The following is a 261778-nucleotide window of genomic DNA, read 5'->3' as shown; positions in this document are numbered from 1 at the left end:
CATCTGATGGTTAAAAATGACCGTCTTTGCGGTTGCTCCTTTGAGAAGTTTCCACATTCCTCCATAAGTGATGCTTAAAGGTTCTGACCACAGCCTGAGCGCTTCCTCATCAAGACTTCATCCAGCACATGAACAAGGCTTTGGATTCTTTAGTGTTTTTTCCGGCCCCCGACAATGGACATCTATGCTCCCTTTGACCTTTTCCCTCACACTGGTCCTAATGATGGCGCTCTCTCGCTCTCTCTTTCCCTCCCCTCCAACTGAGCGTGTAAATAAAGACAACACATTGCAGCAGGTTACAAGTATGCAGCGTAGGCTGCAGCGTCTAATGTAATGAAGTTGGCTTCATGGAAATGCAAGGCAATTAAAACTCCCACGATGCCGGCCGCCTGCCCGGGCAGATGGACTGGAAGGGAGGCTGTGGGATGGGGGAGGGAGGGAGGGGGGAGTGGATGGAGAGAATGGAAGTGTTTGTTGAGGAGTAGGTTGTAGGAAGTGTGCTGAGTGTGATTGAGCGTATTTGTCATTGGGCGTAGAGAGAGAGGGGGGGGCATGTCCCGGGTCAGGCGGGTCCGACGGGAGCACCGTCCCGCCATCGCTCAGCCGCCCGCTGTTTGTTTTTGCTTGTGTGCAGTCCTGATTGGCTTGATTGCTCACTGATTGTCCGCCAATCGACGGTTAGCTCGCATGGCTGCAAATTATGAAGGCGGCTTAATGTATTTGGGAGCTTAATGTCAGGATGTGCGCCATCATTACTTTTTTTTTGCGCTGTTTGGGAGCTTTTGACAAGCGCTTCCATCTGTTTTCAGTCATTACGCTGAGCTAAGCTAACTGGCTGCGGCCGGTTGCTTCATTCGGAAAGGTGTGCAACGTCGTTTGCAGGAGCTGTGTCGACAATTCTGCCGTTTAAGAATACTGCGCTGCTTTTTTTTTTTTTGTTAGACGGTGTGCGTCAGTAAATTAATGCTCGAAAGCTTCAATTTATAGTTTGTTTACTTTTTATTCTGTTTGTCTTAGTAGTGCAGATATTCCCTCCATTTACTGACGCGCTCATCCACTTTATCGTGTACATTACACATTTTTGTGCTAAGAATATAATTTAAACTCAAGAAGGTGTTGTTCGAAGGGAAATTAAGAAAATTCATCACATTGTATCGACATTCATTGGAAGCTGGGTGATGTGGAAAAAGATCGTTTTTTTTTTTTCAGTTTGTAATGTCTAATGGTGCAAATTGTACATATAATAACATAATTTTCGCTACTCAGCGAGAATCGTAGAACCTCGCAGTCAACACCACATTGTTTTCTTTTGCTCTGTTGCTGATCCATTTGCTGTCACAACTTTGCTAAATTTGTAATTATAATTCCTTAAACGAAGTACTTGTAACAGCTTCCTGCATGGACTTATGGCAAGGCAAGTATTTTTCACTTTGGGTTTGTTTAGCACATGCACAGACGGCGGCATTTTAAGTGAGAGAACTTTCAAATTCATTTGAAGAATTAATCAAATAGAAATTACGACAAGGATTTTAAATTTTTGGAGCACAGATAGCATCAAATTGCGGATTGAATTGTGCATAAATACAAAGGAAAAGTGCACGTTTGGTGGTGGTCACATAATACACACAAATGTATTATAAACGAGAAATGACGTATGTGTTCTGAAATATCGAGCTCTCTGATCAAATTCCCGATTCAGTACGTAAAGCAATGACGTCGTGGGAACGCCTCAAATCATTCACAATGGAACCACAAAAATTGACTGAAATGTCATTTAGACATTCGGTTAACTTCGATCAACGCTTGCGTGACAATTTCGAATGTCTAAAAATTTGAAATGCATGAGCAGCATCTTCAGCCTGAATCATCACCAGCTTCAAACCTTTGTCATTAAAATTATGACTGAGTGTTAATTGTAGTGAACGTAACTGTTACAAATTCTGTAATTTTCATGTCATTCCTTTAGATTGTGCATGAGAACCTAAAAAAAAAAAGTCTGGTGGGCAGACATTATTTGTTATCCATCAGTGCATGCAAATCAAATCTGCTCGGTTCGCCATAATACAAAACAATTCCATCATTTGTGTATCAGCCGTTCGTTGGCTCCACATTCTCCACGAAACAACAGCAAGACAGTTCCACAAGAAAAATGCATTCATATTATTTGGTGAGAGAAGACAAAAAAAAAAGAAGATGGATGCCGAAAAGCTCCATTGTGCATTGTGTGCTGATGCGAAGCAGAACGCTGCAGGCTGGTGGAGGTGTCTGCAATCCATCCGGCCTGCTGCAAGTTTATTACAGGAGGCAGCAGCCTTGGAGCACTGCCTCCGTTATTTTATATCATTCCCTCTTGTTATGAATATAAATATTGTCAGGATGTATGAGAAGGAAGAGCGAGACGAACGAGGTTGTGATGGCTCGAATGTTTTCAGGAAGTCATCTGGAGAGCGGCAAAGGATTCTAGCGCTGTCCGCTTCTTCACCACATGTGGCGGACATGTCGTTGCCGACCTGCATCGTATGGATGCTGCTGAGCAACTGCCAATGCTAACTTTCTGCACCAACACTAAACATGTCCGCAGCGGCTGAGTCTCACATGACCAGCTGCCGAATGGCAGGACAATGGCATCCGTCAGGGGCGTCGACATGATTTTTCTCACGGGCCACATCATTGTTTTGGTTTTGCTTGGTGGGTTATTACGACAGTGAACACCATTTTTTATAATCAGAATCCAGGAAAATATTGTTTAACTAAAATTCATTAGAAAAAATAATGCTTGCAATATTTTAACCTTTTAAAAATTGATGACAATTTGCAATTTTGGTATTTTAGCAAGAAACAGGATTTGCCTTCGCCGGCCACATAAAATGAAGAGGCGGGCCGGATCTGGCCCCCGGGCCTTGAGTTTGACACCTGTGGCATACGTGCTTCAAAAGTCCCTGCTCACTTTGAAGACATAACACGATCTCCAAAGTTATAGTCTCAGAATTTAAACTCTATAATAGAGACTTAGACTGAACATTTTTTTTGTACACTTTACAAAAGGTCTGTGACAATACTCTAAGAATCAAGAATTACTGTTGACTAACAGAAAATGTAGACACTTTTTTTATTGCCTCATTTAAATTAGCCTGTTTTTCACGTCGGCCTCTTCTCATGAAAATTAGTGACATTCGAGTATACACCACCTGAAAAAAAAATGGATCCAAGCACATCGGAGGAATGTTCCAGAACAAATTGCGTTCAACCTCAGAGGTTGTCTTGTACCAGGAGTCCACATCCTCCGCAGCACATACACCGCACCGCTCACGTCACTTGCTCGCTGACACACAGGAAGTGAAGAAATTGTGAGGAAAGACGATAAGGAAGTTCAAAAGTCACCAAATATATCTAATCTATTTCAAGGCACATTATTTTTTAAATTAAAGGTTGACTATTCATTTTCCTCTTTTTAAAAAAAATCCATTTTGGTCCTATATTATTTAGAAAAGAGCTGAACCTATTTGAAGCCAAAGAAAACATCTTAACCAGGGGTTGGATACATGTCTGTCAATCAAGCGATCAATCAATCAATCAATCAATCAATCAATCAATCAATCAATCAATCAATCAATCAATCAATCAATCAATCAATCAATCAATCAATCAATCAATCAATCAATAGATCAATCAATCAATCAATCAATCAATCAATCAATCAATCAATCAATCAATAGACCAATCAATAGATCAATCAATCAATCAATCAATCAATCAATCAATCAATCAATCAATCAATCAATCAATCAATCAATCAATAGACCAATCAATAGATCAATCAATCAATCAATCAATAGATCAATCAATCAATAGATCAATCAATCAATCAATCAAAATCTCAAGCCCATTTTGACTAAGTAAGGAGTAGAAAGTACAGGTGTTTTAAATTGTTGCAAGTAAAAGTAAACTATTTAAAAAAAATACTCAATTAAACCACAAATACACAACAAAAAAAAATCAACTTTAGTAGAGTACCAAAGTATTCGTACTTTGTCACATTCCACCACTGCAATTCATAGGTATCAACACACACACTTACACACAAATATGATGCAATCTGAAAAGGTAATTCAGTGTTTACAAAGATGATAATGTTGAGTTTTGCGAATGATTGTGTTTTTAGTTTGCAGTGAGCAGCCGTAACAAACTGACCGAGCCCCCCCTGGGGAGACGTGTGGTCTACGAATGTGGTTGATCCAGCAAAGTGATTTGTGTCCATTCCACATGTTGATGTGACATATTGCAACATTCATCCAATTTCAGCAATTACATAATGTTGACTAATGTCATCCCAACAGCTGAATGTGTTTTGATTGGATTTGATTAACATTGTAATCAGATGAGATGAGCCTCTGGTGGTTACACCCTCTGTCACAAGTGACATCTCGCTCTTATGTCAAATATTTGAGAAGTTTCACTTTGCCGCTTTGTTAAGGAGGCATGCGAAAAGAAGTCATGAATGTTTAGCAGAGGCGTGCCAAACGTGTTTTCGTAATGGGGCAATTTGTTGTTATGGTTGCCCTTAGGGGGCGAAAGGGCGAAACCAAAGTGAGGTAAAATCGCTGGCGCGCACCAAAAATGGCGGCTTCACATTGGGTCAACTTTCTTTTAACAAAACTAAACATTGACAGACTTTGAAAAATTCACAGCACCAAAGTCCCAGCAAGGAGGCTGACTCCACAGCCGAGTGTAGCCGTATCCAATGTGGCACTTTCGGATTAGTGGTGAGCGAGTGTAATCGCCAAAAATAATTGGCATTTAGTTATTCTCACTTTTGTTTTTTGTTTTTTTTGGGCGGGTAGGTTTGAACAGAAGTGAAGGAAATGGATCTGGTTCTGTCATCCACACCAGGTCCGGTCCTATCCAGCCTGTTTTGGGTCTCTCCCTATTCCAGCACACCTGATTGAAATGATCAGCTCATTTGCAAGGATTGCAAAAGCCCGATAACAATTCTGATGATTTGACTCAGGTGTGTTCCAGTATGCATGAAAATCATTTAATTGTTGTCTGATCATGATCTGTTGCTGGCATGGATCGATGAGCAAAGTAGATTTCTAATGACATAGTAAATTAAAAAAAACAGTTTAGTGCAACTGGTCCAGGCACACCTGATCAGAATTCCGGAATCACTGCATGAGAGTGTGTGGGTGTACCTAATCAAGTGTCCTGTGCGTGTGCGTCGGAAAGTTGTCGTGCCACCTGCCCACTGGCTCTTCCTCTCCATGCTTCCGTTTGATGCTCCTTGCTGATATGTGTGATCCAGATGTGGCACGGGGGGGTGGGGGGGGGGGGAGTTCATTTAATCCCTCGAGACATCCCCTCGCGCAGGCCTGACCGCCTGTTGGAGGCGCGTAATGTACGTGGCCCTTCAACAACCTCAGTCCCTCCCATCTTCCCTTGGTCGCTTCTTCCACTCGCATTATTTTCATCCCTCATCTTTTATTTGGCCTCGTCGAGCTCCCTCGCTGCCAGATGTCGTTATCACGTGCTGCATCACATTAATGGGATCCATATTTTGGATTTTTGTTTTGGAGTTCATTTTCGTAATGTTGACTGGGTTCTTTTTCCGCCCTCTGGTACTTTTAGAGTATGGTAACATTTAGTGATTTATTTATTCATGTATTTATTCATTTTTAAAAGGATGCTGGCTCCAGCAGCGAGACTTGTATAATGTAATAGAATGAAAAGCGCAGGTGTAATGGATTACATTCGCAAGGCCTCGGGGGCTGCTTGGCTCACTGACACAATGAAATTGAAGTAGGCCGTCGTTAATGTCGTTAGTTTCACCTCGGCTTGTCGCGCTGCCGCAGACCAAACGGCGTGATGGAGCTAGACGTGTGTGTGTGGCGTCCCCCCACGATATTGCGTTGTTTTGGTTTAAAAATTTACTTTTTACAGCATACTTACCGGAATGCTCACATGGAAAGAAGAAAAGCCACAGTCGCTGATGCATGGCTGGAACATTTCCACCATAAATAATTGGGGGGGGGGGGTTACTGTATAGAAAATTAGAATGAGGAGCATTCAGTAGAGCTCAGATGTCTTTTTCCCCCCACATGACACTATTGTTCTGTCATTTAATTATTTTTTTTTATATTTTGTGGATAATATTTTTCCTTTATTATTGTCATATTAAGCCTTTTTTCTTGTATTTTTTTTCTTATTTCTTTATTCTCACACATTACATTGCTCAATATAAATAACTACATTCAATAGTAATGGCTTGATTAATTATTTTATTTTCTTTACGGCGCACCCCCCTAATAATTATAATGTGCTCTATAATAATTAAAAAAATGTATAAAAAAAAATAATAATAATAATAATAATTTGCACATACGCAGATTCCACCACAACGTTCCAATACAAATAACAAAATTTTCCACAGCTTTTCAAAAAGTTTAACACACAGACTGTGATATGCACGCCAGGCCTCTAGTTGGCGATGTCTTTGGGATGTGCAGCAACTAGTCCAGAGGAAGAACAAAGTTTCGTTTTGAACATACGTAAGCAAAACAAAAAAGCGTCTCACCTCTTTGCTTTCTCCTTTCCAGTTCCGCTGTGGGAAGAGGCGAGCTGAGGTTCAGTGTGGAAACAGGATGTGGGCAGGAAAACTGGGCATCTGCCACATGCCATCAGACCTCTGGAACTCATTTGTATTGGCCATGTGTTTGCTTTCAAGCTAGTCAAACATCAAACGTTGTTGTGCAGATTTGCAGTCAATGCTCCAGCATGAAAAGCTTGTGCGGCAAGTCACGCGCCACAACTACAGTGTGTGTGTGTGTGTGTGTGTGTGTGTGTTCCCACTCTGATTTGTGCGTGGGCTTCTTCTTAGGCCCACCCTGGAAGAGGCAACCATTCTAACAGGCCAGTTGTCCACTTTAGATCCGTCCTGTATAGCATGGGGCACGTCGAGCAGTGCCCCACTAGATTCATCCCTCGCTCGAACGTTTTTTGCTTTCTTGCTTGAGACACGAGTTCAATTTGTTTCATAACGACATGCTTGTTAACTAGAACATGTGTCAAATCATCTTTCCCCATTGAAACAAATGGAAATGTCATTAATCCATTCCCGCCTCACCAAAAAAATCAGCCAAGATGTTTGTAATTATTATTATTATTATTTTTGTTTTTGAATGAGAGGAACACCACTTGGTAGGATTGTATTTTGCATCCAGTAATTAAGTAATTAAGTAGTAGTTTAAGAAAGAAATGACGCAATTTTCCTCCAATTCAATGATAATTGTGCTGCTCCTTCAGATGTGTGCACCTTGGTCTAATGACGGATGGATGCTTTTTTTTTTTTTTTTTTAATTCACTTTAAGGATGACCCTATTTTCCTGCGAGAGGGATAAAATATTATAAACCGTTCTCGGTGCAGTTCATCACCATTGCAAACTACAACAGCAATAATATACGCACATGCAGCTGAATAAATATTTTTCTAAGAATGTTATAATTCAGCAATTTAATCTTTGAAATTGTGGATTTATTTTGTATATACAGCTCTTCTATTGGACGGTGTACCTTATGTTGTGGCTGGTGAAGTTTTTCTGAGCAATGATAAGCAAATGTGTTTTGAAAACATGGGTCACTTAGCAACGTGTCCTGGCTTTTGCCGACTATTGGCCGTGTTTCCATTACATGCATGCGTTATTATGCTTCTTGACCGCTGTTGTCATCTTAACAACCTCAAAACAAACCAAGTCAATACAGATCAAGACAAGGAAATTGGCCTTCAGACAAGTAAAGCCCACACTGATGCGTGCTCTTTGCACCAAACATTCAAAAATTAAATATAACATCCAGTCATAATCTGGATGGCTTATTCTCTTCGGAGTTGTGGGAAGTTGAATTTGGTAGGCTCCACCCTGGCCTGGACGCCGTTGCGTCACATGACACTTACAGACAAATATACAGAGCTGGGCACTTGACCCTTTTTTGCCCAATTCGCCGAGTAGGTTGAGGTGAACTTTTGGCCGCGTTGCGACCACATCACACGCTCGGTGGTGCCGGACTAAAAATCCATCTCTGGCCCCGCTTAGTCAAACCCTTTTTTAAAATTTGTCACCCCCCCCAACTCCCGGCCCCTCAAATGGGCGTCCGTCCCAGCTCTGCAAATTTCGTGTTGCTTCTCACTCACCCAGGTCAGAGTTTGAGTAAAATGCAATGTTTGAATTCAAACAATCGGATTCTTCTTGTTTGTTGAATTTGTTGTTATTTTTCTCATTTTCCAAAAGCGATCCAGAATGACTTGGGCAATTTGGCTAACGATCAGAAGGTAATGAAGTCCTCTTTGGCTTCTGCTCTGTAATTGAACAACCATCCCTCTGCTGAGTTCCATGTAAACGTTCGCCTTTTGTGCTACGCTGCCAACAGACAAACAAAGTCACGCCAGAAAAACATAATCTCCTTGGCAGGGTGAACAAATGACACGACGGCAGGCGTCATTTAGTCCAAGTAAATACCGCAAACTTCCAGCCAATCAGCAGCCAACAGATAAAGAGACTCTCCATGTCTGGACCGTCCCTTAGAAGTCACGATAACCTCCTGTAAGAGTTTTCCATTCACCTTCATTTTATAAGCAACTCCAAGGAAGCTTATTTAGCCTTCTTTGCTATTGCCAGTGCACAAAATAAGCCCACTAAAGTCCAGTATTGAAGCAGTGAAAGAATACGAGAGGAGAAAAGAACGGCAGTGAGTTATGAAAGCGCAGCGAGAACATTGCAGGGGCTGCAGTTCTGCTGCTCCAAACTGCTTTTGGAAGATATTATCTTGATTCAATGAGAGCACAAGAGTTTAATGAATGAATGTTATGGCTGGCCATGTAATAGTCGTTGAAATACGCTCTAATCTTCACTCCTGTCTTCTAATCGTTTTGGATTTACGGCAGGGAACAGTTGGAGCCACCGGCTGGCTGCCGTGTTTCTCGCGCAGCCCAACACCACCAAGATATTCTGCCGCTGCTCAATCGAGTGATGCTTTTAAATTTTGAATGAAACAAACAAAGAAGATTGCTCACGTCGCTTAGGTTGCCTCAATACTGCAAAAAATAGTAAAGCGGTGCCTTGACTTTCGCTTGACGACGACTTGCGGCTGATTTTTCTTTTCGCCTTGAATTTTGCCAGAAAAATTTAAGATGATTTTATACTTGCACAGTGCGACAATAAGAAAGTTGACCTTGCTCACCATAAACTATCATGGTGGAAGACTTTACATTTTTTGCGAGTGGGCTTTGCATACTTCAATCTGCATGAGTCTATTTCTGCTCCCAAATGTCAAAGACTCTCTTGCGCTTTAATGCTCTCATTGGCCAGGAAGTAAGCCGGTTGTGTTTACTCCCACAACGGCGCTAACGTACCATTCCAACTGCGCCCTTCTAGGACTATATCAAACAAATTAAAACTCCAACAAATGAGGAACAGATAGAATTCACGTTGCACAACACATACGGCGCTGGGTATGTGCCCTACTATTCACTGTTACCTCTGTCACTCCGCAAGATTTTCAAATTTAAAGGCCGAGTCTCAAACTATTGGAGCTTCCCTGCTGATGAAACACTGACGCGACTCTGCTATCTTTTTTGACAGCCAGATTTTACTGCCACATACTGATGCGATAGCTCACAAACCACATTTTACCGCATTAATAAAAATGATTGGATGCACATTTGAATAACATGTCATCACATGTGGATGGATATTAGTTGATTGAACCAACATGCTCCATCTTTTACTTTCACAATTCCATCATAACTCATTTTGATATTGCGCATCGTGTTCTCTAAAATGTTGTAATTGACTCGACTATTTACATTCTGGGGGAGAACGTGTCTGTTGCATCTCATGCACATTCTATACCATTTGTTCTTTTAAAGTTTGTGAAGGCTCCTCTTTGGACAGGTCGTGCGTCAATCAGTGATGAACTGAGGAGGTCTATCGGTACCCCAGTTAATGACAATCCCATTGACGGGCGAAAACCAGCTTCCGTCGGTTCTTGGTGCATCAGTTTTTCAAAGTTTCCTGTTATTCGCCAGCAAAGTAGGTGTTTGTCACTAACTGTCACGACTGCTAGACCTTCCGTCAGTATTGACGGAATACCGGCCTCTGGTAAGTTGGCCTTGTTCACTCCCACAACCACCCCTTTCTACCTGCACGCTTCCATAAAGATACCAAAAGAAAGAAAACTCCATCCATGAGTACAGTTAGACCAGGGGTGGGCAAACTTTTTGATTGGCGGGCCACAATGGGTTCTAAAATTTGACAGAGGGGCCACAGCAGGAGCAGATAAATGGAGTGTTTTGGTAACTTCACCTCATCGGAGAAAAAAAAAATTACATTTCATCTTAAATGAAAGTGAACAAAAGCATTACAACAAAATATGTCTTTGACACACCACAGTATTTAGAAAATAAAAGATTAATAAGGTTTATTCATTTAATTTTTTTCAAGTTCGGCGGGCCAGATTAAAACGTTTAACTGGCCGTATGTGGCCCCCGGGCCGTAGTTTGCCCATGGCTGAGTTAGTCTGTGCTATGCGCTAGACTTGCGTTTAGCACGAAAATAGCAATAGTCTTTTATTTTTTTTCTTGTCATTTTATAAATCGGTTAAGAGGATATGTTGCTTTGCACGTATCCCATTTCATGTTGTTTCGATCAATCGTGGGATCTGATCTGCCTTTAGTTGAGCTGAATCCCGCTGCTGAGACACGGTCGTGCACTCCCTCGAGGAGGTTAGCAAAAAAACAACAAAAAAAAGAGCAGCCAAGCCCTTTGAGCGAGAGAGGACTGGTCGCTGAGAAAAGAGCGAGGTGTGCATGTGGATGTGCACATGTCAGTGTGATGGACACTGGCAGGGAGATAAGGAAGCTGAGGGACGAAGACGGCCAGAGAGAGAGAGAGGGAGAGAGAGAGAGAGAGAGAGAGAGAGAGAGAGAGAGAGACAGAGAGAGAGAGAGAGAGAGAGAGAGAGTCAACATTGCATTAGCCACTAAGAGCCACTGCTGGCTCAGTTGAGGCTAATGCAATTGCCTCAATAAGGGTGTCTCAGTGGAGGCAGTGAACAAAACAACAACAAGAGAGTGGAATGAAAGAGGAGAGGCGGGCAAGGAGGGAGGGATAGAGAGAAAGAGGGAAGGAGGGAGGTAGAAGTTGCGCCTCCAGATTCTCATATGGCCAGCGGTTCTCTTGGGACGAGTGCTTGAAAGTCTCACTCTCAGCGTGTGCGCGTGTGTGTGTGTGTTTGTGTGTGTGAGATTTATCAGGCTTGAAGGGAGGAGGTGGTGAGGCACAAGGAGAGAGATGACACCGGTAGCAGGCTAGCAGGCAGGCACTCTTCACTTGTGTTCACTTCAACCGGCTGCTTCTGTTTCAGTTTGCGTGTGCGTGTGCGCGTGCGTGTGGGGGTGCGTGTGTGTGTGTGTGTGTGTTTTAACTCGATGAGATGACAGCAGGCGGCGACCCTCACTGCAGACTATGGGAACAAGGGGTCAAGGGTGGACAACACCTTCATTATTTTGGGGGGCAGGGGGGCGTTCTGGAGGAACCGTATGAAACATGTGGAGCTTGACTTGAACTCCTGGATGTGAAGTAGCGGCCAAAGTTGTCTTTTTGCGTCTGTCATAATTGACTGTCGGGGAGGTTCGTTCGCCAGACACTCGCTCAATTGAACTCCAACGTGGAGCGACCTGCTCGCACGGTAAGCGCATGGCAAACATCCAATTCTGACTTTTTGCTTCTTTCTTTGGGTGTGTCTATTTAATTGACTTCAAATATGTCTTGTCTAAGCATTGGTGTGGGATTTACGCGCAAACCTGGAGTTGTAAAAGTCACGTCTTGACTTGTGATAACATTTAAGGATTAATGTGCTTTTCTGATCCACAAAAATTAAAAAAAAAAATCTAAAAAGTTGGCATGTTCATAATGTCTGTTTTGTTCGGCGTTCAACATGGCTCACTATGTGGCAATGAGGCATTTCTCCACACCAATCAGATAAACGCCACAATAAAAAAGGATAATTGATCACAGATGTGCACACAGTGTAATGATAAATTACCAATTTTGATCCCCAATGAGAGGTGAAAAAAATGATAAAGTATTGTATGTATTTCAATGAGTGATAAAATGTGAACGTGAAGCAAATAAATTGAAGTAAAGTATAAATAAGCGTTTAAACATCTTTATTTTTAAGTATTTTTTAAGTACAACATAAATAATTTGGAACTATCAATCAATACTGTAGAGTGATAAAATTAATGGGAATAATTATCAAAATGGACTTGCAATGTATTTTTGGGAATGCCCTCCAAGAGGTCAACATATTATAATTCATAAAAGTCGAATGAAGTCATATCAGCAGTCAAAATTAAACTTTAATGCCGCTGACAGACTTCACACTATTCTAAACCTTATTCATAAATCATCTCATTTCTTTGACTAGTATTTGTGTTGTCTTTATTTTTAGGTTTGTGAAAGGATTTTTAGTTTAAAAGAGTTGACCCTAAAAAGTCAAGTGTAAAGAAACGTTTTTTTCCAGCTTGAACAAATACTTGAAATATTTGAGCATGCTCCAAGGCTGTATCTGGCTGTGCAGTGCAATTGCTGTGTTGCGTTGTTCCCATGTGTAAGGCTCATGTTGCACAAAGAAGGCACATTAGGAGACTGGAAAACAAATGATGATTAGTCTGACATTTTTATTATTTCAAATGACCAAGCAGCTTTGACTCTGGCAAGGAGGCGCATATTAAGATCAGATTGCACTGCTTGACTTCTGTGTGTTTTTTGGCCCACAGCGCTAGAAAATTCTTATAAAAAGTATCAAGTACATTCTGTCAGTGTAGCAGATGTGGACGTGGGCGTTGTCTGGAGAAGAGTGAAGACATGTTTGTTATTTGGGCTGCTAATTTGCCCCGCCATCAACCAAGTTGGGGTTCACGTGTTCCCGCTCCAGAGCACCTGCGTGATTGTACACTACTTTGTTGTTGATGTCCCTTTCCACGCAGACTTTCCCACATTCTGTCCTTCGTTAGTGGTTTGCTAGCAAAGTACATCCTTTCCATCACTTTTGAGAGAGAGAGATAGAGAGAGAGAGAGTGAGCGAGAGAGAATTAAAAAAAAATAATTTACGTACACAATAACGGCAACACAGCACCAACCTTAAGTGAAAATAGGTGTAATTCCAACAATCCATTCAACCATTTTTTTTTTTTTATCCTATTGGAACAATTTTAAATCCATCCGCATGCTGCTAGCTAGCGCTAAGCTAACCGGTGTATTTCTGCGTCGTCTTTGGCTTGCAAGCGTCCAAACTCGTTTCATCCGCCGCTGTGACACTGTGAGGCAAGCGATGAAGAAACAAAGACAAAGGTGTTGATAACCTATCCAGCTCGGCTTCATTGACCGCTGAGTTGACGAATTAAATGTTTGATAGCCGGCTAAATTATTAGAACAGTGAAAAGAAACAATATGGCGAATTTTTTTGTTTTTTTTTTAGCTTGGCTATGATATCTCATTTTGTAATGTGCGGTGCTATGAATCACAAGATGAGACTAGCTGGATTGCCGAAGGGAAAAACATGCACAGGCCACAACCACCTTCAGTGCAATGATTGGTTGTATCTTTTATTGTTTCTATTTGTGGAAATACGTCTCCAAACGAAATAGGTCAGTGTCGCAAAAACGGTTGGGGACTGCTGCAGCGTACTCCCCTGAAAACATTTTTATTGACATTATATGATAGATTACTTTGAGTCGACGTTCATTGCACTTTTTTTTTTTTTTTTTTTTTACTTCGTACAAGTCTTTTAATTTCCTCATTCAAGTTTGTTTTCAATTGGGGCCTCTTTGAAGTATTTAACATCGGGGTGTGCAGGACATTCCGGTGCTCCTGAGCTCTATCAGGCCGCTCGTGCAAATTTTAATCAGCGGCAAAAGCAATTACAGAACTCATCCAAAAGCCTTGGGAGCCAGGATCCAAATGAAGGGGCCTTTGATAGACCCCTACTGGTGCATATTTACTTTTTACAAGCAACCAAGTCGTAAACAGCTCTCCTTGTCACTGCAGGAGTGACACTTTTTCAATAAGGTCCTGTTCACACACATAAACACGCATTTGTATGAAGAAAAAAAAAAAAAAATCAACCTCTTGCTCGTTTGCTGATGTCATAATCAGGTTTGTTGAGCTACGCCTAGCTGTTTTCTTTTTGTTTTGTTTTTTGTGGGAACTGCAGACACAGCAGCAGTGGCGGCCAATTAAAGCCATGTGCGGGGGGGGGGGGGGACCGGCCTCAGTTTTTGGAGAGATGGCATACTTGAGTGGGCGGGAGCCTGCATGTCGGTCAACGGGGTCCCAACATGACGGGCCCGTGACTTCCTCACATACGCCATGACCCCAAATGATGCGTTTGTCTGCCTTTTTTTACTACTTAAACCTGACAACAATGCAAATGGAGCGGAGTTGGAGCCGTGAATGGAAATGTCATTCATTCATTTCAACCTCCCCAAAAACCAACGAGACGTTGTAACGTGTCTTTTAACTACAAAAATAGCACTCTGTAATACTGTACTTTATATATATATATATATATCTAAAAAAAAAGAGTAATGATATAAACTAAACAGTTTTTGCCACATTTTTTTGGATTCAGTTAAATTGATATTGTGCTGCTCCTTCGTTTGTGCGTGCTTTGGCCACCTGGGGGCAGTATAACACATACAAACTTAAAGAAGTTCCTCCGTTTAGCTCAGTAATGTTATTTGTTGTTTGCAGCGGATAAAGAATATTTGCCTTTGAATATTTTTGTCTGTCTATATGTGTTACTCCATCGTTTTTGTGCAAAAGGGTGTTATAATCCAGCCATCAGTTTCTGTGCCAAGAACTTACTTTCTGTGTCACATACTGGCGACACACAGCCAAATAAAGGCAAAATAAAACAACAGACACACACGCAGCGTGGTGATTGGTGAAATCCAAACAATATGGGACATCACACGCGATGGGACTCGCTCTTCAACCTCGATTGTCTGGGTGAGGCACATTCTGCCAATCCTCGTTGTGCCACTCCCTAATTGCTCCACACCACCCATCTGACTTTTGTTACCATCCTGAGCCGTCCTCTCACTTGGACTCCATCTAAACTGTATTTGAGGTCACTCAGAAAACACACCCATAGCGCCGCCTGGCTCGTTTCGTTGCCCGGTCCTGCCCTTTTACCTTTGTCGCATCTTCCCAGCCCAAATGACATGAATAGAGCCCTTTTATGATGCAAAGTTTCTGTAGTCATATACTGTTTTATACGAAGAGTGTTTGAATATTTTTGTGTCAACACTCAAACTTGAGTCGGTGCCAATATATTTACCAATCCATCGATTCCACATTGAGAGAATATCTTACTCTTCCTTCCCAAACACAGACACACTCCAAAAATGATTTCAAAAGTCCCCCCAGAAACGTGGAGTTGCAACGAGTCCGTATTTGGACTTCCCGTCTCGATGTAACGTCCAGGTGTCCTCGGATGAACTTGCTAATTGATGCTTCTTGTTGCTTTCCTGCACTCTTACGTCACCAAAATGACTTTCAAGCAAACAAACATAATCTCTTCCATCCTTCTCCTTCCCCAGTGGCCCGCCATCTCGGCCTTCTCGGGTTCGAGCCATTAGCTAATAGCCGATACATCCACCGCTATCAGATTTGCGAGGAGATAAGCTTCTAGCAGGCTTCAGTGCACCTCGGCCACTTCCTCCAGTGCATCGTCATCGTCGTCATCGATTTCTGTCAGAGCACTAAAGCCGCATCCTTTTATCATATCTTCATTGTTCTTAAAGCGGTGAGTTGAGCTCTCGAAAGATCACCAAAGCTTTCGGCTACTTTTTCCAGACCAAAATCCCCAAAGTCGACCGCCTCCAATCCGCTTAGGCTCCCGATGGCTTATTCCTTGATTTTGCATGAAGGCCAAATTGCATTAAGTCATGGCAAAGTGGATTATTGTTAATGTGAAAATGGCTGCTCCTTTCATCAGTCACATGTCAATGCAGACGGGGAGATCTAATGAGCGAAATAATGAAGTCCTGAGTCCTCCAAAACAACTGGAATGACCATGTAATATGCAGTAACACAATTCCCTCGTAAAACTGGGCAATGTCTTCCGAAATAATGAGGCGAGACATCATAATGATGCCTATAGCACGTCGAATTATTAGTGATTTGCTACTTTTGTATTGGACAAACTCTTTGATTAAAGGAACTCGGGAAGGAGATCAACCTTATTAGGTTGGAGTTGGGCGAGTCCACATCAGAGAGAGTCCATCACGTGTTAAAAGTCGCAATATAAATCACTCAAGTAAATTACAGTGATGCGATTATGTTCTTGGAATATCATGACTTAAAATTAAATTTGATAATAGAGGATTACATACTTGAACTCAAATTGCTTTCTTGTTTTAGTGTTAGATTCAGTTAGATTCTGCTGTGTTCACGCCCACAATGGTGCAAGCTGCCCTTTTTTTTAAAAAAAATATGCTAATTTATGCACGTCTGCAAAATGACCAATTATGTCGGTCAAGCAAATAAAGCCCACAATGTTGAATTACTTGAGAAAGTGCCATTCAGCAAATGGTTGTTTGTTGTCACTTCTGGAGGCGGAAATAAAGAAGGGTGAGGTATTGGAGCGCAAAGAAAGCCACAAACAAGCGCACTTAGATGGATTAGGTTCATTTTTTGACACGTCTTAATGCCACTTGTCACCACACATGTTAAATGGACTCCATTTGGCACAAGCAGCAATTCCTTGAATCGCGTCACACGTTCACGCCTTGTGCCAACTTTAGAATAATAGCTTCCATTAGAATGCAAATTATTTCTCCTGAGACCAACTGGAAACCTGCCTTGAACTTCATGAGATGAAAGGCAAAAATAAGCGCAATATGAGCATTTATTATCACCATTATTGCCATGTAAAAACACACAAATCACTAATACACCATCTGGAAAAGAAATAAAAAGGATTTAGTATGATTTTAAAAAATATGAAATCTGATATTGAATGTACGTTGCGCCATTAGAAATTTCAAGCAAGCAATGTTTCCTGGTCACGTGTTTGCGCAAACTTTTGCTGTTGAGCAGAATTTGCAAAACAAACAGAGACTATCTAATTGCTTAAGATTTAAATTTCTTTGTGTATCAAAAATAGATATTCTGTATTAATAAAACTGGGTAATAACTGATTGTTTCTAACAGTAATCACATTACATCCCAAACAATTTTGAAGGATTGTTTGAAGCTATGTTTCGATTTGGCTCGATTGTCCCGGTCATATCTGTTCCGATTGGTTGTGGCTACTTGTTGTGACTTGTCTGACCGCAATTAAAAAAATTTTTAAAAAAGTGTAGGAAATATTTTCAACAGTGGGTGCGTCACAGATTTTTGAAGTGGGTAATTCCATCTTGGCAACAATCTATTTCTATAATACATCGACAGAAATAGTGAAATGATCTCGCCCTTCACTTAAACCGGATAACGTGCGGCTAAATGTAATTTATGATGTCATCAATCAAACATTCCGCTTCTCACATTCAACCGTTCACACCCAGCAAACAAACACTTGAATTACAGGCGTGAGAGGGCAGAACAACTCCCTTCATTCATACTCAATCTTTTTCTCATTAGTTCCAACACACACACGCACACACACCTCACGCTTTGTGTGTTCAAATGTGCCTCCAGGTAACTCAGTCAAGACTTGAGTTACGGCTTGTAAATGAATTTCCAGTGGAATTATGCTTATTTCACACGGTTTTAATGACAGCACTTTCAGATTAGATGAGCCATCTTGATGATAAATCATATTCATACTTTTTGAACTTGTGTTTCACGCGACTATTTGGTCATTCATTCATTCTCGGGCAACAGAATGCCAACGACATAACGAGGTGATAATATGTTCCGAGGTCCAATCATAAGTGAACATTCATGTTTGACATGACATTTGAACATTGATAACTTTTCATTTGCACGTAAAAACAAAACAGTTGAAGATATGATTTTAAAATCCAAGGATCCGACTTAACTCATTATGTTTGAATGTGAAATGGCCGAACGGAAAGGTGAGCTGGACTGAGCAAGAAAAAGCTCATGAGGAATACGTTGCTTCTTCGAAACAGAATTCTCTGGCAGGAGAAAAGGAAAAATGGACAGGGCGAAACTAAATCATCCAAACACATCTGAGAAACTGTGATACGGTCTGAACTGTTGGCCATAATTGTCATAAACACAGCACTGCTCGTAAAAAAAATATATACGTATCTGTCGTGAATCATGGTGGAGCAGGGGGTAGAATTATAGCCTTTGCGAAGATGGAAGGAAAAACGAACAATTCCAAACAGTGTTAGCATGAAAGCTTCGGATAGAAATCACCCCAATATTGTCTGGAAAACCGATTAGAACAGCTGCAATTTATTTGAGGTTCAAATGTGGCAGGCAAGTGTTGACTTAACAAGCGTTTGAATGTGATCATGCTGAATGAACACAGCCACATCTTCACACTTAATTTGAAATTTTTTTTTTATGATATTCTTTTTAGTTTCAATGGAATTGGACAGGTTGGAAATCAGTTTGAAATGTCTTCCCCTTAAATATCCTTTTAGATGTACAAAACATGCGTTTAAACAGGACTTATGATATCCACTTTGGCAAGCTTCTTCTCACCTCTTCAGGCCTTTTATCTTTCAAAATGATAGTTGCAAAAAAAAAACAAAAAAAAAACAAGTGTCAAGTGATATTCTGGTGTGATGTCATGCGTGACTGGTGTTTGACATTTTGTGTAACTTTAATGGCGTTTTGATCATACGACAATTACGGTCAAATTCCCATTTGCACCTCCTTATCCACGACTCCGAAAAACTGGATCTGGGTCTGCTTATCAGTTCTACAGTTAATAGCTCACTTGAGCAGGGTGGGCCGGGGGAATTTTCCCTCAAACCAAAATAAACAACTTATCATAACACATTCTCTAATCTTGTTAACAGGATGTTGTGTAAAAAGATGGAATTTTCTATGCCTCCTCTTATTGGCCCATCTCAAAATGTTTGTTTACCTCACGGTGCAATTAATCAAAATTAAATTCCGATTATTACACGCAACGATTGCAAAATCGGTATAATCGAAAAAACAATATATGGCATTATTCTATGTATATAAAAAACTTTTAGCAGTGTCTAATATTACGGTGCGTATACTTGAGTTAAAAATGTGAGCGTTCTAATGAGATTGTTTATTGAAATGTTGCAACAGTTCTAGGGCAATTTATAAGTGTATTACAAGTAAACTCCATTGCACTGTTTCTTTAGACAAGGTAACCATAATAAAATTTATACATTTGCACTTTTTAAAATAAAATATTTTTAGATAAAATACATTTGATTTGTTTGAATATTATGTCCATTTATTTATTTTAGTTTTTTGTTTCTTACCTCCAAAAAAAAAATACTCTTTTGAATAATTGTGATTCCAATTATTATTAAAATAATCGATATTTATCAGTTTTTCATAATCAAGCAGCCCTACCTCAAGGGTCTCATCAGAGCCAAAATGACTCAGCCTAGCTGTCATTTTAAAAATTGAATTTGGCTGTTGCGCACAAAAAAAAAAAAAAAAAGTGCACGTCCTGTGATCCATTGTACACTATTTTGTGTTTACGTTTTTTTTACGCTCCCAAATTTCAATCCACTGAGCAGGTGGCTTCCAGTATGGTGTAACTTCCTTCCCATATCTGCTTTCCTCACATGACATCATCTGTTCCACTTTCAAGCAAAGTCCTAACTGTCTCATGTGTCTGTGTTTTCCAGGTCGCAGCTGTTGGATGGAGCGCGAGAAGTTCACAAAGATCAACCGCCATGTTTGGCCGTGGTGGGGAGGGTTCCTGGCACCGTGATTTGATGCACAAAGACAAATAAAATCACATTGCCAGGGATTTCCACTTCCTCACGGCTCAGCGGGCGCACCCCCTATTTGGTTAGGTTATACGGTGTCCCGTCGAAAACTTTGCGACACCTTGAGAAGCCAATACAAGAGCTGTATGAAAAAGTCTGTCTTCTTTTTCCCCACAGAAATGCAGTCTTTTCAATTCATAATAATCAATGAAATGTGAAAAAATGCAAACAATGAAAAAAAAATTGCGGCAATGAAAGCCTGCATCTGAATGTTGATCCGCACCAACATTATTTTGCAACGCTCGTTGGCAATTTAGTTACATCGGAAGAACACAATTTGAGAAATAGCTTCTAAGTCAGTGCAAGACCATTATTATTATTTGTCGCAGGCACAAACCAATGTTTTGATCACTGTTCGTTACATGCAGCTTTTGTTTCAGAAAAAAAATAATTTGTAACACACCGCACGGCGTAAAGGCTATAAAGCGCACCTGCATATAATCTGCAGCAACTTTTTCTTGAAAAAAAAAAAAAACACACAATATACAAAGAGCCTCAGTTTTCGATATTGGAAAAAAATAGTGTTAAAAATAATGTTTACTATATGTACAGAATGATTTTGTACTGTAAATGCACATAAAGGTATATAAACAGATTGTTAAAACAGCACAACACAACAACAACTTTGCTAATTAAAACAGAACAGATCTAAGAGAAAAAAAAATCGAGATTTATTTAGCGTATTTTCTGAACTATAGAGCGCCCCTACTGGTGAAAGAAAAATGCACAGAAAAGCTGCACCATTGCATTAGCCGCATGGTTCAAAATCTAGGAAAAAAAGTAGCGGCTTATGCGGTAGTCTGTTTTTTTTTGCGTTGGATAATAATAATGTTGTGCAGTTGAGCATCCAAATCCAGCAAATGGAAGTATCATTACAAACATCATCTCAGGAAAATGTGCACATGCATTCAATTTTTTTTTTTTTTTAATTGTCTAAGACTGTTCGACCTGAGTGTCAGTCTCGGTATTTCATTGAAGGCAGACCTTTTCATACAGCTCTCTTGTTGCCAATGAATGTCGGTTGAAGCAAAAAAGAGTGAGTGGGACTATTTTGACTTGTGAAAAGAAGGTGAGGAATGTCCAATGAATGCATGCGTGCATGCGTGCGAGGCCCAGCCGCTTGCTAAAGGCACCGAGCTTAGCTAATTGGTGAGCATTGATCCCTGCTATGTGTTGTTCACAGTGGCTAAGTTCAGTGCCTGAGGTGAAATAGTTGATTCGACTGAGAGGATTTGTTCCGGTGAATGGAAAGAACTTGATGATCTCAGATGTGAAGACAGGAGGAGGAGGAAGGAGGTGGAGTGAGACCAAAAGGGAGGAAGTGATCCAGAGTGGGGAGCTGAACTTGATTTAAATGTGACTGCACACTGTTCGAGCATACAGCTGACAAAAATGATCATATACATTTGAAATCTTTTCAGGATTGATGTTGGATTCGGAAAAAAAAAAAAAAAAAGACAAGCGCTTGAGGAATGTGGCTCTGAATGTTGTACTTGTCTGAGCGTGTTTGTGTTCATGTGAGATGGATGCCTGGGGGCAGCGGTGCCACCATTAAGTTGCCACACGTGAGACTTCGCATTGCATTAGTTATCAATTTCCGACAGCACGATGACACTTTCAACTCCAACTTTTTTTTTTTTTTTTTTTTTTTTTTTTGGGAACAAATATTTTCCCAAGGTTCAACTCCATTGTACAGTCATCTTAAAACCTACGGGAGCAGCGATCAAGTCCTCTGAACAATCAGTTTATGCACATAAATTGCCTTGTTGCAGCTCATCGCTCTCAGTGATGAGCTTGAGTATCGGAGCCACGGGCTAATAAATTATTTAGAGCCTAAGATCTCTTCAGCAAGAGCTCCTTTTATTTCTCTGTTCTGTTTTATTGTGCTCAAATCAATACGGTTACTTGACCCCCATAAGGAATCTCTGCCGCCAGCTGCTCCAGGCTTAAAAATCCGCTCCGGTCTACCACAAGAACATGTGTCGTAATGTCGGAGGAATGTTGGGTAACGCTGATAGCATTGGCTCACTGTGATAAACAATAAAAAGGTCAACCTGAGACAGTTGCTTCATCCATGGAGCCATTGTTGCCGCATTCCGCCAGCCAGCCGCATAGGCTTTCGAAAAAATCAATGCGTGATGATATTTCCAGTATCGCATGTAACCTGACATCGCAATTCCCGCTGAAAGGAATACTGATGTTGTCATCCAACCAAAATGTCAAAGGAAGAAATCAGCTGAGGACATGACGTTGGTTAACATATCACAATATTGTATACTTCGGTGGGTGTGTTGGGGGTCGTAAACCTTTTTGGCTGAGAGAGCCCCGAACAAACCAAACAATATTTTTTAAAGAAGATATCGCGAGCGCTATTCAATATGTTTAAAACTAAAAATACTTGTATGTGCATTTAGGCATTTAAACACTTTTAAAGTACAATAAGTCTCTGAATTATTATTAATTAAATTTTTATTCTGTTGCGAATTAATGATGAGCATTTCTTACCATTAATGCAACTTCATTGCGATAAATTGCTTACGTCTGAGGACTCATCCAAAGCGAGAATTTTTTTTTTTCTAAAATTAAAAAAATTCATAAAAATTAAAAAAAAATCTAAAAATTCAAAAAATAAAACCTCTTTTTTTTTTATGTGAACATTTCCAACTCCGCCTTTAGGAGTTGAATGAAGTCGGTCGGGTTAGCACCATTGACGGCCCATGCACCATTTTCCTGCCAATGTCTCTCTGCGTTCATGGAACTGTTGCGGCGCATCAGAAGGCAATACATGTCAGTTTTCAGTTGTTTATGTAAATGACTTAATTTGGATTATTGACATCTTGAATTCTAACAAAGCCTCCATTGGCAACACCAAAGCGCCGTGTGGGCTGTGCCCTCCCGTGCCTACTGAACTGGTATCAGTGTTTCACCTAAAAACTGGCTCAGTTCAGCAGGAACAGGAGTGGAGCCTAATGTCGAGGAGGAGTGAGCTCATCGGCGTCCAACGAGCCAGACGATCAGCGATTTGGATGGCGAGCTCCCAAGCATCACATCTCACACTCCGCCTGGAGTTCTCGGCCCGGATGACAGCACTGGGCGTGCAAGTGTTCACAAGGCTGTTGCAGCTGCAGATGACTGTCACCGCAGCCATGAATGTTTCATGAGCACAACATTTTGTTGCTTGATAGGTAGCATCTGCACGCTTGCGTGAATACTGTTACATATAAATACGCTTGCGCTGCTCGCTCTCATGTTTTGTTTTTTTTTCAACATCATCGCCTTGCCTCTCGCCGTGCTTTGTGTTTCTGTCTGGTTTCGCTGTGTTGGAAGCCAGTGATTTGATTCTCAAAGTGTGGCGCGCTTAACACCAGTGGTGCGCAGGCTCCCTCTAGTGGTACGTGAAATAATCACTCTCTAAGTACTGTTCAGTTGTATTTAACATTAGTATTTAAAAACTTTTTGTTTTTATTTTTTTATTACAGTTCTTTTTTTTTTATTCAATTTGAATGCGCAATATAATTTTGTTGAATCGCAATTTCAGTACAGTCGTTTTCATTTAGTGGCTTCCGATATTTAATACAGCAAACTCTTGCTTTTCCAAATTTTGTAAGATCCATTTCACCATGATTTATTTTTCACGGCTTGTTGCGCATTGTTTGGTTTTCGTGGGTCCTTCCTTTGAGACTCAGTCACCTATTTGAAATGAAAGGAAAACATGATATTTAATGTTCATTTATCCTTTTTATTCTTGTATTTTGTGGCCTCCAACTAACAGTCTTACTGGAGCGCTAAGTCATGCATTATTTGTTTAGGTGGAAGGTTCTTGTAAAGAGTTTGAGAATCTCCTCTCTAACCCTTCCCAAATGTCAAAGGCACAGACCGAAACTCCAAAATCATTGCGATGTAATTCAACCAGAATGTCTGCCATGTCTGCGTAATTCATGCCACCCAACCGTCCATCACGACTGGCCGGGGAAAACGGGCCTCCGTCGCTTCCGCTGCGCTCGGGAGATAAGTCGCCGGCGCAGACGAAAAGGGCTCCATCTTGATTATAGAAGCCGCAGGAAACTGGAAAGTCATTAGCAGTAAAGATGAATATGTGCTTATCCGGCCTACCCATGCAGCGTGCCTGAGAAGTTATCATCTTCTATCACGTAGACGGCGCAACGCCGTCGTTCGGTAAGGTAGCATCATTACAGACGAGTTATTAAGATTAAAGACGAGATTGTGGCTGGGAAAGCGATGATGTCATGCCGTTGCCCAAAGATCATTTAGCACTTTCAAACGTTCCAATCGGATTGATCTGATGTCTGATGCCTAAAGGGGCAGACTGTGCAGTATCCATCCATCCATTATCCGGGTGGGATATTTGTCATTTCTTTTGTTGATGCAGTGTAGCCTGTACCCTGGATGTTTCCAGATCAAAGTGCGCAGACGAGTAAGGTTAAAAAAATAATCCAATTTGACTTCATTGGTCTGAAAATTTTTTTTTTTTTTTTTGATAAAATAATTTATGTTCGTCCATCAATGCCAACTTTATTTATATTTCATATATCAATGTGCTTCACAAGTAAGGCATTTAAAAATTAAAATCAAAGAAAATAAATGTTTTAACAAAAGCAGCTTCCGAAATTACTAAAAGGTCACGTGCAAAGACAGAATTTTGAAAAAATGTATTTTAAAAAAAAGTCATCATGATAGTTATGTGGGGAAAGCATAGTGTTCAAAGCATTTACACTCGGAGCTGACTTCACTTCTGTTATTCCATAAGTGTGCAGCACAACAGTGAAATGCTGCTTCACCGTGTTTGCTTTGCGCTCTGGGCTGTGACTTGAGTTTACAGACCTCAACGCCCAACTGGCTTTATACTCACTTAGCATTATTTTTTCGTGTGTATTTTTTGTCATTCCGTGGTTTTTTCGACCAGTAGCGTAACTTTAATGTCGAGGCAGACCAATTAAATTCTCTTCCAATTCATGACAGACGTTCCAATTCAACCTGCAAATCCACCTGTTACATTCATCCAACAGAATAATAGCTTTGTTTTCAACACAACTGAGTAGATTTGTGAAATCAAGTATGTAAACTGAAACAAGATCATTATTTCAGTGTACGGTGCAACGGGACCTTTTGCGAGCATTTTTTTAATGCTGTGAGATTTTTCTAATGTAAAATATGTGTCTCGGTGCAATTACGGTTGGGGAACACTGATTTCAAAACCATGCTCGTGTGAATGTTAGTGAACCCCGAGGTTGATATTCAAGTTGAGAAAGAAGAAAACTTAACTGCTGACATTTTGTGATGTGCTGACTTGAGAGTTTGACACGCTGTGATGTATTTCACAACATCATGAGCACTCATTCAAAGTTTGAAAACTCATTTTTGTATAAGTGTCAGTTGAATTTCTCTGGAAAGCATCACTAAGATGGACAGCTCAGTCTGACACGCAAATGTAATTCCATGTGCATTTATTATCAGCGCTGCATCTGCTCGTTTCAATGCGAATACAGGAAATAAAGCTGGATTTTTTTTTTAATGACAAAAAAATGGTGTCATTGTTTTTATTCATTAACTAGGCAAGCTTGTTAAAAGCTCTTTTTTTAAAAGAATCACAAAAGCAGATAGTGAGTCAGTAAATCAAGTTATGTATGTAACTTGTCTTGTATGGTCGTGAAGCCGATGAACAGTTTGGGTGATTGATGTGAGAGAAGAAAATTGATCCGTTGAAGAATCAAGGAAATGAATAAAAGCTCATTTTCCATGCGTGCCTTTTAGATCTCCTCTGTGGTGTCATCAAAAACATGACCACAATATGAAGCTCTCTTGTTTTCATGCAAACAGACACATGCACGCAAGCTTTTCTCCTTTCGGTCTCCGTGGCAACGTCACGGTGCGTTTCATCTACAGGACCTCAAAGACTGAGCGAATTTCAGCTCGAGCTCCTCCCTTCTTCTCCTCAATCTGCATCTGGGTTGGTAGTGATTTGTTGTGGCCCCTCGCACTGAGCTTGACTGGCCTCGATCAGCAGGAACATCTGTTCTCCAAAGTTCTCTTCAGGCATGTTCGAAAAAGCAAAGCAAGGAGGCACCACCAAGCATGCCTTCCTTGTTCTTTGCTTGACCTCGTTGGCCCCCAAATGATGTCAGAATTCCAACGGGAAACCTTTGACTGATTGGCTGTAATTGTATTCACAACATTTGTGCAGCCAGTTTGTGCAGGAAACAAAAATACGGTGGGGAAAAATGTTCTAATGTTAAGTTATGGACTTTAAGGCAAAAAAAGGGGAAATCTTAACCAACAGAAAGAAACAGATCATGTTTGTCTTAAGCATCGAAAAATATGTTGAAATGCTGTTTTTTTTTTTTTTTTCCCACGAGCATGTTGAGAAGTTTGCACTGGAGAAAAACGCCAATCAGTGCCATGATTGTTGTGGTGGCTTTCATCTGAATCACGAATCGCTTGGAATGGCACATGATTGCGCTGCAGTGTTGTTTTTAACCCAGCCCGTGTACTTAGTGACAAATGAGTCTACGACGTAGCTTTCAACTTTCCTGCTCTTACACGCAAAGACTCCCGCCAAACAACTCACTACATAGCATTCGGAAATGGATGCTTAGAACTCTTAAGACTTTGGGGGGTGGCTAGAAAAGCTATTGGTTTTAGGATTTTATTTGGCGTTGAGGGCGACCCATTTCAGACGACGTAGACGGCAAGATAAAAAGGCGTCAGGGAGTCACGCTGGAATAAAAAAAAAAAAAAAACGCTCTCAGTTAATAAAAGAAAATTGCCAAGCTTGCAAGTGGCCGGGAGGTAAATCCCAACAGACGTGTGACATGTGACGAGACACTGCAGATCGGACCAACAAAGAACACGCTTTATCTCGTCTCTCTGCTCCGTCCAGATAAAGAGACTTGACTTGCAGCGATCCATACTTGTTTTCGTCGCCTTCTCCTTCAAAAGGTGTATAGATCTCGGCTCAAGGTTGCAGTGACAATGTGAGGAAACTTTTAGGTCAGATAAGTGGCCCTCGACGTGTAATAAATCTGCCAGTCAATTGCTGCTTTGAATTAGCCAGAAGCAGTCATTGATTTATGATGTGTTTAATTGTCAAACCACCCACCGCCTTCGACAATGACAGTTTGAAGTGAAGCATATCTTATTGTCTTTTGAAGCAAACGTGCCAATCGGCTGACCTCATGCCACCGTCCGATGTACCGAAGCTTCTCGACTCGCATACAGCTTTCTGCTCAACACCTGGGAGTTAAACCCATGAGGCAATTTCGGAGGCTGCACGCAACCGTCATCAAGCCATCGTGACTCATCTGGAGCATTGAAAGGCCCTCGTTGGAGCGATGAAGGAGAGAGAAAGCAAGAATTGCTCATTTGCCCATCAACAAATGTGTGTGAGTGTGCAGGAACTTCACTCTTGCCTTTTCATCATGTCGCTGGGAAAGAGCTGGAAGGCGGCCAGCGTCAGCGTCAAGAGGGAAGCTTATCCTTGCCCTTAGATGTAAAGTTGGAGGAATGCAAGGGAAGGGCCAAGAGGACGTCACACACTCACATAAACGAAAGAAAAAAAAGCCAACCCCAAAATCAAACCGTAATTACTCTTGATTCTCGGAATGATTTCTAATGGAAGAATATTTTAATGCAATTTAGCATAACAAGGGATGTGAAATTTAAGAGTCCTTGTCTCAAAATCCAAAGCATTTTAACTTGCCCTTAACCCTTAGTCATCATGCTTCCACATTTTGTTGCGCCAGCCTTCTTCCAAATGGATTAAAATCCTTCATTTTTTGACACCAGTACGGTTTTCAGTACGTTCAATTAGGTTGACTCGACTATGTGTGATCATTTTATTTTTTTTCGATAAACATTCGATCAGTCCGGCCCTCGGCTTGTTGGCAATTTTTTAATTTGGCCCCCCCGTCTATTTGACTTTGACACCCCTGCTTTACAGTAAGGGGTTTGACTATAACCCACCCAACCGCCGCACTAAATGAGCCTGAAGACCGTTCGTAAATTTGCACATAGCCGTCGGCCATCATTTTATGTTATGCATGCCACCTCTGTAAGTATGAATTGATACTCATTACATCACTACCTGCTTCACACATCCAAATAATGAGACATTATTTTGTCATGACAAGAAATCACCTTTGAAATCGGCTCAGGTCAACTTTGCCTTCATTTCTTTGTCGCCGAAATCACAGACGAGCTTGTGAAGCTCGTTGACATCATGGGCGCGAACGCCTGCGTGCGTGCGTGCCAAAATAGTGGAACATCTCAAGAGGTGTCATTAAGATGCCAAAGTGTTTATAGTCTGCACTAAACATAAAAGATATGAATGGTTAAATGTTTTTTTTTTGATTACGTATGCCCATGGGCTGACTTGAGTAATTGTTGGCTGAGGTGAAAAAACATTTCTGTTATTTCTATGAACTCTTTGACATCAAGTGCGACATCATACATCTGCACTGGAGTGCCTGTGTGTGTGTGTGTGTGTGTGTGTGTATATATATATATATATATATATATATATATATTTATTTATTTATTTATGTATATATTTATTCCTTGGGCCAAGTGCAAAACCTGCATTGAAGTCAATTTTTGTTGAGGGGCTGCAAAAAAAAAAAAGAAAAAAAATAGCCACCTGTAACCTAATTTTTAATACGACATTCAGCAACTTCCAAGATTAGAATGGAAATCAGGCAGTGTGACTCATTTTTGGCCTTGGTGGAGGTCTGCGCTGTCCTGATTGCCATTATCATGGAAATTGAAAAAAAAAATGGAACAATGTTAATGACAAAGTGTAGACTAACACCATCTATATTGTCATAAAGTCATAATTACCTGGATTAAAACAACTCGCTTCACGTTTTCCCTCATGCACTTGTAGTCCAAGTTAAAGCCGAAATAACAAGGCCTTGATGGTCGTTGTTATTTTTTTTAATTTTTTTTTATTGGTGTAACTTAGCATTCCAATATTAGAACCAAATATGTTTTATGTACATTCAAAAATAAAAAAACAAGCAACATACGCATGGTAAAAAAAAAAAGTCTAAGTGCTTTTTATGTCTACACACTTCATTTAGGGGGTGCGCAGTTACCGTGGTGACACCTAATGAAATTGGTGACCAACGTGCAAGTACACAAACTGGCTGGTGTAACAAAAATGGGAATTTTCTAAATGATTAAATTACATTATGGACAGGTTTTTTTTTTTTTTTTCTAGTTGTATCATAATCGTTATTATGATCTTGTTATTCGTTCGTACTCCTCAAACGGGTTGTCCAAGCATCAAAATGTTTACCAGCAGATCCAGCAACCGCGTCATCTGACATGACTTGATTTTTTTTTTTTTTTTTTACATGACATGTTAGTTGGCCTTGATAAAAGAAGGTCTGATTGCTATTATGATGGAAGTTGTAAAGTCACAGGCCGCAGCTTTCCGTATCTCGATGCAATCAAATGCGCTCTAAAGCAGGAAGAACAGGACCTAAAGCTCACTTTTGATTGACATAGACTTGTTGGAGACGGATGTGAACAAAGACACCTTGAAGGTCTTCTTTAAAACTTGACTTTGTCGAGTTGATGTTAATGGGATCTTACGTTCATGAATCTTGAGTGTTATGGAGCCTGTCAAGGTTTCAATGACACGTTCCCCTTCAGCGCAATAGAAGAGGTAGCATAGTGAATATTGAAAAAAAAACAAATAAAACATTTAAACTAAATATTCCTGAGCAAAAAACAAAATACAGCACGCACATTTTCTTACATGCATAAGGTAAAAATATGAATGACACTTTTACATACTGTACATCATCATGACATTTGTGAAAAGCTACCTGCATAAAGGTACCTGATGCCAAACCAAAAGTCTGAGGAAACAGTTGTACGACTTGTGAGTGTGTTTGTGTGTGTGTGTGTGTGCGGTGGCTCTCTCAGGTCCTGTTTGCATGGGAGGGGTCCACATTGTGGTCTAACCACTCGAAACTGAAAGGCAGCTGGTGGCAGAGCTCAACCTGCATTTCTTTGACGTCTTGTTGCCCTTTTTCGGGGTTGCCGGAGGGGAGGCGACGCTCAAGTTCCTGACCTGGTTCAAATTGTTCCTCAGGTGGTCCTGCCTGCTCTCCGAAGTGCTGCTGGTCTCCTTGGAGGCCAGCGCCTCGGTGCGACACAGGCCGGCCTTCAGGCAGCAGCGACACAGGAGCTTCGCCATGGCTCGCCTCATCTCGCCGCTCCCATGGGCGTAAATGATAGGGTTGAGGCCTGAATTGAGGACAGCCAGTACGATGAAGAAATCGGCGCCGAAGAGCGGCGCGCACTGCCGGGACTTGCAGAAGAAGTCGACCAGCAGAAGCAGGAACAGCGGCCCCCAGCAGAGCAGGAAGACCCCCACGATGGTGATGACTGTTTTAAGAAGAGCCAGCGAGCGCTTGCGGCATCGCTGCTGCGCGCTCTTGTGCACGTGGCTGTAGATGGCGCCGTAGAGCACGCCGATAGTCAGGAGGATGACGAGGAAGATGATGAGAGAGAATAAGATGTAGTTCTTGGAGTAGAGCGGGAGGAGGGTGGAGCATCCGTCCAGGCTGCACACGCAGTTCCAACCCAACAAGGGAAGGAAGCCGATCACCAGCGCCAAAAGCCAGCAGAGGGCCACCAGGCCGTAAATCCGATAATAGGCGCTCCTGGCTGACTTCTGAGGCAGTGGCTTCATTATCGTCATGTAACGCTCCACGGCAATCAACAACAAACTAAAAATGGATGCCGCCAGCGCCACAAAAAGCATGCCCTCACGGAAAAGCCAAAGCGCCGGCGTTAATCGGAAAGTCCGACTGCCGGACATGCAGATGTTGACCAGGTAGGCTGCGCCGGTCAGGAGGTCGCTCAGGGTGATGTTGGCGATGCACACGTACACCCAACGCCAGCTGCGGCGGATGTGAGAAATGACGGCCACCAACACCAACGAATTCTCCAGGATGATCAAAATGCTGACACAGAGGAAGACCACCATGGTGGCGCTAATGTTCGGCGAGTCGGAAAGCGTCCTGTTCCTCAGACGGCCCGTGTAGTTGTAATGGCGCAGGATCACGTGGTTGAAGTCGGAGGCGTTGGTGACGCCGGGGAAAGTGGAGAAATGATACAAGTTAGGGCAGGAGGACGAGGACGTGAGGGAGGAGAAAAGATCCATGGCGACTCCTGAGCCGGGAGGATGACGACCGCAACCGGGTTGCGGCGAGCAAACAGACACTCCTGGGAGGACTGGCTATCGTCACACTCAAACCACACCTGACCAAGACAGAGAACAAAATAAGCAACCATGCAGGAAGAAGCCAAACCACTTTTTGGGTTATTTCCAACACAAAAAACTTTGTACACTTTACTCATACAACATGTAATTTCTGTGATGTCTTGAGATTTGAGCGCCTTGATTTATGAGTTTATTTTGTTTTAGATATTAGTGTGCTTAAATCTCCCACCGCTAGATGGCGCCAGCAAACCTTACAACGCACCACCACCATCAATTCAGTATCGGTTGCTGCCGCCCGTTGAGCTCGGTTTACAACTGACGAGAGAAACCACAGAAGAAGAAGAAGTAACGTTTGGTGCTTGCATCGTCAATTTTTTTCTGTGACAAAAAAAATGTTTTTGACAATTTTGGGTGTTTTTAAGAGGTTGTAATGGATGAATTGCGAATGCATTCATTTGAAAGAGCAAAGATGGATTGAGATGCGACCATTTCAATTGGCTAATACTGTACTGACCAATACATCGACAAAATATGTCAAGCCTCTACTTATCGTCGTTTTTGGGCGGAATGTGTCAGAAATGTATGCATTTTCAATCGTTATTGTCATCCAGAAGTTAAATGGAGGCGACAAACAGACGCCGCGCAGTTTCCGCGGAACAACTAAACACTTCTCAAACTAAGTTGCGTTCAAGAACGGCAGTGTATCTTTTTTTATCTATTTTCATCGCTCTGAACTGCATCAAAATTAAACCTGAAGTGGGGGTGGAACAATCGTATTGATTTGTAAAAAGAAAAACAAAAACAAAAAAACTATTGGACCATATTTGGACATACAAGTTTACCGGACCATTTGATTGGTTAGGCTTAAAAATAGCGCACGTATATTCTTTTGAGATAAAAATATGCATACTGTACTTTTAATTGCATAGCCAATTAGCTCCACCACATCTTAAAAGTTTTACACCATTTTTCTTTTTAACTCGCATCCAGAAGAATACCGCTTTGTGACAAAATAAAAAGAATGGGAATCAGGACTAGTTCCCTTTGAGCAACAATTTGGTCTAAAAACGTCAATTATACAACCACTACTTTTTCTTATCAGTATTAATTATCAACATGCAATACTTTGAACTCCAAATGTATTTGTAGAACTCAAACATGTCACTGGAACTTTTCCAATTTAGGCATCATTTAAATGCCTCCCTCATGTGAGGAAAACAGCATGAACCCGACCGACCCAGATGCAGAGGGCATTTCAATCACAGCGGGAAGCATTTCAAGCATTTCTCCTAAAGCCACTTGCATGCTTCAAGAACAAAGTGTCAGTAGAAACACAAATAAACCTGTGCACTATCAAATATTTGCAATGAATATGATCTTTCTTCCCAGAAATGTATTTCAGTAGCCCAAAATCAATTTCTCAAATTTTGTCTGAGGGCACCAAAAGCTTTTATCGATCCTCGTGTGAAACAAGAGAAAATGATGCCACCTGCCCTGAATACAAGTTGGTGACTTCATTCATCAAAGCTTTTTTAATCTAAAGGAAATAAAACCGTGCCCTTTGAGCTACTTAATAATGAATCACAAAAGGACAATCATTAATCAGACACCGAAGAATAGTGTGCAGCGAGTACTTACAGTGGTGATGCTGAGTGCATGAGAAGATGCACTTGTCGCTGACGAGTGTTTTCTGCAGCCCTTGTTTGATGGGGAAGTTGACACCCATCACACGCGTGCGATATGCAACTTAGATTGCCATCGTTTTGTCACTTTTCTTGCACCACATCATGAAGATGGTGAAAGGTGCGCACTTTTCAACAATTTTCATATCCTCTGCGTGCAATGGTGATTGTATTCATATTGCTGTGATGTAATTAAATATCACAATGTCCCGTGCTTTGAGGTTTTTTTTTTTTTTTGGGAGTACGTAAAAGCAAGCAAGCAATATGAAACCATTAACTTGTAATGAGATTGGATTGTCATGATCTCTCTCCTCACACTTACATCACAAAACATGTATTAGTCATCCGAAGAGTGCACGGTGTCCAAGTTGCCTTCAATGAGTTTTCCTCTTGGGGTGGTGTCAGAGCAAATTGCGTTTCACATTTTGTGAAAGACGGGCAACAGCCTGAAATGGTTGCCGGTCAGTCACATGACACATTACCGTGGAGACAGACAACCAGTCAGACTCACAAAGCGGGAAGTGAAGCCACCAGAGCTGGGCACTTGACCCTTTTTTGACAGTCAGTCCCTGCCCTCCGGTCGCTATCTCGGTACAATTCCTGTCTCGACCCTCCGGCCTTTTTCATAAAAATTGTCAGCCCCCGTCCCCTTTCCGTTCGTTATGATAATTACTAATATTATAATAACTGCGTTTGTCAAGTAGGATGTTACATTTTACGGACACTTTAGACCAGAAAATTGCAACTTAGATGTTTGAGTGGGGAACAATTTTTCATCATCACTACTTGGAGGCCACATTACAAAAATACATTTTTAATAAGTACATATTGTTGTGACTCGTTTCCTCTTACCTCTTATTTTGAAATAGTTGCAGTTCTTTGTTCATGTTTTCAGGGTGGGCTGAGCGTGCTCAGGTGTGCTGACATCTTCGCACGGCAGTTAACCGTCACTCACCACAGCCAATATTTCGGTAATTGTTACTTTTATATCCGACTGCTTCAGGGTCCGATCGCCACCATCCTAACTCATCACACATATGTTCAAAATAGGGACTTTTACAACATTTCATTTTTCAGAATACAAAATGCCACACATTGATTCCACACTTGAGCTAACCTTCAAGCTTCTACAGTTTGTCATCTGAGTTGTTCCTTCGGATATTTGTCTGTCATCATCAAAGACATCACAGGTACACTCACAAAAAAGCAAATACAAAGCATCTACTATTCACAAAGAGTACTCCAAAGCATTGTGGGAAGTGTGCTGCACACCATTGCTAAGTCAGTGAGTGACATACTTATTTGACCTCCATTTGGAGCTAATGAGGCATGACACTCATGGGCAACAAAAAAACAAAGTACGAGCTCTCAAGTTCTTCTTTTTGAGTTTTCAAAGAATGAATTCACTCAAGAGACGCATCATGAGGTACATCTTTACATTTTGAGTTGGCACTTAAACAAATCTGTGGTTGTAGTTTGCAGGTGTGTAAGCTGATTCAAATATTTTGACACATACACTTCTCAGTATGGCGTAGTGATTGGTACTTTTTTTTTATATGAAGTGTCTGTTAAGTACAAACCAAATTCAAATAATGATAGTATGATGTTGAAAGTCCTCGAAATGTCATGGTAGCTCTGCTTTGGGGCTGCTGGTGTAAACGAGGAAGAATGAGGAACGTAAACAAGCAACTGCAACCCAAGGCGCTAACAACACCCTGTTGACGGTTGAAAACGCCCTCATTCTCAAAACATAACTTCAAATAGCACCTTTAACCACAAATGTCATGTCAACCTCAAGTGTGTCGAACGTGCCATGCGTATCAGGCTGAGATGTGCACAAAAAGTTCAACGGTGTCACACATCGCTGCACAAAACTCAATGTAAATTGTGAATTTAAGGTTGAGGACATCAGTGGTGGTGGCTCGAATTTTAGTTTTTTTTGGGTCGACTCTATTGCATAATAAGAATTGTCTACAGTATCTCAGGAGGTTTACAAGAAAACTTCAAATTAGCGATGTTTGTGCAAGTAGCTGTTATGAAAGCACTATCTAAATAAAGTTGAGTTAAAGGGACACTTCACTGACAGTAACATTGGCACTTATGTAATAGGTTTGCATGTAAAAATGACATCAGTACTAAGTTCCGGCCTTCCTGTGTGGAGTTTGCATGTTCTCCGTGTGACTGCGTTGGTCTCCTCTGGGTACTCCGGTTTCCTCCCACATTCCAAAAACATGCATGTCAGGTTGATTGGACACTCTAAATTGACCCAGGTGTGAGTGTGAGCTCAAATGGTTGTCCATCTATGTGTGGCCTACGATTGGCTGGCAACTAGTTCAGAGTGTACCCCGCCTACTGCCCGAAAATAGATGGGATAGGCTCCAGCACTCCTCTGCGACCCTTGTGAGGACAAACGGTACAGATAATGAATGGATGATGTATTGTGTTGTGTTTCCAATGGAGCGTTTGTAATCAGCCCCTTTAATGACTCGCCGAAACATGAAGAGAGTAGAGGGTGGCATGACCATATTCCTGATTAAAAGTAGGCATTTTTCCAAGTCGTCACTCATTTCCCAATTTCTCCAAAATAAATAGATAAAAAAGAAAATTATAACTAATTTCAGTTTCCTGATCAAAAATGTTCACTGATCTTGTTAGTAAAAAATGTCTTGTCCTCCTTGAGTTGAGTTGTAGGCCAGTATGGTTATGTTATAAGAGAGCAAGACTCTGTGAAAAAAATCTGTCATTTGTGTGAAGAAGTCAACATCTTGTGGACATAACGCAGCATTACAATAATTGGCCTGAAAATGAAAAATTATGTAGCTCCATCAAATAATCACAAGGGGGGGTGCTGAAAAACAATCAGCAATTTTGATTATACAGTATATATATTCATATATTGTATAATCAAATTGCTGTTTGTTTTTCAGCACCCCCTCCTTGTATATATACATAAAATGTGATTAATCTTGATTAATCATGGAATTTTTTTGTGATTAATTAGTTAAAAAATTCATCACTTGACAGCACTAATATATATGTTAATATATATGTAAATATAAATATAAATATATATATATATATACATATATATGTATATATATATATATATATACATATATATGTATATATGTATATACGTATATATATATATATACATATATATATATATATATACGTGTATATATATATATATTTATATATATATATATATACGTATATATATATATATATATATACGTATATATATATATATATAAATATATATATATACACGTATATATTTTTTTTTATTCTGGCTAAGCAAGTGCACCAGTGCACAAACGGCATTCCCTAACATCCTGTATGTAACATCCGTCCCTTGCTATTTTAATGCTGCAGGGGGCGTTGTTGCTCATATTGGGTTGTTACTTGTGGGTCGCACCACGAGTATATTTGCTGTAGGGGGCACTGTTGTCCCAAAGCAGTACATTTGAACGCAACAGCGCGCCCTCGTTGAACGCAACCTTTTTCCCCCTCAACTTTTTTTCCTTTTTTCCCCACCACGGCTTCTATTGCTCAGCCTGGCTGCTGTTATTAAGGCAGAAAAGAAAGGAAGTGGCGATAGGCTAGCTGGTTAGCCGACGGACCACTAACCACTCCATTTCCCTGCGACAAATGTGCTTTTGAACACCTTTTACCCCTGAGACGCCTTTTCTTTGTGTCGCCGAGGCATACGAGGAAGCTACTTTCTTTCTTTCCTTTTTTTTTGATCGTCTCGTTTTATTATTTCTTTTTTGTTTCCGCGCCGGTTTCAAGCTCGTTGTCTCATTTTTGGTCGTCTCCGGGGTTGTTTGCTCCTCACGCACTCCCAAGACGGCTATAAAGCGAAGCTCATACAAACAAAATACGGTTTTACTCGCGAGTTGCTCGTTGCTTTTTGATTTTTAATCAGTGGCTTTAATAGTGGGGAGGACGACTGTGAAGAAGAGCAACACGATGGGACAAGCAGCGAGGAAAGGTACGTTCATGATTCATTCTACGTTGGCTCGGCGTGACACATTTCGAAGACAGTTATCGCACGGCGAATAATTGTTTAATTTGGGAGCAAATGGACATTTACAAATGGCTCTAGGTCGGCGTAGTGACAGCTTAGCAAATGCAGCCTAAACGAGTGCATGCACTCTTGTGAAGGTTACTTAACTTTGACAAACCTGTCATTCTAAATAACTTGACTTAACATGTTTGCTCAGTGACACGCTTGCTAGCGTCTTTGCAATGTGTCCATGAGTTGTCTGTCCCAACTTGTTGCTCAACAACGTTCCCCAAAAAATTGTGACTAACAAACACACCGATACTATCTTTCCCAACCTGGCACACTGGGGGAAAATTCTCACGACACACCTTCGTACGAAAATGTCAGCCACCAAAAATATAATGGCAATAATGATGGATGGGTGCGAAGATCTGGTGAAAGAGCGAGTCATTGCTCTACCAGTCACGAACGTAGCTGTTGTAGATGAATGAACAAAGATAAATTATTTGTAGTTCATAAATAATATTCGGACAATTCAGTGGCTGATGACCTTCCTTTCTGCAATGACGCATTGTAACTATTGATGTAAAAAGGAAAAAGGCCTAGTCAAATGTACTTTATCTAACTTATTCCTAAAAATTGTTTTTTGTCTGAATAAAAACGCACAGAGCTTCAATCTTGAGGCAACATAATGCAGCAATGCTCCTGCACAGTCAAGAAAGGTGCTGTTATGCGAGACCTCTTCGGCAGATGAAGTGTTCAAGAGAGTTAATAATAATATATATGCAGTCAAGCCCTCAACTTTCATCACTTGAGATTGATTAATCATTTGTAAAAAAAAATAAAATAAATAACAGACCGTGGGGACTGACCATTAGTATCAATTTATGAAAAAATATGAAATTCTGCCTGACAGCGACACTATATAACAATTCATTGGAGGATGTGCCAAGGGATGCAAAGCTGTTTTACCTGCATGTATTTTAACGCCGGTCATTTTTTTTTTTGTCATCGCTTTTAGGTAAAGTGTTGTTTTAACACGTCTTGACTCATTTTATTGTGTCAGAAGGCATTTATTATTGATGTGCACACTTTGTCAGTTTTCTGCTCCATGTGTTACAATTGAAAGGAATGTGGTTAAACTGTTGTCATTGACATCTATTGCGCAGTCCTAAAAATGTCAAACATGACTCAAACGAATCATGCTTATGGTTTGCTCAATTAAAAGTTAATTTCCACTGAGACGTTAAGTGATTGCCCTGCCCCAGCTTTAGTCTATTTCACACTACCTTTATACCAGGTGGTTTGCTTCCATGCAAGATGTAACTGTTGCAATCACAACAGGCCAAAACAAATGCTTCCAGATACTGTAAGCTGCAGGACCAAGCACTTTCTTGATGACTAATGCGCCGATGGTGGAAAAACGAAATCATAAGCAAGACTATTACAATTACACACACACACACACACACACACATGCTCACTTTCTGCTCTACTTGATCATCACCATCTTTGTCTGTATTTTTTCCATTGCTTTCATTGAGAATGGTCTGAAATTGTTTTCCTTGAACACTTGGTCACATGTTGTATTCATATCCAGAACAACTTCTATGCTTGATTTGGGGTTACTAAGCTCATAAAAGAACACAAAATGAAAGCTGTTGCAATTTAAGGATTTGTTTAAGATGGAACACTTGACGTGGGATCATTCAGTGGAAAAACCTGCCTTAAAAATCATCATGCGTGACTTTATGTGAGATGTCAAGTCGATCACGCCATGACAGAAGAGTACTGGTAGTGTGATGATAGCCATAGAAAAGGAAAATGAACTGATTACAAGATAGGAAATCGGGTCAGGCTGCTCAGTTCAATATGAGCAGCCATTTTTTATCAAGTCGATGCTAATGTGAGTAGCATCTAGCTAAAAGCTCATTGGCTAAAGACGCGCATGGAAATGACAAATCTGCTCAGAAACTGTATACTTACATTTATATCATTATCAGGACAATTTGGGAGCTTTATGTCGCGGATTATGTATGATTTTGGAGAATTCACTGCACGAGGATCACGTTCATCTGGCACGAAAATTAATTAGGCTTGTCAGAAATGTAAACAATGCAGTTGCCCCCCCCCCCACTGAAGCGTCGACGCATTGCAACATATTCAAACCTTTGAGATTTCAAGCAGCCTTTCCTCTTTCCACACCGTTTTTTTTTTGTGCTTTTCACTGAAGCAGCCCACTGAGCATTTATTTTGTCTTTTTTTTTTTTTTTAAGCAAAATGAGCCATATGGTGTCCTACTAATAATGGCCGGTTCTGGCTCCAGATGAGATGGGGGGAGGGGGAGGGTGCTCACAGTAGAGCTTCAGTTGCTTTGCACATCCTGGCGGATACATTTCTGTCTGCCAGTAGATGAATGCATAATAGGTCAGCAGCCGTAGATATGCCTCGAAATGCTTTGAAACGATTTTTGAATTAGTCCTCCCTTCTGGCTTATCACAGAGTACAATATTAATGACCTTAATGGCATATATCAAAGATATCTTGTGGGTTACGGTTGTGTTATGTATTATAAGCTCAGACACAGTTTGGGCGACCTCAATTCATATTTTGAATCAAATCTTACATGGCAAGTAAATAAATATACATAATCGGTTCTTGAGTAGTGGCGGCACGATGGCCTCACAGAGAGGTCGTGGGTTCGATTCCGGCTCCGGCCTTCCTGTGTGGAGTTTGCATGTTCCTCCCGTGCCTGTGTGGCTTTTTTTCGGGTACTCCAGTTTCCTCCCACGTTCCAAAAACATGCATGGTCGGCTGATTGGAAACTCTAAATTGCCCATTGGTGAGTTTGCGAGCGTGGGTGGTTGTTTGTCTTTGTGTGCCTTGCGATTGGCTGGCAATCAGTTCAGGGTGTACCCCGCCTCCTGCCCGAAGAAAGCTGGGATAGGCTCCAGCACCCCGGCGACCCTTGTGAGAAGCGGGTCGGATATGAATGGATGGTTCTTGAGTAAATCGGCATCAGACATTTACAGTATGTACAGGCATTATTAAGCAACATTATAACATCTTATACAATGTCATTGGTCCTACAAGTTCAAATAAAAGTTGGCCCAAATGAATAATGCATCGTTGAAGAAAAACATAACACCTTTGCCGAGTTTCATTTTTAGCTTGCAATCGTGCATTACTGTTAAAAATAATAATCAAGTGGTGGGGCAAGAAAGAACAACATTAGAGCAGCTTTTTCTGTCTTGTGATGGCCTACATGGTGTATTAGTTGTTATCTTATTTGACAGACAGTTGACCAGGTTTTTTTCTGAACAGCATAAAAAAATATATTGCATTTGCTGTCTGAATGTCAACATTATTTTCACTCATTTGGTCACGTTGACTTGAAAAGGTGAACATTGGAAAATAGGTCGCTTGTTGGTTGCTGAAAATGCTTATGCACTGTGTATGTGCAGATTCAGCTGTTTGACACGCTTGACTGACTTCCATGTTGTTTCAAAAAAAAAACAAAAAAAAAACAACCATTTGATGCCCGAAATACATGTGGAAGTGACTGTTCCGCTTTTGTAACCAAAATGTGTGAGCACGACATCGAATGCCTGAGATGGCGGTGATGTTGACATATGTTATTTTTTTCAGACATGAAGCTTTTTATCTGAACAAAGGCGAGTGGAGCAGGTTAGCAGCAGCACTGACTTCTAATTAGTCTCTTCACAACCCGCCTTCTCGCTGTTTGCTGCTGAGCTGAGCTGATTTAGTTTACCTCTGTATTGATTGAAAGACGTTGCTGCTACTCGTCATCTAACGCGAAGGAAGATTATTCCAACATAATAGTTCATTTGATACAACATTAATTACATACTGTTCGAATACATTGGATTGACACACGAATGTCTGCATTGGCTGAGATTCTTTATTCGGAACAAAATGTTGTTTTCCAGAGAAGAAGTGAATTTTTTTTTCTCTTTCAATTGTATAGCAAATATTGTTTTCAAAGGTAAACAAAACAAGAGGTCAGCTGAGGTCAATAATTTTATTTGTTTCAAGAAGAGGTTCATTTCACGCTGTTTGTGACTGATACCTCATTTGTCGTGTTTGAGGACAGTATACATGTTGTACGTTTATAAAATATCATAACCAATAGCGCATATCTGATGTGATGCCTTGTGGTATTCGACGAGCGTACTTTTCTAGTTGAGAGAGATATTTGCAGAACATGATGCCTAAAGATTATTATCACTTCGTGAAGTGAGGGGAAGGGCTTCTAGCGAAGAACTTGGCAACATATTTATGGCGTGTTGAGACATGTTTTTTTTTTCTCTCTTTCTGCCATGTGTTCATAAGCAAGATATTTGTATGACGGCAATACAAAAGTATTATCTCATTAGATTTCATGCTGCTTTTTGTAACTCGTGGATTGGATCAGCAGAATCCATCATCCCTAATCTCAGTGTACTCAGTTTCATTCCAATTCAACCTCGAAAAAAAACAAAAAAAACAACCTCATGTCACGGAGTGTAATTCACAAATGATATTGTTGGTTGACTCCGTAACAACAATGTGTTGAAATGAACAGAAAGATGGAGGTCAGGAAGAACAAACGTGCCACCAGCGAGTGTGCTGCAATGTCCGCCTTTCTTCGGCTTTCGCTTTGCAGCGAACTGCTAAATGAGCTGTGCAGTTGCGAGGCTGCTGTTCTTTACACACTGGAGCAGATGGAGAGCAAAAGACCGAATGTAGATGGAGAGGGAGATTGGCGAGGCTGTAAAGTCATCAATTCCTCCAACTCCTTGGTAACTTGGCACTGTCAGTGTGGCCGACCACATTTATGGGCTTTATAAATAGACTGGCCTGTAATGATAGGGTGTAAGTGAGGAAAAGGCCAACTGTTTGACGATGGCCTACTTACAGCGCTTCATTCCTCACTTGCTTTAACGCATATCAGTGCAAGATGCGCCCCATCAAAGGCTTGATTGCGAGCGCGTCCATCTTCTCATGGCGGCTTGTTGAGATGGCGATTTTGCAGGCACAGTCGTAAATTAATCCAAGACCAGATTTAACCAGTACAAAAGAAAAAAAAAAAAAAGCTTTCCACAGTGAAGTGCAAACGGGTCTGTCTGTGACATGCAACACAAACTGGAATCACTTTAGGACAGCCAACATTTTGATTTCATGACGCATTTCGGATCAAATTCAGGTTGCTCAAATGTTCAGGTTGCTCTTTTGATACTATTAGATACTATTTTTTTGTTCAACTTGCTTCAATGCAAGCGATATAATGTAACTAGATGCCAAAATTAAAGTGCGGTGAGATTTATTTATTTCTTTAAATCATTTGGATGTGGCCATGCTCTTGCCGATTTAATTTTGAAGTGTCTTGGATGATTTAAAAATGATTCAAACAGGAAGCGACTGTTATGGCAACCAGAGCTTGGAATGTCCACAAGCGTCTCACTGTCCATGATGTGAGCGCCGGATGACTAACATAGCGTTTACGGTACATACATACATTCAGCTGTTCCACGCGGATGCAACAAGTTTCGGAACTATATTTCGCCCTAACTAAGCTGAATTAATTTTTTTTTTAGTAATGTTACATTGCATGCTTGATGTGGAATATTATTTACTACTTAGTCAAAGTGGCGCTTGAATAACTTGAGAATTTGATTTTTTTGTTGTTGTTTACGTTATGTCAGTCGATTAATCAATGAACAATTTACCTTTACCTCCAATGAACTTGGCCCCTGATTCTCCGCACCATCGTGATTGGTTGAATTCTAACACCAATTCATTTAACACAACTGCAGGCTTGCTACTCGATTCAGTGGAGTCAGTTCACTGGAAATTACGCGAAATAAAGAATGCTTTTCAATAATCCTGTGTTACGTGGATTGTAGAGGTTTGTAAATTCCGACAGGGAGGCAGCGAAGGGTTCCGAGTGATTTTTGTCAGTGGAGGAGTGAGTTTGTGTCTCGGGCCAGCAGTAGGCCAAACGTTAGCGTGTGATCGTTTGCATGGGTGGGATCAAGGGTTCGTACTAGTTTTTGATAGGCGACTCCCACCGTTCCTTTTTCTGAATAAATGGGGTATTATTGCTTTGATGTCACCTGATTTCCGCCTACACACGAGTCCCAAAATCCAATTCAGTTCAGGATGTGCCATTCAAAGCGATGCAGTGGGAAGTCGTGGGAAGAATCTGAAGTCGCCCACGTGGTGGAAACATGGCTTACTGTACTACCGGGTGGAAAGATGACTCTCTGCGGTGAGAGCTACTCCATCCCCCCTCCACCCTCTCTGCCGTCACTGATCCTGTCCCTTGGCTCAGGATTATGAGCAGGGAGGCGGGCAGGGACCACCCTCGGGCTAGGATTGCTCTTCCTCTGCACTGGTGTTGCGCTCTGATGGCCACGGTCAAATTCTAATCATTAGGCAGGGCAAATGAGGGCATACATCTCAAGTGCCAATGAAATGATATATAACAACTGTCGTTTGTGTCTCCCTTCACCTCTCTTTGTTGTCAAGCCACAAAAGTGACATCATTGCCTTGTGTAAATAACTGGTGGGAGCTAAATTGTATTTGTAGGTTCAACAGCACCTGAAATGTGGCCAGACATAGATGGAACATTGGTTTAGAAGAGGACCTGGTTTGCATTAAACTCCTGGAGCAGTACATGGAAGGTGATTTGATTCTAATGTTTATTTTAAAGACCTTTCGTTGGACGGGGTCTTCAGGCTTTGAAGCGTCTCGCTTTTCTTTATGAATGCCGGACAGGCTGTGGAGGGTGACCAAACACAAGAGCAGACAGAAGCACAGATGTGGAAAGAGTGTAGGTGAGATCAGCAGAGGGTTGAAGAGATGGAATCGAAACAGCGGCTTGCCTTTGGGTTCTCTCTAAACTGGACTCTGTTCTGTTTGTCTTTGCTCTGTTTTTTTTTTTGTTTTTTTTTTAACTGTGTAGTCTCAGGTCACTGATGAATAACTCATTTGTCCGAAAGCGTCCAGGATGTCTGTTAGGTGAGAGCGGCTGGTGGCAAGGTGTGAGCAATGTGTGAACAAAAGAACAAAAAGATTCAAATCATGAAGGAGACGTATTTTGTTTTGTTGAAACATTGCGTTTGCGACTAAAACCAATATCATACATGCGAACAAAGTCAAGAATTTCAATTGTCGTAACATCAGTCATAAAATGAACAAATCCGTGTAAAATGCATTTTTGCGTCTTCCACTTGATGCATTCATTGGTGTGAAGGCTTTTCATTGAAGCTTGTGCACTGCTGCGGCCATGCCGACAGCACAATGGACGCATGTGCCGGAAGTGTTTTGAAAGCAGAGTAGCCTACATGAGTGAGTGAGTACAATAATACTCTTCCTTTTCCGCTTTATCCGCGTTGTGCCTGCAGGTGCTCCTCATATTATCCGGGATCCTGTTTGTTTGCGAATGGTGTTTATGAGATTGGGCCGGGTGGAAGTGCCGTCACTATAACATCTACCACACTCGTCTTGGAAGGCTTTATAATGAATGAATGACGCCATTCTTATTTTCAACTCCTTCGTCTTTTCATCCAACATGGATAGAGTGACATGGAAAAGTTTCATCTCATCACCACCAGCCTATATGAACTTCTAAAACAACCACACCGAATGAGCGGCGCCTTCTGGATCCCATTAAGTCGGACATGCTAAAAGGTCTCCCTGGATTGGTGTGTGTCATGCCGCTGCTTTGATTTCCTGCTTTCCGCTCATCACAGTGACCGAAAATGTCACCACTTTTTACGACCAGCTTCATTGACGTGTGAATGATAGACAGAATTTGCATGGGAGCGTCACATAGCTACAGGAAGTATTGAATTTGTTTGTTGTTCCTCCTTGTTGGGAGTATGAAATCGAATTAAAATAATGAAGTTGCCTTTTTTTTGGAGTAGCCGTTCAATTCAAGGGTATATACTTCTCTGCTCCCCTCAGTGCGACCTGGCATCTGGACTGAGTTAGCGCAATGGTGTCAAATGTTCTGTGGTGGGGGGTGACCAGTGGGGGGTGGAATGGGAGGTACTGGAGGAGCTAAATGAGGAGGTTGGTTTTGTTGGAAAGTGCTCTACCAGGAGGACAAAATGAAGGGGGAAAACAGATGCATAGTGAAAAAAGGGAAGGTCGCGTCGTGCGTTACCTTACGTAGCCTCCCAGGTCGACGACCTGCTGCAAAATGGACGTAAAGTGGAAGTTCATAAAACTGACTCACACTAGTGTTAGATTGCCTCAAGGTCAAAATGACGACTTGACACACAGTCGAGGAAAACAGACTAAAGGGATGCAACGCTGTTTTGAATGAGCTGACTTTGGATGTTTTCGACCATCATGTGTGTGTGTGTGTGATGAGGAGGTCAGTTTTCTCCCCTAAGGGGCGTCGGCCAGCAGCCAGCTTTAGTTTGTCAATACCTGACTCAGACACGGGACATTGGGAGTGTCAGATCAATGCATCTCCCGCTCCCCAGAGATAACTGTATTTTGATTGATTAGCACTGCCCATTCCCGATATGCTAATTTAATTAGACAGGCTCACTTGAGTCCATTGCTGCTTATCTGTTTGGGGAAAATAAAAAATTTTTTACCACACAATCGCTTGCTTGGGTGAGTACATGTGATGTAATTCTATGTAAAATTGTCCATCTCATTTGTCTGTGCTTGCTGATTGCTTTTGTCTACGCCCGCTCACTCGCTCAGCACACTATTGTTCAGAAAGTTGTCCACCTAACGTTGTGTGAAAACAAAAAAGCATTCATTCAAAAGTACGCACTGCTGTGGAATGCAACAAAGGCAGATTCAAAGTTGTTCTTCTTGTTGACACTTGGTGTCAACACAGGTAATATGTCCTGTTTGTTTTCTTTGTGTAACTAACCGGTACATTACATGCTGTAATGGCGTTGTGTCACACTATTTGCAGCGCTACTGGCATTCTGCGTACACACTCAATGGGAGAAACAAAATGATGGGTACTGCACCATACAGCATTCATGTCTGTCGGGTCTTCTCTTGCTGTTTTAGTGCAAGAGGTTGGCCGGGTTTCAGTAACGACTGAAAATGGTTGTATCAACAAGTGAAAGGCGCCTTTCTTGTGTCCTTTTGATACAGACAGCAGATGCTCATCGCTTTGTTTTTTTTGTTCATGCCGCTTAGACCGGGGGGGAGGACCGGAGCTCAAAGTGCCCTTTACCCTTGACTCTTTCTTCACTGGTTTCCATATCTGCATTGGTGATTATGAGCCCAGTTGGGGTCTGTCGGTTAATTCCCTGCAAGAGGTATCATTCTGATTTAAACAAAGGACCTTTTTTTTTTTTTAGTAGGCCACATGGTGAATTCTAGTTGGCGGCACCAATCCATTTCCAGCCATTTTGTGGATGCATGTGCACTTCAGCAGCCCCTGAGGCTGATTAGCACCACTGAGCAGCATGAGGAGCAATCTCTTCCAATCGCCAGACCCGTGTGTTTATGAATCCCCAAGAGCACACACTCGAGCGAAACACACAAATATACACACATTGAATCTTGACTTCCTTTGCTTCTTCTTTCTTTGTGCCCAGTTGTCAATGCAGTGAGTGTTGGCAAAAAGCCAGCCAAGCCCGTCTCACATTCATTAGGTCATGTTGGCGAGAGTTGTAATGCTGACGGATACTTGAGTGGCCCCAGCTCCACTTTCCCCAGGGAGGAGAAAAATGAAATAAGCTTTTGGTTGCACAGACTGTCACCGGATGGGGTGTAAGGTGGATCTCGGGACTATCAGATGTTTAAAGGCAAAGGCTTGCGCTCAATTGGAGCACATGTGCTCAAAGGATTAACCTCTCGACATCGTGCAGCCTTGGCTTGTTGTCAATCCAAGTTTTGGCCAATAAATGGTCATAGGCTTGTAAACCATAAAGCACATTTTCAGATCCAAATTGAACGTGTGGTACAGTGTTGTTTTTAGTCTTAGTCTTTTGGACAAAAAAAAAATAATCTTTTTTTTATCACATTTAGTGATTCCTGTTTGTGATAGTTTAAATCGACGAAAACTCAAAAAGATTTTAGTGGACAAAAACTCAACACATTTAAGCAGAACTGGGGACTTGACCCTCTTTACCCGGTCAGTCCTCCGCCTTCCGTCCGCGACCTGGCTACCCTTCCGGCCTAGACCCTCCAGCCTTACTCATAAAAATTGTCCGCCCCCGTTATGCCCCCCCCCCGGAAAAAAAAACATCCATGCATGACGCTGCCGCAGGAGAGATGCTAACGGCAGAGATTTATTCAAGATAATTAGCTGGCTACCTTATTATGGGCTTATTATGGTGGTGTTTTGACAAACTAAAGAGGGTTAACGTCTCCATGTCTTCTTCTTCTTCTTTGTCGCCTTCTTCTTTGTCTCATTCTTCTTCTCCTGAGGGCTGGACTGCCCCGCTCTGCATTTAAGCTGCTGTAACTTTGTGATATTGTAACTATGGACAAACTAAAAAATTGTTGTTGTTGTTTGTTGTCGAGTTTCTGAAAGTAAGGTTTGACTTTTTAACTTTGGGCATTTCTTGGATCTGCTGCTACGGCAATGACGCTTAACAAGTTAGAAGGTGCTTTGCCTCTGCACTGACTCATGACATTTGCTCACCCAAGCAAACGGAATTCAGGGAGTCACCGTATCTACCTCCTCATACACTGTTGACATCATAGCTTGCTTCATCACTGTTAAACTCTCCCATTGAAATTATGAGTCAAGCGGTGAGGGCAAGGGTGGTGGGGGGGGGGGGGGGTGTAGGAAAGTAGAGAATGAGTGTTCCATTCATTGGTTCATTCACTTCTTGCCACATCATGGTCAGCTGGCGGCGTCTCTCTCAGGCCACGTTTGTTGATCTGTTCACGGACTTGAGTGAGAGTAGCAGTCTTACGTTATCACTGAGTTGTCCGGCGTTCAAGCTAAGAATAAAACAACCGAGGCGTTCTCATACTTCAATCACAGACTATAAACGGATGACACACCTCCTCCTTAGCTGGGTGCAGTTTGTGTATATTTTTTCAATATGTGGGCGGAATTGGCATCAGAACGATTTGGCTTATTACACATGTGCCAATGAGTCAAAGGAATTGGCTGTACTGCTAAATATGGGGTCGTTCCAGGTTTCCTCCATTTCCTGTGGCTGTCCCTTTATTGTGTACATGTGGAAGGTTTGTCACCAGGATTGGTCTTTTTTTAATTTGACCATTAAAATAAAACTTGAACTGTAAAACCTGGCACTTAACATTTGATTGTCAAACTTTTTTTTGTTTGAGGACTGCATTCATAAAGATACCAGGGCCACTTTATAATTCTTCAACTTTATTTTAATAAACACAACAATCACGCAATTATGTATTGTCTATAGTTTATAGTTTTTTTTTCGAAAAACTTATGTAACAGCTTTCTGTTCAAGGCCACAAGGCAAATTGTTCAGGCTTTTTTTTTGTATTGTTTAAATATGTGAGGGAGCCCAACATACAAACAAGAGCAAACTGCCGTAAGTTATTTAATAACCTTGAGCAACACGGCTAAATATAGGTAATATTATTTAAAAATATAATATTCAACCTTAATAGATACAATTATAAAAACTAATAGGTCAATTTAATTAACAAAATAAATGTCTTTTAATCATATGCTTTGAAGGGCTAAGCGAATCACAATGTTTGTACTTCATACTATTTTATTAAATGAGGGGGAAAAAAAGACTTAAAGATACAATAAAATTGATTCAAGATAAAATTGATTAAAACACAACAATCAAGCCATTCCAAATAAAACTCACTTTTGTGCTCTAAATGTCCTCTTAGGTGCTTGTAATTGTGCCCAAATTTAATGTAACACTTGAACCTCCAGAAGGACAGGGTCGGGGTTCAGATTTTTTAATCTTTTTTAGAGCATATTCCATTGATTGATTAGGTGCATATCGTGAAATATATCATTGAATTATTGCCCAGCCCTACGAAGCAATGTTTGTGGGTGTCTATTCTTCTTGACTTCAGTTTGGAAACGATTGAGTCCAGCAAACCCACCGTGGGGACCCCCTTAAATACGTCTGGTCTAAGGAGCTTTTTAGAGGTTAATGCCCCCTCCTGCTCATAGTAAGCAGCTGAAGAGTCCCTGTCTGAGCTCCGGTGTCTTTCCCCATCCCATGGTAAGCAGCTAAAAGGCCAGGCTAAGCCCCCGACCCCGGGGTCTTATCTGTGGAATGCGGGGTATCCTCACTGACGATCTCCTTTGCAACGAAAAGACTGTATTATCTCAAGGCACCATGTCTTTCCTTTTGAAAGTCACCCGTCTCTTTGGTCTCACTTGAAAATATTTGCTTTTTGTCTCTTCTATCATTTAGGTATGTCATTCCGATGTTCCTGCTATGACTTTCTCTTTTGTCTCTTACTATAGATGTTACTCACTGTCGTCACGTGCTCTCGTGAGTTAGTCTCATTTTGTGGGTCAAAGCGTAGCGCGGTTCAGTCATTCTCTTATGCCATAAAAGATACCAGAGGCTTGAAATGTGCCTCCACAAGGCCTTGTGGCGCTCCAGCGAACAAGCACAAGAAGAAAATCTACAGGTGCAATATGATTTAGGGGGAGAAATGGCGGGGGAAAAAAAGTTACGCCTGGCAAATGTTTGGTGCAGAGCAGAATGACAAAAATAGAGTAAAATAAATAATATTGGTTGGTTGATTGTAAAAACTATTGCTCTTGGTTCAACGGCTATAAAGTCTGTACTCTGACTTAGCTGCTTAGCCAAATAGCTACATTTTGGCTTGTATTGGAACCCGGCCGTTTTTTTTATTTTTTTTTTTTTAAATACCACTTTTTAACATGCCGTGTATGTGCGGTACAAGTGACTTTATATCTAATCGCATTGCGAGTGGAAGATTGTAAATTGAGAAATTTTGTAGGTATTGAACTCTGATTTTTCAACCTTATTTCTTTGTGTTTGCTCTTTTTTGCATTCTAATCGTGTGAGCAGCTCGGAGCTGAAGTGACAAATTCAAACCAGTTTGACCTCATAATTGAGGATAATGCTTTTGCTGTCTTTTGTGGTCTCCGCAGAAAAGCATGCCTTATTATTTTAAAAAGCTTGCATGCGACTGACTGGCCTGGAAAAATGCAAAAGCTTTGGACCGTGAACTTCTATTTTGGGTCTAATCCCTCGCACTAATCAATTACACAATCTATTGATCTGTGTCCAAGACCAAAACGTATCAATACAAGTTGAAAATGTGCTCTGAAAGGTTCTAGCTTAAGTTTCCATTATTATTCAGAATGAAACATTGCACATCATAGCATAAAATGTAAGTTGGAGGACACTATGCTTTTTACTCATGTCACATCTTGTTCTTTAACGTCTTGTTTTTCTGGCTGGCAAAATAAGAAAAGCGATAAACTATCAACCCTTGTGCTTCCAGGTTGGCTCTCAGGTTACTTGAGCAGCGTGGCCTGCCTGCCTGCTTCTGCATGCCGTGCAGGGCTGTGATTTTAAAGCAGCTTCCTGTTTCCCCAAGGGTGGCTCACAGTTTACCAAGCATGCATTATTAATAAAGGGCCATGCTGCTTGACGCGCAATACCCCAACCAGCTGCTGTCATCATAAAATCCGCTCCTGTGGTATGGATCTTGAACTATAAAAGGGATAGTCGACAAATGTCCTCACTGGCAACATTACAGTAATGCAGTATTTTGGGTCTCTTTTTTTAATGGTTTGTTTTAATGCAGCGAAACAATCACACTGGGTTTTTTTGTCTGAATGGAAAAAGCCTCTAACTGTAACTGAAAAACTGAAATAATCTCTTCTTTGGAAAGGATACATTGTCACATTTTCTTCAGGTTGTCTTGATGGTATTTTCAGAGATGGGCACGCTACCCTATTTTGCCGGTCCGCTCTCTGTCCACAACCTAAGCAAAAAATAAATAAATCTTCGTCCTCTTAAAGCGTTTCCTTTCTGACCTTTCAGCAGTCCGGCTGATGCGCTCCCAGCATGGTTTGCGCCACTAAAGATGTCTGAAGTCTTTTGTCGCGTTGGCAGTGTTTTGGTTCATTGTCTTTTTGATGATGAAGCTCCTCCCGATTTAGTTTGAATTAATTTTTCTATAACTTGCCCGACAAAATGGTTTTGTAGACTTCAGAATTCCTTCTGCTGCTACCATTATGAGTGACATCGTCGATAAAGATGTGTGAGCCCATTCCAGAAGCAGCCATGCAAGCCAAATCCTTGACATGACCTCCACCATGTTTTACAGATGAGCTTGTGTGTTTTGGATTATAAACAGATACATGCTTTCCTTCTCCAGACAGCTTTCTGGTCTTCACGTTTGCTTAGTAGCAATTGCAGTTTTCACAAGTGAAACACCAAGCCAAAAAAAGCATCTAATGTTGAAGCAGCTAAATAAGACTAACAGCTGAAAGGTGCCACCTCTCTTATTTTTCTACTAATCAGACTAACACGGCAACACCATTACTCATCTCATGTTTAAGTAAGGTAATGAAGTATTTGTACTTTGGACCAAAAAACTACGGTTGGCCAAAACTCACATCCGAAGGCTCACAGAGACAAAACTGGCCATGATGGTGATGTTACTGACATGGCTACGCCCCCTTTTATAGGCCCGAAGCTCAGCTTTGTTGCTATTTAAAGTAATTGCACTTTATGAAACTAATTCTGATAGCAATTATTCATGCGAGAAATTGGTTGTTATGGGTTCCGATACTGATCATGGGGATTAGCAATATATTTTTCAATTTTAGGTTTTCAATTTTACAATGACTAATGATATTTTAATGATACATTCATCTGTCTGTCTCATTTTTTTTTAAATTGATGAATCCCATTTAAAAAAAAAACGGCTTTTTTTTATATAATACATCATCATTTCATATTGACAGTGCACAAAATGCATGAACAAAATCTTAGAAAATAGAGAAAAATGTTGGTCGTGTAAAAGCAGATGTTTGCAAATAGTTGATTTGAATTAAACACATAGATTCATAGTAATAAAGGTTAGAAACTTAACAGATGATGACACCTTTGAGGAGACTCCCGATGTGATTTTTTTTTTTTTTTGTGATTGGCATTGAAGGACATTGATCGACTTATGCCGATCACATTTTTCCACTGAAATTGACCAATCAACCCAGCGGTGACCGATTGATCGGAGCACGCGAGTAAATTGAGTTGTGAGTTTGGACACATAAGTTATTTATGACTATTACTTGCCATTTTGCTCATTAAAAAATAACAAAGGCCGAGCAAATATTTCCCCAAAAGGGCTGACCGGAACAGATTTTTAAAAACATTTTAGTCATTATTTTCTATTGCCAGAATCTGCTTAGTAACTACTTTTGTAAAATTTGGTTTCATTTTTCTTCCAACCACCAAGTTTGACATCAATCACGGAGTCTTGTCGAGAATGAATATTGTGCCGTCACTGCATCGTTTTGTGGTTTTACTTACGTGTTGTTTCTTTATCAGGGTTGCGTTCATGCAATAAGTGAGTTCCGCGTCTTTGCTGCATCTGCAGCAGTAACTGAGGTCAAAGTGTAATCTACAATGTGTAATTTTAGTATCTCCAAAAAACTGTTTATGATCACACACAAATACTGGATAGGATAAGACATAGAATTAACTTGATATTATTATGCATTCAAATGATCTACCATGCTCTTGTTGTCCATCATTTTGTCGAGCAAATGGCTGCAATACATATTTCAATGCCTTGGAAGCTTTGTTACATTATGCATGATGGTTGGGTTTTAAATACTGGAGGTGCTTTTGGCAAGTGTAAAAATTGTCATTGATCAAAGTGTGATTTATTTTCTTCCAGGTGCTGTGTAGTGAGAGGGAGGCAGTGGCTGCGGCATGCTGAGGCAACTCCCCCTGACTCAGGATGAGTGTCAGAGATGGCGGTGCCGCCGTGGCAACGAGTGCAGGTGGAGTGAGGGGGGGAGGAGGTCTGCTGACGAGCACCAACGATCACAACGGACGCTCGTACCTGCTCCAGATCTACCCGCGGCTTGCTGCTGAGTCATCGACCTGCTGCAACCTGAGGTGGGAGGGCCGGCGGTGTTACGAAAACGTCAGCAGTCATTTCTTGCACATCATTGATTTTTCTTTTTCTTTTTTTTCTCAACTAATCAGAGTGCAGAAGGATGCAACAGCAGCTTCTGTGATCTCGGATGCTGCCGTGGCACTGGGGCTGGACCCCGGCCGCCTATATGTGCTGGCAGAGGTGAAGGAAAGTGGAGGGGAAGAGTGGGTGCTGGAGGCTGGCGATCTCCCAGTGCAGAGGTTCCTGCTGTGGCCTCGGAAAGCCCAGGAGCAGCACCCGCGGAGCCTCGGCTTTTACTTCTTGCTTCAGGTCCATTGTGTAGTATCGCTTACGCTCTCTTGTCTTCCCAAGAAAACAGAATTTATTGCACAAATTTCTGCCATTTTAATTCTTGGATCTCTCTGCTATAGCGAATCAATGTGTTGTCACTTGGGTCTTCTTTTTTGGATAATGTCAACTAGGGCAAAGTCTTAGACCTCAAATCGCTCTTTGTTAACCTTTTGGCCACCGAATCCATTCAAATGGATTACTAATTTTACTTTTGCGGAAAAACGCAATTAGTGCACCCCAATTTGCTTAGCTTCATGGCACAAATAAGTTACTGTTCCACACAACCAAGATAGTAATCAACTAATTATTGTGGCATCCTTTAAGCAGTTGCCTCTTTCATCACATGTGACCAATTGTCGGAAAATGATTTCATTAGAAGTTATGAAAATGAAACACTTTCGTTTCTCTTCTTGCTCCAGGAGAGGAACAACGACGGCTCTATTCATTATGTTCACCTCCCACCCATGTCCAAAGAGCAGGAGGCACAGCGGCTTGCTGCCAGGGGCTTCCTTCCACCTCCGCAAGATGACTTTGCGGACCTCTGCAACCTCCCCAAACTCAACGAGGACAGTATCTTAAACAATCTGCGCACACGCTTCTACAAGAAAAATATCTACACTTACGCAGGCAGCATACTCATTGCCATCAACCCCTTCAAGTTTCTGCCGATCTACAACCCAAAGTATGTCAAACTGTACGAAAACCACCAGCTGGGCAAACTGGAGCCGCACATCTTTGCCATCGCGGATGTGGCTTACTATGCAATGCTCAGGAAAAAGGTCAACCAGTGTATTGTCATCTCTGGGGAGAGCGGCTCAGGCAAGACTCAAAGTACCAACTTTCTCATCCATTGTTTGACTGCACTCAGCCAGAAAGGCTATGCCAGCGGCGTGGAGAGGACTATACTTGGTGCAGGACCGGTCCTGGAGGTAAGAGAATTCTCTCAATGACTGCGAATGGGACTGACTATATGTGACGAAAACTAATAAGCATTTTCATTTAAAAAAAAAAAATAAATAAATAAATCTCAAATGCCTGCCAAAAACAACACTGCACAGGACAAGAACGTGAAATGAGGAAAGCGGGAAAAAAACGGTTCAAATTGTAGCTATTTCTATTTCTGAACTTTGTTCATTTTCACATCTTCTTTACCGTCATTAGAGCGCAAAGACGAAGTAAGCACAAAAGTCATTCACGAAAAAACGCTGTTTTTTGACATCACCGTCAAAGGCGGGGCACTGACTTTCGCCCTCTAGTGGCATGAAGGGGTACTACTTCTCACGCATGCTCAGAATGTCGCAGAGTCGTTGGCGTCTCCGTCGGCTTTTGTGGTGTGTGCTTCCTTCGTTTTCCGGTCCAACTAATTTCGAGGCCGACGTCGGTTTGGTGTGGAGAGGTCTTAGTCACAATTGTCTGTGCCCGCCACTGGCATAAAACTTGAGAAATGCCTGGCTTGTGTTCATTTATTGTCAATGGTGATGCTTCCTCAAAACCGTCACAATTACTTCCATTGCAGGCAAATAATGTTAAAATAATAGTATTTTGTTCGATGAGTATGGTGGGTTAGAAAATTCCCACGAAAGAGAAGAAAGGAAATGTCTTTTCAGGCTGCAACTCCAGGCAGGATGGACATATGATCATTGGCGTGTAGTATTAAATGCTTTACCATAAAGACTACGGTCTCCCACTGCAAAAGAGAAAAAAAAAAAAAAAGAGAACAAAATTGGAATGTTTCTTTGTTAACCCCTCACATGATTTTGTCCTATTTCTGTTGGAATCAAATGAACCAATTCTTTTAGGCAAGAAGTCATTTGTAGACATCTGTCTCTACTTTTACCAAAAGAGACTGCCAGTAAATGCCCTTGCATTGTTATTTACTTTAGTTGAATCTACTTGGCCATAAATATGTGGTCTTTATTTTGTTTGTTTTTCCCCTCCCGGTAATAAGAAACAGTCTTAGTCACTTTGAATGGAAGAAGAAATTTCAAATCATTCTCAGCATTTACATCCTTCCCACAAAGTATGGCGTCATTATTTCGCGCTGCAGCGATGAAACTGCTGTGCTTTGCTGTCGTGTGGACTTTTGTTGTGCTTTTTGCGGCGCGGCGTGCATCTGAATGGGTGCCAATATATTTTGAGCTTCCTGTGATGCCTGGGTTCTGAATGAAGGCTTATTTTAGAAGCACAGGAGTGCAGATAAAATAATGAAGTAAATGTCTGAAGTGCTGTGCCTGAGGACAGATGGGACTCAAAAGTCCCAATTCCTCTTCTGACTGCTTCTTCAATTCAACACTACAATATTTCAATCAGTGGAATGGTTTTCACAATTCGTGGTTCTCTAAATGCTCTTAGTGCTAATCTGAAAGTAAATCGCCACATATTTTCAGTTTTATACTGCGCTGTGACGAGGCTAAAAATACTTCTTTATCCAGAAAAGCCATTTGTGGAATGTGGAACTACAAAACGGTTGAAAGACAAAAATTAGCCAGGAGCTGTAAAAACTACGTTTAAGTGGATTGTGCGGCAGTTGAAAAAAAAGTCAATACTCAGTGGGCGGGCGTTCCAGTCCATTAAAAGAAACGAGTCAGCAATCCGTCATTTGCCTCATGACTTTTGTCCCATGACCTTCTTGACTCAGCACTCAAAAGGCACTCGCTGCGACGAGCGCTGCGACTTTAAGACGCAGCCGAGTAAGTTAAGCCTCGCTCCCTTTATGTGCGTCAGTCAGATTGAGGAATTTTCCCCTCCATCAGCAGAGTTCTGGTCCCATTGGCAAACGCATGGTTGCCGTTCATTCCCAGAATGCAGCCTGCTTCAGTCCTGCCCAGAACTGCGGTTGCACAGGGAGACAAGGAGACGGGATCGGGCTTTGTTGGCCTCGTGGCTACAAGAGGCAGAGATCGCGTTCCAGTTTGTCAGTCATCCTGGCTCGTGAACAACTGCAGCAACATGACATCAAAAGTTGCATTTCATTCACCACTAGAGTGCTTTTGACATTTTTCCACAAGCTCTACCAAGAAGAGATTTATGTGGAAAAAAACGTCAACTTGTTTGACACCACCTGGCAGCTTTTGTAGCAAATTAATAACACGGCTAATGTGAACCTGAAGTCTATTTACAGAGGAAGTCATAAAATATCTTAAAGTACGTTCCCTGCAGTTTGTCTCCGCTCAAGTAGCGCTTCCATCGTGTGTCAACTTGGAATTGAGATTTACAAAGGTGAGGATGTTTGGTGCAGCAGGTCTACTGGTACAAAGGAACCCCTGACCTTAAAGATTTTACTTTTTTGTTTTTTGCACTGGATACTGATCCGATTACAGCGGTTGAAAATGCAAAGTGTGTGCGCGTTCACCCTGTGGTTGTAGGGGAGCTCAACAGACCTGCGTCACATTGTGAGGAGGTGAGATCATTATTTGTGCTGCTGCTCTGAATCGCCTCAACTTAAAAGCACTTTGCAAAGCAGCCATCGTGCGGCGTGCGCCACCTCGTTTCTGTTCCGTTTTAGATGCCGTGCTCCAATTAATAACACTGGTTAACAGCGCGTTTTAATCACAGATGACTTTATGTACCCCTGACCGTATTCATGATGCTGATTTTGTGAGTATTTTGTAGCACATGAGGTTTTTAAATTTCACCTATAAAAGCTTGTGCAATCCAGATTTAACCAATGTGTTGTAATTTATAGCTATGGTGTTTCAGAAAAAAATTCACCTTTAACTTAAAACTTCTATCATGACTTCTACTAAATATATTACTATGTTACTTACAGTATTATACATTAGTTATTAGACTTATCTGATCAGCTGAATTAGATTGGCAGATATTTAGCATTTTATGTAAACGCGTTGCTAGATGTAATGTTATAATTTGCAGAGCAATCACTGGCGTCATTGATGCATCTATCGTACGTTCTTTACAATCCAAATTAATTTGACATACTTTGTTTCTTTTGATAATTCATTTGATGAATATGGTGTCCTCCGAACCTTCTTCGGTGTGCTTCTTCAACACGCGCACCTATTTGAACCTGTCTGACTGGTTGAGCCTCCGTTTTTTTTTTTTTCCTTTTCTTTGTAGCACATGTGCGACCTGCCCCCTGTTCACAGAAATGTTTGACGCATAAAGGGCAGGCCAGCTGTTCTGCATACTGACTGTCATGAATCTGCATTATAAATATAGCCATGCTTCATGCAGCCCTGAATTAAGACTCAGACATAACTTCACAGGGAGTTCCTATCATCCGGAACCTTATTCAACAGGAAACGGCTCCAACATGGGAAGTTACGGCAGTAGTTCTCCTTAGTTTTTGCCAGGACGCTTACGGGGTGTGGATAGACCAGACTATTGTGTGGTTCAGGAAGTGCAGAGCAGAAGCTTGCCATTCTATCTGATTCATTGTATGTGTTGCACTTGCACCCTATTACTCGCATTCTATGTTTGAGCTGGCGGGTGACAAGAATGGAGAAACTGGCTTTATTTAGTTTCAGCGGACCCTTCCAGAATTGAGGTGAAGCGCAGAACAAGCTGTTTTTTGTAACAACGCAGTTGCTACATGCAAGCCACAGCTTACATGTAGCAACATGCTGCAGCCATCTTCACGACCTATTTGTGGGACTTTGACCACAGCATAAGCTGAAGATTGATGTGGTACCCAAGAAGACATGGGTGGGGCTGCTTGAAATGGCTCTCGTCCGGTTAAACACTAGACCACAAGAGTACCAAAACTAGGCCTTGAAAACTTCATTCACATTTTCAAACCCATAAAATGTGACATGTATATCTGCTTTCCCTGCTTGCCTGGCTTGGCCTCAGGAAGCTAAAGGCACTGGCCATCCAAGTCCTAAAACTACATCATACAAATGATATACGTACCAAAACCAGGGAGGAGTCGAGTCTTGGCAGAAAAAAAGTTAAGTTTGCTCCAATATGCGGTGTACACTTGCCCGTTATGTTCTTGTGGGGGCATCTTGATGTGCCATTGTTCACTGTCGCTAATGTTCAGCTGCAGTCACTATCAGTGGTCGCAGCACTCATGATTTCACACGTGATGCACATGAGGCCTTCGAGTTCATGGGGTGTAGGATTGCGCAAATATCTTTTATTTTTTTTTTTTTTTTTTTTTTACAATTTGAGACAAAACAAAGAAAATAAGATGCTTTGGGTTTCTTTGCTATGCTGGAAAAGTTCTGTTATATTCAGCAGTGTCACTGTTCCATAAGTTTTTTTTTTCCCCTCCTACTTCACAGCTTTGTGTTCATTGAGGTTCAGGCTTGAAGTGGTAATAAGTAGCACCTTGTTATTTGGCTCCACTAAATGGATAGTTTAGAGACGCTGTCCTCATCCTGTAGTGGCTCGGTAAACTAAACTCAGATAAATCAAACATCCATCCCTTATCTGAACCGTTTATCCTCACGGGGGTCGTGGGGGCGTGCAGGAGCCTGTCCGAGCTGGCTATGGGCAGCAGACGGTGTCCACGCTGAACTGGTAGCCAGCCAATCACAGGGCCAGCTAAAACATTTGCCTCATTCATGCATCTTCAACTAAGCATTACTGCTGATGATGTGATTCAACTCTAAAGGATAACATGATAGTGGTTGAGATAATCTCACGATATTTTGTGTTGAGCAAGATTAATGCCACTGTGACGAAGGGCCAAGTAGAGATGAGGAACTGTGTCTCCATGCGGTTGCTTTAAATCACATGACGCTAACAAAATATGTTTTTCACAAGTGGCATTGTGCTCATGGTTATTAAGCATTTGTTGACATACTCTAGTAAGTATATGCAGGTAAAGTTACAATTTAGTTTCAGCTAAAAGGAAACGAGAATGACCACATGATTTGGCCATGAGTGTTTGCTGCAGTTTTATGAATGGAGGAATCTGTGACAGTTGGACAATGCTGAGTCCGCCGTGAACAAAACCAGTCCGCAGAGAGGTGTGAGTGTCATGACCTTGGCAACATTTGTGGAGCCGTTTAAATCAAGCTTGACCGCCAAGGCCACACTGGAGAGGATGCAACACTGCTCCAGTGTTAGAAATAGGAAGGCCTGATATCCAGTCTTTAGCCAATGTCTAAAATAAAAAAAAACGTCAATGCTCATCTTGAGCCAAAGCTTCATTAGACCTTGCAAAGATTAAAATCTGGTGCGAGTATTGTGCAAGACAAATAGTTTATAGAAGACACTGTTTGCGGAAGATCTCCACTAGTTTGAATTACAAGAACTTTGTGTGTGGCTCAATGGGGACGTGGGCCTTCACTTTGGCTGCGCTCAAGTGGAAATGTACTGGAGAGTTGGAACCAAAGAATCCGGCTGAGTGAAAACAATCTCACTCAAGACAACCTCATCATCACAAAAACTTGCATATTCATACCAACAACGTGCGTATGTGTAAACAGATATCTAGTTCCGTTGTTCTGTCTCTCTCAACGACTCACTATTGCTTCCCTTTCCCCTTCCATAAACTCTGTAACCCCCAATTTGTAAGGAACATTTCTCCAAAGATGTGCCAATTCACTTCCTCATAGCTGCTCTGCCTCACAGCCAATCACGTCTCTCCCTCACGGGCATGTTGGCCTGCTGTGACGATGCTGTGACTTGTTTAGCATTCACTCCACTTTGCTCAGCTTTCTTTCAGCAAGGTTTTGTGCACTTGGCTGCAAGCTTGCTGGAGCGGGTCAGTCTGAACAGCTCAGTGAGAAAAGATCCGTGGTTCTCGGGTGAAAAGTAGATTTAAATTTGAGTGATGGTAATGTATGTAAAATGCAACTGGTGCATCCCTACTTGCCTCTTTTATACAGAAAGCCACATGTATCTGCAATTGACTTTTACAGTACTTCTCTCACAGGTCCTGGAGTTACAGTCCGGCTATTTTTCCCCAATTTTTCTCTTGGAAGTCGGTTAATAATTCATGTTTTTCTAAATCTCGTCTATAATCCCGGCAGTCATGTGCACAGCCTCATTTTCATTGCAAACTATTTATCCTCTGCTTTCTTGATTTTAAACTCTACGGAAAGCAGTGTCAGTAGGTTCATTTTCTGATGTACATCTTTGAGCATGACTATTGATGTGAGATGAGAAGTTTGTTAGTTTGGGATTGTTTACAGTACTGTAAACACAGCTGAATCGGTACACTGTTAAGTAAAACTATAAACATTCTGTACCATAAATGGTATAAAAACACGCCTAGGGAGTATTTCTCTGAGACATTTCTACTTTGCGGATATCACTTATTACAAGGGTGGTCCGGAACGTAACCTTGCAATGGAGTGTGGATCATTGTCTGGAGAATCCAGCTGACCATCATGTTGCTTTGTTGGCAACCTTGCTTACAACGCAACTGGGCGAGAGAAATGATGAACGGTACCTAGTACCACTGGTATCCTGATAATTCTGTGTCACTGGTCTGGTTTCACTGGTCCATATCCGATTCATATCTGACTTGTATCCATATATGACCATGGCTTGATTTGGCATAATTTTCCTTGCATTCTTTTCTTTTCCCTCCTCTGTTTGCACGGCCAAGAAGCCGATCCAAACTGGGACACATGAAGAAATCCAGAATTGGGTCAATGCAACCAAATCGTGTCTATCCAGCAGAGAAAAGAAATGAAAGCCCAATGTGTGGACAAGTACTAACTAGATCGTGTACCTGTCCTGGAATGAGTTGAAATTATGACTGTACAAATGCAACGTGACTGCAGAAACTGCATTTATTTTAAAGGAGCAGAAATGGGTCACAAGTTTACTCTATGGACTCCAAAGACGCCGCCACTGTAACAAATTAAGCTCGCCCCTACTTGGGAGCATACAATGTGGTTCCTATTTAACATGCACAGAGTCAACTTCCCTTGCGGTGGCCTTTTGTTGTACTTGTGTGTGTATCTGTAACCATGTGAGCATCATTAAATGAGAGCGAGAGAGAGGGAAAAAAAACGAGTGTGAGCTTTCCTCTTAACATATCAATGTGAGAAACGAGGGGCCCTCGGTTAGGCCTGGTGGCTCGCCTGTCTCTGCTCGTGGCAAACCCGTGTGACACTGTGGCACAGCGTGGCTGTTCTTCGTTCGTTTATCATAACTGACCTGGACACACACGTGCACATATGCACGATCTGGATAGGGAAATGAGTGATAAGATTTTGTAGCAGGCATATGGAGAGAAGGGACAATGAGTTGCAGATGCTTGGCCCCTGTGACACACACACACACACACACCCATGCATGCACTGCCGTGAACATGATACCACCCACATCAGTGGTCTCAGCTGCTGTTTAAAAACAAGATGTAACCCCTGCACTATCACGTTTCTCTGGCATCACAGTGATTTAATGTCACGACTTCGCTTGGTGCAGTTTGAGCTGCAGATTGCTTGCTCAAATGCGTTCTTTTGCTGTGATTTTATTTTTGTACTTGGTTGCATTTTCAATTATGGTTTTAAATTTCTCATAATTGAGTTATTGAGTGCAGTAACTTGAACAGGACATTATCAAGTCGGTTTAAGTACCGACCGGTACTGTGGTTGACTTTGTAGGATGTTGCATTCATATCAAAATAATTTTTGTCCCTTGAACAAATCTTTGTGTCTTTTCTCTGTGACCTCCTTCAGGCCTTTGGAAACGCCAAGACTGCCCACAATAACAACTCCAGCCGTTTTGGTAAATTCATCCAGGTTAATTACCTTGAGACCGGAGTGGTGAGAGGGTGAGTAACCGAGTAACATCACAAATGGCTATTTTTGTGCTGTGGTGCGTCATCTTCCTGTAACGTGTCATATAGTTGACTTCTTAAGCCTAATCGCTTGCTCTTTGAATGGTCAAGTGCATTCTCCTCTCTCTTCTGTACGCGTGTGCGTGCATAAACTTTCAGCCACTATCAGCTACTTCCTTTTTCTAAGCCGCCAGCCTCCGGTGCGGAGCTCCATCAAAATTTTGGGTGAACACGTCACTTCCGTGCTTCCTCCTCTGCTGTGGGCTGCTCAATACAATGTCTTGACAGACGTGAATGTCATGCAAGAGTGGGAAAAGCCTTAGAAAACTTTCATGCGTCAGCCCACACGCTGCCCGTTCACTTTATGCTCCAGGCAAAGATGAGCCAGTCGCTCTAAATTAGTTAACCTGGATAAGGAGTGAAATGTTTTCAACAGATGCGTGACTCTGGCTGTTTAAATCATAAAACTATGCATTATGCTGATTTCAATATAGAATATCAACGCTGTGTTTTGATGACAAAGGTCTGCCAAAGGGACACTTATTGTTTTATTATGTGACTGACCTGCAAGAGCAGCCGCTCGCTTGCCCAAAGTCATGCAGAATAGGCTCATTACAGTTAACAGTATGAGTAGTGGAAGATGGACGGTTATTAAGAGAGAGAGAGAGAGAGAGAGATTTTTCATAAGTAATCTTGTGAAGGAAATTGCATGAGTGAAATGAAGCCATTATTAAAGCGTATCTATTCAGCATCCAAAGCCATTTTTGCACGTCTATAATTTCATTTGGACAAGGGCTATTTTGCCTAAATATGGACAAACATCTTTGGAGAGCAACGGAATGATTGTGGTGACAGCTGTGAGTTGTTTAGTGTAACGGTGATAGTTTGCCTTATATTCCAACAAGGCATTTTCTCTGCCTGGCACAAATTCTCATCATGCTCTACTGAATTGTTCTCCTTGAATCCAATTGAATTGTAATCCAATCGGGAGGCTTGGTGTCTCTGAGCCAAGGAAATGCCATATTGGAGTTCAACCTTAGCAGATGTGCTTGTTGCCTTATATTTCACGTCCCCCCTGTAGCAGAGGATCTGGACTTGTCACAAAGGCAGACTGTCTATCGCTCAATCGGCAGTGGTCACTCTTCAAGTAATCAGTAGCGGAGATCGTCTTACACTGTCTTCCTCATTTGTGCCTGCGCAAGAGGGTTTCTACCTTGCAAAGAATGGCCAAATACGAATATGCATCTGTTCCTCCAACTTTGGCCCACCCTACGTCTATTCTTAGTATGTCATGAGGACTGGTATCAGAGTTGTTTTGCCAGGCTATTGAAAAAAAACCAACCCCAGCTTGTAAAGTTTGATTCAGACAACTTTTTTGGCCTTAACCCTATGGAGTGGGTAAATAAAAGTGGTTTGGAAATGGCTTGTCTCATGACGGCATCGGTCTGAAAGCATACCTTCACTTTTTTTCTTTGGAGGCTCTCAGTCTCACACACTCGCCATGCAATAAAATCAATGAAGCCCGTTGTTGGCCGTCCGTGTGCGTCTTCCATTAAACACTAAGCTTTGTTCACCCTTTGATTGTTTCAACCATCTGTCCTCAGGTCCCCTCCTTTTTCTCCCCTCGTTTCTTACAAGTCCACCGTCACACATGCACACAATGACCTTTAGTGTTAAGTGATTCATGTGCTTTGTTTTTCTTCTTGCAGTGCTGTTGTGGAGAAGTATCTCCTGGAGAAGTCTCGTCTCGTCTCCAGAGAGAAGAACGAGAGGTGAGGATACGCAGGGTCTTGACGTCTTTCACTCCCTCTGTCTGGTTCTTGCGGCCTCTTTGTCAAATGGGAAGCTTCCCCTGGGATTGTCTGGGAGTTGCAATATGATGTTGGAGCTCAGCCGTTCACTTAATCTTGTTGTCTATCTTAACCAGTGGCAGTCTAATTTCTTTTTTCTTGTGAGCAATGAATTTTTCCAATGAGTAATGAGCAATGAATTTTTCCAATGAGTAATTAAAATTGGTCTACCTATGCTAAAAATGACCGTAAATAACATCGTCATCATCATGACTTCACTGACGTATGAGCCATTACTTTTCTGGATTACGTGCAGCATTTATCTAACCTAGCATTAGTCAATTAGTTCATCTAATCAACAATTTTCTGTGTTTAGGAACTATCACGTGTTTTACTACCTGTTGTTGGGTGCTTCCGAGGAGGAAAGGAAAGAGTTCAAGTTGTTGCCACCTGAAGACTACTTCTACCTCAAGCAGGTAGGAAGAAGGGAATTTCATCTCAGCCACATGATTAAATTATAACCTCCGGTTGGTTAGCATGTCAGAGGAAAACAGACTGACTGAGCTTTTCATGAATATTTTTTATTTCTTTTCATTTAGGTCGTTTAACACTTCTCTTTCCGGTGTTATTATTTTCACACCCCCTTATTAAATTCGGTCTGTTTTCTGTAGCAAAACTTTAAGATTGAAGATGAGGAGGACCTGCATCATGACTTTGAAAGACTACAGCAGGCCATGGAGATGGTTGGCTTCCTTCCAGCTACCAAGAAGCAGTAAGAGAATGCTCAATGTTATCGTGCAGTTTAATAGTATACTAGTATTCAATGGCCTACTATTCAGGGGGGGGAAAGTGCCACTCCTCAAAACGTGCTCAGGGAAATGTTTCAAAAGGAAATGCGTAAATCAATTTTTGCAATTTACCACAGGCCCGTGGTGCTTTTCTGCTGAATCCTTGTCTCTCAAAAGGAAAAGCATAAAATAGCGAGCAAGTCAATACTGTAATTTAATTGTGTTTAGAAGATACACGGCTTCTTTTTCAGTTTCAGAACTATTAAAGCTACATTGATTCATGTTTTAATTCCAGTTGGTTCTGTGTCTTTTTAGTTTGTGTTCTAATTTTCTATATTACACCACATGGAAAGCGCTTTGTTACAGCTCCAGCTGTTGTGAAATGCACTATATAAATAAAGTTGTACTGTATTAAAGGTTACATGCTGCCACTGCTCCTCCATGTATGACATACTTTGTCACTGCTTTCAGTTTAATGTAAAGTGTCTGTATTGCAGGATTTTTTCTGTGCTTTCGGCCATCTTGTATCTCGGCAACGTGACCTACCAGCGGAAGTCGACGGGCCGCGATGAGGGCTTGGAGGTGGGGCCGCCAGACGTCTTGGCCACGCTCTCTGACCTGCTGAAGGTATTGTTTGGATTTTGCCACAAGATGGAACCACGTTTGATCAGCTGTGTGCAAGTCTTAAACATGTCGGTCTCCTTCAGGTCAAAGAGGAGCTGCTGGTTGAAGCGCTGACCAAGAGGAAAACGGTGACTGTCAATGACAAGTTGATCCTCTCCTATAGCCACTCGGAGGTATCTGCTGTGCTCCTGCACCTGAAGTGCCACCATCTTACTTGTTTGGAAAGGCACAACAAAATGCCTCTGATTAACCCTTCTCTCGGTTCTCCCGGTCACGTCAGGCAATCACGGCCAGAGATTCCATGGCAAAATCTCTCTACAGCGCCTTATTTGACTGGATTGTCCTACGCATTAATCATGCACTGCTTAACAAGAGAGACATGGAGGAATCGGTCCCAGTGAGATACAAAACACATGAAGATTTCCACCCAATCAGTGGAGCAGTCTTGACCGCATGTTTTCTGTCTTGTAGCGCTTGTCAATTGGTGTCCTGGACATATTTGGATTTGAGGACTTTGAGACCAACAGCTTCGAGCAGTTTTGCATCAACTATGCAAATGAGCAGCTGCAGTATTATTTCAATAATCATATATTCAATTTGGAACAGGTGAGCAACCTCTTGTAGTTTTTTTTTTTTTTTAATCTTAGGTGATAATTGCCAAGACTTCGATTAAGACATGTCATGCTCTATACTGAACACAATTTGTGATGTATGTAAAAATGAAGGGAGAATTGCTGTATTGTGCAGGAGGAGTACCAAGCAGAGGGGATCACTTGGCACAACATTGACTACATCGACAATGTTGGCTGCATCCATCTTATCAGCAAAAAGCCCACAGGCCTGCTTTACCTGCTGGATGAGGAGAGCAAGTAAGGAAGCCGACGTTGGTTTGCTTTGTTGCAGTTGAACACGTTGTGTGACTTGTTCCTCTTCCTCATTTTCCATGTCTCTCATCACGTCACTATTTGCTGTACTCCTTATCAAGCTTCCCCCATGCCACAGAAGAGACTCTGTTAGCCAAATTCAAGCAGCAGCATCAGGGGAATAAATATTTTTTGTCCACACCAGTCATGGAGCCTGCTTTCGTAATTCAACACTTTGCCGGCAAAGTCAAATATCAAATCAAGGTAATGTGGCGCAAGCACGTCACAATTATTCGCCCATTTGTGATGAGGTTCCTAATTCTTATTTTTTTCAATCATTGACCGCTGCAGGATTTCCGTGAGAAAAATACAGATCATATGCGTCCGGACATTGTGGCGTTACTGCGGAGCAGCGACCGAGCGTACGTGCGGCAGCTCATCGGCATGGACCCCGTGGCAATGTTTCGATGGGGCATCTTACGTGCCACCATCAGAGGCATGGCTGCCTTCAATGAGGCCGGTCGTTCGTGGGCCGCCAAGACTGCAGGTACAACAGCAGCAGGTTTACTTTCAGGCATCATTTGAAGTCCAAATATGCATTGTGCTGGTCAGTCCAAATTTCATCAGAGGACCACTCAATGAAAGTAAACATTTTCATTCCTGTGGCACAAAAAAAAAAAAGCATGTTTGCTTTGTTTTTTGTCGACCTTTATAAACAGCCTGCACCCAAAGCTTTAGAGTTCTGCAGTTTCTCTGCTCTGCAATAAGCCTTTCAGGTCAGACCACATAAAGAGAATATTAAGGCCAGAAACGTGAGACCTTAGCAGATTTTTGACATTTTTCTCAACGTGCGCAATCCTCTGCACTATTCTGGTGCTCGCGATTGTTAGCCCACTGACGTACAAACTGGATTAACAAGATTAAATCAAGTTCAGAAGAAGCAAAACTGCTGCTGCAGTCACGTGGCTCTCGCCCAGCTATATTATCCGAAGCAGAATTTAAGATTGTCTGCTTTAGTTTGTTTGTTTCTGTCTTGTAGGTGTTGTCCGTCCAACTTCCAGAACTCCTTTGGGAGAGATTCAGCGGGCCAATGCTCCAATAGAGCGAATGTACAAGTAAGGACAGATGTACAGTATTTGAAATACAAACGGAATATGATCATATCACCTTTTAGTTGCGGTTGAACTGGTTTTCTAACCGTCCAATTTTTCCTCCTATCGGGGACAGCCAAGTAACTGCGAATGCGGCGTCATGGTGTTCGTGCATTCCGCCCTCACATTTTTTTTTCTTTTTCACCTTCAGAGTTAAATGTATCCCTCATTATATAAGAAAATTCAGCCTTTGTGAAATTGTTGTCTCTGTTTGGGGCTGTCCGTTGCCTTCTGATTTTGATTAAAAACTGAAGGAGGACAGTTTCCCAAACCCGCATTCTCCTCTCCCGCTTGACACCTTTTGGTGACCACGGTGTGTGTGTGGCTCTCTCCTCTCCCTTCCGCAGAAGAGCATCTAAGCTCGATTTCTACTTTGATCACTCAGAGGAGCGCCCTCTAGAGGCCTTTGAAGACATCTTTGCTAGCTATGAGAATAAAAAGTAAGTGAAGGAAGAGTGGACAGGAGAAGTGATTTAATGCGTGATGCCAGGCAGGCAGGCAGGAAGGAAAAGAAACATGCTTGTTTGGGGCGACAGGTAGACTGGTTTGCTTCTCTCTCTGAATTGACATACATCTCAAAAGTAAAACAAAATCAATAAAAAGAGCCATTATGACACACAATGAAAGAATGATAAGCTTGTTCTGGTTGTGATTACCTTTTTTTTTTTTAAGTGAAAAAAGTGCTCCTCTCTGACCTCATTCTTGTGCTCATTTCCTGCATGAGCTGCACTCATACTTATAATTCTTGCAGCAGAGCACATAAAGGTGTGCAGTGAAAGTTACATGCACCAATTGTGGAGCGCTGAAAGAATATATATCTTGCATGTCCAAATTCCCTGTTGAAATAGGCAAGAACGGAGCGGTGAGCTTTCTCAAAATGGAGCAAAACATAATTGATGGTTTTAAGACAGAATCTTTAACCCTTTTAGCGCTGGCTTTCAGATCTTCACAGTTCACTGTTACGCTGATTTAAATCAATCAGGCTCGTTTTGTTCAGATCTGCTATTACATTATAGAGGAGGTTGGCCTCACTTTTCAGTGCCATTTTCTTATTTTTGTTGCCCATTCCTTTCCTGCCTGTCTCCTGCTTTTTTGATCACGCATGGTAAGTATAAGACAGAAAAATATTGCATGAAGCAGCTCTACGATTAAGTCACAGTATTAACCTCACCGATTGTACGTTTAGCCCAATAACGTGGATTGTATCAACACAAATAACTTACAGTCCCTCCAGCATGGAACCAGATAGGCGGCCATATGCATGTCGACTACCACATTCGCAGCAACATGCGGGGGGGCTAGTACCCCACCGAGCTCCAGTCCCTCTTTGCCTCCTCTTTGTGTACGCGTGTGTATGTGTGTGTGTGTGTGTGTGTGTGTTCCTTCTTTAAAGGGATATGACATCATGGTTGGGTGGTTCAGTATGCTCTGTGCACATATAAATAAACATGGACAGTGGGATTATGCATACTGTGAGAGTTATTCTTCACGAGTGAGCAGAGTTTGAATGCTTCTTGCTGTCAGATCCCCCCAACTATCTTGCCCTTTTGTGTTTCCCATCCTGGGTAACTGTCGGTGTGAGTTCCTCTGAGGTGTCCATTCTGTTTTTTTTTTTTTTGTTTGTTTTTACACACACTTTGGAGGGCGTCCATTTTTTTTGTCGCATTTTTTTTTTTTTTTACCTGACTTTTCCATTTCCCCCCCGTCCCCACTGTGTATCTTTTGTGTGTCGTGTGGTCAGAGACATGCATGCGCAGATCATCAGCTCCATTAAGAACTTGCAGCTGGATGCTGAGGACCCTCGCAAGCTGCTGCAATCCTGGGGTCGTCTCCGCTTCCCTCGACATGTACTCCAGTGAGTCTGCAGACAGACTGCGTGGTGTCGGAGCTCGCCAAAATCATTAGTCCGCTCAGGAAATTAGACGTAGATGTCTTGTGACCTCATCTAATCAAAAACGTTGAAAACAACAAGCTTTGCGTTTCACCAGTTTGTGTGTTTGCAGCGCTTGATTCCTTGAAGGTCGGAGCTGAAATGCCTTGATACTGTCAAACGGCATGAATAATGATCAAAAGGCATGTGAGGCGCAGTTGCACTTCAGCATGTCATGTCAGTTCTCGAAACGTGACACAAAATATGAATACGTGCATAAACGGTATCGTGCCAGTAGCAAGCGAGCATGTCTGTCTGTGTGTGCAAAGGGCCGTGTGGGTACGTTTTACATCCCATCTCTTGCCGTAAACTAACATCCCCTTCCTTGCCACCATTCTTACACACTCACCCATCCCAGCCGAGCTGTCCACCTTGCATTTCATCACTGAATTGAGAACGCATGAAGAAGTCTACTAACCTGACTCCACCTCCACACCTTTTGCTGTAGTCGCTGCACTCACACTTTATCTTCTCCCTCCCTTTCGTACAGGAAAAACAAAGGAACTAAACAGAAACAGATCATCCCCAAGGTATCCAAAATGAATTAAGTCTCTCAGCTTTGTGTCTTGGCACCTTGTGCATTTGCTGTGCCATCAATGTTTTTGTGAAAATGTTTTCTCTCGCTGTGTAGAACTTGTTAGATTCTCGTTCTCTGAAGTTCATCGTAAGCCTCACTCTACACGACCGCACCACCAAATCGCTTCTCCATCTGCACAAAAAAAAGAAACCCCCCAGCATCAGTGCCCAGTTCCAGGTAACGTTGCTCTTAATTGTGTGCAACAATGCATAATTCAATGTCATAATGAGGGAAATAATTTACCTTTTTTTCTCATTTTTAGACATCCCTGACCAAACTCTTGGAAACTCTGAACCGAGCAGAACCTTTCTTCATCCGCTGTATCCGCTCCAATTCGGAGAAGGTAAGACAATTGTATCGTGATTTATCAATGAAGTCGCCCATTTCTATTCTGCCCCAGTCGAAAGGATATAAATCAGAGTTCACCTTCAAGTATTACTTGCTTTCTTTCTCAATCAATTACTCTGACACTGCCTTCATACAGTATCCTTAATATTTATTCTCCTTTTCCTCTTCTTTTTGTGTATGAGCAGAAGGAGATGCATCTCGATGAGGCCTTGGTGCTCCAGCAGCTTCGGTACACTGGAATGTTGGAAACTGTTCGAATCAGGAGGTCTGGCTATGGGGCGAAATACACATTCCAGGTAGCGACGTGTCTTGAGAATGGCGTTGTTTATCTAATTGTACCTCCAGAATTCTGTTTGTCTTTTCGCTCTAACTTGACAAGCTATTGTTATCTTGTCTGTAGGAATTCTTAGAGCAGTTCAGAGTTTTGCTGCCGAAGAACTCCACTGCTTGTAAGGAAGACATTTCTGCTTTGCTCGACAAGAAGATGGGCTTGGATCCCACCACATACCAGATAGGCAAATCAAAGGTGAGCGTTGACTTCATCCTTGAATCATTCTACCTGCATGCAAAACATTTGTCTTTGCTGTCTGTTCAGGTGTTTTTGAAAGAACTGGAGCGGCAGCAGTTGCAGGACACGCTGCACAAGGATGTGATGCGCAAGATCATCTTCTTGCAGCGCTGGTTCAGAGTTCGCCTGCAGAGGAAGGAATTTCTGGACATGAGACAATCTGCTATCGTCATCCAGGTAAACTCAAATGACACATTTGCTATGTCTGCTTGTCCTGCTTTTTGGATTCCTAATTGAATTTATATTGGAATACTGGGGTTTATTTTAAATGTTTGCATGCACAAAGCATTTTTGAGAAAGGAAACAAACCTCCTATATACTAAATGAACTAAATTTAGAAAACACAAAATCAAAAACCAAGTATAATTTAAAAAAAAAGAAAAATATGAAACTATTCTAACCGTGATTTGTTCTTCCTACTAGCGTTCATGGCGCAGGTACTGCAAAGAGGAACAAAGGCGGCGGGCTGCCACGCTAATCCAGGCTGTGTGGAGGGGACACCAACAAAGATCAGCATATCAACGACAAAGACAAGGCGCCACCAAGATACAAGCCCTTGTCAGAGGCCACTCAGCACGAAGGAGGTAACAGAGATGCTCAGTGACGCGTTCGGGGTCGCAGTGGTGACACTCAAGCACTGACGTACACTGTAATATGAAAATCTGGGATGCTTGCTCAAGAGACACTAGTTTGCTTCCGAGGCATTGGTTTGGTGCTTCTATGCAAAGCACCAGATACCCATATATGACTGCTGTGCAGCCTACTCACCGAGATATACATTACCCTACACTATTGCAACAACTGACAGTATGGTACTTCCAGACTAATTTAACTGATGCATGATGGAGAAAACGGAATCTTATATTATCACATCTTCATTCCAGATGCCACTCCATGCGTGAGGATCGACGCAGCAAGGAGGAAGAAATGAAGAAGGCAGAGGAGGAAAGGAGGCGCCAGGAGGAAGAGGATGAAAGGAGGCAGCAGGAGGAGGAGGACAGGAGGTTAAGAATGGAGGCAGAGGAAGAAAAAAGAAAGGCCCAAGAGGAGGAAATAAGGATGAGAGAGGAGGAAGCAACAAAAAAAACGCTGGAAGCGAAGGCTGCAAGGGAGGCGAAGCAAATGGAGCAGGGTGAGAGGAAGGCAGAAAAGGAGCCTCAAACAAGAGAGGATCCAGATATTGAGCTGGTCACAGAGGAGATGTTGGATGGCAGCCTGTTGGACCAGGAGCCAGAGGAGGAGAGAGGGGAATACGACGGGGAGGTTGCATCAAGCTCCCACACAGAGGAGGAACAGGGCAAGGATGACGATGAGGAGGATGAATGGCTTCCCCAAACACAAAAAGGAGATTGTGATCACCTACCTCTCAGATCTGGTTTCGAGACCAACGGTACTTTGGCTGAGGCTGGTTCTCAGTTCCATGAAAAGGAGGAGGATACAAGACATAGCGTGTCTTCTATTGGGCTCCCCGCCAATCTTCCGGCATCCACTTCTTCTGGTTCTGAAACAACATCCAGCACTACCTCGACTACTTCCCATTCTGAACATAGACTAGTCCGCCGCGGAGCCAAGGCGCAGGTTTCTAAAAGTCAGGAGAAGAGAGAGCAGAGGAGACGCAGGGGGTTGGAGCATAACCAGAGAGAGACTTTACGAGCTGCCTCAACCTCCACTTTGTCCTCGGCGACCAGTTTGGAGCAAATGTCCCCTCCAAAGAGCAAAACGCCCGACGGGTCAAAGCAAATGCAACGGTCCGACAGCAAGGAGCTCGATCAGTATACGTTTGTGGCCTGGAAGATGAAGGAAGAAAAAGGAGGGAAGAAGGAAGCCAAAATGTCTTCGCAATCCGGTGCCGTTCGTCCGACTACGTTATCGCTGCGTCCCGCTGAATCCATGCTTGAGAAATCCGTGGCGGATGGCGCAGCTTTGAGCCTGCAGCGCAGCCATGGACCAAGCAAAGACAATTGGGAGAAGTGGAAGGGAAAGTCGAGCGATGGAGAACACTCTCCTCCCACTCACGACAGAGAGGAGAGAAGGTCCAAGCAGCCGCTGTAAGTTTCCTTCCGTGGTTTTATTGGCATGTTGAGCGCTCTGTTATGCTGCAACGTGCTATATTAAATACACAAAATGTCCGCATACCATATTCAGACTTTTTTTTTTTTTTTTTTTGCAGAAGTCAAACAGCATCGTCCTCAATTGACAGTATGTCTCCATGTTCTGAGGGCGCCGGTGCTCTTTTAACCAGAGAGGTATTTAAAATACGAAAAATCACAACTATCGTGTTCTCTAGAGCCCGACGGATGTTCAAAATTAAATCAATTCTTTGTCCTATTCTGCAGATGATTTTGTCTCCAGAGAGCTTGAAAGGAAGCTCCACCAGGAGGAGAACCCAGGAGGACTCAACCCTCACCACGCCATCCACGCCAGACAGGTAACATGTTGAGCACACGTGGCACACGTTGTTCTCTGATAAACTCAGAGAAAGCGATTTGGAAAATATTGTCACTTACACATAAACTTAGCAAAGAGTTTTCAAAAGATTCCGATGTCGATCCTTCAGGCCAGTTGGTTTCTTCAGCAAGATCTTGAAAAAGCGACCACACAAGGAGCCTCATACTCCTGACAATGGAGAGTTGACTCTTGCACTGGTTCTCAACGAAAAGCCAACCGGAGGGGAAGGTAAATGATGTGCTAGTCTTCATACTTTTCATTCTATTCCAAGAAATGTTTGACAAATTGTTCAAAAACTTCAGAGCCTTCAAATCTAATTCCGCTTTGTTGTCGTGAGTCTTCTCTCTGCTGGACTGCCGCCATTGAAATCAGTCACACTTCGTGAAGTGAGAAAGAAAACACAGATGTATTGTCATTCTTATTCAGGGGGTCTTAACTAATCTTCCTGCTTGCTTTCTGAGAAAACAGCGACCATTTTAGCTGCAGGTCTAATGAAAACACATTAGGTTTCCTCCAAGTGTTCGTAGTCTGAGAGTGAGAATTTCAAAGGACTCTTCATCACACAATTGATTGCTTATTGTAATGACAAATATGAAAATATTTTTTTCCATCATTTAGCTCCAGCCTCTGGATACCCGCTGAGACATTTATCCCAGTTCCAAGGAGAGCGTACCACTAAAAGTTTGGGCCGTAACCCCACCATCAAGATAAGCCGTGCCACGCGCGTCTCAGAGCAGTGGAATGCCTCACTTGACCGCGAGATCACCAACGCCAATGAGCTGCGGCACCTTGATGAGTTTCTGGGGAACCAGGTGCATGAGAATGAAATTTAGTTAGTCATTATTATGGTGCATATTTCAACAAAAAAAAAAAAAAACATCCTGTTTTGTTTGTGCCTTTTCTTTAGGTCAATGATTTCCGCTCCAGGGGAAAATCGCTGTCAGCCACAGAGGCCATCTTTGTAACGGCCACCATGCAGTTTAGAGAGACGATTAAAGCCATGTATTCTCTCCCTGTAAGTGTTTGGCCCAGTCCCAGTAGAAACACTTGCACCCTTGCGCCCCTTAATTGCACGGTCCCGTTGATGCTACGCACATCAGAATGCTCTGTCACCCCGCCGCTTTTACGGCCTTGGAAACTCATATTCGGTGGAATTCCTGTGCCTGGGCTAAAAAAAATGCACATATTGGATTGTTACATAGTTCTTTTTTTTTTTTTTTGATTCATTCATTTTTATTGAACATATAAACAGATTACAGGACTGTAGTGTGGCAATTGGGATTGGGTCTTTATCCCATATGACGCGTTAGTTTTTCCCTCACCACCTTTTTTTATTTGTCAATGACTCTCCTGTTAATTCCAACTAGAAACCAACAATTGGCTACAAAGGTCTGATGACAGGCTACCAGAACAAAGTCATCCACCTTGCCGGTGACAAGCAAAAAGGAGAAGTCCAGCTTGTGGTCAACTTGTTTCAGTCGGTGCTAGATGGCTTCATTAGAGGGGAGATGAAGAAAGAGGAAGCCGAGCCTGCCAAGGTGATAAAACGCAAAGCTGCTCTCTCTCATGTTGTGTATTTGACTTACTGGTTCACACATGACAAATAACAGACACATGCTGCATTGATTATATTTCAGCCTGCGAAAGCCCGTAAGAAGCGACGGAAAAAAGATAAAAGTGTAAGGATACTAAGTTGAAATTGTGCATTTGTCATAAGACTTGATTTTTTAATCGAGATTCCATCTGCCTCGTCAGATGGAGAGTCCCTTGGATCACGTGTTCGTCAACTATCAGGTCAACATCATGCAGTCATGTGACCAGTGCACTTCTTACATCTGGGGGATGGAGAAGGCGTACATGTGCAGCTGTGAGTCTTAAACTGCAATTAATTGTCGTAAATCTCGCAAGGTAACGAAAAAAAAATGAATGCCTTTTGACTCTATTATAATTATAATTACTCTATTACAGATTGTAAGATGGTGTGCCACAAAAAGTGCCTGTGTAAAATCGTCACAGATTGCTCCACTTTCTGTGCCAAAAAGGTTTGTATCAGGGATGCGCTTCCGATACGGAACGTGAGTTCAAACACAGCGATTTGACCGATTGTCGCGTTAATTCCAACAGAGTGACGAGGAGTCCGGTGGTCAGCACTTTGGTGTGCGCGTGGGCCACCTGGTGAGTGAGAAGAACCCAGTTCCCATGGTCCTGGAGATGATGCTGGAGCATGTGGAGATGCATGGCCTCTATACCGAGGGCATCTACCGCAAGTCTGGCTCAGCCAACCGCATGAAGGAGCTGCACCAGCGACTGGAGACCGGTAAGGTGTACTTCTCCGTTTTCACTGAGTGGAACTGTGGCACTTTTTTGTCCAGTCATTTTCTAACACACCTTAAAAAAAGAGATGATTATTATTTTATTTTATTTTATTTTTTTTGTCTTTTTTGTTTAGACCCCCATCTGGTGTGCCTTGAGGACTACCCCATCCACACAGTTACAGGCCTGGTGAAACAGTGGCTGAGGGAGCTGCCTGACCCGCTGATGACCTTTACACATTATAATGAGTTCCTGCATGCAGTAGGTGAGAAGGATTATGCATTTCTTACCATATTTCCCTGAGCGCAATCATTTCACTTCTCCGATGGCCTCAACAAATTCATGAAAAAAAACAAAATCCGGCAGTTGTTTCTCGCTGTCAAGCCATTTTAAACATATATTTGTAAATTATTTGTAAAAATAACACCTACATTTGTGGACTGACCAATTTAATAGAATTGTGGAAAAATAAATAGGAAATGTGACATGGGAGTGGGAAGCTCTGGGCCCACTCATGCAATAAACTTTTTTGAGAACACGGCCACTATTTTGTTTTTAGAATTGCAAGGCAGGCTGTCGTAAATGCTCTCACAAATTGTATTTCCAACTTTCATATATGGGCCTGCACTCGAAATGCGACAATTCCACCTGCAGTCTGTTATTTAAATCACCTCAGCAAAAAGCTGAAAGTCATTCTTTGGACATCTTTATCAAAGGCTAATGTTTTATTACCTTATTTGTATTCAGAGCTGCCAGATAAGCAGGAGCAGCTCTATGCCATCTACAAAGTGCTGGAGGAGCTTCCAACGGCCAACTTCAACACGCTGGAGAGGCTTGTCTTCCATCTCGTCAGGTCCAAATCTTCTGCTACCTTCTGAATTTGTTTTAAAATGATCTCTTCAAGCTAATCTGCATATTGATCTTTTTCTACACATCCTTGCAGGGTGTGCAAAGAGGAAGCTCACAACCGCATGTCTCCTAACTCCTTGGCCATTGTCTTTGCGCCCTGCATCCTGCGCTGCCCAGATGGCGCTGACCCACTTCTTAGCATGAAAGATGTTGCCAAGACCACCACGTAAGACCACAATACAGGGAGCCACGTTTATTGCGGCGAGGGGGGTTGGAGACCCACCGCTATCGGGGAAACAGGAAAAAAAAAGTTTTGAATGGAGTTTGACCTCTCCCACAGGCTTTAAAACACATTTTAACTCATTAAAACACACTTTTTTTAACGTATTCTTTATTTCTTGTTTGCACTTATTGCAAGAAACGAGAGATTATCACATAGTATCACTTTGAAGTCAAGAAAAGAAGACTCAAACTTTCCCAAATTAAGGGCAACGCATGCTTCAAGCGGTTTGTCACTTCCAGTTGAAATTTAGTGTCACCGTCACCACGTAACATGAAAAACTCCAGCCGCAAATAATTACACATACATGATTTTGTCCAGAAATGTCGACAACTAACGTCCATTAGCGTAATGCTAACATACAATATAATGTGCAATGCCATAGACGAGCTAATGGAAACAAGCGTGGCTGTTACAATAATTGTCAACTTTTCAACAACTACTACAGCAACACACGGGCACAGGGCTCTGTTGGAACGGATGAATATTACTACAGATGAATTGCCAACCTTCTCTGCCTTTTCTCCTTGCTCATGATTAGACATGTACATACATGACAGGCTTAAAAATGTGCGATACAGTGTTCAGCACTAACAATGAACCGCAATATATAGCACGGGGTCCTCTTGTACGCATTGCTTGCCCCCTCTGTACTGTTCATGCAATGACCACGTGCGTACGTGCACAATCCTCTCTTTCTCACAGGTGTGTGGAGATGCTGATCAGTGAGCAGATCAGACGCTACAATGAAAAGATGGAGGAAATCGAGCAGCTGGAGTATGCAGAGGCTCTGGCTGTCAACCAGCTCAAACTCAAGAGACAGAACACGGTGAGGGAATAAGACTTCATCTCATTGTCACTTGCGTTTCTTTCAATCATTGTTTTCTGAAAATGAGTGTTAACGTCTCCCCGTACTAATGAGTCACCCTCACCCCTATTATTGACTCTCAAAAGAACACACACCAAATGCTGCTGTTCCAAGGGTGTATGCTTAATAAAGGTCCATGTTCCCTGTCTCTCCTTAGCACTTCTGCCATTTACCTCTCAGGTTCTCAGCTCCTTGCAAAGGAGTGGTGGTATGTATCATCCAGTTCTCCTGGTCAACTAGATCTACCTGTAGTCTTGTAGTGTGCAACTTTGTTTGCAATGCTAAAGGAGCTGCCCTGTGCATGGCATGATAGTTGTGGGTGATGCCGTACAGGCGGTTCTCGGGTTACGCCGTACTCGACCGATGCCGTTTCAACTTCACGCCGCTCGAGCCTCGTCCCGCAGTTTAGGTTCACCCTGCAGGCAAAGGCCACGCAGATCGGAGGATTTTTTTTTTCTTATGATGGTCTTAACATCTCAATTACGTTTTTTTTTTTGGTTGTGTTTTTTTTTTTTTTTAATCTGACCTGGTCGCTTTCATAACTGATACGTGCCCCTAATCGCTGTACCACATTTACTTCCGTAAACATGACAATGGCAGTGACGTCTCTTCTTCTGCGCAGGTCGCTTTGCGGAGAGATTTAGGAAGTATTAAGGCGTTAATTCTGATTCACGCAGAAATTCGGGTTACGTCGCTACCGTAGGAACGGAACTTGTTCGTAACCCAGGAACCGCCTGTACCCTCTTTTTCTTAGTCGTTTGGTTTCACCTCACCCCTCCCCACCCCGCAACCCCCACCCTCCTCCATACTAACTGGTTGTCGTTTGCATGTTTCTGGTAGTTGGTTGTGATCAGGGGCCATTGCTATTCTATGCGGAAAAGATATTAGGAGCTCAAGTACATGACATGACATTAGCGTCCCTTACAGAATTCGATAGACCATCATGCATGTGATTGTACTGTGGAAGTTGTATTCAGTGGTTGACTGCATACTGTGCATCTTCCCGTCATTACGTCCTCACCTCATTCTTTCTTTAATGTTTTCAGGCTATTTTAGTTATTTTTCACAGATCTGTGGGACTGATGTGGAGAAGCATGAATCTATCAAGCAACCTGCTTGTTTCTTTACTAACACCATCACATCTGTTTCAGATCTGGTTCACAGTCCCATGTGGTTGACTTTGTGCATGTTGATTCTTACTCAACCATAAAAATTAATTAAAAAAAACTCACGCACAGTGGACCTCTAATTTTGAACAGGATAATTTGTCTCTATTTTGAAACTGATTTTACCCAAGGAAATTGTGGAATTAATATGTAAAACTGTCGCTATAACAAAACCTTTGTTGACTGTCATACAAGTGTACACTGTCATATTTTGTTTCCAGACTTCAATTAAATAAACACATAGTAGAATATTAGTTAGGTAGATAGATAAGTCTAGTTTTCTGTTTTTAATGAGCATTTTCAAACAAAAAGGGAAGATGACTGTTCCTGTTCAGTGGACACAGCAACACTGCCTCCTAGCGGACGGAAGGTCGATGGGCCTTCACAATCATTCAACAATTCACAAGCAGAATTGAATATCATGAGAAACACACACAACGTTAAAAAAAAATCGTGTAATCACGGACATATGAATCATTTTAAGAACAATATCTCATAGCACACTGCTTCTGAGGTGCAACAGTCGGCAGCATTTATACACCTGTGCTTTTCAGTCAGAATCTACCCGAGTGCAACATTCCTGTCCATAGTGTGTTTGATTTTTATTTGCTTGTGAAATAAGACTTTTTTAATTAATATACAGTATTTTGTATTTGTCATATATTCTATTGGAAATTTTATGGAACCAATTAATAAATAAAGTAAGTTATTTTGGTATGTTTTTGATTTATTTACAATAAATAAATCTACCAATGTGTTTGACAGTATAAATTAAAATACAATTTCAATAAATAAATTATTTAAATACATTTGTCTAGACCAATTTTAGGGGATAAAACAGCTACATCCCTACTACAAAATGACAGGATCAATAATAATAAATAAATAAATAATAATAATAAATCCACGGTGGGCCGCATAATACTTTGCAGGCCACCGCTTGAGATACTTACTGAGCTGAAGTTTGAATTTAGAGGTTCCGCTGTCGTTAATAGACATGTCAGCAACGATAGAGTGATTGTGTTATAATTGTGCAGTGTTGCTTTGCTTTGACAGGTGCATGAAAAGGTCAGTTCAGACCTTAAAGCTGTCCCCGAGAACGAGCCTCTGGACTCGGACTCCGAGGCTGAGAAGAACTTGGTGGAGCGTATCAAGTCCATCAAGCAGGAGAAGTAAGCACGCATGCTTAAATTTTATCCGTGTCAAGATCAAATATGTGGGAGAGTCCAATTTCATGTGCAGACAGTGAAGGAAATCGTATAAAATGAACGAAACACATTTGTACTGGTATGTGTGCAAACGTTTCCCCACCTCAGAGTTTAATGATTCTGCTCCAGTTACATGATGACTCAACAATTATATTGAGGACACCAGCGACTCCTCAGTGATTTTGGCCCACCACTCCTTTTATGGTCTTATCGAGTCTCAAAATTCACTAACCTGTGAACTCTTCTCCAGAGAGGATCTAGCCTGCCGCTTACCAGAGATGGAGCAACCTGGTTCAGACCAGGAGAACTTGGACTCCGAAGCCTCGCTGAGTTCTGAAAGCCTCTTGGACGAGCAGCAGCGTTCTTCTAGCCACTACTCGGAGCCTGATGGTCAGTTTTTTTTTTTTGTCAGTGTCTAGTTGGTCTGTCCTGTCATGTCTCTGTGTCTCTCTCTCTCTCTCTCTCTCTCTCGCTCTCTCTCTCGCTCTCGCTCGCCTGTGGGTTTCTGACCAGACCTCGGGGCCGCTGGGGTGGGCCCTTCCTGTCTTTTCTGGTGCAGGTCTGGACCAGTGATGGTGATGGGAGCTGTGCCGTCTGCTCTATAGCAAAGCAGGTTGGACAACCAGCGATTGTTTGTGTGTATGCATGTATGGCACAGAAGCATGCAAAAACATTTTCCCGGGGAAAATGATGGGCTATGCTGGACAAATCTTTTCTTCTGTATAAACATCGCAAGTTATGAATGTAACAAAGGTACTCTGAATCTTGATTGACCGCCAGGCCGTTCTGTCACATGGAATTCTCGTGTTTCTGCGAGAGGCTTCAGTAGGAAACGAACCTCTGGTGACACCAGAATTTCTGCCCGTCGCAGGTCATCCAGGGGTCACAATTGGCTATTTTGGTACGAATACTCGGACTGCACACATGCAAAGGGAATATTCACGCTTCCAGCACCGCTCTGGCGGTCAGTCGGGATGAAAGAGAAGTAATATTTTAGATATATTTCTTAAAAGATAAGATAAAGTTTTGTGTACGGAGGCAGTGCAAAATTAAATGTGATTAAGTTCAAATTCGTATTTGTCATCACTAAGAACCGTAGCAGGGGATAAAACGTTACAATGTTATGAGAAAGTATTTGTAATGATTCAAGAGAACTCTTGCAACGAAGTCCAAGTTGATCCACAAACATAAATGCCATGTTCATCAGGTAATACGAGTTTGCTGTTTTAAGACTGCTCAAAAGATTTGAACGTAGCCTCACTTCACTAATTCAACGAGTCTGCCTGAGAGTGCTTGGCAAATGATTGACACCTCATTGGTCACGCCTTTTGCCTCTGATTCGATTCCAACTAACACCTGTGATTGATAATGTTGGTGTAACCCCTTTCTATGTCAAATATTTTCCTTAGTGAGCTCCCCACACAGACTACATTGCATGAACCATGATTGCATGATCGTCTCGACCTGCACCTTTCTCGTCATCGTATCTTGGTTCTATTAAGGAACTTAAAAGAAACCATTTTTCATGCTCAGTCTTTACTCTCTTCCAGTAGGAGTCGGCCACCAGCAGAGGAGATACAGGCCCGCATACCCGGCCAAGCCAAGTCACCTGGCACAGAGATCGTCACTTCCTGGTGGACGTGTGTGTCTGCGAGAACTCACCCCTTCTGGCTCTTCCTCCTCTGTTTCCAGCTCCTCCTCTTCACTGTCCGAACTTTCCAACGCCAGCTGCAGGCGCCAGCTGCAACGGCGCAACCCAGTCATCCCGGACACGGTTAAACTGCCTCCGGGTGTCCTCGCCCAGCCCGCAAGCTCGGGTCCAAGACGGGCTTCCTGCCCGCATGCAAAGCATTCTTTTCAGTACTTGGTGAGGAGGCGGGAGCAACCAGGTCGCCGTAAAGACAGCACCCAGTCGCTCTACATTGACAGGCCAGAGTGTGACCTGTTGACGCATTTCTCCTCCTGCCCGCCTTCCGCTTCCTCCTCCTCCTCGTCTATCCCCACGGCGGCGCAGTGTCCTGCGCACCAGCGCAACGAGACGCCAGCCTCGGAGGAGCATAGACGCTCTTCTGACCCAGACATAATTTACATGGACAATGATGTCTGACCCGGAAGGAGAACTTTCTTGATTTGGGATTTATACCCATTCCAATTTGTGGAGACTAATTGACAGTAAATAGAACTGGAGTTGTTGCCATGCACCTTTTTGTAACATCTTTTTCAATATTCTACTTAGAGTTTGGTCAGGAATGAGGTCGCGCAGCTTTCCTAATGGTGGACCAGCAAATGTCTTTGAACCCGCTCCATCCCACCGCATCATTTGTGCTAATTTAAGCTCCCTGTTGCACTTTGTCATTTCTTAGTTCTCCAATTGAAAAGGTGGCTCACTGAAATGTACTAGGTTGTGCCTTAATGATAGAAAACCTTTTATTGACTTGTTAATACCGGGGTGGGGAACCCATCTCCCACAAGAGTATTTGAGAGTATGCAATTCGAACAATATGATGAACAACCGGAAAACATTTCACCAACAAATGCTCATCTTAACTTTTTTGCCTCCTTGCAGCATATTTGTCTTGGAAATTCAGCATGGCCCACAGAAAACTTTAAAAAAAAAAAAAAAAAAAAAAGAAAAGAAAAGACCCCAATACTGATAATGTCACAGTTCATGCAGTCAGAGCTTGAGTGTGAATGGTCGTCTATCTCCACGTGCTCTGTGATTGGATGGCGACCAGTCCGTCTGCTTTCTGCCTAAAGTCAGATGAGATGGCCCCAGTTCCCGTGAACCTCAAAAGATAAGTGATAAGCAAAATGGATGGATGGCTCAGAAAGGGAAAAAGGTTCCCCACCTGTGTTACATGCTCACCTGTTTTGTTTACTTTAGTTTGTTTTGTTTTATTGTGTGTGTGTGTGGGGGCGGGGGGGCGGTCTCGGTCGGCTTGACTCGTACAAAACCTGGAATAGTGCTCATGGTGTGACCGATTGTTCTCACATCGTCTACTCTGCTGGACAACAAACATCAAATAGGAAGTCGTTGCCCTCACATAGCAAAAGGAGACTCAAGCAGCACATGCCACTTTTTCCTTTAAAAAAAAGAAAAAGAAGAAACACAAAACCATGCCAAGGGGGAAGAATCACACCCATGATATCTTTGACCTCATTTTTTCTACAATGTACAATGTTTCGCTTCAGAATGGCAAATGTTCTGGCGAACAAATTGTGGGCCAACTTTGTTTTAATCCGAATGTTCCTCTCTGACTGCTGTTGAATGATGTTTGCTTTGAACTTGCCCGAGATGTGTCATGTGTTGACAGAGAGTGTATGTTTGGGACTGAATGGCTATTAGTATTAACATGACAATACAAAACATGATGCTTGTAACATCCACTGCTGCTGTTTGTTTTGATTGGCTCAGTCGTTATTGCACGAAATACAGCACACAACCTGATCATGTTTTCGTTGGCAGTCTATCGTGAGCCAACCAGATAAAAAAAAATGTTAGCATATCTACCGTCAACTTTCACTTTTAAAAGAGGTAAGTAAATGCAGTTAAAGCTCTGTTCAGAAAGCTGGTTGACTTTTTTTCAAAATTGCAAAATATTTTCCCCCATGGGAAATGATATATTAAGGTCAAATCTGTTCCTTGCCTAGATTTGTTCATAAAGCCTTTAAAGGCAAAGTCAATTAAAAAAAGATCTTTACACCAGTCTTTTAATTAACATTGCTTTGCGGAATATGAATGAAGCCGCAAAATAAATACTTTTTTTAATCCATTTTGCAACTTGCTGTGGACTGAAAATGACATCACAGCTGCTCAGGAAACGACCAATCTCGGTTCACCTGTTTACTGATAATGGTCATGTGACGTTTGCAAATTGGCCAATTAGAATATTGTACCGTGTCTAGTCGGGCCTGCGTCGTGTCAATGACATTTTGGACTTAACTTCTCCTTTAATAACAATGTTATAACATCTTAACAAAATAAATTAGGGTAGTCACCCTTTGAAGGCACCTCGAAAGTCATTTGGACTGTGATTTAACGCCATGGTCGTTTTTATTATGCTGCTAATGGTAGAATTAAAAAGTAACCTTTTTTCTCGCAAATGAATATGGCAATTTAAATTGAGCCTGTCTGAACTACACCTAAAGTCTTGGTTTTTAAATGACAATATAAAAATTTCACTCGAACGATATTGATTGAAACAAACAAAAAAGTAAATCCCGACGCTTTCTTGTGACGTCATTTTAAGGCGACCTCTGTCAGTCTTCAATCATGGCATCCAGATTAGAAATCAACTTCGTCAGGTTATTGTCTCGCTGTGAGTCAATAGCGTCGGAAAAACGGGGCGAGGATGAATGGAGGATGGAGAAGGTAAGGTAACAAGACAAGGGGTGGAGATTAAATATAATTTGTGTTTTGCTTTATGCTGTAGTTTGCAAAATTTAGCATGACTGTTGTTAGCATTTTGGCATTTCGCCTCTTGGTTAGCCACGTCGTCACTGAAGCCACTGCCATTTGATTTGAGCAACCTTTCATCTTTTGTTGTTAATGTGTGTCTTAGCATTTTTAATTTTAAGTAGTTTAATTTTAAGTAAAAATTTTATTCCAGATGGCGTGTACCTAACTTATTCGATCTTTACATAATTTTAGCTGTCATTTCTATACACCACATTGCTGGATTTCATCAGGGAATTTTAGATTCGATAATTTGTTAGATTGTCTGCGTCATTTAATGATCTAAGTCAATTAATTGCTGTTTGTTTGCTCGTCTCAGTATGTTGGCGCCTTGGAGGAGATGTTGGTGGCTCTGAGGAAAAGCATGAGGTGACACCATCACACTGCACTCTTTTAGACAACACAAATGAAGACAATTCACATGTTTGCACGTTGATTATTATTTTTTTATATATTTATTTTCCTCAGAAATGTCTTCAGTAGTTGATTTTTTTCATTAAATGTGAAGACTGCATTTTTACATGCAGGCAAATCTCCAAGATGACCTTTGCTCAACTTTATTTGTATTTTTTGTTCATTTCATCAGTCTTCCATATTTATTCAATATCGATCCATGATAATATTGTTTTTCATCAATACTGTTTACTCAGCAAACCCACACCTGAAGTGCTGACAGAATACACACGAAAGGTGGATTTTCTGAAAGGCCTTCTCGAAGCAGAGAAGCTGGTCAGTGGCACCGTTCCACCAATTTATCCACCTTTCACCCCTCAAAATGGCTGTCTGTTGTTTTTCTTTTCAAATTATTATGGGAAATTCTGTTCTACTTCAGTCGTCACCAACGGAAAAGGCTCTAGCCAATCAGTTCCTCGCCCCTGGGCGAACACCCACAATAGCCAACGAGAGGATGGCCGCCACTAAAACAGTTCACATGCAGACCAAGGCACGATGTACGGGGGAGATGAGGGATGAGCTGCTTGGCACGGTAAGGCCTGTGACAAATAAAAAATGTATTATCTTATCTCTATTACGGCTTTTACCTCAAAACCAAAATTAGAAAATTGTCTTTGTCACCCCGTTCACAGTGTGAGTGCAGTTCATATTGAACAGCTACACAAACAGACTTGAGGAAAAGAGAAAAAAATCAACAGACTGTGTAAAATTGGCTACCTATTTTGATTACTTTTGTAGGGTAGACTTTGATGTTTTTCTGTTCACCTTTATTTTTTTTACTCCAATTAAAATTGTACAGGTACATCTGTGCAATCTAATGACATATAAAAAAGGATCTGAATCTACATTTTTTTAGGCGAGAGCAATGCTCAATTGTGTTTGATACTGTCAATCATCTGTCATGGTGCTTAACGAGATATTTGCAACATTCGACTATATTAGACAATTCCACATCTACCAGAAAGTACAACAACAATAATCAACAGATCGCAATTTTATTTTTATACTATGCTATAGTATTGGCTTCTCTTTGTGCGTAAATGTAATGCAATGGTGCAAGTGCATTTCTAACATGTCTACTTTTATGACCTCCTCTTTGTCATTACAGGGCTTTTCAAACACAGGTAAGCATTGATTTTAGTTCAAATGCTGTTTCAATTTTACAATGATGTTTATTTTAACTGAAAGACAATCGTCACTATTTTAATTGCATAATCCACGCCACCCCCCGCCCCTTTTGCTTGCACAGAAACAGGTTTACGAAACAGAAGGTAAAGTATTACATGAAGCTTCTACGGATTTAGATGAGACCCATTGGAATAAAAAGTGCAAGTAAACGTTTGATTGCCTCAGAGGTGCGCCTCTGGACGAGCGGCAGTCGGCCGCAGAGCTGGACACCATCTTGCAGCACCAGCACAACCTGCAGGAGAAGATTGCGGAGGACATGCTCAACCTGGCCAGGAACTTGAAAAACAACACACTGGCCGCACAGAGCATCATCAAGCAGGACAATCAGGTACACGTGCAAAAGAATTCAGTCTCTGCTTCTGCCACTAGGGAGCAGTAGAAGACAAGTATCAAATTTCTTATACTGGGAACTGCACTCTGATCTCTTCGTAATCTCAAACTGGGGTTGTCCAACTTTTTGGGTCCATTGCCCATCACATGGGAGGAATCATTCCAAGAACCCCATCATAAGAAAGTAAGTCCAAATGTTAAGATAGCATTTTTTTATTTTTCCTTGGAGGGTAAGAACAAGTTCATAGTCTTCTGAGAATATAATAATATTTCCCTGCGGTAAAGATGGGCCTCTAATATTATGATATTAAAGTAAAAGTTTAATGAGTGACAAAAAACATAATTTAATGGTAATTTAAAAGATACAAATGACTGACGGCTATGCAAAGCGCTTTGTAACAGCTCCAGCTGTTGTGAAATGCGCTACATAAATAAAATTGTATTGTATTGTATTTCAGTTCAGCCGTAAAAATTCTGCGAAAAAAATAGCAAACTCTTTTTGAGTCATGAAATGATTGGCATCCGTTTTCTTCCTCCCCGTCCACCTCGCAGACTTTGGGCCAGTCGATGCATCAAGCCGACGTCAACTTTGAGAAGCTGAAGACGGAGTCGGAGCGTCTGGAGCAGCACGCCAAAAAGTCGGTCAACTGGCTGCTTTGGCTCATGCTCATCCTGGTCTCCTTCACCTTCATCAGCATGATCCTCTTCATCAGACTCTTCCCCAGGCTCAGATGATCATCCCCTCCAAACAGATCTGGATCTGTCATGCAATATGATGTCATCCCAGGTCAAATGATCCCTTTAAGCGAACTGATGCTCTCATAACTTCAGTAGTTGTTTGTTGTTGTCGTCGTCTAAACTGATCATGGATAGACTCTTCGGGCTACAACATATGGATGGATACAAACACCTCATCATGTCTTCTGCCACCCGTCATGTATACAATACAATACAACTTTATTTGTATGGACACTTTCTAAATAATGTGACAAATGTCTTTTTCTTCGTTTTTCGTCATGAAACAATATCCAGGCCACTGTGGCATGACTTTGAATTTATTACACTCCTTAAACGTGATTAATTGAAGTCATGATGACGATTTACTCTCACAGGACACTTTAGAACAGGGGTGTCAAACTCATTTTTGTGGACGGGCCACATCGTAGTTGTGGTTTCCCTCAGAGGGCCGACATGACTGTGTACCCATATAAATTGATTGGAAAGCCAGTTTTGAAATCGGAAGCTAGTAAGTAATTGTTCAACAATTTTTCAATTTATTTTAAAAGGGGAGGATTGGTAACAAATAAATGGCAATATCTCAGTGTTGTTAAAAGTGAAGAAAAAATGCTAGAAACAGGAAGTTGATGCAGATGATTTGCCCTTTGTTTTTTTTTGAATACCCCATTCAAAAAAAAAAGTTGCAGTTCACGTCATAGAAGACTTTTAACTTATCCATAAGGGTGAATATTTCTTTCTATATCCTCTGTGATTGGCTGGCAACCATTCCAGTCAGGGTGTAACGAGACTCTCACCCAAGGCGGCTCATAGAGGCACCAGCCCACCTGCAACACTCATGAAGATGAGCGAGATCGAAAATGGGTGGATGCTCTCTTGAACACAACACGGCCAAGTGAAAAGAACACACAATCACTCAACATTGTTTAAGTTGGCCTAGGAAGAGCACGTTGCACTTTGTTGATGATCCAGACACGATCTTTAAGCTGTTACAGTCCACTTGCATCGGGACCAAGTCAGGCATTGAGTCACCAGATCCATCCAGAAGGAAAACGACTCCTCTGAGGTCCTCTTGTGAATGCTGTCGCATGATGAGTGCATTGTTTGTGCGTAACAATAATAGCGCATGCCGCTTGTTCCTGCGGCCGGCGTGCGTCAGACGTTCTCCAGCGGTTGACGATAACAACCTCGTTGACCTCTAGCAACCAAGCTCTCGACTCATTTGGAAGTGATGTGAGGCTTGAGGTATGGCTAAATAAAGGCGGCACATGCGAGCGCCGGTGCCGCTTTGGAAGCAGGAACCAACCATGCTTTAAAAGTCTTTTTTTTTTTTGGTCTTTTTCTTTGCAGGGAGAACGTGGCGGAGAAGCTTCCAGAATGTGGCCATTTCTCCTTCCCTTCCTGTTGTCGATGTCATCTCAGGCCTTCACGGCTTGACCTCACGCTTGGCCGGGCCCTGACGTGGACCTCTCGGTGTGTATTTTAAGAACCCCGGAGGGAGTTTTTCCTGCTCGGACGCCAGCTATGAGGTGGTGTCACTGCAGAGGATCAGCGTCGCCATTCAGGTCATCCCATTAGCGCTGACACACTCCTTATTTTGGCCACACACGGTCAGGGATGCCCCGGCATCACCTCTTGGACTCACAAAGTCATTTGAGATGCGTCATGCTTTTCTCAAGTCCAAAAATGACTCAGTACAGTACGCTCATATCAATACAAATACAGGAAAAGGATGAACAAATAATGAGAATTAAGACAAACGATTACAAGACTCAATTCATATTAGGACAAATATAAACTCATTTAATTATAAAATGACAAATGTATTCTTTTTTCCCCAAAGTTCAATTAATTTTTTTTTTTTATTTTCACATTTTTCTGGTGAGATTACAATCTCGTTATTATTGATTTTAAAATAAATGTTTAAAAATAGAAACAATCTATGCCTGGAATAAATGTGGAACATTTGAATCAGGAAATTCAAAGAATATTATTTTTGTCTCTGAAGAGAGACAAAGGTTTCAAAACCAAAAAAAAAAAACTTTTCCCTGCAAGATTGACATTTTTCTTTCATTCCAACTTTGATTCTTCTCACCATTTTTGAAAATGTCATATAATTTTTTTGTTTTCAACATCAAATCAAAATCTGTCATTAAGAAATTAATTTATTTCTGGCCGTATTTTTTTCATATTGCAATTATTTCATGGGAGTAATCCAAACTACCAATCCTACGTCACGAATAAAACAATTTTCTTGCACAAACGTTCATAGCAGCAAAATTGACATCTTTGGCGACTCCAGTCTCGCAACATGACACATTTCTGTCATTTCAATTCAGTTCCATTTTTTTCTAATTGTACAGCTTTTATGTTGAATTTTAAAGTTTAACTTTTATTCTCGTCCTTTTTTTCGTCATGGTATTACAATTATTTAATCCTCACAACATTTTTTAAAATTTATTTCTGACTTTATTCTTAACATTTTTGCTGAAATATTTTTGTCTCTCTTTCCTTAGTCCAGACGAACAAGTTGCCTTTCGTGAATTTGTAGTCGTCAATATCCAGAGCCGCCTTATTGGACGATAACCTTACTTAACTCGGTTGGTGTCGAATAGCCGAGCGTTATTTAGTAAGTGAGAGGATGGCATTGTTTAAATATAAACTCACGGCCTGCAACATTGACTGCTCCGAATCCGCAGCAACGAAATCCAATCCGAGCGCGACAGCTTCGCATCCTTTTAATGGCTGCCGAGAACGCCTTAGTCATCATGTATCACACAACTTCTTTTTTCTATTCAAGGCTGCTTCGCCTTTAACACCTCCGTGTGGACCGTGCGCGCCTTTTGAATCCAATCGAATACATTGAATCCGGCGTCACATTATTAAGCGAGCGAGGGCGAGCGCGTCGTTTTAATTTAGCTTTTGGCCTCCGACTCAGTCAGGTTTTAGGATTCCGACAGACTGTGGGTTTGTTGCCCCACAGTTACAAATACTTTACACAAAGAGCACAGTACTCGAGGGTCTGTTTTCATTTCAACTGATTTCATTAAAGTTTCACTCATATAATGTTAATGAGCCAATGGGCTTATAAAAACCTGCAGTTAATGTGCAAGCACACACACACACACATAACGGTCGTAGTTCCTCTCCCGTAAGGACTTGGCTTAGGGACCAGAAGGAATAGCGAGAGAGCGCTGCCGAGGTGCCCATGAGCATGTGAACGCTCTGCAATGGTGGGTCATCTTCCAACGACTTGGCTTGAGAACCGTGGCTTGTTGGTCCGAGACCCGCTGGCGTTCAAAAAATTGAAATAAATCAGAGCGCTGTAGGTTTCAATTCTGCTCATCTGCAAAATCGGCGAATTGCTGCGGACATGTCAGTCAGCATCCCAAGGAGTGATGAGGTACCTTTGAGCCGAACAAGCAGCCAATGCCTCGCGCTGAAGTTACACATTTGAAGATTCCAAACGTTGGTGGCGAGACGTCAGCTGTCATCTCTCATCTCCACAGGTGCTGTTTTTGTTTCCATGTCACCGTTACGCTTTCCCACAACACGAAGCCACCTCCGAGTGTGCCAGACGCTCTGCGTGTGTGATTGCATTCTCTGTCTGTGTCTCTTCCTTAACCGTTGCACCCAAATGAGGGCTCATTGCAGATGTTGTGGCAGCGCTGGCTGTGTCGTTAACTGCGGCATCTTCGTTAGAATGGCTGCCATGATGCGAGCGTATTATGGAAGAACTTGTCCTCAATCCATCCATTCCGTTAACTGAGCTGCTTCTCCTTTCGAGAGTAAGGTAATTGTGTATTACCAAAGTGTACACGTATCACTCCCACCACCTCTCTACGATGCCTTCTCGGCCCGTTGTCAACGCAAGGGTTAATGCGCTGTACCTTTTTGTCAGCCACGACGATTTGTGCAGCTCAAAAAGTCTCCAGAGAGGTGCCATGTTTGTTGCGAGGAGCTCATGGAGCACTGCTGAGAGGTTTTAAGTTTGTACTTTTTTTTTGCTCCTTCACCTTGTAGTGATTGGGGACCTCCCGGTGGGATGGGGAGGGTGGGAGGATGGGGTCCTCCCCCAGGCTTTAGGGCTTCATGCTGGCAAAACAAGCTCATGTTTCCTTCAACTTGGCCTTAAAGGAGTCATGGGACATTGTTGTCCAAGAAAAATTACAAACATATATTCCAAGTCACAGTATGGCAAGAATCCTCGTCAAATACTTACAATGGTTTAAATGACCCAAAGAATAAAATGACGCTGACAACAAAAACCAAATGCATTTTTTTTAACTTGATCAACCTGCAACAAAAAAAGAAACATTTGCTTCTCAAAAAAGGGAGGAAATTTTTTTAAATTCCTAAATTGAACAATTTAACATAACATGCATCAATTAAATAAAAAGAATATTACCATAAATATTTTTTTTTTTTTTAAAAGAATCAAAAGCACAGGGAAGGCATTCAAAAAAGATTATTTCCAATACTGGTAATATGTTGTAAGCGCCTGCCACCCGTCTAAAACTGCATTCTGATTAATATTGTATTTGTAGAATAGGAATTAAGACAAATCGAACCATCTCAGGTGGGCAGTCATTTTGTTTTGTACTGCTACAAGCTGTTGACTGAAAACAAGATCACAGCGCCTAAAGGCTCAGCTTGCAAACGTCACATGACCAAAGCCTGAAAACAGGTGAGCCGTGCCGCTCGTTACCTGAGAAACAATTTTTCAGCCAAATTCACATTCCACAAATGCAATCACAATCAAAATGCTGCGAGCTCAGAGAACATATCACTGAAAAGTAAGTTTTCGACTTGACTTTCTCTTTAAATAAGGTCCAACTATGTAAAATAAAAACATAAAATAGAATTTACTAAACTCTTTTAGATTTTTTTTTATCAAAATTTGATGAGTTATTACTCTGTGTATAAATCGTGCTTGACAAACGCTGCTGGTCAACATAATTGATTAAAAAAAAAAAAATCTGATAGAGTCGAGTCGGCATTTCATTTGTTTAAAAATATTGACGATGCTGAAGAGGAATTGTTCGGAGTAAAAAAAAAAGAAATTTTTTTAAAGCCTTGTTGCATGTGTTAAAATAATTTTTAGATGTGCTCGTCATGATGTTCTGTAAAGAAATAAATAGTTTTGAAATTTTAAACTGCTTGTGCATGAGTACCCGTCCAACGCAGATCCAGTAGACATCTTCTCCGTCTCCGAAATGTTCTCGTGCAGGTGCACGACCATTTTGGAAGCAAGGGAAGCTCTTCTGGGTTGGTGGGTGTGTGTGTGTGTGTGTTGATAAGAAGGGCCACATCCTTGGCTCCTGGGCTGTTATTTGTGAGGATGTTTGGGACCAAGGTTTTTTTTTTTTTTTTTTTTCAAGGGGAGCTTCAACGTCATTCGTCTGCCTGATATTTTGTCCGCTGAAATGGAATGTCAAGGCCAAGCAGATGGTGGATGATTCATAGCAATTGCAAAAAAAAAAAAAAAAGTGTTACATTTTGGTTTAAAAAAAAAACAAAAAAAAACGGAAAAGTTCTCCAAGGTCGCAAGTGACTTTACAGTTATAATCTATAATATTTTAAATTTATAATCTATCATATTTTGCAAATACTACAGTGGTACCTAAGAAGATGAATTATTTTCAGTGCCAATTATTGTTTTGTATTATTGTTATTGTTATTGTTAGGTATTGGAATGTTTTTTGATTTTTCATCAGAGTTCCTTTTAGTTGAATTTCTATTGGTTTTAGTATTGGTTTTATTTTTGTAATATATATTGGTATTTGTTTCGTGCAACTAAAAAAAAAGCCACTCTTTGGTAATAAAGTGAACAAAAATTCTCAAATGACTTTTTGGCCTTCTATACAAACATACCAAAATAAATACTTTAAAAATTAACCTTGAATTTCATGTATAATATTAATTGACAAAGACTAAAACAATGGACATTTTCACAATAATTAATGTTGGTTTTAGTTAAATAAATAAAATGTAGTATAGTTTAATTGTTTTTTTTAAGCATTTTTTTCCTTAACAAAAATGTCTTTTATTTTTCATAAAGAAGAATAAACTTGTTACAAAAAGGCAGCAAACGTGTGCATGTACTTGCACTTGTGGCTAAGACTCTCCCTCACCACCCAGGCTAAACTTAGCTCCTCGCTGACATACAAAACTTGTCTCTGAGTCGCGATGTATCAGTTCAGTATTCTTCCATTGTGCGATTACTGTACTACTTTTCTATTTACACAGGGCGTATTGTTGGGTATTTCAGAATATGTTTTTTTTTATCAAATAACAAGATAGGTACCCCGCTCCCTCACTTCCCCCAGATAGATGAATTTGCAAACGTCAACTACGTCGGGGATTCTTGCGGTAACGTTCTGCAGTCCATCATATCGTGAGCCACGCGGATCAATAGTGAGGCTGCTTGTTTGCTTCGCAGACTCAGTGCAGCCTTTGTACTTGACAACGCAGTTTCCTGTATCGACTACGCGGCCTCGAGGGAAGCAAGCGAAAAGAAGAATTGTTCCAAATTGTCTTCTGCGTCACTGAGCATGTTTGTCCTTGTAAAAAGTTTGAGGTTGTGCTGTGAGAAATGACCAAAATAAAAATTGACATACACGTGAAACTGTCTTTGTCCTCTCTTGTTGTTGGGTTGTTGTCCAGGAAGCGCCGGCAACCAGATAAAGCCGAACCGAAAAATTAACCATTACAAAAAAAGTCGCCATAGTCGCCCCCCCCTCGAATGTTATAGTTCTGGAGGGTGTGGCGGGGGGGCACTGCCAACCTTGTCCCCTAATGCAAAAAAAAAATAAAAATCCCATTGTAGCGTGTGCGTGTGCATGCGTGCCGAAGGAAGCAAGCAAACAAGCGTGTCCCCAATGTGAGGCGAAGGCTTTGATGTAATGCAGCACACGTACATCGTGTTTACCTTCCGCTGCCTCCACACCGACCGAGTCAGCGCCTCCGAGGAACCCACGACTTTGACTTGACCTTGACGGTGTGTATTCATGCCGCCTCCAATGTGTCGCGATGACAATGCGTGGATGAAGCTGTCACTGTCACATCCTCCAAGCGAGGAAGGACGCTGAGGTTCTAGTCGGCTGGACCGTGCGGCGCCCATATTTGTGATAAAAAGTGAACCCTTGGCCTTTTAGTACATGGCCTCGTACAGGTGAGAAAGAACAAACGGCAGTTAGGAAGAAAAAAGGAGGATGAGAAGGATGAAGGCCTCAACACAGCAATCCAACGTCGGAAAGTCAGTTTGGTGTAGAGCGCCACGTTGTAAAGTTGTTGTTCGTCTGATTTAACATTTCCAATCAGGTCGGGCTGTCGCGACAAATGATCACCGTGATTGGCTGTCAGATAGCAAATCAGTGCACTGGACAAGAACGGGAAGTGACAAAAGCGGAAAAACTCTGATACTTTGGGTCAAATCCTTGAGGATGCCAATGTTGGCTGTCATAGCTTTGCCCGAAGACATGCATTTTGTTTTTTCAATTTCCTCTGATGACAACACTTCATTCAACAATTTGTGTCATTGTTTGAATAAAAATAACAGGATGAACCCAAATTCCCTTCATCTTAACAAAAAAAAAACAGAGGTAACTGTTTGTGGCAATAAAGAAAAGAGAACTGCTATTCATAAACACTTGGAGTGACTGTTTTTAAAAATCAAAGCCCAAGTCCGCAGTCTTAGGGTCCTGATCGACTCGGACCGGACGTGAATTTCAGCAATCCTATGATATCAATCACAAAAACAAGCAGCTGAAAAACAAACAACACCACACTGAAGACGTACATTCTCCAAGCAGATCAGGAGACGCTTATCCACGCTTTTCTCTCCAGTAGACTTGATTTTCTGACTGGATTTACTCCAAAAGACATCAGAACATTTTACTCCAGTCCGGAAGACTTGACACCCAGTTACTGTCAAAACGCATTTTTTAAATTCTGCGAATGTCGTCATAATAATAATATTGAAGACATCCCTTCTTTATATTTTGCCTAATCCAGATCAATATTATACATAAGATCTTAAAAATAAACCTGTTTGACATTTCGTGACCTTGAAGGACAAAACAGCAGAACACTTCCTACCTTGAAGGGGGCTTTTAGCCGAGCTCTATTACACCGACGTCACTAATCTTTAAGGCTTCGGTGGGGTGAGAGGTCAAATTCTACAATGTGATTAGTTTACTGAAGGGTCAAAACCAATAAATAACACACGCGCTAACCTCATCGTGAACCGAGAAGGATTACAAGAAGATCATTTCACGTTCATTGTTATTTCAATGTTCGCTGATTCAATCTCTCGCGATCTGCCGATGTATTGTAGAGGCAGCTCACTATATGGCAGGAAGCGAGCTGTCGTCCGTGTGTGCGGAAAGCCCAAAGCGGAAAGCACAATCATAGGGGGGCTCTTGAAGAGGGTCATCCAGGAGTACTTTGTCTCTTTAAACTTATGACCTCCTCATGGTGTAGCTCACCCACGTTAACGCTCATAGACACCTTTGAGGCGTCCGGGCGGCTTTCTGCCTCGTTGCTGAGCGTTCCATGCTAGCACACAAGCGACAGAGGCAAGAAAAATGTTCTCAGTCAATTGAGGACGTTTGAACAACATTTTAAATGTGTGAAAGATAGTTAGTAAGAGGACATGATTTTTAGTTCATTTGCTTGCTCCACTTTGGTCACTCCATTAGGTACACCTGCATAATCTGCTTACATCATTTATATTGACTATACCGGACAAAGATTTAATTTTCTATAGCACACGTCCTCAGGGAGTTTGTAACTGAGATTGTATCCCAGAACCTCTCTACTGTGAGCCAAACATGCAAACCACTAGCGCACTATTCTGTAATGCCACTGGCTCTGGAGTGAAACCTTCATGGACACATTTACGCGTGACCTCCTTCACGACTTGTCCGTGAAAACACGGATGCTTGTTTACATGCGTTGAAATTCCGATTCATTCATCTGAATGCATTTATTTTTAGAGCCACCTACATCAACGTGCAGCAGTAGTACGCCAAGAGAGCATGGCTCCAGGCGGGTGAATGTGCTAAAAGCTGTTTGATTGCAAGGAGTACTACCTGCAAAGAAGAGCTGTGTGCATTTGAGCGCCGGCGTCAGACAGCACGGCGAGCACAAAGCGACGTGTTTTGACTAGATTCCATTGGCCTTAGTCCTTCAGACCCGTGACATTTAATCTCTCTAAGACCTCATTTACTCTGTTCACTGGGTAACAACATTCCTCAGATAAACAACAAGCCCCGCTCCACAAGCGCCTGGCGGGCCGAGGCCAGCGTGTAACCATCCGTGCACACAAACAGCGCCCCTACTATGCTCTTTTCATATTTTCACTTGGATTCTTGCGTCAATGCAGGTTCAGCTGCGGCCAGATTGGGCCGGAGTGTCCGATAGGAAACAACTTGGTTTTCTGGCCTGCACTTAAGCTTCTTGGCTGGGACAGGTTTGATTACAATTGATATTTGCTATGCAAATCGAAAGGAACGCCGTGTGCGCCTTCCTGGCTGCGGGCAGGTGTTCCATTTCCTGGCTGCAAGGCTGAGGCGGCATGCAATGTTTGTACTGACACTTTGTTTTGTCCACAATCTAGAAGCAATAGTAGCAGAAAAAAATAGGATCAACTTTTGATACTTGCATATTGTTTTACTTTTATTCTCCCACCGAGTAGGACATCAACAACTGGCTAGAAACTTGTACCAAAAGGAAATATGATATACAGTGAACTCCTGTATATTTACGTTTCGTCATTCACATTCGACATCTTGGTGCCAAGGAAATATGTTGAATTCAGTTGAGGAGCTTCATTTAGACAAAATGAGTGCTTTGCCACCATCATGTGGCATTTTAGTGCTAAGAAACTGTGTTGAATTCAGTTGAGGAGCTTCATTTGGACAAAATAAGTGCTTTGCCACCATCTTGTGGCATTTTGGTGCCAAAAAACTGTTAAATTCAGTTGAGGAGCTTCATTTCTACAAACGCAGTGCTTTGCCAACATCTTGTTGCCAATGAACTGTGATTTGAAGAGCTTCATTTAGACTAAACTAGTGCTTTGCTGCTCGTTTGTTATGCTGGCCATTTAATTTGTCACTTAGACCTTTTTACTGTATCTAAAACTTATTTTCAATATTTTTTGGTGAGGATGTTGTGAATCACATTTTAAATATTAAATATGACCTCAATTTTAATCCGCATCACGAAACTGCAAACGACTTTGCTCATTTTTAAGAACAAAGCTACTTTTGGAGATTCGTGGGCTTTCTCGACAAAGAGCGCCCGCCGTTGTTTTTCATTCTCTTTCAGACACTCCGGATCCGGACTTCGGCTCGGCCACATTGAGGCGACGCGATCCGTTCCGCGTTTTGCGGACTTCCTCCGCTTTTGGCCCAGCTGGGTGAGTGGCAGGAGTTGTTTACTGGGCGAGAGAAGGAGACATCGAAAGAGGGGCAACCTGACGGAGACACAACGAACCTCACAGCCGCCAACGGGAACTTTTTACATTTAATCCGTGTTGTTTTTTTCTCTTCTAGACATTTTCCCTTTGTGAAGATAATTTCGTCTTCGTCCAGCGTTGGAGACGAAACGCGAGTTCGACGTTGGTGTGTGTGTGTGTTTTTCCTATTTCAACTCTGGCGCTGACGCGGAAATCTGGTTTGTTTTGGATTAGCTGGCTAGCTAATAGCTAGCTAGCCTTAGCTACAGCCCCCCTCTTCCTCCTCCTCTTCGTCGTCCTTCCTTCCTTCCATCGGCTAATCCGAGGAAAAGAAGCGAGTAGCGTGGTCCGACTTTTCCACACTTTAGGCTAAACCTAGCCGTCATCCTCCCTCAAGTGAAACTAGTGACAATTAGCTCCCACGTTTGTCCTTTTTGGAGCGACCCCCCCTCGCCCCCCCAGCACCGTTTTGGACGATTTTTACGGTGTTGCCTGCCGCTGCCTCGGCGGAGGTGAAGGAGTTCACGGGATGGTCGCGGCTCCATTCAGATCCAGGGACATTTTTCTTGCACCGAGCTCGCTGGAAAGTGCTCTTTACGCCCGTGAAGATATTGATCTCGGAAGACTCTACTGTCCTTGCTTCCTGCGATTAATCGACTAAAGGCTCCCAGCTGGATATTTGCAACATCTTGACGAAAACACATGAGCGTGGACTGTCGCCTTCACATATGGAAAATGAACATTTCGACACAAACGTGTGTCGCCACAAGCGAAGACCACCGTTTTTAGGGAACACGCCCCGAACCCAGGCCAGGGGGGGTATTTATTTTATTACCGGGCAGAAGGGGGGCACCCCTTGAATAAAGTGACCGGTTAACAAACATTTTTTTGGGTGTCCACATTGGTTTTTTTTTTTAGCTTGACGTGTTCTCGGGTCAAAATGAGGCGGTGGACGCTTGAACTGGGAGCACAACTTGTGCTTTGGATCGTTTGCATCATATGCCAACATGGACTCATTAAGGGAGAAAGTAAGTAGACGCTTTTTCTTGTGCTTAGTATTAAGTTTTCACATTTCATTTGCAAACAGCTAAAAATGTGACATAATCTTACTACATCGTGTCACGTATTGACACAAAATCGAAATAATGTAATAACATGAAAAATAAGTTCATGTCAAACATTAACTATTAAAAAAACTGTGAATCATTTGGCTACCTAACAAAATTGAAACCTAAATACACGTTGACAGAATAACAACGCGTGTTTAAAAATGTAAAATTGTTTTATTTAAAACTATTAGAACATATTAAATACAATTCTGATTTTGAGAACTATTTTTAGAATACGTTTAATGTTTGTTATTACATCAATTTTGTATTTCTCGATTAGGCGTGTTGTGGCGATATGGACGACGCATGCGCAAATGGTTATGTTGTTTTTCCACTATCCTGCGCGTGGCTGCGCGCCAATAATCGCTATTCCTGCGTAACCATTCCGAGCTTTACTACCGCCCAAAGACCCACGCCCCCCCCACCCACGCCGTCTGTTGTCCTCGCGAAGGCGTCTAGCGGCCTCCCTGGGGTGGGCCGCTCGGACGGGTTCGAAGTGGGAGCAGCAGGATGCGGCCGCCGTGTGCGGCGGCGAGGCCCTTCCATGGCGACTCGCGCGCGCACGTCGCACGCACGCTCGCTCCCGCAACTGTCTCCACGTAAACACGTTACGCACGCACAAGAAGCGACTGATTATCCACCTTGCTTGGACGAAAACATCTCTGCGCCGTGGTGGGGAGCACCCCACCCACCGCCGCCATACCTCAGATCTTGTGTGTGTGCTTTTTAAGTAAATGAATTTGATGATCGCGTGGTTGATCGCAGTAGAACCACATCTAATCTAAAGCGTGCGCTGATAACGATCCGTCTGTAAATGCGCTCCAGCTCATTTTTCAATCCATTTAGAGCAGCGGTGTCAAACTCATTTTTGTGGATTGGCCAGATCATACTTATGGTTCCCCTCAGAGGGCCGTTATGACGTTACCGCGTACCGAAACAAAACTGATGGGTTAGCGAGTTTTGAAATCAGAAGTCAGGAAGTAATTGTTTGTTCAACAATTTATTTTAAAGGGGGAGTATTGCTAACAAATGAACGGCAATATCTCAGATCTCAATGTTGTTAAAAGTGAAATAAATGTGTTAGGAACAGGAAGTTGACACACATGATTTCCCCTTTATGGGCCACATAAAATCAGGTCGCGGGCCAGATTTGAGTTTGACACCTGTGATTTAGAGGATGTAAAAACATGTGTAATTCTACTTTAATTTGCATTCATAAAGTGCAGAGCAACACGGAGCCGCCCTAATGTTAAAAGTATGTAATGCCTCAGCATGCCATCAAAACATATACATAGAATATTTATGATTACAAATATAAAGCCCAATCGCGTGACTTCCAAAGTAATTTTTAACTTCCTGTGACAAAATTGATTATAAAATACTAATGGGCTTGCTAAATTTTGTTTATCTGTTCGTTTCTCGGCACTGTAGGTGGTTAGGGTTAAATCGAGGCAAGTGTTTGTTGAACTTGTTTTTCTGAAAACGGTCAAGATTGACTTGGGCAATTGTGCTATTGAGTCTACAGAAATGCAGTATTTTGCACTCACAATCAACAACCCAACACAAATTTAACCGACGCTTGCTGTAGTTTTATGAATGGTTGAAGTAGGATTGGAAAAAAATCATTTAGAAAACAAAATCAATGAAGAATAACCAACATTGTTAGCGTTATAGCGTAATTTCCAGGCCATTTTTTGTGTGATATATTTTTAGAAAACAAAACACAAACAAATTCAACAAACAGGAGGAGTCAAAGTTCTCACAATTCAACATTTGTGGATTACCACGACTGAAAATGCTTGCTCAGACTCCTTCCATTTACAGCAATAGCAGATGATCAAATGAAATCCTGTGTAGAATAACATTAGTTCTGAATTCATAGTGACTCTGTGAAAAAAATATTTATGCACTTTGAATATTTATTATTACTTTATTATATTTGTTGTACATGTGTTTTGGAGCTTTTTATAGTAATTCCTCCGAGGTTATATTTATGTTTAGAATTCCTTGGCAGGCCGTGTTATTTAGTTTCCAAAACAAGCACAACAATCTTCTCTTTACTTATTTATAATTTTTCAAATTAGAAATTGTCTAATTTGAGTTTTTAAACGCTGATTAGTCTTGCGCCAGATCATAATAAAGCCACACAAACATAAAGCTCATCTGTTAAGTGATCACGGAGCAACCCATAATAATGTAACGAGTATGTGCTTGTTTCAGCCAAGTGTTGCTTGTATTTCGACATTTCTTAAAATGGCCGCTTCCTCTGGCCAGGTTCAAAGCAAATGCTGTGGACACTCGGCACAGGTCATGTATGCAGACAGCGCAGAGGCCCCTGAAAGGGGTCTTATGAGACCGGGCTACTTGTACCCCTCCTTCCTCTTTCTTTCTTTCTTTCCCTCTCTCTTTCTGTGTGTCCCTCTAGGGGAGCGAGGTACATGCCATTGGCTGCTCCTGGCGCCTTATTTACTCAATTCTCTGCTTAGTGACCATATTTGGCACTCTTGAGATGTTTATGCTCAAGTGGGTGCGGGGGGTCAACAATCAAAATACTCAGAATATGGTGTTCTAAGAATGCTTAGTTGTGAATCTGCCTGATATCTCAACGTCCGTCTTGGTAAAGGAGAAACCGAATTGATAAATTTGCTGCAGCGCTGCTACGATGAGCACGGCCCGAGATCATGTCGTAAAGATTCTTTCTTTGTGCGGACTGTTTTTAATAGATTTGGATGGACTTGTTTGCCGTAGTTATCAGCAAACAGTTTTCTGAAGTAACTGCTGAGCTGTCTCCTGGCCAAACTTGTGAAAAACAAGTTGTGCAACCAACCAGGAGCCTGGCCCCCTTCTTGTTCCTCTCAGCCTGTTGGAGAGGGCCCGTGTGTACATGTGTGTTTATGCATGTGATGTTATGTATGTTTTCCACAGCCTGACTTTCTGTAACCGTCACCGTCCGCCTGCAAACCAAAGCCCGGCAGTTCTCGCGTTGACAATGTCACTCGATGAAATATCCATTAACTCATTCGCTGCCATTGACGGATATAGACGTCAAAAAGTAAATTCATTTTACCTGGGCTGGCCATGAATGAGTTAATGTCTGGCGGTATCAACCGCCGTCTAATATATCGCAAAGATTACTGACATCAGATGACATTGTGACGAATTAGACTTTTAATACGATGTGAATCTCCATATTGCCAACACAGCGTCACTAAACGACTTATGTCAACATGTTTTGTTATTATTTACCAAACGAATCCTGTAAAGTCAAGAGCCCATTGTTGTCTTGAATAAAACAAGAGATGACAACTTTGGATAACAAATGATGATTTAAAGTAAAAAAAGGCGGTCTTCATCAGCTATACGCGGCTCCAAATCGCGTTTAAATCTGTTGTTAAACTGGATAGTTTCAATGCAGTAGAAAACAAAGTGAAACATTGGGGATCACTCGGACATTCCTCTTATATAAATATCATAATATGAACATGTATTTTCAAACCTTCAACATTCCCAGGTCGCTCGCGTGTTTCTTTTTACATTGCTGTGATTCTAAGAAAAGCGAACAACCCGCAGCGTTCAACCCATTGGTGTTAATTGTTAATAACCTTAAAGGCTCATTTCTCCACGAGGAAGCTAGCTGTCGAGTTTGAAAGGTCACGCAGCTGCAGGTGCAAACAATAAGGAAGCGAAGTATTCTTAATTTGCATATCATGGCGGCTGGTTGAAAACAGGCCGATTTGAAGGAAGAGTGCTTGTTGTGTTTGTTGGTGCTGAAGTGTTCAGTGTGGCATTTTGCGACAATGCCGTGCACGTTGTGGAATGTGTTTGAAGTGGCTCTCCATGCCTGTGCTATTGTCAGTTTGTGTGTGTGTGTTGTGCGCACGCCAATCAGTATGCAGCCCCGTTAGCCGGCGCTGTCTGCAGGATCTCATCTCCCAAGCTCCCGACCTGTTCACTTGCAGGCGATATATGTTCATTGTGTGTGTGCGTGGAAGAGGCTGTTCTGCGCGGGAACAGCATGTGCCATGTCGCAGCACCGCAGCCAAACTTGTCGGAAGCGCCTAAAAGCAAAACGAACGCCGCCAGTACACCATAAAGGTCAGGCTGCCTTAATTGAGCGCGAGATGAAAGCCTCCATTGTCGGTGCCGACAAGTTTGACCTGGGACGTGCCCTGAGGAGGGAACGTGGCTGAATGTTGGCGGATTGATTAACTGGGAAGAATTAACGATTATTTATTTTTTTTATTTCGCCTCTTGCACTTGAGTTGTCTACGCTGTTGCTTCAAGTCAATAAATCGCATATCTATTCCCGAAATAATTCGTTGGTTAATTGAATATTGAGGTTTTTTTTTGTTTTTTTTTTAAACATTCAAATCATAGTAAATATGTGTGATTCTCAATGTTGTCGTGATTAATTTATTGAAAGTGTGTAACTTAACAGACAATGAAAACACGTTACAATTTCATGGTGGTTGCCTTTACGGTGGCTATAAAGTCGACACTCCCCTGTTCAAATGTGTTTAAATCATTAAAAAAATAATTTAAAAACATTCTATGGCATATGATTTGTTCTGGTCTGGTGAACTCATGGTGGTACTTTTTGACCTGTTTTGGAGTAAACACAACACTGCTCATCTCCCAAAGAACACCAAACGTACAGTTAACCCCTTTTTTTTTTCTTAATTTTTGTTTTCTACAATTATTGTTAGTGCTAAACCTTCATGCTTCTGCTGGACAGCCCAAGACCTGCATTTCACAAAAACAAGGGTGTGATGACTTTTTCTATCCACCTTTACTCTTTTTGTAGCCGGAACTGTTCAACAGCGTTTACATTTTCAATCTGCAACATTCCTAGAAAATCTCAATGTCACATCAATGGTGAGCTATTTTTAGAACAGGGTCCTGCGCTACTCATGTGGTGCTTAAGGGTGACCTGGTGCTAGCGGGTACCATGGTGGTGACCCTTGCTCGCGCGACAGGAAGTGAACTGTCGGGGTTCTTTCTGAAACGCTTCCTCCGCTGCTCTTATCTCGCCAAGTTTCCTTTTCGACTTCAACTCATTTGGCAATTTGTCCTTCTTGTTTCCTTGTTTGTGTGCAGTTTCGCGCAGGCTTTGCCACTGGCAGCACAAAAAGGTGGCTTACTTTTAACATCCTCTGCAATACTCCACGAGCACATTTGCAGATGTCTTTGGTACTGAGTCGAGCTGGTCGTGCTGCTGCATTTTAAACAAAATGGCATGATCGTGAAAGAATGTGAATAATCTGCTACCGAATGCACTTCCTGCTCTTCAGACCAACCGTGGAAATCCCAGAAATTGAAAGGGAAATATTTCCCAAGATGACCTTCTGATTTGTCACTGTCTTGCCATTTGTTCCTTTTGGAGCGCTGGCATCAAAGTGTTCCCGATGGTCCGTCCGAGCGTCACGTCAAACTGTGAATGAAGGGAGCGGTTACAACACGTACACGTGTCTTTACAGCAGGCCTGTTTGTTTTAATTCAGAGCTTATCTGATGCCATCGGGCCCCGACTCTCATTCCTCGATGGAGAGCTGTGGCTGTTTATGTAAACCTCTGTTCACTGCACAGAAATGTGGTCTGCGTTGGAGGGGGGGGGGGACGTGTGGGGGTTGGGGTGCCGGGGTGCTCTCACACACACACACACACACGCAGGCAAGGAGAGCGCGCCGTTACGCCATGCTGCAACAATCTGATTTGATCGTCCTTGTTGTTGTTTGGGTCGGCCCTGTTCTAACCGTTGGTGGCCTTCCGCTGTCAAATCCAAGTAGAGCCGTCCCGCTATGTGCGGATCAGCTAAAGAATCCTTTTGAGGCCGTTGCAGGACCAGCCACTTAGACTGTGGCCGTGTCCCAATGTGACTCATTTTGAAGTCAAACTTTTTCTTCCATTATAGATCTCGTCACGGGACTTGCATGTTGCAGTAATGCAGTTTTGTAAGCGGCCAATATGTTTCGTTGAAATTTTTTTCAAGTGGGCACAAAGTCCAAATGTTTTGACCTTTTCCTCATTTGTACTTGAGGACGTAATGTTACACAAATGCGAGGAGAGAAAATTGAGCGGCGGTTTATTGGTTGCACTCCATGTCAGTTTTTATTTTTTGTATTGCTTGAAGTATCCGTGGCTGGTATCGGTAGCTGTGAGGGGAGGCTGATACCTTGAAATGCAGCTGTTATTGGCCTGATATCGATATGTGCTCATTCCTAATATTCAGTAATATTTATGAATTAAGGATTAGGTTCAGCAACAGCTGGATTTTTTTTTCTCCTGAAACGTTGTAGCAAGAGAGTACAATGCATGGTAAAAATCCACATTGCACAAGATTTTAGCGGTCCAATTTAAAAACTGAAAATATCTAAAAACTTGATGTTCTAAAAACAAAGTAGAGACGTTTTTTTAAAAAATATCCATAAGCCATAAAATTTGCTGTTGAGCAGTGTGTATTTATTTTATGATATGCCTGAGAAGTGGTCGTCTGACATGGAGCCTCGATCACACCAACAAGCTCACACTGGCGCGCTTCCGCATTATTTGGACTGTCATGAATTTTCTGGTGATTTTTTTTTTCCCTCGAACCTGCTCATGCTCATAAATACAAGCCTTGCCATAAATACTGACTTTAAAAATTGACTTTGCACTTGGGTTGTAATGATGTATGAGGTTACTACACTGCTTTTTTTGTCCTTAAAAGGAAGTCCTTGCAGTGGGGCTGTTAGATATACAAAGTTGTTCATCCCATTTGACGTAGCGGAGAATGAGTTAAATTCAAGTGGTGAAATATTTATGCGCACGATGGCTTTACACAATTCTGTGTTGTAGTCTAATCAAATATGTAATGCTCGTCAATTGTCTGTGGAACACTTTAGGAGGTTACGCCAAAGGAGTCCCAAGTCTCATACAACCGATCAACGAGAATAAAAAGTGAATTAAAAAAAACAACATTCGGGCTAACTCTCGGGAGGCTTGTTAACATTCCTATCCTACCAATGTAAAAAGTGAACCACGGTGTCGTGCGACATCAAAACGACATCCTCGGATTTTAATGAGTAATGGACGCAGATGTCGGTTGTCGTGGCAAACGTGCCAAATGTTACCGCTTGTGCCTGGGTGGATGGTCTCGTTCCATTATGCCGAAGCACACGGCTTCTGCGCCTTTCTTTTTTGTTTTTTTCCTAATTGGCGCTTTCGCCAAATTGCACCAAGTGGCCAGGACAGAGATGCATGCCAATTCCGGTTGCTGTGATCATTCCGCTCTTCCGCTTTGCTATCAAGATATGCGTTATGTATTTTTCCATGACATGTCCTACAAAGTGTCTGTAAGAGGTCTGATCATAAAATCCAGGAGCAGGTTAAATATTGATCTTGCAGTGTCTTTCTTCCCCCATTGTAAATGTGTTATCCCTCGCACGCCACGCCCATGCCACGTCCTCTCCCACCCCCTTCTGCTCATGGGGTAAGCGAGTTCATCGTTATCCACTCATTTGTTTTGCTTTCACACTGCAGATGCTCCCTGCCTGCACAACACACGCACGCACACACCGCTCTTTCAATCCTGTTTGACACTTTTTTTTTGGGGGGGGGCGTTTCTGCCCCGAACACGTACACCTGCCCAGGGCTCACATCACGGTAGCATTTGCGTACGCCGACTTTCTGTTTATGTAGCTCCTCATCCGTGCTTGTGTTTGTTTGTCAACGAGCTGGGCGGACAACGTTCACGTCAGTTGAGGCCGCGGGTGCGCTTGTGTCCTGATGAACTTGCTTTCAGATGAGTTGCCAAGGTGACAAAAACTGCCGTGCTGGAGTTACGCACGCTTTCTCCGCGTTGACCTCAGAGCATTTAACCGCCTTTAACATACAGTGAGGACAAAAAAATCTGTTGAGTTGTGGATCCTAACGCTGCTTTAACGAGGGCCACGTGTAACAATTGTACTTGATGTCTTCTTGAGGTCAGAGTGACCTGCTGAAAAAAAAAACCCCAACCCTTTTGGCCCAAATAATAGCGATCGCGCTTAGTAAATGTGCACCACATTTAGAGAGTGCAAGTGGTGGCCAGTTAAAATACGAATCAAGTTTCCGACATGCTTAAGGGGAGGCACAGTTTGAATTTTTATTGTGCATGCTCGTCAAATGTCGATTGCCACGCTTTTGACGTAACACCACTTCGGCGCATGGCGATCATTTCACACGGTGAATGAAAAACAAAAGTGTACAGCGCCGCTCGTGCGCTCAACCAGTCCAGTTACGTCACTCTGGGTTCCTCTTGTGCTCACAAAGTTACATCCCCGAAGAAGGAGCGATGATCCTCAAGGCTCCGTTCTAAGAACCAAGAATGTTCCTTGTTTCCTCCAACCCTTACACACTTACCCTCCTCCAAACTTTCTTCGAACTGGAAAAGAAAAAGACTTCCCACACAAACATGGAGAGATATACTTTCGGGAAGTATTGAGACCTTTGAATCGGTCAGTTAATCATAGCGAGGAAGGGTTTGACCCGTTCGAGTAAGACAAAAACAAATTGAGACTGTAAGCGTCTCATGTTTTAACACTGTCAGTGTAAAAATAAATAAACCACGTTGAATGCCGCCACGAGAGTCTTGCTACTTTAAGTGTGAGCGTGCTTCGTTCAAGTAATTCTGGTGTACGCCTTTAGTCCGTTCTTCTTCTTCGAGTATCCCTCGTCGAGGCTGCTTCATGTTTTACATGTTTCGAGTTTCCACTTTATCGGATTATTCACGTCATCGACCTCCAAGCATAATTGCTCAAGTCATTTTCCACTTCATGTCATCAATAAAGAAATAGCGATGTGCTTTCTTTTTTTGTTGTTGTTGTTGTGACGCTGAAGTGTGGATTTCTCAGACATTCAGGTCAAAGTTGAATCGAAGCAACCAGTCTCCTCTTGGTTGTTTTTGTTTTGTTGCTCATTAATGTTCAAAAATGACTTTGGCATCAACGCTATTCAGCTAACGGCGTGTTCCTTCGTCTACCAGAACAAACCGTTTCAAATAAACTGTTCTTATTCTTTTCATTCAGTTAATTTCTCTAAATTTGATTTCCGTGTGATGCAAATGGCCAATCTTGATGCAATACAGGAAATGGAAATTTAGATTGTCGTGATTTATTGTGTATTAATTTAAGAGAAATGGAATAAAAGTGACATTTATAGCCGGACATGAGCATGAATTTTCCTGAATGATATCTGACAAAGCATCATGTTAGTTGTTGTAATGGGGTAGTCGGCATGTGGGCGTTTGCGTCACATGCTTCTTTCGAGCTACTGTAATGTTTAACTGGTCACCAGATCAGATGCGATGGCCGTGACCTGCTTCGCTCGGAAGAAAGATTATTTAAGGACGAGTAACGGCAATGTTACTGCTGAATGAATGGCAAGTAACATGAACCCACTTTTCCAAGTCTTTTTATCAGCCTCATCATATTGTACTGATGAACGTGTGTGTTAAACAATTAAATTTAATAATATGGTTGTGGCTTCACGACCTTCCACTCAGTCACAGGTAAATATAGCATGCGGTAGATTGCTGGCGTTGGTGCAGTGGGTGCAAGTGTGCGCAATGGAAAAGGTAGTGGGACGAAAAGATATGGAAAGGGAAAATTGTGTGTGTGCGTGCGCGCGTGCGGTTTTCCGGCTGCGACCAGTGAGAGTCGGTGGTCGATCAGCACAGACAAAACGGGCCATTAACTTACCTGTCCCTCGGGCTCTCAATCCCTCCACAAGCTATCCCCTGGCCGTTTCACTCTTTTCTCTCTCAGTTTGTCCATTTTCCCAAAAGGCGTCTATCCTTCGCTCTATCGCTACCAACGCTTCGTTTTCTTCCTCCCCCTTTCCAGTCCATTTCTTCTGCTTGTCTCGTCCTTCTTCACAGTTTTAGTTTCCTTTCACCTTATTTTAAAATATATGGACATCTCTTCTTTTACACCGTGTATTTTTTTTTTTCTCGTTCAGTCGGATGCAATATTCATGGCAAAATGAGGGAACGTGTTCCCACATGACCATTCTACTGTAACTAACGGAATTCTCTAACATAACCTTCATGTAACTGTCATCTCTTGTTGGGTTTGTTTTCATACCTCTTATTGCTTTTTGTTTCACACTACATCTAAGAGAATCAAAATGAAAATGGAAAAAAAAGACGTTTTCTATTACGTCATACTTTAACAAAAAAAAAGAACATTTTTTTTTCTGTTGGAGCTTAGGACTGGTCAAATTCCAGTACGGTATTTTTGGGACCGTAAAGAAAATCCTTTAATTTTCTTTAAAATCTACAGCGCGCCTTCTATTCCCGCGCCCCTTACGTATGTATGGATGTCGACTTTAAATTATGGTTCCTGCCTATTCTGTTTGCGCTTTCATTCACTTTCGCATCTGACAGTTAGCCGACGTCCGTTTTCAACTAGAACGACTTCCTGCTCCCGTGTCTAAGAATCATGGGAAATGTAATCCCACTAGCCAAATGCTTCTGTCAACTGAGTGTTTCTGGCGACGTGTTTCCAATGTTGCAGTTTGCGACCGCCAGCTAAACGACACACGGCCGGGACCGAGCAAAAAACAAAAAACAAAAAACAAAACGGTAATGGCGAGTGCATTGACTTCTTTCCCACTGTTGACCAAGATAGCATTTAGCATTAGCGAAGGCACCGGTCAACAGAAATTTGCATAGTGATGTCCTAGTAGTTGCCCGGGAAACAAAAACATGCGAGATGTCCGGTCTGAAAATCTGTCAAATGAACTCAACAGTACAATTCGAATAAACCATTGAACACAAAATGCCTCACACGGATCATGCATCTTACGTATGAACATTTTTTCAAATACATCTGTTCATTGATATTGCACTTAATAATGTGGCGTGCCTAATGGTAAACGGTAATTCATTTAAATACATTATGAATAATCTTACTTCACAACACTCGGACTGGCTACGCTGGTATGCTGTGGTAGTGTGTTAAAGTTAGCATTTAGCATTAGCTGTCCCACCGCGCCTTACTCTCTTGGTACCATTTTTTTCCCTTTATATCTGTGTTTTCATTAAAGTTCACGAATCATGAAGTCAAATATTTTCTTCTCTATGGCTTGACAAGGCGTTCAAATGTCAAGACCATCGGCTAAGCAGACAGACGAGGTCAGAAGCCATAAAAGAGGGTGGAAGAAGCTGATATGGCAAAGCCATCAGGCGGGCAGGCGTTGCTCCGACTCCCGCCGCTCTGGTTTGTGGCTCGGCGCGTTGGTGTGTCCTGGCCCTGCAGCTGCTGCCGTGTGGCTGCAAGTCGAGCAGGCCAAGCGGGACCCGACGGCCTCGCTCTCAGGCCGAGGTTCACCACACCAAGACTGTGCCGCGCGCTGCGCTCGCTAACGTGGGAAGATGAAAAAGCACATCGCATGTTTTCTGGATTACTCACACTTTGTGAGTAATACGCACACGTGCGTGTGCGCGCACGCGTGTGCGTTGTCTGCCCTTTCGCTGTATTCTAAGCAAAGCCGCGCCTGCAGTTGATTATCTGCTTCTGTTTTGTAGCCGTCCGTCTGCGGCCAAATGTGTTGACTATGTCAGGAATGCTGGTCTCCCTTGCCCCGCCCCGCCCCCAACATGCCTTTTGATTCAAAGCGCCACCTGGTTTGGCCGTTTTGTCTAGCGGGGCCAGAATTTTTGGGATTTTTCTGTCTTTGGTTTGCAGCACTACAAGACGTCCAATTCTCTTTTTTTCCACGGGGGAATGAAACTAAGCAGCAAACAGTGTGTCTTTCCAATCACGCGTTGTTACATCAAACTAACGGAAGACAACGTGTTCTGCATTGGCGAGACTTCTCATTGTGAGCGTTTGAAGCGTCTGCGGGAGAAAGAAAAATGGAATGGGGAACTGTGCAGTAAGGAAAATAAAACCTCTGATGCAGAGACAATGAGCATCTTATCTGCAGCACATATGGATTGAATTCTTGGCCTTTTGTGTGCCTTGTCAGTGTTCGAACAAACGTGCAAGACAATGCAGCATGCTTAGAAACAGGCAAGCCATAAAGTTGCCACGTGAAATGTATTGTTGAAGAAATGTGCAATTCTTGGCAAGTTGTGTCAAACAATAAGCTATTTTTTCCGAATACATTTTGTGAGCGCAGGTTCTTGACCGCAGTTTGAATTATCTTACACTTGACTTGAACCATTTTCCGGCAAGTGATCCAGTTCATTTCAATTGGCCATGTTACATTTCGGATCAGTGAATTATCCTCGGCATTTATTTCTTTATTTCTTTATTTATACTTTTGTCAGTGGTGTAAATAGCAAACTACACGATTTTAATGGTGTTTTTGAATTCATGCTATTTATTTTGTTCCTATTTGCTGCTTGCATTCCATTGTCAGTAGAGATGTGATTACTCTGTATCAACCAAGCAACCTAGACCAAAAAATTTTTGATATTTTGTGACTCCTTACAACAGAAATACACAAAAATGTTACTAAAAATAAAACTAAATCCAACCATCGGTAAAATGCTTGACAATGATCTGCATGCCTGACTTTACCTTACTTTTAAATAGCCACCTTTGAAGCAATTCAACAATTTGCTATGTAATTTTCTTTCATTAATTTCAAGCATTATTATTAAACTGTAGAACAATATAAAACAAGATAGTGAACTGCTAAAAATATGCCCCTCAGGAATCATGAATTCACTTTAAAATGTAAACCACATTATATTTCGAAGTTATGATACTAGCCTCATGCTCAAAAGATGACACGATTGATTTTTTTTTTCTGCCTGCATTTTCTTGCTTTTTCCACGTCATCACTTGATTGCTCCTCGTTCAAATGAGTTTGACCGCATACCTTGCTCAAGGGCTTTGTCACTTTGCCGCCATACAAGCGACGGTCAAGAACTTCTCGCATCAAATTAGCTTCGTCTTTGGAAAGTTAACGGCAAGTCGTGGCTGCACATCAGCTGCGCGTTCGGTCATGCTTGCTATTTCTTTGGGATTGTGGATTCTGTTGGGCTCCAATTGGCTGCAGTTGTGCACATTTCTTCCGATTGACAAAATATCCTCACAGCACACGTGGTTGGGGACCAGAGTCCTGAGAAACCGAGACCAGCCCGTCCGCATCGCTGACGTTATGTTAGTAAGGTGCATTAACAAAGTCAAATTAACGCTTTCCATGTAAACGGCCGTTGGCATTGTTGCTATTAACTGTTTTTGTGAGGCACAAAATGTGGATTTTTAACTCACAAATTGCAAAGCAAACTCGTTTATTTCTAGAGTTGTTGGACGTGGTCTTGTAGGATCAGTTCCGTTTAAGTAACGTGTTAGGGTCATCGATAGCGCTCTCCGTTTCGCCATCGTGTGTGTTCACAACCTCTATTCCAAGGGTCAACTTGAACCAAGAGAAGAGTGAGTCATTGTTTTTCAAAAACAAGTGTGAATGACTCGTCTCCTCATTTGAGTTTGACATCTTGTCTCTGTCTCCCTCTGCCTGCACAGCCGCAATCAGAATGTAGAGCGAAGGAGTTGAGCCAAAGTCTCCAGCGGCGATTGGGTTTGGGCCTCACTCCTTTTTGGCTCGCCATCTGAAGGCACGGGGTCCGCTCGTCGCATGTTGCTCTTTTTCACCCGCTTCAATCTGCCACAGACTGGCCCCGTGCCATGGCTGTAATTAGACTCGGCATTTGGATATAAATAGGCCAGGCCGGCTCCCCAATAGCAGGCCTGGCCGCTGGTGGAACAGGTGCGCCGGCCCACAAACTCCCTCTCACCCTTCTCACTCGTCCCTTCGCCTTCTTGCCATTTCCTCATATGCACAGCTCAATCACAATACACACGCCGACTGCACTCCCTTGTTGTGACAAGTTGCCACATTTTGCCACAGGTCTGCATACAGCCAGGAAATCCACCCAGGCCAATTACTTTTCTTTTGTCTGCCTTCAAGGTTGCTTTGGATGAAGGTGTACAAATTGGTGGTTGTCCAAATTAGGATTGCATCCTTGGAGGAGAGACACATCTACCTGCTGCGATTCCAGTCATTAGTTGACTTTTGTGGAGTAAATTTCCTTTACCCAACCACCCGTCTTAGTCCTGTGGAGCTTTTTCTGTTATTTTGCTCCTGAGCTCTTTGTGAAGTGCAAGTTGGTGCGTGTTGATCAAAATGCCTCTCATGCAATGTCTGAGCATCACTTTTCACCGTGGAAGCCGCAGCTTGGCATCGCTCGCGTAGGGAGCTGGCTTAACGTCTCGAGACTTTCCACAGTTATATTAACAAACAAATGCAGTTTTCTGCTGCCAGGCGACTTGGAGCCACTGTAACATATTCTTGCTTCCCGGCGTTAGTTCAGCAAGTGCGCTGCGGGCAAATCTATAATCAGCAGATCACCTCATGTGAGACAACATGCGGCCAAGATGTCAGGGAGAGGAAACTTGTCACAGTCCCGAGATAGACAGCCACCTGGTTTCGTGCTGCACAGGTCTGGTTTCACACTAAGCTAACATGTGGCTGCCCTTTGCTTCTGTGGGAGGCCGAGGCGAGCTTGGGCCGCCGAGGCCTCCGGTCTTCCCCTCTAAAACCGCCAGTGAATGTTGCTTGATGCCGATTACATTCTCTCAGTAGGGCGCTCAAGTTTAAAAATAATAGAAGAATCCGTCTGAAATTGCATCTACACCCCCGCTAGGCTGCAGCTGTGGGAGCTCAGTGAATTAAGCCAAAGAACAAACAAGCGTAAGATGCTGCATACACCTGTACACGCTTGCTCAAAATATCTAAACGAGGTGTGTGAATGTTAATTTATTGGATAATGCAAAGTGCACATCTACCGGCACAGGCTGTAAAAACACTCTACATACTGCAACTTCCACTAACAACCCAGACTAAACTTGTCTATCTCCACATTAGGGCTGAACAATTAATCATTTTGATTAGAATCGCGTTAGAATTAGAATTAGAATTAGAAATTTAGGGTGGAGAGCCAGCAGCTATGAACAAAAATGTTGTATTTCAATCAGTGCGCATTGAGACATAAAATAAGACAACGGCTACATTAGCAATTTAGCAGATGCTTTCAGACCGGAACTTGTCAACGGCTGACGTCATCATGACGAAGAGATTTGACGTCAAAGGTATATTAAATATTCATCTCGTCAATGTTATTTGCACTATTTTGCGCCACAGAGTTTTGAGACCTACACAATAATAGGTCTACAAATGATTAAAGTAATAGCTTTTATTATTTTTAACGGTATAAAGGCATTTTCTGTCATGTTTGTAAATCTCACTGAACATTTTAAGGAAAATTGCAAAAGAAAAAAAACACAAAAAATCGAAATTCCAATATCTGCCCGAAAAATCGCAATACAATTTTTTTTCCTAAAATTGTTCAGCCCTAGTCCACATATAAAGCGTGTCTGTCATTGGAGACGTATCACTTCCAACATACTTTCTTGTCAACAATCGCTGTCCTACTTTCCAATTTAGGGACAGCTTTTGTTGTTGCTTTTCTGGGGTGTTTCAGATAATAATAATTACTTACGAGCATTTGACTTTGTATTTCATCATCTTTCCTCCGACCAAATTGTCAGTCGAGACAGCGAGGGCGGTTCGGTCGCCCACATTTCGCTTGTGGAGGTCTGCAATGTGGTTCATGATGTTCCAGTCAGTGCTCGTCTGTTCCGTTATTCCATTCACTGCGGCAAAAACAAGCCCCGTTTCGGAGACCCCCATCGCTCCCCAATACTCATTAGAAGCTGATTAGGTTGTTATTGTAATTAAGAGCTCTTGTGTGGCCAGTAAGCGCCCCCCACAGTGTCTGGGTCACGGTCACTGTCCAGCAAACCAAACGCCCACCCACCACTGCATGCATCTCCACCCGCACGTCGACGGGTTATCAAAGTTCATTTGGGAATTATTTGCTGCAGTACTTTATTAGTTACTGAAAAATGGGCAGTGGTGTACTCGGTGCTTCTGACGTTTTCACATTTGAGATGCAGATGAATTTTTGCCATTTGTGTCCAGTAGTCAGCAGGCAAGCCACCCCTCCCCTCCTGCCCCCCCTGTGAGGCCATTTGTGTGTGCGCTCATGTAACTGCGATCCACAGCGGCCTTCCATTCATGCATGTGATCACCAACCGTCCTGTAGGTCCCTTACGTCATTCCGCGTTCCTGGCCGGGCTCATGTTACACTTTCACCCCGCTCACTCCTTTGCCTTCGCTGGCTCGCCAGTCCCTCTCCCCCTCTCACCTGCTCTTTTCCTTTCTTGCCCGCGACCCTCTCACCCGCCACTCAGTCTTGCGCATTACCGTTTAAGGGGGAAAAAATCATTTTCCATGCCAATTACTCTTTTGGGATGTCTCACACTCATTTATTGGTTTCTTTAAACTACTTCTTGGAATTGGGGTGTTCATGAACATAACAATGTCATTAGCATCCCTTGGGTGACCCGTGGAATAAATACCGTGCGTATATTCTCGTAAAATATTTTTAAAAAATTTCAAAAAAATGCATGCCCTTGGAAATTTTAGCCAATGAACAACATGAAGTCATAGCTGCAAAAGACTCAATAATAATACTAAAAATAAATATCCTAAAAATGAAAATGAGTTACTGCTTTCATCAATTTCAATATAAAGTTGACGTTGAGTTGAAATGTTCCACTCCAATCCTGTAGGTGGCACTCATGCAAATTACAAAGTGGGCACCAACTGCCCCCAACACAAATTTTATTCACTGCAGCGCCATCTGCTGGGTCTGTTGGGTCACTTCTCCACTTGGCAGTTGATTCTTCATTTTTTTTTTTTAGTTTTGCAGTTTATGTTTGTTGGCTCTTTTGATGTCTTTCACTTAGGGCAGCCGTAATTGACTAAAGGTAAACTTGTCTAGTGCAAGACGGCAATTTCAAAGAAAATGATAAATATGACATCACTTTGGTCTGTTATTCAAAAACACGACTCCGTTCGGTGGCGCTCCCCACGGCCCACAACTTTTGCATGTCAGCTCAAACACGTTCTGCCACGTATGTAAAATACATTTTGTTGGGAAAGATGCTGTTTGTCGTCTTGTTGTGTCTTGAAGACCGCAGTGTGCCTTACACTCTGGCCCTGCAGATGTTGTGCAATACAACTTGTTGTTGTGTTGCGCAATGGGTATCCAATTAACTGCTGCAGGCTGGCAGTGAGTGCTTGGCCCCGAGGCCTGTTTGATGTGTCCAGGTGATAAGGAAGGAGGTGCACGAGGTCTAATGTTGACGTTATCATTGGGAATAACACCAACTGCTGCAAGGAAGTAGTTTGTTTTTGTGTCTTTTGGTTCCTGTTACAGTAAGCGTTTAACGAAAGGGGGTGTGGCTTAGCTCACTATTGTTGTTTTGTTTGGAACTATAAATACCGGATGGGCAGAAGTGGCAAACACACTCACACTTTGCGCTTACGTAGAAACAATGATACCTGTAAATAACAAAAAAAACAAAACTCCTTTACTTAACTTAAAATTAAAAATGTACAGAATCAGGAAGTGCACTTAAATACAAAATTAAAAATGAATTTTTACCAGTCAATTATAAATAATACAAGTCAGCATGGGACAATTGACAAAAATTGATAAAATTCTAGATGCTAAATATTTTCACTCTTATTAAGAGTTCAATCACTAAGCAACAAATTAATTGACGCCATCCATAGGAAATATTGTGCTTCTCTGAACTTGACTTTTATATGAAACATTGCAGTATTTTATGTCCTAAATAGTTCTGTTTTGCAGTTGAAACATGACGGGATGATTTCTGACCTGGCAACCGAGCGGGCCAAGGCGGTCCAGGTCCAGCACATGCCTCCTTGCGAGGCAGCGCTCACGGACCTTTTTGCACATTTTATTTATTTCCTGTGACAAAAGAGGTCACTTTTACTGCCGCTGCTTCCATTTGTCAGCTACCGGAAGGTGCTGTGACCTTTTTGACGTCTAACTTTAACTTTGTGCACTCGGACGAAATGCAAGTCTGAAATGAGTCCCGACTAATGCCAGCGGGCCGTTGTAGTAAACAAGCGGGTTTTATTTGACAGTCTAGTGATTACAGGCTTTACTGGCAACAATCCATTTAGAAGTCTCTTAAAGCGTTCCATTTATATGCTGCTGGTCAAAGTTTGTACTTGGACTGTTGACATGTTTGTTTCGCTAACCATTAACAGATCGGGAGGTTAAAAGGTAGCTTCCTCATGACTAATAATGTGAGCCGCAACTTTTAAGCAGTTGAGCTTTGCCTTTGATGGATTTGATGATTTTTGTTTTTGACTTAATTACAAAAAAAACAAAAAAGTAATTTCTATGTAGACAAGGTGTTAGAAGAAGCAACCGGTGGGATCATTGTGTTGGATAATAGTTTCCTTTCCTTGATCTGATCGTTTTTTTTTTCATAATTCATTTTCATATTAATTGATTGAAGTTAACATTGGCACTTATATAATAGGTTTGCGTGTAAAAATGACATCAGTATTAAAATGGTCCCTCTTAAAGGACTAGTAATTAAATTTTTTTTTTGTGAGATGAAATTACGCTAAATTGGCAGACTGTTATCAGCTTGCTGATGAGCTGGTTGTTTCACTCAGGTTCGTTAGCGTCTAAAACATGCATAAAGGATTGGAGTTTGAAACCCGTGCAGCCGTTTCACCAAGTCGGGTCACGACTTTATACTTGAATTGTTTCATCTTTACACAGTTGCATGCCCGAGAATCTTGCAATCATTTTCTTTCATTTTCTTTCTTTCCCATCCTGAATAAATAGTGTGAAGCAATCGCCTCAAAGCGCTCACGTCCGCGCATCTCCTTCAGTAACTGCCTGCTAATGAATTTGCTCCCGTAATGCGAGTGGCTGCGCGCTCGTGCGTTGGCTGAAACAAATGTGGGTTTGTGTGTCGGCGCGAGTACGCTCCAGCTGAAAGAAAGTATGAATAAGCGTGGAGTGGAAACGCATTTAGCTTCCGGGCTGTGCCTCAGTTAACCATCTCATGTCTGCGTCATTCAGATCAGAGTCGTTTCCTCTCTGGAGAAAATCGGAAACGTTCTCGAGATGAGAGATCGTCGTGAATGGAAATCCCCCGATGGCTTTGCTTATACTTCACTTGAGGTTTCATGGCTTCATTTGGGGGGTAGAAGAATCTTTAAGTAAACTTTCAAATGTTGGTGGATTTATACCTCGTTGGAAGCAGAAGTGAAACGAATTCCTGGTGTGCTGTTCAGCGCGTGTTCTGTTCCCAACATAATCGTTGTGCTGTATGATATTGTGCATTTCTTAGCTGCAAGCATCATCTGCACCGTCGAGTCAGTCCCAACTCGTTTGTGGTCTGCTGAAGAACAACAAAAATGACATTTGCAATAAAAAGTTGTGCTGCGGCCTTGCTGATGGCACAACTCGCCCGGGCAGCACGATTATTCTCACTGACATTGAAACAATGCAACGTATCGCAAAATAGTTGAAAAGAACAGCCTGTCTTGACAGTTAACACGTTTAATGCTCCTAATGTCTGATCCAGGAAATCTCATTCAGATTCTCATTCCTTAATATCATAGTTTTCGACTACACTATTACTTGCCAGTAAATTATGAGAGTTGATGTTAATCGCTCCCATTTGTGAATGTTACATATGTAACATGAGAGGTCTCTGGAAAAAAAATACATGGCTGTAAAACAAAATAAATGGTAAAGCAAAAAAATAAAATAAAAATGTTAACTTGTGTCACATCTGTTCTTGCAGTTTGTCAGAGCAAAGACATCCGCAACAATGTGACCAACCTCCAGTCGCTGGAGAATTGCACCATCATCGAGGGCCACCTAAAGATCCTGCTCATGTTCAAGACCAAAAGCGAGGACTTTCGAGGCCTCAGCTTCCCGAAGCTACAAGTGGTGACCGACTACATGCTGCTCTTCCGCGTCTACGGCCTGGATTCCCTCACCGATCTCTTCCCCAATCTGACGGTGATCCGCGGCAACAACCTCTTCTTCAACTACGCCCTCGTCATTTACGAGATGCTGCAACTGAAGGAGGTGGGCCTTCACAGCCTCATGAACATCACCAGGGGAGCTGTGAGGATTGAGAAGAACCCAGACCTTTGCTATCTGGCCACCTTGGACTGGTCCAAGATCCTGGACTCGGTGGAAGACAATTACATCGTGGAGAACAAGAACGACAGGGAGTGCGGAGACGTGTGTCCTGGTACGGCCCAAGGGCAGACCATCTGCCCTCAGAACACCATCAACGGCCACTTCAGGGGAAGATGCTGGTCCCAAACCCACTGCCAGAGAAGTAAGTGCTTTTGAAAGAGCAAATATCACCTCTATTCACCACGCAAGTTGATTTTCGAAAGTAGGGCTCAGTTCTCAGTAGGGCTGAACGATTTCAGAAAAAAAATTGTATTGCAATTTTTCTGACCGATATTGCGATTTCGATTTAATTAGCGATTTTCTTCACAATGTGTATTTGCATGTTCTATGGACATAAACAGATTATACATCAATAAAATCATTGTCCCTTAGCAAAGCTAAATTGATTGAAATATAGCATTTGGAGACCTATTATTGTTTAGATCTCAGAACTCTGGGGTGCAAAATATTATTGATGGGATTATGAATATTTAATATACGTTTGACATCGAACCTCTTCGTCATGGTGACGTCAGCCGTTTCCGTGTTGCTAATGTTGACATCGTCTTATTTTATGTCTCAATACATATTGATTGAAATACAACATTACTGTTCATAGCTGCTAAACCCCAACGCGGTTCAACCAGACATCTGAAAAGTCCACTGTACACCTAAGCACTTATTTTGGGTGTTTTCCGACTCTGTATTTCACTTTAGCGATTAGCACGCTTAGCAACTCCTCATTCAAAAAACGCTACTTGTAAGTGGGGCCGTTTATTTATCTGATGTGCATATAGTAGAAATAAAGTTTATACTGCTGTCAACATAGGGCACAAAAGCCCTTCAAAAAAAATCACAGCTTTGACGATCTCTGAGATCGCAATTTCTGTCCCAAAACGCTAAATCGTTTAGCCCTAGTTCTCAGCCCTTCAACTCACGCCTGATGTTTATATGAACTCTTGGAGGGTCTCCTTAATCTTTTCAACACGAGACATGAATTAGAAACCATTTTTTTCCGTTTGACTACAACTTTCTCAAATTCACCACATGTACTGCAAATCTGACTGATTTACATCAAACATGAATCACAAAGTCCAGAAATGAAGATCAACCACATTTTACTTTTGACACCATTTTTCATCCCAGCCCAAAGTTTGGAAAAGTGGCAAAGAAGAAATCCGATATTGACTGTCCTCATTCGTGTGATGGGTTGCCAAAGTAGCCCAGCGACACACACGTCAGTTTGATTTGGCGTTGGGTGCAAGGCTTCTTCCTGATAGCCACAGCCAAAGAAACGTGGACAGCCAATGGCCTCTGATTAGCATTCTTTGACTGGAGCATGTGTGTCAGGGGAAGTGATTCATAATTAGAGGCTGGCGATCTTCTTGAAGTCCGAAATGAGTCAGGCGTTATTGTTGAGTCAGGGAAGTGCGCAGTCCAAGGTAGACATTATGGGAGAAAAGTACAGTGGCAAGGAGAGGTTGCACGGACAGGGAAAAACAGTATAGTACACATCTTTGTTGGTATTTTCTTTTCTGCCTTTATTCCAAAAAAGAACTGCGGCTTTTCTGTGCGCTGCTGCCTGCCGGCCTGCCAGAAGTCCGGCCGTCCGCTCGGCCAGTCAGTCTTTCCTCTGCTACCATAAACACAGAGAATGGCGTCTATTGTCGGACACTCAGAGAGAATGCTTATTATTTTTTCTCAGCGATTATAGCGTGTTTTTTTTTTGTTTTGTTTTTGTTTTTTTTCCTCGTCTGCCTCTGTGTCTGACGGAGAAGCTCGTGCTCAAAGCGTAACGACCGCGGCCGTGTTTATACTTGAACTTCAACTGTTGCAGCCCGCATTTACCTTGGCTCCTCACTCGCCTTCCAGAATGTTCTGCCGAGCAAAGCAATACACGAAGTGACCTTGTGTGTGTGTGTGTGTGTGTGTGTGCGCACCTCTTGCATTGTTAGCATGTCGAACGAGACTTGGGTTTTATAGACAAATAGCCGTGACCACTGATGCCAATGGGAGGGGTTGGGGGATGTCGACTGATAAACACAAGCGTGTTTATGGTACGTCAAGCAATGTCTGTGCATGTGCGTTCATGTCTCCTTTGCCTCTGATTGGCCGGATGACAAGCTATGATGCGCGTCATGTGACAGAGACCGTTGCAGTCAAACCTGGAGACATTTCTCCAACATGATACAAGGGAGGGATTGCTACATGAGGATAATTCCAACTTTACACTGACTAAACGTGTTTGAGGTGTTACGGAAACGTCAGAAGTGCTGAGCTTTCGCCTCAATCCCTTTGAAAAAGAATTCAGTGCTGCTGCACATGGAGCGAACATTAGATGCAACATTCAAGTTGGTGCGTGCGGGGTTGTGCTGTTTTTAAGAGACAGGGAGAGCCGACACGTCTTTGATCTTACCCATGCAGGAAAGCCACCGCACTTGTGTGTGCGTGTGTGTGTTAACATATAGTATAAATGCATGGCAATTAGAACTATGGCAAAGAGCGATGAATTCACTATTAGCAATGGTTGTCGTGTATAATTTCACTTTTTTACCAGTAGAAGGTGTAGGTAATATAGACCCCAAGATTTTGTTGTCTAATGTAGTGATAGAACGATTATCGGCAAGGGTCGATCATCCGGGCTGATATTTTGCCTATTATCGGCGTCTGAATTTTATTTATTTTTTTTACTTTCAAGGCCAATAAATTAAATGCTGTTGTATTTAGGCTCACTGCAGCACACCTTTCTCTCTCTGCCATGTTTGTGGCCCTGCCTGCAGAAGCCCGCCCACCATATTGGGAAGTGTTTGTCGCATTTCAACGCATGCCACGTTTGCTAATTGCAAAGCTAGTAGCTGATTAGACACAAACGTGGTGCCATGAAACAAATTCGTTGCCTCAAGCTCTTTTTGGAGAGAAGTCAGTCGATAGTGGCCTCTCCACATCACCCACCGACGCGCCCTTAGTCTCTTTTTGTATTTTTCTGCCTTTACCGGGTTACGGAATTCGTTCGTAAACCCGAGCACCGCCTATGCTCACGCGTAAGCCAATAAGAGAACACTGTCATGCTGCTGTTTGGATCCAACTGTTGCTGAGGCCTGGCACAACATGTTCAGCTTCACAAACTCTGCGTGCTTGCACAACTCTTGACACACGCACACAAGCAGGAGGAGAGAATGTGTTTCAGGTCAACGTGAACTCTGCCTGTGCCTACGTGCTTTGTTGCCCGCTGTGATTGTTTTCCATCTCACACACACACACACCCCCACACACACCCTCTTCAAAGTGACACTCTGTCACACTCTCCGACCTGTACAAGCTCTCCACATACTCACATGAAGCTAATAGAAAGCGGCAGCCATGAAGCAGTCTGTGCCTTGTCTCACACACTGTCGGTTAACTTAAAAGAAGTTCCTTGCGTGCCTCCGCAATCCGTCCAAGCTTCGAGTGTGGAATTCATGCCACAATTTTGTCTGGAGAGATTTTCTTTTGTATTTTCTCCATTGTCGTCAGCGGTTACAAGCACAATCTGTTCCGTCAAAGCCGGTCGACCTCAGATTCGGTCTTTGAAAGCTAACATTGAGATCAGTTATGTTGGGAATAATTAGATACAGATTGCGAACTGTCACCATCGTAGAGCTTTTAGTTGGCTTTTACCGAGCCGTGATACTTGTCACAGAAAAGCCTGGTCAAATCGTTCGTTCACAACCAGCTAGTGGCTATGCTGCAACACGGGAAGTAATCTCGTTCATGCCCATTCATGAAAAAGAAATCCAGCCTGCTTAATATCCACGAGCCTCACAAGTTGCTTTTGGGACGGTTCTGTCTGGCGCAAAAGCTGACAACAGCAACATTGTGACAAAGTGAGAGCGACTTTGTGTTGCCAAATGACTTTTTGCCAAATGCCTCGTGCTATATTTAGCTTTAACTTTTCGGACTCCCCCATCAACTATTACAACATGGCTAGCAACCAATCAGCAATGTTTTATGGTCTTGTAGGAGATTCCGACACTCTCAACAAATATATATATATATATTTTTTTAATAAATCACACTTTTTCATTTTTGTCCGCTGGCCATTGTGTGACAATGGTGGGTCTTTGGCAAGCTATCCCGGTGCAAGTTAGTGTCGGCTTGGTTATTACATAAATGAGCTCACTTGTGACATCACAATTTGTAAAATCCAAAACAGCTTACTCACAGACATTTGCAAAAATAAAATTTTTTTTTTTTTTAAAAACGGCAGTGAACAAAAGATTTACTAGGTCGTTGAACTTCACACTTGATGGGTAAGCATGCACTCCAGCCTTCAACTATTTGGATGTAATCTCGGGCTGTCACTTGATTATTCCATTGATTAATCAATTAATCGGACAAAAAATATTTTCCTGGCCGATTACCGCTGTTTAACCGATTACTGTTGTTGTTTTGTATTGTTTAAAGCTTTAATGAAATAATAAAATAAAATAACAATTAAGCAATATTGCAGGAGAGTGAGCGATATTGTACTTTGTTTTTGAAACTGAAAGCTGCTTCTTGATGCCAACGGCTACACTTGTTGAACACTTCATGTAATAGTTTAAACTGAAGAAAAAGGAAAAGCAGATCTTATTTTGATTACACACTAAGATTAGCAGTCTTTTGTGAACGACTACAGAAATCAGAGAAGACAGTATTTACTTTACTGAGTCTGAAATCTGAGGATTTTTGACATTTTTATGTTTTAATTTGTGTTCTAGTTTCCGGCTAAATTATGTTTCACCATATGGAAAGCGCTTTGTTACAGCTCCAGCTGTTGTGAAATGCGCTAAATAAATACCAGCTGTATTGTAATTTTGTGTTAAACAATGGCTCGAAACAAGTCGATCGATTTGATGTCGAGTAGTCAATTCAATTTGACACTTCTATTGTAATCAGTGAAGATTTATTTTCTTTTTTAAGTTCTGCATGGCCTCTGCCGGTATTCAGCTGATCACCTTGGTAATGAAAGTGGTTCTCATTCTAAATGACATTTCACACCGAGAGTTTCATTTCTGCCGCTATCAAATTGAACTAGTCAGAAATGTGGAGAAAAAAATAAGTTGGGGCCAGGAAGGGATGTTTCAGGGTTGGGCAAAGCAAAAATAAATAGAGAAAAACAAACATGGCGGAGGTTTTCAAGTTTGGCTTCCAGGTAGACACGCACACACAGACACACATATGCCGCAACTACACACCCACACCTTGTCGCCAGAGTGGCAAGTGGCCTAACCGAGCGGCCGAAACAAGTCAGTAAGGATGGCGGTGCTCACCAAAGCTCATCTTCACTTTCTCTTAGCGCAATGCAAAATCATTAAGCGAAAATTGTCTTCATTCAGACAGCTTGAGAAGAGGCTGTTACGGAAAAAAAAAAAAAATCAGTTTAGCACAACAGTCTGTTGCAATACAACAGTCTGGAGTACAGGTCAGCCGTGGTGTGAATAGTTGACATGGCCAGAAGGCCCAATTGAAAAAAAATGCAGGCCTTGGACTAATGCAATTATTATTAAAAATAAATAATTTAAAAAAAAAACATATATCCCTACATCCGCGTCCATCTTCCTCTATTTCATTATTATTACTAATGACATGAGCATGTTTGTCTTTAATGCTTTTCGATTGGGATAATTGCAAAATCTTTCTTTGGATGCTCGCCTTAAACATCAACACACCCTCGCTGGTAGCTCTTTGAAGCACCGTGAGCGTCTTCGATGGAATAAGCGACAGCGAGAGAATATCTCACCACCTTTCCTCTCGCAGCTTAAAAGCGCGCTAAATTAACTTTGATAAGCTGACATTGGTTTTGTATGCGCACCCCGCCTCCTCCCACCCTGAGGGGATCTGGAAAAGTCTCTCCTCCAGCTCATCAATGGACTGGCAACTCCCACAGCCGGCCCTGCACATGCAATTCTATGTAAGGAAATGTGTGCGTAGACGCCGGGAACACGACACACTGGCACAGTGAGCCAAGTGGAACACAAACGTACACACGAGCCCATGTCGAAGTCGAGCACTCTGGCTGACGCCGCTGCTCACCATTCTGACAGAGGATTGGCTGCGAGCGGCCATGTGAGCAGCCTATCGTGTTGAGGGGATGAGAGCGTCTGAGGATACGATGTGTCGGAACAAGAGGGAGCGGCGCCTTCCCTCGTCCGTCGTCTCGTATTGAAGTGACGCTCGTTTCGCATGTGCTACATCTGGAAAAATGAGACGGACGTTAAATATTGCTCCCTAATGAGCGAGCGCGGTAGTTTGATTTCTTCTGTTCACGTGTGGCTCGATGATGGTTTATTTATGCTCACACGCTTCTCTATTCATCTGTGTAAATGTCTGAGCTGTTCACAAAAAAAGCTTGTTGGCTCGGCTGTCGGAAAGGACTTCCTCATGACTTCCTGCCTTTGTCCGGAGCACATCCTACTGCTGAGCTGTACAACTGGGCCCAGGGGGACGGCTAATGGGCAGAGAGAGAGAGGCGCTGGGATATTACTTACATATCAGAGACGGTGAAAGCAAAGATAACAAGTTTGCAGGAACCCATTCACAAAAAGCTCGCACACTGGCGGAAACATTTACTTGGGGTATTGCGGGGCCGGCTTCACTCGAATGCTAAGCTTCAAGTTGTCTGAATATCCGCGGAGTCACCTTGACGACGTTTGAGGAAGGGCAACTGAGATGAGGCCGGAGTTTGTGTTGCGTGCGTTTGAGGGGAATAGAACACGAGCCTCCCTCCGTCCGCTCAAGAGAAGGAGATTGTTTTCAGGTGTTCGGTCGGATCAGATGACCGCCTCCTTCCGGCTTCGACGTCAATGCAACACGCACGCAAAAACGTGCAGCGGTGACCTGAGGAGTCATATTATTTTGAACCGGATGAAATCCTCTCGCTCAAAATGCTTTCAGGGGAGCACGCCGACGACCCGAATGACAGAGAAGAAACGGATAGCTGGATGGCTGTTCTCAACTCCCGTTTCCATGCCAGCATACTGCCAAGTACATTAGTGGACAGTATTTCAAATTGAGCAAATGCACAAATTATGACTCACTGACAAAAGAAGAATTATCCATCCAATTCATTATGCAAACTACTTATCCTATTGATGATTTTTATTGATGATTGATTGTGATTTGGTCCGTGACATCAGACAATAGACAAAAAAAATTGATAGTTGTTTTTCAGAGTAAATATTTGGATTAAATGCAAACAGAAGTCTACTTTCTCCAGAAATGTGCGAATCTTTTCTGAGGATTTGTACGATTTCAAATCAAACAAGATCCCTAAGCAATTAATTGATTATAAAAAAAAATATTGAATAATTTAACAATCAATTAAACACAAAAATCACACTCAGTGTGGAGCTGATATTGTCCACAGCTCACACTCACACTCAACTCGCCTTTTCTCTCTCTAACTTGTCACACCAAAATACCAACAATATTTTTGCTACTTTTTTTTGTTCAAATATTTTATCAATGAAAAGTATTTATAATAATAATTTTCTAGCTATTGCAAAACGTGCAACCAAACGTGCAGCGATGTTCCGTACTCGCCGTACGCGAGGTTCAAGCTTGATGGAATTCTTTGCATTTCACAAGTGGCTTTATGGTGGGCCGACAGCTCAGCTGTAGGGTGTTGGGGGGGGGAAATTCTCAAGAAATCTGTTGCGTCATCTTCATGGGAAAGCTGAGTTTCCCACAGGTTGAGCACACAATTATTTGAAGTGGGCGCTTCTTCTTTCTTCTTTGTTCTTGATCTCACAAATCACAGGACAAAAAATGAAATGTTTTTTTTATCGTTTTTTTCATCATATCATTTAATGTTTTGTAAGTGCCCGAAAGTCAAAGTGTTTACGACGTTAACTGTAATTGAAGAAGTCATATTAAATCATGGTTCATTTCCATCCGTCCATCCAGAACAAAACATTTTTGTGTATTAATCAGAAATTTGTTGTAATAGAGTTCATTTATTTATTTATTTATTTTTGCTTTTGTTTGTTGAAAAATGCACATGAAGCACAATTTGTAAACAACACGAACATATTAAATTAAGGGGAAAAAAATCTTCTCAATGACTTTTTTTTCCCAAAAGTTGTTAAGGCCGACACAAAACATTTTTTTATGCTCCAAATTTCCCATTACGTGGCACAAATCGAACACAATAACAGCCAAGGCAGCTCCGACTAAAATCTTCCAAAGACGTCGGTCGCCGTTCAAGCTCTCGAAAGTCAGCGCTGGAAATGGACATTTCTAAATTTGATTTTCCTCAATTGAATCCTCATGTGACCTCTCCTTCCTTGAACTTCCATCCAAGCAGAGTTCTCTTTTTTTTTCCCTCTCTCCTGACCGAACTCACTTCACTGAAAATTACATCCAAGAAATGCTTCTTTTCCTCGAACCACTCGGCAGGTTTTCCTCACTTTTCAGAGCTTTCCGTCCTACTCCGAATACGGTTGAACGAATTTGCAGCCTACCGACCGAGTCATTCACTTTTGGCTGTAATGGAAGACTCCACAACATCTGTTGTCTTATTTGTGACATGTTGTACATTTTGGGCTGTGGGCGGTGAGCTGGACAGATGCCGACGAGTGTTACAAGGAGAATGCGGCCTTCATTTGCGCCACTGAGGCGCATGCACGTGCGTGTGTGCGTATTTAGACAGACTGGAAGAAATAATGTCCTCATTCATGGCTGGAACTGCTGATAACCGATGATGACAGCAAATCATATTTATGCAGCAATATATAACCCAAACACACAAAACATGCCCGATGTCAGTCACTGCTGTCTAAGTCATCAAAATAACAAGCTCTGTACTTTCTTTGAAATGTGTTATTTATCTTCTTGCCTGCTGACCTGCCTGCCTAGAATAGGCCGGAACAAAAATGTATTGCGATTTTTCCTGACTGATATTGCGATTTTGATTTGTTATGAGTTTACTCACAATGTACAAGCATGACAGAAAATGCCATTCTACCATTAAAGAAGATAAAAGCTGTTACTGTAATAATGCAAGGACACTGAAGAGATTTTGTGAGGGGGCGGGGGGCAGTTCTTTCTCAAGTTTTTAAAAACTACTTGCCGCCTAGCATTCAAGCAGTGGCAAAATAAATTACTCCCAGGACTACGGGCAACAGCGCAGAGCTTTTTAAAAAAAAAATTTTTTTAAATCAGTACGCCTCTGGTTAGTATGGCCAGTTTCGCGAACGTGGGGCACAAAAAAAAACAGCTTTGCCGATCTCGAGATTGCGTTGTCTGAGATCGTGATTTCGGTCCTATAGCGATCAATTGTTCAGCCCTAGGGCACCGATTTTATTGATTGAACTCAGCTGACAAGTGACTAGTGTCACACTTGCCTATGGCCCCCTGTCTTGGTATGACCAACCAACCCACCCTTAATTCAACTGCGACGTATAAATCGAGAAGTTGTGCCTGGATAATGAGGCACACGAACGTTGTCATGGAAAGACGGACTACGTTTCTCATTAATGTAGCGATAGTAAACGCTAAATCAAAATCATGCTATAAGGGTTGTATATCGTACGGTAGACGTGTGTATTTCACACTACAATATATGTCATGACTTCGGCCAGCTGCAACACCAAATCTCACATTTGATTTTTCATGCTTTAATTTGCCGTTGTTCTGTTTGCTTGCCGTTCAAAGCAAGCCTCCTTTTAATATCATTGGCAAATGTCCGTTTTCTTCTTCCACGAGACCCTTTGCTCTCTCAGCTGCTCCTCTTTGATGGAGCTTCCACTTAAGAAGGACCCACTTCATCATTCTTGACTGCATATACTGTGAACGTAAACTACCGCTCGAGTGGTTTGCGGAGGCAGCCGGTCACACGTTCAGAGCGCCGCGCTCTCTGCCAGAATGGCTGAAAAATCATAAATTCTATAAATTCCACTGGCTGCTGCTCGTGACATCTCCCTCTCAACGTTGGAAGACAAATATAAAAGGTGCAGTGATAAATACTTTCCTAAACGCAACCGTGTGTGCGTGCGTGTGCGAGCGTGTGGCGGGTACTGGAGTGGTGAAAGTTATAAGACTGCAGTAAAAAAATGACTGTAGCAGTTCCACTGGCATCTCTATCTGCGTTTGTAGCACAGGACAAGGCCGCAGTCATGGTTGTTGTAAAGCCTTCCCCTGTCCTGCTTTGAGGAGGAGGAGGCAGGAGGTGCTGCTGATTGCTGTGCCAACAAAGTTGAGGAGTCGAACTGTCCAGTCCTCTCACACAAAACAGCAAGATGAAGAATTGGAAAAAATGCCTGTCATTGTCTTTCTTTTTAATTCTCCATTTCTTTTCTCCGTTGCTCCACCTTCTGGGAAAGATCCTCCCTTTTTAGCGCTTTCGCCCCCCTCTCTCTCCCCCAAATCTGTCCCTTGGCTTTGTGCTCCCTCTCGTTGTCTCTCGTCCTCTTTCTCTCCCCCCCTGTTCCTTCCCCTTGTGCGCTGTGGTATGCAGACATGCAGGAATTTCTGGGCCTCAAAATAATAGACCAAAGTTGTCAGCCTTGGCTCCTGTTACTAAAGATGGCTGCATTTGCCCCGGTGTCCTGTGATTGGTGCGCATAGAGCTACAATCCGTGTGATTGGTCGTCACCTATTTGTCCAGATAGCTCGTGCTTACTGGCCACAAGTAGGAATTTCAGGCACACTTTTCATGCGGAAGGTTCAACACGAGTGAGTGGAACAATACGGGCATTGCAAATGGCTTTGGATGATTGACGGGAATCGCAGAAGGAATGACGCAATACAATGATTATGCCTTAATGCTGGTTTCATCTAACTCGGAACACGAAAGCATTAATTATGCAACAAAAAGCTGATTTGTCCAATCAATCACAAAAACAAAAACATGCATGGCAGGTTGATTGGACGCTGGAAATTGTCCCAGAGTGTGAGTGTGAGTGAATGCTTGTTCGACATTTCTGTCCAAATGCGTCCCTTTCCAACAGAACCACGATGCCCTCGCAGCAGCCTTTGCGTCTGCTTCGTCGAGTATTTCCTTTCAGCATCCTGTTTTGTGTTTTCACATGTGTGAAATGGCTCCTCCGGACACGTGGGAAGGTATTTTCAGAGTGAAGCTTCGGCGTGATTGCGTGGAAAAAGCCTTTTGAGTTACAAGCCGTTACCGTTTAAACGCAGCACGGCTTCCTTGTTGCTCCTCATGTGCATCCGCATGTCTTCCAATTCTTTGCTCATTTTAAAATGTGCGTCTGACACAAGTATGGTGTCATTGTTTTCTAAACTAAAAGCAGATGCTTGTTCATGTCTTATTTTGATTAAACACCAAAGATTAGCACTCTGCTTTCACAAGGACTACATACATCAGAGAATAATTATGATTGAGAGGATGAAATCAGGATTTAGAGAATTTGATGTCGACAATGTTTCTAAAAAATCTCTTGATTATTAAAATAATCGGCGATTAATTTGATCATCGATTAGTTGTTGATGAATGGATTGGTTTTCGGTGAGGCATACCTCATGATGAAATCGATTCTCATTTCGGGTTTGTCCGCGTGACTAATTGTTTTAGAAAGCTGCATTCGGTCCGAATGTCATGTTTGCATTTCCTAATATGGATCGGAGATGACACCGAATGGCACCAAAGCGGAGCCCTTAAATAGGCTATGAGCTAAGCGAGCTGTTCTCTTACAAGTGTGTGTGTCACCAGGCTGCATGACGTCCAGCCAAGTTGCTCTCTCCAGGGCCCGACTCAAGCCTTGCGATGGCATTGTCGCGACTAAAAAAAAACCTTTGATGCCTGTCAAGCACACATATGCTCTCATATGTCCCCCACGGACGTTGACGTTATCTCGAAGGAACAATTGAGATCACAAATCATTTACACCCGTGACTCAGGCCATGTCCACACAAACAAATACACGTCAGACGTGTAGATATCTGTGCCCTTGCATGATTTATTGTGTGATGTGTCACATTCATAACGCTTTGAAATGAAGTGAGTTGCAGTAAATGAGCTTGATGGCATCATTTGTAATATTTGTCGTGTGTGACCAAGAACACAAGATTGCAGTCCATCAGCGCCTTCTATCATGACACCAACTACCATTTTGAAAATACAATACCTGTAAATCTGTGAAAATGAGCACATGATCATCCGGATGATGCAAGGAGACGGGCCTTCAAAATCAAATCCATGTATAACATAAATAGCTGAAAATAAGTTTGGATTGCAAATGGATGACACATTCCACTTCACAGTATACATTAAGAGAACCCAGTCTGGCACCAAAGTTCAAACTGGGCAGAGTCTGAATGTGATGCTCAGGTCACTCCCCGCTATGTGGACCAGCAACCGTGAGGAATTTACTGACTATAAGCTTGTATTAGCTGAGGGACCATTTTGCACATTTTACACCTCGTTCAGGCTAAAATGCTTGACATTTGCTTGAAAGTGGAGTCTTGACATATGTTCAATTTACAATCAAATATGAAATCGATGTTTACCTCATTGAAACCTCTAAAATCAAACACAATCAATCAAGCAGCCCCTAATTTTTGTCAGAATTACACAAAACATACCAAGTCTAGAAAGCAACGACCGGTAAGTGAAAGTTTCAAATCAACAAACCTGATTAACCGTGGCTTGATTAATTAAAATCCGAAAGCGCGGCTGCTAAATAACATTTTCACCCTCGCATATTGGATGCGATTGACTCAAAATGCGGCCTTTGATCCCAAATAGGAGACGCTAAATTCACTTTGACAGATTGCTTGCAATGTTGGCAAAAGTTGTTCAAGCGATAGAGCCCGCCGTACTTAAAAGACGCTCGTGCTCTTGAGGTAGCTCTGAAAGTTTTCACCCGCCAATGTTTGGGAGGGCACCGCAAACGCTAGAGGAAGTCGGAAGTGATGGAATTGGAGATGTTAGTGGAAGAGGCAAACAAACAAACACACATAGTGACTATATCAATCCTTAAATTAGTACAGGTGGCTCTCACGTATCTCAATTTTAAATAAGTATGAATGAAAGTTACCCACTTTTGATGATAAAAATTGTAAAGAAAATTAAAATGCTCAAGCAAAACTTTAAAGTGTGTAATGCTTGCACTACAGGGAACTGTCCTGTTTTGGTTCAACCAATCAGATACTAAGAGCTCTTCTGAAAATGCCGCCTTTGAAAAACAAGAGCAGGAACGTTACGAAATGTCAACGAGCTTGTCTGTAACCCTCCCGTCTATCAGGAGTCAGCCGTGGCTGCCGATAGCATCCGTCACCGATACCTGGTTAGCGTCTCCTGTTAACTGCTCCCCCCCAAGGGCCACCCGGCCTCTCTGATCGGATTTCAACCTCATTTGGACTTTTTCAAATCTGATTACGCACACATGGCTGTTTACCTGAGATGGTGAATGACATCCGTGATACGGTGGTGCGTGCGGCAAAACAAGCCTACCATTGACATCCGGCTTGGCTGTGCACTGAAAACTCAGCAGTTTTGACACAATAAAAAAAAAAATAAATTAATAACTTTCTTTGCGTGTCGCGTCACGACAGCCAATCAGCTCCGGGACGTGCTACGTCGCTCTCAGCATCATGTTCACTTAGCAAGTTGTTTGAAAAGAGAAGACAGACGAAAATGATCCTTGCCGTCTGTGGACATCCGGAGCTTTACAACACAGTTTTGTTTTTGTTTTTTTTTAACAGCTGTTGAACTTTACCAAGACGACAATATTGTTTTCATTAGCTTTCAAAACCTTTTTTTCATTGTTTTGCCAGAAGACTTTTTTCCGTTAGCTTTAGCAAATTGTCGACGTCAAAAAGTGAAGCCCCGCCACGTGAGCGCGAAGGACCGGCTGCGTTGTGAACTCCTCTGTGAAACGGCAGCCAATTAAATGAAGCAGAGCGCTCAAACGGAATTGGTGTGAACGTCGCATTGATGAAACAAATAAATAAATGAAAAACCTATACTCGTATTTTGTTGGTGACACCGCTGTGAAGAAAAGCTTGCCTTGAGGCGCAACGTCCCTCTCTACCTTCACCGAGCGCCTTTTTCTTCTCTGCATTGCCAGAAGGCCTCTGTTGACGACACCTGAGCCCCAAAGCATAAGCGGGGACCACTTCAGTCTCCTTACTCCCCCTTCCTCTTTCCGAATGCACGTGCTGTGTCCCTTATTCTATTGTCCCGACACCCCTGTGCGCATTTATTATGCATGTGCATACATGCATATACACCAGTACAAACGGGTTTTCCTTTGTGATTGGACCCTTCTCCCCCAGCAATCACCCCGCTGTGCAAATCCCTCAGCTGGGGTTTGTTTTTCAATCAGACCCTTGGGAGGGGGTGCCATGTGCCTGAGTCTGGCACGCAAGCTGATTGAGGGCCCGGCCCGCCGCCGCCTGCAAGGTCCGAATGAGCCGCCGATGCACCTCAATGAATTTGCACTAATATTGCAGCTCGTTCACGCTGCCGGACCCACGAGGCTGTTTGTTTTCCTGTTTTCGGTATATCAAATATGAAACTACATGGACAAAACTTGAGGTCAGAGAAGAATGAAAGGAAGGCGCTGGTTTCCGTTTTCCAGCAACTGCTGGGTTGAATGTTAATTGTTGGCGGCTACTTTGGGTTATGAAACCCGACAAGACACGTCACAAGTTGTGCTACTAGCTTTAGCCATGCCCATGTTGTTGCCGCCGCACGATGAAAGGTCAACGTAATGTGTTGAACATTCACACACAAATTGACACACCTGAACGCCATTTTCTTTTTGTGCGCAATGAAAAATGAAACGAGTCACAAAGAATTATTTTTTATTTTTTTTTGCTGTTCTCCAAAATGCTTTGGATCCAAATGGCGTCCTCACGGATTCGATCCTGCAGTGGGCTTCGTGAGGTGTGGGACATCACATTGGATTGATTAGCCTGGTCGGAGCATGACCTTTACCCTCTGCAACATGGCCCGTCCTTGGCGTATATCCTCTGCCGAGCCTCAAGCACCCAAACTCTCTGGTTCGATTTCACTGTATTTGCTTGTGAATCACCTCTGCCCTCCATTCCTTTTGCCATCACTGACCGTCTGTTTTTCATAGAGGCATCATTGTGCCCTCAATGTGACGGCGAGAGAGAAGTGCTGCCGTCCGTCCAGAGCAGGCGTGTGCGTGTGCTGCATTGCTGTTTACGCTCCGCAAAGGAGACAAACGCCTCTCTTTTACTCCCCGCTCGGCAGTTCATACATTGTGCTTGCGGCAAATCTCCTTATTCGGACAGTCATTGGAATTAAGATTTTAATTAGGGAAGGGTTTCAGAGCGGCACACGTTGCATTAGCATGATCAACAAAGGCTCGCTGGCAGGAAGGCACGAGTCGGCATCCTGCAGTCACATCAGTCCTGTCAAATTAAGAACAAAGGGAACCTGCTAGCGTTTTACTTTGAATTTCGGATTCCACAACATTAGAACGTCATTTTAGAGCGGTCATTTTATTTTGTAAACCACGGCACCATTTTGGCTTGGGCTTCGACTAGATTAGCATTCGTTTTAGGCTTGATCATTTTTTGAAGAACCAGCACACAACGTTCGTTGTTGACCTTCGGCTCGAGTACACTTCAACTGGCTGATCAAAATTACAGCAACAAAGATAAATTACTTTTGCTGAATTTTCATATATAATATTTACAGCGCAGCGCCTGTTATTTTTGACGCCAGGAAATTTGGCTCGCCTGTTTGTTCATGTGATGACGGCAGGGGGATTTCACAATGAGCAGCCTTGCTGAGGCCGCACAGGACGCGGATGAAGGAAGGAGAGAAATCAGTCTGCTAGAATGCTTCGGAAAGTTTGATTGCTCTCTTTGGGATTGTCCAACATTCACAGGCTTGTCATCTTCCGTTCTGCAAGCGCTGAATGCTTACAACACTCCAGTCGATGCGCATAAATGCATGCACACGTGATGAGTTTATATTTCTCTCTGTAAATCTGCTTGCTGCTGTGTTGTGAATATCAAATCAAGCAGCCAGGCGCTGCACTGCAGGTCCTGTCAGACCACAATCGTGCTGTATTGTTGACACGAGCTTCTTCTAGCCAGAGACGCCTGTCCAACGTTTAGCTGCCTTTGCCGTAGTGAAAGAGGATATTTGTGTAACTGTTTCCAATACTTGGCGAACTGGGACTCTCGTTTCCAGCACAGAAGGTCGTAAGGCGTGAGTGATGGCTGTTAAACTTGACATCCCTGTATAGTGAATTTTCCTTTCCCGTTTTCTGGGGTAGTGTGTGCAAGATAGTGATAGAGCAATTTTGACGATTATCGGCTTCTGCCTTTTTTTAATTAATTAATTATGATTATTATTATTATTTTTATATTCAAGGCCAATAAATTAAAAACTCTCTCTCTCTCTCTCTCTCTCTGCTGTGCTTGTGGCCTTGCCTCCAGAAGCAGGTTGGCCCTCCCACTGCACCGTCTGATTGGTTACTGGTGCAGTAGGTAGCAGCCAATAAGCAGTAAGTTGCCTGTTTGCTTTTTCACCTCGAGTCACACGCGGGAAAGGTCCGCGAGCAGAGGAATTTAAGGCAACAGTCTTTTCCCAAATTTTGGTAAATGTCAGTAATACTACTCCAACTCACAGAAAATTCGTTCTTTCATTGACCTAAAGACATGCAGCTGAGCCTGCAAAGTCCGAGCACTTTTTGTTTGACTTTTAAAACTAAGTTGTCTACTTTCCAAGATCTAAAAAAACTTTAACATGTTGTAAGTCAATAAAGTTGTCTAATAAACGTGTTCTTAAAGGCATTTAAACTAAGTCACTTTTAGGAATGTTTGTTTTGTTTTTTAAATTTTGACACAATTTCACCCCTTTTTTCAACAACTTAATATTGGCTTCAAATATCGCTTATCGGCCTCCATGACTACGAATAATCGGTATCGGCCCTGAAATAAGCTTATCGGTCTATCACTAGCGTGAGATAAAATGTGTGTTGCATGCAGCCCTACAGGATGTGCACATGTGGCAGAGTTGTGCCAAGACAAATGACGATGGCGGGTCAGGAACGACAAATGTGTCAGGCGAGAGAAGAATAAGGGAGTGGCGAGGAGGGCCATCATTGCAGCACATCGATTTTACCTCCATCCTCAGCGTCTGTAATGAGATCTAGTGGCTGTGGTTTTCTGCAAGAGCAGATTTGTCACCTGCGGCAAGACGCAACGGCCGAGCGGGACGGCGGCAGGTCGGTCAAGAGGATGCGAGCGAAGGAAATACGCCAGAGGAGTTTGGGATGCTTTAAAAGACGAGGGCGAGTCATGAGCGTCACACGCAAATGATGACGAGGGGGCAAATCTAAGAAAATGCCCGTTGAGAGCACATAGCTAATTACTGCAGACAGTCTGTGTCTGGACTCATCTCCATGGTAACAAGACGGGCCTGCAGGGCCGACCGGTGCGCAGGAAGACGCAGAGAAGGAAATCAATGAACAGACAGACAAAGCCCGGCAAAAAGCGGTGCGCTCCATGACGCTACAGCGATCATTGATAGTGTTTCTTATCACACGCACGCAATTTTGTCCAGCAGGTCATCCTGATCTGCCGCTTGAAATTTGTTTGCACGTGTTGACACATTTGATTTGCAACAAGATTATGTTTGAACTTGTGATCCAAGTACGTGTCGTACATAATCACAAGCTTCATCATGAGCATGCTTTGCGTTTGAAGGGAAATGAGTATGTAGTTAGTGTTGATGGAAAGTTAACAACTTGGCGGGTTGAGGCATGAATGCAGATATGCGGATGAAATTGGCTGCCAATTGTGAAAGGGAAAAAAAAACAAAAACAAATTAATTTCTAAATGTAACCATGAAAAGTGCTTGTTCTTCTTAATAAATTGTTTTTTTTTTTTTTTTTTGTTTTTTTTTATTGCCTGCAGTGGTTTTTCGATAATTATGGCAATACTGGGAACCTCCAAAGTTGAACGCAATTGATTCGGAGATCCTTCTGATTTAATATTTGGAAATGAAATGAAATGAATAATCAGTACCAATGTCGAACTGCTTATGCGATGCTAAAACTTCTTAGTCAGTTTTTTTTTTGTTTTTTTTTAAACATGAATCCACTACATTGCATTGACCTCTTCAGTTATTACTCTCTTGTCATATTATATTGAGCCGCTAAGATATGGAGACGTGTAGTGTACCACTTCTTTGGTGTCTTTCGCCCGCCAGTGCTACATTGCAACGACTTCCCTTGTGACACATTTCCTCTTTGCCATCACCGGTAACCTCATATGGCTTCACGTACAAAAGAAATTAAAAAATAAAGCAAACGCTAATGCCACGCATGCTTGAGGTTCTGGATTTTTCCTTTTTGTTGAATTCTCAATTGTCTGACTGGATATCGAGATTCTTATTGAGCACAATTAGGACCCGCTTTGTTCTTGCTTTCACTTGACCTTCACTGATTGTCATTTTGTTTGCGTGTATGTAATAACCACGCAAAAGTTTGACCTTAAGCCTGTTGATTAGCTGTTGTGTTGTTTGATTGTTGTGATGGTGAAAGCAGGTGTTCTCTTCCCAGCTAACTCATGGTCGCAGTAGCCGAGAATACTCAGTGTCTTCAACCGCCTTGGGCACATCGCATAGACGTGCTCACTGGAAAAGAAAAGAAGTCCTATAACGTATTCCCCATTGTCTTTCCTGTGCAAGATGTTTCACATTTTTGACTGCACAAACAGAATGGAACTTTGACACATACTGTACGTGAACCTCTTAGGTTGCCTTGTTTGGAAAGTCGCTTGCATAATAGCCACTCTTTATCTGTGTGTCAATAACGGCGAGAGGGAGTGGTTGCTATGCAGGGAGAAGAATCGCTCTTCCCTTTGAATGTAGGCAGGCTCTCCATGAACAAAATTGTCGGCTTGTTTTGGTCCGGGGACAAGAAACCGGGTGAGACATAGATAGTGGTTAAACTTGCTGACAAATATGTCGACATGTGACTGACACGTGTTTGGGAGTTGCGCGTAAGAAAGTACAGCGTGGGTGGAACTGTAATTTTTAGTTTTTTTTTTAAATGGTAAACATCGATCTTGTTGAACAATGAAGAAAGGAGATTGTTAAAATGTTATTTTGTCTGCTAATGTGGATTTATTTCTATAGAATAGGCAAGGGGATGTACCGTCCCCCTCTGGTGAGTCAATCTTAGATGTTTTTGTTTACACCTCTCCGTACTCTCCAGGCGACTGTCTTACATCAGGTCTCCGAAGCATTTATAGCAAAGCTTTTGAAGCTTAGGACTCCCACCGTGGCCAAATATAGTAAACGTGAATCCAGGAGCTTTAGGTTTGTGTGTGTGCGTGTGTTGTGTGTGCGCTCGTGTTTTCCAGAGTAAATGGCTCTGGGGCAAAAACGTGTTTGTTATTGTTCCCAGCACTTGGCCTGCAGTCAACATTGCCAATTAAATGGGCGGTTTTATGTGTGAAGAGCAGGAAGTGTTGCCGTGTGCGGCTGCTCCCCATTGGCTGTCCGGTCTTTCCCATGTTCCTTCCCTGTTAACTGAGCAGCCGGGGCTCTTTACTGCCGTGATCCTGATGAAAGGTAAACACAACAAACCTTTGATCAGCCTTTGCATGTTAAAGCCTTACTGGAACTGCACGTGGGTAAGTGGCGGGCAAATTAGTGCGTGACACTGAGATTTACGTGTGTGAGTGTGTGTGTGTGTGTGTTTACCTTAATGAGCGCTAAAACTCACTTGGAATCCGTCCTGCTCGATGGTGCTCGGCATTCGCCTTCCATGCCTTCTTCCTTCCATCCCCCATCCAAGCCAGCATATAAACAAAACAAGGCGTATGAATGAAAGTGGGAGGGGTTGGCTGGCCTAGAAAGGCAGGCAGGCTGGCAGATAGAGAGAGCAAGAGAAGGAGAGAGAGAGCGATAGTGGTGCAGGGTGAGGCCGAGGCAGAGAGGAGGAGGCCAGGAATGAATGAGCGAACTGAACGGAGCACGTTTGGCATCGCGGCTCGCTTGTGGAGTGTGGCACGAGTCAGCGGTGCGGCGCTCGTACCGATGCGCCACGCCACATCCCTGCCTACATTATAAAGGAGCAGAGGACGAGAAATCACCCGTGCAGTCTGTCAATATTATTCTTGAACGGTGGTGAAGTGTAAACAACACTTTTCATGACCTTGTATTGATGAATCTTAAAGGAGTGTTCCGTCTTGTACATGTTCAAATTCCCCTTAAGTAGCATCAGTGGGGGTTAGCAAAGGGAGGGTGTGTGGGGGGGGGTCTTCCCAAGCTTGTTGACTCCGCCGCCCCCTACCTGCCACAGCAAGGCCAGGGTTAACCCTGGGCGTCTCTCCTGCCTGACATGGAAGAGGCCCTTGAATAGTGGCCTCCCCCATCCAGCAAACACATTGGCTGAGACCGAGGGTGGATATCGGGCTCGAGCAGCATTCCGGAGCGGAATCTCGACTGGAGCCGGACCGGCAAGCGCTGCATGCTCACATACCGCAGACAGTCGAGGGGGGGGGGCAACATTTTCCTCAGCCCAGCGTGAGCGGCGGCTTTTGGAGCTCAGAGAAACTGCAGCGACCCCTGCGTCTTCTTTTTTTTTTTTTTTTTTTTTTTCCTCTTCAGCAGAATCTTAGAGATTCCGTTTCATCATCCATTTCTTTTCTCATTGTTCTTTCCTCTCCCTCCCCTGCCATGACCCCATCTGTCCTTTGCTTTTGCACAGGCTGCACAACAGGCAGCCCTCCCTCTCTGGAAGAGGGAGGGGGTCCGAGGGTGGGGGGGGTGCTTTGGGTCCGAACTGTATCTTTGGCAATGAGTGCTCATGTGAGCCACAATGAGTTGGCGTCCCACAGAGGCTCGCATACAGTGCCACCATTGTGCTACCGCTCATTTACTGTGTTGCTGCGCTTCGAAACAACCTTTTTTGTTCACGTGGTTTCAAATGTTTTCAAATCCTTTAGGATCAATCAGAACCTTGAAAGTGAAACGCAATCCATTTGGCTGAGTAGTACTAAAAAAAAAAAAAAACACACCGGTCACGTAAAATCCAATCAACTCTTTTGTACCACAGTTTGACAAAATTGGCTAAGTAAGATCCAACGTCGAGAAGAATTGGGGGAAAGGAAATAATAAAGTAAATAATTTTCTAGAAATCAGGTCATTGTAAAGTTCTTTTTTTTTAAACACAGTTCCACAAGATGGGAAACATACTCAAGCGTATTGGTGCTTGAAGTGATTTTAGAAGAAATCGGCACTTTACTTAACATTTTTTTTTTTTTTTTAAAGAATGATACATTTTCCCAAAAGCTATCACGCGAGATGTTTTTTTTTAAATGCTGCTAATATGATAATCATTGGAATTCAAATTTAGAACAGTAAATATAAAAATGAAAAAATATATAGAATTACTTACAGAAATTGTGAGTAATTGAATATTAACCATTTAGCACAGACACACAAATGTTTTTTTTTTACAGGCAATATACTGCCAGTCATGTTTCCCGTGCCAATGAGCAACAATCATTTCCTTTTTTTTTTTTTAACCTGGTCGCCCGAATTGGTCAACCTAGAAGTCTGCTGGTTAATTAGATAAAGCAGGTTTGCAGCTACAACAACAATGCCACACAAATATGATCAGAACCGAAAGAATAACGCTGACACAGAAAGATACACACATTTCTTATTATTTTCCTGTTGATTATTTACTACCATATTGGTGCTTTATTACCGGAGTAAAACATTGCCTCACTAAACGCTTCCTTTTAGGTGATTTATTCTGGATCCTTGTTTTGGTCCCAGCCAGTCAGAATGCACATTTTACGAGAAAGGTCAGTGGCTGCTATGAGATGTAATGATGAGTCTCAACTGGGCCACAGATGAGGCAATAAGCTCCCGTTTATTAGATCATTACAGGGCACCGCTCGAACCTTAAGGCTAATTCAATCCCATTGACACTCTGACTCTCAGGCCAAACGTTCTTTCCCGATAGGTCAAATGAAACTTGACACGAGCTCTTGACATATAATGTCCGGCCCATCGGCAATGATGGTTGTCTCCCTGGCCGTGAGCAATCAGTGCTCATTCAAACGAATGTTTGCATTCGGGCAGGGTGATATGGCCGAAAAATATATTGGGATATACGTATTTCCTATTGTCCTTTTTTTATGTTAATGATGAGAATTCCTTTACTTGTACACGACGTCTCCATCCTGAAGTGTTTAATCTGGTTAATGGGGTTTAAAATCATCATATTGCACCGAGTGGACTGGTCATCTATTTGAACTCCGTGTATGGCACACGCCCGCGCCGTTAGTTTAGCCACGTCTTCTTCGTTGGTTGAGCGGCGTCTTCTTTGTTGGATTAAATGACTCTTCATGTTTGGAGGCCGCTGCGCGCTATGTAACACACTCAATACCGCGGTCGTGGTATGCGATCTTATTTTTTTCTATCGGAACATTTTATCGAGGGGATTTTCTTTTGATATCGATCACCTGACTATCGTGATCCATATTGATATTGGGCCCAGTCCTATTTGCATGCAGATTGCAACTGCAGCTCATCCAATTGTGTGCACTTCAATTTGGGCAAACTACATGGGAATTTTTTTGGCCTCACAATGATGTTTTGTACGGTCCAGAACTAAAAGGTGTCTTCTTATCTGCCACCAGAGTACAATCTGTTCTTAACCAGCTCTTTTCCCTCTCCACTCTCGCCTCTCTTTAGTGTGCCTGGACCGCTGCAAGCACGGCGCATGTAACCTCCAGGGCCAATGCTGCCACGAGCAGTGCTTGGGCAGCTGCTCTCAGCCGGCCAATGCCAGCAGCTGTGTGGCCTGCAGAAACCTCCAGCACGGCAACACCTGTGTGGAAAAGTGCCCCGCTGGATACTACGTCTTCAGGGGATGGCGCTGCGTCAGCTTCTCCTTCTGCCAGGTGCCTTGTTGCCACGTAGACCCGGTAGATTCCCCTGAAGATGAATGTGTTGAATATTTTGTCTCTGCTGCTTCTCGCAGGCGCTCCACAACCAGTGCAAGGAGATCAAGAGACTCAACCAAGGCCGGGAGTCCGGTTGCCATGAATACGTCACCCACAACGGCGCCTGCATCCCAGAGTGTCCTTCTGGATACACCACTATCAACGCCTCCATGTATGTCTGACGCACGCACGCACGCACATGCCACCATCAGCATTATTGATAGTGGCGAGTGGCACGCGGTATCGGTCGCCCACATCAACTGGCATACTGTCTCCACCGGCTTGGTGCCACGCTCCGTTGACATTTTGGGTGTGCTGCAGAGTTGTTAAAAGTTCAGCCGGACTGCCTGCCGTCTTAATAAGGTTGCAAAAGTCATCACCAAAAGGTTGTAAAGTTAATGTCAAATTATTGCTGTAATTAACAGAGCATTAAACACACATTACCAAACATCCACACACCAGTGCTTCCACATAATCATTATTGTGGATCAATCACATGTGTAAATTAGATCACATGTTGTGTTTTTAATGTGACAATGTCCTCCCAAAACCGCTCCCACTAAAATATCTCAACTAGCTGGTACATGTGAATTAGCTAGTGTTAACATTTGTAGTCGTTGGCCGAGCTTTGCTTATTTTGGAAGCCGGCTTGCGTTATAATGCCAAAGTCGTTTTGCTGCCAATAACTGATTAATTTCCTGTTTGAAAGATTACTCAGTGACTTGGAACATGTTCACTTAGGCGGCTTAAGTGTGATTATTTCATGTGAAGCAAATGTATTAAGGATTGGTGTTTTTCTTTAATATTTTGGATTTAATCCGAGTCGGCGCTTGCTGTGGTCAGCATAACTGACGCACGTGTCGTCCACTTCCTTGGCTAAAAACGGACAAAGAGGCAAATTGCAGTGTTGAAAAACTCTGACGTGGGTTTTCTGCATCAACTGAAGATCACAGAGAGCACATCAGTGGATGTCTTCTTTCGAAAGTCCAAATGTTATTAAAAGCGGCACATTTTTCCAAAACATTTTTGCAGGTTTGGACAGGGAGACTAAAACATATTGGGTAACGTGGTCCTGTTGTCCCTTTGCGGCTTGGAAAATCTGACATGCATGTCGCGAGATGAGTCGAGTCTTTCGTGGCAAGAGGAGCACGTTTTGCATTGTGCCGAAACATTAGTAGGGTGTGAAGAAGGAGGAGGAGGACAGATGGGAGCGAGCGCTTTCTTTTTGTCCTCTAATAAGAGAAGGTTGCCCTGAGGAGATCTCTGTCATGTGGTGAAATAATTAAAGATGTTACCAGTGTGCAAGCATTTCGACACTTGTGTTGTGTTGATTTAAATAAATACTTTTGTTTGCTAAAAATAACAACAAAAAAGAACACACACTCTGAGCTTTTAATACACCCAATGGAAAAATGGCCCATTGGTAGAATGGTTTCCCAACCGAGAGGTTGCGGTTTCGATCCCCAGTAATTGTGACCATCTCTAAGTATCCTTGAGCACGATACCGAACCCCCAGTTGCTCCTGATGGTATGCCATCAGTCGGTCAAGCGCTTTGACTACTGAAGATAGAAAAGCGCTATAAAAGTGACAGCCCATTTACCATTTGAACATTATTCATTTTGAACGTGTCTAAAATGAATGTTAAACGCAATTAAACATCCTTTAAATGCTGTTGCACCTCAAATGCCTTTATTTAACACCAACTGTCGCTCAAGTGTGAATGATTGGTTGCTGTCTCTGTCCCCTCTCTCTGTGCCCTTTCCGGGCAAACATCACAAAAAAGTGAGACCCAAATGCAGTCACAGAAGAACGCAATCAAAGTGCACCAAAGGTTAGTCAGAAGCAGTTCTGGCTGCAAAAGAACAACAACAGTGACTGAACGGACGCGACAGTCATCCGTACGGCTACCGGCAATTATCTCTGACTGGCAAGCCACTGGAACACGTTCAGGTCGGACAAAAGTTTTTGAGGAACTACAGTTGCGTTGACTGCTTTCAACGCTTGCTTGCTTTTTCTCCGACGACCACGGTTGATGTGTGCTCTCACTGTTTAGTATAACTACTGCTAGATCGATGAAGCAAAGCGACCGGCGTAGTTGAAAGCGAGCGTGGTCCACTCTTAAAATTGCTTGGTCCGGACACCGTTGCCCAAGTCACTGAGTTCAACTGGACACATGAACACCGGCCCTTTAAGAGCTGCCTGCTGTCTGCCTGTGCGTCTGTGTTTTTCACTACAACGGGCCAAAACATTTTCCCTTTCTACACTGCAACTAGAGCGTTACTTCTGAAGGAGCTGAATATGTGATTTTCCGTGTGGAAGGGGGGCGGTGGGGAGCCAGAGAGATTTGCCTCCTTCCCTTGTTTAGTCGACATCACAACTGAGTCTTTCCACTTATGACCAATAACTCATAAGGCGGAAAACGGTGATGTATATACATATTCGGTGGTGGAACTTCATCCCTTAAGGATTATCATTCGGGAAATTGTTACGGGCCATTTGACACACTCAAATCCGCAACTGCACTCCTCAAATGAACTCCATCCTAAGGCAGTCCCAGATGGCATGGCAAGGCTTGAAGCATAAACATAATATTAAATGGTAGTTAACGCATGCTTGTTTGGTCTACATTCTGGGATAAAACAAAACAAAACAAAAAAGCATGCATCCTTTGTTCACATTAACAAGCGAACCACAAAGCTGCTTTGGAAGTTGAATTTTTACTCCCCTAATCCTCGCATGCATCGCAGACTTGATCCATTGCGAAGAACAATGGCCGTTACTTCAGATGCTGGTAGAAGCAAACTCGAAAATAATGCGCAACTTTTTAGTTTGCATCGGAGGCAAAGCTGTCAAGGCTTCACGCACAATTAAAGAGCGGGATTATGTTTCTTTTGAGAGGCCTCATTTGCGAATGAAACGTTATCCTCCATGCGGTTATGTGTGTGTGTGTGCGTGCTCGTGTGTGTGTGTGTGCGCGCGCACGCACGCTTGCTAGTCGAAGCTGTCCTTTTGTGAATGGCTCCCCTGCAAAGCGGCACGATGAAGACGTCTTTTCTATGTGATGACGAGCACCAGCACATGTCTGCAGTGAGAGGCCGCCGCTCACGCAAAACACTCGAATGTCGACTGTTGAGCCGCCATCTCACATTTTTGTCGTTTCTGCATTCATTTTGGTTTGTGCAAAGGAAGAGGCACAATGCTCATTGTGCAAATCAAACAAAACAGCCTCATGCTAGATGGTAGTCAGAACTTATTTGACAATATATTAACCTTGAATTATTTCCTGATTTTAATTGGTAGTTGTGGACGTTTCAAGCAAGGGTCTTATAACCTTTGTGGTTACGTTTGTTTTTTGTAATGGACAGTCATACCGAGGTGAATGAGGTGAAATAAAGTATGCAAAAAAATAAATACAATAATAATAGTATTTTTTTTTTATAAATAAGCCAATTATTAGACTCAAATAATTTTAAAGTCAATTGGTGATTTTTCTTAGTCAATTCAATTTAAGAAATTGTCCATTTTGCACTTCTTTTAATTTGCAATGTATCATTCATCCAGTCATGTAATGAAAAGGAAAATGTTTTAACACAAAATAAATACAAAATGAATAAATACTTATTTTGATTCATATTAATTAAGATCAACTTTTGGGGTAAAAGCTAAATTAATGCATCAACTCAACTCGTCTTTGTGTATAAATCACCCAAAAAACACCATCGCTGAAACAGTGTTTTTTATATTAATAAAACTCTTAATGTTCAATTTCTCTTAATGCACAATTTTCCAATTTCAACACTTTGAAAGTGTTAATTTACTGCAAGTGTAAAATGTTTATTGTTTAGTTGCACATTTTAAATGTATTTGGAACTAAAACGGAAGTGACGTCCCTTGTAAAATACGACCACTACGACTTTGAGTGCATATTATTTCATATCACTTAAAACACGTTCACACAGGATTGAACCCACATAATTTCTGCATCAGAGCCAGCCAAACGGCCTTTTGCTCTTTCGCACAGCAACACGCGATGAAGTTAATTGGATGCGTCACGGTTTTACTTGTTGAACTTCTCACCCCTTGTCACGACATTGCGGACGACCTTTGCACACAGATGTCGACATTACAGCGCACGTACTTTCAAAAGAAGGCAAAAACTAGTTTGGGTGGACAAGGCTGCTTCTTCTCACTCTTTTCCAGGCGGTGTAAAAGGGCCTTTTAATTTCTCCGAACACTCTCGGCCTTGTTGTGTTGTGTTGTGTTGGAAGTGCTGCGTCATGCCCGCTCCAAGCCGACGCACATCACAACACATTCCTGCTTCATTCCGTTCGCTCATCTCCCATTCCATGTCCAATCCGTCTGCGCACTTCGAATTTGTGGTTTTTCTTGTTGCTTTCAGGGTTAAAAAAAACAAACAAAAAAACAGCCAGTTGTTTGTCTTCTTCAGGCACATTTTCTTATGCACCACTAACCCAGTCATGTTGAAAGTCATTTGACTCCTTTCCAAAATACCAGTATGCAAATCGGTTTGATTTAAAAAAAAAAAAACAAAAAAAAAAACAACAACAACAAAAGATGTGAATGGACACCAAAATAGAGACTGACAAGTTAGCATTTCAAATCAAATTTCTTTTCGGAAGTCATGTGAATTGATTTGTTCTGAGGGCAAATATTTTTCTCTCAACATTGCCCGTTTAGGCCGCTCCGCCCTTTTTTTTTTGTGGATAAATAATGCTGTAAAAACGGGGAGCCATTTTTTTTTTTTTTTTAGAGCTGAGCTTATGAAGAATGCTTTCATCATTTGAGTCAACATTTTTTTTTGTCTGGTCGACTTCAGAATCTCTCCTGTAACCGTTTGGTATCATATTATTATTTTTTTATGTTAAGGCAAACCACCACATTGAGGCGCTACTGCTGTTGTTTGATTGCTGACTGTAACAAAGTAAAGGAAGAGCACAAACGCGCCATTTCTCCAACAAAGCCTCACCCACACCAGAAACGAACAAAGCGCACCAGTGTTGCTCTTTGTTTGGATGCCACATTTCTCCTTTTGTTGTTCTAACGCATTGTGCTGCGTTAATGTCACGTCATAAAAATTCAAATTCCCAAACGTCGTCTCTGAACCGCATCGAACGCACTCATCCCTTTTTGAGTAAACGTCCTTGCTTGTCTGTATTGATCGCTTTCGACCGGTATCATGTCAGCGAGCGCTGCCCTCGCCGCTCTCATTAGGATGCTGATGGTTTTATCGATGCTGCTCTCAATCTGCACAGGTTGACATGCTCGCCGTGCGCAGGCCTTTGTCCCAAACTTTGCGTGGGCAATAAAACCATCGACTCGGTCACCTCGGCCCAGGCGTTGAGAGGTTGCACCGTCCTTCACGGCAACTTGATCATCAAGATTCGAGGCGGCAGTGAGTACACTTGACACATTTTCATCTTGGTCTCTACCTTCTCTCGCTCACGTCACGTCCTCGCTAACTTCACTGAACGGATACGTGTTTGTTTGTTTTGTTTTTTCCTGACTCTGCTTTTTTTCCCTTTGCAGACAACATAGCTGCTGAGCTGGAGGCCAGTTTGGGTCAGATTGAGGAGATCACAGGGTACTTGACGGTTCGCAGAGCCTACGCCCTCGTGTCCCTCTCATTCCTCCGTAAACTGCGCATCATCAGGGGGGAGCATCTTGAGGGAGAGTAAGTCTGCTTCCCCCCCTTTTCCTCTTCCTCCCCAACCGTGTCTAATGAATGCAATGTATCTTTTTCCAGCATTTACGCCTTCTATGCACTGGACAACCAGAATCTGCGTGAGCTATGGGACTGGTCCAAGCACAACCTGACCATCCAGCGCGGCCGCACCTTCTTCCACTATAACTCCAAACTGTGTATGTCTGAAATCAACAAAATGGAGGCGGTGACGGGCACCATCAAGCGCAACCAAAAGAACGACATCGCCGGGCGCACCAACGGGGACCAAGCCTCTTGTGAGTTGACGAGATCGAACTTGGATTCGGAATTGGAGGAATTACTCAAACTCAGACTCACAGCCGAAATCTGCGTTTGTTTTTGGTTTAACGTTTAACAGTGAGTCCCAAATCGAACTTTTGACGGAAAAACACGTCATAGTCCCCAAAAAAGGAAATTCAGTTTGAACATGATGGCAAATGGAGTGTGCTGGTCTAAATAGCTCTTTGTGTACACCATAGCTGCTTTTTCAAGCTTCATTTTCGCTTTTTTCAAAACATCAACATATATACCGACGTGCCAACGTAGCCGCGTTGACCTGTGGAAAAGTTGATAATAATTTCTCTAAGCTCCGAGGATCACTCACGGTACAACGGCAGAACTCGGCGTACGCTTTCGGACCCATTTTAAATTCATCTCCTCGAGTTGCCGCTAATTTGTGCGCAGCTCGAAATGCGTTGCTTTGGGTCTTGATTCTCAGCTTGACTAAATCGTCATTACTGTAACAAACACATTTTATTGAGCTTGACACTGACTTTAAAGTTCTTTCATGAGACATTTAATGAGTTGGTTGTTGTTTATTTCTAGTGTGATTTTGACAATAGAGCCGCACATGATTTCCATTTTTTTTTTATTGCGTTATTCACATTGTTTATGTCTTCAAAGATTTAGTCAGCCAATGTTTGCAGATGTCGTTTTATTAGGCCATCTGTATTTGTGAGGAATCATGTCACAACCTTTTTCTTTTCTTATGTTTTACTCAAAGATGCGAGCCAATCGTCTGCTTTCTCCCACAGGTGAAACCAAGCTGCTGAAATTCACATTCATCAAGGCGGCATCGAACAAAATTTTAGTCAAGTGGGAGCCTTTTTGGCCTTTAGATTTCAGAGACTTGCTGGGCTTTATGGTTCTCTACAAAGAAGCGTAAGCATTTGACACACGTCAAGTTTTGTGTTGGTCATGGAGGAGGATTTTGTGTGTTCGCATGAATTGATGCTTCATATGACAGTTGATTTCTCTCTTCCCAGGCCGTACAAGAACGTGACAGAGTTTGATGGGCAGGATGCGTGCGGTTCTAACAGCTGGGTGATCGCCGACGTTGACCCGCCAGCCCGCGTCCCCGACAACAAGGAGCAAGCGGAGCCGGGCCATTTGATCCGACCCCTGAAGCCGTGGACGCAGTACGCCATCATGGTCAAAACTCAACTGTCTGCATCCGATGAGCATCAGGTTCATGGGGCCAAGAGTGACATCATCTACGTCCGCACAGATGCCTCCAGTGAGTTCCGCGTACACATTTGTGGAACGAATTGTTGGCCTTTATTTTTAAAATGTAAAAAAAAAAAAAATGTAAATTTGAACTTTTGACCGTCTTTGCCTTCCAGGTCGCTCGTAGTTATCATGTAATTGTTCTCTAGGAAAAAAGCATTTTGTGTGTCCTTGAGGCACAACCAAAATCCTGACTCATAAATGATTAGCAAAAGTTGTCATGAATTGTTTACGCAACATTGTTTGAATCTCTGCTCGTAGCAGGATGTTTTCTTGCTACGTTTTAATAGCCGATGTGTCTTTGCCTGTTACCGCGGCTGACTGCTGATCAGAGCGAAACACTTGGCAGGAACGCCGCGATCGTCATTTACACACACACACACACACACACACACACACACACGCACGCCAACGTGCAAACAAAGGACCAACTCATTCAAATCTTTGCTCCGGAGCGCCGCTGGGGGACAAAAACTCAGCAGGTTCCCCTCGTACAGCAATAAGAGAGGGAAAAAAAAAAATCAATGATGACGGATCGAGCCAGACGTCTCTCGATTGTTGCGCGGTAACGTTTGTCTACCTCAATCTTCCTCAGAGCCTTCAGTGCCTCTGGATCCCATCTCCTCCTCCAACTCCTCCTCTCAAATCATCCTCAAGTGGAAGCCTCCCACCAATCCCAACGGCAACATCACCCACTACCGGGTCGTCTGCCGCAAGCAACCCGAGGACAGTGACCTCTACAAGTTCGACTACTGCCTGCAAGGTTGCTCTCCAAGCATGTGGGTTCTTTTGGGGCAAATGCGATGAGTTTGTCACGCTCACAAATGTCTGTGGACAGGAATGAAGCTGCCGTCGCGGACCCCGACTCACCTGGACAGCGATGACGAGCAGAAGTGGAACCACACAGATGAGCCCAACGTCGGCGGCAAGTGCTGCGCCTGCCCAAAGACGGACGTTCAGCTCAAGAAGGAGCAGGAGGAGATTGAGTACCGCAAGACTTTTGAGAACTACTTGCACAATGAAGTCTTTGAGAGCAGGTACGTTTCACGGTTGGGTTTGATTTTCTGGTAGAAAGTCAAAGTGCTGTCACCGATAATACGTTGCCGGTATTTTTAACATGCGAGCGGCTTTGTGATTCGTCTCTCGGCGGCACGGCAGACTATCAACGATCCTCCAACCAGCCGCACATGATCACCCGTCTTTTGTCTACTGTAGCTCCGTGCCAACTCTGCCTCGGCCTTCAATGTTTGTGTGTCTCATTTATGTGGACTTGTTTTTGTTCCGGGCAGCACAGTGGGTGGGCACATGGTGGGAGGTGCTGATGTTGGAGGCCCCAGCGCACCTAACCCATCCACTTGAAACACGTGCACGCGCTCTATTGCGGCTTCCCTACGGGAGTGATTATTGTAGCCATTATCATTCACGCCAGTCAGGTGTGCAGTCATGCAGACGGCCATTCGGACACACACACACACTCGCCTCAGTCGGACTTTGAGCTCATGCTGTAATCGGTCAGTGTCATGCAACGCAGTGCACAAAGACGCTCCATGTTCCTCTTTTCCATCACGCAACGGGGATGGAGGACGATTTTCTCCCACCTGAGTCGCTTTTAACTTAAGTCTGCGACTCTGAACTCTCGGCAAGCGGAGTATGGTAAAGGTTTAAAGTGATGAGATGTTTTGTCTTTGAGAGTTCGTACAAAACTGCGAAAGCGGCTTTTGCTAAATGTGCTCAGGGGTGCGTTTTCATTTCAGGAAGTGGATGTTGGCTCATGAATACCATCTAGTGGAGGCTGTTAGAAGGTCACGCGGTCAGACCTGGCCTTGAGGAGAAATTCAACTGAAATGCAATTACACATGTGAATCCTTTATGAGCATATATCAAGGGTAGATTTAAAACTTTTCTGCCCACTGCCGCGTTTTTGTCCTTCGTTCATCTGGAGCCTCATACTGCCTTCTAAACTTTTGCCAAATGCTTCATGTGTTCTTTTATCCAGACCTTCGCGCCGGCGGCGTTCTGTTGGGGTGGCCAACGCCACGGAAATGCCTTTCCTTCTCCCCACAGCCCCCAGCGTTCCTAACGGTTCCACCAAAGCCACACCAAAAGACGAGGATGAGGAGGGAGCTAAGGTCTTTTTTTTTTTTTTTTTTTACTGCTTAGGCTGCCTGTCAAATGATTGTTGCGTTTTCCATCTTGGCTTAAGTGACATGATCATTTGAAAGACTTGATCATTCCAGTTCGGCAGGGGGAAAAATGTCTCTATTCAATGACGATCATCCTTGATTTTTTTTTTTTTCCTTGCACAGGTTGAACTGAAGGTCTTCTCAAAAGAATCAACTGTCATCTCCAACCTGCAACACTTTACAAGTTATAAGATTGAGATCATGGCCTGCAACCATCCGACAGACCTGAAGCGCTGCAGCATGGCGACATACATCAGTGCTAGAACGATGCCAGAAGGTAAAGCCACCTCTCTTTAAAAACAAACGTGCTGTTTTACAGACATGATCAAGAATACAGTTCCCAAAGCATGCAAGATCATCTCTATATTGTCTTTTTTTTTTTAATCTTTTTCATGGTCTGATATGTACAGAGAAAGCAGATGACATCCCAAGCCAGGTGAGCCATGAGTTAATGAACGGCGAGCCTGCGTCTGTGTTCATCAAGTGGAAGGCACCCATCTCTCCAAATGGGCTCATCATCCTCTATGAAGTCTTCTACAGGAAGGTTGGGGAGACTGAGGTCAGTACCTGCAAACCAGGCCTGGCCTGTCTAGTAATTCCACCCTTTGCTTACAATGCCATGCTGTCGTAGAAACGTAAGACCTTAAAAATAAAATAAAAACTGCTGCTTCTGCTGTTCATGTTAGCATATATTGATTTGTTTGTGGGGCATAAATGTGTGAATTCGACTTGCATTGCTATTCATGGTGCCGCTCCCTGAGTACAAGAGCCAGCTAGCTGCTCTGTTGCCATAGTTACAGAGGCAGGAAGGAAGACTAGAATGCAGGCATGTCCTCTCCACTGTACTCTGCACTCTGCCCGCATCCTGCAGCTTAAATGAGGATTCTATTCAAATCTATAGCATGTTTGACCTTTAAATGAAACTTTTGATTTTATTTTTTTTTACAATATGTTGGCACATGATAAAATGAACAGACAAATAATCTAAATCTTATTTGGATTGCTGACTTTTTTTATGTTGGGGGCGGGGCACCAGGTCCACACCGCTTGCGTTTCTCGGCCCGCGTATCTCAAGTCTGGCGGCACGAAGCTGTCGCTGGTTCACCCGGGGAACTACAGCGTGAGGATCCGCGCCACCTCCTTGGCAGGAAACGGCTCTTTCACAGAAACCGCCTACTTCTTCATGCCCAACAGTAAGGCTGCATGTTTGTTATTATTCAGTCAAGTGGATTGAAACTTGCACAGGGATGGTCCTTGGTGCTTTTATTGATTTATAGCCATGTCAAGGTTTATTACTATGACATCAAATTTGCTTTTTGCTGGAAATTGGATGAAATGTAAGCACTCAATTATTTTAATGGCCTTATTTTATGTGAGTGTTTTCCTGCATCATGAGCTCAGTCTGCACATCTGCACGCACTTAGAGCAGCATCTTTTTGTCTTGTGTATGCCCAAAGCTTTTTGTCGTACCATGAGTACACTGCACACTATTTAATTCTCAGTCTTCTTTTTAACTCAAAATGAACATAAAAAATATGTTTCCTTAAAAAATATACAAAAATAGAATTATGAAATCAAAATAATTGTTCTATAAAACTCTTACCAAAAAAGAAAAAAAACTAGAGCTCCTTTGAATTAGTCCCAGGTATTTAACTTAGAAATATTATGAAAAAAGCCTTCTGTTGGCCTGCCTTGCAATTGTTAGCTGACCAAAGATGTGTATGTGTCTTGCAGAAGATCCTGGTATAATTGGGGTTGTAATTGGCCCAGTTATCTGCTTCATCCTGCTGTTGATTGTGGGAGGTGCCGTCTTTGTGGTGTTCAAGAAAAAGTACGTAGAACCTGCTGCTCATTAAGGCGACGTTTCCCTACATTATTGGAATCCAAGCTTCTATTTGACATTGCAGAAATGTCACAAAAAATTCTCCTCTCGTTCTGTTACAGGCAGACAGAGGGCCCAACTGGACCTCTCATTGCCTCCTCAAACCCGGAGTATCTCAGCGCCAATGACGGTAAGAACCGTCATAGCAAACCTGGCGGAAAGAGCGTACATCTCTTCTATAACTCCTCCATTTTTGTGCAGTTTATGTTCCCGACGAGTGGGAAGTCCCACGGGAGAAGATCACAGTGCTCGGGGAACTGGGTCAGGGCTCCTTCGGCATGGTGTATGAAGGAATCGCCAAGGACATCGTCAAAGGTGACCCGGACACGCGTGTGGCCGTCAAGACGGTCAACGAATCGGCCAGCCTGCGAGAGCGCATCGAGTTCCTCAATGAGGCCTCGGTCATGAAGGCCTTCAGCTGCCACCATGTGGTAATTAATTCACCACGCTTTCATTACTCACAGATTCATGACTGGCACTACCATACTGACTCACAGTTTGACATTCCCACTTGTAATTGCTCATTTTACTGTCCCAACATTCTTTTCTATCTTTAGTCCCGCTGGCTCACATGATCAGATCCGACATTCATGATAGAAGAGTGGCTGTTTTCCAATGTGCAATTTTGATCAATTGTATTTTTTCTTTAGGTTCGCCTCTTAGGTGTTGTGTCCAAGGGTCAGCCCACCCTAGTGGTGATGGAGCTCATGACACACGGTGACCTGAAGAGCTATCTACGAAGCCTCAGACCGGACTCTGAGGTTGGCACGGCCTGCAACTGCCAATATTCTACCACATATTCACATCATCATCATTTCTTCTTATTTCTCTTCTAGAACAACCCAACCGGTCGTCCTCCACCTACCCTAAAGGAGATGATCCAGATGGCTGCGGAAATTGCAGACGGCATGGCCTACCTCAACGCCAAGAAGTTTGTGCACAGGGACCTGGCAGCTAGAAACTGCATGGTGGCAGAAGACTTCACCGTCAAGATTGGAGGTAGGGATTAAAATGATTTCCCCCTATTTTATATCTGTTTGAGTATCAATTGTTCTTTTCATAAAGTCCATGTGCAAAAAGTCATTGTTCGTTTTAGCTGACCTCATTACTGGTAAATGATTTTTTGTTTTTAGCACTATTCAACATTGTAGTTTTCTTTTGTCGTACATTTGTCGTTTAATAACAGTTTATTATTGCATTTGTAGTTTGGAGTGTGGTCAACATGCTTTGTGTGATAATGTCAGATTTTTTTACACTCTTCTATCCATGTAAATAAGATGCTCAATGCATTTCCAATTATTGGATTGAAAGTCCAGCTGTGCTTGATGTTGCGTCTATTACGATTGCTAGAAACTAACCGCACCGCCTCTTGATTTCTGTTCTCCTCCTTTGCCTTCATCTCAGACTTTGGTATGACGCGAGACATCTATGAGACCGACTACTACCGTAAAGGCGGAAAGGGCCTGCTTCCTGTCAGGTGGATGGCTCCAGAGTCTCTGAAGGACGGAGTCTTCACTGCCCACTCTGACTGCTGGTAGGCCACCAGCTTGTCACGCCCACGCACGCCTCACAAGCAGCAAAATGCGATCCTGAGACATTTTCTTGCTCGTGCAGGTCGTTCGGCGTCGTGCTGTGGGAGATCAGCACGCTAGCAGAGCAGCCTTACCAGGGCCTGTCCAATGAACAGGTTCTCAAATTTGTCATGGACGGAGGATACCTGGACCGCCCGGACAACTGTCCAGAGAGGATGTGAGTCTTTGAAAGCCGCTGTGCCAGTTGTTCTCATTGACAATTGCAAGAGTTTGTGAGTTGTGCATGTGTTTTGCAACAGTTAATTGAATAACTCAAATAATTTGATTACAAAAAAAAGGTCAAAGCAGGGATCTTTTTTCCACCCAGACTACGCACCGCTTTGCGTAAAAATAAGTTGCCACGATGGTTGGAGGAATGATAGCTAGAAAGATGGCGAATAAAGATAAATGAATGAAGATAAAATGCGCAAAGTGAATCACAACAGCATGCCCACAAAATGTGACGTAGCGATATTAACTAATTGATGTTATCCTGCCATCGCTAGTTCGAATGAATTGTTATGCTGGTCAGGGATAGACACAGCTGCACTTTCAATCGCTTAATTGAACAAACGCTAAAAAAAACAAATGCTGAGTTGCTCAACACGCTGACTGGATAATGGATTGGCAAGTTAGCAGCCAGCCAATTCCACATTGTCCCTGACGCCCACGGCACTCACCGAGCCAGGCACCTCCTTTAAAAGCCAGACGCACAAGCCACACATACTTCGGTGGAACATGAGGATGGCGGCCCCAAGTGGCCATAACGTGCACCTCACATGCACGTTATGTGTCCGTCCGTGAAACTAATTTGTACTTTAAATGATGGGATGATCGGGAGACTTCTCAATTTATAAAAATAAAATAAATCTATTGCAAGGGTTTCGTTCCAGACCTTACCTGCTTAAATATTCTCTAGTTTTATAGCATTTGCGGTTTCCTTTTTCTTTTTTTTTTTTAAAGGTCTTTAAGCACACTTTTAAAATACTACAAATACTTTTAAACACATATATTCAGAGAGAGAGAAATGCACCTACAGCCATGGATTTCTGTCGGTTTAAAAAGCAGGATTCGAGCACATGACATTCAAGAACTGGCAACGCAAACTCGCTGTGCTGAAATGTGCTGTTTTGCTGGCGTGGTCAAGCTAAAAAAAAGTATGCCGCCATCCACTGTAAAGAGTGGAAATACAGCCAATGTAAGTAAGCGTCAACTTTTTAAAAAGAATATCTGCGGGACCCTAAATATGGAACCTACGATGGTGGGCGGTTGACTTTATTTAATAGCTGCTGCCCTTGTTGAATGAACGTGAGTAAATCTTTGTCATCGGTGCAGTCGCTTTTCCTCGTCTCCTAATTTGTGAGTTTCCTGTCTCCGACCTGCAGGCACAACTTAATGCAGATGTGCTGGCAGTACAATCCCAAAATGCGGCCGATGTTCCACGAGATCATCGAGATGCTGCGGGAGGACCTGCACCCGTCTTTCCAGGAGCTCTCCTTCTTCTACAGCGAGGAGAACAAAGTCCCCGAGAGCGAGGAGTTTGACTTGGACCTGGACAACATGGAGAGCATCCCCCTGGACCCGTCCTCGTACTCGCAGAGAGAGGAGAGCTTAGGCAGGGACAGCGGGCCTTCTGTGGCCCTCAGGGGGAACTATGAGGAGCACGTCCCCTACACACACATGAACGGTGGCAAGAAAAACGGACGAATCTTATCGTTGCCGAGATCCAGCCCTTCCTAACATTTCCTGTTGTCCCCCAAAGAACTCGTTGAACTGGCCCGACCTCAACCTTCCTTCTTTTCTGCCGCAGCCCTCTCGGAATTCTTCACGGTCCTCCTTTTTCTTATCCTTGGAGAAGACCTTCCCTACACACACACACTCACACCGATCTCAGGACTTTTACTTTTTCTTCCTCATGACTGCCAAACACAGGCTAGCAAGGGATGCAAACAGCACATGGCTCTTTCTGCTCTCGTCCCATTGTTTCTTGCTGTCGCCACGTTTCCAATGAGGCGTTTTGCTGGGAACGGGCGACAAAAACAACAACAAAGAACTGTGAACAGGAGGAACCTTAGCCAACCACAAGGCTGCTCTTACGCTCGACCTCTGGAAAGACGTGGCTCTCCCTTCCACCGGGCGTTTCCGTTTCCTCTCCTGACTGCGTCTTTTTCCGCTACTCAGATCGTGGCCTTTGCAAATGTGGCCTACACGTGAAGACATGAAGTGTCTCTCTGCGCTTGCGTTTGTTCCCCTTTCAACCACGATTTCATTTCAGTTTGGAAACGGTGGCATGAATTGATCGCAGAACAAACATCGAATCGTCGAGGAACGTTGGGTCTTGCTTTTTTTTTTTTTTTTTTTGGCTTTTGTTTTGTTTTTTCGCCCCCAGAATTCCAAAACGACACACATATTCATCGGGTGAATAGTTTTAATTTATTTAGTTTTCTCTCTTTTCTATCTGTGTCCTCACTTATATGGCTGAAGGATATTTAAACAGTTATGAATTGGACAAAAGAGTTCCTCAGACTGACCAATAGCTGCTGCTTTGATATATTTTACTAGGTATAGAAATATATGAATTTATATAATATATATAGTATATATGGAATATTGGTATTAAGGTACCAACATTTTATATATATAATATATGACATTGATGTTTTTGTATATAGTTCATATTTGTAATATTTTTCATCCAAAGCTTTGTTAGTATCTAGATTTTATTTTTTTCCTTGAAATGTTTTTATTTTTCTAGCCCCAGATATCCCACTAACCCGCCATCAGTGCTCTCTGCTCTCGTCTTGTGACCACCTGAACGGGAAATAAGTTCAACCCACTCTATTGTTTTTTTTTTTTCTTCTTGATGTTATTAAGCTCCCCTCGGACACTCTGTCTGTTTAAAGAGGAGCCTTTTTCTTTTTTTTTTTTTTTTAAATGACGAAAACAAAAAGCTTTAAAGAAAAGGGGGCGCAGGAGGTCACGTGGCGTCTGATCACACTTTGGTCCGAGAGCGGCCCAATGAATGTACGTACTTCCTTTGCGATGGCAACACAAGTTCTGTATTTGTTGGAAGGTTCTTAGTGTCCCGGGTTGGGTTGGCCTGTGTCATCCATTTATGTCCGCTTAACAAGCAGAACTGGTTCACAATCTCCAAACTGGCCGACAATCCAGTCCAGTGTCCGCGACTGTCATCTTTGTCTCCTTGTTGGCTTTGCGTAGGCATATTTCTCCAACTTGTAACGCTTCCCCATCCCTCCGCCATTTTTCCACTCCCACTTACTTCCACGCAACAGCCGCAAAGTTCCAACAGGAGACAGACGCGTGATCTTGTTGAGTGACGGCATGCGAGTGCGACAATTGTTTGATTTGTATCCTGCTTGGATACATTTCATTATTTGTGTTTTCTTTGTAATTGCAACATCACTTGAAGATTTAAATGCGGGCTAAAAATTTTGATGATTGAATGAAACTGTAATTTGGCAGCTTCCCCCACGATTCCCCGATTGTGCGTTCATCCACGTGGAACGCTTAAGAAAATCCCAAAGATATCCCGTCGTATGCATTGCGGTTGTCTGGGCCCTTTTCGACTGCGCAGGCACCCGATTGATGCTCCTTCAGTGCCGCTAATCTGTACCGCTGCTGGTCGCTCATCGGTTGAGGATTTTTCAGGGTTTGATGTTAATACCTGCTCACCCTGTTGCAGTGCCTTAGCTGCGGACGCTGCGATTTTGTGCTCCGCCGTAGCTGCAGCGTGCCCGTAGTCTCCTCGGGGAAACAGTCAAAAGAAAAGGGACACTCCTTCTGCCTGTTGTGACTGAAGCCGTTTTGCTTATTTATTGCAGTAGAAAACCCAACGGAGGCGAGTCGTGGAAAAGTGTGGCAAGTGCACTCAGGTCTGACATTGTAAAATCCAGTAGCAGCCGTTTTTCTCCTGCCTTCTTCCAAATCTGAGAGCATTGCCGTGTTGCGCTTCTCCTCAACACTCAACGTTTATTCCTTTTATCACTCTTAATGAATTCTCGCATATCAGTCATTGAGCGTGCAACCCGACCACCACGGCCATCAATCGGGCTCGGTAGCGTTCATCAGAATCCTTGAGAAGCCCTTCGGTTTTAAATCAGTGCCTTCTCCAACTTGGAGTTGCGGAGCGTCGTTGGAGTTGTGTGAGATGGGAGAGCTGAGATAATTCTTGATCTCTTGGAAATGCCTTGTCGCATAGTTAAATTTAAAAAAAAAAAAGTATTTGATGCATAGTAGACTTGAGCTGTGTCACAGTATCAGTGTTTCCCAATCTTTATTGAGACGAGGTGCTTATTTAAGATTTTAACATTACAAAAATCACCTCAAACAGACATGCCACTAAAGTATATACTGCAACCTGAAAAAAAATCGGTCTCAGTTAACACACACACACCAAAAAAAACGTTTGACGAACGGCAAAATGTGCTCCACGTGGCGCTTCTGCCATCTAGTGGAAGAGCATTTAATTGTTTTTGCCTGTTACTGTACATTGCTGGCATACAGAGCTGAACCAAGATATGAAATAAATTGCCATTTTCTGACTGGTTTGGTGAAATTGGCTAATTGGTGTGGCAATCACTTGGTATGGTTGGGAATCACTGCACACACGCATGACACAGCACCGTTTGGCTTTCAAGTCACCGTGAACACAAGCGGCTCCGAGCTTAGTCGTACTCGCTCTCGTATGAAACACGAGCACGGGGCTCGGAAACCTCTCGTGGCATATGCAATTCCTCATCAACTTGTGGATATTTATTTTGGTACGATCACGAGCAAAGCGGTTAGCGTCCGAGTGGGGCATTTAAAAAACGAAGTAAATTGGTGTGTGTGTGTGAAGGTGAAGCGATGCCCGAGTCCTGTTTGTCGTTGTTGAGGAATGCGTGTGCGTTGTTTATCGTCATCGTCGTCGTCAATGTTGTGTTGGCCCGAGTCTACCTCAGTGCACACAGAGGAATCACACCAGACGCTGTCCTGACATGCAATCTTTTCAAACATGAGTGAGAATTCTACTTCCTGCCTGACACACATTTTGGTGGGTTTTCCATAAAGTAGTTCCCCCATTTTTTTTTTATTAGTACGAGAGCTCCTTCAACATATTTCAGTCGTCTTTTTCTAATCACGTGTGCTCATGTACACTAAATGGACCAAAGTATTGGGACACTAAAACAGTGAAAATGAAATAATATGGCGGTGGTCCCCCCTTTGTGACAAAAACAGGATTGTGTGTTTTGTCTGAGGGAATCTTTTGTTTTTACAACTTTGTGGTCAGAGAAATTTCTTCCATCCAACCATGAATCTTTTACCAGTGCACTGGTACAAAAAAGGGATTTTCTGTGGCCCATCTCAATAGTTGTTCCCAAGACTTTAGTTCATGAAGTGTCAGTGCCTGCACTTTCATTGTCCTTTGTGTTCCGAGTGTTCTACTGTGAATATCAAGAGAATAACATGATGACAACTTTGTGCGCATTGGGTGTGGATGGCCAATCAGGACAGTTGAGGCTGGTTTTAAAGAAGAGGAGGAGAAGCAGGCAGCCCACCCCTAAAACAAACTTCCTCCCTCTTGGGTTGGACAAAGCAAAACTGGGACAATCCTGTGTGCCATACAAACTCCAAACAGATGTAGAAAATGTCGATTGTAACCTTTTTGTAGTCTCAGGGAGGCGGCCTGATGCTCGGAGGTGGATGAAGAAGAGATACACCTTAGCTACCTTTTTTATCAGTTGTGACTGAAGAGACAGTTCTCAGCATCCTTGCAAATATGGACGTGATTGAAAAAAAAAAAGATCTGCTCTTTTCACCATGTTGACATCTTGTCTGCTTTTGGAGACAATCAGGAAAGCGTCTTGGCCTGGCCCCCTAGTGGCTGGATGGGAGCATTGCAACGCAAACCCGCCCACAATAGTGCCTTGCTTTTCAAGCCCTCGAGAGGGGACCTCCAAATATGAAACAAAACCACACGAAATTGAAATATATTCTTTGCAAGTAAATCTTTTTAAGGAGAGAAAAATTATCATTTGGGATTAGTAGGACCAATGATTTGAAACAAATGCAACTTTTGTGTCTGCTCTGTTCTGCTTGCAACATGCATGGAAAAAGGAGCGGATCGCTTTCTTTTTGTAAAGTGTATTTATCGAGTCAGCACTCACAATGTGGGGACTCCCGTTTTTGCTAAAGTGCATCCCAACTTTAAGAAAATAAGCTAATTAAATCGCTCTTAACTGTAAATAGCGCTGGATCCCCTCCTCTTCTGCCCAGAAAACGAAAGCACTTGATTTAGGGAAGTTTACTCTGTTCATGACGAAAAAAAAAAAAAAAAAAAGAGAGAAAGAAGCGCTTGCTCAGAGGTCAGCAGTTGACATTCAAAACTTTCCGGCAACTTTACTTTGGAAGTTTACCACATTCTTTGGAAATATTCACTCAGACTTTTTCTGCAGGAATTAATGGGAATTAAGATATTTGCATATTGTCACTGTTGTGTGAAAAAACACTTCTGTCCATTGTTTTCACATTTAGATTTTTAAATGAATTTGAATGAGAATTAAAAAAAATACAAACTACGACTATCTATCGGTCCATCTATAATATTTTAACACACACATCTGAAAGATAAAATAAAATCTTACAGTCCCAATATATGGAATCGTATTGAGCCACGATTCTGCTATCAGAAACGTGTTTCCCTCATTTGGTTTTTCTTTGCAGACAAACCAGACAAATTTTGACTTTTTGTTAATTTCCCATCTTCCCATTAATTCCCGTTGAAAGTGTCCCCATTTCAAAATCCCTGCATCGGTTTTGCAAGCTTGCTCATGCCAGTGCAGATTGAGAACAAAGCATTTGTATGTTATTTTTGTTGTTGTTTTAAAGAAAAAAAGTATTATCTTTTAGAGAGATGTTGATAATTATTTTTTTTTTGTTTTACCCAAAGTAGGGAGGGCAAACAATGACTTCTTTTTCTTACTGTAAACTTTTACTACTCTTGTACATGATGAATTTGTTATTAATGTGTATATAACTTCATTTTTGTTGTTTCCTAGAAACAAGAAACTATTTTCTGTTGTTGTTGATGTTGATGACACAGCCCACGACACTACACAGGAGACGAGCCTGTGGCAACATAAACGAATCGTCCCCATTTTGTGACCCCCCCCCCCTCCCCCCCCAACCTGCCTTCAATCAACCCGATGTACTTTTCCAATGCGAGGCCCAAGCGCATCACTGAGGCATGTTTAGTTTTTCTTGTTTTTATTTTATTGGGCTCAATAATGTGTAAACTGGACGAGACCACTGCGCATCCTTTGGAACGGGGAGAAAGACGAGTGATGAAATAAGCTATAAAGATGGTTCAACCACCTTGCCCTCCCGCCCCCAAGTTGTAAAGCCTATGTGCGATGAATGAATTTAATATGGGGGGGGGGAAGTACTGCTGATAATAAGATTTGTCTTATTAGTTGTGGACAGATGGGGGTCTGTCCAGTGGTCTGCTCCAGTTTCACACAGCAGTACTTTAGTTTGGCGCGTTGTCTCCTCGGTGCACATACAGTCGCTTGTAGTGGCCACCATGCTGTGTCGTCGTGCAGGTTACCTCTTTGTTGTTCATCTTTGTTCATGCTGATGTGCTCATTTTTTTGTGGAGATGTTGCGTTGCGTATTCGTTCCTGTTGTGAGTCTGCAGCTGTTTGTGTGTGTGCGCGAGTGTGTGTGTGTGTATGTTTGTATAGTCCAAACCCAGAGAGATCGCTTCATCCCTCACACTGGATCCAAATGTGCCATTATCTTTATGTATCACATATATCAACACACACACACACACAATTACATGATGCATATTGTACAGGATCAAAAACAAAAGACAAAAAATGTGCCATGACTAAATGAAACGCTTGACAATTTATTTTTTCTATGTTTTCAAAAGGAGAGCCAAGTAGTGACATGTACAGAAAATGTTGCAATGATATGAAAATACAAATCTTGCTGTGTGTAAATTATTCAACGATTAACTGTTTATATTAAAATTATGAATAAAATTATTGGAGAATATGTCTTTTCTGTCATTTCTTACCAGAGGCAGTGATGATGTCGAGTGTAGATTAAAAACGTTTAATTTAGTTATTAATTTATTAATTCTTTTCATGCAGTTGTCATGTTCATCACATATATATATATTGTATGCAGTTTTGCAGTTCTTTTTTTGTGTAAGGACAGATACGCTTTAAAAAGGCGAAGACGGACGACAACGAAAAGCAATTGTTTTTGTAAATAGGGGACGAAAGTGTAAGGACGGAAGGTTGCCCAAGTCGCCGATGGAGGACGCGGGACGGAACGGCAAAATTGGGTAAAGTGCTCATCTATATATATATTTAATTCAAATATAGATATTTAATTCACATTTCAAATTGTATTCTAATTAACTTGGTTCGAATCAACAACATATTCATTCAATGCGTAAAGCGTGTTATGTTATTTTTTAACAAATAACTTCTTTTCATATTTACAATGAATCAAAAATAATACTGTAAACACTAACCCATTTTAGGCAACATGAACTAAATTAAAGGATGGCGTTCACCATTTGTGGCCAATCAAACCTTTTTGAAATAAAAAAAAATTGCACCAGAGATTTGTGCACTGCAGTTTCGTATAAAGTCGAGCTCCGAAAACAGCAATCGACTTGATGTCTCATTAACCACATTGCTCAACGTACAATCGGACGTGCACAAATCCGCAAGTTGCGCATCAGACGTGCGCGTGTGTGAGGAAATCCACCAGTGAATGAAGACAATTCGTGCTTTTTTTTTGTGTGAGTGTGTTCGTGCAGAACAACACAAAGAGGAAACCGCACTGACACGATCTGTGCCTGCCAGTTTCACATCATCGTCAGTCTGTGTGAGGACAACGTGAGAAGACAACAAGACGGAAAACAAAAACCTTCTAAAACGTAAGTCAGCAATCTGATGGATGCTCAAAGTGCGTCCACTGTGCTCATGTATGTGTTGTCTCTGTTAAAACTGAGAATTCTTGTATGTGAAAATGTTTTTCTTTTTTGGTGCCTGCCCTCTCTGTGGGAAAGTGCTGAGAGTTTTCCACTCCATGATGTGCACTTTACTCAACTTGACACTCATCCTGAGAATTACACAAGAAAGGAGGCCACCATTTAGTTGCCAGCTTCAAAATGGATTACATAGGCACAGCTTTGTTTTTTGTTTTTTTTTCCGTAACAGAATACATAATAGAATGGTTGACATCCATTCATAAGGCACACTTCCTTTTTTTTTTTCTTTCTAAGTCATTTTGTGAAAACTGTGTCCTTTCTAAAGTGGGAATGACATATTGTCTTTGGTTTTATTTTGTGATCCAAACCAACTTGGAATCTTGATTGAAGTTGCACACATCAGACAAAGTCGGCCTAAGCCACTGAATTGCAAACTCTGCCTTTTGAGCTTGATTGTTATTGGTTGTCACACAAAAACAGTCCAGGTCATATTTAGTGGTCAAAAGAAGGCACATGAAATAATCATGTGGATAAGCGCTTCAATGTTTTTCATCATTCATTGGTGGACAGACAGCAGTGGGTGTCGAACTTTTGACACCACAGAAACCACCACCTCAAAAGCCAACATGAAAATGCAGTGGCATAGTAGGCGCACGTGTTCGCCATAAATGAGGCAGAGGTTTGTCCCCAAAAATAGATTTCATGTTGTTGTAAGCAACTGTAACGTCATGCTGGTACTGCTTCAACTTTAACATGCCACTTAAATGTGGCGACTAAATTTATAATTCAATACATTTTTATTGCACATTAGAGATCAATAAAACATGTATTGAGACAAACGCTTGTTAAACGTTCAATGCAAAGATTTTGTCCTTAAAAGTGAAATACAATTTAGTACACTTGAAAGATTGCTGATTCCAATGTTATGGCAAGATGAGGAAATTACACACCCACACAAATATATTTTTGGGTGAACTGGTTCCATTTGCAATCATAGGATATTACGTGAAACATGTACACACACAAATGAATGCCAATGTTGCCATTCAAGAGATCAAGTTCAAATCTCGGCTCCAAAGACGAAGTTTGCATGTTCTTCCTATGCTTGTGCTTGTTTGCTTCGTTCAAGACTCTAAATTGTTCATTGGCGTGAATCCGAGTAAGAAGATACTGGGATTTTTCTGTATCGTTAGTTTTTATTTCATTTATGACTTTTGCTTTTATAATTTGTTCATTTGAATTCGTTCTTAGAGCAGGTTTGTTATTTTTTATTAGTGTTTTTAAAAATGCTTCATTTTAGGTGTTTTTTTAATTTATTTTTTTATTTTTTTAAACAGCTCTTGTATTGCATGTCATCAGTTCGAGGTAATCCCCGAAAGCAGCGGCAAACCTCCTCGTGCTAATCCACCCCTCTCGCTCACTCCTCCTCCTTCTTCTTCTGCCTCCTCTTCCTCAGCAGCAGCAGCAGCAGCAGCAGCAACGTGCCACAGTTGCAGCTGACCTCCACAACTCGCATGGCGGACGCTCCGCTCAACAACTCCTGGCCTTCCTTCTCTAAGCTCTGGATGAAGAGGTGGTCCTTCAAGAGAGGTGCGTGTCCAACTTTGCTCTATTTTCTTCTCCACTTGCTTTGCGCCACCTTGTAAGGCTCGATGCTGACAGAAGCGCAATCAATTGGCATCAATTGAGCATACACACTTGTTTGAGGACAAACAAGCCCCGTTATCATGTCATTGTGCGATGGGTCGTAGTCGTGCACATTGTCTTACCATCAGAGCAATATGGCGGGACAGAAACAAACAGGAAGTGTTGGGTGTGCTTTCAGGCATGAGGTAGACCATCAAAGGCCGTTGTGAGAGCTCACACTTAAACACACGCACACACAACAAACATTTAAAACCATGCTTGAGAACGCTGATAATATCGTGACAGAGGACACTTTTTATGGTGGAGTAATGTATAATATATGGGTAATTACTCATATTTTGCTTGCTTGTGTGTGCGTGCGTGCGTGCGTGCATATGTGTGGCTTGTTAAAAACAGACTAACAACATGAAAATTCAATGCTCCGCTCTTGCTTTCAAGAAACAAAAAAACATTTTAATACAATAAAAATGTAGCCTGAATAAAAATAGACTAAAATATAAAAGTTTATTATTCTTATTATTATTATTATTATAATTATTATTATTATTATTATTATTATTATTATTGTATAATAGCCAGATGGATTGAACTTCTATAATTGGCACAAAAAATATCAAAACGTTCAATGAACCAATATTTACCCATTGCAGGTGGACTGTCATGGCAACAAGTTTAAACGAGTTCCTTCTTTCCAGATTTTCACCAGAATGACTTTTGCCATAACCCGTTCTACACTCTAAACACGTCAATCCATCACCCGGTATCCTTTCACACCTGTTGACATGCACTGCATTGACTTATGAAATCATGTTGGGACAATTTTCGTTCAGTCTCACCGTAGCATAAAACGGATGCCCGTTTAACGGGAAATAAGGGCGGGGTTTATGCAAATTTGAGCAATACGGATTGAGATTCATGATACTTGACAAGTAGGCACGTGTAATGAATCCGCAGATTACTAACATTTCTCCGCATTAGTTGGAGAATGATGCCCAATGTGTGTAAAAAATGTTTTTTCAATAAGGTGAAGTGTGATTTTACACGTTTAAAATGTCTAACTTGTCCGTATCGCAGCTTTTCACCAAGCGTGCGCAATTCTTGGCGATATCGACGCGATAAACATTTTCACTGTACAACCGTGTGATATAAGTGCAATGGTCGCTTCCACGAGAAACAAGTTGAATTGCTTTCCAAATGTTCACCCTCACATAAAATGACGTTTCAAGTCATTGGTGAAGGTGAGCATCAAGTGATCATGTGACCTCATCACACGACGATCATCAAGTTCCTCTTGTGATTGTCATGCTGCTCGGAACCCCGATCACATTTATGCTCCTCATTTCCCTTTTGTCCGTTTGCTCTTTTCTTCTTTTGCTTTGACCACTGCGCAACATCATTACATTTGGTTTTCCTATAACGCAGTGTAGGTACTCTTTTTGTTCTTACCTTAATCAATAAAATAAAAAGTCAAATCCTCGTTATCTGTCCCGCATACTCGAGTCTTTCATCCAGTACCCATTTTGTTTATATATGATGAATTGATTCCAAGAACTATTTAAGCATCTAAAAAGTGCGACATCAAGCCTCCCCCCGCCGCATATAATTTACATAATATTTTGAAGTTAGAATAAACGTGTGTAAGTATACAAAAGATAAAACGTGACATAGATCAACTTGTAAATTGGAGATGGCAGAAAGCACAATTCAATGTCGTCTCAGGAGACTTTGTAAAAGTTATTTACGATTGATGACATCGAACGCAGAAGCAGATCACTTCCAGCGAGGTGGAGACTCAGCTGACAATAACAAGCCCACACACACGCCCACGCACGAACACACCTACACACACAAACACACACACACTCACATGCGTTTGATGGTGGTGTGATGTATTAGCCATTACGCATGTGCGACCATAAAAGGACTTTTGCAAGCTTCCATGTTTACCAATGCTCGTGATTTAGTTGTATAGAAAATCCAGTGGATGTACAGTACGTGATATCAGCGTGTCTGCTGCTGTGTTTACTTGGCGGCGCGGCGCGGCGCGGCGCGGCGTGGCGTCTCTCTGGCTGCCATGTTTGTGCTTTATTGTTGCTGTTTGGCCTTGTCAGCATTCGATTCTATATAATGACATTTGTTCTGATGGAGTTACTGGACAATAAATGATATGATTGAGTTAGTTTTGTTGTTTTCTATGGTTATCGTCATTTTTCTTTCTGTGCCTACACTGGAAAAAAAAAAGATGCCAAACAAGTCAATTGAAAGATCTTTAAGATCTTTTTCCGCCTAAATGTTTGTCCTCATCTGGCAGTTCTTATGAATGAAATGACTTGATATGGTAAAGTTAATAGAAAACACATTTTGGAAGACAATGCTGATATTTTATTTATTTATTTATTTTTTTGGGCTGGCTATTTCTGCGCTTTTTAGGAAATCACAGTTTCTCGATCAATAAGTAACCAGTGAGGAAAGAATATCACAAAAATTTGAAATTTTACAAGAATAAGTTTGAATATGAGGGAAAAAAATTGAATTTACAAGCAAAAAGGGGAAAAAAAGTTATATTTTTACATGAATAAAATATGAATGAAGCCAGAATATGATGATGATAAAGCTTAAATATTAATAGGACAGTAAAATATTATGAGCAAAAGATACAAACTGTAAAAATGTAAATCAATAAATATGACATTTCTAATTTCATGAGAAAGAGAAACTTTTACGATGTCAGAATCATACAAGAATAAAACGATAATATTAAAAGACAAAAATAAATAAATAAACAATTCCATCACAATAGAGGGAGCATTGGGATATTTTGGATTATTTTATTTTGCTTCATGGTCTCACTCGAAATGCAAATATTGCTGAAATAATGTCCCTCAAGTAGTCAAGTACTGCATTTTGCATCAACATGATTCTGAAGTTTTTATTATTTTGACCTTTGGAGGAGAAAACAAACGAGCGGGTCAGCTGCTTTCAAGTCGCAGAAAGAGCGAAGAAGAGCGGAGCCAGCCTGGCCAGCCGGCTTAGTTTCACGAGAATCGCTCTTATGAAATAAGACTTACATAAGCTGTCAGAACTGTGGCCTTTCCCTCCCCTGATGCTGTGGCTCAAGTCGCCGTGGTAACCGGGACATGGCGCCTGAACAGAGTTTTCAGACGCCACCATTGCAAATATATTCTACACACCAACGCTATCTAATCAGCTCCATCAAAACAATACAAAAGGATCATGATCAGTTATTATTAACTGCCAAAAAGGTCATGTGATCCTCCCCAACTGTTGAAGACTTTCCTTATTTTTCAGCCTCTGAGTGCAAGCCATGTAACGAAGCCATTGGACAAGCAAGCGTACACGCTAGCAAGCAAAAGAGTGGACATTGTCGTGGCCAACAACACGTGACGACGACGTGTTCGCCGTCGCCGTCGCCGCCCTCCAGCAATGAGGATGTCTTTTTTGGGGGCGTCAACGACGAGCAGGTATTTCACATTTAATACAGAGCAGACCTTGTGGACTGCATAGCAAGCGTTCACGATCGCATTCAGACCTGGACACTTTTGAATCTTTAGTGAGCTTGAATTGCAAACTCTTGAGCCAAGATTCCAATCTCACAATTTGTGTTTGGGCAATTTCTGCGCTGTCAATTTGAAATAATTTAATAATCATATTAATATTTTTTTTTAATTAAAGCGATATTGTAAAACAAATAAAATAGACAGATTAATCGATGATAAACAAATAATAAATAAAGACAGATAAATAAAAAAAGTTCAAAGTTAACCTTGCTGGTGGAGAGGATTCAAATCGAACAATATGTTTATTATTGTCTATTTGGCCGGGAAGATGTCCAGGGTGTGGCCTGCCTCTCGCCTTCAGTCCGTCGGGATGTGCTCCAAGTCAGGCGTCAACCGAATGAGAACAAGTGCTATTGAAAATCGATGGCTGTTTATTCGAATGGTTTGCAGTGGTGTAGACGTGCACTTTGTCATCCGGGCTCAGGTCGCTAGAAGCCAAATGTTAGAAAAAGCTGTCAGTATGATGCAGTGCAGTTTGACGCCACTGTAAATGTAAATTGTGTGCCCAATGATGAGGTCAGTGAAGGACGAATTAGGGATGATTATAAAATTGGAGGTTGAGGAGTGCTGAGCTCCCGACCAGCCAAGATAAATTACATTTTTTGGGGACATTTATGAAAGAGGACCAGAACACTTTTTTGGGGGGAGTCGATGACTAAACCATCAAGTTCAATAAAGATGATTTAAGACGATTGTGGCGGGATTGGCAAATCAAAACCATTTTTGAGGAAAGACTGTTTGGTTGTTAAAAACTTGTTTAGAGTCGCCCAAGCACTTTTTTACACAGCTAGTTTCAAAAGCACATAAAGTAAAAATGAATAAATATCTATATATAATAATATTGATGAAAATCAATTCAGTGGATTTGTAGCTTCAATAATCCAATTATGAAAGACTTTTCACTTGAGTATTTTTTTTTTTATTATGATGGGCCAGGCTCCATTTGAAACAGATATCAACACATTTGATTTAAATCGTTTTTCTGCTGCCTTTTTATGCAAATGCCGATTGTAGTTTTCAACTGATGTGCATTTGAGTATCTGTACTTTTTTTCACTTAAGTACAGGAAGTGAATACTTCTGTGAGTGTTTTTGCTAGCTGTTGTTCTTTCCTCTTTGCAGGATGCTTCCTCTGTAGCGAGCGAGTCGGAGGTGAAAGTTGTGGAGGTGAGCAGCAGTACGGACGACTTGCAGGGCCTCAGCTCTTCCTTTGGAGACTCGGACTACTTCCGAGACCTGGAGGTGAATCTTGACAAGCCTCTGAAAACTAGCAGCCCGGAGCCGACCTCCCGGACAGCAGAGCTGAGCCCCAAACTCTCTCCGAGCTGCGTGATTGACAGCGACGACCTCTTGCGCCCGGAAGTAGCTCTTGGTCTGAGTCTGACCGTTGATGTGAATGGACAGTTGGGATCAATGGAAACAACTGGCACCCAAACAGAATCACGTAACCATGGAAACACAGCGCATTTAAATGGAGATGTTGACAGTTTTTCTAATTTAGCGAGGTCCATGTCCACCTCACGAAGACACAGCTGGGGCGTCCCCGTTGCGCCCATCAACCTGGGACGGACGTATGTACTTGTCTCATCATTTCTTATCTCCACTTTATATATTCTTTCTAATTCGTTTATACTGGTTTGAATGAGAATATGAGAATATTTACGACTGGTATTTTGGTGTTTGTCAGACTGAGTCTGGACACCATGGCCACGGACAGTGATGAAGATGAGGATGAAGCAGAGAACAATGTCCTCTTCCAGTCGCCCCCCCAGCGGAAGACCGACATGTGCATAACATTTCCATCGGAGGAGACAGACGATCCCAAGGAGGGGCTCTCCCGTCCCACTGCTCAGGTGCGGAGTCTCAAAGTGGGTTTCATGGCTGTGGCTAACAGAGCTGAGTTTGAAAGCCAATCTTCAAGACACTCGTGCAACTTTTAACCCTGCGCTGAAGGCAAATTGAGATTTTATTGACATCATATCAGGAAAATATCAGCATGTCATTATGCATGGGCCGCATGCAAAATCACAGATAAACAATACATGAAGAAAGAAATCCCAGAAAAAAAAGGAAAAACACAAATTGTTTTGAGATTTAAAAAAAAGAAAAAGGTGGGAAAATGTTTTTAAAAATGACGTCATCACAAACACATTTTCAGAAAGAAGAAAATAACAAAAGACTTGGTTTCACACTTTCCAGTGACTCTTTCATTGTGACTAATGTATGTTTTTTTTTTTAATATGACTGGCAGAAACAGTTTATCCGTTTTCATCAGCCATATTATATTCCCTTGGCCAACGTCAAATAAATTTAAGCAAACTTGGTGGCACGGTGTTTACTCTAACGCACCTTCAGGAGTTTCACAATTTCAGAAGCAAGTTGGCAGCAATTGTTTTTTTTTTTTCTTTTCACACCGAAATCTAAATATTGAAACACATTGTGCTGACAACCTCCAGAAAGCATAAATGCACAATTCCAATCTATCACTGTTTATGCTTGCAAACATTTCAGACCGACGGTGTTCCCGGCAAGCAAGTGTATTCCCGCTCGGAGATCCTCGCCACGGACGAATGTTCGCGTGCGGCTCACGTCTCTCGTATTGTCCAGACATCCAAACAAGCTGCGAGAGCTGCAGGAGGTGGGTTTGTTTGACTGCGCACGGGGAGAGCAAGGCTTTGCAAACTCGCGTCCACGCAAGCCACGGCGTTTTTAAACCACTGCGACATAACTCAGCAACAAATAAATTATTATGTTGGAAAATAATATATAATAATATATACATTTATTTTGTAGCACTAGAGCACTCTCATTGAGTTTTCCTTTGGGACGCATTTGCGCCGTTGTGAGTGAACACTGCCAATTTGATTCCTGGTCAATGGAAAGGGCTCCTTTCATTGCCTTTAAATTCAGCTCAGGAGAGGCACAGAGAGTTTATGAAAAACTGCAAGAAGAGCTCCACTTGCGGATGATGTCACGTTGGCCGCTGTGAATTGCGCAATTGGCGAACACTTTCCACCCGCTATTGTGTGTTTGTGTGTGACGCCACCCTCCGACTCCAAAGCCATTGCTGTGTTCTAGCCAGAGGGGTGATTTTAAAACTGAATTAAAGATAATAATGATACAAAACAATGACAATGACATCGGTCAAACTCCACTGAGCTCAAAATGTCCCGACCTGCACCGCGATCAAATCCACCAAAATTGAGTTACATCACCTGCACCACAACTTAGACCCGCTTTCAGCCAGTCTGAAATTTCGTCTCCTTTCAGGCACCGAATTGGTGCACCGGGGACATGTAACAGAAAAAAAATGTATTGTTCTTCTTGTAAAACTTTACTTTCCTGGATTTCCTTCCTGAAAAAAAATCCAACTTTGTACTCATAAAATTTGGAAATTTGGTGAGGTCACATTCCTACTTGTTTCGCAGCTTTTTAATTCGTATGGCATTTTTAATCATCGTTAGAATTATGAGAGGGTTCCTCGGAAAATTTAGACCCCGAAAGTTTGCAATCTTGAATTCAGTAAAAAGTCTCTTTCATCATCTGTTGACATTTCTTCTTCCTCTTTTGTAGCGGAGGAGTTTGACCCTGAGGAACACCTGCACTCCAATGAGGGGCAGAGTCATATGTAAGTGGACGCTATCATCAGCGAAATGTGCTTCAACGCTTTGGCGTGAGGTCAGAGAGCATTCCAGTATACCATGACATGACCCCATCTGCTCCGGTTTAATGATGCTTGAAAAGAAGACTCTTCCGCTTCTGGTTAGGTCCCACTGCGGCTGACTGACACTGTCAGAAAAAGACTTGAGAGTTGGAGCGTCACTGTCTCCCACGGTTCATTCGACACATCATCCATCTCTCTATTTCCCATAGCGCTTATCCTCTTTTTAATCATAATCAAACAATAATGTGTATATCATATATTTAGTAATATTCATTAAGTGCGTGATTCAGCAACAGGTGGATTTTTTTTTTCCTGAAACGTCAGAGCTGTGCAGTAAATGAGCATTCATGTTAAAAATACGGATTGATTGAAGCTTTTAATGGTGAAACGTAACAACCAAAATGAAAATATCTCAAAAACCCGATGTGCTCGAAACAAATTAAATATATTTTGAAACCAGCACTGATTAAAATTTGCTGCTGACCAGTTTTACTAGACAACGGCGTATGAAAAAAAAATAATAATAGAAGTAAGTACTGTGTAATAACACACTGATGTTGCTGTGGTTGACTAACGTGACTGGTGTGACTGTGTGAGTGGGAATGGTCAGCTGTCTGTCTGGCCGTCCGTCTTTATCTGCGCGACTGGCAACCAGTTGAGTAAGTCGGGTTCCTCTTGCCTAATATCTCGAGCTCCCCGTGACCCTGAAAAGGATTACTTTAGTAAATAGATGGTTCATGAATCTAATAAAAATTAAACAGCAGTTATAACTGAATGAAGTGGTCAAAATAAATGTTTTATTAGTTGTAACCCACAAAACGAGAATGGCTACAAATGAATTAATTGAATTTAATTCCTCACAAGGGTTGAATCAGTTTTAAACATAACTGACTGTCAAGTTTTAAAATGAAATCAAATTGTCCAATCAAATGTTTCGATTCAACTACCAAACATCACAAACTACACATGACTTCAAAAAGAGTCATTGTTTGATTGATTAAAATTTTTATTCACAAAAAAATCAAATAAACCCCAAAACTCCCAAAGGGAAACTCAATGCACCTCAGTTTCAACCATACCAGTTGTAAAATGAAATGGTTACTAAACAAAATTCAAATCATTTCGAAAATCTTCCATGAAATGAAATTCAATGTGAACAATTCACACTTGGCCAAGTGAATAACTGCTCGATACCGAATAAGAACAGCAAGTCACACCAACGAAAATTCAATTACCGCCATGACACCAACACGTAGACGTTGATTGATATATTTCTCGACTAAATCAACACCTCTGTAATGCGGCTGCATCTGCAGCCTGTCCTGTCCTGTCCTGTTCTGTTCTCACCCAAACAGAGCACATCTCACACATGGGCTTTCCCCATTCCCTTCTGACATCTCTGCTCCGTGTCATGTGTTGCAACCTCCTCCTCCCACGACCGTCCTCTCTCCCACATCCCCTTAGATGGCGTGTGTGCGTGCGCGCGGGTGTGGCTCCGTTCGTATTGCGTGGACGCGTGCGTGTGTGTGTGTGTGTCAGTTAGTTCCGTTGCTTTGCTTCCCTTTGCTCCAACTCAGCCCCAGTGTCTTGTTTGTCTTAGGCTGATGGTACAGAAAGTTCTGCAGGAGCTAAAGTTGTACCACGGGTAAGTAAACAGGCCGCTGCTCCAAACCCGGAGTCAGGAGCAGCGTGTGACCCGTCGCAGGCACTGCGTGTGTGTGCGTGTGTGCATGCCACCAGGTTGTGTTGCCCTTGCAAGGACACGCTGCAGAAATAGACGATTTTCTCATATAGCGGCTGAGTGCGCATTTACATCATTTTATGTGGTCCAGTGTTCTCCCGCTATATTGCGCTTCCCGCCCTGCGACATTGTAGATTTTTTTTATTGCCTTGTCCCAGAAATCTGTAATGTAAGAAAACACACGTATTTGAGGGAAGCGTTTTGTATTTCTCGGCACCCTGTGACTAATTGGGGAAAGGCCCTCATTCGAGGCGCGATATGAGGAAATGCGTTGATGTCACGTAACGTTTGTCTGTATGTCATGTCAAGTTGAATTCCTTCTTTGAGTTTCTACTCAATCTTGACCATCAACTTGATTGTGATTTAAAAAAAAAAGAACTGACACACACCACTCGTAATACTGCACGTTTTCATTTGTTGTCCGTTCTTAAATGCTCAGAAGAAGGCTCGTCGTGATAAAATCTTGGTTTTATGTTCCACAGAGCCAAGCAGAGGAACAGCAAAGCCAATGGCAAAGATTCAGAAAATGTCACATGGTACGAGTTCCTCTCAAATGAGTAAGTTCCCTTCTACCTTGATGTTGCTTCATTACACTTTTTTTTTTTTTTTTTTGCAATTTGCTTGTGTGCTTTTCTACAGTTTTACATAAATTAGTCTTGACTGTAGAAGTCGTCGTAGAACTTTATTATCAGTTCACACAATTCAAGTAGTTGACAGAAAATTCATGACTGGATGATGTGACTTTTTTTTTTTTTTTTTACCGACTATTGTGAGAGGAGTGTAAATTCTCGTCCTTTGTCCACCAGGAATGACGAAGACGATGATCGAAGTGAGAAGGTCGAGAAAGGCGCCAAGGTAAAGAGAACTCTCAGCTCGTTGCGGAACAGGATGACCGGCTCCTTCAATAAAGACAAGGTAGGGAAACGGAGTGCCACCGAGTTTTAAACCCCCTTCTCTCTTTTTTTTTCTCAATAAAAGTGATCATGTTCCTGCATCAGTCTGACTTGACATGTCTTTAAGTGTCAAAACTGAAAGAATGTGTGAAATTAATCATTTTAAGTACAGTAGCTACAGTATAACCTTCCCTTTGAGACTGCAAATGGAAAAAGTAGCAATTGACACGTAACACAAAACTCGGAATTGAAGTCGTTGCATTACACGGGCTGAATTGTCAAAGCGTAAACAGTTATCAGTGGTTGCACACTAATCTCCACATGTTGCCTGTGACACGCTTCAAATGACGCTTAACCGAGCACCGTTGTGTCCCCCTGCAGGGTAAGAACCGAGAGAAAGAGCAGCAGAGGTCTAAGGAGAAAGAGAAGGAGGCCAAGGAGATGGACTTCAGCCCCAACAATGAGCATCTTTTAGCGCTGGGCACTTTTTCCAGCTGCGCCACCTGCTCTCTGTGCGGCAAGATGCTGCAGAAGAAGCACAGCCTGCAGTGCATGAGTGAGTACGCGGCAGCTGCGCGCACGCACGCACGCGGGCACGCGGGCACAGGTGCTGCGCTCACATGCAAACGTGTGGCTTTTGTCAACGCACGATACTGCGAGCACGCCTGCTCACCGAAACACTGGAGTCGATAAACAGCCAACCGTCAACCTACACAAGCTGGACCTTTACTACAAAGGCGGAGAAATTGTTTTTGTAATTTATTTCTGGGGTTAAAGACAATTGTGCTATTTACAGACACAAGCAATATCAGTCGCATATCTTTAAGTATATCGTGAAGGATTTTGGGTAGGAAAATTAGAATCTCTCTTGGGATGTAATCCAACCCATGGATTTAATTTAGAGCGGGGCAGTCCCTCCCGGGGTGAAACGGTCGAGCCCTCCGAATGCCCATTTATGGGGCGGGGGTGACAAATGTTAAAAAAGGGTTCGATTAACAATGGCCGGAGGTAGATTTTTGGTTTATTTTTATGAATAAGGCTGGCGGGCCGAGGCCGGAACGGTACCGAGATTGCGGCCGGAAGGTGGGGGACTGATCGGCGAAAAAGGGTCAAGTGCCCAGCTCTGATTAGATCCATATCCCGTGTGCGGCATCATTTCTTCAATAATACTTGTTCTTGTTCATGTTAACGACCGCTTCGTAAAATGAATACATCTCTGACAGGGTCAATCGAAACGGAATATGATATAATATTACCATATTATTATTATAAGCTTCGGAAAGGCCGAATTTTACGAGTTTACGCGACTGAAAGTGCAGCGAATACAAGGCGAGCCGTTGTGTCATATCTTTTGGCATCGATCTCGCAGCAAACGATGACAGAAAATTCATCTCCCGCCATACAGACGAAGGCTTTGCTTAATGTTTTGGAAAGAAACCAAAGCTCTGTTGCTGTTTAGTGTCTTTCCTCCCATATTTGAGAAGTGTTTCCAAGAAAATCATCTGCAATGCCGATCACTGCTTTGCATTGCGCAACGCTGCACTCTGCTCCGGCGGCACTTCACATCCATCAGCATCGTATTCTGACAGTTGTTTGTTTACCCCGATGCTACAGCACGCATTCACGGTTTGCTTGCGATTTCTCTGGTGCGTTGTGTGCGCTCAACTCGGCAGCTGCAACGATCTGTGAAGGACATTTCAACGGCACGTACTTGCTCGCTGCTGTCATTCTATCCGCCGATAAGAGTAGCAAAGTGTGCAACTAACAGAGGGCGTATATGCGCTGATGAAAGCTGTGGAACTATGATCTAACTTTGTTTTGCTTTGTTGTTACTATAGCGACAAGCATCAACACAGTTGCTCAGGTTCTCTTTCCTGCTAACTTTGTTGCTTGGCACAGTTCAATCCAAACTTTGTCGATGTCCAGCTAGCCACGCCTAACCTCCACTTGGCGATGGCTATGAGGGAGATTGAGTATTTTAATATTTTCATGAAGACTGAAAATTGCTGCGACCCGAATGAGGACAAATACTGTAGAAAAGGAATAGATGGACGTGGCCTCCCAGTTTCATCTTTGTGGCTCTGCTCACTTCCACACTTCCTCATTCTCATATACAACAGCCACAGAGAGGTTCATACTTTTGATATGTTGAAGTGGTCATAGGTAGGGATGTCCACATGAATTTGCCAATTCATCACAGTTTTTGGACGTTATATGTAATGAAAGTACAATGGTTTCCAATGAAGAGTTTGTAATCGATCCCTTCAATGACGCCAACATGGAGAGAGCGGAGGGGGCGTGGCTATATTCCTCATTAAAAGTAACCATTTTTCAAAATAGATAAAAAATAAAATATCCAATTCCAGTTTCTTGATTAAAAATATATAAACTGAGCTTGTTAGTGAAAAATGGGTCATCTTGGATCCTGTCCACTTTTTAAGGAGGAAATGTCAAACAGAACCCAGGTTCAGATGGGCAACATTCTGCCTCAACTGAGAAATGGAGTAGAGGGACAGAGGGTAGAATGAAAAGATAAATCAAGAAAGAGGGATTGAGTGGCTGGAGAAGGAACTGGGAGAACAATGGGCACAACAACAGCCGTATCAACGGCGATGCTTCAGCAGATGCAAATAGAAACATAATAGAAGGGGAATCAATCAAAAATAATGATGGCAATTTAACAAATTAATTAATTTGATCGATTACTTGTCTCCCGTATTATTAGATGTAAATGCAATTGCTTATTGTTTTTTTTTTCTTTTAGTGCGCTTGGTAGAACACACGCACGTAACCAAGTGCAGTGTCCCTTTAACTGGATCCAAGTGGCGATGTGGGATTGAGTTAGTGGAATGCGCCGTTTGTATGCCGCAGATTGTTCCCTTTGGAGAGAGCGGCGAACTAAAACTAAACAAAACACAAACAAAAAAAAACAAGAACGCGGGATACTTTATGCCATCCATCCACGTCAATGATGCGCTTATCCAGCTGAGCCGCCGCCGCTGTTGTTGTTTCGAGCGTCACCATCCGAACCGGAGAGAAGTCTCGGTGTTAATAACGGTAAGAAGCGGCTCATATCCCGGGATCAGGTGGATCTTTCCCATCGCGTCATTCCCTGGACTTTACTTTACTTTAAAGCACTTTCGTTGTTAGGCACTTAGCTTAGTGCCAAATACTTGCTTCCTTTGTGTCCTCAGCGTGTTTGTATTAACTGGACGAGCCAACGTACATTTAGTCACTCAATGGAAATCAAAGCGTGTCCTTTATTGACCAGCATCGCTAGCTAGCGATAGCCGCTAGTTGCTAGCGAGTTAGCTTGGCCAAAACCGATTGAAAATTGCAAAGTAAATGCAATTCACTTGAAATCGCCAAATTTGCTTTACATCTAAATAATCACATTCACCATGTTGCTTTTTCAAATGGAAGCCTCGTCGTTTTTTTTGTGGACGTTCGTGTTCGCTATGGTCAGTTTTGTTAGCCGTTACTTGCAGACTTGAAGCTCAACAGGTGATTGTTAACGTTAGCTCGTAGTTGATTCTTGTATTAAATCGCGAGGAGAAAATTGTTTTTCCTTTCCGCGGAGTGTTAAAGAAAAGTTTAACATATTTCACTGAGGTTGCAAAAACGTCACAATGTAATCTATTAAATTATGATTTATGATATGTGATATGCGGTGGTATTGAAAGCGCATTAAATTGTTCTCTGTCACGATACTTCGTGTTGGCGTGGACAGATGCAGAATTTGTCGTAATGAAACAATAATTGCAATTTTAATAAATGTATTCAATTAAATAAATTGGACCCCCCGCCCCACACACTTCGACTCACTATTTGTGAATCAGAGAGGATAAAAGTAACATTGTCTTTTCCTTCCTCATTTCCGTTCGTCCTTAACTTTTCTCCATCTTTACTTGGTCCATGTTAAGACAATTGGCTCCAACAGGAAGAAATTAGATTAGAAATGTAATTTGGGATTCATTGGATGGACCACACCATCCTTGATGTGTTGAGTTTGTTTTGTGGTGTGTCAAAATTCTTGTCATTCCTCAGCCAGAGCAGGTGATGGCCTTACACTGGAAAGAAATGAGTGGTGGGCATTTCTTGGCTGTTTCACCGAGTGGGTCACATGGCTCTGATTCTGATTGTGCTTGGCGGGTTCATCAGATCAGAACAGAGCCCACCTCAGCCATCTCACAACACTTCTTGCATGAATTGCTGCTCCTCCTTGTAGCATTTTTTGTAGTGGTTGTTGTACTCTCACATAGTACAGTGTTTATTTGAAGTTGTTTTATTGTTAACCTATGTGTGCGTGATCTAATTTGTCAGAACCATATATTTAATAACCGTAGTCATATCAACCACCTCGGGTTTAGAATTAGAATTAGAATTAGAAATCCCTTTATTGTCATTGTACTCAAGTGTGCAACGAGATTAGAGGGCTCCCCTCTCCAGTGCAATACAACAATAATACAGACAAATGCTTGAAGATTAAAACTCATTAAGATTTAATATGACATCATTATGGTGTTATTAAGATGCATGCAACCATTTTATGTTGAATCTACATTTATTATATCAGCAGCCCAATGCACTTTTTAAATGCAGTATTCGATTTTGTAAATGGCAGCAACCAAAATTAAGTATCACGCTTGCTTCATGGTTAGAATTGCAAAGAGGAAGAAATTTTGTTCTAGAAACGTGTGCATTTTTGAAACAGAATCACCTTTATTTCAGACTTAATTACAGGAACAATAAAAAATGGGACCTTTAGTGGTATGCGGAAGAATGATGGAATTCAATACATATGAAATTGACATTTAAAACATGAATACAACACATTTAAACATTTAATAATCCTGTACAGTGCTTTTTTGTTTTAATTTTACAAGTGCAGTATATTTTGTTTATGTACAGTTCCGTACGGTGTATTGAACTTTTAAGTAAATTATATTTTTTAATTCAACATAGATGTGCTCAAAAAAAAAAAAAATTTTTTTTTCTGTATATAAATGGCGAGTTTCTAATATTGAAAAAATAGTCACAATTTGTCACTAAGACCTACAGTAACAGCAGTACGAGTACAATGAGCTTTGAAAAAAAATCTGCCATCTCTTTTTGATGACATCTTCAGTGACAGTCATCTTGCTAAATTTTTCTCGGAAGATCCAATCCTTTATCTTGAGTGCTGCTGAGCCTACTTTGGCCAGTGAAGATAACACAATGTGAAATTACCCAACCTCTCCTTTCTCGTTTTATAAAACAACGTAATATGACAGAAAGCTTTTACTATAACATCTGATTTTTGACTTGAGGTGAAACAAATTGCTCAAACACTGTTTTCATACGTTACATAAGTATTTTGTAATTTCACTGAAACTTGTCTGATTTCTTTCCTATATTGGGAAGCGACTGGCTATGCTCAGCTTCGCTTCCTGCATCTGTGAGCATGCAATTGCCAGACTTTGAGGTGGTCTGAGTGCTGATAAGAGCCGTGATATCAGCAAACAGAAAAACACCCTGTCCTTGCTTATCTTTGGCTAATCTTTTACCTCGGCCAAGAAGAATTCTCATCATTGCAGTTTGTATGCCATCGTCTCTGTTTCCTGAAAGGATTTAGCTTGCGTTTGGGCTCTTTGTCGATGACGCTTCAATGAATGTGTCAGGATTTTGTGAACATCTGCTTGCCTCAAGGTCGTCTTGTTCTTTTTTTTTTTTTTTTTTTAATAATTTTAAACACTTGCTTTTGCTATTATTGACTGACTGGCCTCGTCAGTTTGTTTGAGCTTTGTTGAAGGTAAGACTTCTATGGTGGACTGAAAGACAAAAGACTTGTTTTTTATATTTTTGTTTTTGACACATTTTACAGTGCTGCTGTTGAATCAGTTGGATTACTTTTGAAATCCTCCTATGCGGGTAAAAAGAAAATCGAATCCAAAGCAGTCCGGTGTAAATTCAGATGCTTATATTCGTCTTGTTGTTTCCGCTGAGCTAAGTTAATGATTTATATTTTTGGCCTGTCTTGAACCATGCCAGTTGAGTAATACAGGACCAAAAAAACAAAACAAAAACAAGGCTCCTGACTGTGCTTCTGAAGCTTATTTGAAAGCCACTTAAAGTTGACGTTTCATTTATCTTGGCCAGAATGGTCATAAATTACTAGAAAAGTGGGCAGGACTTCAAAGGCAGAATCTGGACCAAATAGCAGGATTTGGTGTGGTCTGAAGCTAAAAATGTCAATGAAAATAATCTGCTGTCACTGCACGCTTGCTTTTAATGTACAAAAAGTTCAGTTTTGTCTTGGTTGTGGCACACAGAAGAGAAATTAGCTCCCTATTGCGCACAAGCCTTTCTGATGATCTCTTAGTGGAAGTTGCCAGCATGACATTGTGTCGTTGACAGGAATGCTGCCTTTGACACAGCGATGCAACCACATTCAAACAATGTGACGTTTCTGCCTCCGACGTCTCTTCTTTGTGCCCTGAATGATGGAAACGGGGCTCCCATGAACAGCGTTTATTTCCATCTCTCCTGATGTGTATTGTGGTTGCAGCTTTTGATTGTTTGAATTTCATATGTCAAACCTAATTTTCATGGGAAAATCGATATTCTAGACGACATTAAGATTGTGTACTTTTTAGATGATTTCTTGCAAGTTAGAGTCGCCCGTTTCATTGTGTTAACACGCTTCCTGTGACTGATCGGCCTTCTTACTGGTGACCAGTACAGGTCGTACCCCGCCACTCGCCTGAAGTCAGCTGGGATGACTTTCAGTTAGGGCATGTGCAATACAAAAAGGATGGATAGTTCAGCTTTGTCAACTCGTCGCCACTTACAATGGTGCCGCCTCTGCACAGAGAAGCTTCTCTGGCTTTGGCGTTTGGGCATTTGAATTTCTTTGGCCGTCTCTCTTAGAATTTGGTGCCATGGAGCATCTTTAGTTTGTCTCCTTGTACCTTTTGTTGTTTCATTTGCACATCTTACAAAACTATACTTTTCTTGTTAAAACTTACATGATTATTTTTTTTTGTAAAAACATAGTTTATGTGAAAGTTGTGAATTGCATTTAAATATACATGGGGAAAAGTGTGGGTTCCATCCAACTAATGATAATAACAATGCTATAGAGTGCACTGTATTCTCATCAAGTTATTAACTAATGGATGCTGTTTTTCAGATTGTGCCGTGAATGTTCACAGGAGCTGTAAGACTCTGCTGGGCGAGTGCATTAGTGCCAAAAACAAGGTAAAACACACTACTGGAACAGATGGTAAAGTGGAGTTGCCCCAGGCATCCAAATGCCTTTTTTATTTATTTTTTTTTTTTTTAAAGACTAACTCACATTGACCATGCACAACTCTGAAACACACAATAGGGTGCCTTGGGTTAAAAAGTTTCAAAATGGTCACACTCAGAATCTTTAATGGTCTTTGCACAGAAAGTCTTTGTCCGCTTTTTCCTCTTGCAAAAATAGCAGACAGCCAAAATAATCTTTTTATTACTTGAGAAGTAAAAAATAACATATTCTGTCTTTTTTTTCTCAAACAGCGAGATTCGTTATCGAGGACCGGCCCGTCTGGATCCCCTAATCTTGGTGAGTCGAATTCAATTTGTTTTCAAGAATCAGAATGGGGTGGCCGTCTGCGTCTATGGAATAGCTTGAGGAATAGATAGAGAATAGCAAATGAAGACGAGAGCGAGGGAAAGGGGAGCAACCATGAGACAGTTCCTGACAACCTAAGCCGACGATTTGGCAATATATTGTACCAGCTCTGTTATATATAGCTTTGTTCAGAATAAACTGTGTAAAAGTCTGAAAAAAATGTTCCACATGAGATTATATAAGGCATTAAATCCCCCCAAATTTTGATTGTATCAATATGCACTAATGTGCGCCTTGTACTTATCTTGTCCATATCTTCTACACTGGTCATCTTCTTGCCTTTCTCTTCTTCCTCCACCTTTCTCACCATTATCCCGCTTGTGTTTTGCCCTCAGCACTAAAAGAGCGCCACAGAGAGCAGGACCAGTCAGGGGCAGCCTCGTCACAAGCCCTGAATGGCCACGCAACTTTTACCGGCCCCCCTGGCATGACCTTCATTCCTCGGGGACCGAGTAACCAACAAACTGCAACACACGACATCAGCTCTCCTGGAGCTCCTGCTTTGTACCTCGGCCACCGCCTGCGCCACCACAGCAGCTCGGGGTCAGTCGGGATTCACTTGGACACTCATTTTGTCTCCTTTCTTTTTAAATGCCTCTCATATGAACTTCAACATTAACTGAAGATGAATTGTTCCCCCGTGAGTCGACAAGATTTGCTTTATTAATGGCTCAAAAGCATGCGTCTTTTCTGGAAGGCCTTTAAGTGAAGACGATTCAGAAATTAGCTTACAGGCAAAACAAACAACATTAGAATAGCAATTGTCGCACACTACAATTTTATCAGGGTCAGAAATAAATATATCCCGTATTTGTTCATTTTGAGGATGTACAAGAATTCTCTTTTGGTCCATATTTAAACGATTGCATTTTTTACCACAGATCTCTCCAAGGAGAGATGGATGAAACGGACACTATTCGCTTGAAGCGCTGCAATGATGACACCATTTCCCTCGTTCCCTCCACTACTGAGTCTATCATAGTGGAAGGTAAGCTGATTTAATTAGTGCTGTTTTGTTTAATTTGTGAATTGTTTAGTTTCACATTCACCTTTTTCAAAGCAGTTATTGTAGTTTTTTTAAGTCAAATGGTGTGTTCTAAAATTAGTGAGAAGTGTCTTGTTTTTAATGAAGTGAAGCGTGACCTTCACACCTCCCACTAAACTACGCTGATAGAAATCTTAAGTATGAGGGCAGTCGACTCGGCGTGACGTTGAGTAGAAAAGCTGTCATTTGGTTGCTCTTTTCCTCAGATGCTCACTATGCCGCAGTGCGAGCTGATCTGGAGTGTGACGCTCAGGACCTGGAAGCCGAGTCCTGGAGTTTGGCCGTTGACCAACAGTTTGTTAAGAGACACTCCAAAGAGGCCATGAAGAGGCAGGATGTCATATATGGTTAGTTAGTGCATTTGTATGGATGCTCTTTGTTTAACGTTGCCTTTTAAACCAAACAAAACATATTACTATTAGACCATTACAATAACAATGTAGGCTTCTGGATATAATCTAAACTTGAAACTCAATTTAGACGAGAAGCACGTTTGCAAATAAATATTTCTCATTGTCATGTTTGTCCCTGTGATTTGGCCTGGATGTAAACGGCAGCAAATGTTGTATTGGCACCTGTCAAAACAAAATCTGATAACATTTAAAAACAAACTGAAAACTTGGTGATCGTAATATGTCACTTTATTTACAACAGAGCTGATGCAGACGGAAATGCACCACGTACGGACACTGAAGATAATGCTTCGTGTTTACATCAGAGAGTTGAAGGAGAACCTCCAGATGGATTCGAGCAGACTGGAATGTCTGTTCCCGCGCTTGGAAAACCTCCTGGAGCTCCACATGCATTTCTTGTCCTGTCTTAAAGAACGCAGGCGGGAAAGCATTGTTTTGCCCCCCGACGGCAACTACACAGTGGACAGAATAGCAGACATACTAATTGCGCAGGTAACGTGAGGGCATGCATGAAAAAGCAAGTGAGAATTTATTTTTTATGCATTTTTATTTCTTATACACCCGTGCAGTTTTCAGGTGACATTGGCGAAAAGATGAAGCACAGCTACGGCGATTTCTGCAGTCACCACACTGAGGCTGTCGGCTATTACAAAGAACAAATGCAAACAAACAAAAGATTCCACAGCATCATACGGGTGAGACCTCCAAGCATGCCTACGATCTTTTACACCAACTCGTCTTTGTACAACTTTGTAGTTTGAGTGTTGTCTTTCGTCCTCTCAGAAAATCAACAACTTGTCCATCGTGCGAAGGTTAGGAGTGCCTGAGTGCATTCTGCTGGTAACACAACGCATTACAAAGTACCCAGCACTTGTCGAGCGCATCCTGCACAGCACTGAAGGTCCGGTCATATGCATAGTGCACTTATTAAATCTTCTGTGGAAAAAAAAACCGTGTTCATTGCGATAAATTTTTAAACTTTGTTTTTCCCCTTAGAGGGTACTGAAGAACACACAGAGCTGAACCGTGCACTCGGCTTGATTAAAGACACCATTGTTCAAGTGGACTCATTGGTTAATCTTCACGAGAAGACATGTCGCCTTCGTGACATCCACAACAAGATGGAGCCAAAGGCATTGGGCAAAATCAAAGATGGCCGAGTGTTTCGCCGAGAAGACTTGGCGCAGGGTCGAAGACGTCTTCTGCACGAGGGTACTGTCAACTGGAAAGCTGCCTCTGGCAGACTCAAAGGTAGGAAGGACTGTGGCACCATGAAAGAATGTCTATAACTCGACTCCGTTTTGAAGAAATAAACATGTTGTTTGGTCCTCGCAGATATTCTTGCCGTTCTCCTTTCTGACGTGTTACTGCTTCTACAAGAGAAGGATCAGCGATATGTATTTGCAGCTGTGGTGAGTAATTAATAGTTTACTTAATGTCAGTCAATTACTGGTTCAAACGTAATTAAGATTCACGTTCACTTGGTGGCCCTTTAGCATGGGTGAGGTTAATTTGTTCCTTTAATTTCCCTCACAGAATCAATTAAGCATGTTTGGAACGTACGTTTGTGTTGAGACCGTTGTTAAAGTCCTCTATGAGATTGAGGTCAAAGATGTCAATCGGTTTCGCCTGATTCTTTCTTCTTTTTTTCCCGTAGGATAACAAGCCATCCGTCATCTCTCTTCAGAAGTTGATTGTCAGGGAGGTGGCCCATGCCGAGAGAGCCATGTTTCTGATCTGCGCGTCCTCCAATGAGCCGGAGATGTATGAGATCCACACAACCTCGAAGGAGGAAAGAAACGCTTGGATGACACAAATACGGCAAGCTGTTGAGAGGTAGCTGCGATACACTACACTGTAGATAAAGAATTTTCATAGTATGGTCATTAATGGTTTCTGTCCTGTCACTGTTAGCTGTCCTCATACAGAGGAGAAACTTTTCAGTGAGGAGGAGGAAGCTCGAGCTTCAAGGTTCAAAGAATTTCAAGGTACTGACATCTCGCAAATCACAGTTGAGCCCTTACATATTCTCAGTTGGGTTTAATTTTAGTTTTATTAATTTTTTGTCATACATCTAGTTTTTGTGCTCAGGAGGCCATAGCATGTCTGATCTCAAAATAGTGCTTTGGCACCATCTTGCGGCATCCAGATATCAGGGAACTATCTTGAAGTGAGGAGATGGGCTTCATTTTGTTAGGCCCAGAGCCCTCAGAAATTGAATTTTGGTATTTATGGGCAATTACAAACCTTTTTGGGTGAGCATGACTGCAAGCCTTGGTGTATATTCCCTGCCAAGAGTGGGGATAACCACCATATAGTAAAATATGTCATGATTAGCTGTCTCACAGAAAGAACAATTTTGCTATAAGAGAATCATGTTTTGCATTAACGGACACTAATCACAATGATGTTCATTTCCCCACTGTAGAACGTCTGAGCCAGAAGGATGCCGTGATTTTCCAGGCACTCTCTGAGAAGCTGCAACTTTTTGCAGACATGGCAGAGTCTGTGGCCGGTCTGGAGGACACGGCTTCCCGCTCCAAGCTTCTTTTACGGGGTGATGCCTCAGATCTCCAGCAGGGGGAGGCCTTGCTCAAAGGAGCCATCACTGAGGGTGGGACAACATGGCATTATGTCAATGATATGCACACACGTATCAGCTCCTTTCCATGAATGTGAAATTGTTGTTTTTTGTAAACTTGCTCTCTCTGTCAATTCAGTGGAAAACCTCCAGAATTTGCTCCAGTCTGGAGTGAGGGCTGAACTTGTGCCATCACAGCAAAATGAAGGAAGCAGCTCTGGACTCCTGCCCAGGAGAGCAGACACCTTTGGGGGCTACGACAGCAGCCCCACTATCCTCACCAAGAGTGAGTCCAGTATACTTCATGTCCCGAGGAAACCTCCAATCTTATGGCTTGTACTGTCGTGCACATTGTGCGAGGAATAACTTATGAATTATTAATAAAATGCTTTTTTCTCCCTAAAACATACACTTTTGTTGTTTAAAATGATTTATGGCAAATTGAAGAAACAAGATACTCACAATCCTAGTTTGACACATTTGTTGTCTCTGTGCACATTTTGCGGTTGTTAGTGTATCTGTTCTCTGGTTTGTTTGGTCTCACGCTTATTTTTGTGTCATTGTTTGTGTCTGTGGCTGGATGTTCCTCTGCCAGATGGCAATTTGAAGAAGAACTTTTCTGGTGAGTCCAGAAACAGAGACCGAAGCCAGCGGGCCAGCTCTGACCCTCAGCTCAAAGATGTTGGCGGCAGCCAAACTCTGGAGCAGGCGGTAAGTCTGACGCACAAAAAAAAAAAGTCACACATGCTCTGACTTCAAGCGCAACAAAAATCACACAGCTCAGCATGATTTATTTCCTTGATGAACAAACAAAAGGGCATTGAGAGTATTGCTCATCACAGACACACACACAAGGCGTCATTAGCCAAACAATTAAATGGCCCACATCATATAAACATTAAGTGTTCTCATAAATAATGACCATTTGTATATAACAGATCATATTTGTCAGTGTGCTCCAAATAATAATTTCTTGGCCATTTTTACTAGATGACTTTCAGAAGAATTTTAAGTGTTTGGTTATAGCACAAAAGAAAAAGTTCGATCTGTCTGATGTTGCCCAGGTTGATGAGAGCTGTTGCACACCGACGAGATGGAACAGGATTTGGTCCAACTCATTCCCTGAGGCAGAGGTTTGTGCCTCTTCTTTTAATCTGTTAGTTATTATATAACAATGACATACTGTAAATGTCTTATTTTAATAGCATTCTCTTTTTTTCCATTCCAGTTCTTTGACAAAGTATTGATGCTGTCTCAAAGGCTCTACAGTCTGCAGGTAACATGATGCCTCCGTCACAAACACGAATGATTTGTTTACATTTGCACTCTGTCTTTACAAAGTCAAATATCTACTGATGAAGTTGTGTGCATGCACACCGGCCCTACATATGTGGAATGAAATGAAATCCAAAGACTCTGATAATGATTTACAAGTAATGACGTTCAGTTCTACATGTCCTCAAAGTATAACGACTATATGAAACTTTAATACTTAAAAGTTTAATACTTTTTATACTTCTGAATGCGTCATTATAATCTTGTGAAGGCAAACTTAGACCCTTGCGTTGAGGCTCTTTTGAGTGCAGGTGGATGTAATGTCCAGAACATTCCAGACTCCAAATGGTTGCATAATTTCTCTTTTGAACATTTTATGGACATAAAGTACGGATTTTCTTGTGTCTGCATGATCAGGCCATCATATCTCAGCAAGACAGCCACATTGAGCTGCAGCGTGTCTCGCTGACAGAGCGCGCCTCTCTGCCTGGGCGCCACCGCGGCAACGTGCTCCTGGAGCAGGAGAAGCAGCGTACGCTGGCCCTGCAGAGAGAGGAGCTCGCCAGCTTCCATAAACTGCAGTCTCAGCATCGCCAGGAACAGCAGCGTTGGGAGAAGGAGCGAGGAAAGCATCGCCAACAAGTGGAGGCCACAGAGGCCAGGCTGCGGCAAAGGGAGGAGGAATGCAGGCGGTTGGAGGTAGAGTGGCCAGACCTACCTGACAGTTGTAATGGTTATGTGACTTGGACCTTAACCAGAGACAAATTGGATACAGGAGCGGCTGGCAGAAGAGAGGGTGGAGTTGGAGAGGCAAAGGGAGACGTACCAACAGGACCTGGAGAGGCTCAGAGAGTCCACTCGCGCAGTAGAGAAAGAGAAGGAACGGCTGGAACACCAGAAGAAGATCAAGAGGAAAACCATTGAGGTGCGAACACGCCTTCGTTAAAAGTTAGCATTTACTTGGAAGCCATGACTGAATTTGGGAATGAAATCACACTGAATCACAAACCCTTTATCCAACACTGTCAATAGTAAAACATTGAAAAACAATAATTATACCAAAGTGTTTAAATGGGTGTAATGTCACATTGCATACTCGTCAAACATCTCAAGTTTCAGAAATAAACAAATATGGTTAACTGTACATTTTGTGATGAAGCTGGAGCCTTTGGTCCACTGCTCACGGCTGGATTAGACAATCGCAAATGAAATGGAATTAAGGTGCTCACCTAACTGGCTCACAAACGTACTATTGCAACGGAAAGACTGCGTCCCCTAGTGTTCATTTAAAATGATGGTAAATACGAAGGCAAATAAGGCACTGGACAACAAACAGGTTGATGGCAATATTTACATGCTGTTACGATTTTTTCATTGTCTCAAATTATTGTAAATTATTCAATTAGACCATACAGAGGAAATTCCACTCCTAACTTCAGAAAATGCTGCTGGATATTGTCAGAGTTGTTTCTGCCCCCGCAGCACATCATCATCAGTGCCTATGCACACATGCACACATTTCTAACTACTTGAGCCCAAGACAGTAATCTACCTACTTAGCGCCGCTCTCTTTCCATTCTTCTTCCTTCCATCATTTCTGTATTTCCACACTTCCATCCCTCTTTCCCTTCTTGCACAACAACATGCGACTTTGTGAGTTTCATGGAAAGCTTTGACCACTTGGCTGTATTTCATGCCTGGTGCCAACAGCTAGAATCAAGTAATTAAATGTTAAAGTTTCCTTACTTTGGATATCACTTACGATCGCTCTCTTTATCCCATTACGATGAAGGCTTGTACTTGGAGAAGCTTTTCCCAACAAAAGCATGGCATGTGATCGTCAGAAGGAGTGGATAGCTGTCCTGGATGGACCTGTGATGAGTCAGCAACCTTTTAATTACAACCCTTGGCTTTTGACTGAAACAGCCATGCACTCAAAAGTGCTATTTGTTTGTTTGTGAGATTATACTGCAAGATGAGACCTGAAGCCAGAGCGATACATGGCCATGTCAGCACTTGGTGCCCGCTGACATCATCCCCGCACTATTTGTTTTCATTCCGCCTGTTTGTGTGTTTTGTACACACGTAGATCAGCGTTTACTGTACTTTGTTGGCTGTGCCGTGGGACTTTCTTGGCTGCGTTAATGGGAATTTTGGAAGTGGTTTGTCCCCCCCCTCTCCTCCTGACACACCCTCACTTCATCAAAAACACATGAAACAGCCTTTTCTTGGGCTGCGACCCCGACTTGTGTTCCAGGCTCCAGGCCAGCCTGATATCAGCAGCCATTTAATGCCTACCACCAAGCATTAGGAGTCATCAGCAAACCGTAGCGCTATAATTAGACCTCATAAAAAAAATGGACACGCCTCTGCGCGTGTTTGTGTATCTCAGAAGTTGAACATGTAGTGTAGGAGTGAGGCAAGATGGAGCAAGTCGCAGCATGCGAAGACTTCAGAGGAACCTCTTTCATGCGTTATCTCATCTAATCAGGGTCGGCCCTTTTGATTAGCGAGGCCTTGGTCCTTGGATACAGACGTTTCCATTGGCTCATACCCAGCATGCGTAGATTGCACAATAATCACTGTTACTGCGCTGCAAAAGCCTGAGAACTTTTCATGGCAGCTCATATGCGAGTACGATTGAAATGCAATCCAACTTTATTTATATAGCGCAGTTCACAACAGCTGGCGCTGAAACAAAGCACTTTCCATTGGTGCAATATAAATTAGCGGAAAATGACAACACAAACTCGAGGACTGAAGGGTACGTGCAAGAGTTGGCCTGATGAAAAGGATTTGCTTGCCTTTTTTAAAAACTTTCAAATATAGTGGTCAACCTTTTCAAAATGATCACTGTCCACCCCTGCAAAAACATTCATTCATTAATAAGCGCCATGATAGGCCTGTCCAGTAACGTCTACTAGTACGGAGTTCTTGTCTTTCCTGGCCTGAAAGCATCTTTTGGATGGACAGCGAGGGGTGCTTGCCTAACATTGAATGGACGCTCATTCCAGAGGCAAGGGAATGATCTGTATCTTTGCTTTTTTTTTCAACCTCGGCCACGTGACCGGCCGTCTCCAGGCTGTTGTGTGATGTTACTTGAGTGTGTATACCTTGGAGGCTCAAAAAGCCCCATGAGTAATATTAGCAGCTCCACCTACATACCTTTGACTGTTTTTTTTTTTTTTCCCCAACAATCAGCCAGAAGCAGTTTGTGCGGAGAGTAAATTCTGAGCAAGCACTTTAGTGGAAAGCAAAGGCACTGTGTCTTTTCCCACAGTGTGACTGTTCTGCAACAATTTTGTCCATTTGTCCGTAAAATCGATCAACAGCTCAGACACATGAGAAACACCAAATTTTACAGTGTGTGGTTAGATTGAATTGATTCATATTTTCGAGAAATGTAGTATGCTGTTGGCTACATATGTACTCACCTGCTCGGTTTAATGAAAAAAAAAATCATGCTTCTTTATTGCTTTAATGTATGCTTTTAATAATGAGTGAGGCACTTAAATAGATAAATGACTCCAGGCAGGGATAGTTTTGTTTTGCTCATACCGAGAGGCAGTTTTAGTCATTTGCTCCTCCCTTGTAGCTAAATAAGTGAACCAGAATGTTTGAAATGGGTCTCAGGATATTAATTACAACAACAGAAGGCTCTTCCACTCTGAGATTCTGCTAAATTGGTGCATCAGAGCTACAACAGAAAATCCAGCATTTATCTGCCTGCACCGTTTATAAAAGTCGAGAGGATATTGCCTCAACAGTTTACGTTTTTGCACAGCATCACATAATTCATTCTGTCTTGGCCTTTCATACAGAAGAAAAAAAGAAAAGAAAAAGGATGTATTTTACATTGAGATATTTTCATACAACTCTTTTATTGAAATGTGTGAGTTGTAATGTTGTAGCTAACGAGGATAGTTTTGTATGATTTAGTTCTAAACCGACATCTATTTTTGTGTTGTTTTTTAACTCGTTGGGTTGCATCATTTAAGGAACGTCACACATAAGCATGAGTACGATTCAGTTTTGCGCATATTTTACATCGTAGGGGCCATTTAATTCTCAGATATGCTCAGCCAGCGCCCACTCGGCCCGTGGAAATTCATTCTCAGGTGATTATGTTACCTGTGATCACCCAGTACATGTTAGCCACCTTCACCCTCCTCAAGAGAGTCCATTGTGTAGCATCGGCCGACTCTGTATGATTTGGGAGTATCCTGGCGGATTTCAGGATGAGAAGGAGCCCGCTGTATAATTAGCTAGCGCAAGCCTGTCATTAGCCGAACCCTCTGGAAGAGCGCCAGTGCTAATTGTTTGTGTGCTGTCAGTCAGGGATGTTTATGTTTCTCCTGCTTCCGCGCAGTTTCCTGCCCTGGAAACCTGCCGCCTCTGCCGCTCCATGCCAGTCACCTTGTAGGGGGAACAATGGCCGCTCTATGCGCTCAGACGAGCCAGTGTTCATGGAGGAAGACTGATGAAGGCAAAGAAGAAGGAGGGAGCAGGGTTGAACAAGGGACTTTTGCCGACTTTTCCCACTGAAGGGCCTCTGTGTGCCTCGGGGCTTCCCATCATGCTCAGCTGTTGGAGCTGGGCTCCAGACTCAGTCACAGTCTATTGGATTTGCCCTCCTCGGCTTGTAAAAGACTCACCAAGTGTTCCCTATCTCCTCAGGATGTATTCCACATCATTGCTCATAATTTGGCCTTTGCAGCGCGTACAAAAATCTTAAGTTTGCATTCACGTCCGGCATATTGGCGTTACCCACATTTGGTCTATAAAATGGTCCGTTTAAAAAAGTCTGACGTTTATTTGGCTCTTATCTTTTAGTACCAGTCCACTTCGTGGGCTTTCTGCTTCTTTTTCAAGAAACTAAAGATGATATCTGGGAATTGTTGCCTACAGTAAAATATCCCATTTACATATCTAGACATTAACAACTATAGTCAGTGACTATTTATATTGTCACAAGTATTTAGTAACCGACTTTGGTTAATGTGCTTTTGACTGTACAAGGAGGCTGTCCTAGTCTTGGAGATTGTCAGTAATTGCTTCATTTTCTTTTCCATCTTTTCATCCCATTTAAACTCTTACCCATTATCTGATTTATTTATTTATTTTCATTTTTTTCTGGATCTGCTTTAAAAATAAAATCCCTGACTGGAATCAGTAAAGATCAAGGAACTTGAAACGCAAAAGTCATAAACCACAACAAAGGGACTGAAACTTCCATACGGAGACAGTTTGACGCTCATCATTTTAAGGCCAATAAAAGTTTGTCTGTGGTTCATCCCAAACTTTAAATATGAGAACATCCAGGAAACATTTTTTTATATCATGCAACATGCCATCAAAGGACTTCAAGCGCCGTGTAAAATGAAATTGCCAGTTACTGCTAATATCACAGCACAAAGATAAATTTAGAAATTCTATACGGTGTTTAATTTCAGTAAAGTTGTCAAATCACTTTTCATGGGGAGAATATTGGGCAAAACAACTGTGTTGCAATGTTGGTGTTGACAAAACAATTTTCCTTGACTTCCACAAGAGTGAACAAAGAAAAGAACAGGACCAATATTGCTTAAGAATATGAAACAAATAAACAGAGCTCGTACTAAAATGCCCCTGAAGCGATACAAATCAGTTCAACCAAAGTTTTCAGGAAGCAAATGCGGTAGCAGTAGTAGTGATGAGGAATAATATGCTGATAAAAACCTAAATGGCGGTAGCATGGACATAATGTTGAAAAGCAACGATGACAATGAAGGCTCTAATTCGACTGTACGTTATTTCTTTTTTCGGAATGTTCTAAACTGGCAATGCTTTCTCTCTCATGGCCTTGTTTAGTTTTATTGATGGCTTGCTTCACTCACTGTGGCAGCTCTTTGGATCTCATATCAAGAGTTGACAGCGACAGTTTCTAAATGCATATAACACATTTGAAATGAACTCAAGACCTTGTAACCTGGAGAAAGGTCACTCCGTCGTAGAATGGCTGAGCAACCAAATATCCGTTCTTTTTTTTTTTCATTTAACTAACTTTATTTTTAGACATTTGGTCTAACCCTGAAAAAGTGGGAGGCACTTTGCAAATAGTTGTAATTCTTGCACCGTTCACCAAATTCAAACGTAAAACCTCTCAAATGTAAGCACATTCTGTTTGTTTGATTTCAAACCCTTTGTGATGGTGCGTAGAGCCAAGAATATGAACATTGTGTTAATGTGCCAGTAATTATGGACCTGGCTTACTGTCGTTACTAACTTTAAAACTGCCTGTCTTGTTCTGAGGTTTGGCATTTGAATCACATCTCCGGCCTTCCCGGAGTGGAGTTTGCATGTTGCGCCTGTGCTTCTGTGGCTTTTTTAGGCGACTCTGCTCAGCTGGAATAGGGTCTAGCTCACCTGATTAAAAAAAAATGGATGGATGGTGGAGAAATAGTTTGAACTGTGAACAAAAAAAAGTCATGTGAGGCCATAGCTGTGGAGGTAGAATGCCATCTGTATTGTTCGAGCAGACCTTTTGCTCAATGTAGATGAGACGATAAAGTTGTCATGTGCAGATCATCTTTCACACTCTTTTGTAGTTGAGTGTACAATGCTCTGTTTGTTCCGTCCGACATTTACATGTTGCCCCTTGCGTGTCTAAAACAGCCTCATGAGGCATACACGCCGCTCTATGTACACAGGGACGATGAAGGCTGTTCTGTTCTCTCATTTTGGCCGATTGTCCCTTTTGTGTGTGTCGTCCTTGAGCGTCTTAAGAACACATCAAAAGCTCAAGCGGCAAACTTGCGCTCAGCAGAAAGAGCAGCATGTGTTTCTGATTCTCTGCGCGGCTCATAAATGCGCCTACTGCTCTCCAGATTGTGTTTCTCTGATGGCACCGAGCCACGCAGACGCTTTACAATACACGTGTGTCATGTCTGCTTTCTGGTTCCTAACAGAATTTAACCACAGATGCAGTATAGGGACCAAAGTGTTGGCCCAGCTTGCCTTGCTTAATGCCTGAAAGAAGTCAAAATGATATAAGGCTACTATTATTTGTTTACCATGAAAATAAATGGATCGTCTCTGTTAGTGTCTCTTACAAAATCACGTTTCGAAGGTTGCACAAACTAGTTAAAAACTCTCTGCAGCAATCGAGAATGAATGGAAATGTAAAGCTATACAATTGACTTTTCTGTGAAGGCGTTGTGACTTTTTGCCGATTCATCCAGATTTCAGTTTGAAATCACATTTTTCATTCCGTGTCCACGTACTTTATTATTGGATTCTTTTGGTGGAAAGCTTTTTTATGGTCCAGTCTCATAAACAACTGGATGAGGCCAGGTGGTCTCTGTTTGTCGTCGTCTGCAAACATGTATTCATATTGAGATGTCAAACTTTCGGCCACGTTTACAATAATCTCGATAACATTTTTGAGATTCCGAGTAGCACGCAATGAACTACTTCACAAAGAGGCAAAAGATATGAAAAGATATGATATGAAAAAGCACGCTCAGTTGCCGCTGTACGTACGTTTTAGTTTTTTTAGTTAGCGATGAACTGCGGTGCGTTCAAATTCAAAGTTCAAATTTGGCGTTGTAAAAAAAGTTGCCCTTGGTTAAATGAATAAGCAGAGTTTCTAAAGTGAATACCCCTCTATGCCCTCCTCTGCCTTGCAGGTGGCGCCCATGTCAGGCAGTCTAAATGGGGATCTCCTCTTATCCTCTGGCCTCAGCAGTTCTACTGACACCCCGCTGCCCCCAAAGGCCCTAGCGCGTGGCAGCATGTCGGTGGCACCGGCCGACTACCCGGAACGGCCCGAGGTGACGTTACGAAGAGATGCCAGCTCCTCCACACTGCCGCTGAAGACGGAAGTGCCGTTGCACCTCTTCAGCACCACCAACCAGCAGCACAAATTGCTGGGGGTGCAGCAGCAAATTCCCACCAAGCTGGCCGCCCTCAGCAGCGGCAAAGGCAAGGGAGTGAAGAGCGGAAAGGCCTCGCAGCGCACCGACAGCTCTGGTAAGCAGCCAAGCGTCATTTTGACGCAATCAGCATGTGGCAAGGTGAGCCACAGGACATCTCCTGATAAGAAATTTGCCGCGGGAACCCGCTTATGTCAGCCAGACTCTTTGGAAGGACGCTAACGTTCTCACAGACTTTCAGTTTCCAAGAAGGTCTGTGAAATAGGAGCTTTATTTTGGGACACGCTCATCTTTTTGTAATAAAAGTGTCCAGAACAACTAAAATGCACACGTACGCTATCCAAAGGACCTGATTCATGGAGACAAAAAAAATGTGCAATCATCTCTCCATATGAAATGAATTCTCCTCTTTATACTATATGATCACTAGTCACAGCATTAGGTACACTTGCATGCTCGTTGTTGAAAGAAGCCATTTAAGTATGAATCAAGTACATTTTTATTTCCGTTGTTGGAGTTTGCTACGAATGTTAAAACATCCTCTCCGACAGGATTGTTTCTCACAATTGGAATCGCTTTTGACAAACGGAGGCCTTCGGCTGGCGAAAAAGACATCTAACGCGATGACGTTGACTCAGTTATTGGAATTGTCCTGACAGAATTGCTACAAATGAGAACATCAAAAAAGGTTTTCATATTTGCTTTTGACACAGGCGCTGTGCTCCGACGCGTTATTACTGGAAGTCTCGTCTGTGCATGATGTTTGCTGTTAGCGCAATTAAACAATTAGAACTGATTTGATCTGTGGACAAATAGAGCGATTGTGCAAAGTAGGGATAGAAATGTCAAAAGTGGAAGAAAATGAAAAGCAATTTGGAGAATTACGTTGCATTCGTCGGGATAGCGCCGGATTTTGATTTCAAGCCAAAATGGAGATCGGAGAGATTGAAGTGTTTCTTCGTTGCTATTTTCATCTTAATCTGGCAACTCATTAAAACAACTTCACGATCACTTAGCAAGCCAAATAACCTCATATGCATATTTCTGTACTCATTTTTCATACAAACACAAAGTTCGGCATAATTACCTGACGTTAATTCCCTTTTAATATTTGTTCCACTATTTATTATTCCATCTTTCTGTCCGGACCGTTCGGAGCTCGTCCTATAATCCAATACGCCCCTCAGTTTCACGCATTTTAGTACAGCCAAGTACAGCCATAGTAGTTTTTTTTTAATGAGTTGTTTTGTTATAAAAGATAAAATCAAGTTCTTCCATCGCCTTACGAGAAATAACCAAACTGTGAGCATTATCAATTAAGTGGCTGGTTAAAATCACGTTCTCCGAATTGGGTCGGCCAACGTGGTTTTATCAAATAAGGAGAGACGCTAAAATGCTCCAATTTAGTGTGAGAATCCAATTTCACAATGAAACGAGTCTCTAAATCTTGTCCTCTCCCGTCCCGCCCTCAGCCTCAGTGGACATGAAGCAGATTCTCCCCCTGAAGCTGTCGGCACGTGACGACAACGCCCTCAAAGCCAAGCGCTCGATCAGCCCCCACCAGCAAGCACCGCTGTCTGCATCTCCTCTGCCTCCCTCTCAACATCATCACGGAGGTACGCGCACACGCACACACACAAACAAACATAGCTGAATGAATTGCACAAACACAGTCACCGACCCCGCCCATCTTTGTTCTTCTCCCAACCGCTCCCTGTGTCAACATCGATCAGTGTCACATTCTACCTAGCGATTTATTGCATCCTCGCACCCACATTGGAACACTTAAACGCAATTACTGCGCGATAAAAGATATATCAGGATCAGGGGATGAATGATTAAAGATTTTTTTGTAGTAGACTATAATGTGATGAAAATTTATATTCTGCACCACGGACCAGTTTCACGTTAAGATCTAGTTTGGCGGACCGCCAGAAAATTAAATAAAAACGAATGATTAAAAATCCCACTCAGTTGCTGTTTTCACTGGGAGCTCTTTGCACGTTTTTCTCTCCAAGCAGGCGGCTGGTCTCTTATTGTCTTCCATTTCGTAGTGTGTTGTAAGATGCAACATTGTTCCCAGGCTACCAAAAAGTGTGTTTCACTTGTATTTGATGATCGACTTGCACATTTTGCAAGTGACCGCGCTACCAGTTTTGTTTATTTGTCGGATATTTCCACACTCTTGTAACATACGCTGGCCGTATGCCGTACTGCAACGAGTACGTCGCCTTCATGCCAAGTTAGCGAGGCTAAGCACGATTTTCCTCCACAACCAGCTTCTTTTTACGCTCTCTGGTCTGTGTGTGGGCCGGCTATTTCGCTGCTCCACAGAGCATTAGCGTCTGCTAATGGCGGGAGACGGGTTAGACAAAAGTTCTCTGCATAATGCCCGGATGGAAAACAAAATGCCATAAACTCACTGTTCATTTAGTAGTACTACGAAAGCAAGTCTAATTGTTCCCTTTGTCAAATCAAACCTTCATTAGATCATCAGCAAAGTCCTTTGGACACTTTCGGACCAGATTCTCAATCCAGCATTATTAGCGGCAGCCACCCTGCAACTTTCCAGAAGCCGCCCGTGCCACCCGCTCAGCCCTCTCTGCAGTCTTCCGTGCAGGCTCCCGCCATCCCGGCCTACTCGCACAGCAGCGCGTCGCTCCAGTTCCTGGCCCAGGTGCAGCCACAAGGCCTCGGCTCGAACCCCCACGTGCTCGTGCAGGGCCTCGGCCACAGCCACAGCATGCAGCTCTCACCGCCGCCCCCGCCCTACAACGTCAACACTGAAGACCTCAACAAGGAAGACGTCATCTTCTTCTAAACTCTGCTGAGACTCTTTGAAACAACCACCTGGTGGTCGTTTCTTTTTCTTTTTTTGTTTTGGACTTGTAGCTCATTTCTAAACCCAAACAAAAGCACCGCTAGCGTGACAACCTTGGGCTTCTTCAAATGAACGCACAGCGATCCAAAGATGGCAGCCAGTGATTTGAAGACGAGCCTGCCAGGTGCTGAAAGCGTTGACGAAGGGAGGCGCCGAGGCCCGACTTGATGTGCGCCGAGGCAGGAAGTCGAAAAGTGACGGAACGCTGTCTGCTTAATGGTTCGTTTGCACAGTGTAATTATTCCATTCCTGACTCTTGAACGAGCCTTTATGGTTCCTTTTTTTTTTTTTTAATGGTTTGTACAGTTGTCAGACTCGTAGTCTGGATAATTTACTCACTTCTGTTCTTAATTATGCTTTCATGGAAACTTTTATTTGCAGTCAGGTGCCGTTTTCCAGCTCGGACAAGCCCGGGAATGCTTGACATCACAATTTGACTCACTTGGAATTAATTCCTGAAAATATTTTTTCCCTTCCCTATGCCATCCATATTTTTTTTTTTTTTTAAACTGTTTATTCTGCAGCAGACTTGGGCGGTACAGCCTTGACTAATCACCCATCAGTCAATTTTAAAGGGTAAAAGCCCATATTAAAATTGAAGTCTAACAAGAACTATTTCTGACATCAAATCATAATCTAACTGTAATATATTATTGCTATGACAGTGATTTGATATTTCAGGCCTGCCACTTTAAGGAAAATACTTTGCTGTCGTGTAATTCCGTCATGCTGAGACTCGCAGGACAAAGCCTGAAGGTCATTACTGCGGACGAGCTTGAAGCTGTTTGAACACATTCCTCACTTCCTCCCACTTGCGCTCTTCGCCTTCTCCGAGCGGCGGTAGTCACGCAGGGAAGGAGTCACATGTTCATGTCTTGGCCCGCTTGTCGTTTTGCGCTCACAATGGGCTCACATCTGTACCTTTGACGGGATACATGACACTTTTATTTCAAGCCCAAGGTATCGGCTCTGTGTTAGTCTGTTTGTGTGGGATTGGTTGCCGACGACGTGTCATTAGCAGATGCTGCGTCAGAAAGCTGACGTCAGTCTCGAATGTGACTGAAGAAACATGGAGATGTCCATCCTATGGAAGTCATTAACTTAAGCGCAAATATCTTCACTGATATTTGTCACGTGTGTAAATTTGTGTACATACTCTTTTAGGTACGAACTTTATTCAACGTGGCGTTCATAGACGGTCGCAGAAACCACATTTGCTCCGTTGTGTTTTTAATCTCTTTTGTGTTTGTGTAGCATTGAAGTCAAGGTGCACTGCCCGACATTTTTTTTTTCTCACTGGTGATGCGTCACTAAGACGATATAGCAAAATCCGCCGCCTATTTCATTCAACCAAAGAGACGTTCACACCGACTCTCGCTCAAGTCGTTTTCTCTCCCAGCTGTTATTTGTGCTCCAATGGTGATTTTCTTCAAAACGCCGTTTTACATCAGCACCAACAGAAATCATCTGAAATTTATGAGTGTGCAAGACTGCTGATCAAGCAGGATTTTTTTTTTTATTATTATTATTTCAACATCTATCAAGTGTTCCTCATCAGCATTGTTGATGGTTCGGCTAACGCACGTCTCCTGGCAGCGTCTGTTCAATGTTGGCTCCCAAAACTTCCAGTGAAGCCCAAAATGTTTTAGAACCCGGCCACGGGTTGACTTTTAGTGACAGACTCATGAGAGTGAAAAGAAAGCAACGTATTAGACAAGAAAAAAAAAAAGACAGATTTGTGCATATTGTGAGGAACAAATAGTACCCAAAAAACATTCATGACCTGATTGTCACATGACAGTTGATTGTTGTCGGGGCATTGAATCGATCGAGCTGGCTAACCAGCATGTTGCACGAGCCGAGTCGAAACGTTCACAACGGTTCACTTGTGGGATCGATTTAATGCTGTGACAATGAAATGAACTGGATGAATGAGATGAGTCACAATCATTGGCGCTTTTCCTGCTCCACAGCGGCGAGCGGCTTTTGAGTGAAATTCATGGAAGAAGCAAAAATGACGTTTGCAGGTGAATTTAACCTGGAGGGGGCGTGGCCACTGAACATTGAGTGTCATCACAGACTTTTTTTTTTTGTCATTCCGACCCAAGATGTTTGGTCGCCTATTTACATGCGCCGCAATCGGACGTGAGCCATGTAAAAGATCACAATTCATCAAGATGGAGTTCACTCGTCTATTTAGTCAATGAATAGTTGCTATTGTCTTTACTCTTTAAAGGAGAAAGTCAAATCAAACATTTTCTTTACAGCAATATGTTCTATGCGTCCCCACTGGTCGAAACTGGTTAATATTTGCATTTGTGGAATATGAGCTCAGCGGAAAAATCCACCCGTTTTTTTTTTTTCTTTTTTAAATCCATCTCAGGGTGCGGCCATTTTGCACTAGCTGTTGACATGACAGTGCTTTAGGTCATCTTGCCAACGTCACAACTCGCCTGTTTTCTGGCTTTGGTCACGTTTGGACATTTGCAAGATGTTCTCCCGAGAAAGGGCGCAGAGAACATTTTTGACTTGACTAACCCCTTTAAAGCAGCCGCTGGCAACAGGACCACCTCGATGAACGCGAATGAAATTCCATTTAAATTCTGCAGATGGAGTCTTTTAATTCCATTTGGTGATTCAGTTTCATTCTTATCGGAATAAAAGACTCCCAGCTTCGAAACTGCCACGTCCTGCTTCTTGTGCATTGTCAGCTGCTGGTCCCCAAAATTCTTCTCAATCGTCGTTACAACAAACTGTGTGGAAATGACGTTAATCAGATGACAGTCAATGAAAACATACAAAGACACTTGTGAGGCCAAACTGCACAAGAAGTCCGCTGATGCTATGCTAACTCGAATTTAGGTGATAGAAAAGTTTTTTGTTTTTTTTTCCACGGGGGCAAGAAAAACATCACTGTAGTCGTGCTACAAGTCTTAAAGCTTTTTAATGTTCCAATTTGTGTTTGACCTGCGGAGCCCGCCTGTCGCATCACTGTACAGTTGCTCACCAACAAAAACGTTTAATCCTCATTTCTTTTTGTCCTTTTTTTTTTTTTTCTCATGTTGGACCTTTCTAATGTGTGAATTTCCTCTGCCAACTTCTACACTAGTCACTTTGTATAGTAGCATACTTGAAGGGGGAAATGAACGATTGTTATGAGGCTTGTTTTGATTTTGACTGTGAGTTTGTATTTACCAACAGCTGTCTGATGGCATTAGTTGTGCACAACCAGAGTTTTTGTATCGTTCCTATTTGAGTCACTGCAAGAGTTTAGAAAAACATGTGAACACTGACTGCTGCCGTAGACGAGGTTTTAGTATTAAAACAAAAAAAATGTGCTGAAACACTTTATTGTGTTGGTCTTTTTTTTTTTCCCCAACAATGCATGCAAGCAAGCAAATTGTGCAACTTGTACACGTTTGTGCTACATGTCATGCTGCATCATTATTTGGATGTCATGAAAATAATCCCGATTGTCACGCTTAAGACTGTGGGCAGCAGACGACAAAGTTCAAGTGTGATTTTGGTGCTCGGCTTGAACCAATCCCGTCCTTTAGCGCTCGCTCTGTGCGTGCGTGTGTGTGTGTGTGTGTGCATTGGCTTGTTTTTGTGTTCGTGTGTTGCTCGGTATGTGTGAGCGTGGGTTATTCTGTATTTGTGTTTGTATAAATGTATGTGTGTGTATTGTCTGCTGTCATTAGTGGCTTTCCTCTGGTCTCCTCTCTACGATTATTATTGCAGTCTGTTTCCTCCCTGGAGGGAAGCAGCAGATTCCTTTGCTGTCTCTCTCGGGCTGTTTGGACCATTACGTCCAGTCTCCACGTCTCTACGCTCAGGCGACTTCCAGCTAAACAGTTCACTAAATAACAAAACAGACAAAGTCTTTGAAGTGCATGCGGTATTGAGCTTGGACCAGGGGCGTGCAACTTGGCTCCTAGAGGGCCGCTATGCTGCATGTTTTAGGTGTTTCCCTCCTCCAACACGCCTGATTGACATGATCTGCAGAAGGCTAATGATGATCATTTGATTCAGGTGTGTTTGAGGAGGGAAACGTGTAAAACATGCAGGATAGCGGCCCTCGACGACCCGAGTTGCCCACTCGGCTTAGACGGGCGGGTTGAAACCTAACGAATGGCATTTGAACATTTCAAAGCATCCAAGTGGAAAAATAAGGTGGAGACTTGCTGTTCTTGCCAAGGCTATGTTCCAATACACTGTGAATAATGCGGAAATGTAATCAAATCCTATCACAACTTTTCATTGGTTCAAAACGACAGCAGGGTGGAGTCATTGGTTTGTTCTATTGGCACTAAAAATGATCCAACCTCATTCAGTGCTGATTATTTTGGGATCATGGTCATATTTTACCCAAGTATACTTTCAGCTGGTATTTGGTATACAAAAAAAAAAGGTTTCGAGCATTTTCAGTCATGATAGTCTCGCCACAATCAAAAGTCGTAGTTTTGAGCCTCAGGGTGGCCTTACGTGCTCGCATCAAACCTTCCCCGCAAATCACTACGGAATTGTCAGGAATTTGATGTCACACACTTCGCTGGGAGTTATTCCACGCCTGAGCCTCCTCTGGCCGCAAAGTTAAACAAACAGATGCTCCGCGGAGGCAGACCAACAAAACCTCCCTGAAGGCCTCCAAAACACACACGCGCACAAATCTCCGTTTTTTTGGAGTAACACTTGGTTTTAATTTGGTTTGTCAGCATTTGGGAGTCTCGTGTTTTATAAAGTATTCTATAGTTTGACACCATAGCGAAACAAATTAAACATTATACGACTTCAAAAAAACAAGAGAGCACACCAAGGCTGTCAAATAAATGAGTCGGAATTTCTTATTGCTAAGCTTAATAAATTTCTACCTGATGTAATGAGATTAGCTCTTAAAGAGGAGACTTTTTTTTCGTCAGTGGTCATGTCAGTTCAACATCATAAACTCTTTCGTATCCCGAAACGATCTGCTTGAGTATTTCAACGTAAATATTCCTGATCTGTTTTATGCAGTGGAAAGGAACTTGAGCAAACGAAATGCAATATTTATCTATCATTGCTAAAGCGCCCGTCCTCTCCGTTTGTGAACCTTAACAGTTCTGAAAAGCGTTAAAACAAACTAAAAAAAATTAAAATAAATCAGTTTTCACACTTAAGGCAACTTTCTTTTTAAACACACGATAAAACATGAAGAATGAAAAGTTCAACTAAAAAAACGATACACGACAACCTGTGCAGGAGGAGACCAGTCGGCGACGAGCTTGCGCTAATAGCTAACGTTAGCGGTGGACGATGTGAAGCTTAGTTGGCACCTTTCAAGTTCTTCTCGTCGCGTTTGTTGATGCTTGTTTTGTCCTCAACATACGATGTTCCCTTCCCACAACGACAGTTTGGAACTCATTAGTCAGCTACGCTAAGGCAGTTAACGTCTTGAGCTGAGATCACACTTGATGAGTTCCCCAAATAACAAACCTGCACCGTTTTCATGTTTCAATGTCAAAAGAGTCATTAAGATAGCTTGAAAAAAATGTAAAATAAAAATTCCATCAACAGTCGATTCTCACGAGCATTTAATGGATGATACCTCAAAGAGCAAGCTAGCTGAAGAAGCAACAGCCAATAAAGCTGCGCCTTTGTTTATGAAAACGCTCATCAGACGTTTTGTATAAATTGCCCCCGGCTGAACATTCTTGACTAATTGATCAGGTGTGGTTATGAAGGAATGTTCTGGATGGATTTATTTATTTTTTTTATTCTTATTTTTTAACTTTGCAATGTTGCCACACAAGTTTGCTCCAAGTGCACAGTGCGTCCTCTCCGCTAACATCCAAGCAACAGTCCCAAATGTCGCTCCTGATGGAACCTCAGCCGTCTGGCCTGCGTTCTCATAAAGGCCTTTTTGGACAGCGTTCACACTTAACCGCTTTCTTTACGGTCCAAGCGGTCTTCCTTGTAAATGTGCCTCTTGATTTCTTGCCGAGTGCTATCATGCGGTCTGATTCATTGATTCATATTTCAACGAGGCATGAATGAAGTCCTTTGTTGATCTTTTATGTTGCAGGGACAAAAAAAGCCGGCCGACGAGGAGCAACAGTGATGATTTTGCCGCTGATGAACGTGACGTTGCATAATGCCCCAAAAATGGCAACATTCGGAGGTCACGTAACATTTTGTGGTCAAATACAACAATCACAAAAACTTGTATTCAGCTTTCCGGTCACATTTCAGGATGAGCCAAACGATGTATTATAACATTTACAGGTGAACTTTATTTGACTTCCTCTAAACTTCAAAGCACGTCATGACCAAATGTACAACGTTTCAGTGCTCAACTTTGCCCAACTTGTTCTCTGGAAGCACAAAATTCATAAGTCTTTGATCCAGGAATGAACCGGCACGTGACTTTTCATAGTTGACTTGGGATTGTTTTTTAAAAAGTCCTCAACTTCATGACGTTCAAATTTTGACATCATCACGAGACCAAGACAGCGCCTAACAATCAAGAGTCACAGTAACGAATATAAGCGGACGCTTTTGTAAACGTTATGGTAACAACCGTAAACTTCTTTCCAGACGTTATGAGGCACGGAAAGAAAATCCATGATGGTATACTTCCCTACTCCAAGCCCCGCCCCCCCTAATATAGACACACACACATATACATATATATATATATATATAAATTTCCTCTTAAAGAACAATAAAAAATAAAACATGATTTAATTTCTGTCATATTTGTCCCCGTTTTTTTGACTAACGACCTTCACATGCTAATCCCAGGCTAAAAAAACAATCTATTAATATTTAAATCATTTATTGTTATCAGGCGGCACGGTGGGCTACTGGTTAGCACAATGCCCTCACAGTTCAGAGGTGCAGGGTTCGATTCCACTTCCGGCCTTCCTGTGTGAAGTTTGCATGTTCTCGCCATGCCTGTGTGGCTTTTCTCCGGGTACTCCGGTTTCCTCCCATGTTCCAAAAACATGCATGGTACGTTGATTGGACGCTTGGTGTGACATTGACGGAGTACTCTTTGCCTTCTGCCCGAACACAGCTGGGATGGGCTCCAGCACATCGGCGACCCTCGAGAGGAAAAGTGGTTCCGATTATGGATAGATGGATGTGATGTTATCGTGACCTTGCAATAAAAAAGCATCTTCATGATCTGGCTTTGTTTTTCGATTTGTTGGTGGCTGTGCACATGGTAGGCCACCGACATTTCTGGAAGCATGAAAACTTGGAGCGTGTTTTCAATTTATTCTCGTAACTGTTGACTAACGTCAAAGTTCTAAAACAATTAGCGCAACCGCTGTGTTGGATGATGATGACAGCTGTCCGCAGTTTGACGCATTTTCCATCTGTGTTTCAGCATGCAGTGTGGGAGGTCTCTGTGGCATTTTTCAAAACGTCTCTCACACACGCACACACATTTGGTACCTAAAGCCAAACACCCAAGCGGTGCCAAGTCAAATAGCCTGCTGGCATCGCACACGGGAAATCTTCCCCAAGTGAGAAACTGAAGATGTGGGCAAGTTTGTTTTGGGAAAGGCCCCCAAAGAAGAAGCATTGGTGCAATGTTGTATTGCCACTATCACAGTTGTTTTCGACTGTGTGCAGATGCATGTGTCACTTTTTGGCACAAATGCATGTGCATGTGCATGTACAGGCGGAGCAAAAGGCCTGCACGGAAGTTTCCAAATTGACAACACTGTGATGTTTGAGTCTCACGAGGTCAGAGGCATCACTCTCAAGCACTTTTGTTACTCCGTGCACTCCGACGTGCCCTCGGCCAGAAGTTGTTGCTCTTGTTGCAAGAGTGACGCCTCAGGTGGTGCACTTCCCTGCAGCGTTAAAGCTTTTAGGGTCACTCAGGTTTTGTGTGCTCATGTCGAAAGCCGTCGGCACGCTTTGTCGCTGCCTTTTTGTTATGCGTCGCGTTGGCTAAAGCGGGCGAGAAAGGAGGAGTGCGAACAGGACGCCCAAAAAGCGTAAAGATCCAAATTGAGCAGTAAATGGACAAACAGTGACTGTCCTCAGCCTCATCTGCACTTTCTTCTTTTGTGCCACGGTGGCTGAGGAGCAGTGTAATGTGTCTCTACAGGAGGGGGGGGGGCTGGGGGGGGCTTCTGAAAGCACACTCTCTGATTTAGGAGCAGAGCTGGCAATGCTCAATGACTCTCTTGTTGCTTTATTAGGGGAGTAGGAAGGACTCGACCAAAGGACATCAAGCCCACTTTCCACTGAACAATCAGGTTCGCTTTTTCAATTCAGTACAGTATGCATTTTTCCATCCATCCATTTTCGTCCGCTCATGCACGTCCAGTCCAAGTCACGGACGGGGGCAGTCGTGCCCAGACTTCTTTGGCATCACTGAGGTGTTCCCAGGCCAGCTGTGAGATGTAGTCCTAGTCTTCCTTACAAAGCTATTGCAACACCGAGGGCGATTCCTCTACTTTTGTAGACTGCAAACATTTGGTTTTGACATCAAAGGATGAATAGGAGACCAACATTTCGGCTTTTATTTCCTGTGATTTACATCTGCACATTTTCTTTGAACCCACCCACGTATTGAAGCATGTGAGTGACATGTGAGGCTGGACAATGAAGTGAATTCAAATGTCACTGAGTTGTTTTGTAGAATTTTGTGAAATTGTCAGAGCGACCGCTTAAAACTTTGACTTCAAGTCAAAGTGTTTCGGAACAGTCAAATTATAGTACCAAAATAAACTGCATTCATGCTGCATTTGCCTTTATTTTCGCTTGAGCTAGATCACCATTTACATAAAAAAAAATATATATAAATATATAATATATATATATATAAATATATAAGATATATATATATATATATATATAAATATATAAAATATATATATATAAAAAATATATATAAAATATATATAAATATATATATAAAAAAATATATATATATATAAAATATATATATATATATATATATATTAAAAAAAATATATATATATTTAAAAAAAAAAAAAAATATATATATATATATATATATATATATATAAAATATATACATTATTTTTCACACTCATTGAACCCGACTGACTTTTGTGTTTTGTCGCCCTGAAGTGTCCGATTGCATTGTGTGTGTTTGTGAGAGATATTTTACACCTAGCAATGAATAGTTGATTTGCCTCTGAAGACAGTATTTATATTAGTTCTTAACATGAAAACGAGAGCACTAGCAATTGATCGTTAATGGACCTTCACTTCTGCAACACTTTTCTAATAGAAAGCGAGTCCAACTGCTTGCGCGTCGCGCCTAGAAAGTTATTCTAAATTTGACACACGCCACAGAAGAGTGTTTTACTTGGCCTGACAATTTTCAATAAATAAAAATAAACGCCAAAATATTTGACGAGTCTTCAAAATAGCAAAAAATTAAGCATTGTCACCGCTCTTAAAAACTGTGGATGTGTCATCTGAATGTCAATCAGAAGTAGATCATTTCTTATGCCAAAACATAGTCACTGACACCGACACTCATATTAGTTAATCCGCATTGATTATTTTTACATCTATTAATATGGTAGACTCAGTAACACAAAATACAATTCAATTAACAACACAAAGCTGTTGTGTAAACTGTAGCACCAAAGAATTAGCTTTTTTCAGATTGCAGCTATAGCTAGCTAGCTAGCTAGCTTTACCTGAGTGACTTGTGATTCACCACTCGAGTTCCATTCAAACTTGACTTTGCAGTGTTGACTCCTTGATGACGTCAGCTCAGCAGGAACCAAATGAGCGGTGAATCATGTTTGAATCCGTCTTGCGCGGCTTTCAGGTGTCAGCAAGTGTGAGGAAGTACATGAACACAATTATGTGTCACAATTACGTGTCGAACCGTGGTCGAGATAAAACCTGTTCTGCCGCCGCAGCCGCGCCGCTCCATTGTTACCGGCTGCAACCGCTTCCTTCTCCACCCGTCTTGTTTATGTCTGCCACTTCATTTCTTTCTTTGTCAGGACTCAGACAGACGACGAAGGCAGCGGCGAGATCAGAAATAGCAACAAACCTCTGCCTGGCTTCCAGCACATAAATCATTCATTGTTTTGATCAAGGCTCAGCTGAGGTCTCGTCGTTTGCTTTTTCATTTGGAATCTTGAAAGCCGACAAAGCCAAAGGTCCTCCGTTAAAATTTTTTTTTTTTTTACCCAAGACCGGACATCATTATAGTTCAGCTTCTCGTTCACGTCCAAAGGCGAATACTTGACTCATTTTCAGATGTTACGTTGATTTTTTTTTTTATTCAGGCTCCTGCCACATACCTTCACAAGAATTCCTGGGCATCTGCACTCCAAAATGAAATTTCCCTAGGCATATTTCTGCCTGGAATAAGTTTGTGTTTGACTTTGGGCTCGCTGGGTTTGCTTTGAGTTATGGTGTTGATTATATTTTAGGGATTTCAGCTTTTGTTTAGGTGCTCAATGTTTTGGTTCAATGTAGGAGTTGGATTAGCGTTTTGGTGATTTTGTGTTTTCATTTCGGTCAGTGTCAGCTTTATTTTTTTTCTTTCTTGCTAGTTTCAGAATTGCAATTTAGATTTATGCGTCGTTTGGTCGCCGGTGTGGACGAACAATCAATTCAAATCATAATGAACGTGGATAAAGAATGATTTTATTTTATTCTTTTCTTCCCCCAGGCTCAGAATACAAATGGTAGTTAATCGATAAACAAACGCTCCGGTTGGTTCATCTTATATATATTTTTTCAAACTTCAGCTAAATTTTTGTTTTTGTCATTCGACTCATGAGTCACACACAATTGAAACCGCAACAGTCTGTCATCTTATCTCATCCTCTTTGAAAATCGGACAAAAACAAATAAATTGTTTGATCTTGGCAGAGAACCGAACCCCACTTGCGTAGTTCCACCATTTTTCGTTTTAAACATTATTCTTGAACGAGAGGTCTGTCATGGCGTCGATCCTCCAGTTGCCCCAAACTGTGTTTGTGCGTCTAATCCAGCACGTGTCTGCTTCATTAGTTTTAGAATGAGGGTGGGGTACACATCAACCCCCCCCCACCCCACGCCCAGACAGGACCAGATGCTCCAGACATGTCCGGGTATCCCTCTATTGTATTATTCATCCTGTGTGTCACATCCCATCTGAGGTGGTCAGCCGGACGTCATGACACGTGCTCACGCACACGCTGCGTTATCTTGCAAATTCAGTTTGGTGTTAGTGGGGGTGAACCCATGTGTCACACTCGAGCTCATTGTGACGCCTTTGAAGTTTTATTAACTGCAAATGTGCAAGGAGGCCTGCCTTTGAATGACGCTGGGGGTGTGTGGGTGTGTGTGTGTGTATTAAAATGCATCCGTGTCACCCCAGGCAACATATGAAGCCCAACAACCATTGCGCTCTTTCTGGGAGCATGTCTGTATGTTTTATTAATGGAAATAAGCGGAAGTGTCGATTAAGCGAGCACAAAAGTGTGTGCACAACAAAGCGGGCGTTTGAGTTTGTGTGGAAGATGAATGGAGTCTTTTGGAACAAAAGCGCATAAATCAAAGCATGTGGGCCTCGCCGGGAATGTCCACATAGTCGCTCACGTTTGTTGCTCATCAGCTGTTTTCTGTGGATGGAAGCTTTTGTGTGCTTGCGTGTTCTCATCCAAGCGATGGTTCTCCACTCCCATGGGTGTTTGCAAGACAAAGGGATGCCCCACATTCATGACGTTGCAACGTTTCACTTAAGATTTGAATCTGAAAGTAAATGGGAAAATAGTTTTGCATTCCGGAGTCACAAATCAACAGAGGCCCTTCTCCTCGTCCTTCACCGCTTTCACTGGCTCTTGAATCTGTTGTGCAAAGATTTTTTTGTGTTGTTGTTGTCAAACGCAGAGTAATTAAGGGCTTCTTTTGGGAATATGATTGACCATTTTAAATTAAACAAACATGCAAATATTTTTTTTTAAAACCCTAAATGGACAACCACGCAGGCTGTGTATGTACACGGGACCAAGTCGCCCCACGAATGGGAAAAAAAAATCTTCAAATAATGGATCCCCATTTAATTGTATTGGGAAAAAAAACATATTTGTCAACCCCCAAAGTTATTGAGCGGGTATAAAACCAATAAGAAGCATTTTCCATGCAAAATAGAGGTTGCCTTAAAACAAACCCCAAAAAAATTAGATAAAAAAAGAAGAAAAATAAATTTCACGAATCGGTTTACAACCATTGCCGTTGTACTTTTAGCCGTTTATTGAATGGAACAAACACAAATTGAGAAGAACTCATGCACGGAAGCTCGCACTGAACTAACCGGCCGACCTTACTCCGGCTCATGACCTTACATAATAGGCCACGCCCCTTAAAGGCACACACAACACACAAATATAAATCTGCAGTCATTACAATCACACAAAAGCAAAAACTCTTTTTATTTGCTGGGGTGGAACAGATTGAGATATTAGTTGTGCGCCGTCTTTTTTCATGACTTGAATTTAACTTGTACGTCTACGACCATCAGAATCAGAAATCCCTTCATTGTCATTGTACTCAAGTGTGCAACGAGATTAGAGATAGAGAGATTACCATATTTGTGATGGAAAAAAAAAAAAGGACTTTTAAATCCAAACCAATTGAAGGTCAACCCACATCTTGGAATGAATCGTGTTTTTATCCTTAGACGTTCCACTCTAGTAGGAAACTATCCACAAAAATCCATTTAAGATGCTTAAATGTGCAATGAAAAGATCATTACACATTATTATATGAATAAAATGCTGCACATGTGCTTTAACTCTTTTCTTTTATAAGTACTTTCCAATACGACGGGCGAGCTAAGAGACGTGTTTATAACCTGAAATGTCGAAAAACAACCTAGAGTGAAACACTTCCACAACAGCCAACCACTGTACCCTTTCTTCACACTTGTTTGGCTTTGTGGCACTCACGCACGCACAGCAGACACAAGTCTTCTTTCGCTTCAGCGGTCACGCTGCTGACAATCTGTCTGTCTGTCTGTCTGTCTGTGTTTGCTCCTCATGACTCCACTGGGAGACCTCAGCAGCACGGTGGGGGAGGGCGGTGCGTCTTTCAGCAAACGTTGGCTCACAAACATCCTTCCGCAGTGCACTCGCAAGCAGTTCAACAGTCATCTTCTTTTTATGTCATCATGAGGAAGCTTTGGAATATTTCAAAATGATCTCTGCCCAGGTTGTTTAAAAGCCGTTTATTGACGTGGTATTGATTGCTTTGGTGTGATTTGTCTTCCTGCAGTTTTTCAACTCAACTTTTTGGGATTAATGGTGGATGAGGTGGTTTTCACGTCTGCCTCCCGGTTCTGACGTTTGAGGTTCAAATCTTGGCTCAGGCTGGTATATGGTACTCTTACTGCAGACGCGGCTTCTATCTGAGGATTGCCCGTACGGGAGTTATATTAGTCGTTCTTTGCAGAAGATAAAGAAAGAAAAAAAACTGTATAAGCTTGTAAGTATTGTTTTATGGTCTGTCCACATGTGTTGTTGCACCGTTTGTGTTCAGAAATCCAATGCTTAAAGCAGGGATGGGCAAACTTTTGGATTGGCGGGCCACAATGGGTTCTAAAATTTGACAGAGGGGCCGGACCAGGAGCAGATAAATGTTTTGGTAACTTCACCTCATGGGAAAAAGAAAATACATTTCATTTGAAAGCATTACAACAATATATTTGTCTTTGAAAAAACCACAGTATTTAGAAAATAAAACATCAAAAAGGTTTATTTATATTTTATCAAGTTCGCCAGGCCGGATTAAAACGTTTAATGGGCCACATGTGGCCCCCGGGCCGTAGTTTGCCCACGCCTGGCTTAAAGGCTAACTCCTCTGCCACGTAGATGCTAATCTTTATCTTGTGTGCCTTGCCTGTGAAGTTTCCCATTTTATGTTAGAAAAAAATTATGATTGCTATTCTCTTTAATGCTTCAAATTCTTGAGGGCCTAAATATGAAAACAAAATTCCTCGCCAAACTTTACACACACTTCGTGCCTGTCTAAAAATGTAACGTAAAATAATTAATCTGTAGCTCCCGTTGATTTGAAAATTGTTTCATTCGGAGGGTCCTGTGCTGGCACTCCGTCCTGGTGCATAGCAGCCCACTGAAAAAGCACTGCAGTACAATACCTCCAAATTTCCACACACTCTTGATCTTTTCCGTTCTTTAAAAACTGAAAATAAGAGCGCTCGCTGAGGTCTAAGCTTTTATTCCAGGAATATGTTTCTTGTTGTGGTCGGTGCTTTGCCTTTTCACTGCAGTCGGTTGTGGTTTGCTACTGTCTAGTTTGGAAACATACACCATGACGTGGCTTGTCTTTGCATTGTGCTGTGTGTTGGCAAGATGAGGAAAATGTCAATAGTGTGATATCATACCATAGCAACGTGTGACAGTGTCCATTCAACAAAAAAAAAGAGGTGACACGGTTTGAGTCCTTGTAGAATCGAGTTATGCAACGTAAAGACAGTGGAGTACAATACTGGAGCACCCAAACCAGATCCTGTTTGTGATCTCGGCGTGGCATCCTGACTCCACAGTCTCCTCGTTGCTGCAGCATGCCCGCTGTCTCCTGTGGAGAGCCACAATCTCCTCCATTCACGTTCTTGTTAAGTCAAGTTCCAATTGATGGGTTCAATGCAATGTGTTTTTTTTTCTTTTGTAATTTCCTGAAATGGAAAACCCACCACAACAAACGTTAGGCGAGGGGAGCTCATTTGATACTTTGCTTGTGGTCTTAAATACGCGTGCCCACGCCATGTGGTTTTAATCATCCACTTGGAGTCAATTTAAGGTTAGACAAAACAAAACAAAATCAAAAAAATGTTCCACAAATGTCACGATATAGCCACAAAATTGGCCTTGGTTGATTTAAAACTCGTGTTTAACCTTACATGTCCCACTGTAGTAAGAAACTATACAGAAAAATCCTTTTAAGAAGCTTAATTATACTCTGAAAATAATTATATCAGTACAATATAAAGAAGTTATGAATAAAATACATTTAATTTTATTCTTCAGCATGGTAAGAGTTTCATTTGGATGCTATAGCTCATGTATATTTTTACCACAAGCTTTTGCGATTTCATTCACAGTTATGTACATATTCGAATTATAGTTGTGTATTCTTGTAAAACACAATATGTCGACTGTAGGTATTCAATTAAAAGTCACAGAGGTCCACGACTAAAATTTCTTCCGATTAAAAGATCCGAACCAAAGTCCAACTTCCCTTAATGTCTAGCCCAGGGGTGGGCAAATATTTTGATTGGCGGGCCACAATGGGTTCTAAAATTTGACAGAGGGGAGCAGGATGCAGGAGCAGATGGATAATAAAAAATACATTTAATTTGAAATGAAATTGAATAAAAAGTTTACAACTCTATATATGTCTTTGAAAAACCACAGAATTTAGAAAATAAAACATTTACGAGGTTTATTCATTAAATTTTTTCAAGTTCGGCGGGCCGGAATAAAAATGTTTAACGGGCCGCATGTGGCCCCCGGGCCGTAGTTTGCTCACACCTGGTTTAGAATGTCTCGTCATCACGGCGCTAAACATGCAGGTAGTTATGTGTAAGGCATAAAAAAGTCACAAAGATGAAGTAGCATGCGTTTTTCAGGATTGGAACAGTTTTACTTGATTGACAGTTGCAGTAGCGGGTCATGTCTTTCTGCATTCAGCAGACACGCCCACAGCGTCAGAGAGCGGAGAGATCATATTGGCACCTCTCCAACATTAGCCCAAATTTCCATACTTTGCTGACAAACATTGAAGCACTGCAGCCTCAAAGTTACAGGACATGAAACAGCCAATCTGCTTTGGCCAGACGGTGCACATTGATCCACCACCGATGGTGGGCGCCCCCCCCTCTCCTCCAGGGATGGCGAAGGGACGTCGATTGTGGCCTCATCAAGGCGTCTTTGTGTCCGTGCGAGACAGGCGGGGGGCCCCAGCTGGGGGTCTCAGGCCAGCAGACGCACAGCAATATTTGGGTGTGCAAAAGTCTCCGTCCGTTCCACCTCGCTGCTTCCTTTAACAAGAAGTCCAAATAACGCTCCGCCCACCTCATACATGCACAAAATCACCACCCCCGCCTATATGCACAGATTGTTATGGCAGTTAGTCCCCCCCCCCCTAATCTTTTTTTTTTGTTTCGGGGGCCTCTGATGTTCTTTTGTCTGCAGCCGACGTTCAAATGACCATTTCTTCACGCCGGTTAATGGCGTTGTCGGCGAGTTGTCTTTGAAACCACTCGCTTTGTGCAGTTTGCATCACAATAGGAGCCATTGACTGGCCCATCAGTCCTGTCCTGTCCTGTCCCCCTTGTTGCCAACTATTAAACACACAATCTTCTTTTCAAAGTGACGTGTTTCATCTTTTTCTACACTTGTGTTTTGTCTTAAAGAATCCATAAAAGCAGCTTTGATGAGGGACTTCACCCGTTGATGCTAAAATTAGCATTTAAGTAGCTCGATTTGGCAACTTTTTTGACTACCCTAGCAACTTTTTCCCCGCAAGCACTTTGCAACAAATTTGGCTATTTTTTAAATTTGTTTAGAAACTTTTATCAAGCTAACCTTTCATTTCACTGCACAACAAAAATACCGTCTTGCAACTCTAGGCCAACTAAATTCTTGAATAATTTTTCCCACCATTGATGTGACAGACTGTTTGAACAATTTGAATTGAAATAAGAGAAATATTTTCAAGAAGGTAATGAACTGTGATCATTTGGTTGCAAAAGTGTCTCGCATGTGGGGCTGTAGCTGTGTTCACATTTAAGCATTCACATTCTAACTAATATACAATACAAGCTAGCATCCACCTTCAACATTTAAAGTGTCTCTGATTAACCTCAAATAAAGTTCAGATATTCAGGTAGACTTACCCTAACATTGTGCATTACTATTGTTTCTCTGGTCACTTCTTTGCAAAATGATCATAATACGTTCTCATCGGTCAACAACCAGTTAACTCATTTAATTCCAGAAATTTTCACAAGAGGAAACCCCTCAATTCCAGCGTTTTTCTGGGTTTTGGTGGATTTTGCGAGGCCAACAGAATGTTGTGTTCAAATGCTATAAGAACACGATGCTGTGACGTTAAAAAAAATAAATTAAAAAAAACTAAAACGTATAAATACGTCTTTGGGAGGCGGAGATTACTTGAAAACGTATGTGTGTCTTACGGGATGAATGAGTTAAATGCGAACAACCATAAATTTACATTTATATATATATAAGAAATATGAGCAAAATGAACCGACGTGTTGTTTATATTAAACATGATGATGTCATCTAATACAACACATTTTAAATAATTTTTTGCTGACATTCAATTTGCGTAATACAAAATCGATAAAATGTCCTCCTACCACATCTCTTTTTAGCAACAAATAACGAAAATGAGTTTGCAACAGACACTGACCCATCGCGACATGAACATGCCGACATGCTTCACTGATCGTGGGCTGCTTCTGGCATCATGTCACAGCTTCACTGGGGCATTTTTGGAGCCGCCTCTTGTTGACATCCAATTAACAGTCGCAGTCGGCCTCAGCTCACTTGAAAAACTTGCATCACACCGCTGCAGTTATAGGCCTTCAACTTTTAGATTTCACCTTGCATTTGGTGCATGTTGCGTAATCTATAGGCGCCTTTTTAAGTCAGCTGCATGTGAGTTGCTGTTAAAATATTTACAGCGTGATTTCACGGCATGCACACGATATACACGTTTGCATTTAATATTCAAATCTCCCTGTGCACAACTTGCAAGAAACTTGAAAAGCATTCGCTGGATGGAATTTGATTTCTTGTCTCTTAAACAGTGAGATGATCTTCAGTCTACTTGAAATTCACAAAAGGAGTTGCATGATAAAAAATAAACTATGTGTGGAGCATGCTTGACTGTTGGGAACGTTTGTTTCGAAGGCTGCTTGAGCTTCCTAATTCCAAGCATTTCCTGGAAAACAGATGACACACAACAAGGGCACTGCTGTTAACAGGATATGACTTTATTGACATTAAGAGGAAGGGAAATAGCAGACTGTCTATCAGCAAGTCTGATCAAATGAAGTTAGCTTGATTCAAAAAGCATTCGCGTGAACCAAAGCCGGGTTAAGACAAAGACGTAATAAAGTTAAGACCACCAAGAGAGCTCGTACAAACTGTGCAAATCAAAAAGAAATTAAGAAAATACAAAAATTATTTGTCAGTCTTTTTAAGATGCTCAAATGTAAAATAAAATAAAAAAAACAACTACAAAAAAAAAACATGATACAGTAGTTATAAATAACTTGGGACACGTCTTTAAATGAAGATGCCGCAAAGTTTTACTAGTCAGGTTTGGCAGCGTCTGTGTTTCCGACATGACTGCCGCTATAAGAAGCACACTTTTCAATTTTAAGATGGAAAAACACTGCAGAAAAAACCTTTGTCATGAAACTTGTACATTCGCAACAAAGAAAAACAAAACAAAACAATAAAGAGGTCAGCACAGTTCATGCAGTAAAAAAAAAAAATGTACATAACCCTGAGATGTACATAAAAAAATAAGTAACTTCTTCAGCTGTAACGGGCCTTGCCAGCTTGTATTTTCACTTCAGGAGGAAGATACAAATTTAAACCGGCCAAAATTGAGGGAAGCCCAAGTCCAACGTCTAAAAATAGAAAGTCGTACTGTGCATGTGCACGGGCCACTTTTAGCACACGCCTTCTCGACTTCTGCGCTCGTCTGCCACCGCAACGTGTTCGTGGAGTCGGTCCGTCAGTCAGCAGTTCCACACGTTACTGTACACCTGAGTGAAAGCCCAGACTGACGAGGAGGGAGGAAGCAAAGAAGGAAGGAAGGAAAGACTTCAGTCAAAACAGTCAACCATTCGACGTTACGTTCTGGAGCTTTCTGCTCCGGGCCCCCCCCTCCCCCCTCGCCCCCTCCCCTCGGCTGTGCTTCGCATGTTGCAAAGAGTTGCATGGCAACCGCACCGGCTTAGGGGCTACATGGGAAAGTTACACAAGACGTTCTGGGTAAACACATCCGGTGGAAGGAGGCGATGAAGACGCTCTTTCAGTCTTCACTTTCCAGGAAGCGAGCCAGTCCAATGTTGACGATAGCGGGAACGCCGACCTGAACACACCGGCCCCTTCGTGGTCGTTGCTGTGGAGAGAAGGTGAAAGGAAGAGATTTAATGTTCCGGTCCGGTGACGGCCCAGCGAGGGTACATGACCACACAAGAATGCGCGGGCGGAGGCCTCCAGGTTTCCCGTCAGCTCGTCAAAGAGATATTCTATACAGCTTAGCATCGGCTGGCGTCAACGGCGCCAGCGACCCGCTTCCCTCGTGGAATGTGCCATTAAGCTGCCCGAGCCTGTCGTGCACATCACGAAGAAATACACAACAGTACTCTTCGGTGTAAATCGGACCAGACCGAATGACTGTACTCCTTTCCTGACATCGCGCTGCTGGTGGCATTTAAGAAAGAACACAAAAACTATATCCAACAAAAGCGCCACATTGAAGCCCGCCCATCAGATTTGCTAGCGAGCAGCTAAGTTTTCATTTGCAAGTGCATCCCGAAAGGAATGTGACCGTGACAAATCTGCTCCGCCAGCGCGTGATCAGCAATGGTTTACATCATCCGTTAGGAATCTAGTACAACAAAATGGAACCTGCCCATTTGAGGCAGCCGAAACGGGACGTCGAGTACATCAACACGTTGGCGTTCACCCACGAGGTTCGTGACAATCGACGGGAGGGAAAACGATAACTCAAGGTTTGCCCGGACATTTTGCTTGAGCGGAAAATTGATCAATTATTTTCCAGGAGGCGCAGGGAAGAAGAAGGTGTGACGGAAGCGCTGAGTGGATCAAGAGCAAACATTTGGAGGAACTTGTTCACAAATTCTCCTCCATTTTCTGTTCCATGTTGCTAAGCTAATCCAATTTGCCAGAAATTGTCAATGAGTGAAAAAAAGATGTCGATCTGCACTTTTTCTCAAATCGAAATCGATTTTTGGAGGAGGCCGCAACTGGCCAATTACACGACGGCACATTCCTGCAGCAGTTGAGCACCATTTTCACAACTCCTCCTAAATATTCGCCATCTGCGATCCCCAGCTGCCACCGCAGATAATTTAGTGCCCTGCAGTTAGGATGGAATGTTCCACTGGATAGTTGCAGGGAGGAACGCAATCGTAGCTTGTCAACGGATGAGCGGACGCTTGCTCTCTGATCTCGACCTGTTTGACTGCGGTTGCTTTGTGTGGCCGATGAAACAGGACCGACCGACGCCTGCACTGATCCACGCTACAATGCTGCAATTGTTCACACAAACAGGGAGTGCACGAAAGACAAGTGGTGTCTCCTTTATAACCCGAAGCACACCTCCGAGCTGTCTCCAACTCGCTGTTGCTCACAAATGAGCCTCGACTTTCCGAGATCCTGCCGCGTCTTTCCGATCGGACAAACTCATTCCCATTGCCACCTTGTCGCCAACTTCATATCCAAACAAGCCACTTTTCGTGCGGTCGCTTAGCAACCGCCGAGCAATATGGCGGCAAACTTGAGCCAAGCCGCCATCGTCCTTGCACTCGACGTTATGCAAAACACGTTCACAAACAATGATTGGAATGACAAAATCAAAGTAAAAAGCGGGAAATACTCAAATGTGTGCGAAAACTCAACTTGGGGTAAGCACGCGTACGGGTTAACGCCTGCTGCTGTCGAGTGCTTCACCAACGCGTTTAATCTTTCTCAGGTGCACATGATGACAAAGCTGCTTCTCACTCCTTAGTACTTTCCTGAGTGACGGCCATCATTACTTTTTAATAACAAGCGTCAGCGCTCTTTTATACCCATCTTCCGACATTGAGTTGTCTGTCATTTTCTGGCCTAACAAACGTGGGGATGCTGACAAGACGAGTGCGTTTTCACTCCTAAATGCTTGACTGAGTGAAAAGCGAAAACTTACTCATCATCATTCGTGTATTACTCACCTCATGAATGCATGTCTATCTTTTCTAAAAAAAAAAAAAACATCCCAGTGTGCTAAATGTGCCATACAATCCTTTGAACGAGCGGCGTGATCACCGCTGAGGTGAACGCTGCTAATTATAATTAAAAAGCATTACCTAACTAACTTCTTAGCTTCGTTCTGGGAAGTAGTTCAAGCCTAATGTAAGGTAATTAAAGACTCGAAATGATGTGAATGGTTGCCCATAAGTGCTCCGCGACTGGCTGGCGACCAGTCCGGCGTTGTACCCCGCCTCTCTTCCAAAATTGGCGGGTGGATGGCCTCCACTTCACCTGCAGCCCAAACGATGACGAAGACAAGCGTTGCTTGTGCTGTAAACGAGTGGCGGGGACGAGCATCTCGGTGCACTTGCAGAGGAGAATGGGGCATCCTTGACGTCAAAGAGCGCCACAAAGAAGGCCTCTGTAACTCAATCCGTGCCACTTCGGTACCACTTGAGAGGCGCAAATATTACGCAATTTGAGATGAATTACCGAGCGCACGGACACACGTTGGCTCATGCCAGCTGGCTCCCCTGAAGAGGCCTCTGGAACTGGATGATGGCTCGTCGCTTTTTCAGGGCCTAATCAAATTAGCGTGGGCCATTATTCAGCCATTTGAAGCATCTTCTCCCCTCTCCCTTTCTCTTAACTTACAGCACAGAGAAAAGCCGAATAAAAAAGTCCATTAGAATTATGCAAATCAGCAGATTGATTACTCAAGGGACTGGAGGCCGAGTGTGTGTGCACGTGCGACTTTCGAATGTGTGCGTGTGGAAGGAGGAGTGGGGGTGTGGTTTGTTGTACACAGATGCAATTCTGAAAGCTTCATTCACTGGTGGCCCTCACGACGTGGCATCAATAAAACATTAGTATTGAGTGAGCGGGGGGGCCTCGGCGCCCCCCAACCCCCTGATCCCGCTGCGACCTTTCCGTTTTGCAGCAGCTGTCTTGGGACGCCACGAGCCCACTGACGCCCCCCCCGGGCGACGTGACCCTTGCACCCGCCAGGTGTACATCATCATGCGGGTTCCGTTAAAGTGGTGCTTATGTTTGTGATTTAGATGTGACGAGAGGCGATTGGGAGACAAAAGGCCAATGCTCAGATAAGTCATTTGTGAGGTTGTCACAGTTGACCGGTTTCAAGGGGGACATCGTGTTGAAGTTTATGCGCAGAGGTCTGCTTGTTTCCTTGTTTGATACCCGATTGAGTTGGTCATGTGACTTCTGCAAGGGAACGCCCACCTATTTGCAAAAGTCAGCTGTGACGGGCACCAAAATAATTTGGAGCTAAAAGTGAATATCATTGTTGTATTTGAATATATAGCACAGCTATAAACATATATATATATTATAATATAATATTTACGTAAGCATCATTTCACAACTTTTGCCAAACACGATGTAGGTGAGATGCTGGTAATCTCATCCAGGCAACAACTTTCACACATCTTTACTATTTGGAACGCAAGCCACACCTTTATTCCTCCCAAATTAGAGTAAGGTTGGATCACTTTTTTTTTTTTTTTAGGACAGGCAATGTCAGCAATGCAGCTCCCCATCTATCTGTGTCCCGTATATTTCTGCGTGCAATGGGCAAAAGTTTCAAAACTGCATAAAAGCATGAATATGATTTATATACAGCTGAGTGCAGCTTTTCAACCGTGCCATAAACATTAACTGAAACACACGCAAGCAAATACACGATTATTGTGCCTCTCTGACCCCGACTGAAAGTTGACAGCCTCTGAAGCAAAATAAGTATTTTTAGGCAGGCATTAGTCTCGGCTGCCAAAGTGGGCAAAATATAGCTTTGCTACTTCTGCTCTTACTCGCGCTGCACTTGCAACTCCTTCTATGTGTGCGTGCGTGTGCGCCAGTGTCGTTTTATTTCATTGCCACGAAAAGAAAACAGCACACACACACTCTCCTCGTCTCCTGCTTCAACAAGTTGGCCCTCTGCTGCTTCTTACCAGCTCTCTGTTGTAATTAAACAAAGGCATTGGGACGGTCGCCACGGTAACTGCTGAGCGATGCAGTGCCTTGATCTTTCTTAAGCCAGCCTGTCTGTCTCCAGCCATGCCCCCAAAAACCAAAATGCATGCCACAGAGACAGTGGTCTTCAGCAGCAGCAGCAGTCATGCTCTGCCCAGCCCCCGCCCCCCCCCCCCTTCCCCCAGCAGCACACATCCCAACCAGCTGTGTACAGTCAACACAGGCGGGGAAGCAGACGCCCTCGTTCGCGCTCAGCTATACGTCACCGTCTTGGCATCGCACAACACGCCCGTATGGAAGTTACAATCTTGTTTACCAGACTGGAAAAAAAAAAAATGCGGTTGTTGTCAAGTCCCCGAAAACGATCTGTCAAAGTGAAAATAACATGCCTATAGGAAAGGCATTACACAGAGGGAATTGTTATTTACATTACATACACTATGCACTTATGAAGATCAAAGCTTTGCGATGCAGAAAAGCGGGAAAAAAAGAACACAGAACGGGAAGGAAAAAAAATGGAAGGGCAGTGATGAAAATCAGCCAATCCCTCCAAACCAATGAATCAACCGGACATAAACCTAAAGTGCACACGCGTGCAGCTCACTGACTCTCGTCATCGTAATAAAACCACGCCTCGCGTTTACTTTCAAACCTGAATGAGCAATAAAGACGACCAAGAATAAAAAAGACGTGACGGTCTTTAAAATGCGACTCGGTGAGTTGCACGGCGCTCAGCGCTTTACCCACAATGGAGGCTTTGAATAAAAACATTGAGCTCACTGAAGAATTTCATGTGGCAGCACAAACGCCGAATGCCTCCGTTATCAGAAACAATTGACTGACATTGTCCAAAACAGAATGGAGCGACCGGCCCGATTCTGATGAAAGCAGATTTGTCCAACTAAAGAAATCGTTAATGAGGCAGCTTCTCAACATATCGCCCCATGACCAGGGTTGGCTGTCCGGCCAGCAATAAACATCGTGCTAAATTGCGGGTGCCGCCTCCTGACTGATCTTGTGGGCTCAATGGTCCACCTGGTCCTGATCCAATGACAGAGGTCCTGTGTTGTGGCACTCTGTAATTAGCAACGCCGCTGACATTCCTCCAGCTCTGCAGACCAGCGTGTTTATCCAACACCCGGCTTGATAATGTGTAACTGTAACCAGTAGCAACCCTGGCAACAGGGCCGGCTTGGAAACCGGCCTAGTCCGGCTCAAACTGACATTCACCTCACATCGAGTAAGGTGTTTTGGGGACTCGAAATACTCACCGTAGGAAGCTCAACGTGCCGTTTGCGTTTCTAGGCCGACAGGTACTTCCATGTACTGACGAAGGCCGTGGGAATGAGTGAGTAAGGAACGCTGGTCACGCTGTCCCAAGAGTCCGACGCCGGATCATAGCAGTCTAGCGTCTTACACCTTTGAGCGCCAAAGTAGCCGCCGACCACGTAGAGTCTGTTTCCCGATGCCACCGCATGACAGCTGATGCGTTTGGCGGTCACGTCGCCGAACTTGGACCACTGGTACGTCTCGCTGTTGAAGCGGTAGGCGGAGCTGGCTGAGAATTCGGTGTCGCCCCCGATCACCACGACGTGGCTTCCGACCACCGCCGCCGCCGTGTAGCGCCAAAGCTGCGGACACGCCGCCGGAACGGACCACCGGTTCTGACAAGGGTCGAAGCACTGAACCTTGGGATATTTGTCTCTGTTGACGCTGGTTCCTCCGAAGGCGAACAGCTTGTTTTTAGCGCCGACAACAGCAGCGTTGCTAACGCCGTCTCTGAGCGGTGCCACCAGTGTCCATTTATTGCTCTGCGGGTCGTACTGCTCCACCTGTTTAAGTGATACGGATGGCGAGGCGGGAAAGGATCCCGCCAGAGACGTGTGTCCTCCCACGACGTAAAGCATGTGGTCCAGCTCCGCTGAGCCGTGTCCGAATCTGGCAACCAACATGGGCGCCGCTTTGGACCACTCGTCGTGCAAAGTGTCGTAGGTCCACACGTCTTTGGAGGCCCCGTTCTCCGAGCCACGCCCTCCAGTGACGTATACCTGCAACACAAGGATTATGTGTTTTATAGTGCCACTCTCAATTTGTTTTTTTCAAATGGTCAGATACATTTTTACAACGTGATTACCTTGCACCCGATGGCACAGGCGCTGCATTCCTTTCTGGGGCTCGGGATGTCGGTTTTGGGGGTGATCTCTTTGGTCTTGTTGTCAATCACGTAGACTTTGTCGCACATGAAGGTTTGTCCCCCGAGCAGCAACAAGGCCTGGCTGACTTTTCTGGGCCGGGCGCAGAATCCCGTCACGATGCCGTCATTTTGGAGGATCCTCATCTTGCAGCGCACGGCGTCTTCCACGATCTCACGGCCCACCTTGTGACACATGACCAGCTCCTCGGACGCCACGTTGTTGAGGAGGTACGTCTCTGGGAGGAGCGCCAGACGGACGCAGCGCAGCAACTCGGGCAGTTCGCTGTGCCTCTGCTCCATGTCGGCCTTGACCCAATCGATGACGGCCTCGTATACCAGGCTCTCGTCCTCTACCTCCAGCTCTTCGCTGAGGATCAGCTCGCGCACTTTGTCTCTGGGAAGATTTAGAAAGTCCTCCGTTTTGTAGAGCGTCGCAAAGTTCGCCAGACACATGCTCCACGACAGCTCGTACAGTCTCTGGCACTGATGCGCGTCTGACAGCACCATCATCCCCAGACAGTTGGACTGATGAAGATTCTTCTCGAGAAACTCTGACGCCGCATCCCTGATGTCGTGGAACTGAAGCATATCGCCGGCCTCGAGCAGGGACTCTGCGTTTTCCTCATTGATGATGATTCGGGCCGAGTAGGCGTAGTCGAGCAGCAGCTCCAGCACCTCTGGGTGGAGCGAGTCGTGGAAGTTGACTTCGGCGTCACGACTCTCCCGCAATCCGCCGCCGAACATGGCCTCGAAGTATCGGCTGCAGGAGGCCAGGACGGCCCGGTGGCAGGGGAAGGCCCGGTTGCCGGCTTTCAGGACCACATCCGTGAAGACTTTACGCTTGCGAAGTAAGTTGAGCTGGGTCAGGAGGCTGTCGGCATGCGACGTTTTGTGGAACAGTTGGATGTTCATGGAGCCGGAGCTGGAGCGAGACTTTCGGTTTTCGTGGCTAGTGACGGACATTTTGAATTTGAAGCTGCGGAGTGACAAACGAGAAATGTAAGATATTAATTAGCTGAGAGGACACGGGGTCTTTGGTTTACAACGGTGTCAGTTCAGTTCAAACAGCGGCAATGTATTGTCAAGTTGGGGAAATTTTATGAAAAAGTTCCCGGCCCAACAAAACAAAACAGTAAACACAACGGTAGCTGAGTGTGGCTTTTGCTATGTAATGATTTTTTTTTTTTATTTAATTGCACGCCATTCATCACCTTGAAAATTGTATGTACAATCATTAACGGACCACCTTATCTACATTTCTCAACAGTTTGAATGAGGGTGACTAAGCCATGCCACAAACACTGCTTTACCTTCCTATTTAAACAAAAAAAGTCGTTGCAGTTGTCCAGCAGGTTGTTAGGCAGTAATAAAACTCTGCTTGATGTGTTGCTACGGAAATGAACTTTAGACTTTTGAGGGCTCAAAGGCAAGCCGACACAGAGCACTCCCACAGAAAATATCATCGATAAAACCGTGCGAATGTCCAAACAACTGCACTTCACACACGCCCCTGTTACTAACGACACCTTCTTATATCACATTTTTTCCACCCCTATAAACATGTCAAGCCCGCCACTGTGACAGCCAATGAATTACTCTGCTGGCTCTCCAACTCCAGGCAGTGTTTTAAAACCTGTCAGAAATAGACGACCGTCAATTTCTCTCCCTTCAAAGTGCAGTCTCCAATAAAAGGGCTAATTATTGGACTTTTTTTTTCTGCTTTTGACTTTTCCAGGAGCAAAATGATAAAGGCATGCTTCCAAGCTGTTCAAGTGAAGCGTCAAGGACACAAATGCCGTTACGGGCGAACATCCCAGTGATGAGGCCTTGCGCCCCCTCAATGTTGACCTTTTCCAGAGTCAAACAGGTAAACAATTTGTGAGTTTCTCCAAATTTGATCAGCTCAACAAAATTTATTTGGCCACCTGTCATATCATATCATTATGTCAAATATAACCATACAGGACTTCAAAGCATAGCCTTTCAGTTTCAGTGAGGTTGACTGACACTTTCTTCCCACTCTGAAAGTTTTTCCAACTCAATTCACTTTTCCATCAATCAGCGTACTATTCGTTAATTTTTTTTTTTTTACTGAGCTCCTATTAGGCTTGTGGTTGAGCTGCAGTCTATCCCAATACAATTAATCATGAATATTAATTATTACCTACACAAATAAATGTTATCTAATAGTTGCTAATCATGCGCTAAACAACACTATTAACATTATTTGGCTCGAAACGCTTCTCGGCTTAAGCCTCGCTCTGCAAAAAAAATAATAAATCTTGCATCGCTACACAGGATGTATGGAGCGAAGATTCAAACCTTTCTCCAAACTGTAAGGCGGACTTGCTAACATTTACGCACTGTACTACCCTCAAGAATAACATTCAACCACTAAAACAACTTTTTCTTTTCAAGAGTGTAAGTAAATGACTCTAGTTTGACATCTTAATCAAGAAATAATAATCCATTCATTTTCCATTTATGTTGCACTTAAAGTCATTAGTGTTGCGGCTGAGCTGGAGCCGTTCCCAGCTGACTTTGAGTGTGAGACATTCTGGTGTCTCCCATTCACGCTAATGAAACATTTGGAATCTTACATGCAAGTTTTTGTCAAGTCTCAGGTGGAAACTCATGCAAGGCCAGCGAGAACAAGAGATTTGAACCCAGAACCCCTCAACTGTGCGGCAGATGTGCTAAACTATGCTGCACTCAATCATAATATTCAGTTACTAAGAAATTCAGAAATGCAAATCAATAACTTTGACAATTGAAAATATGATGTATTATTTCTTTTGTAGGATATTACGAATGAAGAAAATGGTGTAATAACAATTGCGCGACCTTTTTTTTTCGTAATTACAAATGATGTTCATTCAGATTTGTCTTGTTAGGAGTATTGTGAATTCTGTGCTGTATACGTGAGTTTTAAAAGATTAAGAGACACACAAAAAGGCGACGAATGTAAGTCAAACGTCAAGGCTGGCACAAAAGAACCGTCACTATATCAAGCCACTGCTCAAACAAATAAGTTGCAGAAGGTGACGTTCTTCTGCAAGCGGCTGGCCCATTTTGACAAGTTGAAAGCCATTTCCGCTCATCGTAATAATTGCAAAGCAAGCCTAAAGTCGTAAAGCAGTAATAAACTATGCATGGTATCGAGAGCCCCACTCGCCTCCATTGTCGCTTTTGTTCCAATAAGTCGTCTTTTGAATTTCACTGGACTGTGTGGTTGGCTTTGCGTGCATCGACTCGGCGTGAAACGCACCCCCATGCCCCCCCAAAAAGTGAAATTGCGCTCATGAAGACCGGAATGTGCGTGCGTGCGTGGGGAGGGGGACAACACAAGTTGTCAAGCATGCTTGGAAGTCAAGTAAACATCAAGGCTTCGTGGACACAAACTTACCTTTTAACAGATGGCCGCGACGCGTCTCCGGATTCTTTCGACGAGTTGACGCTAAACTTTTTTTTGCTCTCTTTTGCCAATCCCAATTCAAGATAATCAGCTTTCCCAGTTTAAGACTATTTTGTGAGTTAAACAGTCGAAGGGCCTGTCAGCCATTTGTCACGAGCCCGAGGAAAGTTTCGCAGGGGAGGAAAAGTTGGGAAGCGAGTTTGGATCCACGACAGCTTGCAGCGAGTAAATGAAAAGGAGGAGGAGCACACAGCAGCATTCTGTCCTCTTCACTGGCTCCGCCCCTCGCTGCTGCTCTTGGCCAATCATACGTCACCATCACAGTGCCTTTTTTTTCTTTGTGTAAACCGCTCTTTGCGATCCACGTAAAGCCACTTCATTAGGGACACTTAGAGCCTAAAAAATTTCAACGTTTTATTGACAGTGATTTAATAAAAATAATAATAATAATAATAATATTTTTGTCTTTTTTTAATATGTAATAAAACAAAATATTTACTTAAGTATTTGCTCACACTCACACAGTATAACACCCATATCACTTCCGCATTTATGCATTCACATATAGTCACACTCACAGATACTCATGTAGCTACTGCACATATACTCAATCGCAACTCACTCACTCACTCACTCACTCACTCACAATATTCCAATTCTAAAACACTGGAGACGCATATATTTGGAGGTAAATTGCAGAACGTCCAGTATAGGGCAAGGGAGAAGAAGTGTCACTAGCTCACGCTCGAGCCTTGTGACTTTTCTAAACAAAAACAGTGCAGCTAAACTTCTGGCTAGACGCTAGCAGTGTAGTGCAGTACATATGCAGCTTTGATCTTAAATCGAAAACATATTTATAAAGTGCCATTTGTTTATGTTTTTACAGCACAAGAATTTAGATGAGTCCAACATTGACATAATTTCCTAAAAGAAGACAAAGTGTTGATGTTGTGGTTTCCTAAAACCAAAAGATGTTCTATTGATGTCACACTGTAAATGTCTTTTGATCCGTTTTTGTTTCTACAAAAGAATCACGGTTTGTTTCACATTTTGTTCCCTTAATGAGGCCATTGTGAACTGATCTGAGAACTTAATAAATGCCAGCCACACCCCACTTAGCAAAATTCCGATACGACTCCTGATGAAAACAAGTTTGACCTAAATGATCAGAAAGAAATGCAGGACCTCAACGTCAGCCAACTCTTATTATACTTTGGGCTAACCCTAGACACATAAATGGGTGAAAAAAACACAAAAACTCGACATTTGAACAGGGGTATGTTGACTTTTTCATATTCAATGTACATTCATAGCATCCATCCACCCATTATGTGATCCGCTTCACCTCACGAGGGTCACGGGCGTGCTGAAGCTTCTGCCAGCTGACGTCGGACAACCTGGACTGGTTGCCCGGCCTACGTCAGATATTCAAAACACCTGCTAAGCAAATAATAAACAAATTGTTGTTTATCAGTTACCTCTGTCACACAGTTTGGCTGAAAGTTGCCATAACTGTCAGGAATGCGTTCCAATCAGCATGTCCAGGATTAACCTTGTGCTTGCTCATGTTCCGGCCGGCTCCGCATAAGCACAAGTCTTTAACGATCATATGATGGCGAGCTTCAAGCACCGCCGTGAACGACGGGATTGTTTCTCCAGCGGAATTCCTCGCATTCTTGGAAAAACTGAAATACCTGCGCGCTTTGTGAATCTTCGTCTCAGTTCCATGATGAGGCGCTTGCAATGTCAACATGCACATCGTTTTATAGACTGCTGCATAGTGACATAATGCATCAACAATGTTGTTGTAGACATTGTTGTACATATTGTGCAACTTTCTAAGGCTATCATCACACTAGTTAAATTATTTATTATGTAAATTAGATCTTACACAGTTATTGAAAGACAAAGTTAATGACACAACACCATAAAAGTATAACAAGGTATTGTGTTGCGTGACGCTGGTTGAATTCCCAGTTGTTGGAATTTTAAAACATGTTGAAAACCTTCATTAGCTATACGGGCAACATTCAACTCCTCGGGCAATATATATGTATATATATATATATGATATATATATATAATAAGCTGCTGCTTCTCATCTTTGTATGCACCGTCTCCCATCACTTTTAGATATGTTGTTTTTCATGCGGTTTCAAAATACACATAATTTCAAATTTGAGCATAAATGTGTTTATTTGACCTTTTTTTAGGGGGGGGTCTCTCCTTATCTGTCAATTGACATGTTTCCATTGTTGTCAGTGCTGATTTACACCTTCCGCTCAGCTGATGGGGCCTAATGTTTTCAAGCGCACAAGTGTGCCTAAAGCAGATTAAGAATTTAAGACAATTTAATGAACTCATGATTGTAATCTAGGGTTAATGTATTTTGCTGCACTTTAATCCCGACCACCACCACCCCCACTCCTCACCCCCAAGTGTTGTGGCCTGAAGCCAAACTGATCCGATGTGTACATGTGTGTTCTGGGGCGGTGTGTGTGTGTTGGCTGTGCAAATGGTCATTAATTACTCTGAGGCGGGCATGCCACTAATCAAACCACCCCTCATCCCTGTGATTATTCCTCAGTGCCCCCCCCCAGCATTGCAACAATCCCCTTAGCAAGCATGTTTAGACGACAGTAACCGTCACTCTTTTGTCGGCCTGCACACTCACTGTACACTTATTTTCTCAGCCAAGGCAGGTGGTCTGCGCAGTGAGGTCATACTGTCTGAAACATAAAGACAGGCGTGGGCGAGGGAGAGGGGTTTCGGGAGGTGGGGGTCATCCTCTTGGTCAGGACTCCAGACTAAAAACAATACTGAGTCTCCAGTGACTTTCTATTTCAGTTTTAAAAACAATGCTGTATGCAATTGCTCAGTTATGAAATCAAATTCAACCAAAACCATTTTCCGGACGTGGCACAATACACACCCACAATTCATTGACTCAAATCTATTCAAGTGTCAAATATGTAAGTTGTAATGAATAGTAAAGCAAATTGTAGTACTGATGTCCTTTTTTACAAGCAAACGTATTACATAAGCACCAATGTTAAACTTACTCTTTAAGCCTGTCCAACAAAACATTTGAGGAACAGATTTTTTATAACAATCAGCCCTCAGGGAGGAGCTGACTGGCCCAATTGAGGTTGATGATCCAACCTCAACATTAGGGACGGGATGCTACGATCCTTCTCTCTACCAGGGACGGATGATTTCTTCGGGCTTCCATCTCGGTCATCGGGGTGTCTTTACACTTCGGCTCACAGTATGTCAGGTTGCATTTCAATAGTCATAACGTCATGTGCAATTACAGTGTCACATTAAAACTAAAATGGTCACATAACAGAAAACTGAATAGCAGACCAGCAAATAATGAAACAACTTCAGAAATGAAAAAAGAAGAAATATAATTGACTCAAAACGTGCATTTTAAATGTTATTAATATCTTGAGTGGGGCAAAGCATGTTGGGAGGACTTCCCAGCAACGCTACATTATTATTATTAAATTTTATGGGGAGCCACAAACTCTTTGATCATCTACATTGAAGATAATTTTCGTTTATTTCCAGGGAGTGACTTCACCTTGCTTCAAGCTAAAAAAAAAAAAAAAGCCCTCGTCTTTTGTGTCTACTGTACTGCATACGTACATGCTTGCGACCTCGATTAGTTACGGGACGGGGTGCCAGGGTGCAAAAAGAGAAGGCGAAAGAGAAGAACACAGATGTTTGTCAGTGTTCCGAGAGAGAGGAAACCCAACACGTGCTTCATGGTGAACCGTAAAAAAAAAAAAAAGAAAAAACAGTCAACATTCAATCTAGGGACCGACGGCGTTTGTATCGAAAATATTTTAATGATTTAACATAGATACTTAATCGATACCGTGGCAAAAAAAATAAAACGAACAAAAAAACATTTTTCTATTGGAATAATATTTAGATTAATCTCTTCTTTAAATCAAGTTTGCACACGTGATATTTTTCTTTTTTTCAGGAGAACAACATTGCCACCTAGCGGGAAATTTAATGCACCTCAGTCAATACAAGACTCGATACAAACTCCAATTCCCATCTCTGGCGCAAACACACCGGAAATGACGCAACGCGCTTTCCGTTGCAGTCAAGGGCACCGAGATATTACGTTAGCTCAACTTTCGTTGACAACCTTGCACGTGTGTTTACTGGCGTCCTTTTAGACACTAGACCTATTAAACGACCCATTTTGCAGCGATGGACAGCTTCAGTTCGGGTTCGGACTTTTCAGTAGGTGGGGCAGGCGCTAAAATGGACACCGGCACGATCATGGAGCAGGTTAAAGTTCAAATCGCGGTGGCAAACGCACAGGAGCTGCTGCAGGTAAAATGCAATGAATTGCGGCTAAAGCTAACAATGTTCACACAAGATACAATTTGATGTAAAAGCGAACAACAACCGTTGATTTGAGTGTCCTGTTATTTTAGTCGCTGAATAGAAATGTGCTTACTTCATTCTGTCGTCAAAACGAGGAAGCGTTGATGAGTGACAACGTGTACACTAAAAGAAAGACCCATTTGTAAATAAACAAAACTTTCTCTTTTGTATTATTTCAGAGAATGACTGACAAGTGCTTCAAGAAGTGTATAGGCAAACCTGGAACTACACTGGACAACTCTGAGCAGGTACGTTTATCAAGAGTTCAACATGTTCACGTGCATATATTTCAAAATATTACAATGATAATGATCATGTTATTATTAGGGCTGGGCAACATTACAAATTCTATTCCCCATCAATCCGATGAGGTCTTTGTGATCACGATTAATTGCATCATTACAGACAAAATCCTAAAGTAGTGTATAGCACACTTATTTTACCTGCATTACCATATAAATGGAAGTGCCAGAACATTCATTTGGCTAACAGCCCTTGTAACTTTACCTAGGAAAAAGGGATCGTGCTCATATTTTCTACAGTTCCTAAAATGATCTCAAGAATGCACCGTAAGTCGCTTGATTGTTAGGACTCACCTGTTTGGTTCGCCTATGATGTTAATTACTGCCCGCCAGAATGTGCATTCTCTTTGTTTGCCTGGCAAAGAAGATACCTGCTGAAATTTACTACACTTCACATTCAATACTATGTTATCAATAACTATTTCTTTGCAAAACGTTTTTCATACATCAAGTGCAAATGTGCTTAAGTAATGTTTTAAATTGTAGTGAATAATTCGCTGAATGAAATGCCGTCCTAACAAGTTTATTTAGTTTTTCTTTTGCTTCTTTCGACGCGGCCATCAACTGTTACAAAAAAAAAACGTGATCAGTACATGTTCTCCAACTGGAGACCACCATCTGTACTTTACCGCTTAAATTAAATCCAGCTGGAAAGGTCTCATTTGCTCGATCGGCTTCCTTTCATATTGTGTTTGATTACTGGAAATTCACATTGGTCACATCATTAAAAATGATTTAATGGTAAAACTTTGTTGATATAACAAATGGCGAAATACGCACAGCTTTCCACCTGTTTTGACTTCATTCAATGTGCGCTCTCCCGCAATCAGAGGTGAGAGATTTTTATACAGTGAGCGACTTTCGCAATGAAAAAAAAAATTTGAATGCCATTAATGCACTATAAAATGACCAACAAACTAGTGAGTTAATGTGAAATTAATGTGTTAAATTGCCCAGCCCAAGTTAATACATTTCTCTTTATTAATCTCTTTCCTTCTGTTTTGACCTTACAGAAATGCATCGCCATGTGCATGGACCGGTATATGGATGCGTGGAATACTGTTTCCCGAACGTATAACTCCAGATTACAGAAGGAACGAGCTCGCATGTGAATGTGTAGCCCTTCCCACTCCTCCTTTCATTCTTTCTTTTCTTCCCTCCGTTTGACCACTGCTCACCCACGGAAATCTGACGTCTCGTGATGTTCTTGGGTTCCTCATGGTTGCTGCAACACCACTGCTGTTTTTTTCCCCTTCCTCTAGCAGGCTGGCACAGCTTGTGGACTGCAGCCGTAAAAATGTGGACAACATTCAATTGTGTAACTTTTTTTTTTTTATGCAATGATAAACTGGTGTTGTGCCTAAAAAGAAGTCTTGCCCAAGCACTTGTATGTCACAATATCTGGAAAAAAGTGCGTGTGAGTGATAAGTAGCAATAACTGACTTGTATTGTATAAAAACTTTTCAGCACAACCATTTTGAGGTTGACATCAATTTACTATCACACGAATCTCTACTGGATTCACACTCATTTATATAAAACACGTTTGGGGTTCTTAAAATAAATATGAATCATATTGCAACAAATATTTTGAGACTATAAAAGTGGTTTTATTTGGATCATATTCATTTTTGCAATGCTACTTCCAATCTCTTTTTTCAATGTTGCTTTATTTAATCTCTTTGTACCTAAAGTGTGCCTAAAATTGTGGCTGTGGTCCGTGTAGCCAAGAAGCTGCTACGTAGCTTCATATTAAAAAGCTGGATGATGACGTCCGTGATTGTTCACCGGTCTCCAATCTTGGAGAACAAAAACAAGTTTTTTTCTATTTGCTTTCCACCCGTCACACTATCTCCACCCTGCCCACAGTTGCTGACTTGTTCCGGCAGGCTCTACTTGAAGCTGCAGTGGGCACAGAACCTACAGGGTGAGCACAGACGTCAAAGGGAACCAATGTATTTTCTTTCTTTTTTGGGGGGGCAAAAACTCTCCCAGTCGTTGCCTCTGACCAGAAAGGTGCGATTTGTGGCGAGCTTGTCCATACTGTGCATGGAATTGTTGTCCAGAACAGCCAATAAATTGACGTCCATGTTGTCAAAATGAGTACAGATAGCCTTACTTTAGTGAGTTTGGGTAACCATATTTCCCTAACAAATATGCATTGCAACCAAGTTGATGTTAAGCAACATATCGTCATAGCAAGGGCTTTTCTTTGTCCACTTAAATCACACTTGAAATGAGATTGCACATAAACAGTACAGTATCGATCAAAGAAGTTGAAAGGAAAGCCATTTTTTTTTTTAAATGCATTGCACTGTTTGGAGCTGATTGATAGACAAACTGCTCATTATTTTCAGCAAGGCTGTGTTGCAGATTAGACAGAATGGCCATCAATTAAACAAAAATGACATAGCTGTTTCTTTCTATGTTTAATGTCTTGCGATAAGCAACTGAGCATTAGTATTTCACAATAGAAAAGTAGCTATTATGGTCAAATAAAATAATAATGTAGTGTCGCTGGGAGGTTCTCCCAGCATGCTTTGCACCACTAGCGCGCGTGTACATACAACATGCGTGCGAGTGTAATATTCCAATGTACACACGAACACTTGGAACGTACTGGTATTTTGTCTGAATTGTTTCATGCAATCAAGGCAGTGCTCATCTAGTTTTAGGGCATGAGGACTCATCGCGTTGCAAGGAAACTCGTTAATTCGTCTTTGGCGCCACCTGCTGACTAAGAAAAACACTCAACACACAATTCTCCCTTTTCAGTCTCATTTGAAGGGATGTGTGCCATCTTAAAGGGAAAATAATTAGATATCGTCGCACGACACTTTTCGCATGATCAGAATTGTTGCCTGGGCATTCAACATGCAAGCATCCAGCCCATTGAAGCTTTTTTGCTTTAATTTCCTTCGTATGAAAATTTTCCAAATCTGCGATTTTCTCTTTTGCTATTCAATGTGTTATCATGAGGCACGAAAATGCTCATTTTGACCCGCAAACTGTCATGCAAAATTGCTCATTTCGATCTTTCTTTGCATAGGATATGAACAAATATTGTGATATGTGGTGACTCTTCAAATGAGGAATGGGGAACATTTTCTTACATTTATTTGTGAGTCATACTAAAGTTCTAAAATGTATGCTGTAACGGTGCAATAGTGGTTAGCACGTCTTGTCTCACAGTTTGGGTGAGGTTTGAATAAATACCGTATATGGAATAAATACTAAATAGTTTGCATTCCCATTGCCTCTGAGCAATAGTTCAAGATTGTCCCTGTATCTTCCAGATGATAGAGAGGATGGCCCAGAGAAGTTGAGATGGTTCCACAGTGTTGCAAACGGCATCCATGACCACACAAGTCAATCCTGCAGTGACTGAGATTGATGTAAAAACGCCCAAAAAGAATGCCGTCATGTCCACTTGGCTTATCGTCGGTTCAAGCTGCTGTATTTTTGCCTCAGTCGCTTCAGAGAGGCAGATGTGACGACATCCAACTCCGTACAGAAGTCACTTGAGTGTAGATCCCCGGAAAACCTACTCGGCCGCATCCGTGTCCCCAGCTGGTTACCCCGGCGACGAACCATTGGCCCGAGCCCTCTCGACAGGTCAGAGGCCCGCCAGAGTCTCCCTGGATGTCGGACAAGACACAAGTGCGTTTTCTGACATGAAATAGTGGACCTGCGTAAGAGTCATATTGTGAGAAAAAAACATTAGCCATTCCAAGCAACAGTCACACCTATTCAAAACTATAACACACACTTTCACAAGAGAATTGTAGTTTATTAAGTTAAATATAACCTGCTTCACGAGCAGCTGTTTATATGAAAGCCGTTGTAACCCGTCATTTTTGAAAGTGTATTTATTGCCATCATTTGTTGTACGACACACAGTTTTGTCAGGAGGCCTTTGAGGCAAATATGCTGCGCGTCTTACCAAACACGTGTCCCTGCCGCCGTCCATGGAACCAGCACACATCATGTGAGGAGTCAGGTTGTCTCCATACGACTGACGGCAGTCTGCCTGCTCAATGATGCTCACCGGCGCTTTTTGCAGCAGATTGGTCAGTGACCCTTCCAAGTGACAAATGGATGTGAGTGACTTTCATATAGCGACGATATGGGAAAAAATAAATCAGTCAGTTTAACAAACTATATGACATGCACATATGCTGTAGCCTAGGCAATATTCAGCTTTTAGTGAAATTTCAAGACGAACCTAACTTTAATTTTGACCTCTGGACTTTTAAATGCACATGTTAATGAGTTTAGAATGTCACATCAGCATGTTGGCTCATAAGGAGAGGCTGCATGTCATTAAACGAAAGACACACTATTAGTAGCAAATAAATACTTTTCAGACCAATTACAATAAATACATTTGGATAATTTTTCATAGCATACGTGATGATCTCACAAACGTGTTGCGGCTGACTGAGAATCACGAAAGCAAGGTCTAGCAAATGGAAGGCTATATGGATGATTTAAGACCAGTTTTGAAAAGCTTTTCTTACCGCCTTCCCTCACGGATCCCCATCCCGAGATGTAGCACTCGGCATCTTGCAAGAAGCGGTGCGTTGGTGACGGGAGACAGACGGACTGGATGGTGGCGGACACGGGGGCCGGGATGAGCAGTTCCAGCAGGGCCACGTCGTGGTCCATGCTTGTGTCGTTGAAAGCTGGGTGGATGATGACGCGCTGGATGGGAATGAGCACGGATCCCACACCGGAGCGCAGCACCGATCCCAGGCTCACGGCCCAGTGGGCGGGGCTGGGATCACTGTGGGTGGGCGGGACTTGAAGTAGGTCAAAGTGCACAACTACATCATTGGGAAAACATCAATAATTGGATCACATTTGGGGATCATCTCCCAATATTTGCAATTGTTTCCAAATTTATTATAATAATCCAATAATATAATCTAATAACATAATATACTCAATTATTTTCTAAATATTTGACTCACAGATAATTTATTAAATAATAATTGCCTTCAGGTTAAATCAGCCATTCTCAAAAGAAACAAAGAAAATCATAGTGGCAATTTATTTAAAAAAAAAAAAAAAAAAAGAAGAAAATTCCAAATTACATTTTGGTTAGAGACCTTAAAAGAAAAAATTCTGGTACATTTTTGTTTCATTAAAATGACCAGAAACAAGGGTTCCCTCTTGGCCAGTCTAGGCTGATAGTGAACTGTTGGAAAGGAACTAGAGTGTGTGTGTATGTGTGCGTGCGTGCGTGTGTGTGTGTGTGTGAGAGAAACCTTTTGAAGCAGTGCGCAGCCGTCAGTAACCATTTGCTGTGAACGAGAGTGGCGCCACAATGGTGGAGTCTCTGGTACTGAAGGCTGCCGATCCAAGGCCACTCCCCCCTGCGAGCCGTGACCCCACCCACAATCCGATTGGCGCCCAACGCAGGACGCTCGCCACAGTCTGAAATGAAAAAAAAAAACAAAAAACCTGGAATCACCTTCAATGCTTCCCTCCAACTGAGTTTCAAACTCTACTTGAAATATTTAAAGCAACCGCAGTTTCTTTCGTCAGCTTGGTTGGGACAGTCTGCGACGCCGTCACATTCTGGATTGAACTTGTTGATACAGAAAGTGGCACTGCATTGGAAGCTTCCACTACAGTTGGACACTAGAAGACATCACAGAGGTGCGCTAAGATCGATAAGAAACAAACAATAAAAAATGAAAGATTTGCTATTGCTCATTTGGATGATACCAAAATGTGGTGGAACAGATTCGGCATCCATGGCGATTGTCCCGGGAAGTGCAGAATCGTCAGCGCTCTCGGCTGGAGCGGTGACCGGCAGAGTGAGATCATGTTTGGGGGAGTAATGAGCCGAGCTGGGCTCTGCATGACTCAGTATCCAGCTGCGGAGCTTGGTGACCCGCGAGTAAACTCCGGGCCTGTAAATCTGAGCACAGCCTATTCCCCAACTCACCACCCCTGCCAAGAAAAACCTCCCGGGAGCGCCCTCGCACACCAAAGGTCCCCCGGAATCACCCTGCAAATGCACAAAGTCTTAATCCGGTTTCAGATAAGCAAAGGGAGTGGAGGTGTAAAGTCTCCTGTAATTTTTGATCGGACAAATTGAAATGCGATTGCCGCCCCAACAAGCAGCACTGACCTGACAGGAGTCCACCTTGCCCTGCAGGAATCCCGCGCACATCATGTTGGATGTGATCGAGCCTCTGTACACGGGCAGCTTGCTGCACAATTTGGAGTCGATGATTTTCACCACCGCCTTCTGCAGTGTGGAAGGCATCTCGGCTGAAAGATAGTTGAGTGCCCATGGAAACGTTCAAGCATTTGAGAAAGTTCTTGTGATACTGGAATTCAAGTTGACATAACATGATAAAAATGAACTTGAGGACTTGCTGCACAATTTTCAGTATTTGTTGCTGCGTGACTCACAACTAAACTGGTGCAGAGATCCCCATCCTGACACCACACATCTCTGTCCAGGCGCAAAGACGTGAGACGTGGCAGGCAGACAGGCCGGTTGGACGTAGGGGCCGAAGGTGAGCGGGCGCTCCAGCTCCAGCACGGCCACATCAACGTCGCTCGTCATGGCGTTGTAGTCCGGAGACGTCGTCAGGCTTTTGATGTTAATTGTTTTAGACTCGGACTCCTCCCCGCTCACCAGACTGGCCCCCACCAAGGCTGTCCACTCTTTGGGGTTGTTGGCGCTCGAAATGGGAAACAAAGCACAAAGTCTGGTATGTCCGACCAACACTAATGTCGTGTTCATAATACCATTTAAGTTCAAAATGAATGAATGAATATATTGCAATTGTGCAATTTTAGGAGGCTGAGTGGGCTGCTCTTTAGTGTGAGTCAGTCCAGTCATTTAAAATGTGTTATTTGTATTACTGTCAAAATTAAAGCGTCAGCTTGAGATGAATTTAATTTTTTTTTAACACAGTTAAATATTTTAACTAAGTTAACTCAATTTTATTTCCTGCAAAAACAGTAGTTGAAAAATGTGATTTATGGCAATTAATTACAGATTTTTGGGGGATTAATTAGTAAAAAAAAATATTTCTTGACAGCACTAATGATTTTTTGAATTAATTAATTAATAATTATAATTAAATAACCAATTATTGAACAATATAATTACAAAAATGTTTCATGTGTATGTACAACTGTACTTTAATGATACTTTGAATAAAAAAGGAACCAATTGGCCAATAAGGTGAATCAATACCAAATATTTAAACATTTGAAATTAATTAGTACATTAAAAAAACTGCACAATAAATAAACTGAAAAATAATACAACAGGACTCTTGATAATCTAAATACTCGGTGAGCCGGAATAAAGAACAAAAGTATTGACACATACTTCATTGTTGACATTTCAGAGTGGCTATTTTTTTTTTTTTTTTTTTACTTTCAGTCTGTAAAGTAGTTGAACCAAGCAGCACCTACGTTTCAAAGCAGTGCGCGGCACTGACCAGCCACCGTTCGTTGATGATGGAGGCTCCACATGTGTGCTGTCCATGCAGCCTGAGACTGACCTGCCACGGCAGCTCCCCTTGTCGGGCATCTTCGCCGCCCACGATACGATTCCCTGTGGCGCTACGCGTGCCGCAGGCTGGAGGCGGGGGCAGGGAGGAGAGAGAATAGAATGAGGTCAAGGATTCTATCATCAAAAACAAACAGAACAAAAAAAGGATGCTTTACCACATCGAGCTTCGTCGGATGCATCTGCACAGTCTGAGACAAAGTCACACTCCGGGTTTAATTTGGTGACGCATTCGCCATTATCACACGTGAAGGCGCTCTCTGGACAACTTTCTAAGAAAAAGACAGACTTGGATGGATGTTTTCTGAGTGGCTAAACGATGAGCCAGCTAAATGATCATTAAACAAATCTGTGCCGTTAGCATCTCTCCGGCGACTGAGTCACGCACCGCACGTTTTTATTTATTTATTTATTTTTGTGCTGGGAGCTTAATGGTTTGAGGGCTGACTATTTTTATGAATAAGACCGGGAGGGTCGCGGCCGGAGGCTGGGGGACTGACAGGCAAAAAAAGGGTCAATTGCCCAGCTCTGGAAACGAGGACGTAAAAAAAATACTGATATCACCTGAGTGAAATGTATTCCGAGTATGATTCACTCACCCTCACCCAGCGTATCATCTCCGATACTATAAAAGGACTTGCCACTGGCACCTGGGAAGAAAGTAGAAGGATAAAATCCACGTGAAATGTGTCTGAGCCGTACGACAAGGCACAGCACAGAACTAACAGGTGACTATTGTTTCCGACCCAGTAAGACGATAGCACTGATGTGTCCAAACTCAGGAACCTCCAGCGGGTTGCCGTGCATCACCGAGGTCAGCCCCGCCCTCAACAGGTCCTGGATGAAGTTTTCTGAATACTGCTGGAATTTTGAAACCGTGAAGACCAGTCTGACTGTTGCCATCACATCACCGTTCATGTTGCTGAGAGAAGAAAAAAAAAAAGCACTATTTCCACCTCTCCAAAATGAAAAAGAAGATTACATTTTGCTTCTTGGATGAACTCACCCAAAGGCAATAATATTACAGTCGACATAGTGATGCGATATGGATGAGGAAGCGAAAACATTTTTGATCTGTGAAAATAAAAAGAGAACAATTGAGCATGAAATTGATTTTATTGTGGTGAAAGCCTGCTCGATACCTTTGAAATTAGCACGGATGTTAGGACTAAAGAGAATCCTGAGTTTGGATCCTGCAGAGCCGGATCGTGCTTGAGACCTTTCAGCTCAACAGTCTCCATAAAGTAATGCTGCTCCTGGATCAGGTACGCTGCACACAAACGCATGCAGAGTGGACCACACATGTGCTCAAAGTCGAACAAAATGATATTCGCAAATTTGATGTCGATGTTGGAGAAAAGCATCACCGATAAGCAGTCCTACAAAGACTCCGGCCATGAGGAAGAAGAGGAGGCAGAATATGAGGGCACTCCTGGAGCAGGCGGGGCTGCAGGGAGCAGGTGAGGGTCCCGCAGCGGACCACGTGCCGCCTCCATCATTCGTCATCTTCTTGCTCGATTTACAACACTGGCCTATTCACATGGCAGGCTGCAAAAGTTCAGCGCATGAAGGCTTTCAAATTATTCGACTTTGTTTCCATTCATCGGCCACAACATTTGGTACACTTGCACAACATTGTTCTGTGTTGTGATGACCCAGAGCGATTCTGTCTTCACAAAGACAATAACGCTGCATTGGAAGTGACATTCATTTAAGATTTTGTTGCTGTCGCTGCACTGCATTGTACTGATATATAAGTGCTGTTAAGCAATTAAAAATTGTAACTAATTAATCGCAGAAAAAAGCCATAATTAATTGCGAGTAATCAAAAGTTTCAACTACTATTTTTTGTGAAGCTTGTAACAGATATTTACATGAACAAAATCTTGGAATGAATGTAAAATCACTGAACGTTAAATATATTTTAATTAAAAAACTGTTCCAATAACTTTCTTTGATCCTTGAATATGATCTAAATGGAGTCATCGCTACAGGCATTTTTCCTAGAAACAATTCTCAAAACTTATACAGTCCATTTAGTTCTGCCCACAAGCATCACACTCCAGCAGGGTTGGTTTGCAGCTTGAGTGTTTTGTTCTGAGATAATGTGCTAAAGATATATAGCTAATAAGGTACAGTGTTTGAATTTTAAAAAGTATTCAAAACTCAGTTAAAATAATTAACTATGTTAAAAATGTTAAATTGAATCTCCAGAGTTAACGCTTTAATATTTACAGCCCTAATATATCCACACAGTACATTTTGAGATGCACTCAGCAATGGCATAGGTTGTATAAAAAATACAAACACCTCATCAAATAAAGCGTGAAAGTGTGCAGCAACAGTGACTTTGTGAATGTGTATAAAATATTTCATATTTCAAAAAGTATACTCACTTGTTCCCTCAGCCCAGTGAATGAGGAAAGGTCGGCAAGACGCGCTATTTGTTCCGCCTGAGCAGGGGGGCGTGTCCTACAGGTAACTCACCTTTTTCCGTTGACTGATCCCAAATCCCTCACTGGGTTTAAATGTGTGTTTTATTTTTCAAAGTCACACCCTGCATTATCTGCATCAAGAAAAAAAAAAAAGAAGCTCATGTCAACTTCTGAAAGAACAACTTCCGTTAAGCTGCTCTCAAGAGCCTCCTTGTTCTGCAAACGTGCACCTATGTGCTCCGCCGACACGCTGACTGGACAAAGGGAGGAGCTAAGAAGGCTGGAATTTGTTTTCCGTGCAGGATCACATCACCAGGAATAGTCGACAGTGCCCAAATTGTTTCACACATTACTTCGTATTCAACGTACAGTCCCAACACGAGCGTCAGGTTGCTTGCGGGCTTGCTTGCACTCATCCGCCAACTTTCTGCTCAAAGCAGTTAATCCCAAGAAGGCGTTTTTGCTGGTGTGCACACAAGCTCATCTTTGCAACACACTCGGACAAATAGACACAACGGGGGAAATGTTTGAAAAAGAGGGTGGAGCTAATGCCCATAAGAATAAGGTGTTGCCACCTGAGGATTTGCTGCAGGATTGGAACAGTTTGGGATTTTTCATTATAGTTTATAGGTTTTTATTTTGTTTTTGACTTTTAATTCCGTTGGATTTCATGAGTTTTTATCGTTAGTTTATTTGTTTCTATTTTTCGAATATGCTTCATTTTAGTTTAGTTTTTCGTAGTTTTACCATTAGTTTTAGTTTGTCTTTGATATATGCCGTATTTGTGACAAAAATGTGTGGAGTGCAGGATAAAAAAGGTCACTAAATATTGTATAATGAATTGCAATTCTCAAACAACAGTTTGACCTTTGACCTCATAAACTAATTTACAAATACATTTAACATTTTATGAAATATTTTATTTCTTTATTTTTCGAAATTTCATTATTCAAACCGGGAGGGACTCAGAGTTGAGCCGCTGCTCCTGCGCATTGAGAAGAGCCAGATGAGGAGGCTCGGGCATCTTGTCAGGATGTCTCCTGCTCGCCTACCTGGTGAGGTGACCCCGGCAGGTCCGTTTGGGAGGAGGCCCTGAGGATGAGCCAGGACACGCTGGAGAGACGATGTTTTCCAGATAGCCTCGAAATCCCCCAGGAGAAGTTGGACAATGTGGCTGGGGAGAGAAAAGTCTGGGCTTCCCTGCTTAGCCTCCTGCGCCCGCAATCCAACGTCAGATAAGCAAATGAGAATTAATGAATGAACATATAATGTGAGTAAAATGAGCAATATATATGTACATTGAAATGAAACATTTTTGTTTTCTATCGTAAATGGTTAATTTACTTACAGTTAATAGTAAAATAAAAAAAAGTAAAATACACAACCCTAAATAAATTGACATTTTTTTTATTTTAACACCTAATTGGTTGAGTATTTCAAATCATTTCTGTCATAAAAAATGAAATGAAAATATGAGAATGATTAGATTGTTTAAAATGAACTATTTTGTTTTTTTTTACTTCATCTTAGAATGAGCAGGCGGCTTTGAAAATCAAATTTGGTCCCTGATCACTACTTGCCCATGTCTGATTTAATGAATATTAATGCGTCCACTTTATGAATCGAACTAAAGTAACAAATGATGCCGTATTCCATTGTACGCGCAGCCGTAACTCTGGGTCAGATCCAGTAAAATAGCTACATCCATTTTTTTCCTTTAACAATATGCTTGTTATAGCTTGGAGCTCCATAGAACTGCACCATGTCAGATTGAGGTGTTTATAAAAACAGGGTTGATTCTTTACTTCATGATAGGAGGGCGAAGAAATCACAAATGGCTCTTAGTATGATGCAGTGAAGTTCTACTCCACTTTAAATAATATACAAGTCATGCACAGCTCATGTTAATTTCTATTGGTTGCTATAAATGACAGATTTGGTCACAGAGGTTACAAATTAAATTAGCAAATGTGTACTGAAATTGCTCAATCAGGTATCACTGAATCCTTTCTCACCTGAGCCTATTGGGTTGTCGAGCTGCATGGTAATATTACAAAAATATTATATACGCATAATGTCTAAATATAAAGTAAGCACATAAACAATATGAAAGTACAAAACTCAAAATAGCTTTATTTTTTATCAAAAACAAATGTTTATGGGTTGACTCATTCGTGACAAAGAAAACATTGATACTTTCCAAGCCTCAACTGAAATTCTCACATGACAAAGTGAAGCGCTTGCAGTTTTGTTTTTGAGCTGACGAACTTGCATATGTTTAAAAAAAAACAACACAAAGAGGGACAGCTACTACAATCTTAAAATGGAAAACATAAAAGAAAAATATCCCGATGCACATTTTTATACATAAGCGAACGTTAGCCATCCTGTTGTTGTATGAAAGGATTGGGAATCGCCTCCATGCCGTCCTGTGGACAAATGAGCACCACGGACGTCCCCCTGCAGACCACCAGCCCCAGTTGCCTGGTGTCTTCTGTCAGTTTGAGTTGGTCATCGGGATCTGGACACACAGGGATATAATAAATGTTATAAAACAGGAAAAAAAAAATCACATCTCATTTGCACACTATATTTGTTAATATGGTTGTAGTTTTAGTCCAACTGTGTCAAGTATGGTATGTTAGTGCAGTTTACCAAACGTTATAGAACCAAGGCACCCATTTAATATTAGAAAAATCTCTCGGCAGGTGTTCCTAATGTCACGGGCAATCAGAGTGCACTTTAAAAAGGAAAAAGACACAAAATACAGGACTTACCACGCATATACTCGATGGTACCATCCAGTACAAGATTCAATAGTGGGTCGAAACCTTTAAGGACACCGCTAGCTGAAAAGGAAAACAAAGTGAAACAAACACATCCATGCTGAATTGTGACGTCATATCCAACGCAGATGCGCGTGTACGCGCACCTTCTCGTCCTCCTTGAAACTTGACACGAATTGGCTTGTCGATGTATTTAGACAAGTCAAAGATACTCTCCTTCTTCTTCTTGTCTTTGTCCTAATAAACACAGCGGAATGTTATCATTTAGTAGCGTTCAAAAGCGTGAGGCTCACAACACAGGTTAGCAACGGGCTATGTAGTCGGCAAATGAATTAGCAGCCTTTCGTATGAGTCCAATCCGAAAACAAGCACTTGCTGTGACCCGCAAACCATCGCGAGAGGCGACACGATGCCGTTTAAGAATGTTTGTGTGAACGGTGATGATATAAAGTGAATGGAATTGAAACGAAAACGCAAACTGCGCAAACTCACCGCCATGTTGGTTTCAAAACCCGGAAGAGAAACTTTGACCTCGATCGGGTTCCGCCAATCAAATTCCTTGCGCACAAAATGGAGGGACTGACGTCAGAGTTTGAACACCGACACCCGCACCCTCACTTTTCTTTCATAATGCTTTACACAAATATAATATTCTTCACTCGACCACCTTTACCTTGCAGAACAGCGACGTGATGTGTTTTTATATATCCTATTTCGTATTATTTTCCATCTCACTATTTATTCTCTTATTTATCTAATTTATATATTTAATTGAATTATTGTTGTATTGCACTGGAGAGGGGAGTTCTCTAATCTCGTTGCACACTTGAGTCCAATGACAATAAAGGGATTTTTGATTCCGATTCTAAACCATATTTCAAATCTCATCCTTTAAGATAAAGAGTCTGCAGCAAATAATTCAAAACATGATCCACATTAGTTTTTTTCTTGGTTGGCATGTTAATGAACATTTTAATAGTTACAGTGCTGCAAGTAATGCAGTCCGTAGCTTGTGCAGAACATATTATACATTTGCGAAATAAAATATCACATCAGACGATGTTTAAGAATCAGGATTTGTTTTCATACCACTTCTCCATGTTGCACTGAACCAGCAGAAGGGACGCAAAGTGTCTATTAATATGACCAGTTGGTAGGCTGCAACCCAAAGGTCACTAGGCACCGTGCATAAGACGGTTGCTTGTTGTGATATGGCCTGCACATCAAACAACGTTCTCTCTGAGCGGACAAACCAACACGAGGAAGATGTCTCTATTTTCCAGCCTGACGTCATGCTGCAAGTAGATGGAGAGTCTTTTTACACCAACCGTCGCCAGCTTGCGTTTCAGAGCCCCTACTTCCGGGCTCTCTTCTTTGGCTATGGCGTTGAAAGCACGAAAAGGAAAATAGAGCTCAGAGGGCTGCACTTGCAGCAGTTCAAGGTGTTAATGCACCACAGCCGCCCTTCCAATCTCACTCTGGACAGAGAAAATGTTTTGGGGATCCTTGAGACTGCGGATTTCCTCCAGCTGGAGCGAGCCAAGCTGCTGTGCTGCAAGTTCCTTGAACTCACGTTCAATGCTGGTTTTTCTTCTTTTTTTTTTTTTAAATTGTTTTCATATTTTGGACTTTCCAGAAATCCCCAGCCATTTCACACTCCAACACATGCCGAATATTATTAATTTGAGTTTGTCAATAATAAAAAATAGTTTTTAACATTTATATATAAAAAATCAATAGGCCACTGAGAATGTGGGGCTGCCAGTTGTCCTTCCCAGATCTATGCAATCAAATTTCAGAACATGTAGGGAGGTTTTTAGACACATTTAATGGATAAACAAACATGACCATAGGTTGACGGTTGAGCCCTTTTAGTGCTCCATATTGTTGTCGACCACAATTTGCAAACTTGTCTTTTGTGCAAGTGCTATCCTGCTGGTAACCACAAATGTATACTCATGTTTCTCCTTTCAAACAGATATTTGATCAAGTCATTTGCTCTGAAAGAGTCCACTTTGTTTACCTCTTTAGACCTTGCAGGCCATTTTCAGTAATGCCCCATGAGTGTGCTTCCAATGCTTAACTGGATTCACCAAATGTTGAAGCGATGCACTATCTCCAGTTTGCAAAGCTATCCTACGTGTTACAGGGGAGTGTAAAAACAGTAAGGTTAAGGCACAAAACAAAAAGTGCTGTACAAAAAACAACAACGAAACATGTCACGTGATATTTAAAGTAGAAAATAACAGCAAAGCCAATAGGAGCATGTCTTCAGAAAAGGCATCAGGGAAGGGAATTATGTACAAGGGGATCGTCCACTAGGGGGCGGTATATCTATGCTGTGGTATTTTGAGACGTCACCCAATCACGTGCTGTGCCAGGAGTAAAAAAAATCTGTTGAACTGCACATTTGTACAATGAGGGTCGCCCTGAAAAGAAGTTGCATTGCTGGAAGATTAGCTTGACTCCTTAATGTATTTGCATATGGACAATAGAGTTGATTAAAAAAAAAAAATCGCTGAAACGGTTAAACAGCACATTTCTCCTTGAAATACATGTGAACAGTCAGCCTACCATGATGTAATTTTTTTTTTTAAAACATATAGCTCAATACAGTATTTCTGGGAAATAAAAAAAAACGCACCAATTAATCCCAACCAGGGCGCCGTAGCACACAAGTGCTAATCAGGGGTGCTATTGTGAGAAATTATCCAGTTTCACTTGATTTGGCCAAAAATGATTATTCTTCATAGAAATATATTTTTGGTTATCTGACTATTTTGGAAAGGTAGGAACAATTCAATGTTCTTCCATCAGATGCTGTACTCTATTGTACATCTGTGAGTAAATTATCATCACACTTTTTGTATTTGCCGGTGTAAGATTTTTGGAATGTAAAAAATGGTCGGCCTTGGCTCAGTAAGGATAGGGAAACACCGTTCTGAATGTTCGATTAAAATATTTCATGTATAAAACACTGACAAGAAATGTCATAAATAGAATATGAAAACATGAGTGACGTGCCAAGAGTGATGGCGTTTTCTTCCAAAGTGACATCGGACGCATGGATTTACATTCATTTGTGCTTTTTTTTTTTTTTTTGCTGTCTCTTTTTGTCAAATGAAGAAAAGCAAAACGCAGGTTGATGGCGGCGTGAAATCATCGCTGGACCACTGTAAGGTACATTTGTGAAGAATACCAAAAACATTGCCTTGGCCTGGCCTCTATCTGGCTTTGGGCAGTCTGCTGTTGAGATTCCTCTGATTGGTCAGGTTGTTGAGCATGCAGTTGTTGGCTAGCGATGCCAGCTTTGAGTTGATGGCACCCTTCCTCTGCTCCCAACTGCTCTCATCTTCTTCCTCGGGCTCCTCTTCCTCATCCGCCTCGCTCTCCTCGTCACTGCGTTCGTCACGCTCCACCTGTAGACAAAAATGAATTGGACAACATGATTTTCGTCTTTTGACCGAGATGTGCAGGCAGATAGAAAGAATGCTGCTTTCACGTTAAAACTTTGCCAAACGGTCAGGTGTAACACAGTTTGGAAAGAACATTTGCATCATTATTCGAAATCAATTTGCGACATGGTAATTAACACATGGGCTCACCTTTCCCTTGAACATAAACTTGCAGATCATACGCAGGATAAGGTAGGCCCAAAAGATGTGCAGACCTTGGAGCACTAACAGGAGGGTGTTGAAGAAGTAATAACCAAAGAATGGATCGAAGAAGTCAAGCGATAACACCAATGTTGTGTGGATGATTCTGGAAAACAAACCGTGTTCATTGAAGGGAAGCAAAAAAAAAATGTGGCAAAAAGTCAGTCTCAAGGCTGTAAGACAACACAATATAACTGGACATTTACCTGCAAGGAAACACGACCAGCCGTGTAATCAGGAAGACCAGAGAAAAGACGACAAACAGTGAGTCACACGTCTTGGTCCACTCTGCGTAGTGAAACATCTTGGCCGACTAAAAAAATAAAAAAAGGAGAAGCCTTATTAGCTCAGAGTTGCAGAGAGTGATGCGAAAAAGATGCTTTAGTCCAGACTCCAAAAAGTCAGTCATGCGACACCCGTTTATAAGTGCGTGCACAAAAAGGCAACCTTTGGAATTGCAATCCCATAATGATCATATACGTATGCCTACAAAGGCTCTCGTTGGAGACCCCACTGGTGCCCGTGACACTTCCTGGTTCAAGGAAGTTGAAGAACAGGTGCATTATTCCAGTCACACCAAAGTGACTCAAACCGTGGAAAAATGAGTAATCCGGACATTCCCAAATTTCCACTCGCTCTCACGTTGAATGTGACAATCATCTTGTTGCACAACTCTACGATCGACATTACATTAAAATTCTCACTGATGATAATCGAATCAAAATGTTCAGATCCAAGTTCACTGTCAATTTGGAAGTGTTTTTTTCCTACGAGCGAGTCAGAGATCACGCGAGTCGTACCTCGAGCAGGAAGTCGGACGAGTCGTGCATCAGCATCACAAGTGTGCCAATTCTCACGTAGTTGCCGCAGTAGGAGAAACCAATGAGAAATATGGTGGCGATGTGATGAATGACCTGCTCCTTGAAATCCTGAAGCACACGCATATTGGACAGTGATGCATTGTCTGGAAAACCGCTGTCCGGTAATGTCCATCTTCAAATGTTAAATGTGACAGATCGACAGCAAAGCTTAAAAAAAATAAAAAATAAAAATACACGTATACAAACGAGACCAAGATCATTTTCAACATTTTTTGTGTATATAATTTAGTGAACATTATTAATTTTCATTCAAACCCATATTTGAATTATTATTGGTTACAGGAATAAAAAATGAATTAATAATTGGTGCATAATCGACATTTGTAGCGCAAGAAGAAATCATGCAACAGGATATACAGAACCATTTTTTTAAATTTTTGACTAAATATGTGCACAATCAAATTGAATCATTAGAACGGTAACGCTAAACTACTGGAGGTTGTGTGTGTGTGTGTGTGATCTAGAATAGATTTGACTTACTTTGCGCTTGACATCCACAGAAACACAGAGAAGCAGCGACAGATAGAAGCCCATTTCCATCGTATAATACCAGCGATGGGCATTGGTGACAACCTGAAACAGTAAATTAAATGTTATCTGTGGAACAGCATTAGAATGGTTTGGGATTTTTTATCATACAGTAGTTACTTTTATTTCGATCGGACTTCTTTTTTTTTTTTTTTTTTTTAATTTAGTTTGATCTCAGAGCAGGTTTGTTTGTTTTTATTCATTTTTCTTTTTTTTTTGGGGGGGGATGCTTTGTTTATTAGTTTTAGTATTAGTTTTATTTATTTATTTATTTATTTAACACACCGAGTATTTGTTGAGTAAACGCCAGCCTGCTCTTAAATGTCAAACGAGGAGGGTGACAGTGAGGAATGAAAATACCTCTTGCCGCCCATGTAGCTCTCAAGACAATGAGAGGAAACCCACCGAGACGAGAGAACTCCACAAAGAAAGGAAAAGCTGCAACAATATAAGCAGTAGCACAACTCGCAATGTGTTTTTAATGTTGTCGCTTTGAGGCCGTGAACCCTAAAGGGAAGCTTGGCTGCTTCTTGTGTGAAGGAATGCCGACTTGCAGGCATGCCTAACTGCCATCATTGCTTTCCAAACGAGTGCGAACAGCAGCGTGAGCAGGTGGCGCTGCTTTTAAGTCATCTCTGACAGTTTGATTTACATCAGTGACTACACACGACTCACACGGGTATTGGAATTGAGTACTCATCATTACTCTGCTTAAATAGAACTTTGTCGTATCTGTCGTTCACTTTGTGATTTACCATTCTGGAAACTTTTACTTCTACTCCACTATATTTATGAAATAAAATTATTACTTTAACCATAACGCATTGTAATTCGTTACAACAAAGGAAAATCCAGTTGACGCAGGAAATCTTTTTGTGAGCACACCGTTTGTGTGCGAGTTGTGTCTTCCACTCCCTCTTTGTCGCTCCTCTCGGCTTGAGGACAACAAATGCCTGTGTCATGTAATAGCAAACGAGCTAACAAGTAGATCTTGAACTTCACTCAACAAACTCAATGTAAAAAAATGAAAGAAATAAAAACATTGCAGCAAAAATCTAACGACAAAGACTGAACTTCCAATATTTAAGCGAAGTAAATTTTGGAAAATGACTTTAAACCCAAGCGCAGCAAATGCCAGAAACTCTACTTGAAGCCTTTACTTTTAAAGTCAAATTCTACAAAGTAACTACCACATCTATCAACGTTTTTGATTTTTAAAAACATCGTCGTACTTTTTACTCAAGTATAATTTTTATCAAAATGAGTACGAATTTTTTTTTTGAATAGGTCTATTCATTTTCTACATTGGCGATCCTGTCGTAATCAAGCCAACAAAATCTGCACAAAAAATGCAAATCCAACCCGAAAGACGACTCGTCCGAGTAAAATGATCACACAAGGAAATCTATCCGACAATATCCAAAATTCCTCCTTACTTTCTTACCTGCTTGGGAAAATCCTGCCAACACTGTCTGTGATCCCAAAACCACGGCGACTGCAAGGTCACAAAAAAAAAAGGTACAGTCTTAGTACAGTTGAATAATACTGCCAGAAACAAGCACAGTAATACATCTATAGCATTATTACAACATCATGAATTAGTTTGTTGTGACAAAGGGAAGCGCTTCGAAAAATCAACAAACAACAGACTTACGCGGAGCAAAGAGCCGAGTCCTGCTGCGAAGGCTACGAGGTAGAAGACAAAGCGCCAACTGCAACACGTCAAAAGGAAACAATTGACACAGACACAATGGCAGGGTTGTTATGATTTGTTTTTATAGGCCACCGCTGATTTGAAAGAAAACAATCAAGATGCGTGGACAATGAATTGCTGAATCAAAGGTGAACGTCTACACATCTTGAACTTGAATTGTTTTTGAGCAATTCTAATTGAAGAGGCTTCCCAAATTGGAATGATAGTTTCAGGCCTCAACGGCAACATTGGCTCAAAGCGATTAGGAAATTGTGGCTTGAAAATACATTTGAATGGGATTTTTAGTATCATCCATTTGCTTCAGTGGTCAGTGCTTGGTGAGCCTCATCAAAATGAACAAACCCAATCTAAAAACCAGTGAAACCAAACTAAATTAAAAAAGTAAAAGTCAGAACAAAATAAAAAGAAAGTTGCATGAAAAATCCCAAACTATTAGAACCCTGCCGGGAGTACTTGCAGAAAGCAACGCAAGCATGTGAAGAACATGCAAACTTGTCACAGGGAGGCCAGAGATCAAGGCTAGACTCAAACCCCGAAACTCAGAACTCTAAGGCCCACTTTAACATCTTCTGTTTCTCAGCTTGAAAGCAGACTCACGAGGCTTCGCAGAACTTTTTGGTGTTGGTGGGTCGGTCCTGGTTTCTTCTGTGCCGGAACCAGGTTTGAATTTTGGACTGGGAGAGACCGCAAAGCTTTGCCAAGCTCGCCAATTCTCTCTGAGGGGAACACAAATGTTGGCGCCATGAAAACATCAACTTCACAATGCTGCAGGCTCTCTCTCTCCCTCTGCCCTCTCCCTCTCTCTCTCTCTCGCTCTCTCTCATTTATTCAACCATGTTGGCTGACATTTCTGTAGCCATTCCATTAGAGGAAATGCAAATTCGCTTGTGGTATTTATTCAACCTGCCGTATTTTCCTTCTTGACACGTACAATTGCTTCCTTTTCTTGGATGCAACAGTAATGTGTCTCTCACAGATTTTTGCTAACATTGTTTAATACTTAAAGGATATCAACACTGTCATCTCGTTGAAACCTTCTCAAACACACGTTTTAAACATATTGAAAAACAACAACAACAGAAAAGGTGATTAACAGAAACATATGCGGTAGGAAAATGTAACAGGGCATTTGTGTTTCTTCTCGTGTATTTTAAGCATATTTGCAGATTTTTCTGATGGCAGAGGGATGTAATCGAAAACCGGTTGTTGTTGGGAACCGGTTCGCAGGGTTTTAATTCCTCAGCATCGTTTGCCGTTGTTGTAAATGATTCCCTTATCAATTCCAGCCAGGACAAATTCCATCACCACACACGTACGTCGCGTAGCATGTGTAACGTGGCGATGTTGTTTTCTAGTGCGGCTAGCTAGAAAGGATAACAGCAGGGCAACGTGCAATACTATATATAGATATTTGGTCGATATTTGGACGAAACTCTGCCAGTATGCAAATGTTCCCCCCTAAAAGACTCTGTAGTGATTTAAGTTTTTTTTTTTTTTTTTGCGATGAGACAAAATGGGACGCCCCCTTTTGGAACTCTGCTTTGTTATTTTTTTTCCCGTTTTCAGCGTCTGGCAAACGAGGTAATATTGCTCGCTTTGCCACCAAAATGCAAATGCACATTACTCCTACTTGTCCACTTCAACCTATGAAAGTAGAAAAATGTTCTGCACAATAGTTTGGATTTATTGACAGTAAACGTGAGCTCATGTGATCACCTCCACAAAATCAAAAATACCTTCGCAAGTTAGAAAGGCTGAAGTGGACAAGTGCATGAATGCGCACACGAACCCCAACTGGTTATATTTGTGCCATTTCATGACGCTAAAGTTTTGTTAAGTGTCAGGAGGCAACCATCGAGTGGTGGAAGGCAGCTTTTGTCACGTCTTGTTCCTGTCCAGTGCACTGATTGGCTAGCTAACAGCCAATGGACGAACACGCCCCCCAGACGCCCCAACAACTCCTCCGACTTTCCGACGTGGCAGACGGCATGTGCCGACTTTCCGACGGCCGACATCCGATTGCTGTATTGAGGCCTTTGTGTCAGGTCAAGTTCGTACTTAAAAAAATATCTTTCTTGCAGTTACAATTAAGACATAACACAAAGTGGATGCTATACTACTTTAATCTCCCTTTTTCCTAAAATGTATGGATAAGAGAATTGATCAAGAATTGAATCATGAAAAATAATCCAAAACAGAATCACAATTGTAAAGATCTTTTCATTTCTGATGCCTACTGAAGAGGGAAACAAAAACAACAGTGGAGCTGCTTCACTATATTTGCAAGCATGCGACGTTAACGCAAATAAGTTTATATTTTGATGAGTGGTGAAAACCGGGCTTGTCTACACATGAACGCTGATGACGAAACATCAGACGTAGCTGCAGATGAGGGTGGGGGTGTAATCCTGTAATGAACCTGTCAGAAACTTGTCTGTTCACCGATGATGGGACAAAAAAAATGTCTCCAAGTCAGTCTCGCCAATTTTACAGTCATGCTTTTAATTTTAACTGTGCCCTTTTAATTGCTAGGATTTACAACGCTTGTACTGAAAGTCAGCAGGGATATCCTCAAAGAAAAATCATTCTCTGAGTTATTGCACTGCTGTGACGGCACGTCAGTCATCGTGGCTCGTCGCACGGGGACTTTTTCAAACAGGTCCTGAAACAGGTGCCAAGTACTCATCCGAATAGGTTCCAGTGCAACCGCCAGTTGTTACGCAACTTTAACTCCACAACAAAGCAGTTAAAACAAAGAAGATCGACGGATAACTTTACAATAATAGATAGAAATGCTTAGCATGTTTATGCAGTTGATCATTTTCTACTGACGAATGCTTTTTTTTTATCCGTGTGATTCCAACAACGAACAAACTAGGCAGCATTAATTAGGTGCTTGAGAACTGTCAAACAAAAATGTGACAAAACTCAAATAGTAAAGTAATGACGATCTCAATTTACACACAATCGTAGTTACTCGTTGTGAAATCTGGGCCGGGAGTTGAACACAAAGCGGCTTTACTCACAGGATGTTTTGATTCATTATGATGTATGAATGTAAACATGTAGCTACACAGGTTTATTGTACCTGTGATCTAATAGCATTTAATTGGTCTGCCTGTCACTATAAACATCTCTCTCTCTCTCTTTCTCTCTCTCTCTCTCAAACTTTTCGGACGCAGTATGTTTTTCTAGAGGTGGATAAGCGAGAAACACCCAGGGCGGTTGTGTTGCAGCAGTGTTTGGTAGAACAAACCCCCCACCACTCATCAAATTAAAAATCCCACTGTGACCTTTCGGACGATCCAATTTACATGGTAAAGGTCACACGGAGCATCCCATTCGGTTGCATCTGCCCTTTTTGCACATGCTCGCTCTGTGAATCATACAAACAAATGAGTGGAAGACTGAGCAGAATCACCTACTTGCGACGGCTGACGGCTGTTCTGTTTGTAAAAGTTCTCCAGCTTTGGAATAGGAGCGGCTCGAATCCTTATCCGGTCCTTCACACCTAAATGTTTGCTTAAAGGGACAGCCATGACCCTGGCGAAGACAGAAAAAGAATACAAGGGGCTGAATTACTAAACCACATTCAATATTCAGGTCATCAACAGCTGTCCAACATGACACCACATCAGCAATGCAACTTTTAGCGGCAACCAGATCGCTCGTCACTATGCTCTTGTGTGGCACCTTGTGAATTTGTCTTTGCTGATACGGCGTCAAGAAGACACTTGATCCACATGCGTGTGTCGTGGAAGAAAAAGGACAATGTTGTTGTATTCACACGAGAGCGTATGTGTGTGTAACACTATCTCATAAATAATCATCCCGAAACAGGCAGAGAGGGAGAGGTCAGAAAGAATGAGAAGGTCAGGAAAACACACACACACACACATACACACACACACACGCAGTCTCTGATTACAAGCACACATTCAAACAAACACACAACTGTGAAGATATGATGGACAGCTTGAAAATCTCACTGATCATTTTTTCCTCCAATATTTTGACATCACTGATCAGCGGCAGACCATAATTTAGTATCTGGTCCTTCATTGAGGATTTGCACGTAATCCACTTCACCATCATGTTGAATCATCATGTCAAATATAGGCAGAATGAATAAAATACAAAATGCAATAAAACAGCATACAACTGTGCCAGGTATGTCATCTGGCACAGCCCAGAAGCAATATTTATCTATTAACATGACATACACAAAATTTTGAAATAAGCTTCATTATATTCACCAGAGATACAGATTATTACATGTATTCATGTGCGTAGATGGCTACAGATGTGTTTTGCTCTGAGCAACCAAAGGGCGCAAAAATACTGATGTTAGCTAGCTAGCGCTCTGCGGCGTATTTGAAACGATTGCTTAAGAAACAGGTCCATTTCGAGGGGCAATCATTTAAAAAACTGATTGATCATCAAATTAGTAATTATTTTTGATGAACAATTAATTGTTTGGATACCTTTTGAATTAGAAATTCTCAAAATCCTCAGAGTTTCAGCTTCTCTACACTAACTATTCTCAGATTTCTTCGTGTTGAATCAAAATAAAAAAATGGCTTCTACTTTGGAACATTTTAACATTTTTGCCCATCTTCTGACATGTTACAGACCACACCAGCAAATCTATGATAATAAATATTTTCTGCACTGTAAATTTGAAATAATATCCTGTTTCTGAATAAAGGCATTGGAATTAACAATGATTATTTGACCCGTTTCATCGATAAATTGAAAGAGAATATCCTGACAATTTGGTAGCTGAAAATCGACCAAACTTTACACCTTCAGAAACCACCTCCAACTATTGACATACATATTCTAACTTGATTTGATGAACTCGGATGAGACCCAAAAATGTAATTGAGGCACTGCAGCCAAGAGAAACACGATGAAGACTATTGGGAATAAATCATTAGAATTTCATGAGAAAAATTACATTCGACTTAATAAATGTCTCGTGTGAAGCCAGCAGAAGGAGGTCTTGCCGGCCTTGATGGCTCATCACTGTTACAGATACAACACAAGCATGTGAAGCTCACACGGGATTACACGTGGATAACGCCCAGCCCGCTGTTCAAATGCTCAGCGTTCGGGCTGACAAAATAGTCTCTGAGATAAGGCATGTCAAACAGGCTCCATATCTGTGCATCATCACGTCACTACGTTGGGTCGCTGTCACTGCTTATTGTTGACGAGCCGTCAGCCAGCCCAACCAGTCGAGTGTGCGCCATAACCTTTTCCTGAACTATTGTACTTCAAAAAAGATGTCGAGTAGGGGCTATGTTTTCATAAAACATCATGATTTGTGTGCGTGGGCAAGTCGAGTTGATGAGTTGTGTAGAGATTTGGCGTTCCAGCGGCTTTTTCTTTGACACGTCCCGGCGCATCTGACAATTTGGTTTCTGGACTTAAAGTCAACCTTAGACCAGCTCGGAGCAGCTCTAACGGACACGGACACAAACAATCGGGCTTCATTTGACTGCCGAGGCAAACTTGATGTCATCCACCGTGGAGAGCTGACAATATGATATGAAAATACCCAAAAATGAAAATGACACACATGCACACAGACTGCGCTTTGCGAAAGACTTGCGCTGGGCACAAAATGAGGTTTCTTCAAACAAATTCCATTTTATATTCCACATTTGTGACCTACGAGAAGGGCTGACTAATATTTACAATCTGAATTTAATAATTGCAAATACATTAAATTTTATTTTTTTATTATTATTTTATTTTTATTAACATTTTATTTTCTTCAAGGATTTCAGTCAGATTTTTTTGTCCAATCAGATTTCAGCCTCTCAAAGCAGCTATGTTCATTTCATCTTTTTAGAATCAACAGTACTGCTTGACGTGACTTGACTATTTTCGCAAACCAATCAAATTTCTTCTCTCCTTGCAACGTCGTCCTCATTTTTCCATCCCCTGATTGGTTGGCCCGAGCGAATCTTGTGAGAGTGATACGCACACATCAATACTATTTATAATCAGCATTATTGGTGAGCATGAAGTGTTTTATTCTATTTTGAATGATTTTGTCATTTAATTAGAAAAATATAGATTCTAAACTGCTCCGGATGATCCACGTACGTGACACAGTGGGATGCTGTATGATTGTGCTCATCAATAGTATTGATTACTTTCTATAATAGTAACATGATCGTGGTGGCACAAAGACTTGGATTAAGTTGAATAAATAATTCTTACACACCTGTAGTCGTAACGACGCTAAAATACCCATTGAGAGGTTAGTGTAGTGCATTTGAGAGTTTAAAAAGATGAGTAATGATCCACCCATTATTTTCTTGCGAGTTGAAAACTCAGCAGTGAAAGCAGCACAAGCTGTGAATATTTCACACAGCGCTCATAACAGCTGTCACTGTCAACTCCAATCCTCTTTTGAAAGCTTTCTTCTGAAAATTTGGCCCAATGACACACACGCTAATTTTTTCAGCACTTTGAAAATCATCGCCTTGTTTCCTTGCAAAGCCCGGAATATGTAAACACGGGTGTGAAATTTTTCTTAAAGACGACATTCATTGGACGATACAATACAGTACGTGAGGTCGGGCAAGCAAATTCCCTTTTGTCATCACCACGGCATTGCTTGCCTTTGTCGTTTTTTTGCTCCGCGGGGGATTGTTTAATTAGCACAACTGGGGATGTGTATGAAAGCTTGTGGTGGATCAGCACAGAAACATTACACCATTGATTTACGCATCTACAGCATATGAGCTGCAATACAAAAAAAAAAAAACACCACCACAGCTTTTACTGACTTCAGCTGCACTCGCTTTATGTTGAGATGCTTTTAGAGGAGAACATGCAGTCAGCAGCTAAAAGTGTCTACTCACGACGTCAGCCTCCCCCTGCACGTCTGAAGAACTCCCCCCCGCCCCGAAACCGACTACTCACACTCTAATGCAGCAAAGCAGCGAGCGTGACGGGCACAAGTTGAAGGGGGAACTCGACACCCCATAATTGTACACTCAACCGCCACAACATGCTACGCCGCATCTGATGAGATGAGATGCTACAAACATTAATCCTGACACATCTTTCAATGACATTTGGTATCATTTACAAATATGAAACTTTTTGTTGAGGAATAATTATGAATGTGCTGACCACTATCGAGCAATGACTAGAAACTCAAAAGTGAGATGGTAGAAGACGGGCGAGTTGACGGTGCAAAGCCTATTAAAACCATCCAATCATTTTTTGCACTGCGTGTCATCTGTATTCGCGTTTGGGCGAGCTTGAGCCATTTCCAGTTGACTTTGGGTGAGAGGCAGGACCAATCTTGAGCTGGTTGCCAACCAATCACGCAGCACTTATAGATAAACAAACACTCACATTCACGGAGTCTTCATTTGACGTCACTTGTTTTTGGGGATGTGAGAGGAAGCACGACAACAGATTTTTTCCCTCTTATTGAAATTCATTGTCATTCCAATGCTGCTCGCAGCCATGGGGGGCATTCTATTTGTGAAACATGAGCAAATTGCAATGATATGTTGTAGCCATGGTTACATACTCATCTTATTTCAACTGCATTCCAATTGAGAGGCGCTCTTGACTAAGTCTCAAATAGTTTGCGGTTGTAGGAAGACAAAACATGACATCAGCTGTGTCAATTTACATTAAGAGTACTCAGGTGGGATGATTAAGATTGACATGAGGACAATTCATCCTCAATTTAACCATCTCACATGCCTAACTGTATGTTGGCTGTTGTGCATGTCGCTTTTACTGATGTACAACTGTAAAACAACATATTGGGACCCCCCTCCTAAAGCGAAGGCAACTATCAGCTGGTGTTCCACATATCCAGCAAGGCCAGCAGAGTGATGGGCCGTGATTAAAAAAAAGTATGATCCAAGCAGGAAGCCGCTCACTCACCTCTCAAAAACATATCTCAAGGCTATGAATGCAAAGGCCACTGGCAAGGTGTACACGAGATCTCTGGGAAGCGGATAGTGACCCTCCCTCGTATCCATGTCCTGCCAGTGGACGCCAGGTGGTAGCCAGTATCTGTCCTGCCACAGCCAATCATTTAGCAGGGCCTCCATCCTGGGGGGAAGGAGAGGACAGCGCTCTTTTAATGTGACCTCTTCAAATGGATGTCGATCATGCGCTTAAGCTGCTTACACCAGCGGGCACAAGACACACACAAAAACTAAATAAAAAAAAACACGTACAACAATGCACATGCAGAGAGTTGGAATCGGTTCCGACAGTCACATTGATTGAGTGACGTATTGAGGAATATACGGGGAAACCCCAAAATGCATCCTCAAGCAAGTCACACCTCAACGTCACTTCTTCCTTAAAGGATGAACGGGCTTGTGTTCAACGCGCGTTTATTAATTTAATCAAAATCAGAATCATGACAAGAATGCGAGAAAACATCAGTAGCCCCCCGAAGCCCCCCCGCCCCCCACACACACACGTATGACGCACACACAGCCATGAAAACAATGTTTGTTTTTCTGACATAAAGCCAAATGTCGATTTTCCTAACGCAGCAGAAGAGCGAAAGACAAACGCAAAAAGCTCTCTCTCACCTGCTCGCGCTCCTGTGAGGGGGATGACAAGCGCACAGCGACAAATTGGCGGAGGGGGAGGAGCCTAGCGACCATCACGCTGGGGGCGGGGCTTATACGTCACCATAAGCGTCACCTCGGAGCAAAGGGGCGGAAGTGGTGGCCCGGAGATGCAATCCTGCAATCGGAAGTTTCTTGAGGCTTGTCTGTTACCTTTTCTGTCTTATGTTGACAATGTACTATGCCGATATGTTTTGTACATTTGAAGTTCAATTAAAAAAAAAACAACAAACAAACAAACAAAAAAACAGACATTGGAAAGGGCGACAACAGGTAGCAGAATGAAAAAAAAAAACAGGTAGCAGACAAAAAAAAATAGAAACCAAACCAACAAGACAAAGATAATAATGCTCAATTTTCCTTTAAATGATTGACATAAAATGTCTATCAATAAAGGGGGTGGTTGGTTTACACTATTCGGTCCCAGAATAAATTAAAAGATGTTAACACAAGATGTCTGCAACAGATTTAATTGCCAAATGGTATTTTCATTTTTGTATAATAATTTGGGATTATAAATATGGTTTTGTAATTATTATATCTTTTTTAACATGCTGCAATATTGTGTCGTGACTACATAATTATTTTTTTTTTTTATCCTGCTTAAATATTTGTTCCTTTATGAGTGTAGCAGAAAGAGAGAGAGGTAAATTAAAGAAAGCCTGTTCTTGTCGGAAAGAAGATGCAACAGCAAACTGTCCTGCTGGGTTGGATGTCGCCAGAAGAATTTTATATCATATCTTGTTCTAATTCCCAGCTAATTCATATTTCACTTTTTATATATATTTCATATATATTTCAGCTGAGCAGTTAAGTCAAGATGAATATTATGAACATCTGTGATCCGACAAGCTTTTCAAAACGTGCATTAAACAAATTCTCTTTATTGTGGCTGACAGACACCCAATAAATTAATTTTGTTATTTATGTTGTTTTATTATTTATGTTGGTAATATTCACCAATGGATTGGCATAGTTGTTGGTTGCCACTTTAAAACCTGCACTTGCTTTGGGTATTTGAACTGTCACTGATATCATTCATCAGTTTGGGGTTATACCGATAAGATTTCAAACTGCGCTCACATGATGCTGCTTTTCATACCAGTCATACTATAACAGTAGGAAAAAAAACAGGAAGAAAATTCCACCCAGAATGTAGATAAGCGGTACAAACGTTTACCTTCCTTCGAGCCACATAACGACAAAGCAGAAACTGCTACCATTGTACGTTCTCGTGAGCTCATATTCAGTGGCAGAATGTTGACAAATTTATATGGGGACTCATGTGCTGTATCATATTATTGCAACTGCATTGCACTTACAGGTTAAATACAATTGAACAACTGAAATGGCTAGAAAAAAATGTCACATTTAATTCAGTGATTCTTCACATACCACTAGAGGGAGCCAGCGTACTAGCAGTTGTACCCATGACACACTTTGGGA

At 42.3% G+C, this 261778-nt stretch overlaps 10 protein-coding genes and 1 long non-coding RNA gene across 23 annotated transcripts; 5 read left to right on the top strand and 6 right to left on the bottom strand.

Annotated features, from left to right (window-relative positions):
* Window positions 1–29124: 29124 nt before the first annotated feature.
* On the bottom strand, window positions 29125–32993 carry s1pr4 (sphingosine-1-phosphate receptor 4). Its single transcript, XM_088313420.1, has 2 exons — window positions 32913–32993; window positions 29125–31312 (listed from the first exon to the last, which is right to left on the bottom strand). Exon 2 carries the CDS (start codon window positions 31212–31214, stop codon window positions 30003–30005), a length of 1212 nt encoding a protein of 403 aa, XP_088169546.1. The 5' UTR covers window positions 31215–31312; window positions 32913–32993; the 3' UTR covers window positions 29125–30002.
* Window positions 32994–36430: 3437 nt separating this feature from the next.
* On the top strand, window positions 36431–83241 carry myo9bl (myosin IXb-like). 9 transcript variants are annotated; one of them, XM_088312581.1, is made up of 45 exons: window positions 36431–36953; window positions 52822–53045; window positions 53136–53355; window positions 53796–54305; window positions 61983–62077; window positions 63793–63855; window positions 64250–64349; window positions 64545–64645; window positions 65159–65288; window positions 65369–65458; window positions 65566–65682; window positions 65757–65891; window positions 66033–66154; window positions 66271–66412; window positions 66500–66695; window positions 67188–67263; window positions 67647–67739; window positions 69041–69154; window positions 69720–69759; window positions 69861–69983; window positions 70069–70149; window positions 70340–70450; window positions 70555–70680; window positions 70750–70899; window positions 71146–71306; window positions 71607–72770; window positions 72893–72968; window positions 73059–73150; window positions 73280–73398; window positions 73789–73982; window positions 74078–74185; window positions 74538–74708; window positions 74808–74849; window positions 74926–75037; window positions 75139–75212; window positions 75295–75487; window positions 75620–75748; window positions 76231–76336; window positions 76427–76558; window positions 77318–77441; window positions 77638–77688; window positions 79703–79818; window positions 80105–80244; window positions 80414–80467; window positions 81408–81553. In XM_088312581.1, the coding sequence occupies exons 2-44, from the start codon at window positions 52885–52887 to the stop codon at window positions 80425–80427; spliced, it is 6414 nt and encodes a 2137-aa protein (XP_088168707.1). In that variant the 5' UTR covers window positions 36431–36953; window positions 52822–52884; the 3' UTR covers window positions 80428–80467; window positions 81408–81553. The 9 variants fall into 9 exon arrangements, with proteins under 9 accessions (XP_088168707.1, XP_088168706.1, XP_088168700.1 ...); XM_088312580.1 differs by having other exon boundaries at window positions 81405–81551; XM_088312574.1 differs by lacking the exon at window positions 80414–80467 and having other exon boundaries at window positions 81408–83241.
* Window positions 83242–83800: 559 nt separating this feature from the next.
* use1 (unconventional SNARE in the ER 1 homolog (S. cerevisiae)) lies at window positions 83801–87206 on the top strand. The gene is made up of 8 exons (XM_088314143.1): window positions 83801–84226; window positions 84630–84679; window positions 84961–85039; window positions 85143–85295; window positions 85872–85887; window positions 86013–86034; window positions 86117–86279; window positions 86834–87206. The coding sequence occupies exons 1-8, from the start codon at window positions 84128–84130 to the stop codon at window positions 87014–87016; spliced, it is 765 nt and encodes a 254-aa protein (XP_088170269.1). The 5' UTR covers window positions 83801–84127; the 3' UTR covers window positions 87017–87206.
* A 10255-nt stretch (window positions 87207–97461) lies between these two features.
* insrb (insulin receptor b) lies at window positions 97462–156922 on the top strand. The gene is made up of 23 exons (XM_088314207.1): window positions 97462–98506; window positions 118329–118877; window positions 141405–141613; window positions 141694–141827; window positions 146930–147069; window positions 147204–147348; window positions 147421–147635; window positions 148413–148539; window positions 148644–148894; window positions 149480–149647; window positions 149723–149921; window positions 150881–151013; window positions 151191–151344; window positions 151478–151626; window positions 152104–152260; window positions 152802–152898; window positions 153012–153079; window positions 153151–153380; window positions 153600–153710; window positions 153786–153948; window positions 154354–154483; window positions 154564–154698; window positions 155906–156922. The coding sequence occupies exons 1-23, from the start codon at window positions 98419–98421 to the stop codon at window positions 156258–156260; spliced, it is 4107 nt and encodes a 1368-aa protein (XP_088170333.1). The 5' UTR covers window positions 97462–98418; the 3' UTR covers window positions 156261–156922.
* An 8087-nt stretch (window positions 156923–165009) lies between these two features.
* On the top strand, window positions 165010–202164 carry arhgef18b (Rho/Rac guanine nucleotide exchange factor 18b). Of its 2 annotated transcripts, XM_088313155.1 has the most exons (32): window positions 165033–165123; window positions 168490–168662; window positions 169880–170328; window positions 170445–170610; window positions 171269–171395; window positions 172331–172385; window positions 174022–174066; window positions 174645–174719; window positions 174969–175077; window positions 175437–175611; window positions 182227–182294; window positions 182598–182643; window positions 183048–183255; window positions 183594–183700; window positions 183964–184104; window positions 184412–184662; window positions 184740–184865; window positions 184954–185071; window positions 185167–185421; window positions 185506–185582; window positions 185828–186006; window positions 186085–186158; window positions 186599–186784; window positions 186891–187037; window positions 187347–187462; window positions 187816–187884; window positions 187980–188027; window positions 188444–188725; window positions 188802–188951; window positions 195694–196036; window positions 197412–197555; window positions 198429–202164. In XM_088313155.1, exons 1-32 carry the CDS (start codon window positions 165048–165050, stop codon window positions 198758–198760), a joined length of 4917 nt encoding a protein of 1638 aa, XP_088169281.1. In that variant the 5' UTR covers window positions 165033–165047; the 3' UTR covers window positions 198761–202164. The 2 variants fall into 2 exon arrangements, with proteins under 2 accessions (XP_088169280.1, XP_088169281.1); XM_088313154.1 differs by lacking the exon at window positions 174022–174066 and having other exon boundaries at window positions 165010–165123.
* On the bottom strand, window positions 184713–189973 carry LOC148324354 (uncharacterized). Of its 2 annotated transcripts, none has more exons than XR_015846314.1 (3): window positions 189773–189973; window positions 185734–188912; window positions 184713–185543 (listed from the first exon to the last, which is right to left on the bottom strand). It is a non-coding gene; the product is annotated as an uncharacterized LOC148324354 (long non-coding RNA). The 2 variants fall into 2 exon arrangements; XR_015846315.1 differs by having other exon boundaries at window positions 189789–189973.
* Window positions 202165–216821: 14657 nt separating the features above from the next.
* enc3 (ectodermal-neural cortex 3) lies at window positions 216822–229144 on the bottom strand. 2 transcript variants are annotated; one of them, XM_088313888.1, is made up of 4 exons: window positions 228920–229144; window positions 223967–225002; window positions 223104–223880; window positions 216822–217984 (listed from the first exon to the last, which is right to left on the bottom strand). In XM_088313888.1, exons 2-3 carry the CDS (start codon window positions 224987–224989, stop codon window positions 223134–223136), a joined length of 1770 nt encoding a protein of 589 aa, XP_088170014.1. In that variant the 5' UTR covers window positions 224990–225002; window positions 228920–229144; the 3' UTR covers window positions 216822–217984; window positions 223104–223133. The 2 variants fall into 2 exon arrangements, with proteins under 2 accessions (XP_088170014.1, XP_088170013.1); XM_088313887.1 differs by lacking the exon at window positions 228920–229144 and adding an exon at window positions 227433–227670.
* Window positions 229145–231513: 2369 nt separating this feature from the next.
* On the top strand, window positions 231514–233741 carry timm13 (translocase of inner mitochondrial membrane 13 homolog (yeast)). The gene is made up of 3 exons (XM_088313250.1): window positions 231514–231797; window positions 232031–232099; window positions 233167–233741. Exons 1-3 carry the CDS (start codon window positions 231672–231674, stop codon window positions 233263–233265), a joined length of 294 nt encoding a protein of 97 aa, XP_088169376.1. The 5' UTR covers window positions 231514–231671; the 3' UTR covers window positions 233266–233741.
* A 968-nt stretch (window positions 233742–234709) lies between these two features.
* tmprss9 (transmembrane serine protease 9) lies at window positions 234710–242334 on the bottom strand. The gene is made up of 16 exons (XM_088313441.1): window positions 242096–242334; window positions 241067–241247; window positions 240842–240969; window positions 240706–240773; window positions 240446–240621; window positions 240299–240349; window positions 239858–239971; window positions 239603–239768; window positions 238583–238857; window positions 238296–238438; window positions 237887–238172; window positions 237686–237799; window positions 237424–237592; window positions 236674–236939; window positions 236097–236233; window positions 234710–235791 (listed from the first exon to the last, which is right to left on the bottom strand). Exons 2-16 carry the CDS (start codon window positions 241203–241205, stop codon window positions 235630–235632), a joined length of 2394 nt encoding a protein of 797 aa, XP_088169567.1. The 5' UTR covers window positions 241206–241247; window positions 242096–242334; the 3' UTR covers window positions 234710–235629.
* A 1913-nt stretch (window positions 242335–244247) lies between these two features.
* Window positions 244248–245556, bottom strand: lsm7 (LSM7 homolog, U6 small nuclear RNA and mRNA degradation associated). The gene is made up of 4 exons (XM_088312778.1): window positions 245413–245556; window positions 245067–245157; window positions 244912–244983; window positions 244248–244655 (listed from the first exon to the last, which is right to left on the bottom strand). The coding sequence occupies exons 1-4, from the start codon at window positions 245416–245418 to the stop codon at window positions 244513–244515; spliced, it is 312 nt and encodes a 103-aa protein (XP_088168904.1). The 5' UTR covers window positions 245419–245556; the 3' UTR covers window positions 244248–244512.
* Window positions 245557–246729: 1173 nt separating this feature from the next.
* On the bottom strand, window positions 246730–260376 carry cers4a (ceramide synthase 4a). Of its 2 annotated transcripts, none has more exons than XM_088312775.1 (11): window positions 260294–260376; window positions 259629–259799; window positions 255121–255242; window positions 252297–252415; window positions 251640–251697; window positions 251422–251480; window positions 249938–250030; window positions 249377–249505; window positions 248783–248889; window positions 248526–248682; window positions 246730–248339 (listed from the first exon to the last, which is right to left on the bottom strand). In XM_088312775.1, the coding sequence occupies exons 2-11, from the start codon at window positions 259796–259798 to the stop codon at window positions 248145–248147; spliced, it is 1209 nt and encodes a 402-aa protein (XP_088168901.1). In that variant the 5' UTR covers window position 259799; window positions 260294–260376; the 3' UTR covers window positions 246730–248144. The 2 variants fall into 2 exon arrangements, with proteins under 2 accessions (XP_088168901.1, XP_088168902.1); XM_088312776.1 differs by having other exon boundaries at window positions 251430–251480; window positions 255125–255242.
* Between the last annotated feature and the right edge of the window lie 1402 nt (window positions 260377–261778).

Source organism: Idiotropiscis lumnitzeri, chromosome 13 (genome assembly GCF_059441095.1).
Source record: "Idiotropiscis lumnitzeri isolate Australia: NSW breed Sydney's pygmy pipehorse chromosome 13, RoL_Ilum_1.0, whole genome shotgun sequence".
NCBI lineage: Eukaryota > Metazoa > Chordata > Actinopteri > Syngnathiformes > Syngnathidae > Idiotropiscis > Idiotropiscis lumnitzeri.
The sequence above is the reverse complement of the archived record's forward strand: the minus strand, read 5'-3'. Positions and strand labels throughout refer to the sequence as shown.

Coding starts and splice junctions, on each gene's coding strand:
- tmprss9 (XM_088313441.1), bottom strand. CDS start 241,205: ATGACGAATGATGGAGGCGGCACGTGGTCCGCTGCGGGACCCTCACCT. Junction 240,622..240,705: donor TGTAATATTATTGCCTTTGG/GTGAGTTCATCC, acceptor TTCTTCTCTCAG/CAACATGAACGGTGATGTGA. Junction 238,858..239,602: donor GCCGCGCACTGCTTTGAAAC/GTAGGTGCTGCT, acceptor TCCCATTTCGAG/CGCCAACAACCCCAAAGAGT.
- lsm7 (XM_088312778.1), bottom strand. Junction 244,984..245,066: donor GTTTCAAGGAGGACGAGAAG/GTGCGCGTACAC, acceptor TTTCCTTTTCAG/CTAGCGGTGTCCTTAAAGGT. Junction 244,656..244,911: donor TACCATCGAGTATATGCGTG/GTAAGTCCTGTA, acceptor CTGTGTGTCCAG/ATCCCGATGACCAACTCAAA.
- myo9bl (XM_088312573.1), top strand. CDS start 52,885: ATGAGTGTCAGAGATGGCGGTGCCGCCGTGGCAACGAGTGCAGGTGGA. Junction 64,646..65,158: donor CTTCCAGCTACCAAGAAGCA/GTAAGAGAATGC, acceptor TCTGTATTGCAG/GATTTTTTCTGTGCTTTCGG. Junction 72,771..72,892: donor AGAAGGTCCAAGCAGCCGCT/GTAAGTTTCCTT, acceptor TTTTTTTTGCAG/AAGTCAAACAGCATCGTCCT.
- s1pr4 (XM_088313420.1), bottom strand. CDS start 31,214: ATGGATCTTTTCTCCTCCCTCACGTCCTCGTCCTCCTGCCCTAACTTG.
- insrb (XM_088314207.1), top strand. CDS start 98,419: ATGAGGCGGTGGACGCTTGAACTGGGAGCACAACTTGTGCTTTGGATC. Junction 151,345..151,477: donor TGCTAGAACGATGCCAGAAG/GTAAAGCCACCT, acceptor TGATATGTACAG/AGAAAGCAGATGACATCCCA. Junction 153,080..153,150: donor GTATCTCAGCGCCAATGACG/GTAAGAACCGTC, acceptor ATTTTTGTGCAG/TTTATGTTCCCGACGAGTGG.
- arhgef18b (XM_088313155.1), top strand. CDS start 165,048: ATGGCGGACGCTCCGCTCAACAACTCCTGGCCTTCCTTCTCTAAGCTC. Junction 184,663..184,739: donor CAGACATACTAATTGCGCAG/GTAACGTGAGGG, acceptor ACACCCGTGCAG/TTTTCAGGTGACATTGGCGA. Junction 186,159..186,598: donor AAGGTTCAAAGAATTTCAAG/GTACTGACATCT, acceptor TCCCCACTGTAG/AACGTCTGAGCCAGAAGGAT.
- enc3 (XM_088313888.1), bottom strand. CDS start 224,989: ATGTCCGTCACTAGCCACGAAAACCGAAAGTCTCGCTCCAGCTCCGGC. Junction 223,881..223,966: donor CCTGTGCCATCGGGTGCAAG/GTAATCACGTTG, acceptor CTTGTGTTGCAG/GTATACGTCACTGGAGGGCG.
- cers4a (XM_088312775.1), bottom strand. CDS start 259,798: ATGGAGGCCCTGCTAAATGATTGGCTGTGGCAGGACAGATACTGGCTA. Junction 252,416..255,120: donor CCGTCAGCCGTCGCAAGTAG/GTGATTCTGCTC, acceptor TGTTCCCCTCAG/AGAGAATTGGCGAGCTTGGC. Junction 251,698..252,296: donor AAAAAGTTCTGCGAAGCCTC/GTGAGTCTGCTT, acceptor GACGTGTTGCAG/TTGGCGCTTTGTCTTCTACC.
- use1 (XM_088314143.1), top strand. CDS start 84,128: ATGGCATCCAGATTAGAAATCAACTTCGTCAGGTTATTGTCTCGCTGT. Junction 85,040..85,142: donor TTCTCGAAGCAGAGAAGCTG/GTCAGTGGCACC, acceptor GTTCTACTTCAG/TCGTCACCAACGGAAAAGGC. Junction 86,035..86,116: donor ACAGGTTTACGAAACAGAAG/GTAAAGTATTAC, acceptor TGATTGCCTCAG/AGGTGCGCCTCTGGACGAGC.
- timm13 (XM_088313250.1), top strand. CDS start 231,672: ATGGACAGCTTCAGTTCGGGTTCGGACTTTTCAGTAGGTGGGGCAGGC. Junction 231,798..232,030: donor ACGCACAGGAGCTGCTGCAG/GTAAAATGCAAT, acceptor GTATTATTTCAG/AGAATGACTGACAAGTGCTT. Junction 232,100..233,166: donor CACTGGACAACTCTGAGCAG/GTACGTTTATCA, acceptor TTGACCTTACAG/AAATGCATCGCCATGTGCAT.